The sequence below is a fragment of the Callospermophilus lateralis genome, chromosome 16 (genome assembly GCF_048772815.1).
Source record: "Callospermophilus lateralis isolate mCalLat2 chromosome 16, mCalLat2.hap1, whole genome shotgun sequence".
Classification (NCBI taxonomy): Eukaryota; Metazoa; Chordata; class Mammalia; order Rodentia; family Sciuridae; genus Callospermophilus; species Callospermophilus lateralis.
In genome coordinates, this window is record NC_135320.1 from 43,894,671 (window position 1) to 44,183,028 (window position 288,358).

The following is a 288,358-nucleotide window of genomic DNA, read 5'->3' on the forward strand; positions in this document are numbered from 1 at the left end:
CCAAAGATTTTAGTTCAGGATAATGACATGATCAGATTTAAGATACATCTTTGATCTACACTCTTTGACATTACTATGGCTTACAGTAAAATCTAGTCAGGAAGGACCTTGTACATGTATTATTTTCCCACCTAGGTCAGTTATTTCCATAATTTCCCTTGACCCAGCAAGACCACACAATCACTTCCTTTTCAAAAAGTTAGTCCCTTCCCCTAGGACTCTAGTTAGCTTTGAAGACCCTGGACTCTTCCTAGCATTTGCCACGCTAAACTGTGTGACAACCGTTCCCTCCAGTGGACAAATGCTTGCAGTAACCAAAACGGATCCCACTAACTGCTCATTGCAGAGTGAACAACGCACAGCAAGACGTGCACAAAAGTTCAGTGAATCAACGGGAGGTGCAACGGCGGTTAAGAGAACAATTTATACGAATGTATGGCTATGGAAAGTTATGTAAAGCCAAATGCTGCGAAACCATCTTCTGAAGGCAGTAGGTTATAGCGAGAAAAAAAAAAAAATCGCAGAGAAACAAACAGGATGCGCCACATATTCCCAAGTTCAACATTCCCTGGGGAGAAAAAGAAAAAGCTTTGCTCTACGGCAAGCCCCAGACGGCGCCACAGATGCCGTAAAAGGAAGCGAAACACTGCGTGGAAACCCAGCCTCCAGCTTTGCGGCACGGTCGGGGCGGGAAAGTGCCAGCGTCGGTTGGAGGGAGGGTCTTCGCCCCGCCCCCCACACCCGGGCTGTACCACCGCGCTCCGAGGAGGCGTGTTCCAGGATCTCGGACCCAGTGCTGGCCGCCAGTTAAGTCCCCGCTTCCTGTCGCCGGTACCATGGAGGCGGCGGTAGAGGCAGAAGTAGAAAATGAGGACGGCGACAGCAGCTGCGGGGATGTGTGCTTCATGGACAAAGGCCTGCAGAGGTAAAGGGCGTTCGGCAACCGGGAGCGGCCCGCGCACCCCCAGGGCTGCGACCGTGGGTGGTGTGTGGCTTGGCGGGACCCCCGCCCCCTGGCTTGCGGCCGCTCTTCTCTGTGAAAATGCTCCGTGAACGGGCGGGAGTGTGAGTCCTGCGTGCCTCGGCCCTGGGCAGTTCTCATGGCTCTGCCCGGCCTTGAACCTGCCCCATCACCTGCTCCACCAGCCTTCAACCACTTTTCCTTCTGCTGCTCCTCTTTCTTTAAGGGTTATTGCTTTGCTGCCCTTTAAACATCGGTCTTCTCCTGTCCTCTTGATTCTCTTCTGTTACCCTGAAAAACAGTGACAGCATAGCATCCCCGGCAACCGTGTAACACGCGTTCTCTGGTCCTTACTGGTTGTGCCTCACTTATCTTTACCACCATTCTCATTTCTTCTGTACAAAGCACTACAACACATTTATTCATATACTTTTCGAAAGTACTGAACATATCTTATTGAGTTTCCCTTTTCTATCTCATGCTACCCAAAGTTGTACACGGCTTTTAAGTCTCTTGATTCTGCATTACTTATTGGCCCCTGCCTACCTATTCTTTCCTTTTTTGGGGGGTAAGGGGTGGTACTGGAGATTGAACTCAGGGACACTCAACCACTGAGCCACATCCTCAATCCTATTTTTGTATTTTATTTAAAGACATGGTCTCACTGAGTTGCTTAGTGCCTAGGTTTAGCTGAGGCTGGCTTTGAACTCTCCATCCTTCTGTCTCAGCCTCCTGAGCCACTGGGATTACTGGCATGCGCCACCATGCCTGACCCTGCCTACCTTTTCAGTCTCCAGTTTCTGAAGTTACTTTCTAGCCTCACTGAGCTACTAGCAATTCTTTTGTAGGTGTCTCAGCCTTTGCACATGATATACCTTTGTGGAGTGCCCTGCTCTCTGCCAGTCTTGTTACTGATAATTATGCATCTTGTTGTCAATCCTGATCTAAAATTTACCAGATTACCTGGGAAGATGTTTTTCAAAGGAATGTGTACATTTTTTATTTAATAACAGCTGCTATTTCCTGAATGTCTTTCATGTATTGGGGTTATGCACATTATCACTAATCTTCACAGCAGCTTGCAAGTTAATTTTTCTTATACCAGACTTCATGCAGCTGGTGAGTAATTAAATTCGAAATTCAAACTCATTTGTTTCACTCTCTGCTTTTTCAACTCTCCCACATTGTATGCACAGTATTGATTTCCAGAAAGTGTAGTGCATTAGACAATAAAGGATTATATTTTGGAGAATGTGTTAATAGCACAAGATCTGGCACTAAGAATGTCAAGAGCTTTGTAATGTTTTGAACAACCAATAAAAAATAAAAATAAAAAAAAAGAAGTTATGTAATTGGCAAGTGCTTCAAACGGCTTTAGAAATTGCTATTTTGAGATTTGCAAATGCTTCCTTGCTGCCATTTAGGTTTCTACAAGTTTATGGTAGTTGCCACAGCTACTACTGATGCCTGTGAAGTTACTGACTCTACATCCGGCTTCTCTAAACTGTGCACTGTAGTTTGTATGCCTTGAACTATTATAAGAGACGTTCCAGTTACAAATAGTAATTGAAGGAGTCATGAGATGAGTTCTCTTTAGGGGACATACCTTCCAACTTGAAATAGAGGACAGGGATGGAAGAAATACCAATAGTTAGTGATTTCTTTGGTATCATTTATATTCTGGATTAAATAACCATTGTACACAGTGAAGAAAGTAAGATTATAAACTTCTTTTGTGAGATTAGATTTGTATCTGGGCTCTGTTACCATAACTGCAGGAATGTGAGCAAGTTATTTAATTTTTTAAAATTTTAGTATTCTTATGATAACATACTGTGTATAGTTGTCAGAATTAAATGATATAAAGAATCTGAGGCTTAAAAAGTTTCCATTTGTTCAGGTCACACAGCAAGGTAATGTGCAAATTAGGATTCAAGAGCCTTTGCAATTATTGACTATTCAGTATTCCTTTGCTATCTGCCACAGACTTTGCACATAAAAGCTAGAAATGCCCAGCATCACTCAACCTCCTTGAATAGCTTCATATTTGTATAAATGGTCTGAAATATTGGTTTGTGTTGTAAGAAGCACTGTGTTTTATGATTACACATTTCATGGCACAAATGGAAAGGGCATCATTCTGGAATGAACAGAGCACATAGTTATTTATGTGCTATTTGGTTAGTTTTAATTATTTGGTCTTGCTTATAAAATACATTTTTACTTTTTTATAATATATATTTTCTTTTGTAGCATATCAGAGTTATCTTTAGATTCAACCCTTCATACCATCAATCTTCATTGCAATAACATCTCCAAGATCAAAGCCATTGATCATATTTGGAATTTACGACATTTAGATCTGTCATCTAATCAAATAAGTCAAATTGAAGGGCTAAACACACTGACAAAACTATGCACTTTGAATTTGTCCTGCAATTTGCTCACAAGAATAGAAGGTTTGTAAGTGATTTTCATGTAATATTTAACATGAAGAAGGTGATTTGTCTATTTTTCCCCAAATAGAGTGGAATAGATAGTACCATAAACTTTTGAAAACTGACCCTAAAACTCATCATACAAAAGTTTTCTTATAGAAAAGTTTGTTTTTTAAAACTAAATATTTTCATAAAATTTATTTCATTGTTACATCAGATTTGCTTCAGTACAGTTTAATAGTACTGTAATGCTATACTTCTAATTTTTTAAATCCTGCAAAAGCTTTATTTTATTTTGTTCTGCTTTATTTTATTTTTAGGACTTGAAGCACTAATTAATCTGACTAAACTGAATTTGTCTTATAACCACATAAATGATCTTAGTGGTAAGTAGATATGTATGTATTTTTGATGATGCTGTGTTTGCAATGTGTGAAGAGTTAGCTCATCATGTTGGAAAACTCCAAGTTGAATCCAGATTTTGATTGTAGAGCTCATCTAGAGAGTATCTTAAGTTTTAATTCTTTTTTTGTTACTGCCAAAACCACAGCTAAATAAAAAATAGATACAAAGACTGGAATGATTTGGTTGCAGGGGGAATAGAAGCTCCTTTAGAGGAATGATGTTTTGTTTTTTGAACCAGGGATTAAACCCAGGGGCACTTTACCTTACCACTGAGCCTTATCTGCAGTCTTTCTGGGGAGTTTGAGGGGGAAGGCGCCTCGCTAAGTTGCTGAGGCTTTCTTTGAACTTGTAGTCCTCCTGCCTCTGCCTCCCAAACCACTAGGATTATGGGCGTGCACCACCATGCCCAGCTAGGAATGATGTTTTAATGTTAGGTAATTAAACATACTGTTATATAGAAAGGAATAGTTCCAACAAAACTTTCTATAGTGATGAAAATATTCTAAATCTGTGCTGTCTGATATTTAGCATCCTTGATGATTAAGGAAATGACAATTAAAACGTGACTGTTGAGCCCTTGAACTGTGAATTTGCAACTTAGGGACTGAAATTGTAATTTTATTTAATTTTTATATAAGTATAAAAAGCTATCTGTAACTAGGCATGGTGGAGTACCCTCTAATCCCAGGAATTTGGGCGTTTGAAGCAAGTTTGAGACCAGCTTAGGCAACTTAATGAAACCCTATCTCAAAATAAAAAATAGAAAGGGCTGGCAATGTTACTTAGTGGTAAAGCATCCCTGGGTTCAATCCTCAGTACCAAAAGAAAAAGCCACATGTAACTAGTGGCTAACACTATAGCAGATATGAACAATGTAGATATGCAGCATTCCAAAGACTATTATTTTTTCTCTTTGTGCTTAGATAATCTAAGAAGATATAAAAGTTGTTGCCTACTTTTTAAATGATTAAAGCCATAACTAATCGAACAAAGTTTCAAGAGTATTATTAGAATTATCTCTTAGAACTAATAAGATTTTACTAATCATCTTCATAACTTTGTCAGTATTTGAAACAGTATTATTCATTTGTTAACTTATTTTTCTTCCCCACTAATAAGACATTACCTTATGCCTGGTGCCTAGTATACAAATATAAAAAACCAAGTTAGTGCCCTTAGGCTCAGGTAGCAATTGCAGTTTATTTGAAATCTTTTTTTCACTGAATACATGAAAGTTTTAGAATTTAGAGTTTAAATCTAACTCTGTTGCTGCTGTGTGATATTTTACTTTTTGGACACTGTTTCCTTACCTGACAAATGATTTTCAGGTAAGAGTTTTCATTCATTCACTAGGAAGATATTTGTTGCAAATTGCTTTATCAAGTACTGTCCTATAGTTATTAAAAAAACAACAACAACAGTAAACAGATAAGGTCTTTGCTGTAACAGGTCTTACATTATATTGGGAAGAAACACATAAAGTTGTATCAAGTCCTTCCTCCCGTAAGTAAGCAAAAGATTTAAACAGACACCTTACCAAGATGATGCACAATGGGCAAATAAGCACGTGGGAAAAAAAGATGTTTAGCATCCTTGGTGATTAAGGAAATGACAATTAAAGTATAGTGAGATACCACTTCACATCTAGTATGGCTAAAATTTTAAAAAATTAAAGCATTGATGAGATTGTAGAGCAACTAAAACTTGCCTATATTGCTAGTACAATTTAAAAAGTATAACCACTTTGGGAAAGAATTTAACAGTTTATTATAATGGTAAATGTATTTGTAATTATTCAGTTCTCTTCCTCAGCATTTAACCCAGGGAAATTAAGATGTATTCACACAAAGACCCATATGTGAATGTTTATATGAACATTTTATATGCTTGTGTATTTATGACTGTTCTTAATCTTGAAAACTTGGAATTGACCTGTATATCCAACTGGTATTATAGTCTATATCTTACATGTCCCCCAAAGACCATGTGCTCAAACTTTGGCTGCCAGTCTGTGGCACTACTGGGAGTCAGTAGAATCTTTTGGAAATAGGGCCTACTTGGAGAAAGTTAGGTCATTGGAGGCATTCCCTTGAAGGGGAGATTGGGACCTTCACTCCTCTCTCTCTCTTTGCTTCTTAGCTGCCATGAGAAGAGCAGATTCCTACCATAACATATTGTGCTACCAAAGGCCCAAAGCAGTATGGCCAAGCAGCTATGGTGTGAAACCATGAGCCAAAATCAATCTTTCCTCATTATAGATTATCTCAGGTATTTTGTCACAGCAACAGAAAGCTAATGGTAAACAAATTTTGAAACATCTGTGTAATGGAATACTACTTGGAACTAAAAAGGAATAAACAATAATACGTGCAACATCACATATAAATCTAAAAGGAATTATGCTAAGTAACAGAAGCCAATCATAAAAGGCTGTATCAAATGATTCCCTTCATGTGGCATTCCGATAAAGGCAAAGCTGTAGAGGCTTTTAAAAATCAGATTTTTGGTTGCCAGGGTCTGGAAATGGGGAGAGAAGATTGATTACATAGGAACAGAAGAGAACCTTTCAAAGTGATAGAAACTTTCTATGTTGTGATTATAGTGGTAGTAGTAAAACAGTGTATGTCTGCTAAAACACACCAAATTGTATACCTAAAGGGGGCAAGTTTTAGGAACTTAATATCAGACAGAGTTGAGGATTATGAAGAAAATAAAGGGAGCAATCCTGGATGTTCTTATAGATCGTTCTTAGAATGCTAAAGTTTTATATGTTGAAAAACACTTCAATAAATAACTTACATAGCATACAAAGACACTAAAGCAAGATCAAGCTTGCCATATAAGAAAGAAAGCTAATGAGGGGTTTAATGTGCTAAGAAAAGGGATAGGAAAGTAGGCAGAGGCCAGGTCAGTACAGTTTAAAAGCAGGCTGAGAAATTTACATTTTGTTTTAGGCACAATAAGAGTTGTTAGAGATTACATAGGGAATGACATGATTTATGTTTTTAAAAGATCACTGCTGAGTGGAAAGTACATCTTTAGGTAGATAGAAAGTAAATAAAGGAAAGCCGAATCAAAGATAAAGTCTCTGGATTAACGGATATGAATGGTGGTACTATTTGTTGACATAAGAAAAATTAGAAGAGGATTACATTTTCGAGATAAGTAATGAGAACACTGATCCTGTCTTATTAAACTCGAGAACACTGTTGAACATATGTATGTGTGTGCATGTAATACACATTTTAAGAATGGGGTGGGATTGGGGGTCATGGTTGGAGTTGTGGATTTGGCGGTTAGAAGCACTATTAGCCATGAAACTAGAAGATTCCAAAAAGTGTGTAGTTAGAGAAGAGGAGTAGCTCCTGGTGCACTCTACTATTAAATCTAAGAGGATCATCAAGTTAAAACAAAAGTAGCATCAAACAAGAACCTAAAAATGTGATGATAATTAAGGAGAAATGCTAAGGACTGTGAGTTACAGGAAAATCAGATCTTACAGAGATGGTCAAAGCCTTCTGAGAATGATGAGTAGAAGTTAGCCAAAGGACAATGAGGAGAAAAGGGTATCCAGTCAGGTTGAAGAAACAGAAGAAAAGGGTGAATAAAGTTGAAATGTGGAGAGGGCTAAAATAAATGAAGTTGTAAAATTGCTCCTGTTGAGGAGCAATGTGTGCACCTCAGGACAATTTTCTAGGAAACGAATCTGGGTCATTTATCCACTAGTCTCTTTGATAGAGGTAAGCCCCTAGAAGTGTTAACTCCCTCACACTTCCAGGCTTTACCTTTGCTGAACAAGCTCCTTCCCTTTTGAGGTAGGAAAAGAGGGCAAATGCAAGTGCTTATAAGGGCACACTGACAGTATACACTTACTTGTCCATCTTAGCTACAGCTGAAGTCCAGGGTGGTCAAGGTAACAATAGTATCTGCTACAAAGTATTCCAAGAAATATTATCAGGGAGCTAAAATGAATGTTATTTGTATTTTATACTGAAACCAAGAAAAAGAAAGTGTAGTGCAGTGTTACGTCTGGTAATCAAAAATGGTACCTTGGGAAATTCCAAAGCCATTGTTTTGTGCTTATTTTCATTAAATGCATATAATGACCTAGGGAGTTTTTTTTTTTTTTTTCCATTAATACCCCAGTACCCAGAAACCCCAGGGGCTAAGGCCTCAGTGAGTTTCTAAACTTGTGTTTCTTCAAAACAGCAATTGAATTTTCCTGTTTATTATAGATGTATCTGTTCACATCAACATCTTATCAGTGCTACTCCTTTGCCTCAAAAGCATTTTTTTCTTATTGCAGGGTTGACGCTTCTTCATGGACTAAAGTATAAGCTTAGATATATTGATCTTCATAGTAACTGTATAGATAGTATCCATCACTTACTTCAATGTATGGTAGGATTGCACTTCTTGACAAATCTTACTTTAGAGAAGGATGGAGAGGGGAATCCTGTCTGTCGTGTACCAGGTATGAACAATTAATTTAATACTTTTTTAATAGTTAATAATCAAAGTTTCTTCATTTCCAGAATTTGGTGTTTGTGAACTTTTTGTTTTAGTTTTAATCTTTGTAATGTTATATATTTGGGAATTATATAATTACAAATAATTACAAATAGTTTATTAAGACAGATTGCTGTTAGAAGAAGATGGGATGAACCAATCAATAGTTATTTTATTTAGACAGTTTTATATTTGATAAGTGAATGCCTTAAAATTATATTTTATCACTATGGTATATCCTAATACTATGTAGCCATTTAGGAAGGGAAAAAAAGGAACTTAGAATCTCTGTACTGGTAGTCAGTTATCACCACGATATATTGAGAAAGAAAAACAAGTTGCAAAGTATTGTATGTAATATATACAACAGAATATCTAGAAAAATACACCAAAAAAAATAATATTGGACAACTCCAAGAAAAGGAACTAAGTAGCTAGAGAGTTCAGGAAATATTGAAAAAACTTTACTATGTACCTTTGAATTATGTATCCTGGATTTATAACATTTTAATAAGTGAATGATTATTTTTTTTTAAAACACCTTAAACTTATTACATTAAACAGTGTTGCAGAAATGCCATTTGATCTAATTCGGAATCAGTCAAATTGGCAAAGATAAGAGAAACCAAACTGCCAGTTCTAACTTCAGTTATCTCATGTTACTTAACCAAACAAGAAAGTGGATAGAATTTTGAATGTACCTTCTGAAACTCTGCTTGGGTGTAAGTTGGCTATAAATGCTCCATTCTGTCATTCATATGCTACTATGGGAAAGTTTTTTGTAACAAGATAGCCTGTTCTGATTATTTTATTTTATTGAAAAACATTTTTTTTATTATTTTTTAAAGATCATGTAATATTATAAAGTCTGCTTTAAAACCAGGACAGATTTGAGAGTTTTCTTAGGGGAAAAACTTATTTCTAAAACTTTGTATTTTTTTTTTCCTCTTTTAACCCTAACGTCAAAAAATTGTTTTTTTAACAGTCATGTCTCAAGAACTTTGAGTTCCTACTTTGAATCTTTATTTCTTTGGGAATTTATCCAAATAATTCATTGGTCTTTCTGACAAATACTTGGTTGTAAAATTATAGGAGCAAAATTGAAGTGCTCCTATTAAGCTAAACAAGAAATTAATGTTAATCTGTTAGTTTCTTATTTTTTAAGGGAAATAAATAAATATATTATTCATGGATACTTGATAAATCACATTTTAATATTAATTATGTGTAATTTAAAAAACAAAAGGGACATGTTTCACTAATGCTTGAAGCTTCACTGGGGAAATTCTGGTGCTTTGATCATCATCCACATCATCCTTAAAACATGTTTATGTTACTTAGATTTATGCTAGTTCTATTAAAAATACAAAAGACTTGTTTAGTTTTCTTCCCAGGATAAATTCCTGCTGTTTTCATACATTCATAGCTTTAAAGTAATTTGAAGTGGTGATGATTATAAGTTCCTTACCTTTATTGGGAAAATTATTCAAGAGGAGTGAAAGGAGCATTTTGTTTCTTTTGTATTTAATGATTGCATGCTAGAAATGTTGAATACATAGCATTGATGACAAGTTTATTTGTTGTTCCTTGGACTAATTTTATCATTCAGGTGATAGATGTAGTAATTTATTTTATAAAATATTAGCCCTTTTTAATGTTTAAATTTTCACTTTGAATGATTTATTTCAAAGGGTACAGAGCAGTTATTCTCCAAACTTTACCACAGCTTAGAATTCTAGACTGCAAGAACATATTTGGTGAACCAGTAAATATGGCAGAAGTAAATTCATCACGCCTACAGTGCTTAGAAGGTCTTTTGGATAACTTAGTTTCTTCTGAGTCTCCCCCAAATATAAGTGAAGATGAGGTATAGTATTTTTCCCCCCTAATATAAAAAATACCTTTAAACTTTACTAAATGAATGAAAATTTAAAAGGATTTTTGTTTGTCCCTGTGTCATAGATCCTTGATAATATGCCAGTGGTATCATCGCCCATCACAGAGTTAACTCCCTTGGAGCAGTTTGCAGATACACCAGCAGATACACATGTTTTGACATCGTTTTTATCTGTGTGTCCATCTTCTGAGCCAGAGAAAATTAATCATGAAAAGGAATTTCAGAATGAGAGGAAACTCCAGAAATTAGATGATCAACTTTTACATCTTCTTGATGATGTAACTATTTTTCCTATTTTTGGAAAGCCCAATATGGGAATATGGAAGAGAAAAATAGTTAAGAAAATGAAAAAAATATATATATAAGCTGACCAACCAGAAACAATCTGTATGAAATGTATCAATATGGGGCTGGGGTTGTGGCTCAGTGGTGGCGTGCTTGCCTAGTATGCATGGGGCACTGGGTTCGATTCTCAGCACCACATACAAGTTAATTAAAAAATAAGGAAATAAAGGTTCATCAACAACTAAAAAGTATTTTTTTAAAAAGATGTATCAATATGTGTATTTTTGTTTTCTGGTATGGAAATAGGATTCTGTATAGCAATAGTGTAGAAAATATAAGCATGCATTTTCCTTATTGCCATTCTTCACATCTTCATTACATAATTCCTTTGTCTTGTTCTTCAGTGCTTCACCTTATTTCTGTCCCTTCATTTTTTGTTTCAACCTTAGGTAAGCTGAAAACTCTGAACTCAGTGTTCATTAACACAAAGGACACTTCTGGTCCCATACATCTCTTCAGCTCTTATTGGCCAAAGCCATTTCTAGAATTTACTGCTTAATATAAAATTAATTTACATAGTTCTGCTTCATTTCAGTTTCCAGCAGACCATCACCTAATTAATTTCTACTTTCCTGGGCTGATAATCATTTTTTAACCCTTGCTACTGATTCTCTGGTTGGTAAAACTTTGTGAACTATATTCATGAATTAGGGGCTAGGGTTTGTAGCTCAGTAGTAGAGCGCTTGCCTAAATGCTTGAATTACAGTTCATAGAATTTACTTCTATTGTATCTCCAGCCCTTGCTGCGGCATTCTTGCACTGATCAACAGTGATTCCCCACTCTCCCACCCCTGGGAACTGTACCACCTGAATGAAACAGATTATTACTTTGCTTGCCTGCCATCTGGGTATAGGATATAAAAAGAGTGGTATAAGCTAGAAAGATTATTAAACGCTAAACATTTGTAAGTAAATTTTTTTTTGTTTCTTAAATGTTAATTACTGAGCTACATCCCAATCCCTTTTTTATTTTGAGATAGGGTCTTACAAAATTCCCAAACTTTCAATACTTCTGCCTGGGGTTATAGCTGTGAACCACCCTGCCCAGCTTAAGTATTTGCATTTGATGTAAAATACAGGTGTATTCCTGAATTGGCAAAATATATATATATATATATACTTTTACCCAAACTTTTTGAAGATGAACATTACCATCGTGCTAGAATGTTCCTCCTGTTTCTTTCTATAAGCAGTCCTTCCCTGCTTCTTCAGAGGAAATCATTTTTCCGATTTTTTCCTATCATAGATTATTTAATATTTCTTCTAGAATCTAATAAAAATGGGATGATATAGTATGTACTTTTCATGTAAGGCAACATAGCCTTTTGAAGTTATTCCATGTTTTGTATAGCAATAGTATTTTTGTGTGATATTCCATTTTATGACTATGGTTTACATCTTTATAGTACTGGTTTATTTCTAAGCAGTATATGTGTATCTATGTAGTATATCTGAAACTGAAACTTTTTCCAAAATTGAAAATTTTATGTTACTCCCATCAACAGTATGTGACTGACTTCCAGTTTTTCTGCATCTTTACCAATGTTTGGTGTTAGCATTGATTTTATTTTAGCCATCCTACTGGGTATATTCCTGGCATTCATTTTTATTTTAATTTACATTTCATTAATGATTAATGATGAACACTTCTTATATGTGTTTATTGTGATCATGTGCTTATGTATTTTCTTTTGTGAGGTATCTTCAAAATTTTTGTTCATGTTTTTATTGGGTTATTTATGTATTACCATGTTGTGGGAATTCATTATTTTTCCTGGATAACAGTATTTTGTCAAGTGTATCTTCGGTGAACATTTTTTTTCCCCAGTCTGTGCTTTACATATTAATTTTCTTAATGGCCTTTTGATAAGCAACAGTTTTCGTTTTGATAATCTGATCTCATGTTATGGTTATTGTTTTTTTTGTGATTTCAAAATTTTTTATGTATCCCTAAGTAACAAACATATTCTTCTGTGTTATTCTCTAAAAGTTTTATGGTTTTACCTTTGGTGGTTAGGTCTATATATATGGTAGGGGTTGAAGTTCACTCTTTTCCCTATGAATATTCAGTGATGCCAGCACCATTTGTTAAAAAGGCTTTGCATTGGATGAGTTTGATTTCTTTGTTTTTGTTTTCTATTCATATTTCCTGAAAGTTTTTATTGTTATTTGCAGAAGATTTAACCTGGTAGAAGCTTATCTGTACTAGAAGCTGAATTCCCTGTCATTAATTTTCAGGATATCTAGTTTATTAGAAAGATAATAGAAATCTTATAGAAAGCCTTAATACTTAGCAAAATTTTAAATTTTTATACTGAATTGAACTTTTAGTATACTTTTTTTTTTCCTTTTCTTTCTAGGCTTCTAGTACCTTAATAGATAATGTTCCTGAAAAAGACCTGAGACCAAAAAGAGACACGGATGTAACTTCTGAAAGTGATTATGGAAACAGAAAAGAATGCAACAGAAAAATTCCTCGAAGATCAAAAATCCCGTATTATGCCAGAAGTATTCAAACTATTAAGCATCACAATAGAAACAACATTTTTGTAAGGTACTTATTTATTTTTAGAATTTCAAGTAAGGCACCTAAAAGTTAACATGGCTGTCTCCTTCCTTAAAACTACCTTATGCTGATAATTATTTATTATGTTTAACATCAAAGGTTTAACTTTTCAGTCCTATGCGCTCTGACTAGGTCAGTACAGTCACCTCTCTCTCATTCTGCAGGTTCTTTATCCATGGATTCAGCCAACATTAATCAAAAATATTTTCTAAAAAAAGTTAATATTGTTAATGGCATGTATTATTAGTAATACTACAGCAGTTATTCTATATAACATTAATAGACTGTTTTTTCTTGTTATTATTCCCTAAACAAATTATTACACAGCACTTACATATATTAAGTATTTTATGTAATCTGTTATCACACCATTCCGTGTAAGGGCCTTGAGCATCTGTAGGTTTTGGTATTTGAGGAGGGTCCTGAAGCAAATTGCCTGTAGAAACCAATGAACAACTGTATATTTATGTAAAGGATTGCTTTCTCTGTCAATGCCAAAGTTAAGAAATCAACATATAAAACCAAAATTCTACTGCATTCATTTGTAGTAGGAAATAAAACCAATAAAACTTGAGTTGTAGATGACTAGCCTTTTCTGTCTCTATAAGCAAGTCTAGATGGGAAGTCAAGTCCTAAATAGATGGTAACTACTGAGTTGAGGATGAAAGGTAAATATGATGGTTATGTTGAATGCCATTAGGATCAGGGAATCTGATGTTTGTACTTTCACAATTGGAATCACCATGAGTGATTTCTGAACAGAAATGCCTACTCTGGCATAGGTAAAATCAACTTTTTACCTCTTTAATTCTCCTTTATAAAAAATGAATTTTTTGTTTTAATTCTTTCATAGCTGTCCAGTTAACTATATGTGTTTCCATGTATGCTCAGTCACTTAGTTCACTTATAATCAGAATGGACATACCCTGCAATTTCTTCAATCTCTTGCTAATGGTGTAATCTGTTTGCTCTGCTTTGTTACATGTCCACTTTAGACTTTCAATTTTCAAAAGATAATTTTATCTGTCATTTTTCCAGTTCTTGGGTGTTACCTTAGTCCTAAGTACTAATAATACTTTTTAAAATTCTTCTGATGTATTCAAGAATTTTACCTATCCTGAATGTGTTGAACACTGAACTGCCTTTCTTATTATACTGAGGCTTTCAATCAACAAAGCACACTCATAAAATTTAGGAAGTAGTGTAAGTGACTATTATTTAATATCCTTTTATAAAAACTGTTTGCATATGTGACTAAAAATGTTAATATTAGAGAATATTATAAACAGTATACTTTTCTTGGTATTATTTCCTGCATTTTATTTTTTACAGTTGTAATCGTAAAATAAAACAACCTTACTTTAAAGATTTATACGTAAGATCATCTTTAGCGAACTGTAATTTTTTACAAGAATTAGAAGAACAGAAGAATGAAATCATTAAAGTAGAAAATAGCATCGTAGAAGACAACACGTACCGGGTACGATTTAGGAGTTAAGAAAAAATGAAAGCAAATGCTTTACCACTGAGCCACAACCCCAGTCCCCAGAAATTACACATTTATTTAAGTCAGATTTAAGTGAAATCATTTGTTATATACTTATAGACGTAGAAACCATTCTAAATTTTCCAATTCTTATTTCTTAAAGTAGTGGTTCTTAGCTTTTTTAAATGTCAGACCCTTTAAATAAAGAAATCTGTAGCTCTTCTAAAAAAAACGACTTTTACACCCAAAATGTTATTATATGATTTCCAGGTTTTCATGAACTAACCTGAAACCCAATTTTGTGCACAGATTAAGGGGTTTCAAAAATTTTCAAAAGTATTCAATGTTTGCTTGAACAGTACTCTTGTTGAGAATTTTTAGCACATGTTGATTTGTTACTTTATATTTTTCATTAACTTGCCAGTATTGTACTTGTTGAAGTACTGGTTGTTCTTTTGGTTGTACGTAGTACTGTTTTTCCATGATATATTTACCTTCATACTTTTTATGCTACTGCTTTTCTCTCCTAATTCTCAACACTGGAAACTTTAATACTGAGGAAAAAATATAATTATGTTATGACAATAATAATAGCGGCTACAATTTATTTTTTGAATGATATTATGTGCCAAACACAGTTCTGCACTGTTTGGTATGCTTTACTTCTATTAATTTGTTTAATAGCCCTTCAAAGTGAAGTAAAATGAAAAATTGAGATGGTAAGAAGTTAGGTTACATTTCTAAGTTCTCCTAATGTGGTTGTTCCTTTTAGTCCCTTGTTGAACAGCTAGACCAAGAGAGAGAGATGAGATGGAAAGCTGAACAAGCTGAAAAGAAGCTTATGGAGTATATTGATGAACTGCATAAACAAGCTAGTGAAAAGAAAGATGTTCATAGCCTGGCTCTACTTACCACTGACAGGTAAGGCCAAATATAAAAAACCTAAAGGATACCTTGTAGCATAAAGAATATTAAACTTGGAGCTGGAATACCTAAATTTAAGTTAACTACAATATGATTAAAAACAAATGTTTTTTTTAAACAAGGTATCTAGTTTTCTTTTGATTAGAAGATTTAATGCTTTGTTAACTTGTTATATAGTTTAGGAATTCCAGGTACATTTATTTGAGCCCTTAAACTGGCTGGGAAGTGTCAGATATATGTGTAGATATGTATTATAAGTAAACAACAAGAGACTAGAGCAGGAATTGGCAAAATTTTTCTGTAAAAATCCCAGATTGTGTAAAGACAGGGTCTACGAATTTTTATCTGTTTCCTCGGTACTCTTTGAAATATTGTTACATGTTTGTCTTCTACAGTTGGCCTTGGTACCTGATAGCCCAAGTTTTTTTATTCCGTTTTTATTTTTTCTACTCCTTCCTTCTAGCTCCCATTTTATCTTATGATGCATTTTTTATCTTATGATTGCATTTAATACAAGTCAGTCTTATTCCATGCAATCTATGAAAATACCAGTTTTCTAAATACAGTTTTTCCCTGGTTTTCTGTAATTATTTCTAAAGTTATACCTTTCTTCAAATAGTTATAAAATACTTCTACAGACTTCCTGTTGATTTTTATGTCTTCTTACCCTTAAAGGAATGCTAGTTTTCTAGACTCGGTTATGCCACAAATTGGGTTTAGAAGTTGCTCTTGGTTGCATTTCCTTACTGTAAAGTATAAGCTCTCATTTGAATAATAAGTTGATGTACACAACTCCAAGCCCAATTTCCAGTTTCTGTTAAATATGTAACTGTTAAAGTTTTATGATACTATGTGGTAATTTCTACCCTCCTGCCCACTTCTGTGTTGTGTAAGAAAAATTATAAAACCTGACATGTACATTATGAGAAACTCTATAATTAAGCAAGCTGTGATACATTGTGCTATTACTAGTCCTTCCACCTCCCCACCACTACTACTCTTTTTTTTTTTTTTAACTACATTAGAAAAACAGCACTCTTGCTTGAAGTAGGTATATGAATAACCAACATTATCAGCAACAACTTTATTAGAGACTCTGTAACTGAGTCATGGACATGACAGTGGAAAAGAGGATTCATCTTTCTTCAAAATGAAGCAAAGCTTGTTCTAGGAGAAGTTTTTATTTCAGTTTAATTCTTTTTGGCTTATAATTGAAATTCATTACAGATTTTGATAATAGGCTATCTTTGCTTTTAGCTATATATGAAGGAATTTCTATTTCATTTCATATTGTGGGTATTACTTAGTGGAATATTAGAGGAAGTTGGGTTGAGGCTTCTTACCAGATTGCATTTAATTTGGAAGGATTTGGGTATATTTCATCTTTATTCTTACATAACCTGTCGATTTTGACCATTATTCCCATATTATATGTTCATTATTCTTGAAAAATCAATTTTTTTCTGATTCCAATTTTATCTAAACTCATGTTTGTTTGTCTGTCTGTCCTTTTGAAGTTAGATCCCTGACCAATCTTGATATTCCCATATATGCTTTGTTAGAGATTCTGTATCCCTAGGACCTAATACAGGGTCTGGCATCTAAGTGCAATACTATGGAGTATTTGTTATCTTAAAAAATGAATCTTGTTGGGTATAGTGGTAGCTTGCCCTGTAATCCCAGCTGCTCAAGAGGCTTAGGCAGAAGGATTCCAAGTTCCAGGCCAGCCACAGCAACTTAGCAAGACTATCTGAATAATAATAATAATAATAATAATAATAATGATAATAAAGTTTTAAAGGCTGGAGATGTAGCTCACTTGTAGAACACCCCTAGGTTCAGTCCCTAGCACCACCAAAAAAGAAAGAGAGAGAGAGGAAGAGAGAGAGAATCTTATCTAGTAGGATATTTTTATTGTTCCGATCTCCTTGGTGAACAAATTTGCTTATCTAAATGCCTTCTAAAATTGCCTTGCCTGTATTTCTTAAGATTAGCCTATCCTCAGACAGACTCATCCTGCTTCCTTAGTTTGTATTCTTAGCCCTAATAAATGGTTTTCCATCCGTATCTGGACAGCCACCAAAAGTAGAAATCTAGGAATAATTGTTTTATTTCCTTTCTCTTTCTCATATCCCACATCTAGTTGGTGTTGATATGTTCTTCATTTCTTAAAACATACTGAACTTTCTCCTCTATATCCTAAAACTGTTGCCTTAATTTATGTTTTATCTCTCACTTAGATAATTGCTTCAGATCTCCTTGTCTATAGCTTCTGTGGCCCCATCCTGTAGTCCACAGAATAATAAATTTTGGCATTCTCTCATATAACATCAAACTGGAGTTGAGAGAGTAAACAAGGAAGACCAATTTGGAGACTACTCTACTCTTTTGAAATAAAAGAAGAGAGATAAGAACAAAATTGGAGAAATGACTCTAGTAAAGAAATTGATGGATATATTTCTTTAAATACAGCCTAGAAACACAATAGATAGTGGGGTAGCAGCCTAGCTCGGTAATTTCATGAAGCTGTCTTTTCCAAATATTAGACTTTTATTCCATCATGAAATATCTTCCCATAGAATGTGGATAAGGGTTGAGGCGAGGGTAAGTATCTGGCCCAGGCTGGTTAACCATAATATGGCCCATGGCCACAGTGATATTCCTGGGTGCACGTATGAACTACATTGAACTAATCAGAATCTTCCCTGTGACTCTTTGGAGTTGAGCTAGAAGAAGATAATCTTTCCATTTGGTTCTCAGATATATTGGAATGGGAGCCCAGGAATGTTTGTAGTACTTCCCTCCATACCCCCTTCCCGCTTCCCCCAAACATAAAGACACCTAACAGTTGGAACAACTGAAGACAGCCTCTAGGAAATCACATATAAAGAGTTCCAATGGAATTCATGTTCTTGGTTTCAGTGGTCCCTCAGAATAGTTCTGTGCTACTCTTTCTCTAAGTTTAGCTATGTGGGTCAATAAATTCTTCCATTTTATTTTACTAGTTAGGAGTTCTTAACTATAACCAATGGGTTCTAACTGATACAAAGAAAGGATCAATATGTGGTATCTGGGGAGGATACAGAAAAGTCAAAGTTAATTTTCAGGTAGCTGTTCATTTATCACTTGATGCCACACAGCTTTATAAATATATCTTTTTTTTTTTTTTCTGTGAGATACTGAGTTCCTTTGAAGGCACAGACTATATAACTCTTCTTGCATGCTTTTTTAAAAGTCCACAGCTAGCCTGAATGCATGAAACACATTAGGTATTCAGTAAAGTTTTGCTGTGTAGTAGAAAAGTTTATTTAAGATAAAGTTTCACTAATTTATATAGAGCATTTTCTCTTTGGGCACAGTATTAGTGTTAGGGATAGGGGAAAGACATATACTGTATTTCAGCCATTTTTTTTTTAAACTGTAATTACATTTCGAAACATACTTCAAGTCTTTCTACTGTAGTCTTTAATATTGACTACAGTTTTCCTCATTTTCTATGTATAATGTAATTAACTGCTGCTCATAATTTCTGCTTAGGCTAAAGGATATTATTTTTAGAGAGAGAAATGCCAAAGCACAACTCGAAATTATGGTTCACAAACTTCAAAATGAAATTAAAAAACTAACTATTGAATTAATAAAAACAAGAGATCAGCAGGAGGATCACATTAGACACTTAAGAACCCTGGAAAAAGCATTAGAAAAAATGGAGAGACAAAAAGGGCAGCAGCAGGCGGCACAGGTATTTCTCTTTTTTAATGTATCAGTGATGTGGATCAATTCATAACTTCTAATCTATAATAAATTATACTATATGGTAAACCTAAAAGATATTAGGTAGTTTGCCAAAAAAAATGAATTATCAATTTAAATATAGTAGTCATATAGACTTTTGAATTATGTCTAATTAAGGCTAACTTACTTATACAAAGCAATTACAAGAAGAGGAAATACTGCAGGTAATTAATTAGGCTTGTATTTTGAAGAACTAATATTTAAAAGTTGGGGGGTGGGGGACTTGAAGGAATTTCATTTTCATGGTTTCTGAAAAAAAATTCCATCAAAATTTGTGATGCAAATAAGCTGTAGTTAATGCCAATATATTTGATGATTGTAAGAATATACTTTGTGTGACTTGTTAATTAATAAACTTTGAAAATAAACTTAGTCACTAGGCCTAATCATTTAAAAGGCACTTTTCTTATGGGAATTGGCATTAAAATAGAAGCATGGGAGATTGTTACCTAGGTACTGTAATTGTGTGCACTTTTCTCAGATAAGGCTTCTCCAAGAGGTGGAAATCAAGGCTGCAGCTGCTGATAGAGAAATAAACTTACTTCGAACTTCCCTTCATCAAGAAAAGGAACAAGTCCAACAACTTCATGAACTTCTGGCATTGAAAGAACAAGAACACAGGTAAATGAAAAATGTATCAGAAAAATATTGACACTTAAAAATAAAAAAAGAGGGCTGGGGATGTGGCTCAAGTGGTAGCGTGCTCGCCTGGCATGCGTGCGGCCCGGATTTGATTCTTAGCACCACGTACAAACAAAGATATTGTGTCCGCCGATAACTAAAAAATAAATATTAAAAAATTCTCTCTCTCTCTCTCTCTCTCTCTCTCTCTCTCCCCCCCCTCTCACTCTCTCTTTAAAAAAAAATTAAAATAAATAAAAAAAGAAAGCTACCCCCACACCCCCTGCCACCCTCCGTATTTAGAGGCAGTGATAGATCATTGGTTAATCTGGCAATATCAGCTCATGGAAAATACCATGTTTATGTATCCATTAAAATCAGTCCTCTAGAAAGACACCAGGTTCTCTAGTATAAATAAGTTTATATCAAGACTACATAGACAAAAACTCAAGCATACATAGATGAGTTTTGTTACCCTCTGTAAAACTGTGTATATCTGGCAATGTATGGTAATATATCATTTACTAGACTTTTTGGGATCTGGCCTGATGGCCACAGAGGTGGCATTCTCTGTACTTAAAGTTATGTTATGAGTAATATGTATGGGTATAAATATGGTGTATACACACACACACACACACACACACACACACACACATATACTATATCCCATATTGGTAAGATGCTTGCAATTCAGACCAGCCCTTGCCATCAAAAGTATTGGCACACATCTATGTTTTGGAATCCAAGAAAGAAAAAAGTGCAGGAGTATGAAACAAATATTTAAATAGAAGTTAAAAGATAAGGAATGTCACTTAAATGGATATGTAAATTAAATGAGATAATTGAGAATATATTTTCAAATGCATAACAACTACATACTATTAAAGAAAAACAACACAATGGATCATTTTATAGATAAGGAAGTTGTAGACTGGTGAAGGATGCATATTTTCCCCTAATTAATTTGATTCTATTTTTAATCTTAGAATACCATATTATATCATATCCATCTATTTGACTGTCTCCTGGCCACTCAATTTTTACTTCTGTATTCAATGTCTGCACATCTCATTGTCTAGCCATCTTTTCCTTTATTCTACCTATCATTACTTTCACAGTAGTGCAATTTTATAGAGGCAGTAATTTTTATATAGGCTCTTCCTAGAGGAAGCCTAGCTTTGAAATCATGATGATTCTAGAGATGGACATATCCAATAGGCACAGAAAGATGCCCAATAAGAAGTATTTACTGGCTTATCCTACCCATAGCATAAAGAACAACTTATGGAAGTATAATGAAGAGTAATTAATTTGGAGGAAAAGTGAGCTGATAATTAATATGAAATGTGATCACTTTTAAAGCACATTTCATATAATGTTAATTTAAAGGAAGTCAGTTATTAAAGTAATCCAATTCTATGTTTCAGTTCTTATATTCACTTTTTTATTATTTCTAAAATTTTTAATTCCAAAATATGCCAAAATTAAAATTTGTTATATTTACATATTTTTTGTCTTTGTCATTTACTGGTCTCTAAAATATTATGTGCAGATTTTATAATTTTTCCTGAAAAATTTCTTTGCATAAATCACATGATTTTCAGTGCCTTTGCCTAATAAAAATAATGAGCAAAGGTAAAATGCAAATGACAGGATCTTATGCAACAGTGAATCATTCATATGCCTAATTCCCTTGACTTAAACCTGCTGCTGCCACAGAAGCAAGTATCTGTGTTCTGACAGATTGTTTTAGAGCCCATTGTCTCTTTCAGTTTTTGTGGACTTCTTTTACCCCACTCCTCTTTCCACTCCCTCATTTATGATAAAATCATAGTGCTTGGAAGTGCTATTTCTTTTTAAGCATTATCTTTTTTTATTTTATTTTATTTTATTTATTTGTTTTAATTAGTTACACATGACAATACAATGATCTTGACATATCATACATTTGAATCAGATGGGGTATAATTTCTCATTTTTCTGAGTGTACAGGTTGCAGAATCAGACTTAAAACACAAAGAAATATGCATTTATAAAATTAAAAATGTAAGTGCTATATTATATAGGATGAGTGTTCTTAATGCAAAATTCTAAAATCCAAAAGGGATTTAGATCATTTTGGATTTCATATTTTTAGATTAGGAATTCTAAACTAGTAAAGTCTGAAAATACTCCAAATTGTGAAATATTTTGGTACCAGCATGCCCAATAAAGGATACTTTGTGCATCCTTCAGAAAATGTTTATACATCTTTAAATATCCATAGCAATCCAGTCTTTGATGCCTTATTGCAGTATCTACCCAGAAGAGATAACAAGGTGAATTAATTCATTTTGATATATTTTCTAGTCAGTCCTAAATGCATTCAGAGAAAAAAATAATAATAATTTATGGGTAAAATAGTTACCTAGCTGTATGAACAAATGAGCTACACACATTTGCCAACATTTTTTTTTTTAATATTATAAGGTACAATGGGGGCCTACTCATCCAACGTATTCTGACAATTTTTTACTGAAGATGGTCTGACCCTAAGGCAATAAAAAATAAGCCCAAGTAACTGATACTTTTATTTTCATTCAAAAATTGTAACATTCCCATGTAATTATTTATGTATATATATATATAAGCAAATATGTATACACACTTAGATGTATATATGTGTATGCAAAGGCATGCGTATATAAATGTTATATACATACACATATATTATCCATATATTGTATACACGCAAAATAAATATGAAAATAAAGTCTTCAAATTTGTAATTACTACATCTATTCACTATAAGAGAAATAGCAATTAGCCTCTCAGGAGCATAATACTGCTGTACTCCATCCCCATCTTTCCATGTCTCTTTGCCCCCACTGCTGCCTCCCTGCCCCCACATGTTCTTTGCCATCGGCCACCGTCTCCTCTCCAACCTCCATGGGCTGCAGCCCAGCTGCCCTGCCTGGCCAGCCTCCCTGGCCCCCACTCTGCAGCTCTGAGTTGTCCTCGCTCCCGCCCCCTCTATCCAGTCCTCTGATCTGCTGTAGACTGAGGTTGGGTGCCCAGCTCAGGCCCTGGAGGCTGAAAACAGGCAGCAGCCCCTCAGCCCAGGCAGAGGAGCCCCCATCCCAGGGCATAGGGGTGGGCCGCCTTCCCAGGTGTGTGCCTCCATGCAAGGTTGGGACTGAGAGTCAACACCCTCCACCCCGTCCCCGGCGCCCCATGTCTCCCCACCAAAAAAAAAAAAAAAAAAAATCCTCTAGCAAGAATTGGTAGCTAAAATACAAATTGGTGATTTTACAGTCTGCATTTGAGGAAAGGCTTTGTAACAGTAAAGCTTGTTTTATATTTCTCCAAACTAAACAAAAGTTCACATATATAAAGAAAGCCATTTAATTGACTTCCATGTAACTTCTTGTTAAATTAATCAGTATTTATTTCTCTGACACAAGGGTCTGTGAACTTTTTCTGTGAAGGGCCTCATAGAAAATAATTCAATGTATGTATGCCTCTAATCCCAGCAGCTAGGGAGGCTGAGTCAGTAGGACTATAAGTTCAAAGCCAGCCTCAGCAACATACCAAGGCCTTGACTCAAAAACAAAATAAGTAAAAAGGGTTGGGGATGTGGCTCAGTTGTTAAATGTCCCTTGGTTCAATCCCTGGTACCAAAAAAAGGAGGAAATAATTCAGACTTTAGTGGCTCCCCACAAGTCCCTGTTGGGTGCCAATTGTCATGTTCCTCTTGACTAAAACACTCAGGGTCACTCCAGGGGAACTGGGCTGCATGAAATAACCACACAGAAACAAATACCTTTTCTTTGGGTCCTGAGATGGCTCCTTAGACCTTAGGTGTTCATGGAAAGAGAGAGAGTGAGCGAGCACATGATGAACCCTTTTATTGAGGGGAAGCCATTCAGCCGAGGCAAAGGATCAGGTTTCAGGGGGTTGAGTTTAGCTTCATGATGTCTGCTGTCAGCCGGTTGACTGACATCTAGGAAGGCCACACCCAAAGGCAGAGCAAGAGAAAGGGACACACAAATGGAGTTGCCATGGGGCATTCTATCCCAACAGGGCAAAGGGGTAGTATTACAAAGGAATAGGTGAGTATAGTTAAACTCCATGGGTGACACGCCTACATCTGAAGACATACCCTCACACTTTCTAGGCCTAGGCAATGTCCAGGTCACTACAAGATGTAGTGACTGGTCAAAGCCTCTCCGCTCTAGGATGGAAGGCGAGAATCATTCAGAGTGGCTCCCCACAGACTTTGCCTCACATTCTTGACTTTGTCTTTTTTGCATAATAGCCATTGACAATAATAAAACAAATGAATGTAGCTGTAGTCTAATAAGAGTTTATTTACAAAGAAAGGGGCAGCAGACCAGATTTGGTCCATGGGATGTAGCTTCCCAATCCTTGCTATATAGAACACATAATAATTTGAACATTTCCCTCTAGTCCTTACTTGAGTGTCCTACCGGTTGAATTTTGTCATTCCAAAACCTATTTGTTGGTGGTGGGTTTTTTGGGGGGGTCAGGGGGCACGGTTCTAATTAGTTATACATGACAGTAGGATGCATTTTGACACCTCATAAATAAATGGAGTATAACCTCTCATTCTGGTTGTATATGCTTTAGATTTATACCGGTTGTGTAACCATATGCACATAGGGTAATAACGTCTGGTTCATTCCACTATCCTTCCCATTCCCTTCACTCCCCTCTAATCCAGAGTACCTCTATTCTTCCTTACCTCTCCCCACTTATTGTGAATTAGCATCCGCATATCAGAGAAAACATTTGGCTTTTGGTTCTTTGGGATTAGCTTATTTCACTTAGCATGATATTCTCCAGTTCCATCCATTTACTGGCAAATGCCATAATTTCATTCTTCTTTAAGGCTGAGTAATATTCCCTTGTACATATATACCACAATTTCTTTATCCATTCATCTGTTGAAGGGCACCTAAGTTGGTTCCATAGTTTAGCTATTGTGAGTTGAGTTGCTATAAACATACTACTGCATTATAGTAGTATGCTGTTTTTAAGTCCTTTTGGGTATAAACTGAGGAGTGGGACAGGTGGGTCAAATAGTGGTTTTATTCCAAGTTTTCTGAGGAATCTCCATACTACTTTCCGTAATGGTTGCATCAATTTGCAGTCCCACCAGCAATGTATGATGTACCTTTTCCCCCACAACCTCACCAACATTTATTATTACTTGTATTCTTGATAATTACCTTTCTGACTAGAGTGAGATGAAATCTTAGAGTAGTTTTGATTTGCATTTATTTGTTGATCAATTATATTTCTTCTGTGAAGTGACTGTTCAGATCCTTAGCCCAGTTATTTGTTTTTTTGAGTTCTTTATGTATCCTGAAGATTAATGCTCTATTTGAGGCGCATATGGTAAAGATTTTCTCCCATTCTATAGACTCTCTCATCTTTCTTTTGCTGTGAAGAATCTTTTTAGTTTGATTCCATCCCATTTGTCGATTTATTTGAATGGAATCAAATCAAGAACCTGTTTTACTTTTGTACTTATAAATTTTTAATGCTTTAAGTAAACTTTGATACTCTAGGGAAAATTGTCATCATGAGTATGGGAGAGACAGTTAAAAAAAATGGGGGAGACTTATCACAAAAAGCTAGAATTCTTTAGTTTTCTTTACAGATGTTTTTAAATTTTCCATTCTTGTCTTTAAAAGCCAAAATTGAAAACAGTGGATTTTGTGTTAAGGTTTGATTTATGTAGAAAATAGTTGAGAATTCTACAGAATGAACTTATATTTTAAAATATAGTGCTAGAGCCAGGCACAGTGGTGCATGCCTGTAGTCTCAGCACTTGGGACGATCACTTGAGCCCAAGAATTCAAGACCAGCCTGTGCAATATAATGAGACCCTTGCTTACCCTGCACAGTGTGCATACAGGTAATCCCAGCAGCTCGGGAGGCTGAGACAGGAGGACCACAAGTTCAAAGCCAGCCTAAGCAACTTAGCAAGGCCCTAACCAGCTCAATGAGACCTGTCTCTAAATAAAATACAAAATAGGGCTGGGGTTGTGGCTCAGTGGCCAAGTTCCCTTGCATTCAATACCCAGTACCAAAAAATAATAACCCAAATCAAAAGATTTGTAAATATTTTGAAACTTCTAACTGACATTTTATTTTAATCTAGTACAAATCAAACTGCATTTAAAATCCAAATGCCGAATTTTCTCTCTGGTATGTGGATGCTAACCCAAAAAAGAGTAGGGTCGGGAAGGGAAAAATAGAAATCCATTGGATTAGATGGAGGGAAGGGAGTGGGGAGGGGAATATGGAAGGAAAGAATTAATCGGACATAACTTTCCTAGCCTTGTATTTGAGTAGACAACCAGGGTAACTCCACATCATGTACAACCACAAGAATAGGATCCTAAATAGTATAAATTATACTCTGTGTATGTGTGATTTGCCAAAATACATTTTACTGTCATATATAACTGAAAATAACAAGTTAAAAAAGGAAAAACCAAAGTAGAAGATACAGTACGGATGCGAATACACCTAAAGAATTTCAGAAGCCATAGAATGAAGGAACTATTTCAGTGAAGTTAAGATTTGACATACTCGGGTTGGGGTTGTAGCTAAGTGGTAGAGAGCTTGCCTTGCATGCATGAGGCACTGAGTTCGATCCTCAGCACCGCATAAAAATAAATAAATAAAGATATTGTGTCCATCTACAACTAAAAAATATTTTAAAAAAGATATGACATACTCCTGTTATCCCCTTCACTGAATAGACTTATAAGCTTTATGTATTTTTTCTGTACCTGCCTGTACCCAATTTCTGTTTTTGAAAGTGAGGATCTGATCTTAACATTATATAATATAGAACATTAAGATCTATTTAAGGACCTTTACAATATTTCTTTTTAAGGGAACATCATCCCTTGATTTGTATTTGTTTTTCATTCCAGGAAAGAACTTGAAACAAGGGAGTTTTTCAGTGATGCTGAGTTCCAGGATGCCTTAGCTAAAGAAATAGCCAAAGAAGAGAGAAAACATGAACAAGAAATTAAAGAATACCATGATAAAGTTGGTATATTAAACCAGCAATATTTGGATTTAGAAAATGAATTCCGTATTGCTTTAACTGTTGAAGCCAGAAGATTTAAAGAGGTAACAATTGGTATCTAGCTCTTTATTGAAAAAACAATCAATAAAATATTGTTTGATAAGAAGACTACATTTTAGAATCCTGGCTCTATGTGCATGCTGGCTTTAGGCTCTTAAATAAATTACATAAATTCTTAGAACCTTCTCACATAAATAAATAATAGCTAGACTTAATGAGATTAGAAAAACTTATTAAGATAATAAATAGTGAAGTAAAGATAGCAGGGGATTGGGAATAGGAATGGGAAAATCTGAATTTTCCTCTACCACTGTAGAGCAGGGGTTGACAAAACTAAAGCCCCCGGGCAGAATATGGCCCACTGCCTCTTTTTTTTTTTCTTCTTCTTAATAAAGTTTTATTGGAAAGGAGCCATGCTCATTTGGTTTAATATTATCTGTGGCCACTATCTGGCCCTTTACAGAAAAATTTGGCAACCCCTGCTATAGAGGAACAATCTCATTCCTAAGGTAATCCCACCAATTATATGCTAAATCCTATTTCCTCTTGCCTGCTGAAGAGTATGGCTTCAGCAAATCTTCCTTCTCTCTCACACACACACACACATCAGCAGTTTTTCCTTCTCTGTTAGACTATTCCCTTCAGCACATACACATTCTATGATTTTTCTTAAAGAAAACTCTCTTGATCCCGTTTGGCTACCACTGTGTTTCTGTACTTAGATTTATAACAGAACTTCTTAAATATATGTTTTTGCTCACGCTGATTTTTCTGCTTCTCTCCCTTCTCACCTACTTTTGTAAGGGTTTTAGACCTACTGCTGTACTGGCATTGCTGTAGTCAAAGCCATTAGCAATATCCACACTGAAATTCATCTATTTAGTCCTCATTTGATTTGACCTAAGAGCAATATTGGCAGAGTTGATTTCTCCTCCCTTCTCCAGATTCTTTCTTCATTTGGTTACCAGCACACCACATCTCTTGGGTTTCTTGGCTTTCTGTTATTTCTCCTCTTTTCAATCTCTTTTGTTAATTTATCTATTGTTTCCAAAATTTCATTAGAAATGCCCAAGTTTCAATCCTTAGCCCTGCTTTTCTAGACACACTCAGACTCTTGGTAAACTCCTCCAGCATCATTTCTTGTATCTCCAAACTAGATCTTTGGCCTGCATTTCAAACTCATAGGTGTAACCACCTATTTAAAATCTCTACTGACTTTTTCTCAAACCTTCTTCAACACTTGTTCTATTTTAATAACATCTCCATCCTTCTAGGGGCTTAGGTCAGAAATTAGATCATCATTGATTGACTCCTCTTTGACACTCCATATCCCATCACCACTAAGAAATTCTGTCACCATTATGTTGAAAAGAAAAGACATATAGTCTTTTCTTACCACCTGTTAATGCCAACCTAGTGTGAGTCACATATCTTTCACCTGTATCATTTTAAAGGCTTTTTAATTGATCTTTCTGCTTCTATCCGTATCCCTACTTTCTGTTTACGCTGATCACAGCAGCTGCAATGTTCTATTAAAATATAAGTTAGATCATGATTCCTCTTCTCAAAGACCTCTATTGTACCTCCAGTTCATTCAGAGTAGTTCATACTTCTTTATAATTTAACTCTTTGATTTCATATCCTACCATCTTTCCCTTCATCCATGCCACTCCAGTGACATCAGCCTTCATGCTGTTCCTCCAGCATTGCAGGCACATTCCTGCCTAGAACACCTTCTACACATATTTGCATAGTTCTCTTGTTTACCTCCTTCCAAGTCATTGATCAGTATTACCTTCTCAATGATTATGCCATTTAAAATTGAACATGCCTCTCCAACATTTCACATCCCTTTAGCTTTCACCCAAGCACATATCATTGAACAAGCTTATTATTATACTGTTAGTCCCTACCCACTAGAATGTAACCTTTACAGAGGCAGGGATGTTAGTCCATTGTATTCATTGATATGTTCCAGTGCCTAGAACAATGACTGGCACACAACAGGCTGTAAATAGTCCTCAAATTAATGAATTCTGGTTGTAGATCCACTAATTCCTTGGGTCTTAGTTTTATCATGTGGCAATTAGCAAATTATCTTTGAATTTTATTCTTTTTCTAAAACTCCGATTCTAAAAATGAAACATGGAAGCTGTTTACAGAAGCAAATATTTTTTAATTATTTGGAGAACTGCCATTTATATAAAATGCAATTTTGAAATATAGGTTAAAGATGGTTTTGAAAATGTTGCAACTGAGTTAGCCAAGAGCAAACATGCTCTTATTTGGGCTCAACGGAAAGAAAATGAGTCTTCCTCTTTAATTAAAGATCTGACCTGTATGGTGAAGGAACAAAAAACAAAACTCGCAGAAGTTTCCAAATTAAAACAGGAAACAGCAGCAAATTTACAGGTAAGACTTCATAACATTATACTTCCCTTCAATTTTTTTTTATATCATTTTTTTCAACCCTGTCATGATTTTAGAAAGTGCACAGAATGAACCTTTCTTTTTTTTTTTTTTTTTTTGGCACTAGGTATCCTTAACCACTAAGCCCACATCCCTTGCCTTTATATTTTTTATTTTGAGACCAGGTCTTGCTGAGTTGCTGAGGCTGACTTTGAACTTGCAATCCTCCTTTCTTAGCCTTCCAAATCACTGGGATTTTAGGCATGCGCCATTGCACCTAGCCTTAAAATGAACTTTTAAATGATAGCAATTATATATTGTGATGTGTATGAAAAAAAGTATGACTAAGGAGATTAGACTTATGATTTCATATACTGTATTGCTTAGCTTAAAATATATATGTAAAATAAGTGAATTAATTTTCAGAAACATGCTTAATGGGTCCTCATTTGTACAGGTGATACAACAAAAATTAGAATGGTAATGTTCAAATAGTTGAAGTTTGGGAGACACCACTTGCATTTCTGATACTAATATGGTAATGGTAGTGATGGTGGTACTTTTTAGATATACTTAACCATAACTGTTCCAAGATAACTCAGTTTGGGGGAAATAACTTTTAGAATATTGATTAAAATGCATCATAAGAAATTTTGAATATTACAAGTATAGTTTCTCCATAATTTTAGAATTAAGTTCAGAGTGTTAAAGAAGCAGTCTCTTAAAGTTTGACTTTTTATTTCATGGTTGATATTTATCTTTAGCTAATAAAACAAACTTCTTATATATAATTTGGCAACATTTGGTTGTATTTGCTTAAATAATGTTTTTACTCTTTGTAAAATGCAAAAAAAAAAAATAAGCACTTAAAATAATCACTTTTTTTTTAATTTGGGGGTACACAGAATCAAATCAACACTCTTGAAATTTTGATTGAAGATGACAAGCAGAAGAGTATTCAAATAGAACTTCTCAAGCACGAAAAAGTCCAGCTTATATCTGAGCTAGCAGCCAAGGAATCACTTATTTATGGTTTAAGGACAGAAAGAAAAGTATGGGGACATGAGCTGGCACAACAGGGTAAAATTCTCAAATTTTCAGAGGGAAAATAGTCAATATCTGGGTATTAGAGAGAAAAGGCTGTAACGACCTTGAGATACCAGGCAAAAGGGTGGCATTTTATCGTGAACATATAATGTTTTTATGCTTGTGTACATTTTGTAATTTTTAAATCAGAATAAAATATCTGTCCTGAAGTATTTATCATTTATCATGGTGAAAACTTCAAAATGCTTTTAGCTCTGATATTTTTTATTATTTTCTTCCAATATGATTTGGTCATTTTTCTGAACCATGTGTGCTTTTAAAAATAATTACTGTAGGCTGGGGTTGTGGCTCAGAGGTAGAGCGCTTGTCTAGCATGTGTGGGCCCTGGGTTCAATCCTCAGCACCACAAAAAAATAAAATAAAGGTGTTGTGTCCACCACAACTAAAAAATATAAATAAATATTATAAAATAATTTAAAAATTACTTATATGATGATTTTAAATTATTTGTATAGTATGCAATTTTTTTATTCAGATGTTTGTAACAATCATACTATTGGCATGCGGAAATATAAAATAGTGTATGATAGAAGACCACTTTAGGTTTAGGTAAATCCTCAATCTCATTCCTTTTCCTGTTACTATAAGACAAGAGATAACATGCTGTTTTATGGTATTTATAGATACCTTTAAAATTATGAACAGTTAGATATTGGTCTTAAGAGAGCCATTGGCCATTTATCTACTCCCTTTAGGAATTTTTAGTATTACTAGGCTTGTTTGAATGCAAGGACATGAATGAAGTAGTACACATCTCAGTTAACTTGTCCTCAATTTTATTCATGATTTTAGGTTTATAAATAGCATAAGTGTTTAGAAGGCTTTTTGTTCACTTCCCTTTTCCCCTTCATGTTATATTATTGTATGCTTTGTGTTTTTGTTTAATTTTTCTTTTTATTTACTATATATTCTACACTGTTAAGTAAGATTTTCATAAAATAAAAAGCTTCCAAGGCATGTTACCATTTCTAACTGATGATGTTTGTTTTTAAGGATCCACTCTAGCCCAGAATCGTGGAAAATTAGAGGCTCAAATTGAAAGTTTAACTAGAGAGAATGAATCTCTAAGAAAGGGAAATGAAAGGGATATTGATGCATTAAGAATAAAGTGCAAAATCATCGAAGACCAAACTGAAACCATTACAAAATTAAAAGATGTAAGTTTGACATTTTAGTTTTGAAAAACAGCAAATGGTGGGTTTGAAAATCTGTGGATCATAGCATCCATCCACAAAATAATTTGTCTCAATGATTCCCAACTGTTGTAGAATATAAAACAAATGTCATGTATTTCCTTTATAATATTTGCCCCTTTGTTCTTAAAAGTGCTACCTGATGTTTGTTAACTTGAATTTTAAAGAAAATTCTGTATGGCCTTTAAAGAAACTGGAAATAGTGTTGTAAAATGTTAGGAGTCATAAAAAAATTAGCATGTTTAAAATAGCCTTTTAAATGATAATATAAGCCATATCTTATCAGAATATGAAACATTGAATTGAAGATTGGTAAAATGAAGTACAAATTTTTTTTTTCTTAAAGAGTGTACAAGAAAAAGATGAGCAAATCAGAGCATTAAAAGAAAAAATCACAGAAGTAGAAAAATCTGCTCAAGAACAACTTGATGAAAAATGTGCACAGCTGGATAGTATAATTGAGAAATTGGAAAGACACAATGAAAGAAAGGAAAAACTAAAACAACAGTTGAAAACAAAGGAATTAGAACTTGAAGAAATTAGAAAAGCTTACAGGTATGATACAGTGTTTCTCACAGAAAAAAAAAGTGGCTTCATAATTTCATATACCTAACTTACTTTTTAATTTACTTCTCATATTAGTTCACTTAATCAGAAATGGCATGATAAAGGAGAACTTTTATGTCACCTTGAAACGCAAGTAAAAGAAGCAAAAGTAAAATTTGAAAACAAGGAAAAGAAACTTAAAGCTGAAAGAGACAAAAGTATTGAACTACAAAAGTAAGCATTAAGTCCTACAGGATGTGGGGTCTCTTTAAGCATAAATACTGAATTGAGATGGATAAAATGTGTACGACTCAAAGAGGAAATAAAATTTTACCTTGTATATAAATGGAGTTCTAAAATTTGTAAACTTGAAATTTCTTTAAACAATGTTATTATATAGTTTAATGATCAGTTCTTGTATCAAAATATAAAGTGGTATCAATAACACAGCATATGGAAACCCCTCTCCCCCCAAAAAAAACACTTGTATACACACCCTCCACATACACACATATATACATAGGGTTTTTCTCACTTTTTTTAAGAGATGCAATGAAAAAGCTTCATTGTCTGGATGATGCCTTTAAGAAACAAGTCGATGCAATTGTTGAAGCTCATCAAGCTGAAATAATACAGCTGGAAACTGAAAAGCAGAAATGTATTGATTCTGCAAATTTAAAGGTACTGTAAGTAAAATTCACTATGATAATCAGTATTAAATAGTTATCGCTAAATAAATTAGATCTTTGGAAATTACAAAGGGAAAAGGCAGCATGATTTTATGAACTAATAGATAGGGTGTTACCAAAAACTGTCATGATGCCAGGTTTGGTAATACTTTGATTAGTTGTGGGACATAATTCTAATGAAATCAAAATTATAACTTTTTTAAAAAATTTATATATATGGTTTCAGTTGTTGATGGACCTTTATTTTATTTATTTATATGCAGTGTTGAGAATCGAACCTAGTGTCTCATACATGCTAGGCAAATGCTTTATCACTGAGCTATAGCCCCAGCCTCCAAATGATCCCTGGATGAAAATTTTCATCTCTCTAACCAATCAATTCCTTTGTCTATACTAGGTGAGGAGAGAACTTTGGAAAAAATTCTCAAAAAGTACTTTATTCATTATAGTTCAAAACTTATCAGCCTTATCATCTTGAAGGTTGATAAAAGAATAAGTTTCAGGTGATGCTAAATCAAAAGCAAACATTAGAAGCACCTTTGAAGGTTTTAATACTACTCATTCATGAGCCTTCCCTCGAGATTTTTATACCTTGACTGGAGGCTCAGGTATTTTTAAAATCCCACAGCTGATTCTGGTATGACCCCTGTGCAAGATCCAATAGAGTCAACTTTGAATCTCCATTTGTCCTTAATTTTGAGTGGTAATAAGAAACTAAATTGTTTGGATGGCTCACACCTGCTGAGGCAGGAGAATCACAAGTTCAAGGCTAGCTTCAACTTGTTGAGGCCCTAAGTGACTTAGTGAGACCCTGTCTCTAAATAAAATTTTAAAAGGACTGGGGATGTGGCTTAGTGGTTAAGTGCCCCTGAGTTCAATCCTCAAAACAAAACAAAGAAAGAAACTAAGGTGTCCAAGACTAGAAATTTAAAAATGAGCAACTGGAAAAGAAGTAACAGAAGGCAAAGTAATGCTCTATCTAGGATATAATTTAAAGTTGTGGCTTCAAGCGAAATAACCTCAGAACTCCATGCAAACAGAGATCTTTGGAAGTAATCTCAATGAATAAAAATAACTACAAAATTCAGTTATTTCAAATCCACAGATATTTCAAGTCTTTTATTTAACATCTACCAAGTATTAAGCTAGAGTATGTCGGGTAATTCTGAATAAAATATATAAGAATAGGACCTTAACTTAAAGGAAAATACTGAGTTCAGTGTTGGACCTTCAGCCAGTAAGGTCAGTAGCATTAAAGGAAGGAATTCATTTAAAAAAAGGAGTTGGAGAAACAGAACCACAGCTTAAATGTAATAATCAGGTATGGGGCCGGCGGCGGGGAGGGGGGTGGGGGGGGGCAGGCAGGTAGTATTCAGAATCATATAGAGCTGACAGTTAAAAACCATGGAAAAGAGATTAGGAAATGTATATTGGGGTTAGGAAAAATAGAAAAGGATGGTCATATTGGTGTATCAAGAATGTTATAGAAAAATGTTTCAAGCAGAAGTTAACAGTGTCAGATACAGAGGACCTAGGGAAATGTAAGTTAGGAATAAATTATAAAATGATCTTTTAAAAATGATATTATGGAACCATCAATAGCACTTTCAGAAATGCAGTAGGGACTACATTAAAAAGGTTTCTTTGGGGAGGAAGGTTATTTCAAGGTTTTGAAAACTTTGAAGGTTTTGAAGATCTATGAGGAAATGTTTTTTAAGTTGAACATAAGACTGAACGTATATAGGCCACACATGATAGTAGAAGGAATAAGTCAGAAAACTCTGCCCCCACTGTGATACATAGAGACTGTACAACCTTAAAGAAATTCTCTATGCTCCAAAATAGAGTTTAAATATATTACCATGTCTTTTCCACAAGGACTTTATGAGAACTAAATCAATATATATGAAAGTACTTTTTATACTATACAAACATTGTATTTTCCCTAATAACATTTAAATAAGTTATATTTTACTAATCTTATTACATGAGTCACAAATTACAAAATACATAACAATAAGTTGTTGACTTTTTTCTTTCAGAATGCATTTAACGTACGTTTTCTTTAGGAAATTTAAAAAAGTAAAGTTTACATGTTGATTTAGGTGCATCAAGTTGAAGAAGAAATGCGTGAACTTCTGGAAGAAACATGCAAGAACAAAAAAGCAATGGAAGAAAAAATTAAACAACTTGCTTGTGCTCTAAATGAAATTCAACAAGACATGTGATGGTTCTGAGAACGAATTTAATTGAAATGGACCGGTAGACCTATTGTAAAAATGATTAAATATTGTAACAGTAGTAACTGCTATGACTTTGAAATGTCTCTTTCTACACATTTCATTTTGAATATATTTTAAAAAGACTTTTGATTAAATATTAATTGTATATGTAGGTTTTTATAATAAATTGTTCATAATTATGTGTATTAGAAAACCTATTATGATAACTAGACTTACAACACTTTGTTATTTCTGTGCTATACATTGTTTGGTAATTACATGTTTGCCTACAGATTTGTAAATGAAGATTAGTATTTTGACTATATGAGGGAAAATATTTTAATCATTGTTGTTAACATTCTGTGTTAATGAAGAATTAATTATATTTATTGGTTATCCTTTAGTTGATGTAGCTCCATTCTTTTAAAATGTAGCCAAGAAATATTTGAAATCTGTATGATAAAAGATGTGGCATTCTTAAAACATATGTAGCCATCTCCACATCACACCTACTACCACTATTTATAATGCATATGACTTTTCATTAAAGATTGCATTTAAGGTTTTATTAATATTGTCTGTTCCAGAAGAAGAGCACTACTGTTCCATGCTCATTCTCCATTTTAGTCACTGTATATGAAGAGAGTTTTGATTTTGCAACTGGAAACACTCAGATCATTAATTGTTATTTTATTCTTGTCACCTCTTAATGCTGTGTATGCAGAATGAACTCCTGAGTGCTATGCCCTTATATTTCTGAAGGGAAACAAACTATAATGCCACATTTTTAAAACTAATATGAATAGTAAACTAAGTTTGAAAAAATAAATGAAATAGAAAAAAATCAAATGCTTCTTAAGGAGACAGTCCCATTTCATTATAGGTAAGCTTTATACTAAAATCTGAAACAACAGAAGACAGACCAGTACAAATAAGGAGAGTCTAAGACAGGAGATTAAAAAAAAAAAAAAACTGTTGGGAAAATCTTGAAAAGAGCAAACTGATTCATCTGAAAGAGGATCAACAGTAACAGCTGACATCAAAAATAATGCAGGCTAGAAGGCAGTGAATCATGTATTTGATGTGGTGGAAGAAAAGGAACTATCAACCAAAACTTCAAAATAAATGCCAAATGAAAACATGCCTAGATTCTAATTAACACCTAGAAAATAACATTGCTAGCCAACTTGCTTTAAGAGAACTGCTAAAGAAAACCCAAAAGCCTGAAAGGAAGTTATATAAGACAATAACAAATCCACTGAAAGAATTGAGGATTATAAAAATAAATAATTTTTATATAAAAGACTAATTAGATGACATGTAAAGTGGTTTGTAACAAAATAGCTTAAATTTGGGGTAAGGAAATTAAAAATTATATAGTTATTGTATTTTTTCAGATTATATGAGTATTATGCTAAAGATGACTTGTAATGCATATTGTAATTATTTGGGTAGTGGCTGAGGAAGCCACAAAAATACAGTTAAAAAATCACATCCCCTTCTAGAATGTGAACACAAGAAGCTTTGCAGACCTGCTTCCCAGCAAAACAGCCATATCTACAGAAAAATAAAACAACCACTTAAAATAGTCCTAATGGCATACAACAAAACAAAAATTTAAATCATTACAAACAAGGCCTAAAATTCAAGAAATTTAAAATATACAGAATAGTCAAAATAACCTTTAAAGAAGAAGAAAGTTGGAGCACTCACTCTTCCTGATTTTAAAACAACTGGAAAACTAATAAACCAGATGTTGCTGATCTAGGGATAGACATGTAGATGAATGGAATAGAATTGAAAGATCAGAGATAATCCCTCACATTTATGATTAATTGAATTTTGACAATGGTAACAAAATTTAATAGTGGCTAACATAAATGCCACTGAGAATATCAGATATTTCACATACAAAAGAATGAATTGAAACCTTACCTTATAACATACAAATATCACCTCACAATGGACCAAAGACCAAAATATGAGGTAAAACTCTTAGAAGAAAACAGGTGTAAATATTGTGACTGTATTAAGCAATTATTTCCTAGTTTTTTTACAACAAAAGCCCAAACAACCAAAGAAAAACATGTATGAATTTCATGAAAATTAAAGACTTGTGCTTCTAAAAATACTATCTACAAGCAAAAAAAAAAAAAATAACCTACAGGGTATTAAATTGTGAATCGTGTTTGATAAGGTACCTATCTCTAGAACTTTTAAAGAACTCTTATTGAAGAGTAAAGGTTAAACAGCCCCATTAAATCAATCAAAGTTTCTTACAGAATTTGAAAAAAAAAAAAATCTGAAACTTAACAGAATCTCAAGGGATCCCAAATAGCAAAAGCAATCTTGGAAAAAAAAATAATAAGCTACAGTAATCATAAGAGTGGTACCAACATAAAGACAGAAAATAGACCACTGACAAGGAATAAAAGCCAAAAATAAAGATATATGTGGCCAAATGATTTTCAGCAAGTGTACCAAAACCATTCAGTGAGAAAGATCTTTTCAACAAATAGTATGGAGAAAACTAAAAAGCCACATACAATAGAATGAAGTCATATCTTTATGCTATATTCAAAAATAAAGGGGATCAAAGACCCAAATGTAAGAGATAAAATTATGAAACTCTTAGAAGAAAACATCAGAGAAAAACTTTGTGACATAGAATATAGCAATGGTTTCTTGAATATGAAAAACGTAAGTAGCAAAAGATAAAATAGACAAATTGGATTTCATTAAAATTGGGGAAAGTTTTTGAAAATCATCTGATATGTTAATATTCAGAATGGACAAAGAACTAAAATTAGGGCTGGGGTTGTGGCTCAGTGGTAGAGTGCTCACCTAGCATGCATGAGGCACTGAGTTCGATCCATAGCATCACATAAATATAAAATAAAGATACTGTGTTAACCTAAAACTAAGAAATATTTTAAAAAAGAACTAAAAATAAAACAATGAAGCAAATAGCCCAATTAAAAAATGAGCAAAGAACTTGAATAGACATTCTCCCAAAGAAGGTAGCAAATGTCCAACATGAAAAAAATGTTCGATATCATTAATCATTAAGGAAATGAAATGAAGTCACAATAAGAAGCACCTCAGACCCATGAGAGAACGAGAGGATGGGGAGGAAAGAAGTGTTTACAAGGAAGGGAAAATTGGAACCCTTATGCACTGTTGCTAAGAACGTAGAGTGGTACAGCAAGTACAGCAGTTCCTCAGAAAATTTAAAATAGGTTTACTGTATGATCCAATAATTCCAATTCTGAGTTTATATCCAACCGAACTGAAAGCAGGGTCTCAAACATACTTACATGGATGTTAACTATAGCATTATTCATGATAACTGAAGGGTGAAAGTGACCCAAATGTCCATTGATAGATGAATAGAAACAAAATATGATGTGTATATGTACAATGGAATATTCATCAGCCTTAAAAAAAAGAAGGGAATTCTCACATTCTACATCATGGATAAATGCTGTGTGAAATAAGCCAGGTACAAAATGATTACACTTATATGGGGTACTTAAAAGATATATTTGTAGAGACAGAAAGTAAGCTGGGTGTGGTGGCACTAAGCAACTCAGTGAGACCCTGTCTCTAAATAAAAATACAAAATAGGGCTGGGGATATGGCTCAGGGGCTGAGTGCCCCTGAATTCAATCCCCAGTAATCCCCCCCCAAAAAAAAGAGATAGTAAATTTTATGTATATTGTACCACAATTTAAAATAAAAAATTTGAAAAATATTTAAAACTCCAACACAACAACAGAAAAACTGAGCAAAGGAGTCTGAACAGACATCCAGATAATGAAATACAAATGGCCAATAAGCATGTGAAAGGTTGCTCAACATTAATTATTAAAGAAAAGCAAATCAAAAATCACAAGATAACACTTCTCATAAATTAGGATGGCTATAATTTAAAGATGGGCAATAAGTGTTGGTAAGGATGTGAAGCAATGTGAACCCTCACACACTGCTGGCAGGAATGTAAAATGATATAAAAACTTTAGAGAACCATCTGGCAGCCCTTCAGATAGCTAAACAGGGTTTTCATATGACCAATAATTCCATTCCTAAGTATATACCTAAGAGAAATGAGATTTGGGGTTTTGTTATTGCAGTATAATCTAGCCCACATAATTCTATATTGACATGTCATTTTTGGTACTATTCCAAATCACAAATAACTAAAATATTGCTGTATCTTCTTCAGGTTAAGAAAGTGTGTTTATCAACTTGGCCATGCCAAGTTGACATTATGTGTGTTCTTCCTGTCCTTTTTCTCCTCTGGTATTCAAGTCTATGTGACACATGAATTTTAATGACAGCTGACAATGAGTTTAATTTTTAGCTGAACCTAATACTCCAATTTTTAAAAATCTTAACCCATTTATTCATGATATTAGCCATCACCCATAATTATATAAGAAGCTGTGATTTCTTGTGGCCACTTTCAGTGGTATTCTCTATTGTTGTTTATTCACCCTATTGGAGGAAATAAGTATTTCCTTATTTCATGTGGATATGTACAAATAAGGGTACAAGTTAGCTGTTCTGTGGAAATTGTGCAGTCAATACCAGAAAGACCCCTTCATAAGTCAGGTTTTCTTTCTGATGGTGAACTCAGAATATAGTTGACCCCACTTTGTTTCCTTCCTTCCTTTCTTCCTTCCTTCCTCCCTCCCTCCCTCCCTCCCTCTCTCCTTCCTTCCCTCCCTGTCTCTCTCTTTTTTTGGTAGTGCTGGGGATTGAACCTAGGATCCTTGTGCATGCTAGGCAAGTATACCAACTGAGCTATACCCCTGAGCACCCCAAATTTATTAATGCAGGTGATACAGTATAAAGTGTTGACTGAAGTAGCAAATACTCCATGAAGCTTATTTAATCATTATTAATAATTAAATGGTAATAATTATCTAAACTTGAATGTATGATTTCTACTTGGTGACAGTCGTGACTTCTTTGAAAAGGAGGTACAGAAACCCCTCAATTCATAATAGGCAATTCAGGTCATTTTGTGTGATAGAAAAATTGACATTATATTGACCCATTCTGTGTGTGTTGGGAGATAGATTTGCCTAGAAATTGTTCAAGATACCAGGGATTTTACAACTCATTTGGCTTCCTGGATCATAGGGTCTCTGAAGAAGGGGTTGCTTACCCAGAAATATATCCTTGAATCCAAAACCTTGATTTAAACTTTCCTCAATTCAAACTCACTATAATGACTTCCAGATTATATACTATATTGTGTAGTTAGGTTCTAATGCATGTATCCTTGGGCCAACTTATATACTAGTGTACATCCAACTCATCAAATTTCTAAAGCCAAGGTATGCCCTTTCTGAGATTGCTGAGCTGCTTCAGGGTTAGGATGTTAAATATGGAGATTCTACTTTAATATTCTAGAGAGTAATTTAAAAAGATATTCTACCTGCTCTCATCCATTGGAATCCAAATATGCTCATTCACATGCCAGATGCTGAGGTTTTTTGTTTGTTTGTTTGTTTGTTTGTTTTTAAGGATAACAATTTATCCCCTCTTTTTTTTTTTTTTGATACAGGTATTAGGAAACATATAAAACATTCTCACTGATGGAAAGAATTGTTGAATCCGGCAGATGGGCACCCACCCACAAAGCAAAACAAATACATATGTCCTGGAACACAGGCCTGAATCAAGTAAAACCTCCCTGATCTTACCCCAGGGCCTGAAGAGATGATGAGAATTCTTCCTCTAGTGGGCACCTTTTATTTGGTTTATATGCACAGTGAGAATGAATTATAAGTGCATCCATCTGTGGAGTCTTATTCAAGACTTACCAAATCAAAACACTCTTTTCCCACCCACAGCAATTTACTGCATCAGTTTCCCTCCAATAAGGGGCTGCTCTGCAATTTTCTACCATGACTCTTACCAGGTTTGGGAAGGGCTAAACTTAGAAGTAAAGTTGTTACATTTGTAGTTAGACTGAGTTTTTTTTCTTATCTTCCTTCAAGAACTGTACAAACTATAGTCTGCTCATGTACACATCCATCTAAGCAAGCATGTGAGTTATAAATGAAGTTGGATGTTTTCTTCCATTTTATCAAACTCTTCGAATAAGTATGCTTTCATTTAAACCTAAAGAAATGGTTCCTTCTACAACCATGAAAATTTGTGGCCTAGGTTCAGTAACAAAAAAGTCTCTGAAATCTTTCTAGGATTTTAATTGTAGCCTGGCAGTATTGGCTATAGTAGATAATTTCTTTCAACACACTTCATGGTTCTATGATCCTTCCTGTCCCCCTTCCTCTCATAGTTCCACTTGAACTCTTACAACTGCCATTGCTTTCAGTGGGTTATCTTATTTTTGTTAGACAGTTCTTTGTTTTTATCTACTACTACTGTATTTATTGGTAATGCACCTCTCTTATTTTAAATTCTGTTCGCTTGAGACATCTTATTGAGATTAGGGTATGGTGGAAGATCTTGAGGATCTGCCTTTATCACTTCTTTCCATTGGTTTTAAACCTTTGGTGGTGGGAGGGAGCTTCTTGATTGGCAGATTTAACTATCTTCCTTTCCTTTTCTTTGCTCCCTCCCTCCTTTTTCCCTCCCTCCCTCCTTCCTTCCTTCCTTCCATAAAGAGGACTTGGTTTGTACTTTAAAATCAACAAAAACCTTCCCTAACTGTGCTGGCATGCCTCACCTATTATTTTGTGAACATTATTGAACCTAAGAAATCTGTGGCTGATCTTTTAAGGATATAATCCACATAAAGATTCTGAATTTCCAGAGCCAAACCTTTGTGGTGAACACTTGTCTAAAGTCTATAATAATAAAATTGTTTTCTTTTTGTCAGCTAAAGGTCAATAACTGTTTGCCAAAACAACTAATTATGATGCTGAACAAAAATCTTTATGCATCATTCGTTCTTTCACAATTTTTGCCATAATTGCATACAACACAGACTATTGGCTTCTTATAAGTTTTCCTAAAATTGACTTACTTTTAAAAATTAAATAACTTAGCTACAACTTAAACATAGATGGTCACTATTTAATCTTCTAGTTATGTGTAATTTTTCTAATCCATGTTAATTATACAAGTATTAAAACAAAAGTTTTACACTCAGCTCAAATTGTTCTGTATAACATTAGCAGTAAATATACCATAGATTAGAGAAGACAGATAAATTATTGAGTGTTTTACTCACTGAGGAAAGATTCCAAAGGTGAAAGGTGGTATTTCTGTTCTTTTGTTAAAAAAAAAAAAAAAAAAGTTTTACATGGCAGTTTTCCTCCAGTAATTCTAAAAACATGTTATTTGGTAATGGACATACCTAATGTGGCTCAGTGGAAACACATCCATCAATTAATTTGAACTTTTGCTAAGAAATTATCTAATATTTTTATAAATAGACTATATATATCATTATATAAATATACTTTATAAATAAAAGTTTGTTAAAGTAGAGCAAGATCAATTGGTACTTTTGTGTTTAATTCTCAGATGCTTCTTAGTATACCTTGAGAGTTTTATTATCCATTGTAGGGATGTAGGCTTCCTGCATAAAGAACGGAATGGTATGGATACCGTATAGTAGTAACAAATTATCTTTGACTACAAAGCTTTTGACTTAGAACCACCAAAGAGAGTTGACGTAGAGTCTTAGGTGCATCTGAAGTACATATAAGTTTGTGTTCCTAACTGGGGAATGCATAGTAAACAGGAGGTCTTTATGTGGTAGCTCATTATCTGGACAAGCATTCATCTTATGATTTGATGGTGTAGTGATAACTTTTATCTACTAAAATCTCGAAAGAAATGGTAGTATCAAAGGTGTTTATAGTGGGAGAGTTGCCTGGCAACTTGGTTTTCCAAGAAGGTCTTAATGATATGCAGCTTTGGTAAATCTTTGACCATAATTTGCCTTTCTATTTTATCTTCAAGAGTAGACAGACAGAAGGTTGTTGGAGCATAAATAAACTTTCCAGTGTATCCTAGTTGAATTATATTTTTTTTGTTACAACAAACTTGGATTTATTATTTCCATATTGAAATTTCTGTGGTTTCTACACTTAAAGTTCGGAACCCACATTCCAGATCACAAGCATTAACCTAATGAAGGTGAGAATTAAAATTCTCATAACCTTCTCCAGAACTTTAGAAAAAATGTGTTCCTTTAAATATCATATCATTTTGATATATGTGCTTTTTTGTAAGTTGCTTTGACAAGGCAATAGGAAGAGTCAAAATCAGTAAATATGACTTAAAATCTCTGATGTGTGCAAATGGTATTTTTATGTATGTTTGAATAAGCTGGTTCTCCTGTTTATAGTTACAGGATACCAACCTCTGAAGACAAGGTCTTTAAATCATGTAGCATATTGCTGTACAATGCATGTAGTGAATGAACAAAAATAATGCTATTTATCATAAGAGAATTCATAATCATCTTGAAACATATCCCTTTAATTTTTTTTAAACCCAGACAGTGTAAAAGACAAATGTTGGTGTGTTAGAAGGTTTTGAAAGGAAAAACACAAAGTCAAATTTTATTTTAGAACAGATTACAGCCATGGGATAGTAGGCTGATGTAAGTAGTCTTTTGATGGAGGTTTGTTTAGTTCATTGGAGATCTGAGTTGGAAGTTCCAACTGAGCACAACCATTAAATAGGCTAACACATTTAAAAATCAGTCTGCCAATATCCACAAATAAATAGTGTGATTGACTTTTCTTATGTATGGACAACTATGACAAAACCATACATATTTTTAAATTGATCCTGGAAAATGATCCAACAAACTACCTAGTCTAATAAATCATTTTGTTGATTTTAAAATACATAAGTCTCCTATACCTCACCCACATCCTGAACTAGCTAAGGAGTTACACTAGTATAAAAATAATGAACATTTAATCAGAAATATATAAACAATATTATTATAGATCATAGTGTCTGCCCTACTAATCTAGTGAATTAAATCTGAATTTAATAAAGAATTATTGTCATGCATTTATTAACCCATAGGCCAATGGCATATATTTAGTTCAACTGGACTACTATAGTATAAAAATATATGACCTACAGCTTGCTGTTAAAACATGAAGAATTCTTCTGCCATTGTCAGAAATGACACAAATAACTGATAAACTTTTGAGAATTAGAGTCAAAAGGATAAAGAAATCAGAGTCAGATTAATATATTACAAAAGTGTCCAACAGCATTTTCTTAAAGGTTATTACTATTCTGATTTTTAAAAATTATATTAAATAATTTTATTAACAGAAATTTCAAAAAGATCCAGCAATATTTAAAAAGCTTCTGCATTATCAGTCTCTATCTTCAGCAGTTTTAGGAAGCAGATGTTTTTGATGATGCTACAAAGTGCTTCCCAAAGAATGACTATATACTGTGGATAAACTGAAAGTATGAAAAATGCAGATTCCCACATCATATTCTCATATCAAATGCTAATTTAATCTCTATGGTTTGTGTTTAAGAATATGCATTTGTAGGTCAGGGTTGTGGCTCAGTGTAGAGTAATTGCCTATCATGTGTGAGGCACTGGGTTCGATTCTCAGCACTGCATTTAAGTAAATAAAATAAAGGTCTACTGACAAATGAAAAATATTAAAAAATAAAAAAGAATCTGCATTTGTAACAAACATTGAAATGAGTTTTTTCCCTAAAGTTTGGGAACCACTGGTGTGATTTTTTTTAGCAACTCCGACAGACAAGATTTTGAAGGCTAACTGAAATGGCTACCAATTTATGAAAACTTTCTATTTGAACCTTGGATAATTTAAACAAATGAAAAATTATGAAAAACACAAATAACAATGCAAACTTTCAAGTGACCTATCAGCATCATTAATAGTATGATAGATGCTTTGTAGAAAATCTTATGAAATTACATGAAAATATATTTTCAAAATTATGAAGATCGTTATTTTAAACTAATAGTACATGTTATGGTCTAAATCAAGCTTCCCCAAAATTCATATGTTGAAACTTTTTTGGTGGGGCAGGGGGGTGGGGTGTACCAGGGTTTGAACCCAGGGGTTCTCAACCACTGAGCCACATCCCTAGCCCTAGTTGGTATTTTATTTAGAGACAAGGTCTCACTGAGTTGCTTTAGTGCCCCACTGTTGCTGAGGCTGGCTTTGAACTCGCAATACTCCTGCCTCAGCCTGTGTTGAAACTTTTAACATGCTCAATGGGATGCTTTTTGGAGATGGGGCCTTTGGGAGGAATTAGAGTCAGATGAAGTCAGAAGATGGTCCCCTCAGAATGGAATTAGTTCCCATATAAGAAGAGAAATTTGAAAGGGGCTTCTCTCCCAGTTACATGAAGACACAGTGCAAAAAACTACCATCTGCAAACTAGGATCACATGAGGGTTCCCTGATCTTGGACTTGCAGCCTCCAGAATTGTGAGAAAATAAAATTCTGTTATTTAAGCCACCTCAGTTTATGGTACTTAGTTATGGCAGCCTGAGTTCACTGAGACACTGCACAAATTGTTTTTAAAATAACAATTTTTATCAATTCTAGACCTTGCAAATAAAGCAGACTGTTCCCTCTTTAAATTAATTAAAATTTTCTTAAGAAGCACTGTTGGTTAACAACAACAACAAAAAAAACTAATTGACAAAAATTGTTGATGATTTAGGCAAATGTTAAATCACAAAGTACAACTATTCTCAGATAAGGTATTCAAAAGTGACTATATCAACTAATTTTTTCACATTTCATTTCAGATCATTAATCCCAAATTTTGTTTATATAGTGTACCTTGATTGAAATAATGGCTGCCTGATCACTTAATTTCTGTGCCTTGTGCATGGGAAACATAACATTTTTGCTAAAAAATGGTGTGTCCAGCTTTGCCAGTTAGTGGTGGTGTTAGTTTCCCCTTTCATTTCAGCGATTCTTTTTTTTTCCAATTTTTTTTAAAAAAATTAAACAAAATCTTTCTTTCATGAAACTTCCTTCATTAATTTCTGACATGTAGAGTTTTTGTTCAGCTAATATTTGTTGAGTGTAAGCTATACAAAGTGTTCTGACAAAACCCATTTAAAATTTTCTCCTTATTCTCAAGTCTTTGTAAATAAAATGAGTGGGGGGCGCCTTTCCTTTACTCAATCTGTGGGATCTCATGTATCATCAATAATAGGATATCAGTGAAGCACAAGAACAGCATATTTCAAATTTCAAATAATACATCCAGGACCTAATAGCAAGAACTGGGGCAATTCACAGTCTTTCCCTCTACATGTCAGTTACTCCATCTGTGAAGTAAAGGTTTTAGAAAAGTTTGCGAATGAGGATAAAACCAATCCTAAAACTCCAAGATTCCATTTTCCCCATATCATAATCTAAAAAGATGAGCTGTGGAATAAAAGCTTGCACTTGATTCAAGGTCACCGAAATGTTCGCAGATAATGCTAAAATTCGAAAAGAGCAAGGACAGCCAAACCCTTCCAAGGACAGAAAGCGACCAACCGCTAATCTCGCGCAGTTTTACAAACTGAAAAGCCGACCAACTTCTCAGCTCAGAAATTTTGGCCGCTAGACATACTCTGCCAAGAAAGAAGTTTTTCTTCTCTCCTTCCTTTCCCCCCTTCTTTCTCCCCGTGTAGTTACGTGAGATCACTATTCCTCTGAACTGCTCTCGAACCGCAAGGCGGCGAGTGTGAAATACCACTGGCCGTCGCCCCCCTTCCTCCCGGGGCGCTCCTCCCTCCTACAGAAAAATGCGTTTCCAGGCAACGGCGGGCCGCGGCGTCACTTCCTGCCATTTAAACTCCGGTCCCCACCCCCTCGCAGCCCCTTCTTGTTTCCACTCCCCCTCCCCTCGGTCGTGGGCTGCTTTCACGCGTCCCCAGGCTCGGGAGGGGGCGGAGCGGCCGAGCGGCCCCGAGTCCGGTGGACGCCGCGCACCTGTTGTTTGCAGGAGCCCGCGACCCTCCGGGCGGCTCTCTGCGGGCGGGGGAGCGGCGCCGCAGAGCCCACCCGGCAGGTGGCCGCGGGCAGGGCGCGGAGCGCGGTGCGCGCGGGCCCGACCACCCCGGCGCCGGGACGCGATGGCGGCTGCCGAGCCCGCGAGCTCGGGCCAGCAGACGCCGCAGAGCCAGGGCCAGAGCCAGAGCCAGGGCCAGCGTCCTCAGCCTCAGCCTCCCCAGGGGCAGCCTCCGCAGCCGCCGCCGCAGCTCGGGAGCGTGGGGGGCGGCAGCAGCAGGCATGAGAAAAGCCTGGGGCTGCTCACCACCAAGTTCGTGTCGCTGCTGCAGGAGGCCAAGGACGGCGTCCTGGATCTCAAAGCGGTAAGCTCGGGAGGCGGGGATGGGGGCGGACTTCGGAGTTCATGGCCTGGGGAGAAGCCCAGCCCCTCGCGCGTGGATCGGGCGGCGTTTGTGTGAACGCGCTCCGCGGTTAGTGGGCGCCCGGAAAGTGGGAGCCTGTGGCCTGCGCTGGGGCCCTGGATGCCGGGGATGGGGGAGGGATGAGGGACCGGGATGGCCCGGACCCGCTGCGTAACCAAAAGAGTCCGGCGCCGCGCGGCGCTTTCGACAAAGAGCCCGGGACCTCGAGCGCGCCCGCGTGGCTAGTCTCTGGCGCCGGGACCCGAGGGCGGCCAAGTGTCTGAACTGCTCCGCGTCCACCTGTGGCAGAGGCTTACGGGGAACCCGGGTGCTTTGCCGGGAGTTACCGAGCTTGATTTGCTGTGGGGAACCGCTGGTTTTAATAGGGGATTCCGATTGGGACCTTCTTCTCGTTGTTCAAGAATATGTTGTGCCACTTCTTCTGCATGAAAAAATAAAAGTGAATTTCTTTCCACACCCTTCCCCATTAACATCATAAAAGTAACATTTTTTTAAAAAAACCTCTTCGTGGTATACTTCTTTTCATCATTCTAACGGTTAGGAAGGGATATTTGACTTGTGACTTGATTTGGAGATTTCTAGAAGTAAGATTTGCCATTACAAGGAAAGGGGATGTTTTATAACTTTCACTCAAAAGAGGTGGGAGTGCCTCGTAAACTTTCTCCTGTTTTACGAGAACGTGTGTTTCGCTCTTTGCTGCTGTTCACATTTTTCAAAGAACATTTCTTCAAAAACTGTTCGGTCATACAGAGTGATTTAACCGTTCCAGGCAGGCTTCGAAAGGATTCCACACGGCCCAGGGAAAGGAGATTTGGATGATTTGAATTAAAATTCAGCCAGCGCACCACGTTTAAGAAGCGAAGTTTTTAAAACCGACAAAAAATGCTAACGAGTCAGTAATCACTGCAGATTCCTTCTTTTGACTCCCTACATCTGATCTCACTAGGAGGATTGTTCCCAGCATCCAGGAAAGTGCTCAGACCACCCACCTGGCTTGACCTACCCTGCCATCTTCCAGTTAGCCTGAAGCAACGGAAATAGCATCTAAGCTGGAGGTCCTCCAGTACTCCCTGGATGTTGGGACCAAAGACCTGTGAGGAGGTCCACTCCCTGTCTTCTGCTAGGGGCCCTCCTACAGGGTAGGCCAGAAGGGAGGCATGACTTTGAATATCCTCTCCTTTTTTTGGCTACCCTAGGTGTTCATTAAGTTACTATTGAGTTAAATTGCCTGAATTATTCTACTTTATGCAAATGAAGCACATAGAACATATTTTGCATTTCCTAAAGTAGTTTCTGCTGTCTTTTATAAAATGTTATTCCTGAAATTTTTTCCCACCTTGAGAAATTTCCTGTACTTTTTTTATCCCCTCCCCACCCTCTTTCCTCCTTACTTAAAAGTGCCTTATGGTATCTATAATATTTGAATTGTGCTGAATTAAAATGGGTTCATTTAAATAATTCCACAGAAAATCACGAGCTTATAAGAGAAAACCAGGGATGTTACAAAACAAATTGCAAACTGCTGTTCAAAATTTTAGAAATTCAACTGTAGACTGTGACTTTTGTATAAGAAATCAGGAAAGTTTGGGGTTTTCCAGATAAAGCAACTCTGAGGGCTAAGCTTCTCCATCAACTTGCCTCACATTTAAAAAAAAAAAAAATTGTAGTTTTAGAGGGACTCATGCCTTTATTTTGTTTGTTTATTTTTATGTGGTGCTGAGGATCAAACCCAATGCCTCACACACATGAGGTAAGTGCTCTACCACTGAGCTACAGCCCCAGCCCTGGCCTCACATTTTGATGGAACTTTGCCCTTGTTTGACTGAGTTTTTTGGCTTCCTCCTGTTTCATCTGTGGCCATATAATTTCTCCACACAAGTCATAGAGGTAGTACATAGGAAAAAGAGTGTGATATTTCAACATTATTTCATTTCTGCAGTGGTACTATGTCTTATTATATTAATGGCTTTATATTTATAGAAAATATTTTGAACATCATTCTTGATATATATTACATATAGAAATATATACATTTTATTTACACATTTTCAATGTAAAAATTACTTTGAAGTCTTTCCAGTGATATTTTTTATTGTGTACCATAGTAAATGATCATAAAGACTTTAAAATATATATATATTTAGTTATAGGTGGACACAATATCTTTATTTTTTTAAATGTGGGACTGAGGATCGAACCCAGTGCCTCACACATACTAGGCAAGCGCTCTACCTCTGAACCACAACCCCAGCCCATAATAAAGACATTTTTGATAATAACATGGTTGAAGATGGACCAACATAGACAATTATAAAATTTCCTCTAATTTGAAATTATAAAGACAGATTTTTTTCTTACATTCTGTTTGGGGAGTGAGTATATATGTTAACATAAGCTATTGATTTTATTATTATTACTACTACTATTTTATTATTATTATTTTGTTACTGGACAGGGTTTTGTCCATGCTAGGCAAGCTCTCTGTCCTTGGGCTACATCTCCAGGCCCCCTCTCCACCATTTTTAAGAGTGGGGAGACACAGTCCTGCTAAATTGCTTAGTCTGACTTAAACTTGGGATCCTACTACCTTAATCTCTCTGGTAGGTGGGATTACAGGCATGCACCCCTGCACCGGGTGCTATTGATATTTTTAAGTTGTACAAATTTTTAAAATTATGTTAATCTTACCATAAATATTCACATATCCTAAGCTGGGTGCAGTGGCTCATACCTGTAATCCCAGTGGCTTGGGAGGCTGAGGCAGAAGGATCACAAGTTCAAGGCCATCCTTAGCAAAAGCAAGGCACTTAGCAACTCAGTGAGACCTGTCTGGAAATAAAATACAAAATAGGTCTGAGAATGTGGCTTAGTGGCCAAGTGGCCTTGAGTTCAGTCCCCAGTACTCCAAAGGAAAAAAAAAATCCACATATCTTGGATATTCATAAAATACTCAAGACCACATAGATGCTGTTTTTCTTTTTCTGGCTTATGTGGTACTAAAGAATAAGAACATAATGCTGTATCTTATGTTTCTTTTTTAACAACAACCAGTTGAGGACATAGCCTACTTAGCAAAGCAAATCAATTCTAATAAAGCTATTCTGGCATAATTTAACAATTAGGAGAGAATAGAAATATATTGGAAGCAATTTGAGAAAATTGTATTCATCATCTGCCCACCTGCTTTTCATAATTAGTCTCTCATTTACAATAATGGAGGTGGGGTAATTATTAATTCATTCCAGTCAGATGAGAAGTTATATGATGTTGGCTATATGGTTTGCAGCTTATGTTGTTGCAGTTATTAAAAGCATACTGTGTGCTGGACATTTTACATAAACTTACATTTACATATACTTACATGTATAATTTTGGGGGGGGGGTAAACAGAAATTGAACTCGGGGGGGGCCCTCAACCACTGAGCCACATCTCCAGACCTATTTTGTATTTTATTTTTTAGAGACAGGGTCTCACTGAGTTGCTTAGCGCCTCGCCATTGCTGAGACTGGCATTGATCCTTCTGCCTCAGCCAGCTTCCATATATAATTTTATCCTCTTAATAACTGTGGAACTGTAGTTCTAATATTTCCACTTTTTAGCTGATAAAACAGGTTGAGTAGGCTGAGATAGGTTAAGTAACTTGCCCACTGTCATAAAGTAGAAAGTGAGAGCTAATATTTGAAGTTAGACCATTTGTTATTATTCTCTGTTTTATAGTACATTTCAGTAGTCCTAAAAAACAAATTTAGGTTTTCATGTGTGTAAGGGTATGGGATCTGTCTTATAAATAAAAATGCATGATTCTTTTTACTTCTCTTGTAGAGGAGAGGGAGATAACTTGAGTTCCTGCATTGAAAATGATGGTTTGAGCTGGGAATGTAGCTCAGTGTTAGAGCACTTGCCAAGTATGTATGCCCATACCACTAAAAAAAAAAGAAAAAGAAAGAAAAGAAAATGAGGTTGTGGATGGCAAATTCCCTGTTGTTTCACAAAATTAGGATTCTGTTTTTCACAGCTAAGAACTTGAAGATCTGTTAAGCTAATTATGACTTAGTATTGACGTGCTATTTTGAAATTTTTAAAAATTCCTTTTAAATATAATTTATAACTGGGTTTCTATGTTTCCTTTTTTTGTATAGTCTTCAACTTTTTAATAAAAATATGATCTAGATTGCTTATCTTATTGTGATTGCCTAAGTAACAAATTGCCTGAATGATACCTGAGTTAATGTGATAAAGTATTTATGGTGTTTCTTATCTCACATGTTCCTGAGTTATACCCATTTATGATAACTTGAGTAACACACACCCTATAAGGAACAAAAAACTTATCCTAAGGCCTTAGTTTAAAACTCTAAGCAAAGATTTTCAGTAAGTGTTCACCCATGCTGCAGGAGGTAAACAGCCAGAACTTCAGTGCTGTGCCGCAGTCTGGCTGGGCACAAATCACGAGCCACTCACAGCTTATAGATTCAAACAGCAATTCTTTATTCCCAATCTCACACCGGCCTTCTACAAACACGTTCTGGGGAAATCCACGTTCTCTGCCCAAATCCACACCTCATGGGCTTCTGTCTCCCAAATATACTGTCCCTAAGAACTCAAGAGGAACTCGGGCAGCAGGATACGCCCTATTCCCCGGCAGGAATAATCTTCCTAAACCGGCAACGCCCTAAACTCCATCGCCCTGGTCCTTGAGCAAGGTCACCTTACATGCAATGTCGCTGCAAAATGTCCTATTTCCACGAGCCCTTCCACTAAAGAAACATGGGGGTACGCTGGCAAGGAAATTGTCATACCTACTTGGCTGATGGCTCCCAGCATCTCCCCCCTTCTGATTAATTAAACAACAAGTAATGTGGCTTAAGCACCGTGCCTGGTAGGTTGTCCAATTCAACATATGGTTCTTACCCGTCATCGGAAAACTGACTTTTAGGCGTCAGCCTCCTGTCTTAGGTTGATACCACTGCAACTGGATCATACCCGTCACTGACTACCGGTCCAGCATACAGCCATACTTTGTGGATAGGTCTATGCACCAGTGGGGGGGGTGAGGTTCTTTGCCTCACCTCTGTTGGCCCCCAAATTTGGCCTTGGTGCCAGTAGGGGAGTGAGGTTAATGTGGCTTAAGGACCATGCCTGGTAGGTTGTCCAATTCAACATATGGTTCTTACCCATCATTGGAAAACTGACCTTTAGGCGTCAGCCTCCTGACTTAGGTTGATACCACTGCAATTGGATCATACCCGTCACTGACTACCGGCAGTGTCGCTGCAAAATGTCCTATTTCCACGAGTCCTTCCACTAAAGAAACATGGGGGTATGCTGGCAAGGAAATTGTCATACCTACTTGGCTGATGGCTCCCAGCACTGCTGAAAAATTTTCAGGACAATTCCACTCCTGGGTATATACCAAAAGAATCAGAAGCAGGGTCTTCAGCATGTATTTGTATACCCATATTTATAATAATTTCATAATAGCCAAAAGGTGGGGACAACACAGGTCTCCATCAGTGGATAAGTGGATAAACAAAATGGTTCACTATATACAATGGGAGATGATTCAGCTTTAGAAAGAAGAAAATCATAACATATGCAACCAATATACATGAACCTTGAGGAATTACGGTAAGTGAAATAGCCAATCACAAAGAGACAAATACTGGTTGATTCTGCTTATATGAAGAACCTATTCATAGAAACAGAAAGTTGAAGAGTGGTTGCTAATGGCCAGGGAAAGAAGAGAATAGAAGTTGTTTAAGGGGTATTAGGCAGAAGTGTGTGCTTCCAGAATTCATGTTTGAAATCCTCTCAGTTCCTCAAAAATACATCTATATTTTGAGATAGGATCTTAAGAAGATGAATAAGTTAAATGAAGCCATTAGGATGGGCCCTAATCAAATCTGATTGGTGTCCTTATGAGAAGGGGAAAAATTGGACATACTGGAAGATACCAGGAATGTTTCCACACAATGTGAAGGTGACTATCTATAAGCCAAAGAAAGAGTTTCAGAAGAAAACAAAGTGGTCAACATTTTGATCTTGGACAGAGTTTGGCAGAATGAAGTGTTCTGGAGACTGGTTGTACAACAATGTGAGTGTACTTAATGCTACTCATCTCTTACACTTTAAGTGAGCAAGATAATAAATTTTATGTTATGTGTATTTTACCACAATTAAATACACATAATATTTATTTATATATATATATATATATATATATATATATATATATATATAAAAGAAACAACAATGAAATACCATTATATACCTATTAGAATGAAAAAATCTAAAACACTGAGAACACCACATGCTGACAAGGAACTCTTATTCACTGCTGATGGGAATATACCAAAGGTGATGTCCCAATATAGTTTGGTTTGGTTTCTCCCCTCTCCCTCCCCCCTCCCTCCTCCCTCCTCCCTCACCCCCCCTCCTCCTTTTTTTGGTGGTGTTGGGATTGAAATCAAGGAGGGCCTCACACATGATAGGCAAGTGTTCTACATTTGGAGCCCCTTCTTTTTATTTTGAAAGAGGGTCTTGCTAAGTTGCCCAAGCTGGCCTTGAATTTGAGATCCTCTTATGTCAGCCTCCTGAGAAGATGAGATTACAAGTGTGTGCCACCATACCCAGCAAAAATTAGTAGTCTTTTAAAAAACTAACATACTTTAACTATATGATCCAGTAATTGTGCTCTTTGTATTTACCCAAAGGAGTTGGAAAGTTCATGGAAAGCTGCTCATGATATTTATAGCAGCTTTATTCATAATGGCTAAAATGTGGAAGCAACCAAAATGTTTTTCAGTAGGTGCATGGATAAACTGTGATGTATCTAGACAATTAAATGTTCAGTGCTGAAAAGTACATGAGCTATCAAGTTATGAAAAGATATAGAAGAAACATAAATGCATATTACTAAGTGAAAGCATTTGGTCCAGAAAGGCTACAAACTGTGTGATCCAGCTATGGAACATTCTATAAAAGGCAAAACTGTAGAGACAGTAAATCATTAGTGATTGCCAATGGTTAGAGGGGAGGGTAGATGAATAGAGTGAGAACAATATTTTTAGGGCAGTGAAACTATTTTGTATGAAAGTATAATGGCAAGTGGATGTCCTTATACATTTGTCAAAACCCACAGAATGTACAATATCCATGGACTCTGGGTGATGGTGATGGGTCAGTATAGGTTTATCAATTTTGACAAATGTCCCACTCAACTTTACTGTGAATCTAAAATTGCTTTAAAATGTAAAGTGTAGGGGCCGGGGTTGTGGCCTAGCGGTAGAGTGCTCGCCTAGCACATGTGAAGCACTGGGTTCAATCCTCAGCACCACATAAAAATAAAGGTATTATGTCCAACTATAACTAAAAAATATTAAATGTATTAAAATACATAAAGCTGATGATCTGGGTACATCTATTCCAGGGTCTAATTATTAGACAGCTATTAAATACAAGATAGTTGGCTCAATAGAAAAAAAGTTCTCAGAAAACTAAAGCTCTGCAAGATTAACAAAAATGACTACTCATACCCAATGCTAAGTAACTGGTACCGTGCCAAGTACTTTCTTCCTGTGAGTTTATTTACTCCCAGAGGTAAAACTGAAGGATACCTCCATTGTGCTGATTAGGAAACTGGGGATAAAAGAGGTAGTGATTAACTTGATGTCCATAGTAAATGAAACTGAGCAGCACTATAATCTGATGTCAGAATTGATGTCCTGAACCACCATGCTAAGCAAACAGTCTATCTAGTACAAAGTTTTAGACTGATTAAAAAAAAAAAAGCTTTATTAGAGAGGGGCAGAGCAATCTCATTTTTCCAGTTCTCTACAAGATAAATTGACTGCTTACAACACTGGTTTTGAGATTTTTGGTTTTGATGTTACTACTTCCCATCAGTGAACAAAGCCTTGAAATTTGAATAGAGGTACCTATCAATGGACTTACACATATATTTGTCTGGGTATCTATGTTCTATTTTGCCATTTCTTTGATATGATAAGTTGTTTAAAATATTTTTTAATTTTTGTATCATTTTTTTAGATCTTGCCAGTGAAGACTGACTTTTCCCAATTAGCCCATGAGTCTGTTTATATTTTAATGTGCTTATGAACAGGAGATCTTTTTTTATGATTTTTCTTTCTATACTTAAAATACAGTTTTACTTAAGTAACACAAAATATTAGAAAAGTGGTAAAAAGTTAATAAATTCTTGAATAAAAATGACCTAGGATGCCACTACCCAGAGAACCATGTTCAACTATTTTTAGTATTTCTTCAATTTCTTATACCTTTTTATAATGGAGATCAGCTTTATCTTGCCAAATTATAAACATAATTTTAATACCTTTACAATTCAAGCTGTCTTGTTATTTAGAATTAACCATTAATTATATTAATTATAGAATTGATTCTAGGTATGTATGTAAATTGTTGCTAGGTGTTTTTTTTTCCCCTCCTTAATCCAGTGTGATAATTTGGATCTTAAATGTCCCTCAAAGGCCAGTGCCTTAGTTTTCAACTTGGCACTAGTGGAGGTGGAGGTGGAGGAAACTTTAATAGGTACATCTTCCTAGTGGGACATCTTCCATATGTTGAAGGCAAGTCCTTGAAGGGGATATTGGGACCCTTGCTCCTTGCTGTCTCCTCCTCCTCATTCTCCTGTTCTTTCTGCTTCTCTTTGCCCCATCTTCCTTCCTCTCCTCCTTCCTTTCTGTTTTGTTCCACCACACAGTGCCACCTTGATGTTCTGTCTCAACACAGGCCCAAAAGTGATAGGGCCAGCCAGTCAAGGATTGAAACTTCCCAAACTATGAACCAAAGTAAATCATTTCTCTTTATAAGTTGATTTATCTGAGTTATTTGTTGTAATGATGGAAAGTGAATCAGCATATTCAACAGATGTGAGTTAACTTATATGTGCCCCAGTTCAATTCAATTTCCCCAGTTGGAAATTCAGAGTTGCACACTTTTAAAAACTCTGAAAGGCGGACTTTGGAAGCACTTCTCTGAGCAAAGAAGTTTGATGATGCAAGGGCCCTAGAAGGCTTCTGGGAGCAGCTGGAGGCTCACCTGAGAACAAAGAGACTCAAAAAATCGGATGACATTGACATACATAAAACTCAAAAACTGAGATCAAGTTAGAATAATATCCAAATGCCTTCAGAGCCCTCCCTTTTGTGGCCCTTCCTCTCGTACCTCTTCTAGATCATCCTACTCTTCTAGGCCTCTCTTTTAAGCACCCTCCCCTACCTTCTCCTTCACCTTAGGGCTACAGCATAAGCTCTTCTGCTTGGAAAGGCATTTCTACTCACACACAAATAACTGGCCACTTTAAACCCTCTGGGTGAATTTAAATGTTACTTCTTGGATGCTTTGGTAGGTGAAATAATGGCTCTTCAAGGACCTCCATGTTCTAATTCCGAGGACATGTGATTATGTCCAGTTACATGGCATATGGAAGTTATGGTTAAAGTTGCTAACCAGCTGACTTTAAGATGGTTACATTTTCTTGGGTTATTCAGTGGGGCTTATGTAATCATGGGAGTTCTTAAAAGTGGAAAAGGAAAGAAGAATCAGAGCCAGTGAGTTGAAGAGGGACTCAATCTGACCACTGTTGGAGGAAAGGGGCCACAGCAAAGGAATGTGGCATGTCTGAAACTGGGAAACAGAGATAACTTCCTTCCTAGCACATCTAGAGGGGAACTGCACCTCACCAGTACATTGATTGCAACTCAGTGAGGATCATTTCAATCTTCTGATCTATAAAACTCTAAGATGATAAATTTGTGTTGTTTTAAGGCATTAAAATTTGTGGTAATTTGTGACAGTAGCAATAGAAAATGAATACAGGTACAATTTCTGATTCTTGCCTTGTGCTAAAGTAGGTTCCCATTTATTCTCTTTCTCAGCAGACTATTATTTTCCCTACTATCCCTTATCACAAAATTTATTTATTTATTTATTTATTTGCTTGCTTGCTTGTGTTTCCTTCTAGATCAAGTGCTCTGTGAGAACAGGAACTGTGTCTTGTGTGTTACTATTGCTGACTCAGCTAGTCTATTGTGAGCTTTCAACAAATAGTTGAGGGAACATATCTTAGTATGTTTTATGTTCCTATAACAAAAGTTTGAGACTAGGTTCTTTATGAAGCAAAGAGGCTTATTTGGTTCATGATTCTGGGGAGCTAAAAGGCCTGAACAGTGTGGTGCTGGTGTCCTGAAGGTTGCTCCACATGACAGGGAAGTGTAAATGGAAATGGCTGCATGCAGAAGAGGCTAAGTATATGGAATGGCCTCACTTTATAACTGTGTTCCATGAGAGTAGTACCCCTGTGGCCTAATTATCCTCCTACTTGGTTCCACCTCCCAACACTGACACATTAGGGACCAAGCTTCCAGCACTCCAGCCTTTGGGGAACATACTCAAACCACATCTAAACCATAACAGAATGGATTGCTGTTAACAGAATGAATTGAGTGATGTGAAAGGGCATTCTCGGTCAGCAAGGCAGTAGATCTCAGAGGCCAGAGAAAGAAGTGGGCACATTTGAGATGTAAATCAGATGATAGTTGGATGAATATTCTATTGCAGGCAAGGTTATAAACCTGAACTAGGGCAGAGGCAGTGGAAATAAGAAGCAGAGAGATTTCATTGATTTTTTTTTTTTTTTTTTTTTTTTTTTTTTTTTACCCTACAGCAGTGCAGAACTTGGCTGCTAAGTCTGTAAAATAGGAAAAATCATAGATGACTGCTCCATCCCTGGCTTGGTCAACCATGTGAATGGCAGTGGTTTTTCATATACAAGTTATGAAAAAGGAAAGATGGAAGAGGAAAAAGAAATTCAATTTTGGACATGTGTGAGATGCCAGTGGGATAGCCTAGAAATGTCTGGCATCTTGTAGGAATTATGGACTTAAAATTCATGATGAAGATGAGGGCCACCTACTTGATTTGGATATGGTTGTTTATGAGGTTTATTGTGAAGCAGATAACTTCTAGTGTAAAGAAGAAGAGAACTCTGGGAAACAGGAGCTGAGAGCAGAGGAAAGGAGAATAAAACAGAAGAGAAAAACCCCAAGGGTCAAGTGACACCAAGACCAGGAAACCGTGCATTTTAGGAAGGAGGGAATATTTAAGCAGTCAAGTGCTGCAGGGGATACAACAGAACTTTGTAGTGTGTTGAGTTTAAAGTAATATTCCATAAAACATTTTCTGTAAACATTTGAGATTATTTCACTTCTGATAATCTATACTAAAGAATTACTGGATCAGAGGCTAATAAACATTTTAAGACCGTTGATGTTCATTGTTGTATAACAAAAATATTTATTAGTTGATACTCCAGGCTCAGCATATGATCATGTGCAGCCATCTCAGTCCATAAGTTTCATGGCATAGGAATTAAGAGCATGTACTCTGACTTCATGTCCTGATCTTTCCATGGTCAGTGCCCTTGCGCACTGGTTTCTCATTTGCAAAAATGGGGGCAGTATTAATAGGTACCTCATAGTTATTATTGTAGAAGTTGCTAAAATGCATTTTTACTCTAAGACACTTAAGTAGTGCCTGGCACCTGGTAAATACTATATTAAAGTGTTTGTTAAGATTAATGGTACATAGATCAAATCAATATTGGGTTTCCTGATTTTTCATATTTTCAGATTTTTAAGTGTGATACATAATACCAAGTTTTTTTTAGTCAACTTATTGAGGTATGCTGCCATGTAGGGTTCAGTGAGTTTGGACAAATGCTTACCTATATAAGCCCTACCACAGACAGGTGTGGCACATGTCCATCCTGTTGCCTCTCCCTGGTCAATTTCCACCCTCATCCTTAGCCCCAGGCAATCATGCTTTCTTTCTCATGAAATGGATTGCTCTTTTTCTAGAGTGTCATGTCAGTGGAATCATGCTTAGCATCTTTTGAATTTCATCTGTGTTAACTGTGTCTGCCAGCAGTTCCTTTCTACCCCAAATGGCATTTTGTTTTAAGAAAGTACTGCACTTTTCCTGTGCAATGGATATGTACCTGCTATCTCTGATTCTTGGTTGTTGTGAATACTGCTCTGAATATTCACTTAAGAGTCTGTGTAGACTTATTTTCACTGTTTTAATTTGCATTCCCTTGATTCCTATTCTTTTATTAACTCATTAAAAGTTTGAAAACCTTTTGAAGAATACTAATAATTTCTTCTTTTTTCATGAATTCTATCTTTACGTATTTTAATTCATGGTCTTTACATTTTCTTCTGTAATATATTTTAATTGTTGAGGCAGCCAAATCTCTTTCTTTTCCCTTTTATTTCTTCTATGCATTTGATATACACTTCCCAAGGAAGGAGATTTAAAAAAAAAAATTAAAATAAAATAAAGGGATTCTGTAGATGGACAGAATCCCTTTATTTTATTTGTTTATTTTTATGTGGTGCTGAGGATCGAACCCAGTGCCTCATCTCATGCTAGGGAAGCACTCTGCCACTGAGGTACAGCCCCAGCCTAGGAAGGAGATTTTTGACAGTACATTTGCTTGACAGTGAGTGAGTGTGTGTGTTTGTGTGTGCTGGGGGCTGTATTCAAAATAGGCTGTTGTTGCCTATGCAGGAAACTACAATGAAAGTTGGGTTTAATTTGAGTCAGTTCACATTCACTGTGATTCCTTTGATATTTTTAGATTATTTAAATGCCACATCTAACTAGTATATTCTTGAATTTGACACATCCTAAAACCATGTTTATTCTTTAGATAATAAGATTTTGCCAATAGCTGAGTTGTCTGATTAGCTGAAGTTTTATCTCTGTTAACATTTCTCATTAAAAAACATTCAGTTATTCCTATTTGAAAATTTCCCAACGTGAATTACATACGTGTCTTTGTATTCATAAACTAAGAATACTGTACACAATTTTTGATAGATTTTCATGATGAATATTGTTTTTTGAATTCTTTGTGAATGTTAACGTGAACATTTTTAAAAATATGTTAGGCCACTGTCATGTCCAGTAGCCTCAACTTTGTATGCTTTTTGAATTTTTCTCTTGAACCTTGATTGCTGCCAAGGTGCCTCCTTAGTGTCATGGTGGTACTTCCTCCTGTGAATGTTGCCACAATGGTTAAGAATGATATAAAAGTTATAAATAGGTTCCAAAAGGGTGAACTCTGAGTAGAAAATTACACAATTTTTATCTATTTTTGCTTTTCAGGAGTTTTTTGTTTTTTGTTTTTCAATGTCTTTGTGCTTGACTGCGATCTGAATTTGTTAAAGTTAGTGGGATAGATTTACCCAGATAGATTTATCTTTCACACAACAGTATTTTCTCATTCTTTACTTGAGAAATTGGATGAAAATAGTGATGATAACATAAATGTAAGGCTTCCTCTGTGCCAAGCATTTTTTCTAAGTATTTCAAATATTATACTCATTTAATCCTCACAGCAACAACAGTATCTTTACTCTTTAGAGATGAAGAAATTGAGGCACTGAGAGGCATGCCCAAGGTCATGCAGGCTTGACTCAGAGCCTCTCTCTGCATGACCTTTTATGCTATACTGCTGACCAGTGGGAGGATAGCAGATACACATGTAATCTTGTCTGTTTTTAGAAAGTTAACACTTAAGGGAAGAGAATTTTCAAAGTATGCAATGGAGGATGTAGATAGTCTCTAGACTTTGTAATTTATAGATTTTAAGGTTCAGCATGATTTTCCTAGTTAAACAAACACTAGCACTCTTTGGTGACTTGAGTAAGACAGTAAAAATAAAGATAAACTTTTAAAAGTTTATGCAGTGTTTATTAGAAATGAAACAAATTTAAAGCTATGTATTTCAAAAATAGTACAGTAGCAATTTGTGGTAGCAAAACCACTGAAAGGTGTTCTTTAGAAGAGATTCCTTTGGGGTGGGGCATTGATAAGGAATTGAAAAACTTATTATGTACTTAGTGCTGCTTCTGGAGGGAGCCTTTGTGTCCTTACAGTTATTCATTCTTTGGTATTTAATTTCCTTGTTGATTTAATGGCCCTACAGACCCATTGCAAACACAGTGGCCTCCTCCAGGAACTCTTTCCTTTTTGCCCTCACCCTAAGAATTTACTTTTTAATCCACTTTTTAAAATACTTTCTACTTCATACAACTTTTTCATTGTCTTAATCTTATTCTGTAAAATGTAGGCTACAGTCTCAAATATGTATGCACTTTTTTTTCTTACTATTATTTATTTTTGAATAAATAAATAAGTGGCAATTAAGATCTTTTTGCTTTTTCAGACCATTTTATACACTCTGTGTATGAAACCTTCTGTAGACCAGACCTGCTTAACTTGTATATTCGATGCCGTTGTACAACTTGGAAACCTTTGGATGTTTACCAGACTTGGTTAAAGTATTTTAAAATTATATCAACACATTTGAAAATGTTTAGCCACAAATTTGTTTTGTGAATATATGATTACTAACAAACTCAACTCTAATTATTCAAAGCCTACTGATTTTCCTATTTAATGAGTAAAACACCTACTTGATAAAGCTGTTGTAAGGATTAAGGTAGATAAAATCTGTGTAAAATCCTGTTACATAGTTATCCTGTTACTGGATTAAAAATGATTCTTGTGGCTCAGTGGCAGAGTGCTTGCCTTGCACATGTTCTTCCTGGTGGATTGAAATCAGATGTTCTACACAGTATCTTTAATAGCATTTAAAATTAGGTGATAATTAGTTCAAATCTTACCTTGGACTAGATCAACCTAAGATACCTTATGGCACAATTGAAAGGAAGTCTGTTCGGTGCATTCTATGCCTCACTTAGGGTCCTTATGCCTTACTTTTAGGTAGAATAGATTGATTTTATACACTATTGCTCTTATACATTTTTGATTATTCATTCTTTTCCTTCTCATTATAATATTGATTTCTGGAGCACAATATCAAGTGTGCATATATTGACTGTTGTATGCCCTAGAAGGGAAACTACCTGCTTTGCAGATGGAGGACCTGAAGGATGGGGTGTTTTCTACAGTTATTATTCTCATGTTAGCTTTTTTTTTTTTTTTTTTTAATATTTAGGTGTAGTTGGACACAATACCTTTATTTTATTTATTTTTATGTAGCGCTGAGGATTGAACCCAAAGCCTCGCATGTGCTAGGCGAGAACTCTACTGCTGAGCTACAACCCCAGCCCCTCATGTTAGCTTTTTTAAAGGCAACTTTATGCTCCATGAGAAGAACATTCCTGAGCAAGTGAGTTGCAACTGATCCTAACTCAAAGTTACCAGATAGTCCACTCCTTGTCCACTTTGCAGTGGGCCTTGTTGGACCTATTTTTTCAAGTGGCAGGTTGTATCATGATTCTCCAAGCTGTTTTTAGCACTTCTGTACAGTTGTAGCTGTCCTAGTTTATTTGGTTTGCCCATCTCTTAAGAGCATCACAGGCTTCAATTTTGTTTTGCCTGTGGATATTGCTTTGTTAACCACTGGTGAGACATCATATTTTTAGGATAGGATTTCATTTTTGGAGGAATGATCTATTTCTTTAGAGGATTATTTTGTTTACTTTTCCTGCAAACTGAGTTGGTATGATATAATCAGATGCTTCCTTTATGACTGTATCAGTCAAATCTTATTGCAGTAAATGTAACCTTTTGAAATGGAGTTTAATGAGTTTAAGAACATGGGCACATGTTCTCCAGTTCAGTAGCAGGCATAGGATAAGGATAGTGGCTCACTTTGGTCTCTGCCCACCCCTTGTCTATGCTCAGGGAGTTCTCCTGGGCCAGAGAGAAATGCATAGTGATGTTGGTGAGTCTCACTGCTAAATCATGAGCACCAACTTCCCAAGGGCCAGTAGTGCTGTGCCATATTCCTTCTATACTGTCTGCTGTCCTGCTTTCTTAGAGAAGGGTTTCACTTTCCTTTCTTGTGAGCCATAATAGTCCTATCTCCTCTTGCCCCTGAAGCTGAAAAGTAAAGAAAAGCAACCAGAAGGAAATATCTATGCAGCAGACATTGTGCAAGCTTATCCAGTTTGATTCCCTCAACCCCTCTATATATTATTGTCCTGTTTTCCAAATAAAGAGAGATAAGGCTCAGTGAGCTAAGGAGATCAGCTGAAGATTGGAAGTAGCAGTGCTGGAACTAGATCTTGGTGGGTACAACTCCAGAACATAATATTTTTTTTCTTTTTCATTTTTTGGTACTGGGGATTGACTCCAGGGGTGCTTAGTCACTGAGCCCATATTCCCAGCCCTGTATTTATTTTTTATTTTGTGACAAGCTCTTGCTAAGTTGCTTAGGGTTGCTTAGGGCCTCACTAATTGCTGAAACTGGCTTTGAACTTGTGATTCCTCCTGCCTCAGTCTCCTGAGTCCCTGGAATTACAGGAGTGCATCACTATGCCCAGCTTCAGAACCTTTCTGAAAAATAAAATGACTGCTGAAAGAAAAACTTCCTGGAGGTCCTCTTGAGAGGTATGGTTATGTGTCAGTCATCCAGATATTTAAATAGAAAAGTATTTAAGAAATACTGGTTAGTTTAGAAAGCAAGGGTTAAATATTGTGACTATTAAGAAGTAATAAATATAAATATACTTTTTAACAATTTTGAGCTGCAAGTTCATTCTGATGGCACCCTGCCTGATGACTTGGGGTCTGGTTCAAACTTGCTCTAACAGCACACCAGGTGAGCTTTTGCTATGGTAGTGAACACTTTGGTATGTGAATGAGTACACAGACACCCAGAACACAGCCCTGGCTAGGAGTGTTCTGGGTCACTTCTCGAGTGTGCCTTCTCAGAGGAGAGAGAGAGAGGTGAATTCTCAACTTCAGCTTGTTTTGAGGGGGTTCCCTGCAATTGAACCCAGGAGTGCTTAGCCAACTGAGCCACATTCTCAGCCTGTTTTATTTTTTGAGGGAGGGTCTTGCTAAGTTGCTCAGGACGTCACTGAGTTGCTGAGGCTGGCTTTGAAAATGGGACCCTCCTGCCTCAGCCTTCCGAGTTGCTGTAATACAGGTGTGTGCCATTGCACACAGCTTGACTTCAGATTTTATGGTTAACTTTGCAGTAGACCGCTGCTCTTCAGGAAAACAGTCTGAAACTCAAGAAACAGAACATACATTCTTTGAAGATAAATAAATCAGGAAGGGAATTGCTAAGTACAGCAAAGAAGATACCAGTGAGACTATATCTAGTTCTAGTCCTGCTCTTGGTTCTCTGGTTCTTAAGAAGAGACAGTGCCAAGTCAGAGTTGTGGATTCCAAAGAGCCTCAATTCCTAGTTCTTCCTTCTCTCCCATATCCTACCTACTCTCCTGGTCCACTGATAGAGGATCTGATCCCTTTCTTGAAGGACTGAATGGGTGGGTGGTAGGTAAGTGGATTTAGAGTGCCTCCACTTTACTAAAGACTCTAAATGCCTGTGAGGAGAGGAGTAGCCATCAGTGGCACTGTCCATGCAAGGCAGGTCTGGATTCACACTGTGCTCTGCTGGGTTTTTGTAGGAGCTGCAGAACCAAGAAAGTAATAATGCCCTGGGAGAGCTGGTAACCAATTATGTGCAGTTAAATCCTGTTCATTAATTTAGATACCGTTCTGGAAATTGTTAGTAGGGACATTAATAAACCTTTACATTATTGTCTTGAATCTTTTAAAAATATTTATTTTTTAGTTGTAGATGGACATGATACTTTTATTAGGTGCCGAGGATCAAACCAAGTTCCTCATGTGCTGTAGGCGAGCACTCTACCACTGAGCCACAACCCCAGCCCCTATTGTCAAAATCTTAACATGTGGCTGTACTTTCAAAATAGGCTGTTTTCTAACAAACTTTGAAAACGAGATGTAGGGAAACTTTTGGGGGTGGGGGGATTGAACCCAGGACCTTGTGCATGCAGAGGCAAGCACTCTACCAACTGAGCTATATCCCCAGCCCCTAACCTCTTTTTTGAAGTTCTCTTTGTTCTACTGGGAAATAAATGTCAGAAATGTGAGTGTGAAACTAATTAGAAGAACTATACATTATTCTTGAATTCATTCATAATATGGTAGCATGTAATATTTTTGTTGATCTCATGTAATGTGAATAAAACCACCAAGCTTTTGTGCAATAGTTGTTAGTGCCACACTGTGCAATAATTTTTGATTTCTTATAGATTTTATGCTTTCGGTTGATGGCATGATTCATTTCTGTGTTTTCATTCTGAGTTTTAAAAATGCAGACAGTTATCAAGAAATTCTGTGTCTTAATTAAGAATTTTCCCTCAAGTGACTTAATTACCAAAAAAGATATTGTAGAGATTCAATTTTTCGAGTAATATTTGTTTTTAGATGAGAAGAAGTAGAACAGGAACAGAGAAGTAGAATAGGAAGTGACAGCATAGACAGTTAGCTCTTGCTCAGATTAGTCCATAAGGAGACATGAAAGTATTCTCATTGTGTTTTTTTTATTTTTATAGGCTTTATGGCATGACCTTATCATTACCTTTTTCCCCCCCTATCCAACATCTTCTAGCTCTTAAGTAGAAAAAGTTTTTGTGGTATTGTTAATATTCAGGAGACGCTTTGAACATATCCAGCTATTGTACCCAAGCACCTGACTGGGTCATATTTGGGATTGTACTCTCATGCTGTAAACCTAATAATCGACCTATTTTGGCTTTAAAATATGATGTCCTTTATTTCATTGTTCTATTTGTTTGCTTGTTTTTTCCAAACAGGCTGCAGATACTTTAGCTGTGAGGCAAAAAAGAAGAATTTATGATATCACCAATGTCTTAGAAGGAATTGATCTGATTGAAAAAAAGTCAAAAAATAGTATCCAATGGAAGTAAGTAATAAACCAGCACCCTATTCTAAAAACCTTTATTTTGCTCTGTAAAATTTGATCTTTCTGACATTTCTTCCTCCAAATACTCTTTATTTCAACTTTCTGGTCACACCAGGCCTCTCATCTTTTCTCCTGGACACTCCTGTGGCCTCTATGTATGTCTCTACTGTTAGAATATTCCTTTCCTCTCTTTGTTACTTAATTTATACCCAAAGGTCAAATCTTATCTTCTCCCTCAAGCTGCTTATTCATTTGGCACACATTGCATACTTCTTTGTATTCTTAATCCCCCTGATTACAGCCCAGATCTGTACCCAATGAAGAGAAACTCTTTGAAAACAGGAACTACATCTTACACATGAGAATATGTCTTCTAGGTGTTGGGATTCTGGCTCAGGGGTAGAGAGCTTGTCTAGCATGTGTGAGGCACTGGATTTGATTCTCAGCACCACATATAAATAAATAAAGGTCTCTCAACAATTGAAAAAAAATTTTTTAAAAGAATGTCTTCTAAATAATAATTAAGATTCATGATGTTATTAACTGTTGCATGGTTGTAGTTTATGACAAATACATTTTGTTCTTCAGAGTGCCCTCTTTGACCTTAGGGTTTTGTTGTATTAGCCAAAATTCCACCAAAATACCAAAAGGTTGTAATTTGTTTTACCAACATCATGAGATTGCTAGGTGTGACCATTTAGCTTTAACATCTATTTGGTATCTCAGTCACTAGACTGATGTTCCAGAAGATGTCAAATATTCTACAGAATATTGAGAATTTTTGTAATTTGGTGATTCTTGTCAGTCAATTTTTCAAGAAAGTAGGTTCGGAGCTATTGTGTTGACGTTTTGTAAAGAATTTAATGCTTGATTTTCAGACGAGTGTTAAACATTTTCATTTTGAATAAATTAATCAATAAACCTAGTTTTATTATTACAAAATTTAAGTATGTTAACCTAGGACTGACTTGGGAATATTAATTCTCTATGTTTTCAAGAGGTGTAGGTGCTGGCTGCAATACTAAAGAAGTTATAGACAGATTAAGATTTCTTAAAGCTGAGATTGAAGATTTAGAACTAAAGGAAAGAGAACTTGATCAGCAGAAGTTGTGGCTACAACAAAGCATCAAAAATGTGATGGACGACTCCATTAATAATAGATATCCTTTCAAATAAGTCATACATACAGCTGTAGAATATGTATGTATATAATACAGTGTTCTAATCTGAAGGTCGGTTATTTTATTCTGGTGTTTTAGACTTTTGTAAATGAATACAACATTCTGTAATATCCTTCTAATAATTTATAAATATTAGCTTTTTAATTTACATAGTATATTAACATTATTCCTGTGTTGCATTGAAGGGAAAAATTTAATCTATTTTCAATTCACCTATTGATAGGTTGCACTGTATTTGCCAGAGTGTGCTTAGGATGGGGGGAAGTGTCTGTGAATAGTGCTAAGTGCATACATATTTTTAAATAATTATGTTCAATATCCTGAAGTGGTCAAAATTCAGCAACTCTCAAAAGTTTTGAAAAATTAATTTTGATTTGAAGATGAGATATATGGGTCCACAATTGATTCATGGTGCTTTCTGCCTGATAGTTTGTCAAAGATACTTTATACTGGAGGACAGGTATCTTTTTGTAACCATATTGTGTTTGGAGAAAAATGTGATGTACTCTTTGTTATTTCCTTTCTATGGATCAGAACTCCTAAGTGTGTGAGAACATTGGGGGTTTTAGCTATGTCCTATAGAGCCCCCAGGATTCAAAAACCATTGAAGTAGGTGATCTTTGACTTTGGTTCCCTGTTTTACAGTCTTATAACTCTGGCCATCCACGATTTTCCAAACCATGACTGTGTCTTAAATGTATGTATGTATGATTTTTTTGTGTAGTATGATATTTGATATCTTATAAAAATCTTTCAGGCTGGGGAGAAGCTGCCTCTCTAGGGGCTCCAATTCTTAGAAAGAATGACTCAGTCAGGAGCAGGCATTTTGATACACAGACTAACCAGTCCTGAGCTCTACTCCTTTGTCTGACCCATAGTCTCAAGGAGGCAACATTCTGCTTTCATTCTTCCAGGGCTGGAAAACAAAGGTAGCATAGAGCCTGCCAAAATTTTTCAAACTGCGACTCCTGAAATTTTCATTCTTCTTGCCCTGCTGTCCTTGTGGAAACCCTAACAAAGGTTCTAACCTGATGCTTTCTCTTCCTCCCCTATTCTCTGCCTCCTGACTACCTTAACATCTTCCCAACATGGCCTACATGCCTTCTGTCTTTTGGACCTGGGAGTATAATAAATTTGTTTTCTCGAGCTTCTCCCTGTCTATACTTGATTGGGAAAGGAGCATGAAACAGTGGCCCAAGAAAAGTCTTGATGTGGAAGCTTGTATGGTTGCTCTCCACTCCTGTCCTTTTCCCATCCATTGCTTTCCTGCCTCCTGCCCCAGGCCCCTGGTGTGGACACTGTTTTCCATCTCTATCCCAAGAACCCTCAGATGTCCCGGAAATCATAATGGAGGCTTCTCAAAGCAAAGGAAAAGAACTCCTCTTGTGGACCATATGCTTTTCCAGACTCCCATTCCTTATTATCTGACCATGTATGGCAGCCCCTTTATACATTTGGTGATTGAATTCTTTTGATCTTCAGATTTATTACTTTAATTTATTGTGTGGACCTTGATATAAATTGCTGTTCCTTAACTCTTACGACAGTACATTTTCCTATGTGACTCATGAAGACATCTGTAATTGCTTTAATGGTAAGTAATTACTTTTCCCTATATTCTTCCTCTGTTGATCGTAGAACAGTTCAGAGTTTCTCATGCACTCAGCCTTAGTCATCAGTTTCAGGAGTAATTTGTAGATATTTTTTTCTTATTCTATAGTGTTGTGTGTTGATAGGCTGCTTTTGTTTCCGTTTTCATGGAAATAACTGCTTTTCACAGCTTTCAATTCATTGGCTTCATTGTTAGGCATAAACCCAAGTGCAGGAGGGGAAGAGGGCCAGAGGGTGGAGAGGAACCTAAATCAAAGCAGGATTGAACAGTAATTCCAAAGTCAGTGACCAAAACTTGAACAAGAACACAGTTCTTTTCAGCACTGTATGAAACTGTACATAGCAGATGAGCTGGTCACAAATGGAACCCAAAGAAAGCATGTGGAAAGAATTAGATGAATCTTTTTTTATAACCTGGAAAATTCTTCCTATTCCCATTCCATCCTCTGCCCCCATGTTTACCGCTTGAAATGATAATATCATGTTTTAATAACTAAAATGAGGTAGGGACTTGTATTCCCAAAACATAAGTAAAATTAAATCTGCATACATATTGATATTTAATTCTGTATCCATGTTTATTAAAAGTACAGCCATATGTATTATATACACTTACATACAAACACAAATGGCAAGTTTCCTTATCAAGCAGAATCTGACCCTCCATAATGACTGTGTTGGAAATATGTGTGGGTTTATTGTTCTGTTTTGTCAGAATAGTTCTTACACATTTTCCAAGAAAGTTTGGAGAATTTTTTGTTAATCTTCAGTTCCACAGAAATCAGTCTGTAAAATTTGGCTTCAAAAATAAATTAAGGCCAACATTTTACTGTCTTACCTAATCTCTAATTTTTCAGCTATTTAAATAGTTTAAATATATCAAGTAAACAGTATTATTTATTTGAGGCCAAAAGATTTGAAGAATCAGACTTTATATTGAGTTGAATTTGTTCAAAGTAATAGAACACAATTTTCTCTCCTATGACCCATGAATACATGTATTACTTCATTTAATACTCAAAATAAACCTATGCAATAAGTTATATGTCCCCTATTTTATAGGATCCAAGGTTATCTAGCCTGGGATTTAAACCCAAACTTCTTAATCCTGAGCCTCCGTTCTGGCCTATATAGTCTTTTTTTTTTCTTTTTCTTTCTTTTCTCCCAGTCCAAATATCTGTAGTGGTTTTTCCTCTTTCTCCTTCTTCTTTATTTTCTTTCTTTCTTTTTTTTTGGAGAAATTTGCTAGCAAATTATGACATTTATATGGAAATACAAAGCACTTAGAATAACCAACATAAGTGAAAAAAGAATAGAACTGAAGGACTCATTACCTGATTTAAAAATTGAAGACAAGTGTGTTTTGGCATAAAAATGGACACATAGGAAAAAAATGGCACAGAATTCAGAATTTCAAAAACGACCCACACATACATGAATTGATTTTGAGCAAAGTAATCCAATGAGTAAAGGACAGTCTTTCCAACAAATAGTGCTGAAATAATTGGACTTCATATTAAACAACAAAACCAGAATTCTTTGACACTTGTCCTTCACCAAATAGAAAAATGAATTAAAGTGATCAAATAAATAATACAGATAAAATAAATGGATTTATGAATAGTAAAATACAGCATCCAGAAGATAAAAATCTTAACAGCTCAAAGTCTGGCCCTTATATCCTGATCAACATTAATTTCTAATTTTTTTCTTTTTTGACCAGGTGATACACTTTTGGCCATTCAAGCACCTTCTGGTACACAGCTGGAGGTACCTATTCCAGAAATGGTAAGTAGTATAGCTTTTAAGTAAATGGGAAAAATGGATCTCTTATCTCAAGAGAAATACATTCTCTTGAGCTGAACACGAGCTAATAGTTAACGTTTGAGTTACTGTATTCAAGTTTTATATTTGAAAATATTGATATCTGAATTTGGATGTTGTCAGTGGTAGAATTATAGAAGTAACTGAATAAACCATTCAATGTTGATTACAAGTTTAAAAAAATGTTTGACTTTGATTTAGAGGTCATCAAGGAATGAGTAATGATTGTATTTAGGCATTTATGTTACAGCACTTTATAGTTTCAGGATATAAATTACTTTTGAAATGGAGGGATTTTATATTTATATCTCTGTAGAAAAAGTCATTGACTTTGTTCATGGCGAGTAACTCCAGGGGATGGAACTGCTTGAGGGACTGCTAAGCATGGACAGATAGGATTACACACAGTGAAAAGTGTATGGATGTCAGAATTCTATAGCTGAGAGTTTCTGATGATCAGTATTAGAAAAAAGCTTACTTTTTAGTGGCCAGTTGTTTAGAGCCATCAATATCCCATTCTACTCGTCTTTACATTTCAGCTTTATGAGTTTATGTTGTTGTATAATTTCAATTAGTACTTAATGCCTTTGCCTAATTTTTAATGTTTCAGGATAGCTAAAATATTAATATTTATTACTTTGTTTACACCCAATAATTTTAAAGGGTCAGAATGGACAAAAGAAATACCAGATCAATTTAAAGAGTCATTCAGGACCTATCCACGTGCTGCTTATAAATAAAGAGTCCGGTTCATCTAAGCCTGTGGTTTTTCCTGTTCCCCCACCTGATGACCTCACACAGCCTTCCTCTCAGTCCTCAACTCCAGTGACTCCACAAAAACCAAACATAGCAGCTCAGAACCTGCCTGAGCAACTTGTCTCTGAAAGAAGCCAGAATCTTCAGCAGATACCAGCTACAGAAATATCTTCAGGTGGGTTCAGGGGAAAGTAGAGGGGAAAATATGATTATTATGTAAGTTGGAGAACTTTTCTGGATTTATTATTTGTGATATTATTCTTGTCATCTAATATGGGAGGCAAAAGCATGAGCTTAATTTAATCAACATGTATTAATTTAGTATCTCTTATGTGCTTATGAGAAAGTTTAAAACACTCTTTAATTATATTGCTAAAGATTTGTTTTATATATGCGTGTACATATATATCAATATATACACAATTCAGAAATATCTAATAAGATATAATGTGTTTATGATTGTGTAAAGAACTGTTGATACTTAGCATGATATTTATGGCCATCAGAGTTTGCTGTTTCCTTTAGAATTCCATTTTTAGGACTAATAAAGTCAAATTCGTTCCTTTTAAGTTTACTTGGTAAGGTCATTATCTCAGTAAGTATAGTATAAATTATTAAAAATGTGCTTTAACTACTTGAGAAAAATTGAGAACATAGTGACCTCGTATTTCTCCATGTTCTCTGTTGTACTTTCTATTTAGGGAAGCTTAGTTTTAGAGTTGATAAATGGTGTCAACACCAATTACATAGGAACTCTTCTTTCCTATGTAATACCTTTCTAAATTGTTTCAACTATGATATATAACTAAAACACTAAACATTGGGTATCAGGAGATAAGAGTAATAATTCTTAAATTTATTTTAAAAAAAAAATGCCTTGGTGTTTTCCTTTGGTTCCAGGGCTGGGTCTATAACAACTTCTTACTGATTCCAAATAAAGGGAGTGTGATATGGAGTCGCAATGATTTTTTTTAATGAATGAATTAGTTGTGCTACTATAGCTGTCATGTTAGAAACTACTATACATAACGCAAATTGTTGTTTACCTATGGGATGTCTTGTTGCTGCTACTATGGGATTCAGAATAGTTAAAAAAGTGAAGTTGAGAAGACGTAACTAGACATGGGATTACTTTTTTGTTCTTGTTGCCCATATTCTCTCCTTCCTTCCTCTGTATTTCTGAACCAGAAATAAAAGAAATGCACAATTGAAGGTGTAGTCCTTAGAAGTTTTTAGCCTAATTAGCATGAATTAAGCAGGCAATCTTTATATGCCTTAGGCATAATTATATGCACCAAATTGTATGTACCAATTTAACGTTTCCAGAGTATAATTTTTTTTTTTAATTTTTTTTTTAGTATTTGGTTCCTATATATGCACTTACATTTGGAAATAGTGAGGAAAATAATTTTGGGACAGATTAAAGAAAGCCTTGAACATCAGAGTAATGAGTTAAGACTTTAGCCAATGAACTAGTTAAGATCTGTAACAAAGGAAAATGGTACAATTAGAGCTACCCAGTGGTGAGCACAGGAGTAATGAACTAAGAAGATGCTTTGAGGAAGCAGAAGAGACAAGAGGCTCTGGAGATTGAAAATTATTTGTGATTATGCAACTGTGCTGGAACAGTAAGGTCAAAATAATGTGATGCTACTGGGATTGGAGAGAGAAATCATGAACAGATTTTGAGAAATACAATTTAGGCAAAATACTTAACATTTCATGTGTGAGATCTGTACATAAAATGAATAGGAATAATGGAAAGTGATGTTGAAGTTTTAAGGTTGTGTGTGTCTGAGAATTATAACACCAGACTTTATAAAACTGAGTTTATTTTGGAAGACTAATTAGTCTTTTGGTCCGCATCTTGAGTTTGTAAGTTTAAAAGTAATGCCAGGCACAAAGTAGGTATTCATGAAAATGATCTTTTCACAAAATTCTAGTGAATTTTCTTTGTCAGTGAATCTGGTATTGTGACTGTGTGTTTAAATATAATAGCCTTTTTCTAAAGTTCATAAACAGACATAATAAAATTTGTCACATTTATTTTTCCAGCAGGATCTCTCAGTGGAGATATCATTGATGAGTTAATGTCTTCTGATGGTAAGCAGTTTAAAATTATACTACTTTATTTAATCAATAATACTTTCCTACTATTTTTAACTGCCATGTGATTTAAGAGAAATGAAGAACCTTTATTTTCTAATTGCTTTCCTATGATGCATGAAGATTCTCCCTTAATAAAGTACTTTATAGTAAATCAGAGCTATTATTCAGAATTTATTTCTCTTTGCTTGCATCTCAAGGGGAAGGAGTCCATAAAGGGAGATTTACTACTTTTACTAAATAAACTCCTAACTAGCACTTTGTACCCCTGAAGAATCTGGCCCAAGAAGAGTAAAATAGTATGTTGAAATCAATAAGTAAACCCACACCATTATCAAGCCACCAATATGAATCACCAAACTATTACTAATATTAGCCATCGCATTACCTAATATTAAATAATTCTTAAATCAATTAACTAAAATATACTAATTAATAATTTCTCTCTGGGCTTCCACTTTTCTATTTAGTTCTTGGATTCAGAGTCCTGGTTCCTAACAAAGTTAGCAGAGACCTAGGAAGTGGTTGCAGTTAAGTTAGCAAGTGGTACAGTAATGACTTAAGAGATTTATTAAACATTTAGAGAACATCAGCAAATTTTAAATGTAGTGCATACATCAGCAATATACTTCACAGAATTTTTAGATTATGTGTTTAAGTGATAAGTTCAACCAATAAAAATTTTAACCTTATTTAACCAAATTGCCTTTACGTGAGAATCTTTCAAAGTTTATGTTAAAATTGGTCATTATTTTATACGTAATTTTTTAAAAATCATGTGTAACCTAGGAGATCATTTGAATTGATATATTTGATACTGTTTTACGTTACACATCATTTTGCATCCTTAACATTGAATCCATTCTTGTTTGCAGTGTTTCCTCTCTTACGGCTTTCTCCTACACCGGCAGATGACTACAACTTTAATTTAGATGATAATGAAGGAGTTTGTGATCTGTTTGACGTCCAGATACTAAATTATTAGATTCTATGGAAACTCGGGACTGTTATCTACCTCTAACTGTGTAACATTTTAGACTTCTTAATAACCTAAGTATTTAAAATAATGAATGTAACACCTTTTAGTTCACTGATTCTGAAGTGTTCTTCTCTAATACTTTCTTTTTTACTTCACAAAACTTCAACCATAAAAACAAAGGGCTCTGATGCGATAGGGGAAAAATTATTTGATATCTACCAGCCTCCCCTACAAACAAGTAGTTATATTTTTGGATTTTAGTTTTCCTTCAATTGTGAATCCTTCTGTTTTCTCCTCTTATGAGAGGAAGATAAAAATAGATTTCAGCACATCAAAACAAAAAATGTTGGCCAAGGGCTAATCACTGTTTGTCTAGTATTTTTACTGCCATGAAACGATTTCTGAATATCCTTCAATCCAGATATTCACTGCCACTTATAAAATGAAGGATGTAAATGAGGATATGTAATGTTTCAGTGAACAGATTTTGTGAAGTGCCTTCTGTTTTAGCACTTTAAGTTTATCACATTTTGTTGACTTCTGACATTCCACTTTCCTAGAGTATAGGAAAGATCTGTTTATGTAGTTTGTTTTTAAAATGTGCCAATGCCTGTACATTAACAAGATTTTTAAAAATAAAGTTGTATAAAACATTTAATTTATTGGTCTTTTGAAGGGGAATTTGATACATCACCATTACAACTGAGCCATTAATCTTGTAGCTTCATCAACATTAACTGGTTCATTTTCATGATGCTGAGGACTCTGAAGGGAGAAAAGTATCATATACTTAAAAATTTAGATAACAACAAAAATAATTTGTGTATAATCTATTATCCAGTTTAATTCTCTCTCTCTCCTTTTTTTTTAAACTGAGGACTAAACTACACTGTGCCACTAAATAAACTACATCCCCAATCACTTATTTTTTTGAAATAGGGTCTTGCTAAATTTCCAAGGCTGGCTTTGAACTTGTGATCCTCATGCCTCAGCCTCCCAAGTAGCTGGGATTACAAGTGCGCACCATTATGCCCATCCATTTTAATTTCTTTTAGTCCATACCTTTTGGAAGTAGAACGATAAATTCATATATTCAGTCTAAATGTTTCAGAGTCCAAATATGAATGCATATGCCATACATACTATAAAGCCAAATATACTATAAATCCAACTACTAAAAATTTCATTCAATTTATAGGCTTTGAAAATGGGAAGTTTTAATTTTTAATGATTTCTACTTGCCAGTTCTTTCTGGAGAGGTTCCAGAGAAAGGCCTCTTGAGAAGTGTGCAAGTTCCTTCTGTATGTTCACAAAAGCTTTATTCACTCGGTTAACTTTTTCATTATTCACAATGTTTATCTATTAAAAAAGAAAAAAGGGAGTAATTCACAATCTCATAATAATTAGATAAAATGTATTCATCTTTACTCTTGTTAAACCTAAAATGTGTTACTGACGCTACCAAATTGTAGGACAAATTCACACTAAATTTGTTATAGTCTTACCTGGAAATTTTAGCTAAGAGGTTTTGGATTTTTAAAAATGATGGATATGTCTCATTATCTAGACTTCATTGGCATAAGCAGGCCACAATATGTGACCAGTCTTTCGAGGCTGACATGCTATCATTCTTCATCTATAAAACAAATCTGATTTAAATGCTTTTAGTCCCCTTTTTTCAGTAGACTCTGAATCCTTGACCACCTTATCTTAATGGAAGCCCCCAGAAGCCCTCTACTTCCAAAGAGGTGGGGGTAGTGTTCTGACATTCAGTGATACTATCAAAACAATTTCCATAAAACCTTCAGCTCCTTTGCACCATAAGCATGAGAACATTCTGGTACCCCATACTCATTGCTGTCATCTACCAACACCACAATTATTGATCCTTCATGAAATATTTCAAACCTTGGCTCACTTACCCCTCTCATGCCTAGTGACATCAAAAATCTAATCATATGGCCTCTGAATTTCTCACCTCCAGGGACCTTTTCCACTATTTACCTCAGCTGTCTACTCTTATGATACATCTTCTGCAACTTCTTCCCCACCTTATAGCTCATTTAGTTTATTAACAATTCTTAAACCTCATGGAAACCTTTTCCCAACAATTTTATGATTTTTCATCTCTTCCTATCCTAGTTTTCCTCTCAGCCAGCACAGATTTCATGACCATCATCTTATCACTTAACTTCTTTACACTCTTAACTTCCCCTCTCATCTTTCCCTTGATCAAACTTGCTTGGCAACCTGGTTAAGCCCAGAACAGAAGCTGGAAAAAAGTCACAACCAACTGACTGACTTTACTTTAAATTCATCACCACAAACTTCAGTTTACCACTCATATATAATGTCTGGCAATCTTACAACCTTCCCTAGCAAAGCCTATTTGTCTTGGCTTCATTGTCAACTATGAAGATGATCTGATGTAAAACTCAACTTCAAACTCATGGTATCACTCGGATTTATTTCCTTTACAGCATTTACAAAGCCAAACTGCTGGATTAAAAGCTTAACTCGGCTTATGAGTTAAAAGAAAATATCTCTTTTCTATGACTACTGTGAAAGTCACTGACTCCTGGATAACTGGCTCTACCTACTATTTGAATTTGAAAACATTTTCTTAAAAGAAGTTAAAGATATCTACTTGAAGAAATTACTCAAATATTTTAAAATATAAAGAAGGTAAAGAAACTCCTTTTCAAATGTTGCACTTCAAGAAACAAAATAATTTATCTTCATTTGAGTCCCAAGATAAAATTCCTGAGGAGAAAAATAAACCGGCTGACATTCCATATGTGAGCTCTATTAGTAGGTTCTTGAATAGAGGGTTCAGAAATAAGAACTGTTTTCCATATAGTAGTTTTTCTAATAAAGTTACAAACTATTATATTATGCTTCACACTTTCACTTAAAATGCCTTTTTACATTTGAATTTGAGAAAGGAAAACATTTTTCTAAAAGAACTTCTGATTTCAATAGAATTCAGCTGTTCAGGAGCTTTACCACTGTGGTTTCCTTGCAAACAATAAAGTCAGAGTACATAACAAATACTCACCTTCTTAAGATTAGTAGTAACTGGTTTTGCTTTGCTTTTAGCCTTAAAGTTTTTTTGGCTGGCTATGTGAAATACATTCCGGGACTTCTGCCCTCTTAATTTGTTCTTGCCCATCTTCTAGGAAGAAAGAAAAGGAGTTCAATTAAGCTGCCTACCGTTATGAACTAAGTTCATTTAAATCTTAGAATTCTTTATCTTATTCCTGATTATTTAAAAAATTACTTATATACTAAACAATTTTTTATATATTAAACAACTTTCCCTCTGACTAGATTTTTTTGCTCTATTGAGTACAGCATATTTACCAGTCCTTTAATATATCCCCAGTATCTGACCATAGGAGGTACTCAATATATGGTAGTTGAATTCATACTATCAATATGACCTTTTCTCTTCAGCATCTGACAATGTTAACCATTATCAACTACCCCTCTGCTTGTGGACATACTAACATTACTATTTTGGTTCCTATCATACTGCTTTGTATCCTTGGTTTCTTTCTCCTTTTTATTCTCATTCTCTCCTGATCATCGCATCAAAATTAAGTTCTTGCCCTAAAAACTTACTGTCTTTGCTCTGAAGCTAGTCCCACTTAGCCTTGAACTTTAGAAACAGCTCTCAGATCTGATTTAATAATGCACGTGAGGAACATTTTTTAAAATAATGGTTAATACTGAGCTTTTGGTATATGTGCAAGCACTATGTTAACATTTTATGTGCTATAACTCATTGACTCCTCACAACAACTCTTTGTGAGAAGTACTGTTATCCCCATTTCACAGATAAAAAACTGATGGAAAGAGAAGTAGAAAGAAGTGCCCCAAAATTACACTGTTAGTGCCAGGGGATACCAGAAGTTAAAGCCAGAATAGATCAGTGCAAATGTTGGGTGATATTGCTTTTCAGATATAAATAAAAAAATCAGTTCAAAAACATGGTGTAATATTGCCTACAGCCGCAGTTGCTAGAATCATTTTTTTAGACCATAGATTGGCAAACTGTGCCTATGGACTAAATAAGACCAAGCACTTATCTTTGAAAGTATTTATTTAAACAAAACTTCATCCATTCATGGTGTGCTGTCTATAGTTGCTTTCCCATTACAACTAGATTCAGGGCCTTGCCTGTAATCCCAGCGACTCCAGAGGTTGAGGCAGATTTGGAAATTTAAGGCCCACGTTGGCAAGTTCAAGGCCAGCCTCAACCACTTGGTCTCAAAATAAATGACATATGGATATACGTAAGTCAGCGGTAAAACCTCTTGAGTTCAAACCCTCATACCATAAAACAAACCAACATAAAATTATATATTCTTGTCGGGGAACCCTCCTAATTTTAAGAAAAATCCTCTAGCCAGGCGTGGTGGCGCACATCTGTGATCCCAGCGACGCCGGAGGCTGAAGCAAGGGGATCGCAGGTTCGAGATCGGCGTCAGCAATTTAGCGAGACCCAGTCTCAAAATTTTAAAAAAAGGGTATGACTCAGTGGGGAAGGGTCCCTGGGTTCAATTCCCAGTATATAAAAAAAGAAAGAAAATTCTCTGACAACCACATGGAAATCGAGATCGTAACAGACAGTGCTACACTGGGAACTTGCTAAGGGGTGGCACCAGGATTTCGGGCCGGGGTTTGTAGGCCTGCTATCCACTAGGGCTGCCAGAGGTAGAGCACAATGAAACAGAGCCCTCCGGGCCACAGCGGCACGATGCCGGCTCAGGCCTCCCTCAAACCCAGCGAATTCAAAACCAGCCAGTCAAAAAAATTCCATTTACCTCTCACCAGATCTTCGATACCAACGTGCAGCTGCTCAAGCTCCAGGTGACGCCATCTGCAGGCACAAGGTTCAGGAAGTTCCGGTGGGAGGATCCACGCAAAGTTCCTCTCAACAAGTCGTAGCTCCGCCCACCAAGCTAAGCCCCGCCCAGGAGACGGAGTCAACCACCCTGCGGGGTTGGCACTCAGAGAAGTCCCGCCCACAGGGCGAGATCCCGTCCAACCTTAGCCTTCACACAAGAGGCCCCGCCCACTTAGCGTAGTTCCCGCCCACAGCCTTGCAGAGCGAAGCCCCGCCCTTCGAACGCGTGTTTCACCTACAGGGTGGAGTCCTACCCTTCTCAGCAGGTCGGTATACAGAGCGATGCCCCGCCCACCAACAGGAGTCCCGCCCATGGAGCTGATGAAGCCCCGCCCGCCAAGATTAATTCTACACCTACGAGCAGGTTCCCACCCATCTGGCGTAATCCCGCCCGCAAGGCAAACAGTGTTCTACCGAGCCAGCTGTCGCTAGCCGCGTAAAGCCCCGCCCACAGGGCAAAGTTCCACCCACCGAAGGAAGTCCCGCCTCAATTGAGTCCCTTGTCTTTCTCGACATGGGTGTCTGAGCAGTCTGAGCGATCTTGGGGCTTGGGAGGTACGGCTAAGACTGGTGAACTTTCTGGGGTAGGTTCGTGCACGGAAACTTGTCTGAAGTGTGTTTGAGTCATCTGAGCGGTGAAGACCTCTTACAAGTAATCTAGCCTCAGCCGCTGCTCCTGGTTAGCTCTGCCCGGGCCCCCAGGAGGAGGCGCTGCGGTCCTCGGTCGCATCCCTGACTTGGCTCACAGTGGAAAGAATCTTCTTGAGTCTGGGAAAGGTCTAAAGCTATCACCTCTTAGGGGAACATTTGTAATGAGCAAAAGTTAAAATGCTTTTCTTAGTGTAACTTCCTTTCTTCAAAAAGAAAATTTCTGACTGCGCATCAGAGATACAAGGAGCCAGTCACAACATAGAATATAAAAACAAGTACTAGGTAACAGAAAAATAGAAGAAACCATTTTTGCTTGTGGATTGTTTGTGTCTGTGGTTCCCATATAGAAACATTCTGAGTTGAAGTTTTTGGAAAATTGACTCAATTCTTACAAGAGGAAATCCCTATTAAAGCTAACAGTTTTCACATGTTTCTATACTTTTTATGTCATAGGAAAAGCCAGATTTTGGAAAAATGTTGGAGTACTGACACACACACACACACACACACACACACACACACACATATATGCTGTTTTGTAACTTACAGCCTACATGCTGCTTTAAATAAGAGATAATACCACCCCTCTTTTTGCAAGTGAGAGTACGACTAAGGTTAAGAGTTTAATCCTTTTGATGGCAGTCTCACAACTTCTAATTGATAAAGCCAGACTAGTGTCCACCTGGGAAGGCACTTACTCAAGTTCTTTTTCTGCCCTATCAACTATTTACCTTAGAAAAATAAGTCACTTTTTAATAAAACCTTTTATTATGTTTATGCCCATCACAAAAATTAAGGAATGTTAAGCATAATTACCTATCAGTGTATGTGTATTCGTATTTTGTGTTCCTTCTAAAGACCACCTTCTAAAAATACCTTAAAGTGATGGTATAAGATGCCTAAAATGTGTGGAAGCAAAACCAAAATAAGGGGCTGTGGTTGTGGCTCAGTGGTAGAGCGCTCGCCTAGCATGTGCAAGGCCCTGAGTTCAATCCTCACCACCACATTAAAATAAAGGTATTGTGTCCAACTACAACTAAAAAAAATAATAAATTAAAAAAAAGAAATCCTGTTTAAAAAAAATTAAAACCAAAGCTACAGAAAACCATTAGATTATTTTACAAGAGCAGAGTTATTGACACATACTGAAGGAAATAAGACAGGCATAACTATAGTTTCTTCAATGTGAAGTTATTGATATATATGCAGAAAACAAAGAGACTTAAAGGAATGACATTAAAGTGTTTAAACTTGTAGGCTCTACTTTTTTTTTTTTTTTAACCTTTGTCTTATTTATTTATTTACTTACTTATAGTGCTGAGGATTGAACCCAGGGCCTCATGCTTGTTATGCAAGTGCTTTTACCACTGAGCCAAAACCCCAGCCCAGGGTCTAACTTTTATATTGAAATGGTGATATGAAAATACACAGATCAAGGAAATAACTTGATTATACAGACAAGAGTAGAGGCATTATATAAAGTGAGGAGGCATGGGTTTCTGTTTCACCTTTTCCACCAACCAAGAGTGTAAACTTGGAAAAGTTATTTCATTTATCCATGCCTCCTTTTTTCATATATAGATGGCCACTAAACCCAATTAAAAGAACATTTATCATCTGCTCAGCATCTCCTTCTGGGTACCTCTCTTCTTCCATCAAGTCCTGGTTGGGCTAACAGTTCATGGTCCTCCTAAGCGTTTTCAAAATAGAGCTAATTCAGCAAAAGTTGGAAGAAAAATCCTTCCCTCTATTTCTCAGTTACCTGAGCTAAAACAATGTTGTTTTTTTGGGGGGGTGGGGTGGGGTGGGGGGGTCATTAAATTGCCTTTGAATTTTAAAAAATTCTTATACCTTAAAGAATCTTGATTCTATTCTGTCTACTTACTTCATAGGATTATTGTCCAGTTAATGAAATGCAAAACAAGATAGCATAAGATATTACTAAGACAAAAAAAGGAGTATATTAACTCTCTAAAGCCATATTTTCCTACAAACCAGATGAACATATATTAAGAAAAATATTGCTCAAAGTTTTTAAAAAAAGTTTTAAAAAATTCATGCTAAGACCATATTTCCAGTTTTTCTAACAATCTTAAAGATAAGTAAAATCATAAATGGAAAAAAAAAAAAACCTTTCCAAAATCTTGGTTTTCCTGCTGAGATTCATATGCTAGCTCCTAAAAGAATTGCCCCAGGAAGCAGTTTAAATGAGTAAACAAAGGTAATTAGGGAGAAGAAAATTAGAGTACACGTAAATAATTACAAACTGCTATAACAAAACTCAAAGCCCTTGACCTAAATAAAGCCAGTTTTGTACAAATGATACTGCAGAACAGTTTCATCTATTTAATCTATTCTGCCCACTATTCAGTTTCTTTCAATCAAAACAGTTTGAAGACCTAGGCTCTGTGGTCTCTTAAAGGAAGCACATGGCACATTTCTTTCTTTTTTTAAAGAGAGCACAATCACTTGGATTGAGTGTACAACAAAATGATGATTTTGACAGAAAGTGGTAAGGACTATGATAAATGAACAAAAAATATGCTACTTATGGAAGAAAATAATTCTGAACTCTAGAAACATCCATGTAAAAGTTCTCATCTGATTGTCTTCCAGTAGAAAATGGCCAACTATAACCCAAAGGCCAGATCTGTACTGCTTATTTTTATACAACCCACAAGCTAAGAATGATTTTTACATGTTTTTAAATATGTAAAAATTTTTTAGTTGTATACAGACATAGTATCTTTATTTTTATTTATTTATTTTTATATGGTGCTGAGGATAGAACCCAGGGCCTCATGCATGCAAGACAAGCTCTCTACCACTAAGCTACAACCCCAGACCATGATTTTACATTTTTAAATACAGAAAATTCAAAATAAAAATACTTTCTATTATACTTACAAGCTTTCTATTATATTCTTTGTGTATGTGTGAGGGGGCGGTGGTTACTGAGGATTGATCCCAAAGCCTCATGCATGCTAGGCAAGTGCTAGACCACTGAGCTACATTCACAGTCCAACATTTTTATTTCAGTGTCCATAAATAAGGTTTCATTGGCACATAGCCACATTCATTGTTTATGTACTGTCTGTGCCTCCTTCTTGCTATAGTAGAGGTGAATCACATAGTCTGCAAAGGCTAAGATATTTACTACCTACCCTTACCAACTATAATTTTTTAAAATATTTTTTAGTTGTAGTTGAACACAATACCTTTATTTTATTTATTTATTTTTATGTGGTGCTGAGGATCGAACCCAGGACCTCACATGTGCGAGATAAGTGCTCTACTACTGAGCCACAATCCCAGCCCTATAAAATGTTTTAAAACTATCGGCCTGCATAATAGAAGATGAACAACATGGTGAAGTATTAGTTTTATAAGTATGATTTTTATACTCAAAGGTATGGAAAACTTAAAAGAATGAAAGGCATTTTTCTGTCCAGTATTCCAAGAAGGCAGATCAATCTTTATATCAGCAATTTGGGTTCCTTTGCCTATAATGGTTCTCAATGATTTTCATGCTTCAGGGCGGAAAGTGGAAGATCTCAGATGCGTAGAAAACATTCTTACCTGAATTCTTCTTAAGAAGTGGAAAAGGGAAAAATGACTTAAAACTGAGGGAGAAGATGAGGCTTCCCAGAAACTGAGGAAATGGTTGGGAGAGAATGTGGTTCAGAGATTTCTGTGATTGACCCTTATGTCTCTATGGAATGTACCACCATGGCCTTGGGAGCACCAAGAAGCATCACAAAGGGATCAAGGATTATGTCTTCAAATGAATCTGGACATTGGCTGAGTTAATTGCTATGATGTCAAATTATACTTTTTATATTTCCCTCATCCTTCTACAATCATCAGTTGACACTCCATTACCAAAAAAAAAAAAATGTTTTCTTCTCTACTTATTTATTTATATTACTATGGGCTCATCAGTTGCTAGCTTATTATCATAATTCATTTTGATGGTCCCATTTATCATATTCAGCCAGTGAATGCTCCTTTAAGCACCACCTGTCTGCATAGTTTTGATCTATTCCCACCACTCTTTGCTTCCTCATTTGTTCGAATGACCAAAAAAAGAAAGGAGGAGAAGGAGAAGAAGCATTCCAGGTTCATCTAGGACCTATGCTTACTGGAATTAGTTCTTTCTCTTAGAATTAGTTATTCCTCCATGGAAAAAGAAGAAATAGAAGAAGGAGAAGCAGAAAAAGAAGAAGAAGAAGCATCCTAGGCTCATCTTGGACCTATGCTTACTGGAATGAGTTCTGTCCTCTAGAATCAGTTATTTCTCCATGGAGCTCTGTTTTCTTTTATTGAAAAATTATATGAAGAAATCATAATCAGAGTATTGATGCTTCCATATCTTTGCAGTGGGCAGAGATGGGTAACCTATTCATGTTTGTATGTACTGTTTGTCTATCTGCCTGTGTATAAATATTCACATATCTCACCAACTGTATTTATTCTATATGTACAAATCATGAGTTCATGCTAAAACCCCCAATTCAAATTAAATACCATAGGGTTTATTTTAGTTTTCTGTCATTCTTACCTATTTTTAATTTCCTTTTCCACTGGTGGGAAACCAGACTCCTATTGGTCTAATATATTCATTTGGATTATCTTCCTTAACTGTTGCCATCTACTCACCCTGGCCCTGTCCTATGCAGGTGCCCATCAACCATATGGGCTGCTGCTATCTTTCCTCCCCCTTCTAAGATCTAGTGATTTTTCTTAGACTGAATTAGGAAGAAAATAAGGAAGGATGGGGAGGAAGGTAAGAAGACAAGACGCCTGCAGAGTTTCAGATTTTATTCTGCAGAGTAGAAGGACTTCTCCCTACCACACCCTAATAACACATGTGTACATGCACATGCGCACGCACCCACACACACACATACACATGCACAAGATGATTTATTGTAGGGAATGATTCTAGTGTCAGCACAAAAGTAGCTTTGAGGATGGAGGGGTTGCAAACAAGATGACAGGTTCAGGAAACAAATGATGAGGCCTAATGATGGGATGCACACCCCTTGGATGACCTTGCACTTACTTTGACTCCTCTGACTGTATGAAGAACAGTCCATAAAAATTAAATGTGTAGTTTCTTTGTGCCCCCCCCCCAAAAAAACATAATAAAGCTACACTCCCTTGAAATCTGCATTTCTAGCCAGGAATGATGCCACACCCTTATAATTCCGGTCACTTGGGAGGCTGAAACTGAAGGATCACATGTTTGAGGCCAGCCTCAGCAACTCAATGAGGCCCTGTCTCAAAATAAAAATTAAAAAAGGGCTGGGAATGTAGCTCTGTGGCAAAGTGCCCTTGGATTCAATCCCCACTACCAAAAACAAACAAAAATCTTAATTTTTAAATTTTTTGTGAGAAGCCAATTAGATCATAAAATTTTTCATTATTGCTTGTGGAAATAGTCTTTTTTAATTATAAACTATGAATGAATATTTCTGACCTAGTCTATATAAAAAATAGAGCATAGAAAATTCATTCTTCTACCTTTATATCTAGAACAAATTCCTGGAATATGTGGAGGTTAAGAGCCAGCTAATGGAAAAAAAAAAAAAAAAGGTTAACTCTTTGTAGTGAAGGAAAAGTAACTCCCTTGATTGATTGATATGAAACCATGGGAGGTAGGCCACAGGCTTTTGCTTTTTGATGTGTATTTCTATAAGCTTTAGATGATGTTGCATATTTATCTTTCATGTCTTCTTCAGGACCCAGGTCCATTATTCAATCACACTTGGATTCCCATCCAGGATTATATATTTCTATCACTTAGGAGATATGTCATAAGCATTTGCTGAATGGAATAAAATTTCTGAATTATAAAAAGCAAGCAAGGATTAAAACCAATACACTTACAAATATTTTAAAGCATGATTATCATTAGCATGACTAAGACATACCTAGAAGAAGACCCTTATCTTTTTTTTTTTAATTAATTTTTATTGTAGGTTGTTCAAAACATTACATAGTTCTTGATATATCATATTTCACACTTTGATTCAAGTGGGATATGAGCTCCCATTTTTACCCCATATACAGATTGCAGAATCACATCAACCCTTATCTTCCTGTAGCACTGCTCCCTGGAAATATAGGTGCTCCACAATGTGTTTTTAATTCAATTAAGCAAATTTTCAGAGTAATCCAGATAAATGCCTAGTTATCTAGAACCCCTACTAATTACAGTCACAAGAAAGGGTTTTCATATGAAACACTTGAAGGTTAAGAATGGTCAAATACAAATCACAAAGGCAATGAAAATTTCCAAGGGGTACACGAAGGCCTTTCACATATTTTATGATATTTGGTTAAAATGCAAGTAATGGTTAAAAATGATAGGAATTGTGAAATACAAGCAGATGCATGTTTCAAATGGAAAACTGCCTAAGGCAAAGAAGGCAGTGTGCTATTAAATTATAAGTGTCAACAATGATAAAAGCAAAAACAAAAAATTAGGGGCTGGAGTTATGGCTCAGCGGTAGAGCGCTCACCTCGCATGTGTGCAAGGCCCTGAGTTTGATCCTCAGCACCACATAAAAATAAATAATAAATAAAATAAAGTTATATATATATATATATATATATATATATATATATATATATATATATATAGTGGTATTTATACTATCAAAAAAAAAAACACCCTAAAAATGCAAGAGAAAGAGATGCAGAATGTAGCACTTTTTTAATTATCAAGTTTAGTAGATTATGTAAATTCCCAAGCTATCTAAAACTGAATAATGGTTTTGTTTTTCATTGGAAATTATGTTCAGAGTCTACACAGACATTTTGAATCCAGGGGTACTTAACCACTTAGCTACATCCCTAGCTTTTTTTATTTTTTATTTTGAGACAAGGTCTTGCTAAGTTGCTGACTCTGGCTTTGAACCTGTGATCCTCTTGCCTCAGCGAAATTGTTTGAGCCTACTCCTGTTCTATAGCAAACCCATTATACTGAGGCCATACTTTGAATAACATGGGTATCTACACTATGATAAATACAACAAAAAATTTTGCAGACAATGAGATACTTTACAAACATTTGGCTCCTTAAAACCTTTTACTTTTCATTTTGAATTAGAAAAATGATGAAGCATCACAGTGGACATTTGGAAAATTCAGAAAAGTATAAAGAAGAAGAAGATGAAGAACCAGCAACCATTGCATTCTGATTAGCCCTCATCTTCTTTCTCTGACTTGAATTATTGTAATGGCGTCCTAATTGTTTCCCTAGTTGTTTCTTAATCTCAGCCTAGCAGCCAGAAGGATCAGTGCTAAAATGTTGATTAGATTGTGAAACTCCTCATTTCCAAATCCCCCAAAGTTCTTTCATCACTCAGAACAGAAGCAAGTATGAATAATGGCTTGTGAAGTTCCATTTGACTCCCTTTGACCCCTGCTGCTTCCTTATCACTCATTTATCACACCAGGTGTGCCCTTGCTATTGGACCGTTTTTTCGTGGAGCACCCATATTCTCCCTAAATAGGAGCAAGGCTAACTCCCCACCTCTTTCAGGTATTCTCTCAATCGTTATCATTCCAGGGAGAACTTCCCTAATGACCTCTAAAATTGTAGTCCTCTAAGATCCCTACCTCCTTCTCTGCTGTCCCATTATCACTATATAACATGTAATTAATTTCTATCTGTCTCCTTCTGCTAGAATGTAAACTCCATAAAGACAGGTCTTTTGTCTGGTTTTGTTTGCTGCTGTTGTTAGTTTTCTAATGCTTCATAACAAATCATATCCAAATCAAGTGGCTCAGAACAGCGATCATTTACTGTCATGTTTTCAGTGGGTCTGGAGTTTGGAAGGGGTTAGGCTGGGTGGTTTGGGCTCACAGTCTCTTATAAGGTTTCAGTAATATGTAGTCTGGACTACAGTCAGCTAAAGGCCTGATTGGGGCTGCTTCCCAAGCAGCCACTCACATGGCTGTAACCTGGTGCTGGGCTATAACCACGATGCCTCAAGTCCTTCCTAAATGGACCTTTCCACAGAGCTGCTATAGTATCCTCAGGACACAGCAGCTGTTTTCCCTCATATTGAGTGTTTCAAGGGAGTATGGGAGAAGTCAGTGGTTTTTATGACTGAGTTTTGGAAGTCAAATGCCATCACTTCCGTTGTATTTTATTAATCACACATGCCAGTTCTGATTCAGCGAGGAAGGAGACTATACAAAGAGCTGAATACCAGGAGGGGAGAATTACTAAGGACTGCCTGGGAGGCTGACTAGTGCATCTCTATGCCCCCTGTGCCTAAAACAGTGCCTGGAACACAACAGGAGTCCAAGAAATACTTCTAGGCAAATAAATAAGTTCCCCTACTCAGTAGGTTTTGATATAATCCCCATTTCAGACATTTTAAGAGCAGCTGTGTGTAATTAGTTCATGTAGAACAGTGCTGCCCAGTAGCCAGTAGGCTCATGGACTAGTCTGAATTCAGATATGTTGTTGGGTTAAAATACACACCAGATTTGAAACACTTTGTAGGAGAAAAACAATGTAAAAGATATGATTGTATCACTAAGTTCCAGTCAGAAAATAGAAATCATACATTATTTGGAACAGGGAAGGTTTACTGTGAAGAATTATTAACTCTAACAAGGAACACTCTAAGACGGTCTGAGAACTCTGAAGAATTCCCTGAGCCTAAGGGAGTTTCTAATGACCAACTCCTTTGGGAGTCGCGCCTCTCCAAAACTGAGATTCAAATGGGAATTATAGATTCCTCCAGTTTTCTCTAACTTATTAAATGGCACCACAATCCACACAGTTGTACAAGTCAAAACTGGAGAAGGCATGGTTGCAACTCAATATGGGGCAGAGAAGTTTGCTGGGTTGTGTAGGTTAGAGCTGGCCCACAATTGGCAGACAAGCAGGCAATACCACTACAGGGCATTTGCACTGGTATTATAGACAGGTGAGCTAAGGCTGGTGTGCAGGCATTCACATGTGCCAAAGGACTCAAAAATTTGGGAACTGACTCACTGGCTGTGCACAGCTTAGAGTGCACATGGTCCAAGTCAGAAGAACCCCTTTGGAGTTCAGGCTGGTGGGCAGCCATGTTGAGGGAGTTGGGGCATTTGCTTGCCCAGAGGGTGGCATGGGGACCTGGACTGAGTTGCTTCAGGATGGGCATTGAGATGATCACTAGGCTGGGGTCAGGGCCTGGTGAACAAAGGCACACTCTGGTTGTACAGATAGATGCCCTAGATGTCTTCATCTGGATGGGTCAGGTAACAGCTCAGCAGCACCAAGAAGAAAACAAAAACACAGAACTCTGTAAACAAAAAGAGATGTTCCTTTCTCCTGCAATGTTCTCCTACCAGAGGGCTTGCTGCAAAGAAGAGGGTTTTTAGGTTTCATGATCACAGAACTGGTAATGCCTGGTGAATTTAGATCTGAGAGGTAATAAATTGATAACTGATGCAATTAATGTTTTAAAATATTGATTCATATTGAATAGATAATATTTTGGATATATAGGATTAAATAAAATATATCACTAAAACTAATTTCACTTTTATTTTTATTTTTCAGAATTAACTAATGAAAAGTTTGAATTTATATATGCTGCTTACAGTCATAATTTAACTCACATTGTTTCTCTTGAATTGTGCTAGAACAGATATCTAAGTTAGATAGCTCATGTGCACAGAAATTGATGGAAGTACCTAGGAAGAGAGTGTAGAGAGAGGAGGGCTCTTAGTAAAAAGTCCCCAACCCCCTACATTTAAAGGTTGGCATGGTGAATAATTTATCAATATGGGCTATGAGATGCTCAGTTATGAGGGTCAGATAATTGGAGATGTAGCTCATTGGTAGAGCACTTGCCTTGCATGCTTGAGGTCCTGGGTTTCATTCCCAGCACCACACACATACAGATGTTGGATCAGATATTACTCTGGAGTGCTAATGTTAATATTTTTGGGGAAGAGACTAATATTGCATACAGCAGAAAGATTAAAGCAGATAACTTTGCCTAGTGGGATGGGCTTTATCCAATCAGTTGAAGGCCTGAATATAGTAAAAACACCGACCTTTTAAAGAAGAGAAAATTTATAAAACCACAATGCAGTTAAGTTGGGACTTTGGTATTTTCCTACCCTGGGACTCAAACTGAAATATTAGTTCTTTCTGAGTTTTGAGCCTTCTGACTTTTGGAATGAAAATATCTTCCATCAACTTTCTCGGGGTCCAAGCCCCCAGCTTGCCTCCATAATGAGATGAGCTGATTACTTATAATATCTATCTATCTATCTATCTATCTATCTATCTATCTATCTATCATCTTCTATTTCTCTGCAGAACTCTAATTAATAAGATTGTACAATAGCACTTGGAAGGAATGAATCTGAGGAGTGTTATGGTGGTGAGGGGGAGCAAATGGGAGATGTATGACTGTTCAGGGACTGATTTTCTCATTAAATAAAAAAATATTAAAACATGAAAGTATGCGGATGGTAGTGATGAAGAACAGGGGGTGCAGTTAGCAGTGTAGGCTATGAAAGATATAATGGAATGTTTGGTGGGAGAGGGAAGTCTTGATAGGTTTTAGGGCCAGAGCAGCAAGACTTCCATGGTGGAAAGGTAGGATGCAGATGGGGAATTTCTTAGAGTAACAGCAAATCTCACCTTCCTCAAGGTGAGACGGGGATAAAGGCACTTGTCTTGATAGAACAGTCTGTCCTTTCTTACAGGACAGAAAGGAGTGGATTAACCTTGTACCAGCCAATAACGGAATACCTGGAGCACCCATAATTTCTTTCTTGTCATTATAATTTCAAGAGTCGGCAGCTATAGAGTGACACTGACTTATTCAATCTAAGTCAAAAGGGACTATTAACTAAATTTTTTAACAGTTGAATTGTTCTGGACTGGATTATTTGAACTTTTCTACACTGATCTGATACTTATATATATAAGTTCATTTCCTTTTACAGTAACCTTAGCTTTATTTTTTTCTCACTGATACTTTACTTACTTCTGTAACACGATTACCAAATAGAATGTGAATATGTTTCTAGTAGGAAATTGTGAAGATTAAACTAAAGAACAAAAAATGTAGAAAGTAGGTTTTAGCAATGTGTTTTTGTGCCAATATAGGAGAAAAGAGAGTTTGGCTCTAGCTTCTGAAAGCTATAATCTGAGAAGAGACTTGAGAGTGATTCATTGAAGTTACCCTTTCAATTTTGGCCTAAGAATCCTCATCTTGGCATGAAATCTAGGTCACTTGGGCAAGTCCTTTAAATTTTTTTTTTTGGACTCAATTCATCCTTGGGAGATTGCATTATTCAACCCAAACCTTAGGATAACTTTAGGAATGGAAAATTAAAGAAATTGAAACCCCATATAATATCAATGCTGTATAATCAACACTCCCCACAAGACAACAAATGATAAAACATATCTGTGGTTTATAAACCCCAGCTGCACAAATCATAAAACTTGATGAGGGAAAACACAGGGCACAAATTGTTGGAAAACACCTTGGACTTGGAACTGTGCAGATTGGAGCTATGTCCCTGACAGTATGCTTGCTTCTCTAGGTAGCTGGACAATTTCGCTCAACTCACCTCCCCATTTGGTAAAAATCAGAAGGTAAGAGATAATTAGCTTCACATTTGGAGTTTATAAATAGAATACCTGAAAAAATATGCATCTCAAAGAAATGCTATTACATACCCTAAGAAAACAATATTAACTCATACTTTGATATTCTTAATATACAATTAAATTAAGTACTTTTATGGCTAGGTTTGACATTTACAAATGCTGCTCATTATGATACACAGTATCTGATTAATTAAAGTGGAGAGCCCATTAAAGCATGTTATGCTGCACCAGAAGCTTAACCTGGATCTAACCAGTGTTACAGAGCACAGATACTGAGGCAGAATGCAGGTCCCCCTTCAAACCCCGATTCTTACAATCATGCCAGAAAGATTTCAGGATTTCAGACCATGTCTTTCCTGCCCTCCCCTTCATGGGAGGTCCAGGGAAGCTTCCAGATAGTAGCCAGGTCCACCTCTGAAAATATATATATATATATATTTGTTGTTGTTGTTGTTGTTGTTGTTGTTTGGTATGAGGGATTGAAGCAGCCAGGGGCACTTAACCCCTGAACCCTATCCCCAGTCCATTTTTACATTTTTATTTAAACACAGGTTCTCAGTAAGTTGCTTAGGGCCTTGCTAAATTGCTGAGGCTGGTTTTGAACTCATAATCCTCTTGCTTCAGCCTCCCAAGTGGCTGGGATTACAGATGTGTGCCACTGCACCCAGACACCCACCTCTTGACTTTTTTTTTTTTAAACATTTTTAGTTGTCAATAGACCTTTATTTTTATTTATTTATTTATATGCGGTGCTGAGAATCAAACCCAGTGCCTCACACATGCTAGGCAAGCACTGTACCACTGAGCCACAACCCCAGCCCGCCCACATCTTGGCTTTTGACTGGCAGCAAGATGACATCAGATCTTCTAGTCCCTACTGCCATTGACAATCCTGGGTCACTTTGGCCCATGCTCACGGGTTCTAATTGGAACTTGTTATTACAGATTTTATGGTTAGGGGGAATCATCCTTCTCTTCCTGAGTTCTGGGATCTGGTCTGTGTAAAGCTTACAGAAGTTCATACCTTGTGTTCTTTTTGTCAGCATTGGGGCCTGCATTTTACCTGCCACAACAGGTTGTTTGCTGAGGGATGTAACGTATTCTGTCAACTTAAGTCAGACAGGGCTGCAGATAAATTGCTTTTTAAAACAGAAAGTATGTGGGGGTTGGCACAGTGGGCCCAGTTCATAGAATTATCCCCTTAACCACATGTTCCCACTTCTCTGTTTTCTATCATTGGTACAAAGTAAAGGGGAGACAATCACTTTATCACTTTATCATCAGTCAGGATCCCTGAGTTCCCTAATCACAGTAATTCTTCCTTCACTTGTTTACACCTAATGGTGTAAACACCTAATGGTTGTAAAGGCTGAGACAGGGGCTCTTTGTTAAGGAGAAGGGGCACAAATGGTTATGAAGGGTTATTTAGTGAGTTCACAGGTTCATTGATCAGAGGAGAGAAAAGCGTGATGTCTTCCCAAACTTTTGTTTTAAACAAAATTTAAACATAGAAAAACTGTAAGAATAATATTTAAACCTACTAAATATCTTTACTAGATTCACCAGTTATTGACTAAGATAAGTGAAAGTTACTTTCCCAAATCTAGACACATAGCTTCAGCATCTCTTAAAGCATTTCATCTACCATTATCACACCTAAGAGAACTCACATCAATTAATCATAATTATATTATGCTGTCTTGTTTACATTTCTCCAACTGATTCAGAACATCTATTACAACTTTCTTTATAACCTAAGATCCCATTGGAGTTCATTCTAGACAGTGTGAATATTCTATTAATAAATAACCTTTTGCCCAGAAGTTTTAGTACCCGTTACTGATCTTTGCTTGAACCAAATATTATACTGATCTTGCAGAAATTCTTATTTTAAAGTTTTATCATTTTATCTGTATTTGATAGATGATATAAAGCATATCTCAGCTGGGCACAGTGGCACAGGCCTGTAATCCTAGCAGTTTGAGAGGCGGGGAGGCAGGAGATTATGAGTTCAAAGCCAGTCTTAGCAAAAGTGAGGCATGCTAAGCAATTCAGTGAGATCCTGTCTGTAAACAAAAATACAAAGTAGGGCTGGGGTTGTGGCTCATTAGCCAAGTGCCCCTGAGTTCAATCCCTGATACCCCATCCAAAAAAAAAAAAAAAAAAAGAGTATCTTTGATGTCTCCTTCTTTCTTTCCCTTACTTTCTCTCTCTCTGTATCTCACATTCTAGCTCTTGCTATGAACATTATGTGGACTCCTGGATATTTGGAGGGGGATTGTAAACTATTACTATCATTTTTTTTTCTTTTTCATGGTCCCATTATCCCAAATTTGGCAGTGGGAGCTCCTTCAAGGTAGCTCATTAATGTACATGTGTATGCATGTATCATACAACCTAAATTAGTTTTTGAGAAATTTCTAGTTCTCTGGCATATACAGTATGTCCTGGGCTCATCTTAATCTTTCCCTGCCCTAGAACTGAAACCAATCACTTCTCCCAGGAGCTCTGGTTCCTTCTAATGGGAAATGGTGTTTAGAAACAAAAATCTCAGTGTTATATGTCTAACAGCAAGGGGTAGATCCAGATTTATGGTGGCTGAAGCAAATACAGTTTTGGGATTTTTAAAAAAGAAGAATACAAAATTACAAATCTAAAATTGGGTAGACAGCCTTAGAAGAGGATTCCAAGTAAGGACCTGTAATTTATATTTTATGAGCTTCCTTACTATTTGGGTGTTATTGCTTTTAGTATCTTTCAGTGAGGAGTATTCAAATCCAACATCATGATGTTCTTTTTTTAGCTTCTGCTGATTTATTTTAAATAAATCAGGATGAAAATCATGTTTCTGAAGACCTTCAATATATTTGTTGATTTATTCTTTCTTACAATAGAGACAAAAATGGCTTCAGAATCACAACACCAATATTCTTACCAAAACCAAGCCTATTAGTAAAGTTCAAGATTTTGTTGCAATTTTTCCTAATACATTGCCTATTCTATTTAGGATATGCAGCCAGAGTACTACATCCAAGTGTACCTAATTATTTTTCTGTATGGTCATGGTATCAACCAATATATAATTAACTTCATTTGTTTCTATTTGAAACTGAGAGGTTTTGCTCTTTAAAAAAATTTTTTTTAGTTGTCAATGGACCTATATTTTATTTATTTATATGTGGTGCTGAGAATTGGTCTCAGTGCCTTACACATGCTAGGCAAGTGTTCTACCACTGAGCTATAACCCCAACCCTTTTATCCCTAATCTTTCCATCCCCTAACCACCATCCTCTATAAAAAAATCATTTTTTATAATTTGTGGTTTATCGCCTGGAAATATTTTTTTTTGTCAAAAGTTGCAACTATTTAACTATTGTTTCTCTTTTTTCTTTAAACAAATATAGTAGATTGCACTCTTGAATCTTTTTTCTTCTACCTACTACATGCCAGGAGTCACGCCATATCTACTCATGGAGATCCTCATTCTTTTTATAGCTGGAGAATAATCCTACCCTGTAGATGCTCTACAGAATATCTAACCAGTTTCCTACAAGTATAATTTGATTGTTTCCATTATTTAAGTTGCTGTTTTGGAAAAGTGAATAGACTGTACTGTTAATTCAAACCTGAGTGAATTATGTGTCCAGACAATAAAACTAACAATTTGGGAAGCATTTGAAGTTCACCAGTCAGAACATCTAAAATTTTGGTTCATTCATTCATTTATTCAACCATAATTGGATATCAGGATCTGATATTAGAACATTATTCACCTTGATGAGATAAATCATCTGAGTTACTGAAATGGATTTACTAGCCTTCTTTAAAAAATATTTTTAGTTGTAGATGAACACAATATCTTTATTTTATTTATTTACTTTTTTTGTGTGGTGTTGAGATTCAAACCCATTGCCTCACATATGCTAGACAAGTGCTCTACCACTGAGCTACAACCCTAGCCTTTACTAGGCTTCTTATAGAGATTTGATTGGTTTATAAAATATGAAGCAGTTGACCTGAGAGTTGGACACTGGAAGTAAGTGGTTAATGGAATCTTGGGTTCTTATTACCTCTTTCACTGCATACATACCATGCATAGATGTGGCTCCACTACTTGAAATCTATATCCATAGGTTTGATGCAAAATTAGAGCACTTACTTAGCCAAGTAAGCAAGGCTTAAATTTTCAAGACAATATTCTTAAATACATATAAGATGTACACAAATATAAAATAAATACACACATAAGAAACACACATAACACAATGCATGTATCTATATATCTATATCTATCTATCTATCTATCTATGCATGCCAACCATCCATAACTATGGGTTCTACATCTATGGAGTCAACCAACCTTGAATCAAAAATATTAGGAAAAAAATTGCATCTGTACTGAACATGTCCAGACTTTCCCCCATCATTATTTCCTAAACAATATAATATAAAAGCTATTTACAAAGCATTTACATTGCATTAGATATTGTAAGTAATCTTGAAGTGATTTAAAGTATATAGGAGGAAAAGCCAGGCATGGTGGTGCACACCTATAATCCCAGGGACTCTGGAGGCTGAGGTAGGAGGATTACAGCCTGTGCAACTCAGTGGAGACCTTGTCTCAAAAAAAAAGACCTGGGATGTAGTTCTGTGGTAAAGCTCCTTTGGGTTCAATCCTCGGTACCCACTCCCCTCAAAAAAGTGTATAGAAGGATACCCATAGGTTGTATTTAACTTCTTTGCAGTTTGAGCACCCTCACATTTTGGGGTCAGAAGAGGGTCCTGAATCAATTCCTACAGATATTGAGGGATATCTGTATATATTATTCTGGGATGAAAGTAAATATAAATCAGAATCATTCTTAAAAGTTTGGCTTCTACTACATTCATGGCATAAATGAATCCAACTGTACCAGATAATATGTCAAAAAAATCGAGAGCCTTCCCCTGGTTTTAAAAGAAGGTTAAAGTTTATTGTTCTTATGTTGTATTAAAATGTTTTTCTTTTATTGCAGTCTAGCCTTACTTAATACTATGCAAACAGAGGCTTCAGTAAGGGATATTTAAAACAGGTCTAAAGAGGGATAGTTTAAGTGGATTTTAATTTAGTGGTGCCTAAACAATGCAGCCATTAGCAGGAGATTGGATTCCTACTCCATGTAGAAGCTGTATGGATAGCAAGAGGAAAAAAATTAAAGAAAAGTAAATAAATAAAATAAAGAGGTGATACTTAAAACAGTCACCTTTTTTTTTTTTTTTTTTTAATAGAAGGCTTGTACCCATTAAGAAATTCTTCACATTAGCTGTCCACAGATAACACTGCACAGTTCAACTGAAAATTTCAGATTGACCTCAATTCAACTTCAGTCAAATAAAACAGTAATTACAATCCTGGCAAGTCACACAGTTGACCACTATATTTTGCCGGGAGCCAACTCAAAACACCCACCACATCCACAGCTAGTTCTGCCTTCTGTCTAGGGCAGCAGGCCTGCCAGGCATCCAGAGAAAGATAGGCGGAAACCTCCCTTCTTGTGGCCTAGGAAGGAGAGTAGAATTCAGGGAGTTAAGTGTCAACAAGCGGTTTCCTCCTACAATCACAGGCCTGTAGGGTGCAGGAGTAAGCCCTAGGCATGGGGATGGAGCCAGCTCAGACTGGGGCAGGGGTCTCCATTCCTCTTCCTGAGGGAGCTCCTGCCCCTATTAGCCAGGTGAACCAGGATGGGTCACTTAGCATTTTTAAGTCTCATTTACCCTCATTGTTATCCTTTCTCCTAATTAGGGGCGTGTATACTATCTTCTCAAGGGAATGTTGAAAAGGATCTCAATGAAAAAAAATTGTGGTTAAGACCCTGCCCTGTGGTAATCCCTTAATAAATAGTAGTAGCTATTGAAGCCAGATTTACAGATAGGTAGTTAGTGTAGTTAGGTAAACCGGGTCTAATATTGAGTAAGATAAATAAAATGGAGGCATTGTGGAGAATGGAGTCCAGGAAAGCAGAGCAGCACTTGGGGAAATTGAAATGTTAATGTCCCCAAGGCTGGGAACTGAGCCCATCCTAAGGAAAAGTTAATGAAGCAGCTCCCAGCAAACAGGGAGGTGCTAATCAAAAGCCGCCCCAGGCCCTTCCTGCCCACATTACTCCTCCAGCCCACCTACCTCCCACCTTTTGGGCCTTTCCACCCGCATTCTATCACTGCAAGATAAAGGGAAACAAAAGACATGAGTGTGGGAAAGCTGAAAGAAGACCTTAGCTATAAAAGAGAGAATACCTCCCCCTTTCACGGATTCAGCCTTTTGGGTCCCCTTCTTCCTCCGGGGAGAAGTCTTTTCTGCTCTCCTTTAATAAAGCTTCCACTTTCCACTCTAAACTTGCCTGGGTGCTTCTCTGGTGTTGCATTGGGGAAGCATTGGGGAAGCAAGGATTCGTCATGGGTAATCAGCAGTAACACTATTTTAAAGCGGTGGTTATTGCCATAGTTCTTGTGTGCGTATTTGGAATCACCACCACCTTTGGGACCACCAATCTGTTCACATTTCCACCAGGACGTCCACCTCCCAGCCGGGTACATGCAGGCTGGGTCATTCATTTCCAGTATAGCCTCTAGGCAACTTTCCACTGGGTGACTTCCCAGAAAGCAGGAAATCCCCTCTGGAAACGCGTGTTGTGTGTGTGGGTGGCGGGTACTTCTCTTTCTCCATGCCTTACCCAGTTTCTCAATCCTGAGCCCAAAGTAAGAGCAGCAAGGACTGTGCCCCAGGATGCAGCCAAGCTGCGCCAACTCCCCATCACGCTCCTGCGCTGGGCGCCTTCCTGCTTGCGCCACCGCCCCCTGGAGGACAAAATCGAAGCGCCCGACCCTGGGGTTCGAGGGTTCCAACTGCTGAGCTCTGCGCCCGCGGTCCCGCCCTCGGCTGGGTCCCGCCCGCGTCCGCGCCCGCGCCGGCAAGCAACCCTCCCTGCTCTCGCTGCCCAGCCACATCTCCACAGCCTGCCACCCTGAGGGACCATGTCGAGGCTCAGCTGGGGATACGGCGAACACAACGGTGAGTGCTTTTCTCTGATGGGAGGGGGCTCTGCGCGGGGCACCACCGAGGGGCCGGCGGATGCCCCCGCGCTGATCTCACACTTGCAAGAAACTTTTAGGTTCCTCTTTAAACTGAGCGGCGCTCCCTGGAGCCCAAAGCAGGAAGCGGAGGGCAGATTTCGTCCCGTGTAGACGGGAAAGCGTCTTTGGCGGGTGTTGGTAGTGGGGAGTGTTGGGGAGTCCAACACTGGGGACTTTGTCAGGAGTCCCCAGATCCCAACCCTTCATATATATATTCATTGCCTCGATATATATATATATATTCATTGATTTGAAAAGCCGAGAACTTCCCTAGTAATAACCACTTATCAATTAAGGCTTGGAGATTAGAAGTCAGAGTGAAATGAGGACAAGTTCGCTTTCGGTCTTTAAGCTGTTCACTTAGTAGAAACAAATCATGGAAAATCTTTGAAAAGCTCCTTAAGAAATTTTAATAACTTGCATGTTGACACTGAAGATAAAGTTGACTTCTTGGCTGTTACTATAAAATATTGCCACAGCAATTTTCAGTTGGTTGACTGCTACTTTTGGATTCTGTAATGAGGCTTCAAATTCTTTCTGGGAAATGAAGTTATACTTCGAGCTCTTCTCCATTCTTTCTGCCTCTCCTTCCACACTCATCCTAGCAGAGACTGAGGATTATCATTATAATACAAGTGATAAAATTTATTAATTTATAAGAGCGATAATGATAATTAATGGTGCTGGTGCGTGCGGTACTCGCAATTGAACCCAGGGGCGCCCTCTACCATTGAGCTTCATCCTCAGCCCTTTTTACTTGAGACCTGGCCTCTTCTATTGCCCAGGCTGGCCTTGAACCTGTCATCCTCCTTCTGCCTCAACCTCCCAAGTAGCTGGCGTTACCGGCATGGTCCATTGGTCTGGCCACTTTTCTTCTTACATATCCTAAATTATCAGAAGGCAAAAATTTTTCTTGTTTGTATGTTAAACTGAACTGATTGTTTCAAGCAATGATTTTTCCAAGTAACTGCAAAAATGACATCAAGAAAACCTTACAATAGATGAGTGTCAAAATGAGGGCTATGAATAATAAAACTTTGATTAACATGCACATTATTGAACAGTACTGAAGAATAACTTTTCTAGAAAGTTTTCTTTCACAAAGAAACAGACAAGTTTCATTTCAAACCATAGCTTGAGGTTATGAATATTGAAATATGAGCCTCAAAATGGAAGCAGATATAGAATTTTAATAATGAAAGATAAAATTTAGGCAGATTTCTTTTCGACTGAGGCCATAATTATAATCTTACATCTTGCTAATTTCTAATTTATGTTTTGAAAAAACAAACCTCACAAAACAAATTTCTTTTCATCTGTCTGCTTGAATCATTGTTATCATTGCTTAATAGTAAGTGGCAAAAGTGCCCACACTGTGATTTGGAAAAAGGGTATTTCAATGGATGGGTATTGATTATACTTTAAGATTAGAAAATTTTGTCTCTAATGAAGCTCATTTTCAGAAATTTAGAAAATTCATCTCAGTGAAGGCATTAACATGAAATGACTTTGTATTTTAGCTAGGATTTTTTTGGCCATTCCTGTCTTTTAGGTGCAGTGGTTTTCTGAGAACCACACCCTTAAGTAGATTAATTTGGCCGAATACCTCATACCTCAGGACATGTTTTGAATCCTGACTAGGCAAATTGTGTTGCCTTTTTTTTTTTTTTGTTAAGACATTGGCAAAACCAGTGATTTGAGGAGACTTAAGGAAACTTAAACTGGGAATAGCAGATTTGATAAGATGAGACATTAGGAGTCTTAAGTCAGGGAAATGAACCAACAATAATAGTTAATAGATCATGCTGGATATGGTGCCTAATCACTAAGTCACATCCTCAGCACTTTTTTTTTTAAATATTTTTTTTTAGTTGCAGATGGACACAATATATTTATTTATTTATTTATTTATTTATTTATATTTATGTGGTGCTGAGGATGCCTCATATGTGCAAGGCAGGTACTCTGCCACTGAGCCACAACCCCAGCCCTCCTCAGCACTTTTTATTTTTTATTTTGAGTCAGGGTCTTGCTAAGTTGCTTAGGGCATCGCTAAGGTGCTGAGGCTGGCCTCAAACTTGTGATTCTCCTGCCTCAGCCTCCTGAGCGGCTGGGATTACAGGCACGCTCCACCGTGCCCAGCGAAAATTGGATATTTGACACCATAGTTTTATTTTATTTTGGTTTGACTCTTCTAAAAATTGCTTTAGTTATAAAGGATTAGAAATAGGAGAGGAAAGGAATTGAGAGAGAAGCTCCTTGCTGATTGTAAAAAGAGTCAACAGCATGTTGTGACACTTGCATTGCATGTTTGCGATCTGATTCTCGTTGGGTTAACTCAACCTTACTGGTAGTGATAATAGAAAGCTCTGTCTGCATTAAAAAAGAGAATGATATTGTGTACAGAAAGAGTACTCAGAAAAGTAAATAGAAGTGTTTAATAAATAAGGAAATAGATGCCTTTTCTGTAATATTATCTAAGGACTCTCAAATGCTCAAGTTGCTTTGAAGTCCCAAGTGTCAGGCAGCTCTTCAGTGTTTAGTTATGTTTAGGTATGTATTTATGCTATGACATTTTTGTACCTGAAGTATATGTGAAAGAAATAATATATGCTTTCTCCTTCGCAATAATAAAAAGTAAAAAGCAGCATTAGTTTTACTGATTCAAACTGTTGATGATTATGATATATTGCGTTCCTTTAAATCTCACTCTTAAGTTTTATCATTTAAAGATAATTTTTGTAACGAATATCTAATAACTGTCATGCTATTTTGTTTCAATCAGTACTTGATTTCTAGAGAAAAAGTGGTTAGCAAAGTAGGGAAAAGCTTAGTCAGTAGCCCTATGCCCTATTTACCTGGTGAGTAAATTGCATTCATAGTAGAGGAGAAAATAAGAGTCTGTGACCTGTACAGTGACTCACATCTGTAGAATGACTTAGAGCTTATGTGAGCTGCAACTTGGATGTTGATTTTGTGGGTCAGAACTTGATTGGAATCTCCCAGAGAAATGAAGAGGATAGATAAGGGAACAGCTGGTTTATCAACTTACTTCAATGTACCTATGAATATTTGATTTGTAAACTTGATGCAATTTTGACTTTTTGAATAGAGGATCAGGATGACAGTTGTCCCTTGTGTTGGAATTAAAATGTAGCATTGGCAAAGAAACTTCTGAGGGACCTTCTGAAGTGTGAAAAAGAGAAATAAACTGTGACCTGACTCTATTGCAGATAACCAACAATACTGTATTTCCTGACATGGGTACAGCCATTTTATTGGGATTATTGTATATGAAAGATTATGTATGTTCTTAGTCTGCTTGTTGCATATTACAGCTAGTTGAGCTGAGACCTGGATGATACTAAAATATACCAGCAAGTGGTAGAAAAAAGAAGAAAATGAAGAAAATTCTTGAGGATGACACCCTTTCCTTTTTTTCTTAGATTTCTCAGCAACTTTGATTCCTTCCACTCTGTAAACTTGTTGACCTCTGGAGCAACCAGAGCACATTCTTGAATCTAAGACTGAATCTCTTTGTTTTCAGTGGTGAATTGTACTGTTGTTTTTAGTTTGATTTATGAGTACCTTTGGAAAGTACTTTAAAAAAATTTACATGTTCTTTTATGTACAAAGGGTAATTGATTCTGGAAAGAACTTTAGGTAAACCAGGTGTTTTCCAAACCCATTAAAAATAATCTTGTTTTAAAAATTAGATGCTAAATTCCTGAGAATGAGGATATTATTAATTGTTCAATCTCAGACATATTGCATTGCACTTAACAAATGTTTATTGAATGAAAGAACTTAACTTAGTCCTTTTCTTTGGGATTTTTATATTTAAGGTCCTATTCACTGGAATGAATTTTTCCCCATTGCTGATGGTGATCAGCAATCTCCAATTGAGATTAAAACCAAAGAAGTAAAATATGACTCTTCACTCCGACCTCTTAGTATCAAGTATGATCCCAGCTCAGCTAAAATCATCAGTAATAGTGGCCACTCCTTCAGCGTTGACTTTGATGACACAGAAGACAAATCAGGTTGGCTTTTTTTCTTTTTCTATTTGGTGGGAAACGAGGGATTTGAACAATTGGACTTTACTTTCTTCTCTTTCAAATTTTATTTATGTTAGACCTGGAATTTGCCAGATCGAAGCATATTTTGTGTCTTCATGTGAATTGAGATGTCCTGTTATGTATATGGACCTTATGATAATGTTACTTTAAAATGACATAAAGAGTGTTCAGAAAAAATTATGGTGAATGTAATTTTAAGTTGACTGTATCTTATTATGACTTCATTTAGCATTTATCACTATGAAAATATAGAAGTTTAATAGCATTTCATAATAATTTTCTTTTCTTTCTTTTTTTTTGCGGGGGGGGGGGGCTACTGGGGATTGAACACAGGGACACTCAACCATTGAGCCGCACCCCCAGCCCTATTTTGTATTTTATTTAGAGACAGGGTCTTGCTATGTTGCTTAGCACCTCACTGTTGTTGCTGAGGCTGACTTTGATTCGCAATCTTCCTGTCTCAGTCTCCTGAGCCACTGGCATTATAGGTGTGAGCCATTGGCATTACAGGTGTGAGCCACTGCACCCGTCTCATAAATAATTTTTAATTTGTTTTAATAGAATAAACATTTCTAAAGTATCATAATTTCTCATTAAAATTATAAAAGTAATCTATACTCGTAGTAAACAAATGATAATAGAAATAACACAGAATTTTATGATAAAAACTGTCTGCATTTAACCACTACTGATTCTTCTGTATTTTTTTAACTATTTAGCTGTGCATATAGATGTGCATATTCATTACCTTTTCTTTTTAACAATAAACTTGGACTATTGTTTTATTGCTTGGAACATGTTTCCCTATTTGAAAAAAAAGGTATGGGCATCTTTCCAAATCATTCACATATATATGATATGAATAAATGAATATGGTACCAGGGATTGAACCCAGGGGTGCTTAACCACTGAGCCACATCACCAACCCTTTTATATTTTATTTAGAGATAGGGTCTCGCTGATTTGCTTAGGTCCTTGCTAAGTTTCTGAGGCTGGCTTTGAACTCGAGACTCTCCTGCCTCAGCCTCCTGAGCTGCTGGGATTATAAGCATGTGCCACTGTGCCCAGCTTCCAAATCTAAATATATTTTTAGATCCAAAGAAATCATCAATGAATTGAACCAGCTGTTCTTGTATCATAATTGATACACCATTTTCCTACCAATGAACATAGAATAGGAAAGAAAAATACAAGTTTAATGTTTTAAAAAAAGGAGGCTGGGGTTGTGCCTTAGTAATAGAGCTCTCACTTAGCACGTGAGAGGTCCTGAGTTCGATCCTCAACATCACATAAAAATAAATAAATAAAATAAAGGTATTGTGTCCAACTACAACTAAAAATAAATATTTAAAAAAAGATAAAAAAGAAAGGAATATTTGCTGGGTATGGTGGTGCATGCCTGAAATCCCATAAACTCAGAAGGCTGAGGCAGGAGGATCACAAGTTCGAGGCCAGCCTCAGCAACATAGTGAGGTCCTAAAAAACTTAGTGAAAACTTGTCTCAAAATAAAAAATAAAAAGTTCTGGGGATGTGGCTCAATGGTAAAGCACCTCTGGGTTCAATCCCCATCATTCATTCATAAATAAATATTAAAAAAGGAATATATGAAACATCTATTCTTACTAGTATTTTGCTAGGACTTGGAATAAAAGTCTTGTTTGATTCATACAGGGGATAGCATCTTTCATAATGTGAATAAATAGTGGACCCATCAAATAGAACTTTAGTCATTTGTTAATTTATTGACTAAATGAAGAGGAAAAGAATATTACTCTGAATTCTACTAGTCAACAAACTAGTCATGAAGTCTTCCCCATAGTCCTTGGAGCGCTTGCTTGGCTGGGCAGATGCACACTCATGGTTAACCTACAGGCAACTACCCTTTGAAATTTTAATAGATCTTTAAAAGGAGGACAGGTGGATTTGAAATTCTTTAGGGAGAATTCCTACTGGAAATAGTAGTCTGATGAGGAAATGATAATCTCATGAGGAAAGACAGGACTGTTCTTGTTCCAGCTACTGGTCTTTCTGGACTCAGCATCTCATCTCTTTGGGAATCTTACCTGACTGGCCCTGTCACCTCTGCTAGGGTTCCCATGGCATCCTGGGCTGTCCCAGTCACAGAATTTTCCACACCATGTCATAAATGCCAGGTTGGTGTCTGTCTTTTCCCTGAGCCAAAGACTCCTCATGGGTAGTAGCCATGAATGGATTGTTTATGACATTTAGCTCTGGTGTTTTAATTTCTGTAGACCCCTTATATGAGTGTATCATCTGGAATAGTTTTTTTTTTTTTTTTTTTTTTTTTTACAAAATTTTAAATGAAAGAGTAAATGAACTGCACATGCCATTTGGAGAAATGATATTTATAAGCATAAAATAGAAACAAGAATATTCACTTGCTTATCTAGGCTGGAAAATAGGATGAATAATTTGACACTTGGAAACATGAGCTCATTCTCATTAAAAGAACTTTTTTTGCCATTATTAATTTTGTACCATAATTTATCTGTTTTGTTATAGACCATCTCAAAGTTGGTGTTAAATGATATTTATATTTGATATTTCCACTCTCTTTTTCCTGCCCTGCATTTCTTTGGAAGACCTCTGCTCCAAGAGACTGGTCTTCTCCACCATTAGGCATTTGCTAATCACAATTCCAGGTTGGACATTTTATTTGAAACACTAAATGGGAAGTTTAAATATGTAGTGTGTAAGGCAATCTTTGTTGTTTAATTGGGCAGAGCTGTGTTAATCTGATTTTAAACCCTGGACTCAGAGCAGGCTTTCCCCAGATCAGCCATTATTCTTGGATGTCTCCCGACCAGTGTGTGTTTTTTGTATCGCTTTCTTTCTTCAGAGCCAGCTTGCTTGCATCTTATCCCAAAGTCAATTCCACATTGATTATTCAAACCCTCTAATCTGCCTTTTATCTATGAAGGAATGACTTTTTCATTCATCTCAGGTTTTATTATGCAACAACAAGGAGAAAAAGAACAATAAAGCTGTTGATTTCTTTTCCTTTGGAATGTCATTTCGTCCTCAATGGATGCAGACTATGGTGTCACTCAGGGAAACAAGCTTTGACTTTGACTTTGCAAATCATGTTGAAACTGCTTAAAGACAAATCGAATATTTTATTCATTTATTTATCTACTCTTCATTGTGCCTCTCCTCTGTAATAGTTACTATGCCAGGTGATAGGCACAGCAGGGACCCAGACAGTGCCCTCCTGAACACTGCCCAGTGGGAGAAGAAGCAGTAAAATTATTCTGTTTTTAAAAGAGTAATAGGGAAGTGATCCCAGAGTCTGATCTCTCTCTCTTTCTCTTTTTTATATCTTTCAGAGTGTTTTAAAAATAGCCATTTTTATGTATTGTAAAAAACCTGGATCCAAATACTTCTTATGTAAGGTGGATCATTCTTAACAAATTTTGAGAATATACATATATATATATATATATATATATATATATATATATATACATGCCCTCAAATGCCATATATACATATGTATGTATATATGGGTGTGTGTGTGTGTGTGTGTGTGTGTGTGTATAGCATCTCGGAAGAGGAGGGTAATTTAAATCAAACCGTTGTTAAGTTTGTACCTCACCATCTAACACTTAATTTTGTTGGATGTTGATGGAAGTTTAGAGTTTAGTGATGCTGTGGTATATTCCGCATCTAGAGCTTCCTTTCTTCTCAGTATGAAAGGCAGTGATAAGTGCCTTGATTCAGTTCTTTATTTTTGTGGCAACATTAGAGGAAGCCCATTACTATTTCCAGTTTTTAGATGTGGAAGCTGAAGCTTGGAAGTTAGAGTTTGTCCAAGATCACACAGTGATAGGGAGTGTGGGCCCTCATCTTCTACTTGCAGACACCTGTGTCCTAGCCATACAACTGCCCTGCTTTACCAAGCTCCAACTAGACCTTTCTGCGTGTCTCGTCCTTATTCAAAGAGGCTGGGTTACCTTTCCTTAAGCAGAGTGATATTTTGTCTTTCAGAATTTTGAATCTTTTTACTTTCTAACCAATCTGTCTGTTGTGATTTCCCCGGATGTTCCGAAACGATCTCCACTGTGTTCTGACTCCTCATAAACCTAAAATTGTATTCCTGTCAGTAAATCTAATGACACATTTGTAAAAATATTCCTTAGATGATTTGAACATGTTGAGTAATTCAGGGAGATGGGGGGCATGTCAGTATGCATAAAATCGTTTCCTTGCTAACCACTTGAAATGTGTTGGTTTTTAGTCCTGCGTGGGGGTCCTCTCACGGGAAGCTACAGGTTGCGACAGTTCCACCTTCACTGGGGGTCTGCTGATGATCATGGCTCTGAGCACATGGTGGATGGGGTGAAGTATGCTGCAGAGGTAAGCCATTGGACACATCTGGGTCATTCAGGGTTTTTCTAAGTGATGAGATTTAAGGGTCATGAGGGCCAGTTCTTTGACTTCACGTAGATCCTGAGCCAATTAGGTATCTCAGTGTCTGAAACGATTTGTTCACTCATTAGGAGAGTTTATTGACATGAGAGCTTCCAATGTGGCCTGTCTGACCCTTAAACTAACCATGAGAGTTTAAAGTTATATACTTCCATTTTAGAAATGAATGAACTGGAGACTTGTAAACATTGAGTGGGTTTAAACCCAGGCCTGTCTGATAACAAATTAAAATCTATTTTTTCTCTTGCATCTTCTGAAAGGTCAATGAGAAGGGAGAAAAAGAAACATTTGTGTTAGGTCCAACTGTGTACATATTTGATCCAGGGACAAATATACGTGACTACCCAAAGCCCCTATTAATCAGGTTAATAAATGACAGAGTTTCACTTTGGAAAAAAATCATAAAGACATAAACTTTCCTAAACTCTACGTCACCTCCACATTTATAGATGTAAAATGGAATCTGTTAATTATTCAGGTTGGTAAAGCATAACACCAAAATAAAGAATTCATTACTGTGATTCTTTTTCACTGAAACATTACTTCTGTTTTGTTATATTAGTAGTCATTAATGATATGTCACTTTTTCTAATCCTCTGGCTAAAGGACAAAGCACAATATGCCTCAAGTTTTAATATGATTAAATGTTGCTAATACTAACTTTCCCATGAGATGAAGTGAATTACTGCATGACTCAACCAAAACCATTCAACTGAAACTAATTTGGTTTTTGCGTCTTCTAGGCAGGGTTACCAGATGAATACAAATTTTCTTCATTTTCTCATGGTTTCTGAACTACAGAGTTTAGATGCCCCTGTATAGCCCTGCTGTATGGAAAAATCCAGCAAACTGAACTTCTTTCCAGTTTTATTTTTCTATTAACACGTACAGCTGCGCTTGGAGGCTATCATCCAAAATGTCTGTTTCGCCAACTAAATCACTTTTGTCTGGGGTGAAGTGCCTTAGGGTATGGGACTTGCTCTGGCTACAGATGTGTGTGCAGAGTATTTTATGATGGTGAACAGAAGACGATGAGAAGGTAGAAAGGATGACTCCTGCATCTGTGGTGTCTCCATTTATATCATTTACTGAAGAGTTTTCATTCTGAAGTTTTGTGTTCTAAATTTAATGGTTGTTCTAAATCTTAAAATCTCTGTGGAGATGAAGAGGTGGCTGCTTTGGATCACTGGTCTCTTAACTTTCCTAGCAACTCAGGAAGATCGGTCACCTTTATGGTTATATCTTGTACTTTCACAAACTTCCATGTGGATTCTCAGAGAGATTTACTGCCACTTGGCAAGTCGTTATCTGAAAAGGGCTTCCTGACCTGAAATTGGTCACATGCTCAGAGTCCTCGCCTATAGATCAGGGGCCATCTTTATAGATAAAACTTTGACTGGAATTTCATGCTGTTCTTTAATCCATACTTAAGGCTGCTTCCTACTTCACAGGTTCATATATTCAGTCCTTCATTCACTACGTAAGAATTCATCGAGAGCCAGCCATATCCTCTTGCACAGTTTATTTGTGCTTGTCTGAGGGGAGGGCTTGCAAGAGGAAGGGGTGCCACCAGTTCATTACCATGCAGCCTAACCCAGACTGTGGGTCAGAGAACCCTTCCCTGTGGAAGAGGCCTTTAACCCTGAAACCTGCAGCATGTGAAGGAGTGAACCAGGCAAAGGGAGAGACCGCAGTGGTCCTCAAGGGAATCATGTGTGAGAACCAGAGGTGGGAAGAGCTTCACACTTTTGAAAACCAGAATGGCCTGTGTGGTCAGAGCTTGGAGAATGAAGGGGAGAGATGTCAGAAGCATAACTGGAGAGGCTGGGAAGGGCCTGAGCTTACTGAGTCCTGGTGAGGATTATGAACTTTATTCTAGGTGCATCAGGAAGCCTCTGGATGGCTTTGAATTGGGATGTGATCGTCTTTGCATTTCAGAAATGTCATTTAAAGCGACGGTGGTCTCTTGGGTTGAACAGGAGTGGCTAAAGGAAGCCCTGAGGAGGCTTTTGGGAAGTTTCAGGTAGCAGATGATAGTGTAGGTGGAGAGCTGCCTAGCTGGAACAGCAACTCTAGTGGGATTTGTTGATTTGATTGGGTTTCTGGGTGAGCAAGAGGAAGAGTCCGTGTTTTCATTTGAGGTAAGAATTTGCTGAGAGAAAGAAGTTTGGGTAAGACCTCAGGCTTGGTGGATGGCAGAAGTAGGCAATAAACAAGCTAACAAATATGAAAAAAAAAAAAACAAAACTGATAGGTGGTAAATTCTTTGCCAGTGTTATCTGGTAGAGTAACTGAAGGGTTAGGAAAGGCCTCTTTGAGGTGACACGTGAATCAGGACTGAGTGACAAGAAAATCATGGGAAAATCTGGAGAGAGGAAATGAGAACAGCAGTACAAGGGGTCTAAGGCAGGAACGATGTTGGCATGTTGAAGAAGAGAAAGACACTGGCCTATAGGATTGGAATTAGATGAAGGTATGGGCTGTGTACCAGAGACACAGGCACAGGCCATGTTCATCTGTTGGTGTTGAGCATGGTGAGCAGTGTGGAGTTTACCCTTAATGTAGCGGGAGGAAGACAGTGGAAGGTTTTGAGTGGGGGAGTGGCATGTTCTGCTATTTATTTATTTCAGTACCATGGAAAGAACCTAGAAGGCTTTATCACAAGGCTCCATCCCCAACCCTTTTTATTTCTTGAGCCAGTCTCTCTAAATTGCTGGGCTGACCTCGAACTTGTGATCCTCCTATCTTAGTCTCCCGTGTCGTTGGGATTACAGGTGTGAACACCACACCTAACTTTGCTTCATATTTATAATATGTAACTGCCATGTGGTGGAGAGGTTGTTGTGGGCAAGTGTTGGAGCATGGAGACAAATTAGAAGATTATGGACATAGTTCAAGTGAGCGGTGATGATACTTTGGGCTGTGGGGTGGTGGAGATGCATACAACTGAGAGATCCATGAAATGTGGGTGGTAAAGTCAATGGGACTTGCCTAGGAAAAGGAAGGACACAGAGGTGTCTAGAAATATTCTAAGATTTTGACTTGAGTAACCTGGAGGATGGTTGTGCCATTCACTGTGATAGGCGAGTCCAGTGGGAGCAGTTTCCATAGAGGGATGACCTTTCAATTTTGCACATGTTAAGTTTCAGGTGCCTGTTAGGTATTCTAGGCTCATGTTCATGTTGTCCATGGATACAAACCTGGAGTTTGACGAAGAGGTCAGTGCTGGAGATGGTGGCATTTGGTATTTAGGTTTAAAAGAATTCCTTTGTGTTTTAGAAATGATTCTAAGGTATTAATTGTCTTTTGTTCCCCCCTAGCACTTTTTACTTAATTTCATGACTATCATTAGTTATCCCTGGGGGTGCACCCTGGAAGGGGATATCGGGACCCCCACCTCTTTCTCTTTTTTGCTTCCTGGTGATGAGGTGAGCAGTTTTGCTCTGACATGTGCTCCCGCCATGGCGCGCTGCCTCACTGCAGACCCAAAAGCAAGGGATCAACACATTAGGGACTGGAACCTCCAAAACTGTGAGCTAAAATAAATCTTTTCTCATTATCAGTTGATTATCTCAGGTCAGACAGAAAACTGACTAACAAAATAATATATAATAAGCATAATATATATGTTGTTAAAAGTAAAACAATGATTTCTACATTCCTGGCAGATTTTTGGAATCATATTTGGCAGGATATTTTACATATCTCTAATAGGCAGTTCTAAAATACTGAAGTTGGATCATATTGTCCTTTAGAAATTATTTTTCAGTGGGGAAGAATCTTATTCCCATTGTTGCAGTGGCTACCACGCCTTCTTATTATTTAGCTCAAATCCCTGCTGCTGTTATTGTTAGTCAGGAATTGTGAGTTTGCTATTTGATTGCTTGAGGGTTTGTTCAAATAAAAATGTTGATACAAGTGACGTCAGTTTCTCTTTGAAGGTATTGCTGCCAGTTAAGCAAGTGTGTGGGTGAGAGGAGGACTTGTTTTATTTATTTTAAAAAATATTTTCTTGCACTAGTTGCCCACCTTTTTACATATAGTTGTTATTACTTAGTTAGCAGAAGGATGACTACCTACAGGACATAATATATCTCAATTTTCTTCTATTCAGATGTAGTTGTGGCCCTTGGGTGTCATTTCCTACTAAGTGAGCAGATGTATTGGCATGGAGCCATTTTAAACAACTCCAGCATCCTTATCAGCCCCTCCCGGAGAGTGGAATGTCTTTCTCTCATATGAGCCACGTGGATCTTGTTTCCCTCCTCCAGTTGTTTCAAGTTTCTGTCCTCCCCCAACTTTCTCAGAGAAACTTGGAACATACCACCACAGGCGTCCACCTTTATATTTTCCAAATAGAAATTCCACAATTGTATCTGATCATGTGTGGATGGTGAACTCTTTTATGATTTTATAGCTGACTAGTTATGATAATTCTTATCTAATCCTGCAACCCCTTCATATTAGTTGTCTGTAAGATCTAGAGGTATAATTGAAGGAAGGGATAAAAATATGCATTGGAACATATTAAGATTTCGATCTAACACCAGCTGAAAGGGTGTTTTGGGCATGAAGGTTTGCATAAGCATTTCTTTCCTGATGTGCCAAAGGATTCACCTGGAGTTCTTATCTAGAGGCGGTCCTTCATATCAGGTCCTTGGACAGCAAGGCTTGGCCTTCACCATTTATGACCATTGTTAAATCTTTTGGGTGTGTCACATTGCCCTTTGGTTTCTCTCATAGTTTGCCTCTCTCTCAACCGGGACTGATGACTCTTCCAAAATTGGTTTTCTACTTTATTGTTATTCTGGAGTGTCTCCCACTTGCTTGTGTATTTGGGGTAATTCCTGGCTTCCTTGGTAGAACATTTAGGTCTCCTTTGGGTTTTGCATAAGTTCACTTCCATGAACTCCTCTTCCTGCTCTTCTTTCAGGTCCCTTGAACTCCTCTTCCCCTTCCTCCCACCATCCAGTAACACCAGCTGCCTTTCGTTTTCATCCTCAAACACTGGTTCCTAGACCCAAAGCTTCTTTTTCATCATTAAAACTTGCTCTCATTAAAGGATCTGAACATATTTATATAAAGTAATAAATGCATAAAATAGGCAAGTGAGGAAATGAATATGTCAATTAGTTTGATTTAGTTATTCCATATTGTATACCTTCATTGAAACATAACATCATTTACTGTGTATGTATGTAATTATCGTTTGTCCATTAAAAATAATCTAATAATAAAAATGAGTAAATTCTTCTTACAATAGTTTCTCATAAGGACAAAGCTATCAAAAATGTAAAGTTACAGTAATAAAGATCTGACTGGTAATTTTCAAGAGCAACTGCATTGTCCTTGGTAACAGGAATGTCCCTGAAAACCTGCTGTGTAGGAAGTTGACTTCTCCACCCAGCCACGGAGTCCAGGTTTCCTTAATTGTCGGAAGCCATTCTCACACGTGACTGGGTGACTCCCGGTTAGGGTCTGAGGCGACTCCCGGTTAGGGTCTGAGGCGTTCTGGCTGTGTCGGAGCTTTCCCGGCCCTCTCCTGTTGAGAGAACCTGTCCGTGTGGGGGTGTAACTGACCACTGACCCCGGAGGCCCAATCACTGACCCTGACCTTGGAGTGCGGCTCCCCCTTCAACCTTCATTGGATGGAATTATCCCCTGAATTTCTTGCTCCCCAATAAAAGGCTACTTCCTGGCGTGCTGGCTCTCTCTCTCTCCTGCTAGCCCTGAGTAATCCTTGCTGCCCTGCCGGGCGGTTAGAGGAGGGAACCAGAGAGGGGAGCCGTCTCGGACCTGGTCATAGAAAAAGGTAACTGAGTCTGTGTGTTTATTTCAATCTCGCTAGCTAACTTTTATGCCAAGAACCTCATTAATGAAACCATTGCGCTGGCCGCATGGTAGACTTAATGGACCCTGTTGTCAGCTGGGATCTGATCTAAGGCAGCTTCATTGCAATCCCATCAGTGGAAGACACAGAGATGCCTCAAGTTACTAGGGGCACTGGTTGGAATTTGCTAGAGCTAGAGAGATCGGACAGGGCATTGCAAATAGTAACTACACTGTAAATAGCTACTCAGGAGGCTGAGACAAGATGGTCACAAGTTTGGGCAACTTAGTGGGACCCTGTCTCTAGATAAAAAGGGATGGGGATGTAGCTCAGTGGTACAGCACTTGCCTAGTAGGTGTGGGACCCTGGGTTCAATCCCTAGTATTAGAAAACAAAAACAGTATACTACAAACTAGTTAAATGATCATATCCTTCATTGCTGTCCTTGAGTTTTTGAATAAGTCAAAAGGAGGATTGTGTCCAAGTTTTTTGTGAAGGATATATTGTATTTATGAGTGTACAGTACCAGAACATGTGTATCAATGTTTATTTGCATTTACATTTTTCAGGATGTTTAAAAAAACATTTGACCTGTGTTGTATCTCTCCCTTTCAGCTCCATGTTGTCCACTGGAATTCAGACAAATACCCAAGCTTTGTTGAGGCAGCTCATGAGCCAGATGGACTAGCTGTCCTGGGAGTATTTTTACAGGTGAGAATCCACTGATTTCATTTTTAAAAATAAGCTATGTTGGATAAAGAGCTTTAGTCATGGAGTATATTCAGCTGTTTTTTCATAGTAGACCTGTTCTAGGTTTAGTATTTTCCTTTGGAAGTGAATGCTAAGAAATTAAACATTAATGTAGGAGCATCGTCTTGTGATTCTTCTGATTGTCCATTTATAATTTTCATGTGAGTAGCAACAGCAGTATTAAGAAGAAGAAGAATAGCAGCAGAAATAACAACTGAGACCCTTTAAAGAAGACCTTTGTTCTAGGATCTTCCTGATTCCTGATTTCAGTATTTAGAGATATAGGACAGAAAAAAAGTTCAAGCCTATAATTTTTGAAGCACTTTTTTTGACACAATGACATGTTGTCTTCAGCCAACTGAACAACTTTTAAAGATGTTTTGTTGTATTTCCCTTTGTCTAACCTTCCCATAGGGACAGGTGATCACTGTTATCCTCAAACCTGGGGTGGTGTGGGCCCCTCAACTCCACTGCTACCACTGTCTTGTAGATTGAGCGGTTTTGCCACATTCTCTGAGTGATGTTGTAACACATGAAACTGGGATTGGGGGCTGGACATGAGGCAGAGGTGGGAAGTGCCACGGATAGTGGTAGGTTCTTCTTTTTGGCCACCAAGAATGAGTAGTGGCAATAGGATCCAGGTGGGGGAAAAGAACGTAGTTTAATCCTGAAGGGTTTAAAACCTTTGGGTAGAGTCAGAACACCCATAATAATGAAAATATTTGTATTTATGTATTTATGATGCCTTTGCTTCTGAGGACCTCAAGTCATTTTTAGGACCTTGATTTGGGACCTCAAGTCCTTTTTAGGCTAGATGTGAGAGATGTTTTTTGTCTAATACTTTGATACCATAGTCAGTTTGGATTGAAGTTCTGAATATCACATCTGGATTAATAGTGCAGGTGTTTTAAGAGTTTTTCCTAAGCACAGTTTCTCTTAAGTTAATCTATGTGAACATTCATTAGGGGAAGTGGGGGGAGAGGAGTGTTGCTACCAGTTTTGAAACCAAAGTGAAAGTTCAGTATAGGAACCCTGTAATATAATGTTATCATTCAGATTCTTCTGGCATGATAAGGCTATCAGAAGAGAACTTTTATTCTAGAACAATCACTGTATCTTCTGTGCTGGTGTAGATTTTCAGAAATTAATTTAAAAACAGTTGATTGAAATGGAGAGATCAGACTTTATTTGCTACTGTAACCATTTCTTTCAAAATTCGAATTTTTAGATTGGTGAACACAATTCCCAGCTGCAAAAGATTACTGACATTTTGGATTCCATTAAAGAAAAGGTGAAACGAATTACTCGGTAGTTATGACTGACGTCTTTCTCCTTCTGTCTTTAATTCTCTTATCTTTCTTCAAAGACTTAAACTTTGGACAGAGTATATGCTGCCTGTTTTGAAGCAAGTTTGCAACATTCTTAAGTAAGCAAGCAGAAGTAACTTAGTATCACTTATCTCTTGAAAATAACCAAGGGTCTTACATTATCTAAGATAATCACTAATAAATCTTTTTATACAAATTTACTTTCTGGTATTATAGTTTTACAAAATACGTCTTGATTTGTGAAATATTTTAAAGACCACTTATATAAAAACAAATCTTGTGCTTCTGAAATAAATCTATATGATGTGTTATTTAAGATGAAGTATTTTTTTTTAAGATACTAAAGGTAGATTCTGAATAACTCCATAGTATTTCATTGGATGTGTGTGTGTGTGTGTGTGTGTGTGTGTGTGTGTATGTGTAAAGCTCTTCCATGGTAATTTGTGGGAATTCTCTGTTTGTCCAGGGCAAACAAATTCGATTCACAAATTTTGACCCATTATCTCTGCTTCCACCCTCCTGGGACTACTGGACATATCCTGGTTCTCTGACTGTTCCACCTCTTCTTGAGAGTGTCACATGGATTGTTTTAAAACAACCCATAAATATCAGCTCTCAACAGGTATGTAGCTTCTCTCAGGTTGATGTTGATTCACTCAGGAAATTTGACCACTGAGCCACATCTTCAGTATTTTATTTAGAGACAGGATTTCACTGAGTTGCTTAGTGCCTTGATTTTGCTGAGGCTGGCTTTGAATTTGAGATCCTCCTGCCTCAGTCTCCTGAGCAGCTGGGATTACAGGCGTGCACCACTGTGCCTGGCTTGTGACCCTTTCTTATTTGATTTTCTATGATTTGATGATCTCTTTCCAATCTCTTAGAAATGTAAGGCGCATAAAGAAGCCCATAAGAGTGAAGCATTGTTTCGAATGCTAGCTTTGCTTTTGTTTGCTTTGAGACATGAATAGACTGGGATACAAACAGGAAAATCAGGAGAGAGGCCACATAGAAGGCGACATTCTCATTTCTGATCTCAGTCCTTACACTGCTTCTTCCACAGATTTCAGAGTAAACACTGAGAAGTGGCATCATATGCTTAGAAATGTGTGCCTGCTAAGTTTAAGAAGTGGTCTTATGGTACACTTGAGAATTCAAGAGGGACAGCTATAGCTCATACTACTTATGGTACTTACCCAGCAAGTGTGAGGCCCTGGGTTCAATCCTCAGAACTAGAAAAAAAAAAAAAAAAAAAGAAGAAAAAGTTGGTTTTGATTTTTGTTAACAAAACTTTGGTAGGCCTGCCTGAGGGGCTTCTAAGCATTTGCTTAGAAACTGTGGGTCAGCCACCTATGACCTTCCTGTGAAGACATTTACTCATTTTTCTTTAATTAATTAGTTATTTGCAATGCTGGGGATCAAACCCAGGACCTTGGGCATGCTAGGTAAGCACTTGACTGCTGAGTTATGGCTCCATCCCTTCATCTTTCTGTTAAATGCTTACTGGGCACCCACATAAGGCCAAGCATTCTTCCAGACTCTGGATGTCATTAGTGCCCAGAAACCACTTAAACTTTAACAGTGTGACTGACGTGTATTCTGGGATGTGGTCTCTTTAGTGGATTTTTTTATTATGTTGTCCTTTTTGAATTAGGTTCTGCAGTATCTTAGTAGGAATATCATTTATTTTATTTTTGCAGCTAATTAAATATTTTTTCCTGTTCCCAACTTGCTCTCCTACCTAGCTGTTTATTCCAACAGCCACCCCCATCAGACTAGGACTGGTTCACCTTCACCAGGTTCTTTTTAGGCAACATTTCCCCTTGGGAACACATCTAACTTCCTGTTGGGTATTCTACCTCATTGACCTAATCTTTAGGATTACAGACAAATAATACCTTTGTGTATACATATTAAAACATTTTATAGCAGTCTGGATAGAATCCAGACCTTGACTGATATGAAAATTCCTGTGAAATTTTTTCTCATTGTATCATGAGAAAAATGACCTGCTGCTGATTTAGTGTCCTCATTAAAGGGGTTTATTTCTTTCCCTTGACATGCTAAACTGCTTACTTTCACATTCCTTTATTAAATTTAAACAATTTAATAATAAGAGTTAATTATAACATCAAGTTATCGAAAACAAAGTAGCTCATATTTTGCTTTATATTTCAAGGCTGTCTCTATTTCTTAAAAACACTTGGAAAATACTTTTTTTTGTTTCTTTTATTTTTTCAACACACTAGTGATTTCGAAGAGAATATATCATAATATATAATTCCTTAGAAAGAATAAAGTTAAACTTAGTAAAAACAACTCCGGCAAGTTTAGAAATTATAACTACATGGCTATGGATTCATGACTGTCTCATTTGAGGCTTATTGAATTAAGATTATTGATGTGGTTTTTATGCAAGAGAGTATATTAAAAATAGCTTCATTTTAGAGCTCTAGTGTAATGGGTAGTACACTTTGAAAAATTAACTTATATTGACTATAGCAGGAGCACTTTCATGAGTTTTGATTTTTAACCAGAATGAGAAATTGCTTGGCTATAATTCCAGTTATTATATTGATAATATTATGATGGTTTTAAGAGCTAAAGAATGAAGCTAAAGATATTTAAAACATCCAATCCAGTTCTAAATACGAGAAAAAGCATTAAACAAAGCTCAACCGAGGAAAATTCTATAAATATTTAATTAGGACTCTTCAAGGTCATCAAAAGCAAGATAAGTCTGAGAAACTCACAATCAAGGGATGCCTACAGAGAGGGGGTGACTGAATGTAATGTTTCCTACATAAGATTCTGAAACAGAAAGGCATTAGATCAAAACAAAGAACACCTGAGTAAGGGAAGGCCGTTAGATAACATATATTTAATATTGCTCATTAATTATGGAGAAAGTACCACACTAATATAAAATGTAAATAATAGGGGAAATTCAGTGTGAGGTACATCGGAAATATTAGTAATAGCTTGCAGTAATTTTTATAAATGTAAGATTGTCCTGAAACAGTTTATTTTAAAAATGGAAAACATGCAGTTTGGTAAAATTATTTAGTTTTTTTTTAGCTCTTTTATATAAATTAAGTTGAAAAATCTTATATCACTGCGTTATCAATTTCCAAAAGATAATTTTTAATCTCAATTTTTGCAGCTTTTTCTTTTTAAAGTCACTGGGAAATATTGCCTTTATTCATCTTCCAATTCTGTCATGCAATGTCACTAACTGTGAAGAATAAATCCTCTTAAGTTGATACCAGATTTTTTTTTTCTAGGATTTTCTAATGCTATTTCTTAGCAAGTCACTGTTTGACCTAAAGGGAAAATAAGATATTTTTTTTCTTTTTCTTGATTCCAATCCATTTTTCTTCCTCAGAGTCACCCAGTGAGCACTGAACTCTTGATTTAACTGCCATGCCAGTGGGCATATATACTGTTTTCTAATACTTTTAATAACAGATATGTCATTTTCTTTGGAAGGCTGACTTTTCTTGCCAAATCTCTTTGAGTTCACCTAAATCATCTGAATTGATATACTCAGCTGCTCAAATTCAGTGTGCAGAATACTCCTTTAAAAAATCCTTTTTAAAATTATGACATTATCTGTACATTAAGGAACTCACAAATTTTTTAAGTGTGTGGTTGCTGATTTTGGTGATCGTATGCAACCATGCAACAACTACCATGATCAAGAGAGAATAGCTGTCTTGCTTTCATAGCCCCAAGCAACCACTGGCATGCTATCACTAGAATTTTGCATTTTCTAGAATTTTGTTTAAATGAATCATATAGTAAATAGATTTTTGTGTTTGATTTCTTTTACTTAGCATAATATTTAAGTTTCACCCATTTCTTTTATTTATTTATTTATTTGGTACTAGGGATCAAACTCAGGAGCACTTGACAACTGAGATACATCCCCAGCCCTATTTTGTATTTTATTTAGAGACAGAATCTAAAAAACAGTGAGTTGCTTAGCACCTTGATTTTTGCTGAGGCTGGCTTTGAACTTATGATCCTCCTGCCTCAGCCTCCTAAGCAGCTGGGATTATAGGCATGTACCACTGTGTCCAGCCATTTCTTTTATTTTTATTGCCTATTTATATTCCATGGTATGGTTATACCACATTAAAAAATCTATTCAGTAATTGAGATGTTTAAGTTGTTTCTAGTTTATGGCAATTATGTGAGTAATATTTTGATATTAAGAGCAATTCACATACACACTTGTATGGACACTTTTTCTATGGCTTGGGTCAGTACCTAGGACTGGAGTCATTAGGTCATGCATGTTTGATTGTACTGCCATCTTGCTTCCTAAGTGGTGTGCCACCTTGCATTCCCATCAGCAATTTACAAGATTTCTAGTTGCTCCATATCTCTGTTAGCTTTTGGTATTGTCAGTTTTTCTAAATGAGCTATTCTAGAGGGTATATGTGACCATAAATGTCTAGTGATTTTTTCATGACCATGCATGTGTTTTCTTTTGTGAAATATTAGTTCAGATTCTTTGCATATTTTTAAATTGGGTTGTTCATCTTCTCACTATAGAGTTGTAAAAGTTTTTTAAAATATAGTTTAGATTAAAAATTCTTTCTCAAATGCATGTTTTTAACTGGTGCATTATAATGATACATAATAGTGGGATTCATTATGCTGTGTTTATACACACACATAATGTGATCAATTTTATTCCCCAGTACCTTCCTTTTCCTCCCCTCTTCTCTGTACCTGATCCACTTGCTCTACTCCACTGACATCTCTTGTATTATTATTATTTCATTTAGTTCATTATAATTATATATATGCAGGATTCTCTGTGGTATATTCATACTTAAATACATGTTTTTCTAAGTTTTCTCCCAATGTTTGGCTGCCTGCCTTTTGTTTCTGTTAATAATGTATTTTGAAGAGCAAAAGTTCTTAATCTTGATTATGTATATTTTATCAATTTATCCTTTGAAATTTGCACTTTTTTTTTTTTTTTTTTTTTACTATTTAAGAATCTTTATTTAACAATAAGCTACAGTTTTTTTTCTACTACTTTAAGTAGTAGTTTTAGCTCTTACATTTTCCTTTGATTCCCCCGCCCTTTTTGGTTGTTTTTGAGTTCATTTTTGTGTATGATATCCCCATTTGTTCTTTCTTTCTGATACTCTAATTACACAAATATTAGACCTTTTAATATCATCTAGCAGGTTCCTGAGACATTGTTTTTCAAAAAAAATTCTAAAAATCTCTGCTTTTCATCATAAATATTTTCTATTGATGTATATTCAAGTTCATTTGCTTTTTATTTCTCTGTCATGTCAATTTGGCTGTTAAGTCCCTCCAGCTGTTATCTTTTAATTCTAAAAGTTCTATTTGGTCAGGCATGACGGCATGTGCCTGTAGTCTTGGCACCTGGGAGACTCAGTGGGAGGATCAGTGGAGCCCACGAGCTCGATACTAGGCAACATAGTAAGACTATCTTAAAAATAAAATAAATTTCTACTTGGTTCTCTTTTATTGTTTTTATTTCTTTACTAAGACTTCTTATTACCCTGCTGAGATTTCTCATGAATTAAAAAGATGCTTTAACTTGATCTAACCCTCAGGTACTTATAATAGACACTTTAAAATCCTTACGAATTCCAACATTGGTTAATCTTGGGTTGGATTTTGTTGATTTTTATTTCATTGAGATTTTTTTCCATCTTCTTAATTCTTCATATGCTGAGTAATTTTTTATGTATTCTAGATGATATGAACATTAAATTGTAAAGGTTCTGGATTCGGTTATTTTTCTCTGATAAGAATTACTTCTTTTGTTTCAGCAGACAGTTTTGTTGGCTGAACTAGAAGTACAGATTTTTTTCTTGCATTGTAGCTCTGGTCTCAGTTCAGCTGGTCTGCTTGGAATCTGTTCAGTGTATGCATGTTTCCTGGATCAGTCAGATATGTGGGTAGAGAGTTCAAGGATCCTCTCTCTGGATCTCTCCTTGCAAGAGAGGTATTCCCCACTGTGGCTGTGTACACGTGGCAGACTGCACTCAGCTCCAGGCTAAAAGCTGGAGAGACCAGAATTTACCTGCAGAGCTCTCCTCTTCCACCTTCAAGCCACTCAAATCCCTGTTCACTGTGCAGTACCTGCAGTTAATGCTTTTTGCATTATGTCTTAGTTTATAATTGTTTTCTATTAGGGATACTGTGTGCAAGATCTCAGTCTGAATAGCTAGAAGCAAAACCCAAATGTGCTTTTTAAATAGTAAAATTTGTGTTTTACAACTAATGATAATCAATGATCTAGGAATATTTTCCTTTACTTCTGCATTGCTATACTACATGGAAGATGAGAAAATAATCCAGTCACTTTGACATTAATTTTGAGCTCATGTATAAAACAGTATAACATCAGCTTGAAATTAAAGTTCAAAATTGTGGAGGACTGTATAAGTGAATGGCAAAATTGTTCACTAGTTGCCTGATCTTTGCAAGGAATGATACAAGAGATAAAAAGATGTATAAAAAGTGGCCCTTGCCCTAGGGAATTTGAAATTCAATAGAGGGCATAATATAGATACACAAAAACCATAACACAGTGGGCTATGCTTGGTGCCATAAGACCAACACAAAAATTAATGGAAGTTTAGAAGATTAGAGACTATTTTCCAGTGGAGAAATCAGGAAAGATTTTATGGAAAAGTGATATTGAGATGGTTAAAAGATTAAAAGGTGAGAACTGGTTGCAGGTAATCAAGGAAAGGAGGGAATTTCAAGAAGGAAATAAAAAATAAGGTCAAGAAGGGGAAGAGCAGAAAATATGTTGGCAGTTTTGTACCTGCGATGCTCAAAGTTTAGTGTATCCAAGATCCACTTAGGGCAGCTTAGCAAAATGTGGAACTTGGGCCTTATTAGAAATTCTAATTTGGAGGTCGGGGTTAAGATACAGGAATCTGAATTCTTAGTAATCACCCCCAAGTCTGTTCATTCAGATGTCTGGGATCATCCTTCACAAACTGGCTTAGAATGGTATCTGCATGTGAAAGTGCCAGGTAGATCTAGAAAAATTGATTGAAAGTGGGTGGTCCAGGGCTGGGGATGTGGCTCAAGCCATAGCGCTCACCTGGCATGCCGCCTGCGGCCCAGGTTCAATCCTCAGCACCACATACAAAGAAAGATGTTGTGCCCGCCGAAAACTAAAAAAAAAATAAATATTAAAAAATTATCTCTCTCTCACTCTCTCTATCCCACTCTCTATTAAAAAAAAAAAAAAAGAAAGTGAGTGGTCCAAGACTCAGAAACCATGCTGATAGCACCTATTAAAATGCTAGAAATGTCATATACTTGAGGGATGTATTTTGATATGTTTATACTGAAATGATGTGATGTTTGGAGTTTACTTCAAAGGAGTCCAGTTTGGGCAGGGTAGGGTATGGAGAGAGAATGGGTGGGAACATGGATGGAAAAATTGGGTGTGTGTTGATAGTTGAAGCTGGGTGATAGATTTTTGGCAGTTTATTTGCTATTTTTTTCTGCCTTTGTATATGCTTGTTTCCACAATACAGAGTAAATAAGAAGATATTAGGGGGAAATGGGAAAAATAGTTAAAAATGAAATATACTTCTATGGTCATTTCATAGCTTATTTGCCAGACGATTTATTGTAATGCTCTCAAGCTCCTAATCTACTATTAAACAGGATAATAGTAGATTATTGATAGGGTTGTTTTGGAGATTTTATGAGTTTAATGTGATGCAAAGCTGTGCCCAGATCACCATGTTCCATAGGAGAGCTTATTCTCATTGTTACTCCACTTTGGCAGGCAACAGTGTTTTGTTACGCGTGGCTGAGCATGCATGTAAAATAGAATTATTTACAGAGCCTTTGAAAAAGAGTATTTCATCTTACTGGGATTGCTACATAAGAAAACTGGAATTTTAGTTTTAGAGCCAAGTAAACCAACAAAACAGGTTACACCTACCTCAGCCTCAAGGCGGAATGAGTGACACTCCTTGCCAGGAACATGTAGATGCTGAGTCAGCTTTAGTGACAGAAGAGCAGGTTTTCTGCCTGAATGAGCCTGTGGCTACCTGAGAGGATGAGACTGGTAAAGGGCAGCCAGGGGAAGACACAGGACCCAAAAGAAGCAAAATGTGAGCAGGGGTTGGCAGGTACAGGTCCTATCCGGCTGATCAAGTGATTGGGAGAGTCCTACAAGGAAGAGATTTGATAAGACCTCAGGACAGGTTTGGGGACTTCTGCCAAAGTGAGCAGGTTGGAAAGATCTAGAGTAAGATTCAGTTCTGAACTAACGAGGCTAAAGTGGTGCAGAGGTAGGGAGCCAGAGGAGTTGAATGGCCTGTGTGTTTAAATAGAGCCAAGGTATTCTGAGGGATCAGTGGTATCACCTGGGAGGCAGATTGTGCTGTGTGAAGCCCCTCCACCAGCACCCTGAGGTGCGACTCTGCATGTTTCCACAGCCACCTGGAATGAGCCCTCTACATGGACCTGATTCTCATGATCTGCAGAAAGCTGGGTGTCTTCCCAGGAATGAGATCTCATTGGCCTCTGCTACTTGACCTCGCCAGACATTCTCTTAAGTTCCATCTAGTTTTAGCTGTAATGATCTGGTCTAATGAAATTATGAGTAATAGTAAGCTGTAGTTATGCGTTTCATCCTTCCCATATCTGGGTTCTTTAAGACAGAGAATAATATCATTTGTGAAAATCCAGAGTTGTTTGCATACGATGGATGATCCTGTGCTCCATAGAGCGTGGTTATAAACTATTACTGTTTATTTCGAAGAGCCTTTTCCTTCTGCCTCCCATCATGTGGATACTGGATGTGAAATATTTTAGGCCTCAGGTAAATGAAGATGATGGAAACCCAATTGATGTGTCTTAGTCCAAATTTTCTTGATTCTGAGATTAGATATCTAAAGAAGTTTAGAGAATGGAGACTCTCATTCCTAGTAGTTTACTAAGTCATCCTCATCAAAACTGTTTTAGTCAGCTTTTTTGCTCTTGTGACCAAAAGACCTAACAGGAACAATTTTAGAGGAGAAAAAGTTTATTTGGGGGCTCACGGTTTCAGAGGTCTCAGTCCATAGATAGCAGGCCTCATTCCTTGAGGTTCATGGTGAGGCAGAACATCACCATGTGGTGGAGGAAAGCAACTCAAGACATGATGATCAGGAAGCAGAGAGAGAGAACTCTCTTCACCACAACAAAATATATACCCCAAAGGCACACCCTCAATGACCCACTCCTCCAGCCACACCCCTACTTGCCTACAGTTACCACTCAGTTAATCCTGATCAGGGGATTAATTCACTGATTAGGTTAAGGCGCTCTGACCCGATTAGTTCCCCTCTAAACCTTCTTACATTGTCTCAATCATGAGTTTTGAGGGACACCTCAAATCTAAGCCATAACAAAAACATAACAACACCAACAATAACAGAACAAATACCAAAAACTTGTGTTTGGCAGTATAATTTTGATGAACATTTTTGAGAAGCTAGAATTATTCAAGTAATTTATCCAATCTTTATTTTACTACTGTAGGCCTGGGTTAAATTTAAAAACAAAAAAAAACCAAACAAAAACAAAAAAAAAAACTTTTTTTTTTTTTTTTTTTTTTTTTTAGTTGTAGACAGACACAACACCTTTATTTTATTTATTTATTTTTATGTGGTGCTGACACTCAAATCCAGTGCCTCACATGTTCTAGGCAAATGCTCCACCACTGAGCTACAGCCCCCGCCCCAAATTTGAATAAATAATATTAAACCACCAAAAAATTGTTAGAATTCTACAAAACATACTTACTACAGAGCAACAAACTTATAATAGTACTTTGCAGTGGTTACAAATAGTCATGTAAGTTTATTGATTTGCAAAAATGCCTAGGGTATATATTAAATGGAAAAATAAGGTTTCATAATGACATTATAATTGAGCCTATTTTGAAATAAAGTGTGTGTGTGTGTGTGTGTGTGTGTGTGTGTGTAGGAAAAATACTCTAATTTCTAGATGCATATTCTTTAAACCACGTTTTAAATGACATTTCCTCTTATTACTTTGATCGTTTTTTAAAAAATATTTTTTAGTTGTAGATGGACACAATGCCTTTATTTATTTACCTTTATGTGGTGCTGAGGATTGAACCCAGCGCCTCACACATGCTAGGTGAGTACTCTACCATTAGCCACAATCCCAGCCCTATTACTTTTATCTTGAAATAAAGAATTTATTTATTATTAATTTCAGAACACAGGTTTTTGCCGTGAAGGAATTTGATGGAAACATTCTTTATAACATTTATGTCACAACTTGGCAAATTCTCATTGTAATATTTTTGGCTCCTGGTAGAGGAAAGGTTATGTTCTTGAGTTGGCTATACATTTTTTTGGCATTGGTGTGACTTTCCATGCTGAAATTAATGCTTATCTTTTCTTCAACAGTTGGCTAAATTCCGCAGCCTCCTGTGTACAGCAGAGGGTGAAGCAGCGGCATTTTTGTTGAGTAATCACCGTCCACCCCAACCTCTGAAGGGCCGCAAAGTGAGAGCCTCTTTTTGTTAGCAGTGGTCTCCAGTGGACATCCCCAAACGTGACTGCAGAGAGACAGCAAACAAAACAAAACACAAAAATCCCCACTAACACTTCTTTCTAGAATTTTAATCTGCGAGTACCATTTTATGATCAGTGTTAACACCATGAGGAAAGCCAGCTCTCTTTAGTTAAACCGACTTAGCTCATCTGCTCCGGATTTGCATGCAGGGATCAAGCAATAAACTTGGTCTGATGTTGTTAAAACCCCTGAAGTACAAAACAAAAACATGGCTGGCCTCACAAACGTCAGAATGTACTGAAGATCCTACCTTGCCAGAGACTGAGTCACTTCAGCATGTCTCTCTGTGAAGTTTAATGACAAACTTCAATCACTTCCAGAATGTTAGGATTGTGATGTCTTTTTCTAAACAAGTGATTCTTAATGTTTTGATAGTGTGTTTATCAAAAGTCGGTATTTCCTTTTAAAGTGAATATTTGTTATGGTTGTGTTGCTGATTCTAGTGTGATACTTTTAAATAAAGTGCAAGATATGAGAGATCTGGGGGTGGGATATAGCTACTTAATTTGTCTACTTTTGTACTCAGTGTCTACTTCTCAGAGCAAAAATAACTGTATGATTTTGGGGAGGGATTCCGTAGGATATAAAATAGCTATTTACACTTTAATCAATTATGCATATATCATCACTTGATAATGTTAATAATGAATCAGCTAAAATTGACAAGATGAAGTGTCTGCCAGTTTCTGGCCTTACCGTGGTTTGAAATGAACAGATTACACAATAGCAGTACAGGCAGAGCTGCTCACGAGCATAATGAACAGGTTACCTGCTTTGCCCTGTTTTGATGATAGAGCAGGGACCAGTCCTTTGTGGGTCATTTTTTAGTGTCAATTAGTGAAAAAATTACTTGCATCTCATATAAATACCCCATTGTTCCATAAAATCTTCAGCCCATTTTCATGGCAAAACCCATTTCCCCGTTTATACACACCCCTTAGCCTATTAAGTAATTTTGTAAGATGGAACTTGATGTTAATTTTTACCTCCTATTTCTTATTTATTTTGGTTGCTTTTGATGGGGAGAATGAGGGCAGAGTTCCTTTTGCCCTTTCTGTTATGGAGTGACACCAAGCATTAACTTAATAGCCACATTTAAGACTTGAACAGTAGTTCAAGTAGTTATCTTGTGAGAGAAGTTTACCTGGATGTCTTTGACTTGATGATTTGTTTTGGGACTCTCGCTTTCTGTGAATGTGGATTTTATTAATTCAAATTATTGTTATATTCTCCTTAATAGAACAAATGGGTATCAGTAAATTGTGTTCCAGTGTTGTCTCCTGGTGCACAAGATGAGCTCCTGAAGATTAAGGCTGGTATCTTGGTTGCCGTTTCTTTCACTGTCTCTAGCTTGAGGCTTTGTGAATTGATATGCAGTAAATATTTAATGAATGAATGTTTAAAATTTTTTTTTACTATCTTCATGATTATCTCTCTACTTGAGATCAAATGCACTATAAACTAATCTAACAAGTAAAACATGTTTAATATCTTTAAAATGGTTTCTGAAAGGAATGATTTATTAAACCTGATTTGTATTACCAGAAGTTCTAATGGTTTTAAAAGTACCAGTGTTGGATGGGAAGGCATTTCTTTAGTTTGGAGAGACATGTTGTGAAGCATCCTAGTGAGGGAAAGGAGCTTGTTTTCTTAGAGAATGTAAGTTGCTGTATCCAGATGGTGTTTAGGATGGGGATTGTGATTACTGTGTGTGAGAGTTACCACTTTGTAATTTACCACTTTGTAATTTTCTGCTGCAGAATTACATCAGTTCTATGCCACAGGTTGCCGCTTAGTAGGCTAAAAAAGTCCGCACCGTACTGATCTCCTTGAAGGTTTTCTGCTTATTTATGTATCTCTTAGGGACAAAAGGTTTAAGTGTATTTTAAAATTACTATTTTATTTCCTTTACAAAAGTTAGAGTTTTAAATGTTAGTATAGATATCTGATGTTTGTTAAGCATTTTGTGTTATAATTTAAATTGGATTTAACTGCAATAAAGAAAATGAAAAAAACTTTCAACTGTATGAGGGCTATATATATATATATGCATAGAATCAAATTACATAGAATCAAATACATAGAATCAAATTATAGTTTTGCCTAGAAACATTGCAAACACAGTGCCAAAAAAACATTTCCCCCCTCAAATGTTTAAATGTAAGTTGTGTCCTGATTTCTCACCATCTTGTGCGCTGTAGTGTGTATTCACTTTCTTTGAGCTGGAACAAAGACACGGTCCTACATATCTTCAATAAAGCTAAAATAGACATGAGATTCATGCTCTGATCTTTATTATTTTCTTCTTCCTACTGATTATGGCTTTAATTTGTTCTTGTTTTTCTAAGACCTTTAGATGCATCACTGGGTTATTTTTTGAGATCTCTGTTATTTTAATGTATGTGCCCATTGCACATTGTTCCATTATTGCCCACCCAATCTACTAGAGAATGATCTGTTCATTAGTTGTTGTGTTTCTTTCAGTCAGGAGCTGTTCTGCAGTCTTGGTTTTCTTGATCTTGACAGTTTTGAAGATTATGGGCCAACTGTTTTATAGAATTTCCTTTAATTTGGGTTTCCTAGTATTTTCTTAGATTAGATTCAGCCTGTGTATTGTGGGCAAGAATATCAAAAGAGGTGCTGTATTCCCATTGCATTCTGTCAGGTAGTCAATTTTGATTTGTCCTATTATAGAGTACATTCACTTTTGTCACTTGGCTATGACTCTGTCTGCTAGTCTTCTTCATTTTGGAGTGATTATCCTTAGTAGTTAACAAATATTTGTGTCTAGGAGGGATTTTTTCAATACTGTATATATCCAGTTCCTCATTTAACCTCCTATGCATTCATTTATTTCCATCATGGACTTAAAGATACCTATTTTATTACTACCATTATTGTTATATATTCTTCCTTCCTTCCTTCCTTCTTTTCGATGCCACCACCTGGAGCATCTTCAAGCTGACTTCTCTGGCCATCTGAGTCTCTATTTTGTTACTTTCTGACAGTTATATGATGCTCCTGGCTCATCTTATACTTTTCCTTCTCAGGCTTTAGAATCAGTAATTTTTCAAGGAGATCTGGCTTCTTTTAGTAGAAAATAGTATTGGAAAAACCATGATCTGCTCAGTAGGTGAGCTCAATGATATTGAAGTGTTGCTACTTCAAGACCCTCTCAGGGGACAGATGTCAAGAATGAGTGCATATCTACACACACACACACACACACACACACACACACACACACCTCTGTGTACTTATAAATGTCTATATGTTTTAAAAACTGATTTCATACTTGTATTTACAATTTCAATCCAACTCTTTAGGATTCATTCTATAGTTGTAATTCTTTTTTCTAGCAGTGAAAATCCAGACTTTTGTTGTTCTTAACATACTTATTTGGCCCATTCTTCTGTGTGTTGCCAATATTCCACCACCACCTCTGGTCTCTCACCCCAACCATCCTCAGAACCTCCCTTCTCCCTCTGATGTCCCCTGCTGGGCTGCCTTGTCCCCGGATATTGCACAATGTTCACTTGCTTGACTCCACCTAATGGTTGATGGACCAAGTTATTTAGGAACAGAAGGGAAGGGAAAATAAAGGATACCTTTAAAATAAAGGTATAAACTCAATGTTGGTGAACAGGAATACTCTTTTCCTTTTGCTTTGGCAGTGCTGGAGATTAAACCCAGAGCCTTGTGTTTGCTGAGCTACATCCTTACTCTTCTTTGAGTTGAATTGACTGGACATTTCTCCAGTGTGGCTGAAAACCCACCTTTGCCTTCCTGGAGAGGAATTACACCAGCCAGGAACCCCCACCCTCACCCCAGCCCCCTCGTGGACTGAGAGAAGTCTTCCTGCTGGAAGATTCTCAGCATTTCCTTGCTCCTCTACACCCATCAGAGTAAATCACTTGGTGAAAGGAAGTGGGTCCATTGAACTTCCCATTTCCAATGAGTTTGTTTTCAGTACAAGGTCCTCTGGGTGCAAAGGGAGGACAGGTTAGCTTAGCTGGGCTCAAGGTTACCTTAGCTGTGCTTATGGGTGAGAGCTGTAGAAACCCTTGTGTGGGTTTGTGTCTCAATGAGATCAGATGGACCATAACTTGGTCCTAAGTTCCTTACGGAAGGCATAACTTAGAAAAACGTGTCAAACAAAAGGTTGCTGTTTTAACAAGGACTTCTGGAAATAGGCATCCATGGTCGGGCTGGTACTGGGAGGAGCTGGAGGTATAGGGAGCCTCTCTGAGGGTCCCAGACACAAACATATAATTAAATGCACATTGTCATTTAAAAATGTATGTGGCACTATCAGGTTCCTACAGAAAAACGAAAACTACTCAGTTTTTCAAAGAAAGTGTGTAAATGCTTAAAATTCATTGCAGAAGTGATGGAGGATGCTGAGAAAAACAGAGGACAGGGAGACAATCAAGTTTAGGAAAACCTTCCTCCTTTCTTAGAGGAGGGCAGGGTTCCTAGAGCCTAGGAACCAGGGCCACACAGTTGAAGCAGAAAGGAAAGGGCCTGGTTAGCAGGATCTTGTTATTTTTTGGAAAGACCAGCTACTACCCGAGACCTGACTGAGACAGAGAGACAGGGAGGAATACTTTAGGTTCTCTGTCCATTTCTCCTCCAAACTCCCACTGGTGATACCCAGTGTTGGAGCCTAGCCAGAAGCCAGACCACGTGGAGACACATGAGGTCATCCTCTTTGCTATACAGAAAAAAAGTCAGTGGACAAGCACAGTAGTGGATATGAGGGCAAATGGAGTTAGGACCTGGAAAGGCACTGGCTGGAACCTCCATTAGGGAGGGCAGGTGAATGGATATGAGGCTAGACCAGAAGTTTCCAGAGATGGAAGGCCATTGCTAAACTTCTCTTCCACTCAGGGAATTTAATTTGACCCTCATTTATTGAACATCTTATGTGCTAAGTATAGATGTATAAAGGTTAAGAAGTGATTTGTGCTGGGCACGGTGTTGCATGCCTGTAATGCCAGCGGCTAGGGAGGCTGAGATAGGAGGACTGCAAGTTCAAAGCCAACCTCAGCAATGGTGAGACACGAAGCAACTCAGTGAGACCGTGTCTATAATTAAATACAAAATAGGGCTGGGATGGGGCTCAGTGGTAAAGTGCCCCTGAGTTCAATCCCCGGTACCTACCCCTAAAAAAAAAAAAAAAAAAAAAAAAAAAAAAAAGATAAAAGAGGAAGTGATTTTGCTGTTAGACAGCTCAGCAGATCTTCCAAGGCAACTATAAATACAAATTTCATGAATACAATATATTAAATATATTAATTTGAGGTATCTATAGTGTATCATGAGAACATTAATTCTATCTTTTTTTTTTTTAACTTTGGTACCAAGGTTTGAACTCAGGGGCACACAAACACAGAGCCACATCCTCAGCCCTATTTTGTATTTTATTTAGAGACAAGGTCTCCCTGAGTTGCTTAGCACTTTGCTTTTGCTAAGGCTGGCTTTGAACCTGCGATCCTCCTGCCTCAGCTTCCCGGGCCGCTGGGATTACAGGTGTGTGACACCGAGCCTGGCTTGAGAACATTAATTCTAGATGAATTAATTCTGGAGAAATTGACATCAAGGTTTTCAAATGTTATATATTTGGAATTTGAGTTCTTTTGTTCTCCATGTGGTTTTGTACCTGGGTAGGGAACTATATCATTAAGGATGCTTTTGTTTGAAAATGATAGAAACTCCATTTTAAAATAACTAAGGAAAATAATGGGGTTTTCTTGTTTCACAGAATTGAAAAAAAAAAAAAATCACAGGTAAAGCCAGATTTCATTATGGTAAAATTGACTTTCATTGTGATAAAGCCAGGAGCTTAGATCAGGTCTCAGTCCTCTTATGTCTTGGCTGCTTCCACTTCTGTGGGCTTCATTAGCCAGTCAGACTTTCCTTTTATGTTTTCAGGATGAGCCTTTGCACCTCTGCACCTATGCCACCTCTGTAAGCTACACCTGTGCTGCCAGCCGAGCTTCTGTGTCCAAAGATCTCAATACAAGAACGACCTGAATTCTCATTTGTCTAGTCTGAGTCACTTGCCCTTCCTTAACCAAGCCATCATGGCCAGAAGGAGAACACTGGCTCAGGAGAGCAGGTGAAGTCAACCCCTTTCAAAACTGACTGGACTAAGGCCAGAGGAGGGGTGGCTATAGTGAAGTAACTCCGTGGAATGAAGCTGCTTGATGACACAATTCAGTTGTTGTTCCACGTGGGGCTCAGGTGCAGACACTGAATTCCCATGCTTGTGGTGACCTCTCTCAAGTTCCGAGGAGTAAGCAATGTCTCCTTTCGATCTCATCCTTATCTTTCTTAGCTGTCATCGAACTTGTCCAGCAACCAGGATGGATAGAGCATGCCTTCCCTTCATAGCATCTGGTTCTTACAGGCAACTCAAGAAGAACTTGTTGAAAGCATAATGGATGAGAACATGGATGGCTAAGGGCTCTGATTACATGTCAAGTTGGCACAGCTTGCAGTCCATTCTTCCTCAATGAAATAGCAAGTGCCCATAGATCATTCACCAACTCAAGCAATTTGTTCCCTAAAGAAATGCTAGTCTCCTTATGTCAGAGAAAACATTTGGCATTTGTTTTTTGGGGATTGGCTATATATATATATATATATATATATATATATATATATATATATATATAAAATAAGAATTGTAATGCATTCTGCTGTCATGTATTTAAAAAATAAAATCAATTAAAAAAAAAAAAGAAATGCTAGTCTAACAATTTTGGAATTGTTCCAAGATAAATGGGAGTGGAATTTTGTAGATTTGTACTGTGACAGAATGAATACACCCTCTTGTCAGGATGGTCTCCAAACAAATGTCACCTTTCTTTGTTTTGGCCAAGGTCCAACAGTCTCTCCTCTGAGGGAAACCTTTTCTACTGCCATCACCTGGACAACCAGGAAATTTCCTTAGCCTGTGCCCTGGAGTGACTGATCTCTGAGTGTCCAGCTGACCCCTGGGAGATCCCAGAGACACTTGCAGGTGGTTGGTGAAGTTGGTACTACTTCCTAATAGTACCAAGATGTTATTTGCCTTTTTACTGGTTTTCTATTTGTACTTCTGCTATAAAAGTGATGATAGTTTAAACGACTCTTTCTTTGTAGGCTGTGGCAGTAAATGACAGTACCTGTCATTATTTTTGTCACCACCGAGTGATCACAATTTTGACATGCCAGAGTCTCTTAAGAATGTCCGTGTTCTGAAGTAAAAATTATTAATTTTATTAAATCTCAACCACTGAGTATACATTCTTTAATGTTTGGTGTAACAAAATGGGACACCTCTGTGAAGAACATCCAAACTGAGTGGCCAACCGAATGCACCACTATTTTCACGGAGCACCATTTCTGACAGAATAGCCAACAAACAATGGAGAATTAGATGTGGGTAACTGGGAAATGTTTTCTTGAATATGAACAGAGTGAGAATTTTAATTCAAGAAAAGCAACTGAAAGTATTTGTTAGTAGTGATGGGATTAGAACAACTTTCAAGAGAAAATGATGATTTGGGAAAATGGGGGTGTCTACCTCCATAAGCTTGCCAGCTTCTTAGTGCTTAAATACATTTCTGAAGAGGCCCGAGATAATTTTAACAAGTCTGATTCTTTCTGATATTTTATAATGAATTGTGTCTATGTTTTGAAGATATGGATACATCAGAGAAACAATATTTTCTACATGACAAGTGCATCGTGTTACCTATTCATGCACAGATCAAATATCTGTTCCAAATTCACAATAGACTAATATATTTTGGTAAAACAAAGCATGAAAATTTTATTCATGCAGTTAATTGAGACTAACTTTTAGGAAACTGCCACTTGTCAAATTTTGAAAAAGTACTAAAAAAGTACTAAAAGTACTGAAAAAGTACTAAGAGAACATCCACAATTATCTACAAAATTGCTCCATTTTCTAGCTACATATCTGTGTGAGGCTGGGTTTCTTTCAAATGGTTCAAACAAACAGCCTATCACAACAGACTGAATGGAGAAGGAGCTATTAAGAATCAACTGTGTTTTATTTAGCCGGACATTAGGGGATTTACAAAAATATTTAAATATCACTTTTTTATTGTTTTTAGAAATATTGTTATTGTCACAAAATCTGTTGCTTATTGTTATGTAAATTACTTATTTTATACATCTATGATCTTTGAGTTAACAAACACATTGATACTTTTGTTTTAATTCTAGTACTATAAAATATCAATAGATAAACCCTCATAAACAAAAATTCCTTGGGATCATTAGTAAATTTTAAGACTGTAAAGGGTCCCCAGACAAAAAGGATCAAGAACCATCTCATGAACCATGCCAAAATTCAATGTTCCACCCCTGTTCTTCTCAGATTTCCACTCCTCTGAAAGTTGTGCTCGGTTCTAGTGAACAGCCTGGCTTATGCTGTAATAAAATCACCCAACATACGTAGATACTGCCTCAGCCACCTTGTATGCACTTAGTCTCACCCTATTGGATGTAGAATTCATCACTCCATTCAGGTACTTCAGGTTCCCTCTTTCCTTGTGGCCCTCTCTCACTTTTTCTGCTCTCTCTACTTTGTCATTTAATTCCCAGTATCAAGGCCAAGGCCAAACAATATGCATCACTTCCTATTTATGTGCTGGAAGGGACAATGCAGTTTCCTCTATGTCTGGGTTAATTACTTGAATTCAAATCCAAACCACTCATCATATTATCATTTGGAGTCCTGGCCTAGCGGTTCCTTGGGCTCTGTCATGAGAAATTCCCTCTCTACATTTGTTCCTAATAAGTTTCCACCCCTACTGCTCTAAGCATTGTATTTTTTCAATACTTCTCCTAGGAATAGAAATTGTTCTCTATATCTCCCAGCATTATCCTCAAAGTATAGACATTTTTTTTTTTGCAAGAGGACTAAAATACTTAGTTTGATAGCTAATATTTTCTTAACCTTTGGTCATATTTGGATAAACTCTATGTATGTGGTTTTATCTTTATTCTGTCACAAATCAATCTTTTCTCTAATTGGCACACTGACCTTCAGACACGTTAACACATTCACTCAATTAAGGTTCAAATCTGAAGTCCTCTCTGTCCCTTAAATCGAGTTCTCCTATTTTTGCTCTAATCTGATATATATATATATATATATATATATATATATATATATATATATATATAGAGAGAGAGAGAGAGAGAGAGAGAGAGAGAGAGAGAGAGAGATTTCACCACACCTAACTCTTTGAGCTACTTAGTGAAAATGTAGAGTTTAAAACTCATTTTTCTTATTTTTAAGTTTTTGGTGCAAAATCTCAGTATGATCCTGCAAGCACTAAAAAATATTGTTTCAATCTACCAATTGCAAGTATAAAGAAAACAGAGTGTTATGATTCAGGAAATGAGTTAATGCAGGCAAAAGGCCTCATTATAACCTGCTTCATCATTTCATCCTCTTTGATTTTCCTGGGGATGTTTTTTTTCTAGGGAAACAGCTCCTGATTGATACAGGTCAGTGCTGTCTTTTCTCAGTCACCTGGAAGACAGATGAAAGACACTGGACGTGAAAAACGGGAGTCAGACTAATCACATTCTGAGCCCAAGTAGAGATTTTATAGGTATGAAGACTTTGGAAACAATTTTCAGGGTTGTTATGTAATCAAAATCTTTGGGATCCACGAAACTCCTGCAGCTCTAGTCCCAAGGGGTCTACCAATTATCACACACCAAACAGTGTTCCTTTCTCTTGGCATGGGGACCTGCTGGGTAGGGTTTCTTCATCTGTCACTCAGACATCCTGGAATCCAGCGGTGAAACAATTCCTACCCACCTCCTGCCAATCCATTTGCTCCTTTATTTGCTGTGCTGTAGATATACTTCCTATGTTTGTCCTTTGGAAATCAGAATCCGAACAAACACAAGCTTCAAGTGCTCCTTCCCCAAACAATGAAAGGTTCTGTTGTGCTTCGCAGCCACCCAGAAGCACGCTTTTAGCTGAGTTTGCTCACTCATCACAAGAGCTTGAAATTGGAGCTCAGTTATTCTTTTACTTCTCCAACCACATTAAGGAACAGAGGAAGCAGAAAGCTCTACTTGTTTTCCTTGTTATGAGGATACCTTCATTCCTATTCAAACAAAAACTTCTTGTTGTATATAATTCAAGTGTATCCTTGTTAAAAATTTGTGGGATTAAAGTGCTAGGAGGATACATCCCTTTTTAATCTTTTTAAAAATAAAGATCTCAAAGGTATCTGTTTCAATATACTAATATTGAATACACTAATGTTCAAAATAGATCAATTCTTGAATTAGTCCCTACAGCTAATTAATGTTTGTTGTACATGTGCCAGTTTCTCATGAAGTCTTTCAAATAACTTGGTAAAACTTTACAACATCCTCTTATTCTGTAATATTTTCATTCAGGTGAGTTTTCATTTGAAATATCCTGAAGCTAAGTCATCAATTAAAACCCCAAATTGTCTACACTGCTCATTCCTTGCTCTTCTCTATTTGCCTTTAGTGCTTGTTGCAGAATCAGAGATCTAGCAGATGTTTAATCATGAATTTAATTATTTACTAGACACAGGTGTATATGTGTGCTTCTATCCCTTTGCTTGTCTTCTGACACTAATTTCCTGGTTTCCTCCCTCTCTACCTATTTCTTTCCAGTCTGTTCTTATCTCTCTTCTTCACTCATTCCCTAGGTGATTTTTTCCTAATCCTATGACTTTAAATAACATTTAAACACATGCCTAATACCCAAATTTATATCTCCATCCCCAACTCTTTCTCTGAGCTCAGAAGTCATACATTCACCTGCCTATAAGACAGCTCCGGGGATGTCAGATAACATGTCCAAACAGATTTCTCAGTTCTACTTCTCATCCCCTTGTTCCTTCCTGCAAATGGTCCCTCTCCCAGGATGCTCCATCTCAGTAGAGGTTAGCATCAGCTGCTCAAAACACACGTCCATCTCTTCTTTCTTTCTCTCACACCCAAACTGAAGCAAGCTCTGTGATTGTTACTCTTAAGATATTATCTCTCCACTGGTCTCCTTGCTCCATTCTTGCTGTACAGTCAGTCTTCTCCAGATGGCAGCCAAGGTGATTCTTACAAAGTAGGTCAGAGCCCATCATTTCATTGAGCTCCCCACACCAATGACTTCCTGTCACTTGGTATAAAATCTGAAATCCTTAGGTTTATATATGGAGTTCTACATGATTTTTGCACCAGCTGTTCCTGCCTCTCTTACTGACTCAGTGAGTTTTTGTGCTAGCAAAACAATCAGATAAGGGCACATTGGCACAGAAACAGGGCTCTTCTTTCCTGTGCTGAAGCACAAGGGAGGCAGCACCAGGGGGACAGAAATCCCAGGCTGACTCCAAGGTGCACAGTGTTTATGGTACCTGTCAGGTAGACAGGGACCCAGCATCTTGAAGTCATTACATGGAGAGGTGGAGTTTTAGTCACGCCTAAACTCTTTTGCATCATGCCTCTTCTTGTGAGTTGCATGTCCATTATTATCCTAGGTCTCCGCCTCGGGATGTGATTGTTACCATGCTAGTAGAGCAAAGGTCACTAATTATAGGGTACTTCAGTGACACATGTGCTTGCCCCTTACCACCTGGAATTTGCCCCTTATCATCTAGGAAAGTTCTCAGGTGGGTTTTGGAGCACAGCAGATCACAACTCTGCCTCTGTGGTTCGATTTTGATGATCTTGTTTTTCTTGGCTTTTTGTTACTCTGCTGACCACATAGTCCTTGGAAATCTGAGTTGACTTCCCTACCTCCTATTCCAGGTATCTTATCTTAGTTCCACACCCTTGAAGACTGATTCAAATTTACAATTTTTTTTTTTTTTAGTTATAGATAGACAAAATATCTTTGTTTTGTTTATTTATTTTTATCTGGTGCTGAGGATTGAACACAGGTCCTCACATGTTGGAGACAAGTGCTCTGCTACTGAACTCCAATCCCAGCCCCATGGTTCACTTTTTAACTCTCGATTTTCTGGGGTGTAGGTTGACCTGTAAACTTGAGCGCTGGCTTGGCTATCTCATCCCCGTTCTCTCCATCACTGACACACTTCTTGTTATTCCTTGAATAGGCCTTTTCAAGCCTGTGCATCTGATATTCTCTGCTTGGAATGATCGTCCCTGGATATTCACAAGGATAGCTTTTCATTCACTCAAATGTCACACTCTTAAAGTGGCTTTCCTGACTCTGCTCTCTGAAGTAATGGCCCTGCCTCTGTTACTTTCTTTATCTTGCTTTATAATTTCTTATGGCCTTCACATAGCATAATTAACACAGCATAATATTATTTATTTTTAAGTGCCTTCTGTATCTTTCATTTAACTTCCTTAGTGACAAGAATTTTATTTTGTTAACCTGTTCTTAGTATCTGGACAGTGCTTAGCACATGGTAGATTTCAACAAATACTTAATAAATGACTTTTTCAGGCTCAGGTTTATAATATAATCTTGAATTTTCTGGACTAGTGTTGTACTTCTGTAGAAGACTAGGTAAAGAACTAAAATTATATATCAACTATGATATTAAATTGAATGCACAGCATTCATTAGAAACTCTTAAAGATATTGCAATTTTTAAGGTGTTAGCAATACACACATGTAAAACTATTTTTATACAGTACTGCAGTACTTTGAAATGTTGGATAAATTTTCTTGCAATGTTTAAAAGTATCAATATTACTCATGTGAAGACCCTTACTCACAATATAGTGGATGCCATACATGTTTCCTAACATTCAGGTCACTTCACTCTAGTTACGGGATCTTCCAGAATAACGCTGTTAAGGTGAGAGACACTGTTAGAGGAATGGAATACAGGAGATGATGGGGAGAATTATGAGAAAGATGATATTGCAGTAAATATAGACTTTTTGGTAAATGAAATGAGCATTTTACCAGAAATTAAAGAAACTTTAAAAGGAAAAAATTATGTAAACGCAAATTTCTTAAATAGGAAAAAGGGAGAGTGAATGAGGTGAGTTATTCCTCACATTAACCACCAGGTGATGCTGTTGGATCACAAAAACTGCCCAAAGTTAGAGGCACAGATCCGCCAAGGGGAAAATGGAAACCATTGCCATCACTTAACTCCCATCTGTGCAGTATTTCAGCCCCTTCCAAAGGATTCCTCTCCTCATTATTTCTAAATGTTCCCAGAGGGTCTCTCATTTGTGCTCACGAGTTACTCACTCTTGGTTTCTCTTAATTTCTTCTCTTCTCTCTCCTTCCCTCCTTCTTCCATCCCCAGGTGCATCTCCTGGCCACAGTTCCCTCTGAGAGCAGCCGTGCCACCTGCTCTGGGTACCTCTTACTCCTCTGGGTACCGTACTGATTCCAGTGGGCCCTGCTTCTGCCACTGCCAGGAAAGAGGAGGCTGAGGAAGTATTCACTAACAGTAAACATGTGAGATGCTCAGCCCTCTGCATCTACTTTTGCTAAGTATAGATAAGGAGAAATGGCCTCAGGTGGAAGCAAGTTTAGACTTAAATTTCTAGGTCAATGTTAGGTCACCTGTACTTCTAAAAAGGTATAACTCTTTTGTAAGTTTTATACAAATGGGAGAGTCTCTTCTGTGAATACTGGATTAGATTAGGGGTCTTCAAGCAGTCTTAATCTGTCGTTGAATTACAAAGACCCTTATATTTGAGGTTTTCTTATTAATAGCTTATTTTGCTGTGTTACTTACCACCTGTTGAGCTCTTTGGCATGCCTCGTTCTTGTTGAGATTCATGGTGAGAAGTCCAGCTAATGTTCTTTCTTTGATTCTTATTCAGCTCCCACTTTTAGGCTGGGTCAAGATCACATCCCTGTTGTCAGGTTCAGAAATTTTATTATAAGCAGTCTATCTGCCCTCTCATCATCCTGCCAAGGTGCCCCATTCAACTATGAATCCATGCACACGATTCCACAACCCAAAGGCTATTTCTAGAACGACAGAAAGTAGAACACATTGTTCATAAAACATTATGGGGACATGATAAGAATTTTCTAGCCTCGGTGTTCGAGGGAATTCAGATTACTGTTTTTTCAATAAGAAAAGTTTTGAGAGGACTTTGTGGGGGGCGGGTTGGGCCTTTACTTACCCCAAACTGAATCACCTCAGGACAAATAGAAACACTTTCACCAGCGTATTTTAAAATTTGAGGTTAAGGGCAGTGGTCTGGAAAGAAGCACTGATTTGTTTAGAAGGTCCGAAGGAGGAGTGCAATTACTTATGAGTATTGTCAAGTTTGTCTATTCATTTTTTTCTATTAGAGCTCTATAGTTATACATAGTAGTGGGGTTCATCCTAGCAAACTTACACATGAATAGAATTCAATTTCAGTTCATGATCCTCCCTTTCCTCTTTCTTTTCACCCTCATCCTCCCTCCCCTCTCCCATTCTCCTTCCTCTACCAGACTTCCTTTCACCTGCCTATTTATATTTGATTGGTTCTTTCTACCTCTGCATAAAGGTGAAATTCTCTGCGGCATATTTACACATTCATGTAACATGATTTTTTAAGAATTCATTCTGCATTTTGGCAAGCTTCTTAACATTTCCAGGCTTCAGTTTTCTAATTCATAAAAGGAGAATAATAATGGTGCCAATAGAAGAAATTTGTTGTGCATCTTACATAAGGTAAGGCACTTAAAGGAATTATCACAGTGCCTGGCATACTTAACAAATATTAGTTATTATGTTCAAATGTGTACAGTCTACTCACAGGAAAGTTTAAGAATAGTCTAGTAGTTCAAGATGTTTCTGTAGGTGCAGCAACACTAGATGTCACTGCTGACATTGAGTATTTTTCAAACAGAGGTTAAGCAAGATCTTTCTTGGGTAGACAGAAGATGTTAACATTGCCTCTAGCACTATAAACCATCTCAGAGAGGGCAGCTTGACAATTCTGCTTAACATGCCCTTCAGGCCTAAATCAACCCTCAGGAATGGGCAGGAGATGGTTCTTTTAAGAACATAAGTCTCAAAGCATTTCTTTTAAATCCCATATGAGATGAAAAAGTGGACCTTAGAAAAATTTTTTATCAAAATAGTTAGACATCAATTAATCAATTAAGCCAGTATGTGTTGCTGATTTAACTGATGGATAAAAAAAATATCAATAGATATTGATAATGTACTGAAGAAACCTAAATAAGGAAATCAATCTCAGAAGTTAGAGTAACAAAGGAGGAGACAGGAAGAGGATGTCAGCAAGCAGATGAGTAACAGATGGAGCAGGGACAGTGAGAGACAGAACACCCCACTGACCCTGTGTTTATAGGACAGAGGCATGACACCACAGAAATATGAATTTTTATCTTTATGTTAAGTTTCAAGTCAATTTTCTTGCATTTAGAAGCCTTATTTTAAATGCTTTTTAAATGTTTCCAGAACATCAGATTAAATGAAAATACAGAGCTCAAAGTAAAATCCCCATGTTTGGTGGATGTGCAAGAAGAATAGGGCTTCAAGTTGCTGCTCTGATTTTTTTTTCAAGGGGATAAGAGGTAGGAGAAGGGAAATACCCCCTTTATCAAGTATTAAAAGGGGGAGACAGCAGGAGTTAGAGCATGCCTATTGCTGTTTTCTGTGACTACCCCCTGCTATGGGTCTTAGCTCAGGAGCAGCCCTCTTCATTGGTGACCCTGGCACTGAGCAGGGTGGGTAGGCATTATCTGTGCGGAGGAAAATCAGCAAGGAGACAGGCAGCTGGCTATAGCTAGTTATTTTCTCTTTTGCTTCCACATTTTACCTCAAAATTTCTACCACTGAGTATAATGGAAATGATCATATTACCAACGGCAGCTAGAATCTGTTGAGGTGTTGTTCTAAGCCCTGCAAGTGAGTCAGCTCATCTGAGACTCACAATTACCCCATGGCCATGATTCTCCTCATCTTACAGAGGACAGTGCCCAGGAGGGCCAGGTTAGCTGCCTAAAGCATTAGGGCTAGTCAGTGGGTTTGATAAAACACAGTTCCACTAAGTAGTTTCAGTTTCTAAAATGGCATAAACTAAGGTAAGACAATTTTGTTCACCTATTGATCATCTTTCTCATCATCTTAATTGTGCATATTTTATACAGTTGTACATAGAGATAATATACTTGTGCTGCAATCATCTCATTGAATACCACATTACAGATTTTGTCTTATAAACATTTTATGTGGTTATACACTTATTTTTAGCTACCAAGGAAATGATGTCAGGTTTCATAGTACCCTGAGAAGTCCTCAGACATGTTACAGGGCCACCCTTTTGGAGATGAGTCAGGAGAAGAAACAGGTTTCACTCCCCCTTCCCTCCATACTTTCTTTATGTGCAATAGTTTTTCTTTAAAAATTAAATATTTTATATCACTTTATGTGTTTAGTGTATGCACAGTGTTTCACTGAAGAGAGTCAAAACAAAGTTTAAGTATCACCAATTATAATTCTTTTATTCTTGACTATTTGGGTTAGTTCCATTTTTTTATTACTATAATCAGTATTGCTATAAGCAGCTTCCTATATGTATCCTTTGTTTTTCCACTTTCAATTGTTTTTTACTTCAAATTCCTGAGGGTTGATTTAGGCCTGAAGGGCATGTTATGCAGAATCGTCAAGTTGCCCTCTCTGAGATGGTTTACAGTGCTAGAGGCAATGTTAACATCTTCTGTCTACCCACAGGGGGACAGTGAGGGCTACAACAATGCCAAAAAAAAAAAAAAAAAAAAAAGAATGCAAAATATAGCAACATAAATTAGTGTCTTTGGGTCACCCTAATTTAAAAGGGAGGTTGTACACTGTGCTTCAAGCTGGAGGTTAACTGACAGATCCCAGGGATAGCCTAGAGCTTCAGTTCACTGAAGTGCTTATAATAGGTGGCTGGGGAGTTAGTTAGAAAGAAGGTTAACTCTGAATGGGAATCTACTGACATGGAAGAGCTTCAGGGGCCAATAACAGAGGGCATTTAGGGACATTGAAGGTCACAGATCCTGAGCCTCCTAGAATCTTGGGCCATGTTTGGGGAACTACATTCTGAGATCTAGATTTCCCAGAGGATATTTGATCATGAAATTGAAATAGAACAGAACTTATTTGGTGCTGCTTATTCACAGGCTCTATTGGGACATGTTAATGTATTTAACACCTGCAGACAACAATTTTAATATCACACATCATCACTAAGAAAAAAGAAAAAAATGTTTATGTTTTCACCTCCATACAAATAACTATTCTTACCATTTTGCTCTTTAGACATTTTTAGAAAATGAAACTTGAATGTATCTCGTTCTTATAAAGTTTGGATAATGGGTTTTTTACTTCTTATAAATTGAGTGATGCAAAGAGAAGTTGAGGGAACCACATAATCTGGGTATAATTCTGGTGCTTATCAATCCAAGATTTGAATAATTTACAAAGAATTCTGTAATCTGAAGATTAAAGTCTGCTTTGTGTCTAAAAGCATGAAATTATTTCTCTCTAGTCAAAGGCATATACCCACCACTGGCCTTTCCATTTGAAGTTCAGCAGAGAGGACAAGGAGCTATGGTCGCATTTCCTCATCTCCAGGTGACATCACCCAGGGGGCGGAGTGCAGCAAATGGTTGAGGAATGTCACTCCTTGCCCCGAAGGTGCTAATCTCTCTTCTCATGAAGCAGAGACATTCAGTCTATGGTGTCACATAGATGCCAACCTTAAGGCTAGAGCAAACAAGGACAGATTAAATATGTGTTCAAAGAGACGCTGGATTTAAGTGCCAAGAGTCATGAGTTTGCCTTTTGCCAGGACATAGGCTTAAGTTTGGGTCTGTATGGGATGCAGTAGGGAATAAGACGTACCCCACTCATAACCCATGAATGAACCTGGAAATCGTGTATGCAACAATCGTTTCTGTTTTTTGGAAGCAGAAATTCTTTATCATCACCACTGCTCCAGGCTCACATCACCTCCATCTTTCTTGCCTTCACTCAGAACCCCCTTACTGCATAGTAGCTGGTGGTGTCTATTCTTGGCCACATGCCTTTCTTGAATGTTACCCTGCTACAGGACAGAATCCAGACACCTTACTCCTGCACTCAGGAGCTCACATCGCTGGCTCCAACCCCTCTCTGGCCTCATTTCCTGCCACTCCCTGGCCAGCCCCCCTGGGCGGGGCCTTTGCAGTCAACCTTGTTATTCTCTAAGCAAGGCCTGCCCTTTTTTTAAACCTCTGTTCTACCTTCCATTTTTTTCCCCCTCTGTTTTGAAATGCCCTTTCTCTATTTCTTTGTTTTTTTAAGGACCAGCAGATGTAGCCTCTTCTCTGAATTCTTTTTTGAACATTTCTCCCTACTGGACTGAATGAAGGGCTTCTTGAACTCCGCTCTGATGTGTTTTGTTGATGGTGCTGCCTACAATTCTTCTACGTCTCCCATTCCTGGCTGACTGTGGGTTTTGGAGGGCAGGGGTATGTCTATTTCATGTTTGCAGCCCCAGAACTAGCACAGTATCAGGCACTCAGTAGATGCTTGTTTAGTATTTTTTGAGTGATTTTGTTAATGTACTAAAAGTAGAATCACTGGTCAGTTACTTATTTATTCAACCAATTCTTATTTGTCTCTGCTATACACCAGGCACTGTGATAGGCACTGGCATTAAAGATGAAAAAGACATTCTTCCTGACCTGAAGGGGCTCACAATTTTGGGAGAGAGATTGACACACAGTTTGAATTACATTCATGTATTTATTTTGTAAAATAAATAAAATATTTTTAAATTTTACTGTTTTTTGCCAGGTGCAGTGGTGACACCTGTAATCCCAGTGGCTACAGAGGCTGAGGCAGTTGGATCATGAGTTCAAAGCCAGCCTCAGCAAAAGTGACACACTTAGCAACTCAGTGAGACTGGGTGTCTAAATCAAATACAAAATAGGGCTGGGGATGTGGCTCAGTGGTCAAGTGTCCCTGAGTTCAATCCCCAGTATCCCTCTGAAAAAAATATTTGACTGTTTTTCCCCTCTGCATGAAATTAGAGTGAATAGTGGTATTTTAAGACCACAAGTGGTAAAAAATACATAAAGTAGATCTAATTTCTTTTCTATAGTATTCAGAAAAGATATGTTGAAGGATAAATTCCTTTTCCCCTCTATCAACAAAGGCACAAATCCCACTTGTTTCTGCTGGGTGTGCTGGGGATGTAGACTCTTCTTTTCCTACCCCAGGCAGCCTCCCCCACAGTGGATGGCCCTGCAACAGGAAAGCAGAGGTAGGAGAGGGATTCACAGGCAGAGGATCTGCTGTCTGCACTGCCAGAGCCCTGCTGAGCTTCGCTCCTGTTCCAGGAATCCATTGCACTTGTGGCAAGCTCCATCCACAAACATCCTTGGCCTTCTTCTGGTGAAGGGAGGAGATAGAGCAGAGATAACAGGAGAAGCAGAGGGGGTCCTTTGATTTCAGCATCTCCCCATCTCCTGGGCTTGGAAAGTGTTTGCTAGAACTTTCCTTTAGTTTGTCCTAGCGATACAAGAAGTCCCAGTTATTAATGAACCATGACATATAAAGAGACAGCCTGAGATAGTCAACTGGCATTTTGTAAAGGTCAGAGGTTACCATTAAAATGTCTTGTGCAGAGACTTCATTCTTCAACAATCATTCCTCTGTTACACAGGGAGGAAAAATCCAGAAGCCTAGGATCCTAAGGCTAGAAGAGACATCAAGAGATCAGGTAACACTGGGGACTGAATTAGAGCAAATGGTATTCTGTGCTTTTATAATTGTGTCAAAGTGAATCCTAATTTGATGTACGACTAAGAAGAACCAATAAAAATAATTAAATCTAAAAGGAAAATCAAGTAGTTCAATCCTTCCTTCCAAGTAGGAGGTTGTTCAATGAGAAAAGGAAAAAAAAAAAAATAGAAGAAACCAAATAAACTGGACCTGATTCTGGAAGCCAAGTATTTTTCCAGTGACTAGCATCAGTTAAAACCTGTGTTTCATATGAGCTGATAATCTAAGATGTAACCTGTAAAATATTTTAGAACTTTCCTACACGTATTATTATTACTATTTTGCTCGTGTCTTGAGAGTGAGCACGTTAAAGATTATGAAAGGTAATACAGTATTGGATGTGTCAATCATGAGATGCCCTGCAAGGTGGGTGGTCTTGAAAATACCATAGAAACAAACATCAGTCCTTCCAAAGGAGAAGGTGTGCTGTTGTTTCCTTTGTGACATGGAAGCAAGTCACAAAGGAGCCAGTATTGGCTCCAGTTGTGGAAATGCAGAATTACCAGTTATATGATGTACAGGAGAATCCGAGGAGTGTTATGAAGAACGTTAGCATGAGCTAAAGACTTAAGCAACAGTATTTCTCAAATATCAGTCCTTTTATGGTATTCGTTTTAACTATTTTAATGTATCAGCTTTCTTTCTTTTGCTCTTATCTTTTCAAAAGTTAAATGCAATGTCTAAAAAAAAATTAGATGCCTTTTGTTACCATTTTCCAGAGAAGTCTAATAAACAAATTAAAATGCAGTCTGCTAATCAAAGATGGAGAGGCTATAAAATTTATAGAAAAGACAAGTTTTGGATTTGGTAATTAAAGACTATGTATTATTCTAAGGGTTATACTGACCAGGTATTATGTTTAAGATTGGAGAGCTTTTGAAATGGAATATAGTAAGAAGACCTCAAGAAATATGTTCAGTTGAGAATGAGTATTGCATAGAGGTAAATAACCTCATTTTTATGAAAGATCATTAAAAGGTCTGCTGAAGTTGTGGTGGGAGGAATAATGACCCTGAAACATGCCTACATCTTAATCCCCAGAATCTCTGAACACATTTCCTAATGTGGCAATGGGGTCTTCACAGATAGGAATAAAGGTACAGACTAGATTATCTCAGATTATTCGGGTGGATTCACCTGGACAAATCTTTCAAAGCAGAGAATCTTTTCTGGCTGTGGAAAGAGAAAGGGAAGTGTTGACAGAGCCAGGTTAGAGAGACGCTACATTGTGCACCTTGAAGATGGAAGAGGTGGGTCATGAGCCAGGGAATGTGGGCTGCCTGTAGCAGCCAGGAAAGCCGGAGAAACAGATGCAATCCTAGAGCCACCAAAAAAAGAACTAACCCTGCTGATGATTGATTTTAGCACAGTGAGAGCCTTTTTGGACTTCTGACCTAGGGAACCATAAGATAATAAATTTATGTTGTGTTAAGGCACTGGGTTTGTTGTAAGTTGTTATGGAAGCAATAGAAAATTTGTACTGGAATTCATTGTGCAAATAATTATAAGTCCCTGACAAGAAGATTTGATCTGATTTATGGGACCAGGGTGCAATGAAATACTTGTGGTCCTTTGTGGGAGGTGTCTATTGACAGGCAGTTCCCACTCAGTCGAATGGCATAGTTAGAAGGAATTAACCTCTGGTAACTTCTGATCTACCTTTTGACTCTATGAACTTGTCTGTTTTAGATATTTCATTTAAGTAGATATGTTTTAGTCAGCTTTTTCACCGCTGTGATTAAAGGACCCAATCATAACAACTATAGAGGAAGAAAGTTTATTTGAGGGCTCACGGATCCAGAGGTTTTAGTCCATAGAAGGCTGGCTCCATTCCTCAGGGCTCGAGGTGAGGCTGAACATCATGGTGGGAGACTGTGGCAGAGGGAAGCAGCTCACACGATGATCAGGAAGCAGAGAGAGGTCTCCACTTGCCAGATGCAAATATGTACCCCAAATTCATGCCTCAATTTCCACCCCTTCCAGCCACACCCTACTATTTCAATTACCACTCATTTAATCCTTATTAGGGATTAATTCATTGATTGGATTAAGACTCTTAAAACCCAATCACTTCTCTGAACCTTCTTGCAGTGTCTCAAACGTGAGCTTTTGGGAGACAACTCACATCCAAATCATAACAGTAGAGTCAAATAATATACATACAAATGGATTACTTATTTGAAATAATGTTTCCAAGTTTCAGCTGTGTTGTAGCATGTATCAGAATTTCACTCCTGCTTTTGGAATAAGGAGAAAAGAAAATCTTCAGGAAATCTCAAAAAGATCATGCAAAACCTCATGGAGGGAGCTGATTCTCTCTTCACGTTTCTAGTTGCTGAGAACTAGCATTACCGATATTTCATTTGATTGACACAATAATCCTGATTAACATGTCTCCCATTTTGCATAAGAAAAACTGCAGGTAAGAAGAGAAAATACAGGTAAGATATTAAATGACCCATCCAGTAAGGGAGGAAGGAAGGACTCGAAGGCCACCTTAATATCATCCAGCATGTTCAGAACAGGTGTTTGTACTACAAGCCTGAGTCAGTGCTTTTCCTGTTTTTATTGGACTATCTTTAGATATTGATCATAATATTTCCTCCCAAAAGTGTTTTTTTATTATCAATGGAGTAAAAATTAATATATATGTTCTATTCTCCAAATTCTATGTGAACATTTCAGAAAAAGAGGAACAGAACCAGGATTATCTTGCCCTCCTATGAGCTGATTTTGGGTTAGTTCCTGTGCCAGTGTTTTCAGAGGAGAAGCACAAACTCAGATGAAAACCATTGCATTAGCTACCGTCTCATTCACGTAACACGAGCAAGCCCAGCTGCCCGTGGAGGTGAGCAGGTCTGTGAATAAATACAGTACCTTGCAGGGAAGGCACTTGTCTCTACTATCAGCTGAGACAGGAGGATCGCAAGTTCAAAGCCAGCCTCAGCAAAATCCAGGTGCTAAGTAATTCAGCGAGGCCCTGTCTCTAGATAAAATACAAAATAAGGGCTGAGGATGTGGCTCAGTGGCTGAGTGTCCCTGAGTTCAATCCCTGGTAATCCCCAAAATTAACCTGTAATGTAATAAAAACTAAAAGTAAGAAAAAGGAAAATAAGCCATGGAAATAGAATTCTAAATGAATTAAATAATTTTTTTCAAATTTGCTTGTATGTTCTTTGTAATCATAGTGATTTGGATACAGAGAGGAAGAATTTTTGTAAATGAGCTTCTTTAAGAAAACAGCTTTACTAAGAAACAGTACTTCACATAACATACAATTCACCCATTCAAAGTATATAATTCAGTTTCTTTGGTACATCACAGTGTTGATTTTTAAAAATTGTGAAAATATATATAATATATGTGTATAAAAATGAACTTAATCATCTTAACCACTTTTAAGTGTACAATTTAGTGACATCAATGATATTCACAGTGTTGAGCAAACCACCACCACCACCCATTTCCAAAACCTTTTCATCATTCAAAACAGAAACTGTGTAGCCATTAAGCAATAATTGTTTATTCTTTTCCCTCAGCTCCTGGTAACCTCTGATCTACTTTCTGTCTTGATGAATTTATCTGTTTTAGAGGTTTCATGTAAGTGGACTCATAGAATAGTTGTTCTTTTGTGTTTGACTTGTTTATTTGGCATGATGTTTTCAAGGTTCATCCATGTTGTAGCATGTATCAGAACTCTATTGATTTTTATGGCTGAGTAATATTCCACTGCATGCATGTATGTATGTATGTGCATATGTGCGTGTGTGTATATATATATACACACACACACATATATATATGCATATATATGTAGATATATGAGATATATAACATGATATATATATACACGGGATATATATATGCATATACATATAACATGAGATATATATATATATATTTATCCCTTTATATGTTGGTGAACACTTAGGTTGTTTCTGCTTTTTGGCTATTACGAATAATGTTGCTTTCAATTCTTTGGGTATATATCTGAGGGGGAATTTGCTAAGCTGTGTGGTTGTTCTATGTTTAGCTTTTTGACCGGTCGCCACTAGCAATGTATGAGGGCTCTGATTTCTCCACATCCTTGCCAACACCATCTTAGTAAGTGCTGATGCCTATTGGTTCATCACTTGGGTTTCATGTAAGTGAACTTTTAAAGTTATAGCAGTTGTTGAAAGTTTTAACTACAGCAAGTGGAAACCATCTACATCATCTTTCTATAATGCTAAAGTTGGATCCCTTCTCTCCTCCAATTTCTCTGTTTTATGCATATTAAACCACTTTTAGGTGTTTACTATGACTCTCCAAGTTACCCCCAGATCACTAGTGCTCTAGCTCTTGTCCTTTCCTAGAAAGAGCCAGAGCATCAAGAAGGAGGCTAAAGAACAGGAAGGAAACAGGAGGAGGGAAAGTAGATAGGGATTTTGTGCAATAGGGAAATGTACATGCATATAAAAGAGGACAAGCAATGAGTGTACATAGGGAGTTATATGGCTTATACAGGGGTACAAAGTTTATGTAGGGTAAAGAAAACATGGGCGTATGCAGGGAAAGGTGGTGGAAGGAACGACAGGAGCAAAGCAGAGTCACTGAAAGTGAGCCACAACCAGAGGGCCATGGTTCAAAGTCATCATATCTATGGCTTGTGGCTTCATTGTCGAAAGCCAGAGGATGGATCTGGACACCATAAGTTAGGGGAGGAAGAACATGCTCCATCTTTATTCCTAAGGGTTGGGACTTGGCTCCTGAAATCCCGCTCACAGATGGGAAACCCACTTCCCCGCATGGTCTACTGCTACAGAGGACCAGATATAGTACATAGTACATTGACCCAGAGGGTATGCTAGTCTGTGAAATTTTGGAGAATTAGTTTCTCAGAAAAGAATTGAAAAGAAAAAAAAAACCTACTTTTTTTCCCCTAAGGAGATGTTCTTTATTGAAATATTAGATCCCATACATGATTGATTGTCCCTGACCAACAATGAATGTAATCATGGAAGATCCTGCCTCACTATCCCTAGGTTTTATTTTCAAAGGAAGTAAAAAAGTTATACACCAAAATCTTGAAAATATGCCTATTTTCCACCTTTTTTTGGTAATTTATATCAAGGAAACAAAGTCAAGCCAGTGTCCAAAATCTTTGCATCTTGTATAAGATGATCACTACAAAGTTGCTTGTTAAAAAGAAAATAACTTTCAGTGCAGATGTATAAAAGTAAGGGATTTATTAAAATAAATTGTGGCTCATCCATTTACTAGAATACTATTTGCCATTAAAAATTAACCTGCAATGCTAGGCACAGTCGCACACAAATGTAATCCCAGTGGCTCGGGAAGCTGAGACAGGAGGATCTCGAGTTCAAAGCCAGCCTCAGCAAAATCCAGGTGCTAAGCAATTCAGCGAGGCTCTGTCTCTAGATAAAATACAAAATAAGGGCTGAGGATGTGGCTCAGTGGCTGAGTGCCCCTGAGTTCAATCCCTGGTACCCCCCAAAATTAACCTGTAATGTATTAATTGATATGAAGAAATAATCATAAATTCTTGTCAAATTAAACAAGCAAATTACAAAAGAACAAGGTATGCATTGTAATATCTATCCTACATTTTTAATCTGTCTGTATCATATATCTCTAACTTTAGCTTCCTCTATCTTTATGTATGTACCTATATCTTTAAATTTTTCTATCTCTATTTATGCATACATATATATGTGGAAGATTGCATATCAGAATCTAAATAGTGGTTTGGGTAGTAGGAAATGGGTGATGTTTTTTGCTATTAATACATTTAAATTTTTTTAATAACATTGTATATTTTAACTGACACATAAAATTGTACCTATTTATGGAGTGTGATGTTTTGATGCGTGTCTAGTAGAATTTGGGTGACTTTTATTCATCCTTTAAATTATTTGTATTTTATAATGTCATCCACTGAACCTGTATTACAAGCCCACATGCTCTATGCACACATCCTGAAAAATACTATATGCTGGCAACTTCACAATTTTGAAGGGGGCAACTTCTCTTGCATGTTTGCAGTATCAGACCTTCCTTTCTTACATCCACAGAAGAATCTGAGACATTCTGGGTCTTTTTAAAGGAATGTATCCTAAATTCTTCCTAAAGAAGACCAGTACTATACAATTCTACGAGTCAGCAAATGGCTGGTGGGGAGATCAGAAGTGAAGATGGTTCAGCAATGACAAGGCTTACCGGTTTGGTCACAGAAAAAGTGTTGCCAGGTCCACTGTCGGGATGTCTTTTGTGTTCTGCATCTTTTTTTTAGCCCGGGGATTATCAGGCAATGTTGCCGTGCCAGAGCATTCAACGTGGTATGCCCACCCAAATTCAGAGGTCAGTGTGCTGACTATCAGCTTTAAAAAAAAAAACTTTGTTAGAGCAGAATTTAGCTCTTGCCAAGAGAATCTGTTTTTATGGACGACTTTACTCATTCAGAGAGTAAGCAGATAATGCTATGGTGACCTGAACACTCTACAAAAGCATTTGCCTGGAGTTCATTTCTGCAAGCTGTAATCTTTCAGTTGCTTTGTTGATAAAACATCCAGACTATCTTTCTGCATGGACACGTCACATGTTTGGCTCTAGTGGTCTTTAGGTGTCACGTGGCTCCCAGGACCCGCAGATCTAATATCATTATGCTATCAACAATGAACAGTGCTGTGGTTTGAGATCAATATTTCTAAGTCAACTTCTACATTCATTTTTAAAGACAAATAAAACATTAATACTGCATTTTCAAAATGTTATGCCACAAAGTGACATACAGATATATTCAGTTAGTTTTTGAAATTTCTTCTGGGTTGAGCAGGTGTTCTGTCTCTAAGCCTCTTTTTCCAGAGGCTTCCACTAATAAGGTCCTGAAGGGAATTAGAGCAGACCTAAAAACAACAGATTTCAGAGAGAAAAAGATATCTAAAAATTGAAACCATGCATATGCAAGCAATGCATTCTTTACTCAGTTGGGTTAAGCGTGGGCGAAAAAATAATACTTCACCCCAGTAAATTGAAAAATGATCCACACACTTCTTTCAGGCAGAGTGATGGGGGAATGCTTAATGAGATTTTTTTATTTATTCATTGATTTTTATGGTGTTGGGAATAGAATCCAAGGCCTTGCACATGCTTAGGCAAGTGTTCTACCTGCAGCCCCAATGAGGTCTTTTAAATGGGTAAAGTTTTCTACATTCTAGTTCTCATTTAAATCTGAAACAACTTACTCTTTTTAAAATATCTCCTCTAAAGGACAATATTTTTACTCAATAGTTTCAACAAACATTGAATGTGGATTCTGTATCTGGTTCTTTTATACTTGACACCTCAGATTATTCTTTTAAAAAGACATTGTTGTCTCGAAATAGTCTAAAAAAAATGATCATCAGTTTACATGCAGGAAAATGAGGTTCAGTGGGCTGCCCTCATCATGGGGCGCACTGGTTTCCCACCCTTTCATCTTTCCCAACTGTAAACTAATCTTTGCTTTTCTGATCATTTTACTTTAGTTGGATTTGTTCCATACATGAAGTTTAGGAAATGCAAGATTTTGAAAGCTAAAAAAACCCCAGTGCCTTGTTTATATAAGCCTTGCTGCTCTTGTATAATTCTGGCAGAATTTTTTTTTTCTGTGTGTTTCTACTTGGCTTTTTTTCCTCCCCCAAGAACAACAACATGGTGCTCAGAACCAAAACAAAGCAAGCTAACATTAATGATAAATGAATGATCTGCATGAATGAGCAAATACTTATTGAGGACCTTCTGCAGGTAAAGCAGTTGCACTATGATAACAAAATGGCAAATGAGGTCCCTGGCTTCATGGGAATCCCAGACATCACGGTGATGGGAAGCTGGGTACTAATGTGAACATCCACTGCATTCTCCTCTTCCTGTAGTAGCTCTCCTTAAAATTTAGTTTTTACTGGTGCCTCTGAAGTGCAGGATCTATACTTATGTGCAGCAAATACATTCTTAAAGGATATATAGTGACTACCTAGAGAGTATAAAATGTGTGCAGAGAATACAAAGGTAACAACTCAATGTAGGAAAAAGTTATTAACATTTTAGGAATTGTGATCCTGTGGTCTTTTTTATTTATTTTCAGTTCCAGCAGCCTACCATAATTTTCCTAAAATCATTATATGGATTTAGTACTGATCTAGGACATCATCATCTTGACTAGATCTACTTATAGGTTCTGTTCTTACCTCACCAGGTAAGTGACTACTTCTTTTATGTATCGATTCCTCCACTGAAATTTGCTTTATTTCTTATTGTTCTTTCCTGACGTAGTTCAGCCTGCCTGGATAAACAGAGAACTATGCAACAATCCAAGGTTTATAAACTTAAGTCCCTCTCATTTCTAGCAATGTTAGCAGGCACATTTTATGAAACTTATCAAATTTAATTTCCTATTATAAAATCCTTGAGGGTAGAGAACATCACATGAGAAGTTTACAAACTTGATAACATAAAAGCACAGTGGCAACACCTTCAACGTCTGCAAAGTCAGTGATCCACCTATGGTGGTAGAATAGAAGTTCGGGGAAGGAAAAGGCATCAATGTCACTGGCTTTGCTCTAAAAATGACCCAAGAGAAGTAATTTGATTTAATTTTTTTTCATCAGGAAGATATCCATAATTCTCATGTACTTTTTGTATCATAGAACATATATAATAGTGCTTATAAAATGCTTTAATATCCAAGGTCATCTAGGAGCATGTCATATTTCTAAGGGCTAATGACTATGCATTCATGCTCACTGCTCCTATTCACATTAAGCAATAAAATATATTACTTTGTTTGACATACTGCTTACTAAACTTACTGCATTAAGCCTCAGGATACTTTTTCTCTTGAAAAATTTTAGAATACTATAACAATTTAAGAAAAATTAAATAAAACATAGCATTAAGAAACTGGACAGTATTTTCATAATTTCTCTCTCTCTCTCTCTCTCTCTCTCTATATATATATATATATATATATATATATATATATATATATATATATATATATGTGATTTTTTGGTTTTTGTTTTTGAAAGCAAAGTCTTTTAGTAGTTAAGCCAGATTTAGCCCCAGTTTTATGTCCTTAGAGTTCTCCGAGCCTCAATTTTTCCATCTGGAAAATAAAGATAATAATTGTACACCATTCATAGAACTGCTGTGATGAGGAAATAAGATATGGTATCTAGTAAAACCTAAGCAAACATGGCCTGATTTCATTTAGGTATTTATTTAGCAAATATTTACCATTTAAGGTGAAGCCACATTTCTAACTCTTGGTAAATACTAATTCATTTATTCTTTTACTTAATAATACTTTGATCCTAACAATCTTGTGGGGTAGATGATGTTATTATTCTTTTTTCATAGATGTGGAAACCCAGGGGGCCGAGAGGCTAAGGTTAAGGTAAGTATTCCAGATTAAGAGACACAATCAGAGCCAAGAATGTAAAATGGACAATTAGACTTCAGAATTCATACTCTTCAGCAACGCTGCTCTCTTGTAGATACATATTGTATATACATATTACTTCAGCTAATTTATTGAACTCCTACCATATGTTAGGAAATGTCTTAGGTATTCCAGTTACAAAGATGAAGTCTCTGCTCTTGAGAAGAGAGAGTGGTTTAGTGGTGAAGAGAGATTAGTGAACAAATAAGTATGATGTAATGTACATCTACAGAAGATGAGAACAGTGGCCTATGGATGCAGAGTAGGGAGAAAGCTGAGGGTAGGCCTCTGTACATGTAAGGGGCTGCGGAAGAGGTGCAAATGTAAGCCACATTCCATCTCACCAGATATTTACACATCATTTATCAAGTTCCATAAAGCTATTTTTGTAATGACAAAATTGACAGCATATGTAAAGTCATGAATTTGACATTATTAACTGGCACAATATCAAAAAAGACTGATTTTGAATATTAGTGGGCATGTTTGTGCATTCTTCTGAAGGAATGTCAATATTTGGTTGAGCAGTAAATTAAACATATTTCATAAAATAAAGTTAATTTATTCCACATATATATTTTTATGGCCTTAGTTTTAACAAAATCACTAATTACAATTTTATAAGCAAGATTTTCATGTAATCTGTAAACTACTAACAATAATGGTCTGAATGTCTAAAAATCTACCTGTGTTCAGAGCATTTAAAATTTGAACACATTTTTATCAAGTTATATGTTGAACACAAGTACAGAATTTTAAAACTTAAATTATTTTAAAAATTTATTTTTTATATAAAACAGTATACTAAAAATAACATATGAAGTATAAAATAAGCCAGGCACAGTGGCACACGCCTATAATTCCAGCAGCTAGGAAAGTTGAGACAGGAGGATTGCAAGTTCAAAGCCAGCTTCAGCAAGGTGCTAAGCAACTCAGTGAGACCCTGTCTCTAAATAAAATACAAAATAGGGCTGGGGATGTGGCTCAGTTGTGGATTAACCTTGAGTTCAATCCCTGGTACTGAAAATAAAATAAAATAAAATAAAATAAAAATAAAATAAAATAAAACTGAAAACTTAAAAAAAGTTAAAACTGAAATTTCTAATTCAATTTTTTTTGAAAATGTAACTGAATCACATTAAACATTTTTTAAAAAACAAAACAATACATAATTCTAGCAATTAAAGGCCATCTAGCTGCTAAATGCATTGACAAGTCACCCATATTACCTTTAGATTAATTTACATACAAATTTCAGAGTAATGTGAATTTTTAAAAATTGCCAAATGATTCTCAGGTCCATGCATAGCTGCTGTAAATACTCACTGATTCATGGGTAGCTATGGAACCATAAATTTGAGCATAGAGGCAAATAAGAAAGTGCATACTTGGCTCTCTATATACTGGGAATAGCAGTTTGTTTTGCAAGAATCCATTTGCAAATTTCAGGTGGCATGAGTGCTATCTGTGAGTTTTCTCTTGTTTAAGCATAATTACTGCATAAGTCCTCCATAGACTCTGCAGCCACATAGATCTACAGTATCCACAGCTATATAACCCATAATGCTTTGCTCCATTCAGACATAGTTGGCTTTAATTTCAAGAAGAGAGCTAGAGATATGGAGAGGTAGTTTTTTTTTTTTTGGTGGGGGATCTGTGTTACTCAATATTTTTCACTGTGATCAAATATAACCACCCAAAACAACTTAGAAGAATAAAAGTGTATTTGAGGCTTGCAGGTTCAGAGGTCTCAGTGCATAGATGTTCGACTCCATTTTTCTGGGTCCTGGAGCTGAGGCAGATATCATAAGGGGAGGTACTGTAGAGGGAAGCTGCCCTCTTCATGGCAGGGTCAGGAAGCAGAGGGTGAGGGACACAGAAAAGATGTACCCTTCCCGGGCACATCCCCTGCAACCCACCTCCTATGGCTACACCCCACCGACCTGTAATTACCACCCAGTCAGTCCATTCAAGCTAGGATGGATTGATGAGGTTACAGCTCTCAAAACCCAATAATTTACCTCTGAATATTCCTGCATTAACTCAGGAGATTTGGGGAGACCACTCGTATTCAAACCATAGCAAACCTGAATCATGTTAGTCATGACAGCAGATGTTTAGGTTCTCTGTACAAGTTCAAAAACTGGATCTTGACAGAGGCATCCTCATGTTCCTCAATACATTTATTTTTGTTTATGATATAGGAGCCAGACCAAAGAACAATGTCTAGCCCAGGGATCCCCCTCTCTTAGATCTAAGGGTTTATGTTAACTACTACCTGAGACAAATGACTTTTGCAGATGAGGCAGACATTTGCTTGAATCTGGAAGGAGAACAACATGAGGCATTTTCTGAGAGTGTGCAAAGGCACTGAGGTATATAACAGTGCAGTTTGTTCAGAGAACCACACAGGGAACACAGTCTGTATGACTGGAGCAGGAGTTGCCTGAGAGAAGTGGTGGAAAGCTGAGCTGGAGAGTTAGGTTGGGACATATCCACAGAGATCTTAAGAGCCAAATTTAAAGAATTTGAGGTTTATTCTAATGCAGGAGGAAATAACAAGCTTTTTAAAAAATCATAGATGGTATTTGATTAAATTGAATTTTGGATGTAGAATGTTGGTTAGGAGAAGGACAATAATAAAGACAGATTCATGTGGGTGGTAATTATACCAGAGAGAAGCAATAATATCTTTAACAAGGATGTGGCAGTGGATGTGGAAATGATGACAGAAGTTGAGTAGATGTGGGATAAGGTGAGGGACTGGATGGACAGGTGGGCGTGGCACTTTATAGTTGTTTAAAAAAGTATCTGTTCAAGTGAAATGTACTTCTTTTTCCAGTGCCTCCAGCATTTTAACTGCACTATCATGTGCCTTTGTTCAGTTGAATTATTTTGGATATATTTTTTCAATACTTTGAATTGCAAAGCAGGTACATTCTTACTAAGGAAAGATTGATTCTAAGGAGAGCCTGTACCAAGAAATTCTCCGTGAAGCTGGCCTAATATTGTTACATAATTGTCTTCATTTCCACTTGGAGCAAGCATGCTTCTTGGCTCCTATATCCTTGGGTTCAATTTCATCTCTTTGGTCCAAGTTCATTCCTTAGGTCCATCAGATCATAGATAACTGGGTTGTAATGTGCACAAATTTTGTGTGCATGTTACACTGCCCTTCAGTTACCTTTGGTGAGATTCTTTGTCTACTTTGCCCAGTGGGAAAATTTGAATCCTTTTTGAATTTTCTAAATAAACTGTAACTGTATAAAATGTTCCCTTTGTTCTTCAAAGTGCTGAATCATTTATATCTAAATCAAGTTTAACCTGAAACAACTTCTGTGTTGTTTTGCTCGATTTGACTTCATGTAACCTTTCACAACTGATTTGGAGCAGATTTATAACAAATGTAGCTTGAACTTGACTTGGAAATTTGGCAGTCACAGGTGATGGGGATTATGTTGCTTTTGTGTCTCTCTTTAAAAGCCCTTCTTATTTATGCTTATTATGTTTGTCTTCTCACCATAACTGGGCAACCGAACTGCTTGATGCAAATTCAGTTCTGTTGGTCTCTAAAATGTATGCTGACCTTGAAGTGAGAGATATGAGAAGACCCACCTTAGCAACTAGTGACTCTGTACCTAGTCAGCCTGTGTGCTCTAATTCCTATATCTGTCCAGATTCTGTGTCCCGGCATAGATAACCCGAGTTCTCCAAGATATGAACAATAATGTACTTTTATCTTTTTATCCCCCACCTCTCCCCACCACGCTCCTGGGAATGAACCGAGTGCCTCACATATGCTAGGCAAAGTGCTCTAGCACCGAGCTATATCCCAACCTCTTGATTTTATTTTGAGATAAAATCTTGCTAACTTGCCCAGACTGATCTTAAACTTGCAGTCTCCCTACCTCAGTGTCCAGATTAGCTGGGATTAGAGGTGTGTATTACTGCACCTGACTCACCCATTTTTTAGTCCAGGAAGTGAATCCTGGTTCTTCTTCTTTTTTTTTTTATTGATTTTATTTTTTAAACACATGACAGCAGAATACATCACAATTCTTATTACACATATAGAACAATTTTTCATACTTCTGTTTGTATATAAAGTATGTTCCCACAAATTCATGTCTTCATACATGTACTTTGGATAATGATTTCTATCACATTCCACCATCCTTGCTAACCCCCTTTCCCCTCCCTTTCCCTCCCACCCCTCTTCCCTATCTAGAATTCATCTATTCCTCCCATGCTCCCCCTCCCTACCCCACTATGAGTCAGCCTCCTTATATCAGAGAAAATATTCAGCATTTGTTTTTGGGGGATTGGCTAACTTCACTTAGCATTATCTTCTTCAACGCCATCCATTTACCTGCAAATGCCATGATTTTATTCTCTTTTATTGATGAGTAAAATTCCATTGTGTATATATGCCACTTTTTAAATCCATTCATCCACTGAAGGGCATCTTGGTTGGCTCCACAGTTTAGCTATTGTGGATTGTGCTGCTATAAACATTGATGTGGCTCTGTCCCTGTAGTATGCTGTTTTTAAGTACTTTGGGTATAGTCCTAGGAGAGGGATAGCTGGGTCAAATGGTTGTTCCATTCCCAGTTTTCCAAGGAATCTCCATACTGCTTTCCATATTGGCTGCACCAATTTGCAGTCCCACCAGAAATGTATGAGTGTGCCTTTTCCCCCACATCCTAAGATTTATTTCTGTTTGTCTTCATAATAGCTGCCATTCTGACTGGAGTGAGATGGTATCTTAGAGTAGTTTTGATTTACATTTCTCTAATTGCTAGAGATGATGAGCATTTTTTCATATATTTGTTGATTGAATTCTGGTTCTTCTACCCGAGTCTTGAGATGAGGACTCTTGATTGTGTATCAGCACTTGGGGTGATACAGCTGGTCCTGGATGTCCTCAGGACATACCATTGTCTTGTGCTTGCTTTCTAAGTATTGGCTTACTATGTTCTTTGTCTGCTGCGTCACCTTTTATATATTTTATTTTATGTGCTAAGAAGATCTTTCTTCCATTTACTGAATTAGATGTATTCCCTAGCATATTCTCCATTACAGGAGAAAAGACTGACAATAGACTCCAAACTCTCTCATTGTGTTTGAGGAGCACTTACTTGTTGAGCACTTTGATTGTGTAGTGAAAGGCAAATTTGTAGCACATATCCTGGTAGAAACCTTGATTGATAAATAGCATCAGGGAGTTAAGTCATTTTTTCTCTGCCTTCCCAGCATTTTGCTGTATGTTTATTACAGCAAGTATTTCATTCTAATTTGACTTATAGTTATTTACATTAATATCTTCCCCAATGGAATTATAACCTCCTTTATAACAGTCTATTCTTATTCATCTCTTCATCCTCAGTAGCATAAACATAATACTTTTTTCAAATGGTAAATACACAGTAAATAATTAAAAGAAATAAAATAAAATTAGAGTTTGTAAGATTGATCTTAATAGGATCAGTGTTTTATTCATATTTTCTATATACTAGTATAATGCTTTCCACATAGTAAAATACTAAATGTTTGAATGATAAAGAATAGAATTAGAATAGCACATTAGTAATACATTTTATATATTTTATTTTATGTGCTAAGTTAATTAAATACATTTAGTGTTTGATTTTTTTCCCCTGCACATAAATGTTCCATTGCATTAGTTGTTAATGTTTAGTTTTTCATACCCAACATTCTTATTCTTTCATAGTGAGAATACACTGAGTCAAATCAAACACTTGGAGTTCCTCCTATAGGCTCTAACTTGGAGTAACTTGGGAGATAAAAGTATGAGTGATAAAATGAATCATTGCTTTCCTGATATTTTTCTCACCTGTTCTTGTTGCGTTCTGTGAAGAATCTAAAAGGAGATAAGTCACGTGCAAGGGAATTAGGAAGAAGACAAAAGGAAGAGCTTGGGAGAGATGCATGTGATGTGGGATGGGAGCTTGATGCGAGGGAAGACTTGCATCCAGCTGTGGGGACCTAGGGGTTGTTCTAGAGGGGAGACATTTGAAATCGACACAGAAGTATGGCTGGGATTTTAATAGAGAAGGGAAGAGCCTGAGCAGTGGCAGGGAAGCAAGGTGTATCTAGAGAATGTCAAAAGTGTCAACCATGCAGAGGCAAAGTGCACAAACAGCAACCAAGGGTGAGGGGAGCCCTCCAGGTAAAAGTAGATGGGACGTAGTATGAAGTTGTTATGGTTTAGATGTGGTGTCCCCCAAAAGCTCATGTGTGAGAATGCAAGAAGGTCTGGAGGAGAAAGGATTGGGTTATAACTTTAATCAAATCAGTGAATTGATTCCTGGTGGGATTAATTGCATGGTAACTGGAGGCAGGTGGGGTGTGGCTGGAGGAAGTGGCTCATTGGGGGTATGGCAATGGGGCATATATTTTATATCTGAAGAGTGAAGTCTCTCTCTCTCTGTTTCTTGATCATCATGTGATCTGCTTCCCTCTGCCACAGTCTTCCACCATGATGTTCAGCCCCAAGGAACTTGAGCCCCAAGGAATGGAGTCTGCTGTCTATGGATTGAGACCTCTAGAAACTGTGAACAACTAAATAGTCTTTTCCTTCTCCACAATTGTTCTGGTTGGGTCTTTTTAGTCACAACAGCAAAAGGGATGATTAAGACAGAAATTTAGCAAGTTTGGACATAACTTTAGAAGATAATGGGAGCCTGAAACACCCCTGCTCCCACACATACACATCTATTGACTCCCACCCATGGCAGGTCATCATAATCTTTTGGGATTCTATGAGAAAGATCCTGAATCACCCTACATCCATTAAATAAGACTACCAGGGACACTTGAAAAGTATACTCATGAAAAAATAAATAAATAAAAATAAAAAACTTCAAGTGATTTTTATTTTCCAGTTTTGGGAGTCACTTGTGGATCATAGATTACTGACCAGGAAATGCTATTTATCCATCAAAAAAAATCTATTGAGCCCTTCTGACATATCGGATATCATATGAATTACTGAAAATACAGAGAGGAAGCCAACAGACACTGTTTCTGTTTTCATATGGTTAGCAGTCTGGCAGGCCTAATCAACACTAAATGGGTAATTATATGAATTTTATAACTGTCCTAGGTACCATTGAGAAAAAGCGTGGGGTTCTGTGAGAAAGTGTAACAGGGGCTGAAAAGTCTGATTAGGGGAGACCACTGGGAGGAGGTCAAGTTTGAGCCAAGACCTGAGGGCTCAGGTAGGAGAAGAAGTTTTGAAAGCCACTGTAAGTAATTCAGGGTACAATGGTGGAAATCTGAAATAGAGGCTGAAGTGAAGAAGAACACGGACCTGCTTCTGCTTGCTTGGCATGGTCAAATCAAGGGGAAAATACTACTTAAAACAGAAGAATGGTGAGCTCTCCTCTTGGTAGGACTGGGTTCACCAGGTTTTTAATGAAAACTGATGCACTGTCAAAACACGTAAGGCTTGGCTGGAGGCTGGAATGGAATCCTTATTAATCTGTCATTTAGTGCAACAGAAAACCATGTTCCTGCTAGGACATTTAAAGTCTCCAGAACAATCTTATACATTACTCATGTACAAAGTACAAAAAAAAAAAATCACTGTTTTCCAATTTTAGGAGAAAAAAAATGCCTGTGAGATGTTTGGGTTCTAAAATCTCTCTCTAGGTAGAATTTTTGTTAGCCTTTATTGAGTTTGAGCTACCTATGGAAGCAAGAAATTTTAACAGGGACTTTAATTCCTTTTTATTTACTTGTTATTTAAACTGCATGACTCTCTGTACTCATTTCTATGGAACTAATAATTTCTTCTATTTAATTTGTATTTACATTAAAAATCTAACTATTTAATCTGTATTTAGATTACAAGCTTAGATTTCTCTTTGTGTTAGTTTTCTGACTCAGTTTTCTGGTTTATACAGAGACTTATATTCCTGGACAGGGCTTAATGATTTGCTTTGGTATTTACAGCATAAAAATAATTTCTGATTTGCTGTTCAATTCGTATGGAGGGTAGAAGGCTGTTTGATAACCAACTGATGTATTAGGTTCTACCATTACAAATTTAGGGCAAATTCAGGTTACAGAATTAGAGTTATCTTTCTCAAATGAAGCCAGTTCTAAACTTCACTTAGATTCACATGACTTTACTCCTAGACTAAAAACTTCTCTTTTCTGTTTTCCTCTTTAAGGAAGTTGTAACCCATTTTGGAATCTCTATTTGGCTCACCATGATACCATGAGTCACATCTGCTCCTAGAGGCTCTTGGAAGCCAGCAAATTTTATGGCATCCCAACTGAGTGCTTAGTCACACTGATGGGATAAGGGCTGGACCCCATTCAAGTCAGCTGGGGTCTTTTTCCTAGGAATCTCGAATGGACTAGAAAAACATTTATTTTTTCATGTGATAGATATCTTCAGTTCTGTCAAAGGAAAATGTAAGAAGTGGCTTGTTACATAGGAAGTTTAATTGGAGAGCACTTTGCTCTTGATAGAAAAGGAGGAGCAGCACAGTGATAAGGGAAAGGTTGTGCTTGAAAAGTTAAATCAAGAGACTCCTTTCAAGTTCAGTGTGGTATCAGCTGGTTAAGGTCAGGCTGTGCTGGCTTCCACCCAGCTAAGCAGTCCCTGAGCTACCTGTAGCCCTCCCACCTTGTGGACTCTGTACATCAGGGGTGGTGAAAAACAACTTAGGGAGGACGTCCAGACTTGTGTTTTGAATAGCTTGAGATGTTCTTATGATATACATACATAAGTAGAGATATCAGATAGGCATTGAATGTGGGCCTTTGAGACTATTTTGAATGAAAATATAAATTTGGACTTAACTTCATTAGGGCAAATCTAAAATTCGACCACTTAACTTTCCTTTCCTACATTGAGCCTCTAGTTTTTATTATGTGATTTTTTATAATAAGATTTCTTCTGGAACAAACTTTTGCATTGCTAGTGCAATACTGCAGCAGTTTACCAAATGTACCAATTTATCTTCTTCATGGAAATGTATGACAGTTCTTATTTCTGTGCATCATTAACACTATTATTCTAAAAATCTTTGCTAATTTTATACATAAAGAATAATGGAACAATCTGTACTTCTGTGATTGTTAATATTCAGGTATTTATTGGTCATTTGTATTTCTTCTTTACCAAATTGCCTCTTCTTGGGATTTTCTCTTAGGAATTCAATTTTTAAGTTAATTACTTGTGAAAGTTTTTTTTTTTTTTTCACATAGCAAGACCATTGTTCCTATAGATGCCATTTATGTTAAGACATTTTTTTCCCAGCTATCATTTTACTTTTAATTAAAATTTTTTTATTGTTGTTGCTTTAAACTGATATTTAAAATTTTTGTAGTTTAACCAATCATCCTATTATTTTCCTTTAGGATTTTAAAATAAAGTTATACACCAAATATTATTTTAATATTTACTTGTTTTCTAGTATATTAATGATTTCTTTGAAACATTCAGTGCAACTCAGATTTACTTTCATAGATAGATGAGACCAAATTCTATTCATTTTTTCCAAGTAGCTAAACATCATTCTAGCACAATATGGTTCTGTTATGCATGTTTGTTCTTGCTAGCAATTTAGGTCACTTACTTACATAGAGAAAATAACATACCTAAATAGTTTAACATGAATCTGCCTCTAAAGGGATTAAAATATTTAGTGATGATTTGGAAAAGGTGTACTCTCTGGTCTTTGAGAGTAAAAATAAAGCCACTTAACTTTATTCTTCCTTGACTGTTTAACTGCTATTTCTACCTTCTCTTAATAGGAGATCAGCCTTCCAGAGGCCATAGTGAGAAACCACTGGTCAATGTCCTATAGTCTCAGCTTTCCAACATCTCTAACTTAACCCTTTCCCTTCCTGTTCCCTCTGTTGGTACAAGATGAGACCAAGCTGAGACCAAGCACATATCTTTAAGACTCTAAGTTGCTTCTTATGAATTACTCCTCTGTGGGAAGCAAAATTTGGAAACAAGAACAGTAGGTTCATTTCTCATTTCTTTGGAACATATTCTATTTCTATTAAAATATTTTTTATTTTATGCATTTTTTTCTTTACAGTGTCCCTATAAATCTAGAACAAAAAATCATTAATCTTCTTGTAATGGGCTAAATATTTATAGTTCTATTTTATTAAAGTAGCATAGCCCAGAAGTAAATGTAATTATTTATTCATTATATCTATGACTACCTCTCTTTGTATAGCTAGCAATTGAAAAATAGCAAAATCTGATTAGCAATAAGGGAATCCTGTACAGTGTTTTACAGAGAACACTGGGCAAATAAGCATTTGTAGTTCATAGATACCAAGAAGATAATGTTTATAAAATAATATTTTCTTTTCCTTTCATAGTCTTGGATTCAGAGAACGTTGATGGCTTTCAAAGTGATTATTGTCCATTACAAATCTGATGATATCCATTGTCCATTACAAATCTGATGAGTGTTTTCTGTTCCATCCTTTTCACTTTTTTTCCCTTTGTAACCCTTTGTTAATTTACCCACCAATTAACAATTCACTGAAATGTGGATTCTCTCTCTCTCTCTCTCTCTTTTGTCATTTTACATCTTTTCTACAATGGGAGTTTATCAACTCAAAGTATTTGAAAAGAGAAAAAAAACAACAAAAAGATAATTCACTAACTGTTCCAGAATATATTATCATTCTATCTCTAGGCACTTGCTGTAAAGAATGAGCAGAAAAAGCAAAATTTCATGTTACATTAGGAAGCAAGATCAAGAGAGACTTGGAGCTCTTTATGGTCTATTTTTTTTTTAATAGTTTAGAGCAAGGGTCTTGTGCTGAGGTCCAGAAGTGACTTTGTGATGTGGAAGGAAGGAAAAGCATGGGTTTCTAAGTGTTTTAAAACCCACTGTAAAATTTGGCTACATCTGATTATTTTTTGGAGCGGGGAGGAGTTTTGTAGCTTTGATCATGTATTCACAGGCATCTGTGACCACAAAATAGTGAAGAACCACTAATAGAGAGTAACTAGAGTTATAATAAATAGACATATGTTCTTTTGAGTCCTGTAAGGAAATTAAATTTAAACAAGATATTTCTTTTCCTTGTTTTTCTTTGGCTTAATCCCCGTTTTGATGAATTTAATATCATTAGAGGATTTTTTTTTCTGAAACCTAACAGAAATTAACAACTTAGAAAATATTTTGAGCTCCCTGGACTCATGAATCAGCTGAAGGGTGCTAGAAGTATTCAGTACAATCTTTCAGAAAAGGAGGGGACAAGGCAGCAATCAGCAAAGTAGAGAAGTACTTTTCTTTCTCTGAGCCTGTGCCCTGCCTCACCAGCTGCTGTTGTCATTCTGGAGGCTGAGAAGCCCAACAGATTTAGCATAAAGAAGGTTAACTGCCAAGCATCATGGAAAAAACAGAATCCTTGCAGGATGTTCAAATCCCCTACCTAAGTCGGCAAGAGGAGGGCATACAGTAGGAGCATGAGCCAACAAAAAATACGAGCTGAATTCCCAGAAGGTCCAATGCCTAGTGCACACTTCATCTCTCAACACCTGTTTTTATGAACACTTCAGAGAGAAATGTGGAAAGCACCCATAATGCACCCTGCAAATTCTGCCACAACCATGACATTCTGGCAGAAGCAGAAAGGGGAAAAGAACTCCCCAGTGGGCATTCAGCTGAGGGGTTAAGTTTGATGATCACTGTATATCTCCTGTCACCTGTTTACCCATTCTATTATAGGACTCATGGACTTATACATAAATCTTGGAATCCATTTTTAACCTTCTTAAAAAATACATGGGTCATCAGGTCAAGTATATTTCAGCTCTTTCCTGTGAAATTTATTTCTAAATTGTTTACTTTCTTTCCATAAATGTTTTCAAATATTGTAAGTCCTGAACATCAGTTGTAGATGTATTTCTCAAATTTATATCCCTCTTTCTTTGACTCTCATGATGACTTTTGGGAACTTTCAGATTAAAATCCAATCAATATCTCAATATCTCAAATCAATATCACTAAGAGATCATAGGACAGGTAACTATTTTAAGCTTTCTCAAAATTTAGCAAATGCAGAGTGGTTTATACAGATTATCTTTGCAAAGAAAAGTATTTTGTATTTAGAGAAGCTTGTGGGAGAAGAGGTAATGTATTACTTGGGTCCATATTTTAATAAAGAGGATTAATGTAAATTCTGGATTTCAATTAAAATATGTCACAAGAAGTCTGTTAGAATGATTATTAGGTACTAAACAAACACAGCCTCCATGGGGGAAGACCAAGATCCTCAGAGCAAACAAGAATCTGCTGCTTCTGTCTAACTTTGATTCTAGTTATTTAGGGGTTTTGACAGATCCTGTGATATTAGACAAAACAAAAAAATTGGGATTGGCTTTGTTCCCTAATATGATTTTTTTTTTCCAGATGAAAGAACTAAAGTAAACCACAAAGCTAAATAGTGGGCAAAGGATTTGTAAAATTCTAAATTTAGGTATAGTTATGGAAAAAGTTGACTTCAGGTTAATTGCACAAAAGATTGAATAATGTTTCTCTATGATTCTACACCCACATGACTCCTTCAGAATTTTTCTCCTCCTCCTCCTCCTCTTCCTCCTCCTCTTCCTCCTCCTCCTCCTCCTTATTCTTTTTTTTTTTTTTTTTTTTGTGGTACTGACATGCTAGACATAGACTCACTAAAGTTGCCTGGGCTGGCCTTAAACTTTGATCCTCTTTCCTCAGGTTCCTGAGTTACTGGGACTACAGGCAAGCACCACTTCACCAGGCTCCTTCAGTGTTTTTATAAACAATTCACTTGTGTCTTTTTTTCTCATTTTAAAGTACAGATTCTGCCTGCAAATCGACTAGTTATAATTATGGCAAAAAAAAAAAACAAAAAAAAAAACAAAAAACAAAAGCCAAACACACTGATCTTTCTATTATAGGGAGAAAATGTGGAAGTAGTCTCTAGAAGCATTATCTTGGTATATAAAAGATATCATTATTATCACAGGGGGAAAGATGGTAGCAATATTGGACCAGCATAGTAATATTACATGCATGTCATCTTTTGTTCTGTATTTGCCTTTGAGAGTAAGCAAATGAATTTCTCACTATCTCACCTCAAGCTTCTTAGGTTATTACATTGGAGGCAAAATACTTTTGCATATAAGACATTTAAGATTTTTTAAATGTAAATGGAGAACAAAGTTAATGGTTTTTATAGAATGTATAATAGACAAGAAGGAAGAGATCAAACTATTTTATTGTTTTAGCTAAAATGAAAAAAAGTTAGAGAAAGATACAAATCACTAAATTGCAATTGTAAAATAATTCCACAAAGTAAAGTTGAATTGAAGCATAAATTTCTGCATACAGATTACATATTTGCAGGCTTACAGATTTTTATCTGAGGCTTTAGGACCTAAAATTAATGTTGTTTTAGTTCTACAGATTAAATGTTGCAGGCATGCTATCTTGTTAATATTGAAATAAACTTGTTTCCTAAAAATCATTATTTTACTGGATTATGTCAGCTGCAGGACGTTCTCTTGAGAGAGGATAACCTCCTTCTTAAGCCAATCAGAACGAAGCTTTCACAATCCTGCCCTTCAGAGGCTGCGGTGGACGGTTGTTGTGCTGTATAGGGACAGGGTTTTCTCCTTCAGCATTTGAAAGAAGACTGCGGAACTGTGCCAGCTGGAAGGATGAAATATAAAAGAATCAAAAGCAAGTAAGTCACACAAATCACTTTCCTTCCAGTATAATGAACACTCTGTAATTTAGAAAACTGAATTGAGGACTGCAGTATTTTCACCATTGGGAATCGAGGAAGACCAAGATCCTTTATGGTCCTTTAGGTATTTTGCTTAAATTATCAATGATTGGGTTACAGAACACCAACTTTCTCACTTGTCAACTGGGGTATTTTGGGCAAGTGACATATACTTGGTGCCTCACTTTTAATATAAGTACCTACTTCATTGGGTTGCTGTAAAGATTAAATGGGCCCATACATGGATAATACCTAAATGTGCTCAATACTAGAGTACCTACTATGTGCTTGATAAATGTCAGAGAGCAATAGATACGAAGCTTGTCCTGCATGTGTATTATGAGAATTGTCTGACAAAACACATGCAAGACACCTAATAAAAATATTGTTCAATCAGTGATGATTCTTATCATCATTGTAAAAAATAATTAAAGAAACATTTTCAATATTTAAAAACTTGAGAGTAGTGGGAGTTCTGAATTCCACGTTTTCTATTTTATGCACAAAGTAAAAACAGTATAATAAACATGCTTTTTTTGGATAATTCAGAAGAGCTATGCCAGAAATGAATCTTTTTCAGTTGGAAAAGAAAATAAACTCCTCAGAAACCTGATTGAAATTATAATAGCTCCAGCTGGCACTGTCAATTGAAGAGATAGTTCTGCTTTGCACTCCCCATTCCCACTCATTCACTAGGATACGCTACCTGTTCTGGGCTGATGCTGATGGTCTCTCTACAGATGAGCCAGATTACACTCTCATGGAGAGGAGGATGAGTCAGAGAGCCAGCATAGGTCCAGTAATCCAAGGAGGAGGGAAGGAGAGTGGAGGGGTCAAAATTTGTAAATGGGGCTCGTTTGCCCTGGGAAAAAAAGGAAAAATTTGTATCATTATTTCGTGATATAAAATAGTTATATCAATGTTACACATATGTACTATTTACCTTGTTATATATTATCTAGAGATTTTAACTAAGAGTTGAATTGACTTTCTATATTTTATTTCCTGGCTGGTATGTTTGTGGATATACAAACTAAAAACAATGGAAAAGGCAGAAGATGAACTATATAGATGTTTTAACTAAGAATTTTTTATCTTCATTTGGTTGAAGATAAACAAAAGTTTAAAAAAATTTTACAATCTATGGTCATCAAAAAATATTTAATTTCCAATATAAAGCATTTCTGTGTCTCTAGAAATGATGCTAGATTTTGTTCCAGAGACAGAGATATTTATTGACATGCAAATTGGTAATATATTAGTCTTCTCCCAGTTTCTTTTTGATTGGTTTTTATTTGTATGTGAAATGAACTGATATTTATATACTAACCTTTTATGTATAGGCATTTTTGCCAGACTTTTATATCTGTTCTGTTTTTTTAGCTGATTCTTTTGAATTTTCAGGGTAAATGTCAATTATTATATCATTTGTCCATAATAATAATTTTATCTTTGCTTTCCCAATATTCATCCCAATATTTGCCCTTATTTCTTTACTATTATATTGATTCAGACTTTTAATTATGATGTTTAATTGTGATGGTCACAGTTGGCACCCTGTGACCATCACAATTAAACATCATAATTAAAATTAAATCTTTCTTCATTGAAGTAGAAATGCTTCGATTGTTTTAAAATTAAGTTTGATGCTTGATTCTAGTTTCTAGGTAATAATCCTTTTTAAAGTTTTTATTAGTACATCATAATTATATATAATAGTGAACAATATTCTTCATCAAATTCTAAAAGTTTTCATTTATTTTGTTTTGTCCTCAAGAATGGGTATGGAGCTGGGTATGGTGGCAAATGCCTGTAATTCCAGCGGCTTGGGAGGCTGAGGCAGGAGGATCATGAGTTCAAAGTCAGCCTCAGCAATTTAGTGAGGCCCTAAGCAACTTGGCAAAATCCTGCCTCTAAAATATATATATATATATAAAATTACTGGGGATGTGGCTCAGTGGTTGAGTGCCCCTGGGTTCAATCCCTGGTACTAAAAAAAAAAAAAAAAATTCAATACCCATTTTTTTCTTCTTCTTTTTTTAATCTAATGCTTTTCAAGCATGTAACAAGTTGGTGATAAATTTCCATCTTTAATTTGTTTATATAATGAATTATATTTAGAGATTTTCTAATATTAATCACATTTTTAGGATAAACTCTACTAGTTCAGAGACATTACTCTCTTGATACAATGTTGAAGTTGATTTGCTATAACTAATTTTAAGATTTCTTTTACCTGTATTCCTAAGAAAGATTAGCGTACAGTTTTCTTTTTGCATTATTCTTATCTGGTTTTGGTATTAAGTGTAATTAAATTGATGGGGCGTATTTTGTCTGTTTCCTCACCTAGGCAACTGATACACAATTGTTTCTTAAAGGCTGAGGAATATTTTTTTCCCTAAAATGATCTAGGCTCAAGAGTTTTCTTTTAATGAATATTTTTTGACAACCTTTTTGATTTATTTTTAGGCTTTTGGTCTACGTAGGTTTTCTAGCACCCTTTGAGTTAGTTCTCTTCATTTTTTCACAGATCATCCATTTTATATGAATTTTCAAATTTACTGGCATGATGTCATAATTTTTTTCTTTTATATCTTCAGTTATATCCTCTTTTTAAATTTCTAATAATATTTTATAATGTGCCAATTTTACACTACCAAATTTGCCAAAATATACTATTTTTTGTTGGTTATTCTAAAGAATCAACTTTTCCTTTATTGATGAAAATTTATTTTCTACTTAGTCATCATTTTTCTTTATTATTTTATTATTTTGAACTTTGATATTTATTCATTATGCTCTTATATTTTCTTTTCATATTTTAAAATATATCTTGGGTATTTTTAAATATTCTTTTTTTCTCTTTATAATATACTTATTTAGCTTTAATCTTTTTTGGAATTAGCACAAAACATACTTATAATATATAAAAATATCATAGTTCTCCAAGAAATCTCTGACTCCGTGGTTTGTTTGCTGTTAAAGTGGGAAAGCTAAGGATGGATATTTCAAAAAATCCATTTTTTTTTTAAAGTTTAGTTGGGAATCATGATTATCAAACATTGCCCATTAATGGTATCTCAAAAGTATACTCTTCTTGTCTAAGTTTTTGTACTTCTGAAAAAATATAGATATGTTTCATGAAGTAGAAAAACATTTACATTTCATTTGGGTTTAGTTTTTCAAGCAAATTTGGTTGACTCAGTAACCTGCTTTTCCATAGGCTTCATCCTGCTAAGACAATAATATGAAAATGAAACAAAACAAATCCTTGCACTGGGGTTTTTCTTAGACACAGACAATTTGTAAGTAGGACTTTGATTTTCAAATTAGCTTTTACACCAGTCTTCCTACTCCCACTTCAATAAGCAATTAAATGATTTTTTTACTTCCCTGGATTCTTGTTCTCAGAATTTAACTTAGTTTATTTACCTTGGTTTTAACTGCATTTAGAGCCTCAAGTATTTTCTGGAGCTTTGGGTTGGCCTGACCAACCTGGAGATTAAAAAAAAAAAAGTGATAAAGATTATAATCATGAGAATATTGTTGAGCTAAATCAATCCTTCTCCTCTCCCTCCCTCCCTTCCTCCCTTCTTTCCTTCCTTTCTTTATTTAATGTACTACAGTAAATGAAGAGAGGTATGATACTTTTCTCTCTGCTCCAGGGGAAGAAATTTTGTTAGTGTTTGTCTTTGTAGGCCCTTGTACTCTAGAGATCATTCATCAGGTATACTGGCAGATAATGTAGCAAACAGATCTTGTTTTAAATTATGAGCAAGATAATCAAAGCTATACAAGACAAAGTGGATATTTAGCAAAACTGTGATACAAAAAACAAATTTTTATTTTTGTCCTGTTCTATTAGTTATGATTGGCATGTCTTTGGCATACTCTGAGTGCTCAATCAAGGTTAACTTGAATTATATATTTAATTTCAAAATTATAAAACTTTCCAGAATAGAGGATTTGAGCAACATTTACTACTTTAATAATCAATTGAACTTTCTAGGGAAAATTCTCTTAATATTTCCTTCCTGATGAGATAGTAAATAAATAAATCCCTGTCTATGAGGTAGGAAGTTTAGAGAACAGGGAATTTGGTATAAGGAGCCTGCTTATCTGTAGTTATAAGTAGAATAGAAATGTTCTAAAAAGAAAAACTCAAGTATCTTTTGCCTTCTGTCATCCTGTTCTGAAGTCTGATTGGTAAGAAATAGCATAAGCAGAGAAGGGTGACTACCTGTAACTCACCTTCATCAGAATACCAATAATGGCCAAACCATCAGGCTTGGAGATTGCTTCTGCAATGCTAGGATACTTTGCAGAATTCCAGTGAACAATGTGACACTAAAAACAACAATGTGGTTAGTTATTTATACAAAGGTAAAAGCAAAAAGTAAGTTGCAAGTCAACTTGACCATATATGATAATGTGTTTATACAGACAAAATGCATGGGAACTTTTATCCAGTGGGTAGGAAGGTCTACATTCCACTCTTAGGAAGAGTGTACTGATGACAACTCCTAAAACCAATAAGTAAGATTTATTTTCCTACAATATCATCAACTATTCAGTGTTAGTCCTTTAACAAAAAATCTCTCTCTGGCATGAAAAGATCAGGAAATCTGACTGACTAGCTCTAGGACAAAAACTGAAGTAATTTCCCTTCATATGAGGTAATTTGGGGTAACTTTGTAAGAAGGGCTGCCTGACTTACCTGGGAGCCATGGCCAATGACAGAATCTCTTGGGCACATCAGAATTCTTGATTCCTCCTTTCCAAACCTGCCTTATTTTCCCCTCGTAGGAAAAGGTAATACTACCCATCTAATTAATCAAAAAGTACCACAGTTATCATCAACTTCTTATTTTCTACATTCATATCTCACAGAGGGTATCTCTTCACTTGATCATAACTTTGAGTCTTTGCATTGGATGTTGATTTTCTCTGGGGTTTCCTGCCTTATGGTCTTTGTATAGCAGACATTTGTCTTGAGTTAAGGCTGAATTCAAATACTACTCCTCAGGGAATCCTTTTTTGATTATCCAATATAAAATGACCATAAATCATTTCTCGAAATACTGCTTATCTAATCTCTCTTTTTCCTTTGCTTCCTTCCTTTTAACATTTTTCTTTATCAAAATGAAAGCTCTGATAGCAAGCATTTGCTGAAAATAATATTTTGTGTATGGGCAAGTGTGCTCGCTTGTTCTCTCTCTCTCTCTCTCTTGTGTGTGTTGTGTGTGTGTGTGTGTGTAATCTTTAAAAATTTATTTATTTATTTATTTTTGGTACTAGGGATTGAACCCTGGGGAATTCTTATCACTGAGCTACATACCCAGTCCATTTTATCATTTTATTTTTTACTTTGAGACAGGGTCTCACTAAGTTACTTAGGACCTTTCTAAGTTGCTGAGACTGGCCTTGAACTTTCGATCTTCCTGCCTCAGCCTCCATAGTCACTGGGATTGCAGGCCTGTGCTACCATGTCCAGATCAATAACAATTTGTTAAAGAAAAAAGAATAATTAGGACAATATATCAAAAGAGGTCACGTCCCAGTCATGCTTGAAGTGTCATCTTATTACTTATTAGAGTTTTCTCTGATGCTGCCAGTCTAGATTCTATCTCTACCCTTGATTATTCTTACATCTATATCTCCAGAGTGCTTTCTGAAAATTCACACTGGCATTTACTACTACGTTTGTTTAATCATAATCACGTATGTATATCTGTCTTGGTTGAGGAGTACTTGCTTGTGTCTTATCTGCAAAAATGTAACACTGCTGAGTACTTCCAGTGTGAAAGGAGCTGGCCTAAGTGTGCCTTATATGGGTTTACTCATTTCTTTCTCTTCAACAATTGTTTCAGGAACATACTAATATATTATCTTCGCTCTCTAGATAAGAAGATTGGGACACACAGCAATTTCTCCCAAAGATGTACCACCAGTGAGTGGCAGAACTTTGACTTGAACTCTGGAAATCAGCTGAGGAGCTTGCATTCTTCACCCCAAGGCTGTGCCACCTCTTAACCTGTGATAGGTACCCACTTAGGTTTATTGAATGACTCGTTGAACTTTGTGACTAACTGTCTCTCATCATTAGCCTTGATTTTATTTACTTTTCTCCATTTAGATGAGAGAATCACTGATTTAGATTTCTTGAATACTACCAAGGATTCTTCCAAAAGCAATACTAATTTAGATTCCTAGTTCATTTGATTTTAATCTACCTTTAATTTTATGGGTGAGAAATGGCAGATGAACATTTAATAGATTTATGCCGCATCAAAAGGTATCATCCAAACATTAAAATAAAACACAAAGCAAGTTATATTTGTGTACAGTCCCCAAATCCTCTTTCATAATAAAAGATGCATTTATTCTCCACCCTCGCTATCTCTTTTGTGAAAATTTGTCCTGCATAATCACTTTCACTGGTCCATGAGATACAAGTATGATGCAATTAATTATTAAAGTATTTTTTGTAAGAGAATAAGAACACAATGGAATAAAAATCAGAAGACATTATAATTATCCACCAATAGGGGCCAATTAAATAAATTCTGATGTACTTATGGAATTGAAATAATACACAGATGTTAAATGAGGTGTTAATAAACCTTTTGATTTGGAAAAATAATCATGATAATCTGCAAAGTGGGAAAAACACCAAGTTTCAAAAGTATATGTATTATAAAACTTATTTAATATGAAGTTAACCTGTATATATGGACATATATGTATTACATATTTGCACATAACCTCCCTTTGAATCTTCCAGACCCTGGGTTGAATCTAATGCACATGTGCATATTTTTTCTGTAGATACACAGATAATAATGTCTTGAAATGATCACAGCCTCCCATATGAGGGCAGTTCAGGAAATGGTAGTCATTGGGTAGAGGCTGCTGCAGCTAGAACCTCACTAGGTGTGTGCTCCTCCCTGTGACCATTGCTGGGATTGAACTTGACCTCCTTGTAGAGACTTATTACTGAAGTGTTTCTGCCTGGCCACACCCAAAGGACAGGTGTGTCCAAACTTGAAGTCTAAGTACAAAGAGAATAGTGATGTTCCCACTTAGGGTTAGAATTTCAAAGGAAGCTGGGCCATCAGTGTTACGTTAGATCATGCTATTTTAGGCATTTTCAGAAGAGGTAAATTCTGGGCTCAGAGTGGTGCTCCAAGTTCAGCTCTCCCTTTTCATGTGAAAAATGTCCCTCAGTTGCCAAACATAGTGCATCTGTTTGATTTTAATGGAGACTGGGAGTTCCTCACGGAGACCAGAATGCTCACTCCTTTGAAATCATTATGATGGTGACTTATGTAGGAGCGGAGCTACTTTGGGGAGTACTTGCAGTGTAAGCATCTCTTACTGAATTACATTACCTCTCCAGCATATTTGACTCCATCCACTGTGTGCTCAGAACCATGCTCATTGGTACTGCCCCAGTGAAAATGGAACTGATTGAGTCTATAGCTTTCAGAGAGAGGACCACCTTTCAGCACTGGAAGAAAAGGGAACTACTGTTAGTTGGATGATCATAAATGCCAGCTTAGCTTTGCACTTTTTAATATACCAACACAAATTTTTCTTTAGTAAAATGAAAGCAAACACCACTGTCAAAGTTTTCATCTTGATTTCTAATCCCTTCATCTAGGACAATGGCATGTATATGTATGGTGTATCTCTGAGTGTGGCTTGATAAGACAGAGCTCATGAGCTATAGACAATTCCCAGCACATGAGCACAATTTTATCTATTTATACTTCCAAGAAAGTATACTGTGACATGAATGGATTGTATGATTAAGGGCTTTTCTTGAATCTCTAATTTGCAAGTTTATTCATTCCTTCTTTCAACAAAGATGGCATGCATTGAAGGCTAGAGCAGTTTATTTTGAGTATCAAATTGCTTATCACATACTTTGTATTTAATCATGACACAACCATGCTAGCTCTATTGAGAATCCCTGGCCAGGGACCAAAAGAAAGCACCTATGAGGCAAGGTTACTTGAAAAACTTTTATATTGAATGGCCTGTCATTTTGGAGAGTCTTTACAATCATAAGTACTTAAGCACACATGATACCAGACCTAATCTAATATTAATAAAAGACATAGCACCCAATGTACCTTAGGATTGGAACCTCATAGGGAAGTGCTAAAACAAATTTAGCTTTATCATCAGTATAACTATCTTTAGGAATTGTTACAACTTATTCAACAAACATTTATGAAAAGCTGTCTATGTAGCAGGCAATATGACAGATTTCAGGGTAGGAGGATAACTCAGTTGTTTCCCATCTCTTTTCCCTACTGTGTTCACCCTCATCTCAATTAGAATATGTTTGTCTTTTTAGTTTTATATTCAAATTATTTGTTCATTAGACTTTTGGGGAAAAAGTAGTTTATACTGAGAGAATGAAGTGAGCCTAAAGATCCTGGGATGGCCAGAAGCGATAGGATGGTGTCATTGAGGAGAACAACTGCTGGGTGTGGTGGTGCATGCTTGTAATCCCAGTAGCTCAGGAGTCTGAGCCTGGAGGATTTCAAGTTCAAAGCCAGCCTCAGCAAAGGCAAGAAGCTAAATAATTCAGTGAGACCCTGTCTCTAAATAATAACACAAAATATGGCTGGAGATGTGGCTCAGTGGTTGAGTACCCCTGAGTTCAATCCCTGGTACCCCCCACCAAAATATCTTTACCACTTGGCCATTTTCTAGAAATCCAAAATGCCTCACCAGATAAAGGCAATGTTACACATTTGCACAAAATACTTGGGATGGCAGTTTGTGTTTCTTAGCACTTTTGTTTCAATTTCCCCAATAGATTCTAAGGAAAAAATAACAGAATAATTTTAGGGCTCACCTGATTGGTTATCATTGTCATCAAAAGTCACATGGAAGGAGTGTCCCACATTGATAATTTCCTTGGCAGTTGCTGGATTGTAGGAGACACTGATGGGTTTCAGAGAGGTGTCACGTTTGGTTTCACTGGTCTTTATGTCAATAGGAGACTGGTTATTTCCATTGGCAATGGGATACAGCTTGCTCCATTGCTCAGGACCTACCAGGATGAATATATGTATACAATTAACACTTTACCGAATGCTTGATTCTAAGTTTGAGGACTCTACCTGTTTGCTTATTATAGTTTATTCAGCTGTCTTAAATGACATTCTGTTAATTGGAAATTCTGTCTTTGGCAGTGTCCCTTTTCTAAATTATACTGTAAAAGTTTGTCAGCATCAGTGATATAGGCTTATAAACCTAGTCTATAAGATTAGACTATAAATATCTTACTATAAGCAATAGAGTGCAACAAGCATATATCAAATACCTTTTATAGATAGAGGTGCTCTAAAGAACAGCTAAAAGTATTTGCAAAGATATTGTAATTATTCGAAACAGTCAACTCAAACGATTGAGTTGTATATTATTTTAAAAACTTCATACCTCATCTATTAGAAAAAGGAATAAGCTCTTATTTTGATTCACAGGAAAAGAAGTACTCTTACCATTTTTGGCATCGTATCCCCAGTCTAAACTTGCCATGGTCTTCTAGTTTTCTTTCTCTGAAAACAAAAATAATACCTTGAATAACCAACTGCAACAGTGCAACTTTCACATGGGGTTTTTATAGAAACTTCTCTGCCCTTATGAGGCCACTATTTCATCATCTCTCTTGCTTATCAGGAGGTATATAAAAAAAGGTGTTGTAACAAAAATGTCTACAAGGGTTAGCTCAGCTCTAATTATTTTATTTTACTATGAAAGATATCAAAATTATAGATTTTATTATACCAAGTCCTCTTTCTCTTAGGCTATTCAAAAATACTGTCAAATGCAATTCTTTGTATTTTCCAAATTAAAAATATTTCATATACTTAAGTTTTCCAATTCCACCCTTGCCATACTAGATACTATAATCTAATAAGAAGATTAATTTGCATGTTTACAGGAAGAACTGAGCTAGTATCATGAAATTAATTTAGAATTAGATAATGAAATTACTATTTGTAATATATATTATTCATAAAGCCCTTCATTCTGGAGCACTATTGGAATTCATAAATGGAGATTTATTAATACCAAAGTTAAATATTACATATATTTATTTTACATAAAATAAGTCTACTAGGATAAAAGCCTTTTTATTTGTAGTTCCATACAAATTTATACTTCATTTCAAGCTATTTTATTTTACTAACACACTCCATAGAGTAAGAATTACCATTTTGTAGTAGAGAGATGTTCAGAACTTCACTTCAGCTAGCAAGAAGTCAAGACTTCTGCCTCTAGTTAAATTGCTTCCCTCACTATATCTCTGCCAAATGCCACGCTGGTGAGTTATGAGGTGGATGAGCCCCTAATTCTCCTTCTTTGCCCACAATTCTCTTAAGATCAACTGGTAACTCACATCTATTGAGGAATGAGAAGGTCCACAGGACTTTTCAGGGAGGCAAAGATAATGGATTAGGATGTGTTGGTCTCTGGCTAGGTCCTTGTTTTCAAGGTCCAACATGTGCTCACTGGGGATACAACCAGAAAAATAAGCTTCCAAAATAACGAGAGTTACACTTCATTTCACAAGCTGGAATTGCCTAAGCTGCTTGCAACCCCTGAAGGAAGAGGGGGTCAGGAGCCATTTTTGGCAAGACTGACTAGTTTGCTCCTCTGTCCTGTTGGTAGAACACTGCCTTGTGTGAAGAATGGACAATGGCTCAGGAATGACTACCGAGTGGGAAGAGGCTAAGCTTCCTTTCTATGGCATTAATAGGCATAAGGGGACATGGCTTAAAAGGGACCTTCTAAAAATTTTAAATTTTAATTTACTATTAAAAACTGGATATTGCTATATTTATTCTGATTATAGATGTTTTTATTGGGTACAACGTGGTGTTTTGAAGCACACATACATGTGGAATGGTTAAATTTAGCTAATTAACAATTGCATTGTCTCACATAGCTATATTTGTGGTGGTAGCATTTAACATCCACTCTGCATTTTTTAGTAATACAGTAAATTGTCGTTAACCATAGCCACCTCACTGTACAAATAGATGTCTTGAAATTATTCTTCCTATCTAACTGAAATTATGTGTCCTTTGGCCAACCTCTTTAAAGTATAAAATTGAATGATTATATTAATCAACATATTTGGAAAAAGACAACCCCCACGTCATTACATGATTACAATATGATTCATCACATGAACGCCTTAACATTCATTTAAAGTTTTAGGTACAAAATTACTTAACTATTATGACCCTTTATTTTATTATATTCTCAGGGTGTGTTTGAGTACTCCCACAAGCATAAAATTAAATAGAGGATGTAAAATTTAATGAGCACCTATAGTTTAATCCCTAACATCCTCCAATTTACCTTGATCCCTCTTTTTTTGCTCAGAGTCTTTTCCTCTCCCAACTTAATATCTACACTAAGTTCAAGATGTTTGATTTTGCATTCATTTCAATTTCATCCATAAACTTCTTCCAGTATGCTTTTCCAGGGTTATAATCTTTGAACTGATATATCAAGAACGTGTTCAATCTACATAGCCTCTGGTCTTCTAAACTGCATATTTCCTAAGGTGATCAAATCCAAAAACATATATGGGAGAAGGTTTTTTGTTTTTATGGATAGACTATGATGAATAAATCCATATGCAATTAAAACTTAATCAAGAGCAACAAGGCTGTTTAATATCTATAACTTCTCTAAAATGATACCTCTATGATGGTAGGACCTTGTCTATTTTTTCACCACTATATGCTCTTTATCTATAATCTGGCTGGAAAATAGTGGTGCTCAATAAATGTGGAGAGGAGAGTTATATATAATTTTTAACTTCAACTATTTTATTTTTATGAAGACTGGAAGGACAGAATGCTCCTCAGGGACTAAGCCTACCCAACGCATTGATCTAAACTCAGCAGTGTGTGGCACACTGATGTGTGAGCATGTGAGTGAGCTTTGCTAGAAGTAAACTCATGATCATATTTGGACTAAGGAGAAAGAAAGTTTCCCCTCACTGTTCTATTAATGGGAGAAATGAGGTGACCAACTGTGTCTGTCAGTCATTGCTGGGAGAGTGACAACCTTGGTCCTTGTAAGTGTCAAATTTTTTAACACTTTATAAATGTCAAACTTTAACTCTTCAAATATGGTTTGAATTTTTGACATATACATTTTAAAAGTTCATAATTCTTAAGGATTTTATTACCATGATTGAAGGAAATTTCCAACCTTATATTTCTTGTCTGAGAATATTTTATTTTTGAAAACAATTTTCAAATCTGTTGATGAATATTTTTTATTAACAACTAAGTCAACTCTGCTAGATAACCACTTTAATCCATAGCATAGACATAGACATATTCATAGTGTCTTAAATATTCATGCTTCTGAAAACTTTGAATTTTAAATTGTCTAATTCACTGACAAGCTTATTGAAATTACTGGTTGGAAAGATACACTGAGAATATGGGTTTGTCAATTTTTAAGATAATAGTTAGGAATTTCTTCTACTGCATGAGTGGCTAATGTGGATGGGCACATTAACCATACCATCCTCATATTTATCTTTAAAACTGAGAAATATCACTTTTATCTTGTGTTTATAATTAGTTGGGGAGTTAGTATACCCTCCTATAACAATAACAACATTAAGTAGCATTTTTCATTTAAAAAGAAAACAATATAAATGCACAATGCTCTGTAAACCATAAAACACTGCACAAATTTAAGTGGTCAAGTTAGCCTCAAAAACAAAGTTGATTTTAATTCTCAGGAAAATAGATGATTATATAAAAACAAAACAGTGCAAGGGATTGAATGTGGTCTGAAATTCAAACAATTGGATAACAGATATTTGTTTGTGGCATATTAAACTAAACTCTGTGTGTTTAGAAAAATTCTTAAGTGTAAATTTTAAAGGAGGTCAAGTTCAGTCCTGTCAATAATTTTTGTCCTAACTTCTTTCGTGAACCTTTTTTGGGTGTCTATCTAAAATTATATTAACAAATGTTCCAACTCACCTAATAACTTCATTAGCTCCTAAACCTTTTTATCAAAGACTAGATTTCTAAAATACATTCACAATTAAATAGGTCCTTTCTCAATCTAGTGTTTCTTAATGTATAGTTTGCAGATCACCTGCCTCAGATTCACCTGAAGGTGATACTAAAATTTATGTGTGTGTATCTAATTCAATTTCTTACTTTGGTGAAATGACCTTAGCCAATTTGGGTGGTTAACAAATATCAATCTCTTTTTTGTAAGTATTGATAGCCTTATTATAGACACCTTGGGGAATATTTGACTCTACCCCCCAAAATCTATTACTGAGAGATATATATTTAAATGAGGGCAAGTATCTGGTCAAATTCCTCAGCTGGACAGTGTTATTAGCAAACAGGCACATAACTTATCTGAGGTTGCAGGATACCTGCAAGTGACACTAGCCACTTGGACCCCTTGCAACACTGAGGAAAGGGACCTCTCTGCATGTGAGGCCTGAGATCTGTGTTTTTTTAAACAGGCATTTCCCTGGTGATATTTGAAAAACACATTTGGGCACTTCTACTACCCCTTTTCAAAGATTCTAAATGACAGCTGCTGGACATGCTTTGTCCTTTAGGAAACAGTCAATTAGTATTCATTTCAGCAGCCACTTTACAAAATACTCATTCTTGTATTAAATTAGTCTCTTTTCTCATCAGATTTCTTATGTTTATAATGCATTTAGTAATATCCAGAGAAGAAATGATTTTTTTCATTCATTTTTGCCATACCCTTTCAACTATCCAGTCAGTATGTTAAATATGGGCCAGGAGCTTGATCCGCAGTAGTGTCTGTATCAAAAGCTCAGGTCAGATCCATTATTAAGTAGAGGCAATGCTTTTTGGCAGTGGAAATATCCATTTTTTGCATGCAGGAGGTTGTGATTTTAATTTGTTCTTATCTGATACTTCTAGTAGATTTTTTAAAAATAAAAAAGGAGGCAAGTGTGCTATTTGAACTAGTAGTTTGCAGAATGACACCTTATCCAAGGGCAGAGAGAGAAGTATATTATGGAGCTTCTCTTCACTGATCTTAAAATAGTGAACAAAAATACATAATGGACTGAGGTGACATTTACAGTGTTCCTTCAGTCCCAGACTTCTTTTGCTTCACAGCTATTACATTAATATAGAATTCTTTATCTGTCTAGTGCAATTTCTTTCAGCAGTGCTATTTCTTTTGTGTGTCTGTGTGAACTTGGGTTAATAACTCACCTTGAAGTTTTTTTAAAATGAGTATTAGAGATACAGGTAAGCCGCAGATACACTGTAAGAGACTTTATTTTTCCTGGGTGTACTTATCATACAGAAAGCTGTGTGGGCTACGCTTGAGTAGGATGGGGGAGTTAACTGCAGCCAGAGCCAGGAGGACCCAGGGCTCTTTCAGAGCTTCCAAAACTTCAACTGATGGATGAAGCCTATTAGCTAATCAACCCTGAAGCCACAGGGCATAATCCTCCTTAGGGATTTTTCTGAGAAATAGCTAAGGGGTAAACAGAATGATTATAGCTGCTTTTCAAGAAAGAAGTACTTTCTTTTAGAAGAGTCCCATAGAATGGGGCTTTATCCAACTATAGTTTTAACTCACATGATCCTATTTATTAACTTTTAAGAAACCCGAGAGTTGGTTAATATAAATGTCAGTTTTTCTATTTCAAAATGAAAAAAAAATTGAATTTCACAGATGAGGAAGCTAAGCCATTTGTCAAAAGTCAGATACAAGCATTAGAATTAGAAGGATAAATCTTCAAACCCTGTCAAGAATTCTTCCCACTATGTCAAATTATTGACAAAATCAAACTAACAATAGCTTTTTTTCTTCCATCACTTTTTGCTTTATTATCATAAAGAGTTCATTCATAGGAGAAGCTATCACTTCAAAGAAGTCATTATAGTTTCCCTAAAATAGGTCCAGTACGTCCATGTAGACAGGGCTTGTTCTATCTGTGGGAGGTGGTGGTGGGATATGGACCATCCTCTCTCCCAACTGAATGCATGCTGTGGACTCTCCCATTTCCAGAGCAACCCTGCCCCAATCACGGTGCTCTCTCATGTATTCCCACTGGGCTACTTCAGTGCCTATCCTTCCTTTTTGTTTTGGAGAAACCAAGCTACCAAGGTTTATACTTCTTTATCCCAGTGTAGCTGGGGAAGGCATATTTCTACATTTCCACAAAACCTTCATTTTTTTTTTTTTCTAGTCCTGGGGTAAAGGATCAGAGCACAAAACAGAAAAGAATAGTTCCTCCTTCCTTCTACTTGTCAGATAGAAAGCAAGCAAGCAAGCAAGAAAACAAACAAAAACTAGTAAATTTGTGTTCCCTAAAACAAGATTTTAGAAAAGATCCCTGTCCTTTTAGCTAAAGGCAAACTAGCAAGATTTAAATGAAATTCCTTTTTTTTAAAGTCTCTCTCAATATTTTATTTTATTTTTTATTTTTTGATTCCTTTTTGGTCCTGACTCCCTTCTGCAAAGGATTACTTGGGAAATTAATTGTTATGGTTTAAATAAAGGTGTCCTCTGAAAGCTCTTGTGTTAATGCAGGATTATTCAGAGGTGAAATGATTAGATTATGGGACTTATAACAATCAGTTCAGCCCAGTTTGAATAGATTGACTGGGTGGTTATCGTAGGCAGGTAGGGTGTGCCTGAGGAGGTGGGTCACTGTGGGTATGCCCTGAAAGGGTTCTCCCCTGTGGCCCCGTCCCTCTCTCTGCTTCCTGGCTGCCATGAATGGAGCAACTCCTTCACCACACTCTTTCGCCATGATGTTCTGCCTCACCTTGGCCCACCATGGACTGAACCTCTAATATTGTGAGCTAAAATAAATTTTCCCTCCTCTAAGTTCTTCTTGTCAGGTATCATGGGCACAGAAATGAAAGTATGGCTAACATCTTAGTTTAGCTGATAGAGGCCAGAATTTCCTCTGTTTTTCTTTCTGATTTTTTTTTCTCAAATTGTTCTAGACCAAAGAGAGTTACCTGAATATATAAAAAATATAAGCTGATCTCTAAGATAGATTTAGCTATAAGTAGATGATGGGTTTTAAGGACTTTTAAAGATCTCTGGTTATTATAGTATGACTCTTCCTTAGCAACAATTCCCATAGAAAGAGGGCATAGGATTTTGTCGTCTGGTTTCTTAGAGCTCCTTTCGTTTCTGGAATCAGAAAATTTTGGAAAAGCTGCTTAGGCAGCAGTTCTCAACTGGGATTTAAAGGCCTTACGTTTCAAAACTCCAGGGTTATAAGTGAAAAGGTGTTAAATGAAAGGATTCTTTTTGTATCCCCTCACACTGAGTTTATCTGGCATTGTGGTGGAGTCCCTCAATAGGCAATACTTGGAAACTGCAGTGATAGACCTAATTCCTTTAAGAGCGTCCTGGACTCTGCCTTCACTAGTTGGTAAGCTTCCATATAACCTTTGTGCAACTGCCTGAGGATTACAAAATGAGGGAATGACATGTTGGCAAGTGTCATAGTTTTCCATCATCACCCAGGAGGCAGCCGGAACCAGTCTGGTGAGAAAGAACTCCAGGAAAAACACCTCCCAGGTTCATGTCAATAACACGTTTAAAATGGAGACCCACAAGGTCCAAGGGAGTCCTAAGGATCTTAATAGTTAAGAACCATACTCTGGTTAGAATGAAGTCATGAGTGTAGACTTCTTAGAACAAATAAAGCTGGTTTTCTGCAGTGATCTGATCTGGGGAAGATGAATTCCTGGCAATGTTCTCAGTGCCTCCTGCTGGTAATTCCTAGGGGCACTGGCTAGCCAGGGTTCACATTTGCTGTTCTTATACTGTGGTCTTTTGCTGCTCCTGTGGAAAGCTCTGGGCATTCTCGTAAATTTCCCTGCAGATCTGGACAGAGTTTTACTGTGCGGTTGCTTGCAGCTGCCCCAGCTGTTGCTACTCTTTTCTATCATATTTTATTTTTGTGTTTTAAGACTGTTTTTCCATTCCTCCTCCCACTTCTGATTACTGGCGAACATGATATTATTTATAAGGGCCACTGGCTTCTTCCAAGGGATCCTTGACTATTTATATAAAGCCATGTCTGGATAGGGGACTGACGGTGCCATTTCATTTGCTTAATAATTTTTAAAAGAATCATTTTCACTTTAAAATCAGAGGCACTCCATGAAGCTTTGCTTAAAGCTTCCAGTCTCTAAAATGTGTTGGAGTAGTAGTAAGGGAGCAAGGAATCATCTTTTGGCAGCTGCTAGATATAATGAAATTTGAAGAAAAGAAAGATAGGGTGTCTTTTATTAGATCAAATATTGACAGCAATGTTCTGACATGATGGACATGCCTTCTGTATGAGACGAGTATGACATCCACTCAGAAAACAGCCCAGTGGGGAGAGAAATGCCAACCATAATAGATGTGACCTTTCAGTGCTTTGGCCATTGGCATTGCCCAGGGGTAATCCTAGATCACCCATTTTTCCATTTGGATGTAGCTAAGACTGACAGGGCAGGTGTTCTGCCTAAGGCAACTGATTTATGATCAGTTTTCAGTCTCCTTCCTATTGCCTCTTCCAAAGCAAGCTCGACAATCCAGTTCTTTTCACTCCCTCTGCAGAGAACCCAGAGGCAAGGACCAGATGTATTTGTTATTAATTATAAGGCTGCTTGCTGTCGAACCAACATAAAGATCAATAATAAATTGTTGTACCTTAGAGATATTTGACGTTGCTATTAAATTCAGTAGGATTAAAATGTAGCTACTGATAGAGGACTTGAACCAAGTGTCTAGATGAAGCTAAATCGAGCACAACTTAATCCCTTCATCATAATACGAACAAGCAACAAAACAAATGGTACCATAGCAGTTGGGCTTTGCCTCAGGCACCATAACTCTGGTTGCTGAAATAAGCTCTAGATTGATTTTTGCAACATAGTTACTCATGCAGTGTCACTGATGTCACCAGCCCGTCTCCTTAAACATCAGGGTTGCATCCAAACCAGTCAACCCATTTCTAAGGGATGGATGGAGAGCTTGGAACTCAAAGACCCATGACTTCAAAGAGAATAAGATTTGGGATAGAGGTCACTGAAAGTGGCAGGGGAGAGAACCACATTTGGCTCTAATCCATGTTACAAGTGGCACTTGCAGAATCCTGCCCCTTCTTTTTATATGTCCTCAGGAGGGAAAGAGCTTAAAACCAGTGCTGGGGACATAAATTCTAATTACATCTTGGAATAGACATGTGAACCTGTCTTTTCTGGTAGCTGAATTTAGTTTAGTTTGAATATCAGACCTACACTTTTATGCCTGGTTTCTGCTCTGTCATTTGTTATAGGGAACAACTCAGCTTTCTGGATGGGCTCTAGTCCTCCAATCTGGACTCTGACTTTGGTTGGCCTATGTCACAGCCACTGACTGCTGCCTGTCTCAGGACTCATGCTTCCTCTGCCTGCCAGTTCAGCCTGGCTTCTAGTCTAGGACCCTCTTATCCTCTGCTGTTCAAAGACCATTAGTTGAATTCAGGCTCAGATAACAGTTTGGAGCATTGGCTGAGTTTAGGTCTGGAGAATACTGTCTAAGGATCCAAGCCTTAGGGAAAGAGTACATTCTAGCTTGAGCCAGGTACAAAAGGCATTGTGTGCATGCCAGTGGTGGAAAATGTGAGGAAAAACATCTGGCCTAAATGGGAGAAGAAGAATATGGGCCATTAATTGTGTGTCACACTAAAACTACCATAAAGCAATGTACTTCCAGCTCAACTGACTTGGACAGCATTTGCATCTTGAGTTTCTGATACATTGTAAAAAAAATCACCCATAGATGTTTTAATGTATAACTTCAATTCTTTTTAATAGGCACTGTGTTCCTGTGGTTCTAAGTTCAAGGTGCAAAAGGGTTTAGAATACCCTTTCCTCTTATTGAAAGTTTGAGAACTGCCCATAGAACAGAGGAAAGGGAATTGGAGGAGGAAAGCGGGAGGGAAAGGTAAGATACTAGGGAATGAAAGTGATCAAGATATATTGTTATATCCAGTTGCATGTACATGCAACTGGATATAACAGTATAACTCAGGCTCAATATACCTCAGCTCAATATACCTCAGGCTCAGGAGGCTGAGGCAGGAGGATTGCAAGTTCAAAGTCAGGCTCAGCAACTTATTGAGGCCCTCCGCAACTTAGCAAGACCCTGCCTGAAAATAAAAAATAAAAAGGACTGGAGATGTGGCTCATTGGTTAAGCACTACTGGGTTAAATCCCAAAATAAATAAATAAATACATTAATTAATTTAAAGTTAATTTAAAATATCAGTGTTTCTTAAGATGCTTTCCCCCATTTCATTTCATTTGAAAATTAAATATCTCTCTACAAGAATAATAATTCAAAAGTTCCATTGGAATTAAGTGTGGTTAGTAGCCAAAAATCAAGAAACAAAATTGCTTTAAAGAAAAGAAAGGAAATAAGGCACATAAAAATCTGCCAAAGTCCTCTGTGTGTTAGAGGAAAGTAAAATACAATTCTTCAACTCTTAAAAAGCTTGGTGAACTAAAAAGCCATTCACAAATATAACTTATTACAAATTCCTAGGTGCTTATCTGAAACCCTGGGGACACACATTTCAGAATTCAGAATTTTTCAGATTTTATGAAAATAATACAATGCAAAGTCTAAACTACGTCAGTAATTTCCTTCATAAGGCCTGAGGGAGCATATTATTATTTCTGTAGTAAAATATGTGAGTATTTATACTAAGTAGAATAAAAAGTAGATTCATGTCAGCTTAAAGGAAGGTTTTGCCCACAGATGACTTCAAGTTAAGCCACGTCAGGTTTTTGTTCAAGTTAAGCCACGTTAGGTTTTTGCAGGAAAACTTTTGGTTTTTAGATATTGGGATTTCAGGACTGGAGATAAGAAATTGTGAATTTGCATTTTCAGCCCCTGTGCTGAGCAGGTCAACACAAAGGCAATGTGGGTTGCAGGAAGACCATCTGGACACAGGGGATCTGAACACGTGATCTCCATTTACTCCTCAAATATATTGTGGAAATTATTCGATTCTATAAGCCTCCATGTTTTCCTCTGAACACTGAGGGAAAGACTCCTACTTTGGAGGATACAATGGTCAGCTGCTATTATTGTCCATGAGAGGTGGTTTCTAATGAAACAGAATACAAGCTCTATTTTTTATTGTTTCAAATTTAAAGGAAGCAGGAGAAAAGTTTAGGGATTTAGTATAAAAATCCCAACAAACTTCTTACAGAAAAAAAGGATGAAACCCCCAAAGCTTTCTCTCTGGCACTTAATTTTATTAAAACCTATTGGGCTTGGCAGGGCAGCACAGACTGAAGCTCAGAGTCAGGGAAGTTCCAAATAGCCCCTCAAGTGAATCTCCCAAAAGTGTACCAAGAAACTGCATAGTGGGTTGATCCCAACCTTAACCTGGGGAGAGAAATCCAGATCCAGGTGGCCTGGCTGTCTCTACCCTACTCATCATCTTGTAGTTCTATTTTTAGCCTGTGAGAGTGACTGTGAATTTATTTATTTCTTCATGTAACAATTCTTTTTGAATGTTGACGAAGCAAAGTTATATGAAAATATTCAAGAAATACATAGACATGACCCTATGTTCATGGGTATTATAGTTTATTGTGGACTCACAATGAACAAGAAAATAACAGTAGCCGCCTACAAGTTCTGGCACATTCTCTAAAGGAGTTAACTGGGTGGGTGGTGGTAAGGCCCCCCCCCCCCAACCTGGCAGTTACATTGTAACTATGGGGCAAGATCCATGACTGTAGAGGCCAGAACTGTTTCTCCTGTCTATAACACTCCACCTCTGTAGAGCCACTGGTCTGGCTCTCCTCTTTACTCAGGTTCAGACATAGCACCACCTCTCAAAACAGCTTCCTGACCTCAGTTAACGTCTCCATTTTTGCAAGTTACTCTCTACCTGTTACCCCAGTTTATTTCTTCAGAGCTTTTTAAAATCATTTAAGATCATCTTGTTTATTTTTTCACTTGTTTATTATGTGCTTTCCTCCTCTAGGAAGAAAGATTCATGAGAGTCATGAACATTTTATCCAGTATCTGTGATTACCTAAGCATTGGTTAAATGAATAAAGGGAAGAGACTTTGCAAAGGCCCTTAGGTAGGCAAGAGCTTGGAGCCTTAAATAGAATTAGGTGTTTCCGTCTTCCCACTGAATCTGGGCCCTCTGCCATTCACACCCTTACCTTGTTCTCCCCTATGTTTGGTCACGTGACTTTTTAAAAATAGTTTAAGCTGCTGAATTTTTAAGGGGTTTGTTGCATGTGAAGGAACTGAAACAGAGCTAAGGCACTGTAGAGAGGTGGGCTATGTCCCCTCTTCATGAAAAGGTGCTCTGAGACTGTAATGGGTAACTAACCCAGGCCTGGATACAAAATAAACTAAGGACACTGTGAAAATTAGTGCCTGGGAAAGGGAGAGTTCCCCTTCCCTCCCCTCCCCTTTCCAGACAGCTGATTTTCAAGGAAACTAATTAGCAACATGCACTCTTACATTTTGGATACAAAGGACTTTCCTTAGGATCTAAAAATTTCCTTTGAAGGAAATGCCCCTTTGAAGGCTGGGGCCCAAGACTAGAGATTTACCTTGTAAGAGGATCAGTCTCCTCTATTGCACTCAGCTTTTGTAAACACACTTCCTGCTTGGAAACACACAGAATCATATATCGTTTTTTGAAACCTTGTGTACAGCCATGTATCATTTTAGATTAGAAAATTTATGACACTAGGTAGTCTATAAATGTTGGAAAAAAATGGTTAAGGGGCTCTCAGAATCTGCAGTGCTGATCTCCTCTGGGCCCGCCAGTGTAAAATAAAGTTTGGTTTCTCCCACTCTTCAAGTGCCCTTTGCTGCTGCTTGCCTGATTTTCCCAATAAGATGAGCTTAGGGAAGTGGATAGGAGCACCTGACATGTGTACAGTTATTTTATAGTAAACCCAATGGTAAATTATCAACAAATTTAAAGGGGCAAGATCCATGACTGAAGAGGCCGGTGAGGAGGCTTTTCCAATTATCTATTGCTGCTTTGACTAACGGTGGAAGAGACCCTATGCCAGTTTCCAGGTGCATCAGGGACATCGGAGAAACTAGTTTCCTTTTCTTGGAACACTCTCTTGGAGGCCTGTGCCTTCATTCAGAAAGGTGGTTATTATACTAAAGAGATCACAGGAGAGGCCTTAAATCAAAGATCACCCCATTCATGAAGAGGGGACATAGCCCACCTCTCTACAGCAAGAGTCCAGCCTGCCATGGAAGGCCTCAGATATCATTTCTTATTCCTCACAATAAAGTGATTAATATCACTCTATGAGAAAAATGAAACCTAGATGGCTTCTAGAGCTTTGTTCAAGCTTTCACAGAGGTGGAGTTGGTAGTTTAACCCAGAGCTTGACTAATTTCAAAAGCCAATGTAAGAGATTGGATGGCTCGGGATTAGCGAAATGTGAGGATCCTGGTGATATGTGAGAAAAAGGAAAAGTTGTGTTAGAATTAGAAAGAAGAGGAAAGGAAGGGCTATTCCAGGAGAGCAACTCTTCATCTTGATTCTCTTTACCCAAACTGTATCCCTCCGAGGAAGTGTGACTTTCAGTGACTACGGCTCCTAAGTCTGATCTCTGAAGAACAATCTCATTTAAGTTTTCCATACTTAGGATTGCTTCAAGTTATGTTAAAACTTGTTTGTAGTAGTTAATAGCAGAAAACTAAAAACAAATTATATGTCAAACAGTAGAAGAGTGAACAAATACATGTGGCAGTGTTATATCATGGAGTAAGAACTATATGCATCAATATAGATAAATCTCAAAAATATAATTAATCAAAAAGCCAAATTGTAGAACAATGAATACAGTATAACACCAATTATATAAAATTTAAAATGTGCATTAAAATTAAGAAATAACTTACGGTTCCATACTATGTAGTGACAACATAAACAGTGTACTTGAAAAAAGTAGCCACCAAATTCAGGTCATCACAATCACCTCTTGGGGGTGAGGGAAGAAAAAGAGAATAGAAGGTGAAGATTATAAACTTCTTCTTCTTCTTCTTCTTCTTCTTCTTCTTCTTCTTCTTCTTCTTCTTCTTCTTCTTCTTCTCCTCCTCCTCCTCCTCCTCCTCCTCCTCCTCCTCCTCCTTCTTCTTCTTCTTCAAAAAATGAAGGAAATTGGACAGGTATAAATGAAAGAAATGGTCTTCGAGATGGATTTGGCGAGATCAACAGTCAAGGTAAAGTTGCTCTGAGGGTCCAGGTAACAAATTGCAACACCTGGGGCACATTCAGCCCATTAGTTCACAAAGTACAATATAGTAGCTTGAGCACAGTGAGGACGGAAAGAAACACAGTGTCACTTGATACCTTGAAGTCCTAGAGAAAGTAACCACAGATTGTACCTTAGTCAGGAAAGCCACATTCCAAGTGCAGTTATCAGCAGCCAAGATGGAGGGAAGGTGCCTTTTAAAAATGGCTTTTGAGGTAATAAAAGCCATAAGAGGAAGGCTGGATGTGCGGACATGAGCAGACTTGTTTCTGAGCACAGGAAATATCCCGGAGGGTGCCAGGAATTGACTGGGTGATGTTCTGACTGGGGTGGGGTGTGAGGAGGATCTGTTCTTGCGAGCCAGATCTATGAATCAGTGACTTCATTTGGTGGATGAGGCCTAGGGGAATTCAAACAACACTTAAAAATAGAAATACCTGAACTAGCTGACATGTAAGTAAAAATAAGGTTCGGTGAAATGCAAATGATGACTTCAGGACCTGTCTTATTTTGATTGGTCAAGAAGATCTGGAAGAAGAAAGATGATGAGCTTAAAACTAAAAGAAAGGCTGACATGAAGATGGAGGGAGGCAGGAGGGGAAGCTGGAGGAAGAGAAGACCAGTTTCACTGAGGGATAGCTTCTGTTCACTTTCATCTCTGCAAGAATCCTGTAGAAGCAGGATGCAATGGGATCTCACATATCATTGACAACTTCGTGGGACAGTGGGGTCACAACAGAGGTTCGTTCCACTAGTGTCTGTGATAGTTGCACATATATTATCACTGATCATTGTCCCCTTTGTATGCCCTAGGACATGCCTCTATTCTAAAAACTGAGCCTGGAGTAAACTCTACTGGATCAAGACCCATGTACTGGTGTTATACATGATATATCAAAGAGGAGACTGAATTCCTTGGAGGAACATGGAGAACAAATGCTGATGCTCCACACAGATTACATTTCCTGGTTGCAGCATTTGGTTAAGAAGAAGAAATTTAAAACGAAATAAGAGATAAAAGATACAGAAAAGAAAACACACACAAAAAAAAACAACAACATTCAAATCCCATTAAATCTTTGCCAGTCAGGTTTTGGAGACTCATTTCACAGTTCTTCTATAATTCTTTCCAGAAAGATAGAAAGCGTGAAAGTTTGTACTCTTTTATCTCCTGCAACTCCACTTGTTTGAAATATTCACTAACTCTTTGTGTCTTAAATAAACCAAATCAGATTTTATTTATAAGATGAAATACCAATTTTCCCTAAAAATACGCATATATAAACACCAAATACACTACTGACCTTTTCTTGTCAATCTATAAAGTAATTGAAATTATTCTGGACACTCAGCATGAAAACTTTTTTAAAAATTAGAATAAAATCAGAAGTATATTCAAAATGTAATATATAATTCTTGTCTTCTATCTCTCACAAATTTTTCTCCCTGTAAACTCTCTGTAAATGGCACTAGCATCTTCCTTGATGCTTTCTTGATGAAGAAATCTAGGAGTTTTCTTTGAATATTTCCTTTTCCCAAACGTACAGATCAGGTCTCTGGCAATTTTAAGTCTTTTCCTCCTAAATGTAGTTTAAATCCATCTGCTTTCTCATCATCTTCTACCATCACCATTTTCCTTTTGTAGAACCATCAAACCTTGGCAAGCTGGCACTTGGGAGAATTAATTCATGGTTGGTGATGGTCAGTGGCCATCTTTCCTTCAGAGAGGTCAGTAGCCACTGACCATCACCAACCAATGAGTTCACACTCAAAGGCCATGAGATACTCAAGAAGACAGTCATTGTATATGTCAAAAATATTTAAAAGGAGAATAAAGCAGAAAGTGTCAAAGAGAGAACATACACAGAATACTTGGTGCAGTGTCTGGAGCGCAGTGGGTGCTCACTGTATGGAATCTCTATTTAGATCCCGCTCTGTCCTTTCGGCTCTGGATCAGTGCTGTAAGCACCAGTTCTCCAGCTGCTGTTATCCTGAGGACTGTGCTGATTATGCAATTTGTTCTCTCTGAACAGGCATTCCACAGCTTTGTGTTAAGAGTTTATGAAACATCACATGTAGAGGTAATGTAGTAGTTTTCCATTGCTCCTATGATAAATTACCAAAAATTCAGTGGCTTAAAACAATATAAATTTATCCTTTTAACACTTCTGGGGGTCACCAGTCCAAAATGCATCTTAGAGGCTGTATTCAAGGTGTCAGAAGTGTTGTACCCCTTCAGAAAGCTCTGGGGGAGAATCTGTTTCCTTGCCTTTTTCAACTTCTAGAAGCTTCCTATATTCCTTGGCTCATGTTCCCTTCTCCATCTTCAAAGTCATCAACCAAGAATATTCTCTCTGGCTTCTTTTCTGCCTTCCTCTTATAAGAACTCTTATACTTGCATCAAGCCCACTTGAGTGATTTAGAATAAATCTTTCCATTTCAGGATACTTAATTCAACTACATCTGCAAAGTCCCTTTTGATGTGTAAGGTAACATTTTTGCAGATTCTGGGGATTAGGATGTGGATGTCTTTGAAGGCCAGTATTTAGCTTATCATAGGTAGGGAGAAAAGGGCAACTTCTCCAGAATTCATTAAGTAATGGTAGAGATTGGGGTGGGAGTGGATGGGCTATCCAGGAGAAAACAGGCCAACTGAGTGTCAAAAGATGAAATTCTGCACTCAGTGTGATTGCATTGGCATGTTTAGGTGGGAGATACAAGGAAATTAGCTCATACTGAGCTAAAAAAAAAAAAAAAAATGTCCAGGGAGTTTGCCTTATAAAATGTGGGTATAAGGCTGGGGGTATAGCTCATTGAAGAAGCACATGGCCTGAGTTCAATCCCTAGCACTAAATAAATAAATAAATAATAAAATGTGGGTATGAGGGATGGGGCTAACAAGGGCAGATACTGGTAGTTGAAATAATAGGGTGAACTAATAAGTTTCATTACTACTATGAAGATGATCATTCTTTAGATATTTTCCCACTGTTTTTAGTTCATGTTAAGTGACTAATTATTCATCCATTATTCTCTTTTTTTAAGTGGATAATACATCATATATTGCTCTGAGGAAAGCATCATTGCTGATGTCAATAATAAATACTTGTGCAGGAATAATTAAGAAGAACTGAAAACGTTTGGCAAACTGATTATCAATAAAGCCATTTATGTAAACTATTCACCTTTAATTCCCCTGTGGCACAGTAGCATGAAGAGGAGTCAGATCGATTTTGGTGTAAGTTTTATTTTATTAGGGCTCTTAAGCCTACTTAAGTTTGCTTAGCCATTGAGGTTGCTCTTTTGTGGCAAATCCATCCAAAATTTAGGGGAAAAATAAAACATTTTCACTTTCTTTCCCCTTTCCTTTTCTTTCCTTTCCTCCTCTTGCTCTCTTCCCCTCTCCTCCAAGAACTAACATTTCTCTTTTTCTCTTTCTCCTTCTTTCCTTCACCTCCGTTCCTCTCTCCCTCCTTCCCTCCCTTCCTTCCTTTCTTCCCCTCTGTCTCTCTTTCTCTCTCCCTCCCTCTTCTCTTTTGCTTGCAGAAAAGCTCTCTTTCTTTTTTTATTCACATATATTGCACATATTAATTAGGCTCAGTATGATATTTCCATACATACATACATACAGTATTCACTAATCACCCCTCTTCTTCCCCCACAATCTCTGGTAATTACTATTCTGCCTTCAGGTTACCCTTTTTAAAAAAATTTAAAAGAAATATTTTCTTTTCTCAACACTTTTGCTTTAGGTAGCTGCATAGTTTTACCACTAATGACAGAAATTCTAATTTTCTAACATATCATTTAAAAACCAAATTTGGCCTATTGTGGCTTCCAACCCCTGGAGTGCTGTGCTCAGGAGCACAGCACAACAAATACTTCTGTTTGTACAGGTGATGAATGATGTCAACAGGTCCATCTGCTAATCACTTAAAAATGCAAATTTACTTTCAAAGTGTTTCTATGAGAATATTATTTCTTTTTTTCCCAACTCAAAACTTTTTATTATCCTGCTAGGGAGCCCCTTACAAAGGAGCCCATGGAGCAGTGGGGTGAGGTGGCAGCACAGGGCCTTTTCTGACAGCTTTAAGTGGGGAGCTGTAGTCAGGTGGGAGGAAACAGCCCGTGTCCTGCTATCTGACAGCACTGACTTTCGCCCCAAGGGGACAAAGTGTGGGTCTACGTCACCTGGTATACAGAGCCACTCTGCACATGTCAGCTTCACTCACCTTACCAGCCAGGCCCCAAACTGCAGGGGAGATGAACCCAAGTGCTGGGAGGTCCTGGAAAGGAGGAAGAGGAGGCTGCATGGGTTGGAGGGCACCAGCAGATGGGCACAGCATTCCAGTGCAGCTTCTGGCAGATATCTAAAAGAAGGACCTATCCAGCCTTCTGGAACATTCTAGAGGTCAAAGGGGAAGGCTCCAGGGTAGTAGTATACCCTATCCCACCTCAGAACTACTGGGCAGAGGGCAGTTTCCTAATCTACCTCTGGTCAGGGTGTTGCCTTGTCTGGTGGGTCCTTGTCCACAGTGGGCACTGGGCTGTGGCAAAAGGAGCTCTAGAGCAGGCAGGGTCTTCCCAACAGGGGGACAAGAGGGTGCTTCAAGGGCAGGGTCACAAGCCCAGGGAAAGGGGGCAGGGAGCTTCTGAGTAGTCAGTGAGATACAAGCAGAGAGCCCAGCCCTACACTCGAGAATATTATTTCTTAATTACAAACTTGTCTGCTCCTTCTCTCTGAGTAAGGGTCAGCAATGCTAGAGTAACTTGCCCACACTCTGGGCCCTTCTTGCCTCCACAAATGCTGCCTGCGCTGATGGGAACTGTTTTCCTTTTGCCTCCAATACATCTATTAATGGTGCTGCCTTATTGAGGGTCAGAGTGTAGCCATCTCTCAGAGCGATCCCTCCCCTTCTTCAAGTTCCCAGGCAGGAATTCTGCCCGTATGGGTCTACATGTCCTCTGCCATTCCTTCCTTTTTTATTCTCCTTTCTTTACCATTGCCTCTCACCTGCTGACATAAAATCACATCCTAACTGGCAGCACGACCTGAGCCTTTGTTCTTTCAGGTCTACCACAAGTCACACTGTGAAAATCATAGTCCTGAAGCCCAGTTCCAATCAACTCATTCACAGTCCAGGAACTTTCAACAGCTTCCCACAACTTGGCTTAATAAGTAAATCCTAGAAATAGCACACAAGGGCCTCAAGCCCACTTTTCTATATACATTAGAAATTTCCTTTATATTGTTGATTTTTTAATAAAACAGGGCTGTCATGTCCATATTTACACTATACATCTCTCTCCACCTTCAGTATTTGACATCTGTTGCTCTTTCATGTGAAATGCTCGGCTTCCCATTCAGGACACACATGATGATGTGAGATTACACAATGTCTACATAATGAGGTCAAGTGAGGTGGATGATGTAGGCATCATGATGTAAGTTAGGCTAGTATGTTAGGGTTAATTGAACACAAGCACTTCAATACCATGATAGTTGATTTGGTAACTAGAGGGCTAGTAGGTAGTATGGATGGGGAGTATATAGAGTGTGGATACAATGAACAAAGGAATGACTCACATTCCGTGTAGGATGGCATGAGATTTTATCACTACTGAGTATAACTAAGCACTTATAAATGCCTTATTTCTGCAAATTTCCATTTAATATTTTTGGATGGTGGTTGACTGCAGGAAACCGAAACTGAAGAGAGTAAAGCCAGCTGATAAGGGGGACTACAGTATTTCTTTAATGAATCCTTCCATGAGATTCATGAAAGTTGGAAGCATCTCTACATGCCATAGAATTTGTATTGTATCTTCCTTATGACCCTTTTCACATTCAAGTCATGATTATATTTATATATATACTTGTCTCTCCGTCAGATGATAGATGATTAAGTACTTGAAATCAGAGACAGAATCTTATCAATCCTAGGATCTTTCATTTTGCTAAGTATATATTCATAAATATTTGTTAGATGTTGGAATGAATTAACAAATGAATTGATTTTGCTCATTTATTTCCATGGAAGGTTAGTGATAATGAGAACAAACCATTTGATTTCGCTCATGAAAAAGATCCATTTGGAAGTGGAATAATAGAACTTTCTTTTTTTTATATTTATTTTTTAGTTTTTTTTTTAGGTGAACACAATATCTCCATTTTATGTTTATGTGGTGCTGAGAATCGAACCCAGTGCCTCATGCATACTAGGTGGTTGCACTACCACTTGAGCCACATCTCCAGCCCCGAATAATAGAACTTTCAATGAAGCAAAACAGCTCTATGATACACTGAGCTAGACAACAAACAAACAAAAACCAATCTCATCTCTGGAAAACACGCCAGAATCTTAGTACACCATTTTCAGCAAAGAGATACCATCTCTCTACCAAGACTTGGTCTAATCTTAGTACTAGAAAACTGAAACCTCCTAACTAGAGAATAAATGAGTTCAATTTTCATTAGATCATAAACTGTGACAGATCTGAGGGTATCAAATTAGCCCAAGCAGTAGGTCCTTCTTAGTGCCACCTAGAGGTATGTGGAGAGAGAGGTGCTGGGATGGGGGTAGGTGCTCAGCTTCCACTCATGATACTGGCAGCAACAGCTGCCTCATAGCTCTCTCCCTTGGTTCCCAAAAGACTGATGAGAAAAGCTCCAAGAACGGAAAGATCCAAGATGAAATGGGGAGGTGTTTGGTGAGCTGGGGTAGGTCTTAGGAACAGGATTCAAGGTTAGGTCAGAGATGCAGCTGAGCATCTCCTGGGGAATAAACTTCCAGGTGCTACATTTCAGAGCATCATGAAAAAATTACAGGCACATAAATCTGAAAATAGATAGCTTCAGTTCAACCATCATGGATGTTGAAAGGTGAGATTAAATGATTCTGAAACTTTGCCTGGCCTCATGAACCGCTATGACTTAAGAAAGTGAACCCTGCTTGGCTGGACAGAGCTTTCCTAATATTATTATGGTAAAAGGAATTTCTCACATTGCAGGCTGGGGAAGCCAAATACGGTCTTTATGCTGCAGTGTTCTGCACTCATCTGTACATAGGGGCTTTTTCTTTAAAATTAACATTTGGAAGGATTGGAAAATCACTTTATATACTTTGTGTTTTATTCTAGATAAATTTATAAAAGGGTGATCAACTTTTAACATCTTCTCTATAGCCTTTGCTTGTTTATTTTTAAACACGGGGAGAACAACTGTGGCCATATACAAATAAGAAAACACAAGAGATCAGGAAAGATGACAATTTGCCTATCTATGGCCCAATCTCGATGCCAACATCTGACTGGTAAGGTTCAACCAGCAGAACAAGCAAGGCCCAGGAGCCTCCAAAATATAGTCATAAGAACAAACAGGAATAGGTTTCATTGTGTATAGGCTCAGGTAGAATGCAGGGGCTCCCAGCTGGGTGGAGGGTTGCTAATTTTGCCTGAGGTGAGAAACTCAAAACTCTGGTTCCCTGAATTGGTAAAACTAGTTAAACCCAATGTATTCCTAAGATTTTTTAGAGAAAGTGTTCCACTGTCAGTTTCCAATGTGTAGCCTGCTTCGTGCTGGTCAACTCTAACATCCTGTTGAGGAACTGTGACTTTGAGCAGAACTGATATCAATCCCCACAGCTGAGCAGCAGGGAAGCCCACCAAACCCACTCTCATTCAGAACATCAGGAAGTTATCTTTCCCTCTTTGCTTCCAAGGAAGCATTTTGACTCCTCTTGCGAAATCTCCAGTGGTAACCACTGTGTCTGGAAATGCAAGCCAAAACAGTGGGAGACCAAAACTGAAAACATCAATATTATTCCTTGTAGAAATGTAAAGTGTTACAATCATTAGTTCGCAGTTCTCATTTAAATTATAAATAGACATAGATTTAAACACCAAGAATCTCATTTTTAGGAATCTACACTATGAAAATTTAAAAAGAGTAATTGGAAACACACACCACACACACACACACACACACACACACACACACACTCACGCTAACTGAATCAGTGTTTCCAAGAGTAGGCATTTCAAAATAACCTAACAGAGGATGGATGAAATAGATACAAGGCAACTGTGTTTGTGATATTTTAAGTGTTGAAAGCAAAATTCAGAGCAAAAGCATAATACGATCCAATTTTGTTTATAAAGCTTTCTTTTTGCATATACAAGCGTATGCATGCAGTGCATTGACAGTAGAAAGATAATACAATCTGGCAGCATTTGTTGCCTTGAAGGGGAGATGATTGGAAGAGAGGAGTCAGGACAGATTACTAAATTTTACTTGCTTTACATTGGTATTGTTTGATGATTACAATGAGTATATATTATTTCTATAATAGTTATATAAATTTTTTCTCAAAAGCCTCATATTTAAACACTTATATGAGGAGAAAAGCCATTTCTGCAATTTCTACGTGTCTACTGACATGGCATATCAATGGAGCTGGGTGCAACTTTGTAGTATTATTTTATTGCCTTATAAAATTGGAAATCACCTGACCAGATGAGAAGTTATTTTATTTTATGCGACCTCCACGAACATTGTACTCTTATGAAAGAAAAATGTGCTTGTTTGAAAAAAATCAAGGGGAAAATTTCATGACATAACAAAACATTAAAGTGAATAGAAAAATTAAACTTGAGGGATAATTCCCAAAGCATATGAAAATCCTTGCTTCATGTTTTTAAGCTGTGGTTCTCAAACATTAGTGTGCATCAGAATCACCTGGAGAGCTTGTTAAAATAACAGTTTGCCCAACCTCACCTTCAGAATTTCTGGTTCAGTGGGTTTGGGTTAAGAGAGGAGAATTTGCATCATGTTCCCCCGTGATGCTGATACTGATGCTGCTGGTCTGAGAATCACACTTAGAGATGACTGCTTTAAAAACATTATTGTATGTCCTTTGTCAGAAATGGCTGAGATTTCTAGGAGCAGGACCAGTGTCCAGGAAAGATGCAGATAAGTCCTATCTGGGACATGGGGTTGAGAATATGTATTATGGACAGTTTAATAGCTGCCTGCAACACACTACATATGCTGTGCTATCACATTGTATGTTATAAAAAACAAAAGCACTGAACACGTCAAAAGGATATAAGGATGATGGAGAATTATTTATATGCTATTGAATCTCATTTTCTCTTCATTGCTTATAAGAGAATATGAATTGTATAACTTTTCAGTTAGTTACCCATAGTGGAAATAAAACCAGAAAACGTTGAAAGCAAAGAGAAGGCAGAATTTTGTGAATTACATTTAAATAAAATGTTCCTTCTTGCCTTTAGTTGCAGTACATATTGCTTTGAACATGTGGAAATTTAATTTTTCTGAATAAAGAAGTATAGAATGTTTTTGATGATTGTGCCACACATTGCGACTGAAGCAGTTGACATGCACAATATGCTTTTATCAGTTTTTTGATAAATTTTGTCAAGATTGATCCTTCATCCTTCTTAAAACTAAATTTTTTTTGGGGGGGGGAGGGGAGAAAAATATATAAAAAAAAGAAAATTCAGAGATTTGTAAGTTTTTACTGTTAGGGGTGGGGGCAAAGCCCTATCTGTTTAGGTGGTCCAAGAGCTAAGTATTGAAATGAAGAGGTTCCAGACTTTTCATAATCATGTCCCCACAGGTCCTCCCTCCTAAAACCAAATAGGACTCTACTTGGACCAGTAGCCTGCCTCTGGACAGACTTTCTGGAGAAGGATGTTTTGGGTCATGGGTTTCTTCCAGGGAGGCTCAGAAAAAAATCTTCCCTTGCAGTTTGGGTTTGAAGATCATAGATCAGTGGCAGACCAGGACACCTAAGAACATTTCCAAACAATCACCACTTTCTTCTCTCATAATCTTGGGCTCCTTCTGGGCTCTTCCTTTGGGAGTTTCCCCTCATTCCAGTTAAACTATATATCATAATTGCATGGCCACCTCAAATAGTACATTAAAATACCATGTTTACTTTGTGAAAGCTCTTACTTTAGGGAAACCAGAGGTCAGGATTGCAGTCGGTTGATAGATCTGTGAAATGGCTTTGCCCTTCTACCTCTTTGTTCATATCAGATTTCGTCCTGCTTGCTATCCCTTTTTTTTTCCCCCCCAAAGTTCACAATTTCCTAACACTGTTTTTCAGCTAAGCCACTTCGGAGATCACCCTGGATTCCTAGGACATAGTTCTTGAACTTTCCAATCTGACATCTGAATTTGACTAGCCTTGGCTAGTTAACTACCTTGAAAGAAATTTACATCAAATCATTAATGGCAGGAAATGGCTTAATATGTTCCAGTCCCATCCATGTGTTATATGGTGATTTTAAACTCAACAGATCTTAAATAAAGGGATATGTTTCTGACGATTGTATGTTATGGAATGTATAGGCTGGTAAGGGAGAGGTTTTGGCCAGAGCAACTTCCCAGGGTACCTCACATGGTAATCAGTACTCTAGTCAACGGACAGGTCCATGGTTAGTTGGCCCTGTTGCTTTTTACTAGGAAACATAGGGGCAATGTTCTCTTTTCAAAGTGTCCTTGAAATCTCTACCTGAAGGAGAAATGAATGGGCACCTGGCACTGTGATGGGTTGTTGACCCTTGTTACCCATGTTAATTTATTTCTTGTTGGAAGTTATGTTTACTTATGAGTAAGAAACTATTATAGTTCTGGATCCTAATGGAAAGGGAAGGGCAGGATTATAGTTCAACAAACAGTCAAATGCTGAGTGAGGATCCCTGGGTTTGGGCTATACGGGGGTGGGGTAAGGTGCTGGCAGATCACTTCTTTTGTAGCAAGAAATAACAGGGCACCCACCCTTTTGGAATCAGGCTAGGAAATGGAAGGGAGGAGAGTTAGACCAGCCGCTTGCAAAGCTGGACTAGATGGCATGTAGATTTGGCTGAAGTGTTCTAGAGAACTGGCAACACTGTATAATCTGTAATTTATCAACCCATCAGGACTTCTGCTTCTTGTGTTTTGTATGTTTATTTGTATGCGTTCCCCTTTGAAAATCAGCTCAGTAAGCAGAATCAGTGAAGGTTAGTTTTGCTCAGACTTTATTCAAACTTCTGGGGATACAAATGATAATGGCGGTTAGTGGTCATGGGAAAAGTGAAATGAGAGGAAACCAAGCCAAGCCCTTCATACGTGACCTTGCTTTAGCAGATCTGAAAACCTGGACATTCTTAAAGAGCATTTAAAACTTTTTGGCTATGTTCTATTTCCTTTTTCTTTTCTAAGTAAGGGATCTGGAACCCTCATAGTAACCTTGGATGATTTAATTGTAGTCAGCATGTAAAACATCCTAGCTCATTTCTATAAACATGAAAGTCAACAACAATCTTGTCCACCCAGTTTGACTTGCTAATGAAAATAGAGGTGCTTTTAATTTTTACAGAATAAAAAGTAACTTCAACTGTCTTAGTATGACAAGTTCTTCCTTTTATCAACATTTATTTGTTTATTTGGTACTGGAGATTTAACCCAGGGTCCTCGACCACTGAGCTATAGCCCTAGCCTTTTTAAATTTTTATTTTGAGACAGCATCTGGTTATGTTGCACAGGCTGGCCTTGAACTTGAGATGCTCTTGCCTCAACTTTCCAAGCAGCTGGGATTACAGATATGTGCCAACACACAACTGAACAACAATCAAACAAAACCCCAGAAAATAATGTTGGCAATCATGTGGAGAAACTGAAATCTTTGCATATTGCTGGTGGGAATGCAAAATGATGCAGACACTGTGGAAAATGGCATGGCATTCCCTCAAAAAAATTAAACATGCAGTTACCATCTGGTTCAGCATTTCTACTTCTGGGTATAAACCGAAAAGCAGGGACTTCAACAGATATTTACATATTTACTTTCATAGCAGGATTATACACAATAGTCAACAGTGGGAATAAACTGAGTATCTATTGATAAACAAATGAATAAATAAATACATTATTGTGTCTGGTTTAATATTTATTTATTTTTATTAACTTTTCACAGAAGTGATTTTAGCAGTCCTATATTAAGGATGCATAATTTCAAACTTTATTATCAGATCAAGACACAAAAATAGATTAAGTATGATTGACATATATAAATAAAAGCTCTTCTTATGTTTTGATTGATCTTGGAGGTATTAAACTTACGTTCATACTATTCTAGATACTTTTAGGACTTTTATTTTTTAACCAGGTGTCATAATTACTATCATTTTCAAGTGTTGGCATGTAGGCCTACATAGGAATGGGATCTCTGAATATTGTAGGCTTCAATTTTATAAATATATATATTCCTGAGCAGGAAATAGCCCAGATGAGGCAGCATCCTAAATCACATGACATTATTCTTTCTTACCCTTTGGGGCACCAGAATCTCATTGCAGTGGTCTGGTAGGGTCTACTAAATACAAATATTAGTCTAAAGCAATAGCAGAGAGATGCTATGATTCACAATTTTATGAGAAAAATAAAATGCTTTGCTGAGCATGGGCAAAGATACTTTAGGGAATGGGAACAATAAAAATTTTATTATACTGATAAGGACTTAATTGCATTCAGTGAATTATAGAGCACCCAGATTCTCATATTTACTTTAATTTCTCTTCACCTAAGAATATTTAAATTCCTACATTATTTTTTTTAAAAAAATATATTTTAGTTGTAGTTGGACACAATAGCTTTATTTTGTTTATTTCTTTTTATATGGTGCTGAGGATTGAACCCAGCACTATGTGCCAGGCGTGTGCTCTACTGCTAAGCTACAACCCCAGCTCTGAATTTCCACCTTCTTTTGGCTAAAAGAATGTGACCTGCATTCTACAGATTATTTTAAAGCCCATCATCAAACAGTCCTAAAGTACTGACTGTGTGCTGGGTGTGGTGGTACACAACTGTAATTCCAGTGATTCAGGAAGCTGAAGAAGGAGGATTGCAGGTTCGAGACCAGCCTTGATAATTTAGCAAGGCCCTAACTCAAAATAAAGTATATCTAAAAAGTAAAAAAGGGCTGGAAATGTAGCTCAGTTGTAAAGTGCCCTTGGGTTTAATCCCCAGTACTGAAAAACAAACAAAACAACCCCAAAAACTACTGACTGTTGTTGGGCCCTAAGCTGGGTTCTGGGGATAAAAAATAAGTAAGAAGCTCACAATATAGTACACGGGAAAGATGTGTAGCTAGGTAGTGAGGAAGGTATTGCCATTTTCTGAGGGAGGTGCTATGCTGATGATTCCAAATGTATTATTTCACAATCTCTTCAAAACAATCCTAGAGACAAGCTTACTGTTAGCTTTATCTTACAAGTGAGGAAACAAAACCACAGAGAAATGGAGCAAATTGACCACTTTGGTAGAACTGAAGTTCAGATCTAAGTCCAGGTGATACAGAGGTTTTTTGGGGGCCCCCTTAAAAATACACTTCACAACAACTAGATAGCTATTATAAAATAAACAACAACCAAACAAAACCCCTCCTGAAAACAATGCCATCAATAATGTGGAGAAATTGAAATCCTTGCACATTGTAGGCGAGAATGCAAAATGGTACAGACACTGTTGAAAATGATGTGGCATTTCCTCAAAAAATTAAACTTGCAATTGCCATCTGGTCCAGCATTTCTACTTCTGGGTACAAACCCAAAAGAAATGAGAGCAGAGACTTCAACAGATATAGATTATTCATTTTCATAGCAGGATTATGCACAATACCCAAGAGTGGGAACAAACCAAGTCTATTGGCAAATAAATGAATAAACAATACACACACACACACACACACACACACACACACACATACAGGAATATTATTTGGCCTTGGAAAGGAATAATACATGCCACAGCATGGATAAACTATGATGACACTATGCTAAGTGAAATAAGCCAGGTTCTAAAGGACAAAGACTCTAGGATTGCAATTCCATAAGGTACCTAGAATAGTTAGTTACAGAGATAGAGTAGAGCAATGGTTTTCAGGACCTAGGGAAGGGAGAAGTTGTTGTTTAATGGGAACAGACCTCCAGTTTGGGAAGGTGGAAAAGATCTGGACATGAAGAGCTGTGATGATTGCCCAATATTGTGCATATATGTCGTGCCACAAAACTGTAACCTAAAGATGTATAAAATGGTGAATGTAATTTTACAAAAAAAAAGGAAATGCAAAATTAATTATAAAAATTAGTTTCTAAGGCAACTATTTGGAAAAAGAAAAGAAATAAAAAATCTTGACATTACAAATGTTAAACACCAAAGAAGAAACAGAACAAAAAATATAGCACAATATTTTATATTAACTCACAGCCTGACATAATTCTATCATACCTTTTACCTATATTTCAGGGTCATAATCTTTGATTAACTCTTCATATGGCAGACATTTTGTATTATTTTCTATGGAAAGAAGAGGAAGAGACTCCATTCATAATTCTAGAATGGTTGATTAAAATTCATTTTGTATTCGTTATTGATACCAGATACAAAAAACTTCATATGCATTTGAAATATTTCTTCAGGCCTGTGCCTTAGAACACAGGATTGTTTAATTTTTGTTCTATTTCCACTAAGAAATTTTTAAAGTATGATGTGGTTTTCATCATATATCAGAGAGTATCAGATATATTTAGAGGAGAGAACTTTCATCTTGACTAATATCAGATGAAAACCAAATTCTCTGCCTGCAGTTTTACACATTTGGTAGATAAATAATTTACAATATATTAGTACTGTCCGTGTACCTTTCATAATCTGTTTCTTTTCAGTATCCCACAAATGTGTGAATCTAGGAGCTATTAGCACATTTTGATATGGCTTTGAGCCCTGAATATTTTTTTTATTATTCCAGCATGGCTAGCAATAAATTATAAATATGTATACAGAAGTGACTAGGAACCCCGTAAATACCCACTAAAGCCAAACTAAAATTATTCTAAACTCAGTTTCCCTGTCTGGATCTGGAATGCTGGAAGCTTCTCCACCACTTGACACAGGAAGTACACTGACAGGTAGAGAGACTAAAATGATAATGCGTTTGACTGATTTGGGGTAAAATATCTTTTGTAAATTTTATGACAATGTGAACACATTTCTAGGGCCCTTTTAAGATCTTGGAAGTAGACCAAGCAAGTGGACTGACCTGAAGTTTAAACATCGTTGTTTTCACCATAATGCCACCTCAGTGTAATTCTGTTGGACTCCTACATTTTTGCTTTTTGCTGCTGTAGTACTCACCTTCAGATAATTAGAAATAACTGAGGTAAGGGCAATGAGAGAAACCTAACTAGACACTAAGAACACACCAAGAAGGACACAAAAAAGTGCTTGTGCCAGAAAGGCCCCAGAGAGAACCCACCTAGCTCACACTGGTCTGTACTGTATTAGCACAGTCTCATTTCCTGTTTTTTATTACCTCCTTCAGAAAATTCACAGTGCCAGTTCTGTCCTGCTAGCATATTTAATTCCATGTTCTAAAATAAAGTATCCAGTAAATAGCACTAATCATGTAGGGAAAAGTCAATAAAATGGCAATTGGATAATTGACATCAAACCAGATATGAAAATTACAAAAAACGTGAATTTAAATTAATTAAATTTAGCTAAGTGATAAAGAATATTAACATGGAGGAGGATTTTCATAGACAAAATCAGACAAAAAACTTGTTAAAGAGGTAACTTTAAAAATTGGGTAAAGGTTCATATGATATATCAGGTTTCATGAAGAAAATGACCAGCATGCTGAACCGTGGATCAGGTAGATCACCTCAGGTGGATGTAATACCTAACTAGGTCTCTGCTCCTCTCTCAAGTTTTTTAATTGACATTTCAACTTTGGCCTTGATTCTCAATACAGTTACCTCAGCCCAATGAGGTTATAAGTCTCTTCTCTTTATTTGACTAAGTGACTTTGCAATTCTGGGAAAAGAGAAATAACTACAGGGATGTTAAGCTCAATCAAATCTGGAGTGTTAATACATTTATATTAAGTCTAGAAATCCAATTTTATAATCATTGGAATAATCTATGAAGATTGTTTCTTAAGGTACTTGAAACTTGTAATAGAACCTGGCATATTAGAAAATTAGATATATGAACCATATGAAAAATTTTTTGTGAGTCTCTACAGAGTGGTTTTGTTTTAGATGGGGTCTCTCTAAGTTGTCCAGGCTACTTTCAAACTTGTGTGCTCAAGTAGGTCTCCCAGGTGGCTGGGATTATAGGCATATGCCACCATATCCAACTGTCTTCACAGTTTGAATGTTTAAGAGAAAATTATTAGTACACACATTTGTTCTATTCCTTTTTGAGTTTTCCTTAATTATTAGTATTTTCTTCCCATTTAAAAATATTTATAAAAGACTAACATGGCAAGCATTTGAGATGTTCAAGAGATAAGTTTTTAATTAACATAGTTTAAAATATTTAAAGGAACTCATTTAGTTCTATCACTTACATTGCTTAAAGGAATAACCATTGAGTATTAATCAAGGAATAAGTAAATAATAATTTATATTTCTCCACTAAAATTTCAAGATTTTTAAACTTGTTAGACATAAAAGTTTAGCTGGGTATGGTAGTGCACATTTGTAATCCCAGCAACTTGGAATGCTGAGGCAGGAGGATCCCAAGTTTGAGACCAACCTGGGCAACAGCAAGACCCTGTCTCAAAATAACAAATAAAAAGGGCTGTGAATGTAGCTCACTGGTAAAGCACTCTTGGGTTCAATTTCCCATGACCCCCCTGCCACAAGACTTAAAAGCTTAATAAGAAATTGTCTTAAAACTTTTCAGCTTTAATACATTGAGAGTAGTGAGCTCTAGAAGTTCTGTTGGTGGCTAGGCACAACATAAGAATGCTTGGGCAGATGCAAGGCAGAAGAACTCTATTACTTACAGCTCCAAGCAGAGAAGTCTTCTGGGCAGGGCCAGGCGGGAGGTAGTACCTGCAAACAGAGTACCAGCAAGCTAGAGTGGACCAGTCAGGCACAGCTTATGTATGGCAAACAGGGTGGGGTTAGCTAATTCCCCGGGTTCCCCATAATTTTTGTGGGTTCCAGGGAAGAGGCGCTGTCGCCTTGTCTGTTGTCTGGTCCTGTAGTGATTAGGTTAGGTACTTAGAGTAAAATGTCCCTGATAAAGGAAATGGTTGGGGTGTGGACTTAATCAGCTGCTCAAGAAAGGGAACTGGCCAGCCTCTAGCCAGGGTATCCAAACAAGATCAAGAAAACACAATAAATTAAAAAGAGAAAAAATTCACAAATAAAATATATATAATAATTGATTCCTTGACATCAATTTTGAGCTCAATTATTTAAGGTATTTGTGTGACTTAAGTAGTATAAAGGTTTGACCAAAAGATTACAATTTTTCTAAAGGTTGAATTAATGAACATAGAAAACGTTTTTATTATGACAGTAAAAAGAAAAAGACCACATAGAAACATGAGGAGTTCCTGAAGTTTGGTCTGAAGACAGTTCCTTTATTTGTTTAGTGTTTCCAGAATACATTGGTGATGATGGGGACCTCAGTAGCATCTTCTTTGATTTACAGAGTGTGTTGAAGTTGTGAGTTATGTTTTTAATGATGATTTTGTGGTCTAGGCTTTTCATGAGAGTAGCCACTTGATTGGTGGTAGCAGGAAGCATTAATGTTAAACATTACCTTGACTAGATACTATGTAATCAGTGGCAAATTCATTGCCAAAAACTTTTTTTTTTTTTTTTTTTTTTTTGCCAGGGTTCCCTGGCTTTGGCTAAGCAGACTTATTATTTGTTGTACTTTAGAAATATGAGATACTGGAGTTTTGGACATTTGTTGATTAGTATCAATGAGTTTTAGAGCAATGTTCCCTATGTCCATTCTAGCAAGTCCCAAGGTAGTGATAAGCCCTCATAATAGGTATAAACGTGGCATATGTATCATAGGTATGAATGATATTGGGCGGGGGCAGTAGAGAATGATTAGCATTTATTTAAATGGGAAGCCAAGAGAAACCAGAATGTATCTGTGTAGCTTTTGATTTGTGGTTAATAGAAGAACAAAGTAGAGGGGTTATACATCCTTATTTGTTGGGTAACATATAAGCCTGTGGTGTTATCTCTAGGCTGGAAAAATCATACCTTATTTTAGGTAAATGGGAATATTAGAGAATGACACTAGGGGGAGAAAGTGGTTTTTGTTGGACATATGGTAATGGAGTGGCGGTTCATCTGTGATATATACTGAGGAAACAAGCAGTCATTCCACTGGCCATGCAAGGAAAATTTAGAAGAGGAGTCATTTACTGGATATTTTCCATTTCTAGAGAAGATGTGTGGTGTGATATGTGGAAGGATAATAGCAAGTCCAACAGTTACAGATAGTCAATGCCTAATAGGTAAGCTCAGTCAAATGCATATGCATTTTGTATATATGTGTAAATATCCAAGGGCCTAGGGCAATGGGTCTATATTTTTTTATGCCATTCAGTGTTTTAGAGTAGAAGAGCAATAGACACTGTTAGGACAGGAGAGATTGAGGTAAAAGTGGGGGAGCTGAAAATGAAGAAGGGGGAAGGGAAACAATAGAACGACTAAAAGATTTGAGTATCCAGAGGCCAGTGTGATTCTGTTATACTTTGGAGAGCACACAATTTGGAGACTTCAGTAAAACTACCCTCTGGGCAGGAGAGGCGGGTGGCATTAGCAAGAACATGAATCTTAGAAACATTATGGATACACTGGGTTTGGTTCCCAAGGGGCTTAACTTTAATGAGGTTTTGGAGTTGGATTACAATCATAAGGGATAGGACTGAGATGTTTACAGGATTACAGAGTAGGCCTGAGTTTTTGGGCAAAAAACCAAAAAACAAAAACAAACAAGAAAAAAACAAACAAAAAAACAAACAAAAAAACCCCAAACAAACCCATAAAACCAAAACAAAACAAATCTGGGGTCTCCTATGGGGGTGAGACTTTCCAAGTTCTGGTGTAGTTGGCTGAGAGGCAGAAGCAAAATCATTCCTAATGGCAAGGTTTTGAGTTGGGCCAGTGTGGTAGTGGGGTATCCTTTCCACTGGAGCCCACTTAAATTGATGGGGTTATATTTTTGTGGCTCTATGGTGTTATAATGAGGCTGAGCTGTTTGTAGAATTTGAATATATGTTGGGCCCTGGGATGGATGTGCAATCATCTTTTAAGTCAAAGGCTTTGTGGATCCACAGAAAAGATGATATTGGGTATTGCTGTAACTGGATCAATGTTCAATTACAACACACCTGAATCTTGCTGGCACCATTAAAATCTCAATCAAGGGTAGCTGAATCTAAAAGTTGTCAACAGTACAAGGTTTTTCTGGTATGAGTGATGAGAGATGTTCTGCTGTACGTAGATGGTCAATCGTATGGCCCAATTTGCCCTTGGTTAAAGTTTGCCTATTAAAACATCTGTGGTTGAGGTGGGAACTTCAGTGTTAGCCTATAGGAAGCCCCTCCAATTTAACCAATCACTGTGGATCTTTTGTCTGACTTACGAGTTAGTTGGTGATGGGGAAGTTGGTAAGAGTTTTGTGGAGCAGGGTTTGCATTAGCCAAACTCAATGGCATTTAGACCCCAGCATTTGCCATGTCTAGTTGAAACGGGGCTTGTTTAAGCCTTTAGATCACAGGACAATGAAAGTAGCCAGACTAATGATAATAAGATCAACATCCCACACCATGATGTGCAGCTGCATCTGATAGGCTTTTTATTGTTTGGTGTTCGTTTCTTTCCGGCATGAATTATTACTATTGGTTTTGAAGCAAGAACAAAGGTCAGGCAGTTAGTGTAGAAAGAGAAATCCAGCCTGGTCAGGAAGATGGAAGATGAATAGGGCTGGGAAGGTAGAAGCTGGTTCAAAGGGGAATGGAATATTAATGCCTTCAGGACACATCCCCATCACTCACGGCCAAAGTTACCTGCTTCTGGGGGATTGAAATGTAACACCTTCAGGACATTCCCCTTCCCCTAACCATAACCAAAAGGTTACCTGCCTCCAGGGAGACTGTCCCTCCTCGCAAGAAATTATTAATGAGTATTCCCTGGGTGGATCCCCTTGAATTGCCCCTCTCTTCACTGAATGTCCCTAGAGGACAGGAGAAGTAATAAACCTGGAAATGGTAAAAAGGACAAGTGTCACCCCTCTCAGGAACACTCAGCTCTGGTTCCCCTTCTCTGCGGAGAAGTCTGTGTTACTATTCTCTGCTTGCCTAGGCTTTTCCTGGGTGTTCAATCTTCACATCTGAAGAAATGGAATTTGTCGCCACCAGTAACCAGTGTTATCATGGTGGGATGGAGTGCCAGTTCTATCATTACTTTCGAATGTCATTTTCATTTATGAACTGTAGTTATCTCCCATTCTGATAATGTACTCTTTTGTGGAAATAGCCCTGAAGGAATAATTTCTTTGAGGGACTTAGAGGGGGAAATTAGGTTGATCACCCATTTTTTAAGAGCATGAATAGCATGGAAGATTTTTAGGTGGAACTTTAGGTTTGAATAGATCCTATAATGTTGAGCGTAGAGTGACCTATCATGAATGAATCAGCTGCATCACTGAAGAGAGCCTTAGATGTGCTGGCTGTGACATGAACAGAAACATGGGTGACACAGATTTTTAGGCAAGCACTTGCCAACTTTTGCTATGTGGATAGTGCCCATAGTTCTCTACTCTGTACAAGGAAACTGTCCTTTTTCCATTGCCTGAACCAAAAGCAAGAGCTTTAGCTAGTGTTCTGGAATTTAACAGAAGTCACTAGTTGTTGGATTTTAAGTGGTGTGATAACCCAGTCTCTGTTTTGAAGTTGGGACACTGTGGCATCCATGTCTGCCTAGAATAGCCTCTAGTGATTCAGATTTCAGAATTTCTAGTGATATTCAGAGAATATCATCTACATAATGCTGTTAGTGAATAGAAGCCAAATGAATATATTTCCTAGCTCTTGGTGGCAAAGGTTATGGACCATGGCAAAGCTGTTTACCCCAGAGGCAAGCAGGTAAAGGTAGATTTGGTACTTGGAAGATGATAAATGGAGTCTGGGAAGCCCATAATGGGGACAGAATAAAACATACTGATGGGGTCAATTGTAGCAAGATATTTCATGATGGGGGTGTCTTTGTTTTCAGTCACCTCAGTAATATTACATATTTGTCCTTTGATGAGATAAACTTTGGCATGTGGTTACAATAGTCAATAAGGAACCTCCATGTATTTTTATTGACTTAGAGGACAGGCAAACTTGGACAATTAAGGGGAGAATTCTTGGGGCTTATGACCCCCTCTTTTATCTTGTATTACAGGCTGTAACTCTTCTGTTTCTTATTTTAACTGGTATTGTGGGGGTGTCAACTATTTTAACCAGCACAGGCAAATAGGTGGAGTTTAGTCTGGCATAACTCACTAATAATGGCACAGATTTTTATTTATTCTAATTGGTGCATGGCCCTGTGACGACATCCATTAAAATTATGGGAAATTTGAATTTAAGTAATAAGCACGAAAAGTTTTTCTGTGGAATTGTTTCAAATGTGACATCAAATTTAATTAAGTTGTCTAGGCCTTGAGAACAAGTGACCTAAAGTTGAAAGGACATTCCTCATGTTTAGAAGGATTCTCAGGTGGTACTGTTGTTTTTTTTTTTTCAGTTCTTGATTCTAGGAGAACCAGGAATTAATGGGAATTGTGCAGACTCCAAAGGACCACCAAAGTATTGAAGGGGTGATCAGCTCCCAGTAGTGGCACAGATCCAGGGAGCGTGTCAATTCTTAAGATAGGGGTTTGGGTGGTTGACATCAGTGCAAATCAGTAAGGGATTGGACCAGAGCTAAAGAGGCTGAGGTCCCAGGGGGCCCTTGGAATGTGCTTGGGACCACCCTGAGGATGCAGTGCGTTAATGAAAATCAGAATATCTTGCTCTTGTTGGGGTGAGTGCTCCTAAACAGAGTCACTAATTGTACCTAGACATCTTCATGGCTGATAGAAGGCCTCCTGGGAATTTCGAGATGGCAAGGGGTTAGATGGAGGCCATGGAGCATTAAATTTATTGGGAGGGTCTCACTGGGAAGTAGTTATAATAGTTTCTTTTTTATTAGAGGAGCTCTATCACTGAGCCCTATACCCCAACCCTGTTTATTTTTTATTTTGAGATAGGGCCTTGCTAAGTTGCTGAGGCTGGTCTTGAAGTTGTGATCCTCTTGCCTCAGCCTCAAAGTCACTGGTGTGCACCACCATGCCTGGCTATAATAGTGGTTACACAGGCATTTGGATGAACAGTTCCTTCATTATGGGCTGACATCTCTATACTATCTAATCTCCAAATGTATTAGTAGGACTAAGGGAGCAAGGTGGCCTGATAATGAGATAGGAGCACCATGTCAAAAGAATTCTTTTGCTTTAGCATTGGCAGGTGCTACGCCAGTTATAGTAATAGAGTATTCTCCCTTGGAGAGTTCTGCAAAATGATACCCATTGCACCATGCCAATTGTATGCATTGTCCGAGCCTCCTCCAAAGTTTCTCAAGGGGGCTAAATCTTAACAGCTATTCAGCAATAGGAGGTTTGGCCCCTTCCAAGCCAAGAAGCCCAGTGTGTCAAGGGTAGGAAACGCCAGGTGTAAGCTTCATCAGAGAAAGTGGGACCCTCTTCTATGTCTGATTGACTTCTATTTTACTGGTGAGTGACTATTACTCTGTTGTGGCTTCTCATGATCATGGGCAGTTTTAACTTATAAAGTCATGTGCTCTTAACAAATCATGCAATTTTTGATCTATAGACAAATCAGATAATTATCTCATTTTGGCTTTAGTAAACAGTCACTCTGATTCATGGTAAGCAGACAAAGTAATAAGTTGGCCCTTTTAAAATTGTCTTTTTGGGAAAAGTTCTCTTCATATTCTCTGTGTTTTTTCATCTGGTAAAGTATGTCTTTCCAATTTGATTTCTGATGGTTTACCAACCACCTGGAACTTTTGGGTGGTGAGGGAGAAACCCTCTGGAGTTTCCAATGGGACTTTCTTCATAGGAAGCTGTCTCTATTTGGGCCTTCTGCCCAGCTCACCTCTGAGGAGCTGGGATTCACATTTATAGAGAGGTGGCCTTCTTCATCAGAGCTTTGGCCTATTGGTTTGCAGTGGTACTTAATAGGGCTCATGGACTTTGGCAGGCTTTTATATTGTTTGAATAATGGGGCCACTTCAGCTGGTGTTTTAGGAATACAGGGATAAAAATCTTCATTTCCTTGGTACCCTTGAATTAAACATTGGCCACTGTCCTCCCTGGACACAGTCCACAATGCTTTGTGTGCTGGGAAGCATGAAGTTTGTGGCAACCAGAGTGAGAGATACAGCAGTGAAGAAGGCCTCTCCATACCTAAGCAACATTGAGATGAGACCTGGGTGGCGCCATTTCTGTCGGTGAGGGGCCACTCTCTTGCAAAAATGTCCATCTGAAACACATGGACATACCAGAGTTTTGCCCTGAATAATAATAAACACTGACACCACAGCAATCATGGGTCCTGGAATACGTCTCTGCCAAATAGTTTGTGATAACCAGAAGCACAGGATGGACCTGGCTCTGAAAAGTGCAGTTTATGTGGCCTGTCATTCCTATTGTCCTAAGAGGGATCGGGGGTCGCTGGACTATTTCCATCAACTTCACATGTCTTATTTCACAATTTTCTTTCTAAGCCTGATTTATAGTAATTTCAATGACCACATTTTAACTTATTGTTTTCTTATCTTTTTGCTGTACAGGGGATTGAACTCAGGGGAATTCTACAACGGAACCCAGCTTCTTGGAAGAATTTTGCTAACTCTGTTCTGTTCATTTTGTATGTGTCAGTACTCCTGTTCTAGGTTTTTTCTTTTTCTGTAGTGGAGATCAAATCCAGGACCTTATGCCTGCTAGGCAAGCACTCTATCACTGAGCTACATCCTGGCCCTTTAACTTATTCTTTCTTTGCATTAAGTGCATAGATACTTATTGAAAGTATCTAGTTATGAAACAAGTGCTGTTGATGCAAAAAAACTGTCAATTTATTAAAATTAAGTAATTAAAGAATTTTTTTTGGTTATTCATGAACACAATATATTTATTTTGTTTCTTTATTTTTATGTGGTGCTGAGGATCAAACCCAGGTCTCTCACGTGCGAGGCGAATGCTCTACCACTGAGCCACAACCCCAGCCCCTAAAATTAAGTAATTTCTTACTTAATTTTAAAATTAAGTAAGTCCAATCCCTTTTGGTCCAATCCAAAAATCATTTTGAAAAATATGCATAAACAAAAAGATACATATAATCACATTATAATTGGTACTTATACAGGTGCAGGACTTAGGAGATGGATATGGAGATAAAAGATGAATAAACAAAAAATAATCAGCTTGGGAGACTGAGGAAGGGCGATTTTGAGTTCAAAGCCAGCTTCATAAATGGCAAGGTGCTTAAGCAACTCAGTGAGACCCTGTCTCTAAATAAAATACAAAATAGGGCTGGGGATGTGGCTCAGTGGTCAAGTGCCCCTGAGTTCAATCCCTTGTACCAAAAAACCTACAAAAAATATAATAAAGGAAGAAGGCCAGAAAGAGGATTTTTGTGGAAATAGTGGTAGATTTCCCTAGACTGAGAGATGAAATCAGCTTTACCTCCTGCACCTCACAAAAGTACAAAAATAAAGGAACTCACAGTCTGTCAGGCAGATACAGAGGGAGACCTATGATTATATCACCTGATTAACTCAGTGATAAACACAAACATCAACTGCATGGGCGGATTGTCAGACAGGCAGGCTGCAGATGCCTCAGGTAGAAAGCTCTTACCAGGAGAGCATTATCTGGATAGGTACTAGTTAACCAAGCAAATCAGTGAGAGAGAGAGCAAAGGCAATTTCAGAAAATACAGAAGGTATAAGAGCACAGTTGAGAGGAAGAAAATAATTTGGAAAATTACAAGTACAACTTTGAGAGACCAATATTACTGAGGTTTTTAATTCATTCAATTATTTATTAAACATGTCCCAAGTCTCGTACTTACATGTGCAAATTGAAGCTCAGTGGGTTTGCATTTTGCCTGAGATCACAAAAGTAAATGAGCTGAAGCTAGGGTTTAAACCCAGGCTTTCAGATTTCACAAATGCCAAGTTCTTTCCCCTTCTTTTCTCCTTTCACAAATGCTGGGGAAGGAGTTCTTGAATTAGATAGAGAGCTGGACAAGATAACCTCCAGGCTTTGAGATAGGGTTTCATGAATAGCATCACTAAAGTGCTTTGACTTTGCAAATAATGCTTTGATGGCTTCTGACACTCTTGGATGGTTCACCCATGACACCTGTCTGCAGACACTTTAAAGATGGAGCAGTTGTTCTAAAAAGTTTCTGAAATAACTGGGCAGTGACTATCAACTTCAAACACGCACAGGGAATGTTTTAATATCCTGTTCTTATGTAAACGCCAGAACCAGGCTGGTTGAAGGTCACTGGAGAGGACGTGAACTGGGCTGAGAAGGGTTGATCTGGGCAATATTTGAGAGCTGTAGATACCTGCTTTTATTAGGAGTAATGAAGATGTGTTGGCCTAGAAATAAGCCAGATATTCAAAAGAAGAGCCAGGGTCTAAGGCCAAGACACTAGGAGCTATCAATGGGTAAAATTATCATTTTGAATTCAACTGATGTACAAAGTGAAATGTCTTATGCGAGAAATCAGATTATTGATTAACTTATCACCAAGTATATAAAAAAGAGGATTCTGACTTGTTTTAATGATTTTCTTCACATTTTTCTTTAGTCATTTACATGTTGATTTCTTAAAGAGAAAGTATATACCCACTGAAGTCCATCTTTATAACAACTTTTTTACACTTCAGAATACAAATTTGATATGTTCTTAAAAAAGCCTTTCTAAACTTTTTTTTTTTTCTTCCAAGGGTTTATAGGAATAGGGAACAAGTAGATGAAAATTTTAATTCTTAAGTAACTAGAAGGTAATCATGTTACTTTCAGGTTCTTTTCATTTTAATAATTGTCTCTTTAGGGCTATTTCCTCATCCTCTATGCAACTTTTAACGATTGGCCTAAATTTGGTAGAAATAATAGAAGAAAAGACATATAATTGAGCTAACTTGCAAGTCTGTGCTCAGCTTTTACTTTAAAATTGGTTAAAAAAAATGCTTGGGTGGTGACTTGTCCTACATTTTCTGAAATTATAATGTGCATTATTTTGGAAAATATTAACCTCTTCCCTGCGATTTTCCAAGTTAGTCCTGAAATCAGAGTGTCACAAAAGCATCATTCCACCTACTATAAGTAAAAATTTTAAAATGCCTCCAAAAATAAAAATTATTCTCCATAAATCTCAGAGGAAAAGAAGAGGTGAAAGTTGATTGCCCTAAGTCATCTTTGCAAGGGCTGCCAAGTCTGCAAACATACAATCAATCTTTCTCTTGAGTTCAGTGCCATGACTCTGTAGAGTTCATTTGAAGTGCTGATCTGAGATTCTAGCTGACCATTTGGAACTATCACTCAGGATCCAACACTCTGAAGCTGGGTTCTAAAAACCCTTATCGGCAATGTTGATATTTCTCTTCGCAGACCAGTGGCTCCGCTTGAAATTTAAGTCTGGTTTAAGGCTATTTAATACCCAGTATCATATCATCATCACTGGCTTTCTCTGACCACCTTGCCTTTGGGGAAATGTGATCATATTTTTATATAACACTGATTCTGCTTTAGACAAAAGGGACACCAGAGAAAAAAAGATCAGCCTAATCTTTTAGAAGATGATAAATTAAAACAATCTCAGATAAATACTGTAGCCAAAACGGCCCTCTTTTGGTAGTACAATTTTATATTATTAAGTCAATTTACTCCCTCTCATACATTGATGACACATTGACAGTATTAATTATTAGGAGCCCTGCTGTGTGCAGACACAGCATCTGCTAGAATGACAGGTTCCACCATGAACCAGCTGTGGTGGGGGACCATTGACAAAGATCCCAGTGTCTCTCAGATTTAGTTTCCTTGTCTGTAAAACGATAGTTATAAATACCATCAGCCTAGAGTGGTTTCGAGGCTTAAATAAAGTAATATTTTAAAGTACTAACACAGGGCCTAGGAACTAGTAAGTTTTCCATAAACTACAGTTACTATTATATTTTTAAAAACACAATGACTTTGTATGATTGTATGTATAACTTTTGTGCTGAAGTAGTTTTCTACCTAAAATGTTTGTTTAAAAATGGTATTTTCCATGTAATTTTCTATTCTGATTGTATAAATCTTTCACTTTTTACAAATAACAGTTTTCCAAAAATAGTACCAACTTTGAGATCACCATTCATTTAAAGATTAAAGACTTTGTTTATAAACTGAGTGATGCAAAAATAAATATATAAACACACAAACAAATAAATTTAGTGATGCTCCAACAATTCTTTCTTTACCTTCAACAAATATTCTGAAATCAATATATTACTTGTTAAAAGACATCATGTATTTCTAGCTTATTAATGTGTAAGCATTGTAATTTTAATTATAATCATAAAATATGAATGCAGTATTATTTGATATACTGTATGTAATCACGTTAAATTCTTTTTAACCTTTTTCTTTTTGTCTGTTCATATTTTAAAATTGATAAATAATAATGTATATATGGACTACCCTGTAATGTTTATCTGTGTATGCATTGTAGAGTCAAACTATTTAACATTCATATCCTCACTGACTTGTTTTTTGTGGTGAGAAAATTAAAGATTATTCTTTAAGCCCTTTTATTAATGAGTAATATTCCACTGTGTATATACACCACATTTTTTAATCCATTCATTTACTGAAGGGCATCTGGTTTGGTTCCACAGTTTAGCTATTGTGAATTGTGCTGCTATAAACTTGATGTGACTGTGTCCCTGTAGTATGCTGTTTTTATATGTAGACCATCATATAGTATCTGCAAATAGAGGCAGTTTTATTTCTTCCTTTCTAATCTATGTATTTTGTTTCCTTTTCTTGATTACTTCAGAGGAGGTAATCACAGCTAATGAATAAATTAAGAGATCAATTCTATGTCCTTTGCATATGTAGTTTCGAGCCCAATGTTGAGTATATAGTGATCTTCTACATTCAGTAAATTTTTGTGAATAAAAAAAGATTATTCTTTAAGAAATTTTGAAGTACACAATACACTCTTATTAACTGTGATTACCGTTCTGCATACTTGATCACTTAAACTTATTTCTCTATAGTAACTGAAGCTTTGTTCAATAATGTAGCAGAATATAGATTAATAAGTAGCCTTTATATACACAAAAAAGGTCAGCTAAAAGATGCAATGATTCAGAAAAATCCATTTACATAGCAAAAAAGAGAATATACTTAGAAATTAACTTAAGAAATGGGCAATATGAGAAGATACAAAAAAGTACACTTGGACAAATTTGGATGATTTAGTCATAACAGGTTAATTTATAAATCTGACAATCTTAATAAGACAGTAATGTGCATAGGAGAAGAGAAAACAATGAACAAAAATAGCCAGTAGAATCCAGAAAAAGAAAAGCTGTGAAGGGGGATAAAATTTCTTTCCCAGCTATGTTTTACTAAAACATAACTAGTCATCCTCTAAGCTCAACACAATTTGGTACTATCACAGGAATAGACAAACAGCTCAGTGAAAGACAACTTAAAATCCAGAAATAGACTCAATATATAGTATTTCTAAAACTGAAAAATTACTGGAGGAAAGATGGGCTTTTAAATAAATTGCTGGGAATATAAAAGATAATGGAGAAAAGATAGAGTCAGATCAGTATTTCACCCCTTGCACAAGAAAAGATATCAATGGATCAAAATGGACCAAGGATTTAGAAGCGGGTAGGTGGGGAGAGAGAGAGAGAGAGAACTCATATGAGTTAACTAAAGCTGTATGAATTATTTTATAATCCATGTTTAGGAAAAGACTTTCAACTATGATGTGAAATCCATAAACAATAAAAAAATAAAAAATTAGACTACATAAAAATTGTTCTAAAGGTAAAAACCTCAAAAATGTCATTTTTTATTAAAGGTGAATTGGAAGAAATATGGTTTTCAACACGTACATAGCAATTTGGGCAGAAAATTGTGGGACAGATTCTAATTTTACTTTCTGTGCATGAGACCTTTGCAGAACTTTTGTCTTACATTTAGTGCATCTCAGTGTGATTAATGAGACACTTTTTTTTTTTTTTGCAGCCGTTGTATGTCAGTTCATTTTAAAGAATCATATGAATTTTTGTCTACTACTGACCTCTCCTAAAGCCATATGGTAGAAGCCATTGGTATTCCTGTCCAATAGAGAATTGAGAGTATCAGCTCCCTGTATTTTCTTTCTTATCCATTAGTTTTCTTCCCTTTTCTTTCTAAAAAGCCATTATTCCTTTCCTTCTTTGAATATTTTTTCATAGAATCTTTAATAAGAAAAAAGACATGATTAAGCAAAGTAATTAATAAGATGGATATGCATATATTACGTTATGAGATGATATAAGACAATGGTTTCTTCTAGCCCCATAGCACTTTCAGATGTTAAAGAATGAAATATAAACATGGGTTCTTATTACAATGAACATGTGAAATCTCATATAATCCACTGTACTTCATTCTGAATTGAATTTAAATAGTTACATTGTGAATATAACCATCTGTTTATTTGTGGTTCCATATCAATTCCTCAAAGTATGTCAGTGGGAGAATTTCTGAATAATACTCACAAAAATCACAAAATTTGTATTCAAAGACCCGCCAAAACCAATAAACATTTCTTAATTTCTTTAGTTTTTTGTCCTCTTAAGCCTCTCTGTGACTGCCAACTTCCCAGCAAGTCTCTCAAAGGTCAGCAAGCTTAAATAAAGATTCCATAATTGAAAGGGTCTAAGAATGAACTCCTGCTGTATTCTGTTTAGACTTCATAGCTTGGTCTGTGCTTCTCAAGGAAACCAGAAACAAAGATTTTTTTCCCCTCCACTTACTCCAGTGTAGTAAGAAGAGGTTAGTGAATTCATTCTGGCACACTCAGGGTCAAATGGGGATCAGGGACAAGGTTTGGGCCCATATAAATCTTGAGTGAATATCTGTCAGTGAATGCCCTAAAGACCTTTGTCCTCTAGAGTTATCTCCTATGATTTCTTAAAGATTATCAGTTTTCTTAGCCCCCTGGTTTAGGAGAGCCAATGTTCTGAGGTACAAGCTCTGTTCTAAAGTCATTTATAGAGTGTATTCAAATGTACTGGCACAGGGACCAGCTCTGTACTCTAGGAAGTCTCTAGCACTAAGTGTCTTAGAGGTTGGAAAAGTCAGATTTGTAAAGGAGAAAAGGAAACTGCCATCCCCAGAGATGGTGCAGAATCACCCGTTAGTTGCCAAGGTCTGGGTAAGGCATTTAACAATAGCACTGTGAGGGGAAGGAGGGACTGAGAGATCATCTCATTACACCCAAGTGTCCATAAATGGCCAGTCTTTTCTCTACCCTGGGATTAAAGAGGCTCACAGGGTAAAGGAAAAATCACTTCAGATTCTTCTATTATTAGTTGTCAAAGGAGCCATCAGAATAGATGCATTGTATACATATCATAGTCATGCATAATTTATAGCACATAGGTCATTGTGGAAGGAAGTTGTTTCTTCATAGTGACTTAATTTTTCTGAACTTGAGATTTAGATTAATCAACAGAATTTCCTTGTAATTATGTGAACATTTTAACTAGTATGTATACTAGAAGAGATATAAACAAAAATATGATCTGATGAAAATGTTTGTGATCTTACTAAATGTTTTACACTGAAATTACTGGTTACTTTGGCCCTGAAGGATAGTGAGTTTTGACTGCTGGTAGTTCTGATTCGTATAGTATAAGGAACTATCTAGACATTAAAAGTAAATATGAACAATGGCAATGAATTTAAAGTCATTCACTCATTTATTCAACAAATAGTTTTTGGGTTTCTAGAATTCTCCAGTCATTGTGCTAGGTGTCTGACCTCAAGAAGTTTACCACTAGAGGAGAGAACATACTGGATCATGCTACAAGTGTGATAGCATCTGCTGATGTGAAGGCATACCTCTTTGCAGTGGTGATACCCACATTAGTCTAGGAGCAGAAGAAGTAACACCAGAAAGATGAGTAAGTGATCAAATGGAAATAAGGAATCTCATAAGTGGTAAAATACTTCACATAACAGAGAGAATGTTGGGTATACTATATATATATATAATTTTTTTGCTTTCAAATATATATATATATATATATATTCCAAAAGACACTGACACTGGTTGACTTAGCCAAAAAGTGAAGTATTGAAAGGATATTGTGATATTGTGTGGCTCCCCAAATACTAAGAAAAAAAAAAAAAGCTCAGAATAGAAGAGAAACCAGGAGACAGTAGACAGCACCCTATTTGCTTCCACTAGCAGGCCTGCCATGTTCTAGTATGTTCTCTCCTCTAATGGTAAACTTCTTGAGGTCAGCCATCTAGCACAATGACTGGAGAATTCTAGAAACCCAAAACCTATTTGTTGAATAAATGAGTGACTGACTTTAAATTCATTGCCATTGTTCATATTTAGCTTTAATGCCTAGATAGTTCTTTATACTATATGAATCGGAACTACCAGCAGTCACCCCCACTGCGGGTCACTATTACTGCTTTATATGAGGCCACTGCCTCTTGACACTGGGTTCTGCTGCTACTGGAGTCACCGTTGGAATGAATTCTGCACTATCGTTTCCACTTTGCATCACTAGTTCCAGGAATAAAGCCCTGGGAGAGACATTCTTTTGACTGAAAACAGATGCTCCAGCTTCAGGGAGCCCAGAAAGGGATACTATCCCTGCCCCACCACTTGCATCTTATAGGGGAGAAGCAGGACTCCATGTTAGTCCTGGCAATTCCTCAGATAAGAAACTTGACTGAAAGCTAGTTATTAAGCCATTCACCCTGCTCTCTGTTTAGTGATAGTGGCACTAGGACTTTGCAAGCCATTTTTCTTCCATGCCAGTTGGACCTCTTCCAGAGTCTGCTAATAGTGGGCACTAAAAGGAGATAGAAAACTAAAAGGAAGGAATAAGGGCATTGTTCCTTCTCTTTTTCTCCCTACTACTGTGAGAGTCACAGGAACGGTTATTCACCCTGTCAGGGCAGTCAATCCCAGTGTTGAGTTTCTTCCCATATTCCAAGAACAAATTTAGTAACTGCCCACATCCTCTTCCATGAGCTGGGACTTAGCTTAGTGGGGATGCACTTCTGAGCTGCTGATGTACCAGAAGAGCTGAACTTGCTCTTAAGATCTCTGGGTCCAAACTCTATAACTCCAATCTCTTCTGTTTCCCCCAACTACAGGAGTAGGGAGCGGATGCCTTCATAGTAACTAACTCTTGTTTTTCCTCAGTTGTTTTCATTGTATAGATCTCCTGAATCTGTTTAACCAATTCCTTACATTAAATTCTGCTTGTTAATCAAATACTGAAGACTAGAGGTAGAGAAGGGTAGAAGGTTTCGGGATAGAAAGAAATTAACAGGGACTGAAAAGCTTATTGGGGGAGAGGTTCAAGATTAGAAGAGTGGATGGTCATGATCTGCAAGATGCATGTATGGAAATCTCACAGTGAATCATTAATTTGTGCAGTTAATATCCATTAGTAACTATAATAATAAAAAGAAAAGCAACTTCAGGTAAAAATTTTAAAATATATCCTTTCACTTAACCAAGTTGGTATTATTCCTGTTTTTTTTTCTTCATCCTGAATAATATAGCTTTGAAAATCCCAAATGTCCTCTATGACACAGGTGAATAAATTATTTAATATTCTGGAAGCATAAAGTATGCCAGTGAGTCTGATAAGAGGGGAGAACTAGAGAATCAGAGAATGGCCAGATGATGGAGGATTTGTTTGACCTCTAAGCAGATTACACTTTCTTTCACAGGGAGCTGAAAGCTATCAAAGATTTCTGAATAGGGAAGTGGCAATTGGATTTGCTTGTTAGCATAACACTCTGATACATGTTAATTGTTGGCTAAGTTTAGAGAGAACAGTGAAGACTATTGTAATAGTGCTCAAGTTATTGGAACAAAAACATAACTTGTTTAAATTCATTTATCAAGAAAGAGAATATTGGAGAATGAGCACATTAGATGGGTTAAGATGAGGAGATTCAAGTTTGAAATGGTTGTCAGATATCTTGATGGGTGCTTTTGAGAGAGCTAAAGATAAAAATTTGTGAGCCCTTAGTATGCTCATGGGGGTTGATATAATCTGATGAGATGATGGTTGAGATATCTTATTACACATCAATAGGTCTAGGATAATGGTAGCATCGAGTATCAACTATGAGAGCTAGGTCTAGGAGAATAATAAGAAATAGAGGAGTCTGTAACGCAGATACACATGAGCCAGGAAAGCCAGTAAATACAAGTCTGTGGATGGGACCAAAGAGTAGGGATGGGATAGAAACTTGGAAAGAAATCAAAACTGGGCACTGGAAGCAACTGGATAGAGCCAGAGCAAGACTGGAAAGTACTCCCTAGATTATGCAATTAGTGGGTAAGAGCCGAGTTTAGAGAACACAGATTCAGAGAAGTAGAGGTACAAAAGTCAGTGGGCATAAGACTGAAGGGTAAGGACAAAAGCTGAGTTAGCAGGACAGACCCACTGCTTCTTGGAAAGAAGTTACAAAGAGAAGAGAGAGTTAGGTAGGGCAAGGCAGCTAGAGGTCTCTTTATTTTGTTTCCTATTTTTATATGTGAGTGAAGTAAAGATTGTTTATCTGCTGAGAAAGAATAAATGAAAAGGAAATAGTTGAAGAAAAAAAAGGAACACTGTATTAAAATTATGTGGGTAGGTTGAAGTTCAGAACTAAGGTAAATGGGTTATGTTTATAGGCAGAGATTCTCGTGTGTGTGTGTGTGTGTGTGTGTGTGTGTGTGTGTGTGTGGAGAGAGAGAGACAGAGAGAGAGAGAGAGAGAGAGAGAGAGAGAGAGAGGAGATAATGCAAAGAGGCTAGAAATTTTGCAGTTAGGAGATGTCAAGTAATTGAATGGTTCAAGCTTGTAGCCTCTTTTCCTCTAGAATCATAATTCTGGGCAATAGGTGGCTGGTGGCCAATGTATGGAGATTGGAATACTGTTGTGAAGAATAAGAGAAAAAGGTAAGAATGGCAATAGAAGAGGATTGGAGTACAACTGGATTGTTTTATGATTGCCAATTCTATCCTTCAGAGAAAAAAAGTACTAATTAGCAGAAAGTTTTGATATCAACCAATTAGAAGACAGTTCAGCAGTTTCTTACGAAACTCAAAATACTCTTACCATATGATTCAGACAAAACTCCTTGGTATTGACCCAAATGAGTTGAAAACTTATGTGCATGTGTAAATCTGCACATGTGGGTTCTTAACTTTTGCCAAAACTTGGAAACAATTCAGATACCCTTCAGTAAGTGAATGAATAAACAAAGTGGTATGGCCAGACAATGGGATATTGTCTAGACTAAAAATTAATGATTTTTCAGTCATGAAAGACATGAAAGAACCTTAAATGCATATTACTAAGTGAAAGAAACTTATCTAAAAAAAACCCTACATATTGGTAATTCCAACTCTATGACACTCTGGGGAAAAAAAAGGAACAATGAATATGATAAAAAGATCAGTGGTTACCAAGGGTTTGGGAGAGAGAGAGAAGAATAGACAAAGGATTTTTAGGGCAACAAAACTATTCTATGATACTACAATGGTGGATATGCATCACACATTTGTCAAAACTCATAGAATATACAAAACCAAGAGTCAACCTTAATATAAATTGTGGGTAATAGTCAGATATTAATGTAATTCCACTGATTTTTAACAAATATATCAATATAGTCCAGGAGATTGTTCTGTGTGTGTGTATGTGTGTATGTATGCAAGAGATATATGAGAATTCTGTACTTTCTGCTCAGTTTCCCATAAACCCAAAATGGTCCTAGAAAATAAAATCCACTTTAAAGAGCCAAACAATCAGAATTTTAAAATTTTGTTATAGTTACTCTCTTTGAAACAAAAGCTAATGATACTTGGGGCCTCAGAGAATATGTAAATTTCACCCTTTACTATTAGGCCAACACAGTATTCCCATTCAAAGGGGCAAAGTAGCCAATCTCAGGGATGACCCATGGCCTGTGAGAAGGCCTGCTGTGAAAAGTCTGTCAAACGTGAAATGGTGGGGTCAGTTGGTTTACTTCTCTTGGCAACTGATTTAGGAACGTGAAACAAATCAGTACTCTGATACATGAGCAGAAGTTGATTGTCTGAACTTGATTGCCACACTGAGAGGCCACAAGGAGGGTGGGACCAAAGTAGGAAATGTTTAACTAAGGTGTAAACATAGTCCAGGTGAGTTGGAGAACAGAATAAGTAACTGTAGATAGCCCCAAGATGGATGGATGGGAGCTGAGTTAATGGCAGAACACATGGATTCCCCATTGCCGATTGGACAAATCTTATGAGATTTCCCCTTTCCAGTTCCCTTTGTGTCACATGGGTCCTGTGCCTTTGGATTTATTCAAATAAGTGCCTGTCAACCCTGGACTTAGCGTCCTTACAATTGGCCTGCATCACTCAAGCTATCTGGATAAAGTCTTTACAACCTGCTCAACATGGTTGCCATTAAAAAAAAAAAAAAAAAAAAAAAAAAAAAAACAGAACACATTGTAATGTTAAAAAAATTAATCTAAACATTACATTGATATAATGTAATGTTTTGAGCAACTAATAAATTTCTGATGTTTAAAAAAAAGTGCATATCATAACATGCTCTTTGAAACTCTTGTAAAGATGATATGGACAAGAGCAGGGATCCTGGAAGTCAACTCTGAATGTCTCCACCTTCTGCCATTCCTGTTAATTATTTCACATATTAATTGTTTTAAATCCTTTGGTGATGAGACAGAGGTTAATTAAGAAGGAATTAGAAATATATTGTAAAGTTGCTAAGGGACTAATATCTACAAATTCCAAGACTGTTCAAACCTGTGAGCTTATCTTGAGATTTTGTGGTATGCTCACACATTGCTGACAGGCATCTTGAGGTCAATAAAGTCTTTTAATTCTCTATGCCAAATTGATTTTAGCTTCTTGTACCTTATATCAGGACCTATGGGAGGTTATAGGTAAAACAGAGTTATTAAGGAGTATGAAGGAGGAGAGGACAGGAGAGACATGGGGTCTTATAGTCCCAACACATACATCTCTGGGTGCAACGAACAAATATGAAATACCTGCGTGGTGAAATGTACAAATCAAGTTGAAATAAATAAATCAAAAACCTAAAAAAATTAATCTATTTCATGAATTTATTAATTAGTCTCTCCTGGTCAGAAAATTTATTCTTCTAGAGGAAGCATATATAGTAAACAGATGTTTTTGCCAAGATAGAATTGCTTGAATCCTTTTCTGCCTCATTCTTAAATGTACAAATTCCAATAAGAATATATCTTTTAGTTTCTGAATGAAGACTTTGATAAATCAGATCATTTGGGGGTTATTCAACCCACAAATCTTTATGATGATCTTAACCTGTTTCTTCTGTGGAAGGCTTAATTACCACTTCACCTGCCTTTTGTTTCCATAATGTTAGCAGTGCCTAAGACATGATTGAAAATAAACATTGACTTCACTCATATTATGTTATATCCTCATGTCTTTATTTTATGAATTTGAAGATTCATTGATAAAACAAACTCATAGTAAGTTAAAAAATTAATACAGCCATGCAGCAAAGATGTGTGGAGCACCTGGCTTAGTTAGGCCTTGGCTTCTCCAAAATGAACAGTATGTCTCTCCTTTCTAAGATCTTGTAGTCCAGTGGAAGAGATAAAAATGTAAAAAATTCAATATAAAGTGGCGACTGCTAGAATGTATATAGGAGCAACACGGCCAACCTCATGGAGGAGAGAGTGAGTAACTATGAGATAAGAGAGAGGAAGAATCAGGGAGATCTCATTTTACCACACCATTGCTGGGTTTGACAAGGGATTTACAGGTTGCAAGATCATGAAATGTAAGTAGGATTATCTCTTGCAGAAAAAGAGAAGATGAATGTTGGAGAATGTGGTTGACATATTAATGACTATGAACTGAATTGAGACTTGTTCCAAGGAGAGAAAAATAGTACCTTTAAAAGCAATGAAGGAATGGAACAACATTTTGTTCTGAAACTATAAGTAGTTTGGTACGTATATCAGATATATTTTTTGAAATATTTATTTTTTAGGTGTAGATGGACACAACACAATGCCTTTATTTTTTTGTGGTGCTGAGGATTGAACCCGGGTCCTGCTCGTGCTAGGCAAGTGCTCTACCGCTGAGGCACAATTCCAGCCCCTTATCAGATATTTTTTTGCCACAAAAAGCTAGTAACAAACATACCCAAACCAGTGGCTTAACAATAACCATTTATTATTTCTCATGAATCTACGGGTAGGCAGGAGATTTCTACTGGGCTGGCCACACCTGCTGATCTAAGCTGGGTTCACTCATGAATGTGTGACCACCTGGCCTGCAGCTGGGAGCTGGTTGGCCTAACATGGCCTTGGCTGGGATGATTAGTCTCTTCTCTAGGTGAATTCATCCTCCACCAAGCTCGTCTAGTCTTGATTTCATGGCAGAGGCCTGGAAGTTTCTTGGAAATCTTAGAACCTTCTAAGAGAGAGCAAAAGCACATAAATCCTCCTAATAACTAGTCATGGAATCAACCCAAATTACATTCTATTACATTCTATAAGTGAAGCAAGTCATTAGGCCAGTGCAGATTCACACAGCTGGAAAAAAAAATAGCTGCTCCATAATAACATTACAAAGTATGGAGGGATACAGAACTGGGGTCATTTTAGCTATGGAACCATGACTCTATGTAGGAATGGAAGAAGTGATGATGGAAGAGTGGTGAGAGGTGACTTCGGAAGTTATATAGAACCCCCAGTTTTGTAAGTGGAGGTACGAAATGTATCCTGGTAGATAATGAGGGAGTTGGAAGATGGGAGGCAGACAATGATAGGATCAGTTTGTCACTTTAGGAAAATAACTCTGGTGGCAAATAAAGTGGATGGGTTGGAAGGAGCTGAACTTTTCCTTGTAAACAAATATCTGAGATGGAAATCTGCATAGTTACCTATTTATATCCTACCTCACTTCAAAAAAGATATGATGCCATATTTCTTCCATAGCTGGTATCAAAAATATATGTATTTATGCCCTGTCTGCTTTTAAAAAGAATTTGAAGCAGCTCTGTTTGAATTCTGCCCAAAGGCCATCTTGGAAGTGTGTTGTTGTCCAACTTAGCTGAGCTATCCATAAATGAAGCTCCAGAGTTTCTAGCCAAAGAGTATTCCTGGAAGTGAAATAATAGAGGTGAATTTAGCTGTTTAAAAACACATGTAAGCTCTTTATTTAGAACTCTGATTCCATGGTGGCTGAAGAGAAAGAAAGGTATGGCAGGCAGCGAGAGTTCAAAAAGAATATTTACCATTCCAGTCATCTTAGGAAATGCTGCAGTAATTTCTGCTTAGCAGACACAAATATAGCTTGGTAAAACTGGTTGCCTGCCTGTAGAGCAAGGCTGAGATCACCAGAAAGGCCCTGCAGAGACAGCACAAGTAACTGGCAAAGTTAAGGTTGCTTTCCAGCCTCTGGCTAGCATTGGAACAAGCTTGAAAAGGTCTACTCTGCTTTCACTCTTATGAAAGCATATGAAATCAAAATAAATCAGGGGAGGGTCAGGAGAGGGTCAGTGTCCCTCTGTCTGTCCGTCTCTCTCTCTAAGTCAATGTTAGTCCACATAGTAGATTCTATAGTTCAAGATTTGAATTCTGGAGCCTACCATTTTCCTTCATTTTATATACATTTACGGAAGACACATCTAGTAGGTCTGTGCTTAACATTGAAGCAGCAGAGATGAGTAAGACACATCTTTGTTCTTGAGTTGCTTATAAGACACAGAATAAGCAAATAGCTATAGATCTTGTTAAGTGCTAGTATATAATTGTGAACAAAATGCTGTGAATCATTGGGTAATAGCTCAAGTCTTAATTTCTCTCTGTTATCACTCCTATCTCTAAGAGTTCATATTCTTAGGACAAAGAGCAAAACAAAAATAGTGTTCTCACATGTTGCATACTAATACTTCCTAAGGTTCATTTAACCATGGACTTCTATTTCCAGATAATAGGCTATGCTTCTAGCTCATATGAATGTGTAGACATCTTCCATCCAAAATGATCCCAGAGTTTGCAAGACTACAAGGTGTATAGATATCATTTATAAAGGTGATGCTAATAGCAAGTGTAATATAAGCCCTCCTATTGCTGGTGCAACCTCATTATATGCCTCTTTTCCTAGGGTTCTTATTAATACTCCTCTCAAAAGAATTCTGGTTTGAATGATAAATTATATGATCATTGTATTGATACTAATGACAGATCCTCAGTAAAATGTGACCTACAACATGGTTTTTCCAGTTGTGATTCTTTTTTTGTAAGTGCCAAGTTATCCATGCTTTCTTACATAATCTCTGGTCTCCTTTGATCAGGGATGTGAACTTTCATGACAGCTGGCTTGAGTTGAGCATGTTGTTTGAGGTTGTGCAACAGCTTTCCCCAGAGTAGAGCTGACTACTCAGTGTAGAGATCATAACCATGGGGACACATCAGTGCCTGGCTACCAAGAGGCAAGCTGGGTCAAGTAACAGCTTGATAATTGCAATTTTGGCAAAAGGGACGAGAGGCACTCCTTAGAACACTTTGCACTAGAATTATAATTCACATACCAATCTTGAATTTCCACCACCATGTTAATGTCAATACTTGGTATATTTGTCACGCTTTCTAAAATATGTTGACAATATTGTCATTCTTCCTAAAGTTTGCCAAAAATAAAGATTTTAAATATAATTTTATAAGTTAATAGAACAAACATTTTCTGCCTTTGTTGAGTGGGTAGGAAGGGATTTTGGCCCCTGTTCTCTTTTCTTTTCACAAGTCACATATGGATTTTTTCACATAGATCAATATTTTTTAAATTATCCTCAGGTATTTTATAAATTGCATGTGAGTTAACATTCTTTGGTTAGTAAGATTTTTTTTTATTATTTTTATTTTTTTTTATTGTTGGTTGTTCAAAACATTACATAGTTCTTGATATATCATATTTCACACTTTGATTCAAGTGGGTTATGAACTCCCATTTTTACCCCGTATGGTTAGTAAGATTTTATGGTTTAGATTTCTATAAAACCTACTATTTAAAATAGGCTAAGAAAAAAAATTTTAAAAATAAAATAAAATAGGCTAAGTTTTAGTTTTAGCATGACAGGAACTACTAGAAAGAGTCTATAGTCTTTAGAGCAACACAGACCAGGTTTCACTCCCAGCTTTGCCTATCTACAGCTGTGTAACCTGCAGTAATGGACTTACTTTTTAAACATCAGGTGCACCATTGTCAAATGGGAATATGAGAATCTAGCCCTTTGAATTGTTGAGAGGATCATCACAGATAGATCATCATCTATCTTATAAGATGCTTAATGAATGCAGATTTCTTTTCTTTGTGTCCCTCTCCTAACTTTTGGAACTACGTTATAATTGAAGGGATTTTATCTCACTTCCATAAAAATACTTATGATAAAAATTTTGGTACTATTAAATTCTTAGATAATATAAATGTCCTTAGAAGAATGGCACTAGTGGTTCTCAAGGCTTCAGAATTTGAAGACTCTCTTGTTAATTCCAATGAAGGTGTCTTTCTTAAAGAAATTTTTTTAAAATAGCAGTAGGTTGCTCCCTATTTAGAAAGTATTAAATTTAACTTTTGATATTTAAACTAAATATAATTTTTAAAACTAGCTGGCATTAATGTGAAAAAACATGTGCAAACACAGATTACTCTAGCAGCAGTGAATCATGGTCCACATAATAATAATAGAAACTGGCACCTTGTTCTGGAATATATTGCAGCATGCAAGGATGATTTAGAAGGGTGAACTTGGAGAGTAGGTCCAAAAGGGAAAATTCTTTAGAGGACATATAAGATGCTCATAATATAAATCAAATGCTTTTTTGAAGTACCATTTAGAGGAACAAATCTCTCTCCTACTGGGAGAACATATCCTCCACGGTAAGCACATGGAAAGATATTTGATGAGGATTGGAAAAGGAACAAGAATGCATGGAGGTGTTAGAGGTGGAAGAACGGGCTCACAAGAGACAGTGGGATGTCTGACATGAGGCAGAAAAACAGGTGCTGCATGTCAAAGGGAGACTTTGAAGGGGAAACTTATCCTGGTACAATTTGAACACAGGTGCTCTATTGTGAAAATACCTTCTTATTTGTGCAAATGTCACTTTTGCAGGGAAGCAAATGACTACCCATTGTGAAATGGTGCTCTTACATTTCTGTCTTCTTTATCTTCTATTTTTCTCCAAAGAACTTACCACATCAATTTTCATTTGTGCTATCTATCCTCGGTTAAATACAAGTTCTATGAGGGCAGGATGTCTGTCCATGTTTTCATTTGTTAATTTTTTTATCTTTGACAAGTTTCAATGAGAACTTCTTGAATGAATGAGTGGGAGCTCACATGAATCAGCTATTTGGGGATGGAAAAGGTGTTTTTTTTTTCCCCCTCTAGGAAAAAGGGAATAAAACATGTTAATTCTATTAAACCAAATTTATTGAATTATATGCTTGCATGTAAAACATTGGCAGAGTATGAAGTAGATAGAGGTCTCCAAAAACTGAAAAATATCATCCTCCTATATACTAGAAAGAGCCTCCTTACCATGAATAATTTGTTAAGTGGTTTTTGAAATACTTTGTTTCTGTTTATTTTTCTTTCCCAACATGAATATTACTGATATTGGCATATCCATCTCCATTTGATACATATAAGATGGCAATAAACTCTCCCCCAGATATGCAAGGAGCAAAGGACTATGATTTTAATCTTGGAGAGGGAATCCTGGATGAAAGCACAACTACAGAGGACAAGATCAAATGCAGCAGGAGTGAGACATAAACACAAAGAGTCGACCAACCGTACGGTGTATTATGGAAAATGATTCTCATCTGCACCCCCATCTGCTCCCCTCTGCGAAGGAGAGAAGAGTAAAAAGGATCTGGTTATGAATGTAGGAAAGACTTATAAATTTTATTATCTGACAAATATTAAACAAGAAAAGTTCTGTTTAACAAATTGATTCTGGCTAAAGAAAAGCCTAAGGTACTTAACTAAGGATAAAACCAAAAAGCACAAAGATGTAGAAGTAGAAATTACATAGAAATATTTTTAAAACATTTTCTCTGCTTCTTCTTTTATCTTTTTTAGAGATGGGCACAATACCTTTAATTAATCAATTAATTAATTTTATGTGGTGCTGAGGATAGAACCCAGTGTCTCACACATGCTAGGTAAGAACTCTACCACTGAGCTACAACCCCAGCCCATGTAGAAATATTAATATTAAAACTTTGTAAAAACTGCAGAGAACTATAATATCTATTGTGTCTGGCTCTATCATCAAATACATATTTCATTACAATTTTTACTAGCCTAAGTATTTTTGAAAGAATTCTTGGATTAGATATTAAAATTTTAGGGGGATATAAGGAAAACAATCAGCTACTATTGCCTAGCAAGGAAAGTGATCTTTATATTGTAAAGGATAGAGAAAATAAAAGGATTGTAAGAAAACACAATGAACAATTTTATGCCAACAAATTAATAACCTCAATGACATGGACAAATTCCTAGGAGAACATAAACTACCAATACTAACTCAAAAGGAAGGAAAGAATCTGAATAGACCTATGAAGAGTACAAAGATTAAATAGGTAATTGGTAACTTTGTCTACAAGGCAAATCTAGGACGAGATGACTTCACTGGTAAGTTCTGTCAAACATTTAAATAAAAAATAACACCCATCTTCTTCAAACTCTTCCAAAACATTAAAGAGGGAACATTTTCAGATTTATTCTGGGAGGGCAGTAATATCATGACACCAAAATAATAAAAACGTATCACAAGAAACTTGCAGATCAATATCCCTTATAAATATAAATTCAAATCAAAACCACAATGAGATACAACTTCACACCCACTGGGATGGCTATAATAAAAAACAGAAAAAGAAAACTATGCAGCGGTTCTTTGAAAAAATAAGCATAGAATTACCATATGATTCAGTAATTCTAGGTGTTTATCCAAGGGAATTGAAAATAGGGACCCAAGCAGACACTTGTATGCTAATATTAATGAAAACATTATTCACAATAGCACAAAATATAAATGGCCCAAATATCCACAAACTGATGAATGGATGAAATTTTATACTCCATACAATAGAATATTATTCTGCCCCAGGAAGGAATGAAGTCCTTACATATATGAAACATGGAAGAACTTGAGAACACTATGCTAAGTGAAAGAAGCCAGACACAAAAGGTCACACTTCTATAAATTTATTTATATGAAATGTCCAGAATAGGCAAATCAATACACAGCAGACTAATAGTTGCCAGCAGTGGGGATTAAGGAGGAGAAATGGACAATGACTACTTAATGGACATGGAACTTATTTAGGGGATTGTGAGAATTCTCTGGAGTTATTGATGATGGTTCTATATGTTGCGAATATACTAAAAACCACTGGGATGTGCACTTTGAAATGACATAAATGGTGAATTTTAAGTTATGTGAACTTTATCTCAGTAAGAAGAGACCACAGGCATAAAGAGTTCCGCCTAAAAGAGTTAGGGAGACATCACCCAAAAACTTCTCAGTGATACATAAAAGGGAGGTAGAAATCTAATTAAAAGCAGGAATCTAATAAAATTGGTAGAACAGTTTAATACATTGATTAAAGAACTGAACAACTACCACAATATATGTGGTAATTTACCTTCGAAAATATCTGGGGTTTGCTTGTGAATGTGGATGACTGGGCTCCCATCTGACTTACCTGCCTGGCTTCTGCACTCACTAGGATGTGTGCAAAAGGATATGAACAAAGAGAGTTACAGAGAGAGGAAAAATACAAACTCAGCCAAGAGAAAAGGGCTTGGGATAGAAGCTATGTAGACTTGGCCTTCAAAAGTCTTGCTGCTGGAGAGTTTTCATGACATGGTGGCAAGAGGGTGAGCTGCAGTGAGATGGAAACTTGTAATGCTATATGGTTTCTACCCCATCCACATGCTCAGGAGGTGTGTGACTGGATGCAGATGGATTTTTCACATTTGCTTATTTCTAGGAGGATTGCATCCAGATTTCCAAAACTGTGTGAAAGGAGAAGTGATTGAATTTTATTATCCTTTTCATCAATTGTATCTATTTTTATATTACTTTAAAACTCAGTAAGTGGAGGGTCAAATCTAAAATCATATTAATAGGTTTTAAACTTTAACGTTAATATAAACAGCTTATCTTACACTTTGAATTACTATTTACCTACATATTGATTTGATCATCATTCTTGGGTCATTTGGAAAATGATTCACTGAATAATAAGCAAACTGAATGAAATAACATAAAGATTATATGTTGGAACTAAACATGATTTATCGTAGGATGTGCAGTTGTTTCAACATCTGAAAATTAATCAATATATACCACATAAATAGAACAAAAGAAAACGCCACATGACCATTTTAATAGATACAAAAAAGTATTTGATGAAGTCAATCAATCGTCCTCCTCTGATAAAATCATACAGCAAACTAGAGTAGAAACATTCTCCTCCTATTATAGGGTATCTATATAAAGATCTCACAGTTAACATACTTAATGGTAAAGAGCTGGATATTTTTTCCCTCAATATCAGAAACAGGAAAAAAATGTTCATGCTTACTATTTCTTGATCAGACAAGAAAAAAGAAATACGAAGCATCAAAATTGAAGAGAAAAGAGAAAAACTATATATATATATATATATATATATATATATATATATATATATATGACATCATCATATATACAGAAAATTCTAGGGAAGATATAAATAATCATAACAATAAAAATGAAGACTACTAATGCTAATAAACAAGTTTAGCAAGTTTTCAGGATTTAAGATAACTATGACAAATTTAATTAAATTTCTTTTTTCTCTTCTTTTTTTTTGTGGTAGTGGGGATCAAGCCCAGGGGCACTTTATCACTGAGCTACATCCCCAGCCATTTTATTTTTAATTTTTTAGACAGTATCTCTCCAAGTTGCACACTGGCCTTGAACTCACAATCCCTCCTGCCTCAGCCTCCCAAGTAGCTGGGATTATGGGCTGGTTATCCACTGCTCCTGGATAATTAAATTTCTATATACCAAAAGGAATAATCTTAAACAAAATTTAATAATTCTATTTACTAGCATCAAAAAGAATAAAACATTTACAAATGAAATCAACAAAAGGAGTTTAAAACTTACATGTTAAAAACTATAAAACATTGATGAAAGAAATTATTGAAAACCTTAATAAATGGAAAGACATCCATGTTCATGGATTGAAAGACTTAATATTAAGATAACAATACTTCCCAAATTGATCTACATGGTCACCTCTGTTTCTATGAAAGTCTCAGTTGTCTTTTTTTCAGATATCAACAAGCTGATTCTAAAATTCATAAGGAAATGCAAAAAATCCACATAGCCTAAATAATCTTGAAAAAGAAGAGCAAGAATGGAGGACAAACACTTAACTGATTTCAAAACTTAGCACAAAACTGTTGTATTCAAAACAATATGGCACTTGCAGAGGGACACAAATGTAAAGCATTGGATAAGAATTAAGCCCAGCATGGTGGCGCTCACCTGTAATCCCAGCAGCTTGGGAGGCTGAGGCCGACTCAACAATTTATCAAGGTCCTAAGCAACTTGGCAAGACCGTATCTCTAAATAAAATATAAAAAGGGCTGGGGATGTGGTTAAGTGCCCTGGGTTCAATTTCTGGTACCAAAAAAAAAAAAAAGAATTAAAAGCTCAGAAACAAACATTAATTTAAGCTCCATTGATGTAAACAAGGCTTCTAAGAATATTCAATGGGAAAATAGTAGTCCTTTCAACAAATGATTCTGGGACAACTAGATATTCACATGCAAAACTTGAAGTTGGACTATCTCACACAATATATATATGGTGTGAGATAGTCCAACTTCAATATATTCAATAATATATATATATATATATTATTTAGGCTATGTGGATTTTTTGCATTTATATATATATAATATATATATATATTATATATATATTATATATATATATCAAAGACTTAAATTTAAGAGAACAAACTAAAAAACTAAAAATCTCTTAGAAGAAATGTAAACATAAACCTTAGTGTCCTTGTACTAGGCAGTGGTTTCTTAGATATAACACAGAATCACAAGAAACAAGAAACAAATAAGTTAGACTTTATAAACCTTAAAAACTGTTATGTTTCAAAAGACACTATCAAGAAAGTTAAAAGACACCTCACAGAATGAGAGAAAGTTTTCACAAATCATGTATCTGATAAAGGACTAGTATTCAGATTGTAAAAGACCTTTTGCAATCCCTCAATAAAAAGGCTACACAATTGAAAAATGCTGAAATACTTTAAGTAGATATTTTATTAAAGGCATTATACAGATGGTCAATAAGTACATGAAAGATATTCAGTATCATTAGTTATTATGAAAACACACATTAAAATCACAATGAGATACCAATATACTCTTGCTAAAATTGCTATAATCAAAAGGATGAACAATAATATGTATTTACTAGGATATGGAGAAATGTGACTCTTCTTATGCTTCTAGTAAAGACATAAAATGGTGCAGCTGCTTTTGAAAACAATGATTAAACATAGAGTCACCATATGGCCCATCAATTCTACTACCAGGTAGTAGTAAAACATGAAATATGAAAAATATGTACACAGAAAACCTGTATAAAAATATTTATAGCAGCATTATTCATAATAATCCAAATGTGGAAACAACTTAAAAATCAACTGATTAATGGATAAATACAATATGTTATATATCTATGCAATGGAATGTTAGTTGGCCCTAAAATGAATACAGTACTCATGTATGCTAAGACCTCAGGGAACCTTGAAAAGATTATGTTAGGAGAAAGAAAATAGTTACAGAAGACTATCTATTAATAATTCCCTTTACATAAAGTGTCTAGAATAGGCAAATCTGTAGAAATGGGATGTAGATTAATATTAATGGTTCTCTAAGGCTGGGGTAGAGAAATGAAATAGGGAGTGGGGGCTACAGGGTATAGTATTTTTGTTTTGGGATGATGAGAATGTTCTGAAATTAGATTCTGGATTGTTTGCACAATCTGTGAGATATAAAAGTGATTAAATTGTACAGTTTAAAAGGGTAAATTTTATAAGATGTGAGTCATATTCCAATAAAACATGGAGAGAGAGAGAGTGGTGGTTAGGTGCCAGCAATGAATCATCTCAGAATAAATTATACTTTTCTAATACCATTTACTACCATTCTTTTCATAAATGGACCAAACAAATAGACCAGAGAAATGGTAATTTGACCCATTGTTCATTTATTTGGTAATTCATCATCTGCTGAAAATTTAGTAAGAGTGTGCCTGGATTATATTGGCTACTGAAGACAGAGGTTAGTATGACACAGTTCTTCATGGAATTAGCCTATTAAATAAAAACTACTTTGTTGGGCTGGGATTGTGGCTCAGCGGTAGATCGCTTGCCTACTATGGGAGGGACCCAGGTTTGATCCTCAGCACCACATAAAAATAAAGTCATTGTGTTGTGTCCGTCTACACCTAAAAAATAAAAAAATATGTATAAAAAAGAAGTACACATTGTTTAAAAAAACTACTTTGTAAATTAGGAAGGAGAAGCTAACAAAAGTTAAATAACAGCTTGATGTCACACATCTACTAAGTGATAAAGTAAGAATTGAAACCATTGCATGTCGTCTTAGCACCCAAGATGTTTCAGTTGGATGTTTCATCATGGTTCCAACAGTGGCATGCTTCCTATGAATAAGATGTGGGTGACAGTATAATTAGGGGAATTCACAGTATGTTAACTCACAGATTGATCTCCACCTTGAGGACTTCCCCAAAGTTGTCACAGGGTGCTGCTCATGGCAGGATCCCATTTGATAATCTCATACACAACATAAATGAAGACATAGAAGGCACATTTGTTTGCTGACACAAAGCTGGAAGTGATAGTTAATATGCTCAAAGAAGCAAATCAGGACTCGAAAAGATCTCATCAGACAGGAACGATGGGCTGAAAGTAATACAGGATTCAGGGAGCATGGGATTAACAGGAATTCACATGAAAAAGACTTGGCTATTGAAATTGACAGCAAGCTCAATGTGATCCAAAGGTGTGAGTCAAAAAAGCGAAAGCCTTCTTATCCTACATTAAAAGAAATAATGTCCAGGAAAAGGAATGTAACTGTATTTCTGGTCACTACTGTTGTCAAATTCTGTAGTATTTTGTTCACTTTGGGTACCTATTTTTAAGAAGATCAACAAACTATGCAGATGAAAGAGACTAGAAGAGTGACACTCTCGTTGAGCAATGGGCATGATTCACTTGGAATTGGAAGACTTGCATTGTGTAAGGAGAGGAGGGAGAAGAGAGTCCAATGGATGGCTCTACTTTCAAAGATTTAAAGGGAAATCTTAAGACTTAATGTGATTCTATTTACTATGATTTAATGTGATTCTATTTACTCTGACAGAAGTAGAACCCATATGATGGAAGGGGATTTCTACCCTTGACTTATTTTCAAATATATGAAGTTGTGGAGAATGGAATAGTCTACTTTGTAATTTAGTAATCATTTGCTCATGGGAATTATTCAAGATGAATCTGGATGACCAAAATAATTTGATTCTTGGAACTTCATTGAAATTAGTCTCAATGACCTATAAGATCCATTTGAACCCAAAGAGTCAATAATTGTTTATAGTAGTAATCATTGTAATGATATCAAGTAATATTAATTGAGAAAGCTATCATAATATAATGATGACACAGATTATCATAGTGTCATGACATTATTCTATTTAGCCTGACAAGAACTTTATAATAAAGTTTTTATTACTCCCATTTTATAAATGAGGAGACTGAAATCTTAGGCTGATTTTGACAAGAATATATGGCTTATAAGTGCTAGAGCTAGCACTCAAACTAAGGGTGCTCCTAATTCAGGGTTTCTGATACTACTTTTTGTCCCAAATTCTTTTAGTTTCTATGTAATTTAATGAGTTATAGTAGGTGATTGTAGTGAGATTTTTTTTAGCCCAATTTCTATCTGCTTAGAGTGAATAGATATGGGGGACATGTTGTGTTGTTAGACATCTAAATAATTCAAGGTCAACAGGAACTCTTGTCTTTGTGGAGAGTAAATGGCTGCCCAATGGAATTTCAGGACTGACATGTTCACTGTTTAAAAAAGCAAATAGCTTAGCTCATATTTTCATTCTTGGATTATTTTAAATCAGACAGTGCCAGAGTACACAAAAGCAGATAGCTTGGTTTCAGATTTTCATTCCTGAATTGGGATTCAATATGCATACCATGCTCACAGATGCCTACCAAAGAATAGAATGGGTGAGGGGTGGATTTATTCTTGTGTTAGGCAGATGACTTTTCTGCAACATGCGATTTTATTTTCTGATAAAGAGTGAACTAGTGACCAACAGATGCTCTCTGCTAAGTCATTGGAAAATATCTGATACCCTTTAATTTTTAGAATCCACCACAAAGTTTACGTCTTTGAAAAAAGAAATAGCAGTAGTGTTTTGCTTCAATAAGTTCTTGTCTTCTTCCACCTATATTTGTTGTTGCACTATTCACCATTGCTAAAATATTGAATCAACCTAGATGCCCATCAACAGATGAATGAAGAAAATATGGTACACATTCACCATGCAATATTATTCAGCAATAAAAAGAATGATATCTTATCAGTTGCAGCAAAATGAATGTATCTGGAGGATATTACATTAGCCAAAAAAAAGTAGATGCAGAAAGAAAATCCCTTATGTTTTTCTTATAAAATGATTATTTAAAAAAATGTTGTTTGGCAAGCACAGTAGTGATTATTAGAGGCTGGGAGGGACAGAAGAGAGGCAAGATAGTAGGTGGCTGGCTAGCGGGTACCCAACACAGGTATAACTAATGAGTGTTCTATAGCTCAGTGGGGTGACTCACCACCTAATATATATTTTATCAATAACTAGAAGAGAGAAGCTAGAAGGCTATAATCACAAAATAATGATAAGGAGTTGGAAATAATAATTACTCTGATTTGACCAGTGCCTATTATTTGTATGTATTTGAAACATCACACTGTACCCTATAGATATGTCCAATTACTACATGTTAATCAAAAAAATTAAAATGTTAACTATCCCAATTTGATCATTATACACTGCATACACATGGCAAATCATCACATGGCATACCATAAATCTGTACAATTAAAATAATAATTAAAAATAAAACCAATGATTAAAAAAATACAAGTAGGGGAATCTACTTGGATGGATGGTCAGAGAAGACCAGTCTGAGTTGGTTACTTACAAGCTGAAGCCTGAGTGTTGGGGAAAGAACCTACATTTGCAGAGTCTAAGGGAAGATGGCTCTAAATAAGACATTCCAGCCAGCTGGAAGGCCTAGAGGTTGGGGGAGTTTTGTATATGCTAGGCCCACAGGACAGATGGCAAGAGTGCAGATGATGAGGGTTGCTCTTGATTGCTAGCAGTGGAAGTGGAGAGTAGTGCATGATGTGGAGGTGTGTTTTGGAGGGAGTAATCAGAATGTGTGTTATCCTGGTACATCGCGTGTGTGTAGGAATAGTTCTACAAACTTGAGTCTAGTTCCACCTAATCTCAAGAAGTCCTCAGCACATTTCAGTCTTCATCAGTCTTGAACAAAGGTAGCACTCCTTCAGACAATTCACCTTGTGTCAGGAACTCTGCCTTCACCTCTCCCCTTTCTTCTTGCCTGATGCTTTCTTCCAACACTATTTGTGATATACCTCCTTGGTGTCAAGCACTGTGCTAGGTATTGAGCATAAAGTTGTGAAACAAAAGAGTCCTAGTATCATATTTGCAAAGCTTTTGTTTAATTAGGAGCTGACAAATTCAAGACACAATTTTACCTCCTTTATGTTTCTTTTTTATTAGCTAGTAATTACTGAATGCCTCTTAAATGCCAGGCATGTTATATGTATTATTAAATACTAAGCATGTTACATGTATTGTGTTAAATTTTATTTTGTGTAAGCATTATTTCATTTTAACACAGTAATTTAATCATAAATATTATATTTAATGCATTGTTCCATTTTCTGAATCTATACTATTCTAAACTGTTCCTTCTGCTGAACATTTAGACGATTCAGGTGTTTATAAAGGCTCTTGCAAGTTCAGTAAACATATAGACATAGCCTTAGAGTTCAAATGTATCCTGAGAACAAAAGAAACACACACTGCCCTGGATTCAAAAAGCAAATACTGCCTTTGGACTTAAAAGATGGCTCTGACTAATCCATATTTAGGAGATGAATTGCAGTAATATATTTTTTTCTAATTCTTGAATTTATTTTTAATAATTAAAGGATTCTCTTTGTCTTTTAATGTCTCTACTCTTTGACAATCTTGTTGACACATTAAAGTTACACATATTTAAAGTGTAAAACTTGATGTGGAATGATACCCATATTCCAGCCGATTAACATCTGACTTCTACAGAATTATTGCCTTTTGCTATTTGACCAACATCATCCAATTCTCCCATCCTTCAGTCCCTCTCTGCTTCTATTAGTTGGAGTGTTTTAGATTCCACATGTAAGTGAGATCATGCGCTATTTCTGCTTCTGTCTCTTGCTTATTTCTCATGGCATGATGTCCTCCAGCTCTAGCTATGTGGTTACAGATGACAAGATTTCCTTCTTTTTCTAAAGCCCCCTGTGCAAATGCGCATTCTCTTTCTCACCCATCAAAGGATGCTTAGAATATTTCATATTTTGGCTACTGTGAATAATGCTGAAATGAACATAGGAGTGCAGATACCTCTTCATGATCCTGTTTTTAATTCCTTTGGATAGATCCCCAGATATAGCATAATTGGATCAAACGGTGATTCTGTTTTAAATTCTTTAGACATCTTCATACTGTGTTCATAACGGCTGTACTAATTTACATTCCTACCAACATTGTACAAAGGTTCCTCTTCTCCACATCTTTGCCAAGAGTTACTTTTTGTCTTTTTGATAACAACCATCCCAACGGGTGTGAGTTGATATCTCATTGTGGTTTTAATTTGTGTTTCTCTGGTGATCAGAGATGTGGAACATTTTTTCATATATCTTTGAGTTATGTGTATGCCTTCTTTTGAGAAATGTCTGTACACGTTCTTTGTCCTTTTTAAAAGAAAGTTATTTTATTGTTATCAATTAATTTGAGCTCTATATGGATGTTAGTATTAGCCCCTTCAACGAAGTATGATTTGCAACTATTTTCCCTTCATATGTGGATTGTCTTTTCATTCTATTAATTATTTACTTTGCTGTGCAGAAACTTTTTGTTTGATTCAATCTCACTTATTTATTTTTGCTTTTGTTGCCTGTACTTATGGTGTCAGGTCCAGAAAATTACTGCCAAGATCAATGTCGAGAGGTTTTAACATATTTTCTTCTAGCAGTTTTACAGTTTCAATTTTTATGTTTAAATTTTTAATTCATTTTGAGATATTTCTGTGGGTGGCGTGAGATAGGGGTCTAATTTCATGTTTTGCAGTTTCCCCAGCTCTATTTATTGGAGAGACTATCCTTTCCCCATTGTGTGTTTTTAGAATGTTTGTCAAAAATCAGTTGACCAGCTGGGAAGGGGGGGCTCACCTATAATCCCAGCAACTTGGAAGGCCCAGGCAGGAAGATGCCAATTTGGGCAATTTAATAAGACCCTGCCTCAAAATAAAATAAAAAGTTGGGGGTGGAGTAGAGATGTAGCTCAGTGGTCAAGTGTTCCTGGGTCCAATCCCAGTACCAAAAAAAAAAAAAAAAAAAAGAAAAAGAAAAATCAATTGACCATAAATGTGTGGATTTATTTCTGAGTATCCTATTCTGTTTCATCAGTCTGTTTTTATGCTAGTACCATCCTGTTTTGATTCCTGTAGCTTAGTTTTATAAATTGAAAACCAAAAGTATGATACCTCTTGCTTTGTTCTTATTACTCAAGAGTGCCTTGGCTAATTTGAGATATTTCGTAGTTCCATATGAATTTTAGAACTGTTTTCTTCTGTTCTTTTGGAAAATATCATTGGAATTTTGATAGAGATTTCATTGAATCTGTAAATCACTTAAGGTATTATGAATAGTTTGACAATATCAATTTTTCCAATCTGTTAATATAATGTGCCTTTTACTTATTTTGTCATTTTAAGTTTTTCTTCATCAAGGTTTAATACTGTTCAGTGTTTAGATCTTTACCTCCTTAGTTAAGGTAATTTTTATGTATTTTTGTTGATAAAACAAATGAAATTTCTTAATTTTATATTTGCATAGTTAATTGTTGGTAAGTAGAAATCCACTGAATTTTGTATTGAATATTGAATGAATTTTTTTTTCCTGCAACTTTGCTGAATTTTTTAACTAGTTCTAATTTTATTCTTTTTTTGTTGAGGGGTACCAGGTAATAAACTCAGGGCACTCAACCACTGAGCCACCTCCCCAGCCCTATTTTGTATTTTATTTAGAGACAGGGTCTCACTGAGTTGCTTAGTGCCTTGCTTTTGCTGAGGCTGGCTTTGAACCCTAGATTCTCCTGATGCCATGGGGCAGGCTCTAACAGTATTCTTATTGTTGTTGTCATTATAGTTTGAATCTGGAATGTCCCCCAAAGGCTCATGTGTTGAAAGCTTGGTCCCCAGCTGGTGGTACTTTTGAGAGGTGGTGGAAACTCGAGGAGGTAGGGCCTAGTTGGAAGAGGTGGGTCACTGAAGGGTATGTTTTGTCCACAGTCCCTGATTCTCTCTATGCTTCCTGGCCAACACAAAAGTGAGTCACAAGTTACCTTCCTCCAAGTGTTTTCAAAATTCTCCCTTTGTCTTAGATTTTGGAGAATTTAATTATAATGTGTCTCCATGTAGACCTTATTGATTTCTTATTGTTGATTTTTTGGTGTTTGATAATATTACTAAGTCTGGATATCTATTTTTCTTTGCAGATTTCAAGGTTCTAGGTTATTTATTTATTTATTTATACTATTCTTGTTTCCACTTTCTCACTTCCTTTTCCTTGTGGAACTCCTGTAGTGTATATATTAGTTTGTTTGCTTTTGTCCTATAAATCCCATAGACTTTCTTTACTCCTTTTCATTTCTTTCCCCCTCTAATGAAATAAATTTATGTAACTTATCTTCCAGTGCACTGGTTCTTTCTTCTGCTTTATCGGATCTGATGTTGAAGTTCTCCATTGTATTTCATAATTCAGTTATTATTTTCTTCAGAATTTGGTTCTTAATTGTTTTCTTTGTTGAACTTCTCATTTTGTTTGTATATTGTTTTCCTGACATCGTTAAATTATTTATCTTTGTTCTCTTGTAGCTTGCTGAACTTCTATAGTTATTTTGCATTCTTTGGTGCCATTTCTATAATTTAGTGTTTTCTTGATTATTCACAATCCTATGATCTCTTATAGGGACCTGTACTTGTAGGTATTCTGACCATGGAAATGTATGGGGAAGCATTCCCCCAGGTTAGCAAACTCCCAGGGGGTAACTGGCACCCTGTTTTCCACACTTGGAATACTCAGCAGTTTCCCCTTGAAGCTATTAAGATAACTATACAGGTGCACTAACTAGTTTCTATGGTGATGTCCTTAGGGAGAAGGGGCTCTGTGTTTGTATTAACCTGACCTTATCTCAGTTAGCTAGCCCTCAGGGTTAAAGGAATACTAGTTAGCATGACAACGGGAGCTATGTAGCTTTTGAAATAATAAACAAGGCTGCTGGGAGCAGCAGCCACTTGCTTTCTTGCCTCTGCACTGTGTGTGTGTGTGTGTGTGTGTGTGTGTGTGTGTGTGTCTTTCTTTTGTTCCCTTCTCAACAGTTATCTTTACAGGTTTTCTTAATATGTAATTTTGAAAAAACAGTCATCTCTTTCAGACTTTAGAGATTGACTTCCATTAGGAAAGACCTTCACCTGTGGAGGCAGGGCAGAGGACAATTACTAGAGAGGCATGTTGGACCATACTGTGGCACAAGATCATCCTAATATTCCAAGAATGGAGATATGCGTCTAGTCCAGGTTTAGGAGGGCACCACTGTGTTTTATCAACTCGGGCAGCTGGGCTCTGCAACATTGGCAACTATGTGGTCTTTGGCAGCAAGCACTATCCTGCACCAACAACTGGTTGCAAGGGCTGTTGGACTCCCCAGCTCTTATTTCCATGTCCAGTGATGAGGGACCAGAACAGTCTATAGTGACAAGGAGGGATGGCAGTACTAATGCAATGAGCTGTGAGAGTAAGCTGCAGGTGGGTACATGGATGCAGGGGCTAACATGTGTGGTGTGAGATGTGGTGGAGAGGACTAGAGGCCAGTGGTAGGCACTAGGGACAATTGAAAATTTCTAGCAGTAAGAACTGGACCCAGCAGCAGGGCCCTGGGATTGTTGTAGGTGTGTAGTGGTAGTGCTGGATCTCTGGGTTAGGGTACCCATGGAAGTGCTGGCTGGGGTAGTTCCCACAAGGGTTGTGGGTGGGTGGGGGTAGCTCAAGGAGCTAGAATTTGCAAATGCAAAAGGTTTCCTTCACAGGTTCTTGGCAATGAAGTCTTCAGAAGATCCTTGGCAGCTGCAATGTTTGTTGGTTCCCTGGGTTGTGAAAGCTTCTGAGGTCTCCTAAGAGCAGGTCGCTGTAGTCTACAACAAGTACTATGAGGTACGTGGCAGGGAAAGCTGCCAAGAATCCAGGGTGACTGTAATGACTGTTGAGGTCCTCAGCAATGAAGGGTGCTGAAATCTTCTGGAGCTGGGACAACTGGATGGTATTGACAGCACCTGTCTCAGCTATCTTCAGATATCCCAGCTATGTTGGTCTCCCCATTGATCCGTGTAGGGTGAAACCAAAGTAGGTACTTTGGGCAGTTGTCCAAATATCTGGGGAAGTAGATCATTCACACTACTCTCTTTTTCACCGTGAGCAGAACACGTAGACTGGGGAATTCCTAGAGAATGAGATGATGCAGACAAAATGAAATGGTTCTTCATACCCTTTCTGTATGGTTGTTCTTGGGTGTCTTGTTCCATTCTGTTGCTTCAACTTCTTAACTAGATCCCTGAGCTCTCCCAGAGCTCTTTCCCTTCATGGATAATTTTCTATTAATCTTTTGTGGGAAGCATTAAACCTGGAATCTTCTACTCTATCATCTTGCTGATGTCACTCTTCACATGTATTCTCTTAATTAATTCTTACTGTAGACACCTCTCCATTCTAATGAGGAAGCTGAAACTCAGGGAGTTTACTGGTCCTAAGTAAATCAAGTTGGTCTTAATTTCAGATTTCTGTTACTTTGAGCTCCAGGTTTTCTGTTTTGTTTTGTTCTGTTTGGTGTACTAGGGTTTGAACTCAAGGACACTGTACCACTAACCTGCATCCCCAACCTTTTTTTTCTTTCTTTCTTTTTTAAATTTGAGTCAGGATCTTGTTAAATTGCATGGGCTGGCCTTGAACTTGTGATCCTCCTACCTCAGCCTCTCAAGTCACTTATAGGCATGTACTACCATATCTCATTAAGTTCCTTCTCTTGGTTACAATGCTTTACTGACTTTCTAATTGTATTTTTAAACTAACTAACCCAATACATAAATGCAACAACAACAACAACAACAAAATGAACAAATAAAAACTTGTTCTAGCATCGACATGTCTTGCTATAGCTAAACCATGAGTTTTGGTGGGATCTGGAGAACTTTGTATTTCCCTTTAACTGGAAACTCTGGTCTGTACACATTTCAGAAACATTTTAGGAAAGTTATAAATTGGAAACGAGTGAGGGCAGTATTGATGACTTACTAGTTAACCTGAATCTCTGATAATCACTCCCCATCCTAACATGGAGGAAACTGAAGGAGTTTTCTATAGTTTTGTTGCCTTGTTTTAATGCCATCCACATTGGAATGCTGAATTGAGTTTCATATCTATTTTTTTTTCCTCTATGAACAGTCATACACATCTCATCAATGGTACTACTATCTCTATTTAAGATAGGTAGCTTAATTATCTGAAGTAAATGTGTCATAGGAAAGCAGGGAGCTGAAACTCCAAACCTTGGTTCTTGTATTCTGATGAAAGAAAATTTAGAGTCAGACACCAAATATCATGGAAGAGAACTTTATTAGAAAGTGAAAGTGAGGTGAAAATAAAGTAAAAGGAAAGTGAGACTTAAGCCGAGAGCACTCTCAAGGGAGAGAGTGGGCTGTTTCCAAGCAGAGAATGACAAAGGAGACAACGATGTCTCCAAGTTTATTACTGTTTGATGTTTACCAGGATAACTGGGGACCACATTCTGTGCTCTTTACCAATTAGGCGTTCAACTCCTCCTTCACGTGGGGCAGTGGAGTTTTTGACCTTAGTTGTTTGAGGAACTGTCATGGTGGCCATCCTATTTAGTGGGGGCTTCATCTACAAATCAATCCCATGTTAATGTGGGCACTGGGGTCCATTGCTGGTCAGAAGTTACCTCAGTGGGCCTGTGTTCCTAAAGGAATCTTCCTTCCCAGACAATTGGAGACACTGATAGTCATAATTCCTAGCTTTATGTCAACATCAATGGACCCTGTCAAGAGTTAGTCCCATGAATCCTTTCCTCTTGACATATTTCCCAATTAGCTCCTTTTGGGTCTGTTTATTTTCTACAAATAACTACCATCCTTTGCTTTCTCGTCCACTTTGGAAGTAGTTTAAAGAAGGACACTCATGTAATTTAAAGAACACTTGTGACCTTGCCTGCATTTCACTACTTATTGCTAGGTATGACCTACAAATTTTTGCTAAAGCTATAATAATGTGAAATACTCCCTGTATGCTTTCTGCCTTCAGTTCTGCTTCACTTCCCACAGCAGAGTGATCCACAAAAGTGAATCAAATTCTGTTTCTCCTCTGCCTTGTCACAGGTAGAGTGGTGAGCTGAAGCTACAAGCTCTGGTTCTTATGTCACCATGAAAGAAAATTTAATGTCAGACACACAAAGCCAAATAAGAGAATTTTATTATGAGTGAAAATAAGGCTTAAGCACAGAACACTTTGAGGGAGAATGGGTCATCCTCGAGCAGAGAACGACAAAGGAAACAAGAATTTTATTACTATTTGATGTTTTCCAGAAGAACTGGGGCACCTTCTGCAGTCTTCTCCAATCAGGTATTAAACTCTTCCTTCACATCAGGTGGGGGAGTTTTTGACCCCAGTTGATCTTCTCCAGAACTGTCATGGTGACCATCCCATTCAGGGGGGCTTCATCTACAAGTCAATTCTATGTTGAAGCAAGTGCTGTCAGACTTTATTTTAGTGCACTAGTGTCATTCATAAAATTTCCTTTCTTAAATACACTGAGAAACCTATGGCCATATATCCTAACTTTATAATGACCCCAGTTAACCCTGTGGGGACCTAGCCCCATAGATCTTTTCTTCTAGATGTATTTATTAATTGGCTCCCTTTGTTTCCACCTGTTTATTCTCAGGGTTAGTACACCTATTGTTTTTCTACAAGTTACTTGTTTGTTGGTTAAAGGCAATTGAAAGAAAACCTGTGATCTTGCTATAGTATTGGTTAACTTTCCACTGCCTGTCAACAACTACTTCCTAATGTGTACCCTCTAGCTCTCTGTTGCATCAAAGTAAAAGATCAAAGCTTCCCTGTGACCTAGAAAGCTCTGCTTGGCCTGCCCCTTACCATCCTTTCTAATCTTAACGTACTCCACCTGCTTTCTAGATTACTAACCTCCAGCCATAGAGTTCTTGGAGTTCTCTTCTCTAGGAAAGCTCTTCCTTGAATTCTTCAGAAGATTAATATCTTTCCACGTGTTAGGTTTTTATTTAACCTCTCAGGTAGTCCTTCCATAATTGTCATACCTAAGAAGGTTCCCTCTTTTGGGGCCTCACAAGTAGATGATTCCCTATCTCAGATTTTATTCAAGAATGCATCACAGAACACAAGGTTATCTGTCTACTTGCTTGTTGTCAGTATCACCCAACTGGAATGTAAGGTAAATGAAGGAACCCTTCTTATTGCTCCTTGATATATCCCCAGTGCCTAGAACAGAACTTGGTACAGAGAAGGTATGAAATAAATGTGTTGATGCACAAATAAAAGATATTCTTTCAATTAATTTTTTAAGATTGATTTCAAAAACCTACTGGATTTTGCCAAAAATATTATTTCAATTAGAATTGATCAAATATGGTATGTCTGAAGTTCTGATAGGAACTTCAGAAGGAATAGATACATTATAAGAGACCTTTATCGTGGACTGTAGAACAGTGTTGGTTCAGTCATTGAGCAGGATAAATATACTTTGCACTCTAATGATTTGTAAATTATGAGATGGACTGTAGAAACCTCAGGCATTTCTGCTTGCTGGTTGGCAAAGAAAGCATTTGAGAGAGATTGAGAATTTATGCTAAGATTAGTGACACGTCCTTTATCTACATCTGTAGCAAAATCCAAAGGCATGTACTCAAGTCAAAGCACATTAAATGTATTTTGTAAATTTTTATAATGCATTTTTTAATGTCATTAAATGCTTCAGTTTCTGGATTTCTTTTCTCTAACCTTGTGAAAAGATCCTTGTGTAATTCTTTACAGGGCAAGTAGTAATGAATGACTCTTTCTAATTGACCACTGCCAAAGAGAGATCTCTCTTAGTTTCCTTAAATAATGTGACCTGAAAACAATCAACACAGACTTCAGTAACAACGTGACAGCAATGTGAAAGTGTGAGGAAATGGTTATTCCTGCATCAAAACTGATAACATTAAAAAAAAAATTCAGCTTTGGGATCATGCCATTTTTTATTTATACCAAAGGGAAAGTATGTGCAATATCAGACACACCAGGCTGCCATTTATTTCTCTCATCACCCTGTACTAGGCAGGGTTGCTGTTGCAATCCCAGAACTGAACCCTGGTCAACAATGTCCATTTCTCACCCCTTCAATCAAATATCAGTGTGGGAAGTTTGTGACTTAGGCCAAAGATGAAAAGATCTGACCAGCTGTTCCTCTCAGGCTCAGTTCTGATCCCTGTGTGAAAGAAAGAATACCTTAGAAAAGTAATTGTGAGTCCGAATACAATGGTTGCCAAACAAGGAATCCAGCACTGTTTGTTTTGGAAGAGCCCCGTGCCTCCTTCTGGCTGTGAGTGAGGTATTCATGTGGGTGCTTCTACCCAAGGAGGGCGGCAGGTTCATCCATCTCATATAAATGGAAACTTCTCTGTGTGAACCGTTTTGTCTTCTCTACCCGGGAACCTTCAGAAAAGAAGTTTGTTTTTAATGCCAACAATAAATGATCTCAGTGTGTATGAAAATATAACCCCTAAATTTGGTCAGAGCAGCCACTCTTGAGAACTCAAGTGCTGACAGTACAGAGGGATAAACTGTTCTTAGAGTTAATGTCATTAGAACCTGGGAGTTTAGTGAGGGATTAATGGGGACGGCAAAGGGATACCAGGATAGATCTTCAGGCAACAGCAAGACACTCCTGGTCTCTGCCTTCTATATTCCCACTGGGTCCACCGTTTCCCCCCCCACACACACACATTGGTTCTAGTCTGTCTTCATATATCAAGTTCAGATTGAAACTTTATTGGCTCTGAAGTGCAGCTATCTTTCCAATTTTAACCTTTGTATATTTATAGATATTAACTAACAATGATCAGGTGCTCAGATCCGAGTAGATCAGTTCTTCGTTCCCTTGAGGGAGATCTGTTCAAAGAATTGTAGTTCATTTTTACAGGGAACACAAGTCCTTTTGTTCAGTTACATTCATTCCTTTTTCAGTAGGCTAGTCTGAAAAATTAAAGCTATAAAGACTTTGTCTTTTATCAAGTAATATTGTGTTTTAAAGTTACATCTTTGGGATGCTACAAAAGAATTTTTTAATGTGAAATTGAAATTTCTCAAAGTCCTTTAATTTCACTTGATACTCTGAATGTGTGAAGAAGAACACATTTTAATACAGCTAATTCAGATGTGGAACTATAGTTGCAAAAATAACACTATCAGTTATACATTAAATTGGCTACAGGAAATATTTATTCTAGCAAGTAAAAAAAGCACATTTATTTTAGATATCAGTATTTATGTTGACACTTTTGAAAATTTTAGTTTTACAGGATTTCATGTCATTAGACATTTACACTGCATTGAGCTTTCCAAGGTCACAGAATAAAAACATTATATAATTTTGGCTGGGGGAAGATGTTGAATTGGAATTACAAAGAGAATAAAAATTTTGTTAAAAACACTTCTGTGCTGAAACAAGGAAAATGGTTAGGTACTGGAATACATAGTGTAGCTATTCACTCTCAAATTGGAATTGCTTTTTCCTAATTATAGATTCCATATAATTAAGTATGTATTATAATCCCCTTGATGACTTTGTCACTTACCATATTGTATTCCATAATAGCAAGAGTCCTTAACAACTGGTGTGATAAAATTCACTCAGGAACTTCACATTTACTAGAAGTTATTTAAATTCCAAATGCCAAAACATAGGCCAATACATATCTCTAAGATTTTAGTTGGTTGAAACTTATAAAAGTAACTAATATTATGCCACAGTAGTTAAACTTTCAAAAACATTATAAGTTCAGAGGATGAATTAGGCTGAGTAAAACAAAATCACAGAGTCATACCTGAGAAGAAACTACATGTTTTTTTAGAATGACAAGATGTTCCTGCTGATGTGGAAACAAAATCAATTGTGTACAAATACCTTTTTCTAAAGACAATCAATGAAAACTAATCATAACTTAGTCTTAAGGGAATTAAATGGGTATTAGACATGTGAAAACTAATTTCTAGGATTCTTAAAAAGTATTGTGGCATAGTTTAATTGACAGAATTTTTTTTTTTTTTTTTTTTTTGGTGAAGCTGAAGTACTGGCTCAATTTAGGATCAACAGAGGAAATAGAGATACTGAGTAGCATTTTCTATAGAAGGAATTTTTACCCTTAAAATACAGAAAATTGTTCACATTATTATATTACTATTTAAAGCATAGATTATTTGGGCTGGGCATGGTGGCACATACCTGTAATCCTAGCAGCTAGAGAGGTTGAGGCAGGAGGATTGTGAGTTCAAAGCCAGCCACAGCAATTTAGCAAGACCCTAAGCAACTTAGCAAGACCCTGTCTCTAGATAAAATATATAACAAGCTGGGGTTGTGGCTCAGGAGTTAATCCCTGAACCAAAAAAATAAAAATAAAAATAATAGATTATTTAAATTTTATCACTTATTTGGATTAAAGGACTTTGAGGAATTTTGATTTCTCTATGGTACATTATACTAATTGAAAAAAATTAGGGAGTTAATCTTTTTTAAAATTATTTTTTATTCTAATTTGCTACATATGACAGCAGAATACATTACACTTCATGTTATACATAAAGAGCACAATTTTTCGTATCTCTGGTTTTACACAAAGTAGAGTCACACCATTTGAGTCTTCATACGTGTACTTAGGGTAATGATGTCCATCTCATTCCACTGTCTTTCCTACCCACATACCTCTTCCCTTCTCATCCCTCCTCTTTGTCCAATCTAGAGTTAATCTAATCCTCCCATGCTCCTCTACCCAACCCCATTATGAATCAGCATCTTTATATTAGAGGAAACATTTGGTATTTGGTTTTTTGAGATAGGCTAACTTCACCTCGCATTATATTCTCCAACTTCATCAGTTTACCTGAAAATGCCATGGTTTTATTTTCTTTTAATGCTGAATAGTATTCCATTGTATATTTTTTTAGGTATAGATGGACACAACACAATACCTTTATTTTTATGTGGTGCTAAGGATCGAACCTGGGTCCCGCTCACCTACAGGGAGCGCTCTACCGCTGAGCCACAATCCCAGCCCCTATACCACATTTTTTTTTTATCCATTCATCAACTGAGGGGCATCTAGGTTGGTTCCACAGTTTAGCTATTGTGAATTGTGCTCTTATAAAAATTGATGTGGCTGTGTCCCTGTAGTATGCTATTTTTAAATCCTTTGGGTATAGACTGAGAAGTGGGATAGCTGGGTCAAATGGTGGTTCCATTTCCAGTTTTCCAAGGAATCTGCATACTGCTTTTCATATTGGCTGCATCAATTTGCAGTCCCACCAACAATGTATGAGTGTGCCTTTCCCCCCACATCCTCACCAACACTTATTGTTGTTTATAAAAAGAATCCTGTTAATCTTGATTACTTAATTTTGGAAAAATGAAGAAATAATAACATTTTAGGGCTATCAAAAAATCTGATAATCAATGCAGAGATTTTTGTGCCTTGTTACTTGGAGATTTGAGAAAAGGCAATTTCTAATGTCTCTTACTTTCTCTAAGATGCTGCTATGGTTTGGACATGGTTTGCCTCCCAAAGGCTCGTATGCTGAAGCTCAGGTGGTGGTATTGGTAGGTGGTGGAACCTTTAAGAGGTCTGGCCTAATAGTAGGTAATTAGGTCATGGGGCTCCATCCTCATTAATGACTTAATACTATCTCTTGAGATTATAACTTGAGTAGTTCCCTTGAGAATAAATTGTTAAAAGTGAGATAGGCACTTCCCCCAAATCCTTTTTCCACATGTACTGCTCACTACTCTCACACTTTTTTTCCACCATTGGAATGCCATCCTTTGTAAGGCCTTTACCAGAGCCAACCAAATGCTAGCATCAGCTTTTGAACACCAAGAACTCTGAACTAAGCCTCAGGCAATTTTGTTATAGCAACTAAGAATGGACTAAAACAGATGCCATGATTTTAGGCTCACCGGGTTGTATCCTGTACAATGGCACTTACTATTTTAAAAATGATGCTTTACATTTCTTCCTTCATGAAAGCTTCCCAATTCTTAAAAATATTTATTCAATTAAATTCATAAAATGAGACTAGTGATAAGTGCAAAATGTTAGTTTTCAAGTGGTAGCACATAAATTATCTTATTTGGTGCTAAAAATGGAGTGAAGTGTCCAGGGAAGTTATTATTTTGAGAAATCAACTGACCAGCTTAGGGTTACAACTCTTAATGAGGAAAGCCAGAAATAGAATTGAGATTTTTTTTTTCCCCTTAGTTTCTGTAGAATTGAGGATGGTTGGTATATCATTCCCTCCACCCCACAGGAAAGCAAAAATTACTTACATCACAGTGGAAACAGTTCTCTTCCCTCTTTCCCAACAGGAGTCAATGCAAAACTCCACAGTGGCTTGGCCTTGAATCAAAATGGTGGCAGGGAGCAAAAGAAATCATGTTTTTTAGAGAACTGCTTTTAAAGGTGACAGCTTTTCAGTGTGAAAAATTACACAAACACCGTCCAGTGTGTAGACTGTGAAGTTAAGCAGTTTAAATTTATCAGGTACAAATGAAGGGAGGACAATTAAGCTAAAGGGCATTCCCTGTGCAAAGGCAGGGGCTGAGATTATAGAGTGTGTTATGGGAAGACCACAGGATCTGCAGCAACAGCCAAGGATGGACAAGTGTGGGAAGAAAGATTGGGATAGGCTGTCTGAAAACACCTCAATGCCACATAGAAGAGTCTGAATTTTACTTTTAAAAACTTGTTTATCAAACAATATGGCAAAGAAGTTTTAAGCTGCGTAGGATTTACATGATTTTTTTTTTTTAAGTTCTTAACCCAGCGCTATGAGTTTCAGTAAATTTTGTTAGATTAGTGCATTTTGTGCATATGATTTAAAAGGTTTGCTTTGATTCCCACTGTGAGAAGGGCCAATGGGTGATTAGGTCAAGCAGCTCAAAACTGTTGAAGGAAAGAGTGAAGACTGTGAATGTCTATGTTTATTTAATAGAGGCAGAAAGTATCCTTCATCTAAGTGATGTCCACGGGTTAGCACCTATGCTTTGAGACATGCACTGAAGGCACTGTTTATGGCCAACAAGGAACAAGGATTATTAAGGGAAGGTGACAGCCCAGAGAGAAATTAGATGAAATGAACAGGGCCAGAGAAGGGCACTAACTTTGCTGAGTATTAACTACACTGGCCTAAGCTGTGCTAAGTGCCTTATGTATTATCTCATTTAAGCCTCACAAGAACCCTGTAAGACAGACACAACTCCATTTCCCAGATGAGGTTCCTGGGGCAAAAAAAATAAAATAAATAAATAAATAGGCAAAATATCATTGAAATGTTTCTGAAATGTCAAAACAAAACAAAATTCTACTTGTTAATTCTGCAAGCAGATACCATCAAGTTATTACAAACTAGACTTAATCATCCTAATTTGATTCTAAGAAAAGATATCATGAAGTTTAGTGAGTTTTTCTCTGTTTACAATGCTGCTAAGTTTTAAAAGACTTCATATATGGAAGAAAATAGTTCAAATTCATGTACTCTGATGATCAAATCTTCCTGCATAGGCTTAGAAGGACTTCACCTTTGGATTCATGCTTCCACTTTCAAATAAAGTGAGTGATTGTCTCAGGTAGATACATTTCAGTGAGGGATAGGCCACAGTTGGGATAAGACCGCAGGCTGCTCTCCTACAACTTTGCCATGAATAGGAGCCAAAATTTAAGCTCTGACCCAAGTGACCAGCTGTCACTGGTGACAAACAGGAGCTGAGCTTATCCCTTCCTACAAAATACGGTTAGTCAGGGAGGAAGGTCAAAATTATGGTATCTGTGATGGTTAAATAAATTAATTACAAGTTTTTATTTTATTAGCCATTTTTATGTTTCTATTGCAGAACTTAGTCTATGAAAATAAAAAGTCATAAAAATAAATACCCCTATAATATATAAAATATTGAAACCAGTTATGCAATTTACTTCAAATCCTAATTTATGGTTTGATCTCCAGAGGTAAATAAGTCATACATTTCTCACTTTTAAAAAAAAATTTCTGTTGCAATAGAAAAATTTTCAACTTGAAGATTTGAATTTGTTATATTACCTGGTATGTTGGAAAACAAAATACTAAATCATGAATAAATTATATTTAAATATTATTACCCTAGATCTTTTAAATTTATGGTTTTAACAAATAGTCACATTGAAACAGTCATATTCAATCATTCTTTTCCTGCCAGTAACTGTTTAGCCATAATTTCTTTCTTGGTTTCTCTGGTTTCTCTTTCCTTTTCTGTATGTGTGCACTTGTTTTGGGGTAAGAATCCTGTAGTTTGCCCACTATATCAGCTTTCCAATTATGGTCCTGGGAGAACTGCTGTCAATGTGCTAGGAAACAATTTGTAAGCACTGGTAACTCTTTTTTTTTTTTTTTTTTTTTTTTTTTAATCTCAGGGTATATTTAAAAGCTTTCTTTCTTTCTTTTTTTGGGAGGTGGTGGTAGTGGTGTTGGGGATTGAACCCAGGGCCTTATGCATGCAAGGCAAGCACTCCACCAACTGAACTATATCCCCAGCCCTTAACAGCTTTCTTTTTCAAGCAACTCCAGAAATCTCAAAGTCTTGGACACAATTTAGAATTATGTCTTTGCTCTGTTGATAGGGAATTTTGAAATTTACTGACAAATATGCTGGGATAAATCAATTAAGATGCAGATGATAACTTTGTAGATGAGGTTTCTGAAAAAAGATATTTGTAGGTGAATTCTGATAAGGTTTCTAAAAATTTTATTATGATCTAAAATTACTTGATTTGATATAAATTGTCTTAAAATTACAGTTTTTAAAAATTAACTTCTCATAAGAAAGTACAATAAAATCTCAACGACTTTGGAGGCTGAGGCAAGAGGATTGGAAGTTCAAGACCAGCCTCAGCAACTTAGCAAGGCCCTAAGCAACTTCAGGAGATGCTGAATCAAAATATGAAATAAAAAAGGACTAGCTATGTGGTTGAGTAGTGAAGTACACTCATGGGTTCAAGCCATAGTATTAAAAAAAAAAGTACAATAAAATGCCAATCAACATTTTCAAGGCCATATATCTAAAACTATTAAATATTTCATTGTGCAAATTCTACTTAGTGTTTATTTGAAATTCTTTGCCACTGTGCATATTCTTTAACTAATTACAAATAACCTATTTAAAAGAAATTTTTATGCATAAACAGTAATGCATTATTAATTCCTAGATTGCTCTTGGGATAAATGTTTTTAAATATCTTAATTGTATTACTACAATATCAAATAACATGAAATTTAGTTACCAATCTTCTAACCATAAATACCAGGGAAAGAGAGATTGTAACAATTGAACTGATCAGACAAGATTATGGTTTACTCATGCCAATAATTACTGAGTTGATAAAAAATATAAAACACTTCCATTCACCAAAAATATAGCACCACTCTACCATAACAAACTGAAAACCTGGCCCAGGCATCTTAACTCTACACTTTCTGATCCAACAGTGACATATCTGAGCTCAGAATCTAAATGTATTTGTTTTGCTGTGTTTGCTTAGATTTTCCAAAGTGCTTTGGTTCCTGATTGCACACTGCTATTGTGTGGATCAAATAATCCCTGGTCACAAAAATATCCCGGGCAGTGACTCCCCTGGCGTCCAGGTTATGAGTGTGATCACTCATTCCACATGCCTTAGGGATGAGCTATCTTTGCCATGATGAGAGATTTCCTTTTCAAGTTTTGTTATCCCCAATACAAAATACTATCATAAACAAAAAATCAAAGTAATTAATTTAAAAAAACATGTTGCATGTACTGAAATCTTGTTTAAGATAGCATTGACATTTGGCTTATCTTTCCTTGCTGTCTTTTAAAAAATGATTTCTGATTTAGAACAGAAGAAATTTTAAAATATAGTCTTAGAATTGTAAATATCTATTACACTGACTTATTCAATGCAAACCATACCAGGTATTTTAAACTGTACTTTTGCCACGTATAGGCTAGATTTGCCAGTTTTATTCTCCTTCTTGTGGTTCATGATATTATGAAACAACTTAGGAGGGGAAGAAAAAATGTAAAAACATTCTGTAAACCTTTTCTTCTTTTTTTTCCCCAATCTCTCATTATGGCTTGGTGAGTGAAATCACACATTTTAGGTACTGCAACTCCTTTTTTGATAGCGGCCTTCCAATATTTCAGGATATGCGTGGCTTTTCCTGAACTTGGGCAGAGGTACAGCTCACAGAGTAGAGCAACGTCAGTCTCAGTCTCCTGCTCTGCGCGAACCTGGGATCCAGGCATCTCCCAGATTCCCTGCGCTCTCTCAGATTCAGTCCTTGGCGTGCTGCTGACCAAAGCGACCCGCTAGGTTGGGAAATGCCATCTGGTGCGGTTCCAGGGAAAGGACAATCTCTTTAAAGATAACGGGGTTAGAGAGCGTGCTCTCCCGGACTCTTTCTTTCCATCTTTTGCTCCTTAGATTTTTACAAGTTATTTGCAATGGAGTCAAACATGGGTCAGGCAAACAAATGGGTTCTTTCCAGTCACCGTAACCGGATCGCTGCAGCGTAAAAGAACTCGCAGAAGCGTCCAGAGACCGCAGCCACACCGTCAGTCTGTGGCAAAAGCAACTTCTAAATGAGGCAGCACAAGCTGCCGGGATGCAGATTTCAGTTCACGGCTAAGCACAGCGACTGCACTGCATTCTCGGCACCCCTCCGACTCTCCAAAAGCAAGGAAGGAGAGGGGGAGGGAGGACCAGTCGAAAGCCACTCGCATTTCTGCACGTCGGCGCCGCTTGGAAAGCCCTGCAGCTTTAGGACACCCAGAAAGAGAGATGCAAGGGCCGGGAGCCAGGGTTCCTGGGCGAGGGCGGGGAGTGGGGACCTCACCCACCCCGCCCCACTCCACCCCACTGGCCCCCGACAGCTGTGCAACTCTTGTAATTCATTGGCTTCCCCCACCCCGCCTTCCAAATACCACCCCAATCCAGTTTAGCCCCCTGCCCCACCTTCGCTGACCTAATAAGGCCATGCAGTGTGCTGGGGACCTATATAAAAGGCGAGGACTTGCGAGGGCTCTGCACGACGCGCCCGGAGAGAGAAGACAGAATCCATCCAGCTCCCACAAAGACGACCATGGCCAAGGAGTGGGGCTACGCCAGCCACAATGGTGAGTGCCGGCAGCTGCAGCCCCTGGTCCAGGATGCTTACCAGAGTATATCCTGGCATTGCACAGAATGTAGGCGATTCTAGGGAGTGCTCTGGAAAATGCAGGCCTGGAGTGGGGGTAAAAACTAACATTTACTGAGCAATTTTTCAAGTGCCAAATGCTGCTGGTCTTTTTGCCTTTATCTCATTTAGTTCTCCTTTCTATCGACTTGGTGTTTTCCTTGGATGAAACTGATGCTCAGAGTTCTTAACTTGCCTAAATGATGTTGCTTCTGACTGAGAAGTCAGAGCACCCGAGGTGCAGATCTGATTGTCCCTTACTCCCAGACCCAGCACACACATAATCTCTCCCAGGCTAGTGTTGAGATAAGAATTTCTGCTCCACCTACCCCTTCTATCTAACCCGTGGGAAAAGGATACCTTTGTGTTCTGAAAATCACAGCGATGCAAAAACTTTATGTGGTCAATGAATTAAGTCTATTTTAAAAGTAAGCCTTTCAGGCCATCTTCCTGAGACAGCAGCAGGAATACACAGAATTAAATATAGCCTCCAAGTATACTATTAGCAAAACTATGAATAGATCTTAAATACTAAGTCTTATATTGCTCAATTCAAACCCCAGATCTTTTGTAATTATTATCTAGCATATGAGTATTTTGTTGGCTTTAGTCAATTTGAAAGAGGCCTTAGATATTGGGTTGTACCACCAAATAAATAAATCTCAACTCTGTTTCCTAGGTCCTGATCACTGGCACGAACTTTACCCAATTGCCAAGGGTGACAACCAGTCGCCCATTGAGCTGCATACTAAAGATATCAAGCATGACCCTTCTCTGCAGCCTTGGTCAGCATCTTATGATCCTGGCTCTGCCAAAACCATCCTGAACAATGGGAAGACCTGCAGAGTTGTGTTTGATGACACTTATGATAGGTCAAGTAAGTATAGCACTTAGATAGGGGCACATGGATGTTTTCATTGTTTGTTCTGGCAAATGTGAGTTATGACATGGTAACAGAATTAGTAGGAAGAGGGAGCCCTTCATCCCTGAAAATGGAGATGAGGTGACATTCAACTTTGCTTTAGTTGTGAAGAATTACATTTATGCAATGAAGAGGAATGTCTCACCCTCTAATTCTGATACTTTGTTGTTGCAAAATGGCCCCATGCCCAAGCTAAGAGTTGGCAATGCTTTCCTGAAATGGGAGCTTGATAGGACAGCGATGGCAATGAATCCAAGTTAGTATTCCAACTCCGATGGCCAATAGCCGAGGGTTCTTGTGCTTTTTGACCACAGTGCAAGGAGTGCAAGGCTCCCACTCCCCCGTTTGACAGAGATTCCCTTCTACAAAGCAAGAAATACAATAAAGAAACATGAATTTTCTTCCCCTGGTGCCCAGAGGAGGCCAATCCAGGGGAGAGAAGAGGCCTTCATATGGGTCAAAATGATTGGGCTTCAGGGCTTCAGTGGGGGTTCATTTGACTTATCCTTCTAGTGAGTGTATTTTGTAGTATCTGATCTTCTTTTTCTTGAGTATTTGTGTGTGATAAATTATCTTTTCTTTTTTAAAGTTTAACCTACCTTAGTAAACAAATCAATGAAATAAAAGTACAATTAGAAATGCCTTATTTTACCATAAATGAGGTAAGCAACACTTTTTCTTTAATAATTTATGCCTGATGTGTATAACACATTTTCTTATAATCACATTTCTAATAAACTTAAAATTATCCTTATTTATATACATACATGAATGTTCTTAGTGATGTAAAAAAGAAGAGTCAGAATTTCTGCCTACCAGAAGGTTCCAATAAGTAATATAATAGAAGTTTACTTTTTCTTAAACAGTAATTTCATGTTGCTCTCTCTCCTTTCTCACCATTGAAAACAAGATCCATTTTGAAGGAAAAGCAATGAAATTAGACAGTTTTCATTAGGCTGAACCACATGAAAAATGCCATTTTTAAAGCAGTCAATAGTTGAATATTTGCAATTTCATGTAATTTATTTAATAAATTGGACTCATATGTCCAGATAGTAACTATTTCAAGCAATTGGATAGAAAAAATACAATACCTCAAACCATTTTCTTCCTTCATGACCAAGCTCAAACAGGCCTAGCATTATCGTTTTACATCTTTGTCCCACTTAGAGTGGCCAGTCATTTCCTAAATAGCTTCCCTCTGAATTCTATTTTGATAGCTTACGTGGCTAGATCTTGATTTTAATGTTTCTGCATAGTTTCCAATGTCCTCTGGAAGATATTTGAACCTCTAAACTCTTTCCTAAGCTGAATGAATTGAGACATTCATTCAAGAAACCCAAATTATTGCTACCAAGAATTACCAAGTTTAGCAGTCCACAGTAATTGATTTCCTGGGAAATTTATGAATTTTCAATTTCATCTGATTTGAGTAGACAGAGTCTAAATTAGATGTGGGTGAAAGTTCTTGCTTGTATTCCTAAAAAAAAAAAAAAAAATGTAGTCGAAAGCAAGACATGGAGGAGGAATTCATGTACGTGCACTGATCACCATGCAGGCATTGTGATGAACACCATTAAGGTGTTTAATCTCAGTTAATCCTCACAGCAGCTCTGAAAGTGTGGAATTATTATCACCTTCTCAGAGATGCAAAAATGATTCAGAGAAATTTAGCAACTTGTCTGAAGTCACACAGCTCTCATGGGGTAGAACTAGGATTGGAACTTAAGTCTATCAATTGTCAAGTTCTTCCTACACACCACATCACTGACCTGTTCTTTGGGTATACACATTCTTATTGTCCATTTGTTATTTTAATTTTATTTTTCTAAATGTTCAAATCACATTTTAAAAATAATAAAATAAGCAAACTAAACAAGGACAGAAAAGAAAGCACCTTATTTTGATATGTCTCAAGACTTCATTTGGTGAGGAGATTGGTGTGCTTGCGAATGGCTCCATCTGCCCAGTAGACTGACCACCTCTTGCCCATCAAGTCTTGCTGGTACGAGTACCTATGTAAAGTAGGGCTCTCTGCAGGAAATGTGAATTACTGCTGACCTTGCTTATCCAAATCACAGTGCTGAGAGGCGGTCCTCTTCCTGGGCCCTACCGACTTCGCCAGTTTCACCTTCACTGGGGCTCCTCCGATGACCACGGCTCTGAGCACACGGTGGATGGTGTCAAGTATGCAGCAGAGGTAGGAGGAACGGCCAGAATCTACTCTAGGTCTCCCACATTGAAAACTCAAGAGATTAAAAAAGAACAAGTGCAGCAATTAAACAATACCCATTGTTTTTGCTTCAAGCCTGTAGTGAAAAGAGTTGTAGTGTCAGCGTACACTGGAGCTGCCAAACATTCTAGGCTAGACAGTAAAAAGGGGTGTGTGTGGGTTAGTGTTAAGCATGAAGACTTCCAAGGTTCTATTAAGAAATCAGCTGCTTAACATAAAAAAATGCCAGGGTTCTGAATGGAACTAGAACAATAAGGATAGCTAGTATTTATTAAGTATGTACATGATGGACTCATTTAATCCTCTCAGCAGCCCTAGGCAGTAGGTTACAGGTAAAGCAATGGAGGCACAGAAAAGTTACATAACAGGTACATAGTTGATGAGTGCTAGACCTGGTGCTTTTCTTTATGCAGATTGGCTTCAGAGTTCATCATCTTCCCTCGTGTTCTATGCTGTCTCTTATATAAGAATATAATGTTTAAAAATTTGCAGTTAATAATTCTGACTAATGCTCACATTGTAATTTTTAATGAAGGTGTGCATATAAATGTATGCATTATGTAACCCATATATGTGTGTGTGTGTGTGTGTGTGTGTGTGTGTGTGTATATATATATACATATATATATATATAATTTAATATAAGCAAATACTACTCTTTGTCTCAGCCCATTAAAAAAAAATCATGACTTACAGCTCAGATCAAGACATTACACTTCAAAGAGAGTAAGAGAAGCTACCTCTATGATCTCTTTGTAAAGTCAAGCCAGTAAGTAGTGCCCTAAAGATGAGGATCCATTCATTTTTCCCACTTCAGTCTTTCCAAGGGCAACCTCTGGTCAACATAGTGGCTGAGGTAGGAACTGGAGGCATGTGGGAACATTCTCCTAGCTGCCTATCATTAGGCAGCACAATTGTTTTCTAAATTAAACCCTTAGAAACCCAAAGTACTTCATTATGATCAGTCCATTTCTCTGTAGCCAATTTAAGAGCCAGTGCCAAGAGTAATTATTTAGAATGCTTTGCCATTAGACATCTTCTCCAAAAATGGGGAAAGTTTAGGCTATTTTTTACAGATGTGGGAAAGCCCTTGGGTTTGACATTTACCCGTGGGATTATTACTATACTTTTGATCTTTAATAAAATATTTTAACTGCCATAAACTATTATATACACATTTTTTTTTTTTGCCACGCTAAGTAACTCAATATGGAAAACCTGATTAACTTAATGGGTACACATGTTCTAAATTAAGATAAGGTTGCCACTAGGTTCTAGGGCCCTGGCTATAAGGAAGTGGGTAATTTCAAACACATTTTATTTGAACCATTAACAATTTCACTAAAGTATTGCATGCTATTATTTAGAATTTTATCAACTTCTATGAGAATGTGAAGCAACAATCCTTAGAATGCACCTGTTTTTGATTTATTGCAAATGTTTTTTTTTTTTTTACTCGTTTTCTTATTCCAGGGATTTACCTCATAACCTGTATTTTATGGTTTCAGCTTCACTTGGTTCACTGGAATCCAAAGTATAACACTTTTGGAGAAGCTCTGAAGCAGCCTGATGGAATTGCTGTGGTTGGCATTTTTCTGAAGGTAAGGTAAAAATCGACCATATTTTTTAATTTAAAAAATGTAGTCCCTTATCAAGGATGAGGATACTATGATTTCCATTCCTTCCTGATGTCTGAGGGGTATAGTTGTATCTTTTCCTTCCTCCACATACTGATCATTACTCACTCAAGTAATCCAGACATTTTTGCTAAAATAAACTCAGAGTATTTTTTTACTAAAAGTATTTTTTTTCCAAACTCCAATACCTGGTACTTCTAAATTTTCTTAAGATGTTTGTGTGTGGAGTGTTGGGGATAAAAACTCAAGGGACCTTATTATGGTGGTGAGGAGGGTGAGGGTGGCATGTGCTCATTATTCTTTTCACTGTTCTGTTTCAACTGCACTGGAAACCAGAAAAGCCCATGTTGGGAACTTCTGTGATGCCAAGTAGCTGGCTGGACATCCCCTCAGCTTAAGGTGGCCACCACCCACATGATCCCCCGGCTAAGATAGCACATGGAATGTGTGTGTTGTTGAGCCAGCCTTGGTTTAAAGAGGACTTAGTATCATTAACACATGAATTTGGTGGTAACACAATCTAGATTTTAAGCCAGAGGTGAAAATCTGGTGTCTTTCTTTTTGAATGACCTAATTTGCTTTATGTTCTGAATTGACGGGGTCATTTTCAGGGCTGGAACACAACACAATAGGAGCTGAAGTGGGCTTGAGAGGAAAGACAATGAATTTAGTTTCAGATACATAAAGTACACTCTAGCTCTAACTCTATTAAAAAAAAAGAAAAGAAAAGAAAGAAAAGAAAAAGAAAGAAAGAAAGAAAATGGAACAACTTTCCAGAGAAGGTCAAGGGTGTAGAACCAGAGCAACATGTAATTTTGTGGTTTTGTACTTCAGAGGCCTAAAGTCTAAGTTTAGATCAGAAAATGTATCCTCTAAAATCTGGGGGTGGGGGGATAAACTCATGTTTTTGCTTAGTACAAGACATTCTGGCAGAGTTATAAACACTAGTTGCATATGATGGATCAAAATCAGTTTTTAAGACAATCTTAAATTATGGAGAGGGGAAAACATCATGTGGGATTTCATTTTTTTTTCTAGATAGGACGGGAGAAAGGCGAATTCCAGCTTGTACTTGATGCACTGGACAAAGTTAAGACAAAGGTAAGAGAAAATAATTTCCCTCCTAAAGCATAAGGCAGAGTACATCAGTTTTTTCTTTTACACTCTCAAGTGTATTTTTTTCACTTAAAATCAGTTGCTATGTCCAATAGATATGCTCATTTGCATATAAAAATAAATGCCATTATATTTGTATGGTTTATAGTTTTTAGAGCACTTTCACATTTCAAATACATAGTTCAAGGAAGTGGGTGAGAATCAGAGCAATGAAGTGGTCACCTTGCCCTCTCCCTCCCCACCCACATACATGCCCAGGATCTCAGAGATTCTCAGTGTAAGCCATGCTGGTCTTTTAAATCCTGGTGCTGCCCTATATATTTTCAATCCTAACAGTTGACTTATCTAATTAGCAGACACATTTTAGTTGTCTTTGGGACTATTCAAATTTACTGCTATTAACTTTTTAAAAATATATATATTTTTAGTTGTAGATGAACACACAGTATCTTTATTTTTTATAAAGTGCTGGGGATCAAACCCAGTATCTCACACGTGTGAGGCAAGTGCTTTACCACTGAGCTACAGCCCCAGTCCCCACCTGCTATTGTTATACCACTAAAATAAGTAAGTAATCTGAAATATAGCATTCGCTTAAAATGCAAGCCTGTTATCATCCAGAACTAAAACATCAACCTATATGAAATACTTCTGTTATGTTTTATATACAGTATGAGTTTTCCCTCATAAGAAGCGGTAGAATTATAGCTCTGCTAGTGGTTAAAACGTTAAGGAATAAAATATTACAATGATTGTAATACTTTACAATATTACAACTCCCCAAACTTTTGCCCTTTACTTCTGAAAGGCCTGAGCCTTGGTCAAAAGTTCCAATATCTCTGTTGAACTTGAAATCTATTTGCACAAATGCAATGGAGAGACTTTTGGGGTGTGGCCGTGTGTGCGTCAATTCACAGAGCCTGTGCCTTACCTTCTTCCAGGGGAAGGAGGCGCCCTTCACGCACTTTGACCCGTCCTGCCTGTTCCCTGCCTGCCGGGACTACTGGACCTACCATGGCTCCTTCACCACGCCTCCCTGTGAGGAGTGCATCGTGTGGCTGCTCCTGAAGGAGCCTATCACCGTGAGCTCCGACCAGGTAAAAGGCCACCACAGCGCCTCTGAGGCGCCCGCATTTATCACTGGCTGCCAGTAGAAGATGCAGATGCTACATGGAAAAATATGGCTATTGAATGGATACTTAGGAACAGCTCTGCTCCTAGAGATTTCACAGTTTGCCCTGGTTAATTAGAATCAGCTTGGCACAGGAGTACCAAGAGTACCAGAACAGATGCAGATGGTTTAAAAGTAGTTGTGATAGTAAACAATGATTAAGTTCATGCTCTAAAAACACTTAAGGGTTTAGATTAATATAAGTGAGTCTACATTTATTTGAATGTACCCGAAATACTGAGCACAGGTTAGAAAATGGGTTGGCAAATAGAGGCCAGGGAGGGAGAAGGGAATTAAAAAGGATTTAACATTCTTGTGAGGTATATATTATTTCTCCAGTTTTACAGATAAGTATGTTGAGTCTCAGAAAGGTAAAGTAATTTACCCATGAAAACACAGCCATGTGCAGGATCCTAAGCCCAGCTTTGGTCTGTCTGCTTCCAACACTTCTTGGCTTCTCTTCTCAGGCTTCTAGTCTTTCTGTTCATCCAAAGAACAGCTTAGCAACATTTGTTAAGGAGGTTTTCAAGGGGCTGGAGATGTAACTCAGTGGGGAGACTGCTTGTCTGGCATGCATGAGGCCCTGGGTTCAGTCCTTGGTACCTCTCCCCTCCACTTACTCAAGAAAAGCTATTTCAGAGAAAGTAAGTGTTCAGAGACATGGAAAGAAAACATTTAAGCAAGTGAACAACACAGAAAACATGAATGCTCCTACAATAGTTACATCAGTCCACCACTGTCTCCTTTGCCCAATTAACATTAACTTTCATATTTCTGCCAGTGTGGATTCACATACATAAACTGACAATTTTATCAAAAGTTCAGATTGAAAGGTCTTACTCATTGGTATAAATATTTTGAAAAAGGAATAAAATTTTTCCAAGAAGAAAAGCCAAAAACATTTTAATGTGAAAATATAATATTCCTATTTTCTGGTCCTTTAATGAAAAAAAGCTCAAAATTGAAAATGACTCTAATTTCTTTTTGCTCTTTTAAAATAGTTGATTTGGGGGGTGGGGCTGGGGTTATGGCTCAGAGGTAGAGTGCTTGCCTAGCATGCATGAGGCACTGGGTTTGATCCTCAGCACCACATAAAGTAAAATAAAGACATTGTGTCCATGTATAATTAAAAAATAAAATAAAATAAAATAATCCATGTCATGAACTTACATAATGAAGGCCTATTAAGCTTATAATTGTTTGCACCTATGTTAAATTGTCATGCCTTTCTATATAAAATGTGTATTTCATACTGACCTCTTAAATTAAAAGAACTGTTTCAGAATTCAGGAGGAAATGGTTTGACCAAAGGGTGTGGTGATCTTGAATTAATTGGGGGCGGAGGAAAGGCTTTACAAACAAACAAAATTATATTACTCAGGAACTGGTAGCTAAGTAGCTCTGGACTGAGTGCTAGAGATATGATTTAGGGTTTGCTTGTCCTGTTTAGAAAGTCAGTGATTTCTAACTCTATTTTGCCCACTTGGTTCAAATGCCTTGCTAACCATCTGCCCTGCCCCTTGCAGATGGCCAAACTGCGCAGCCTCTTTGCCAGTGCAGAGAACGAGCCCCCGGTGCCCCTTGTGGGGAACTGGCGCCCTCCGCAGCCTATCAAGAACAGGGTGGTGAGAGCCTCCTTCAAGTGAGCTGCTGTGTCTTGCCCTCTTCAGGAAAGGAAACCTGCCATTGGAGAGCTTGGTTCCTTGCCTCCTTCTGGTGCTCCTTACCGCAAGTGTATTTCCTGTCCTCACACCTGAGCAAGGAATGTGACAAATGCAGTCACCAAGAAACCAAAGTCACTTTTGACAAGATCTAATACAAAAGCATGAATTTCACACTTGACCTTTGTTATCATCATCTTTTTTTTTTTCTATCACAGTAGTATTTCTGGTAAGATTTCCAAGAAGAAGAAACAAAAATAGAAGAATAAAGACAGAAAAATGGCGCTCAAGCAGTATTTTTCTGTCATCTTAAATTTCACAGAACCTCAGATTTCCTATTTTTGTATTATGAGTTGTCCATCTTACAGAAGTAATGAGTAATTCTATATGTAGGAAGAGAGGTAGATGAAGATTATCTAACCAACATAAGCCAGAATGTTTGTTACACCAAGAATTGAATTGCTAATGTGTTTTGCCTCTTAAATAACACCAAAGAGAAGACCATCATTTTTTGAATTTTAGCTACTATCTAGATATCTGGTTTTGATAGTCCATTAAAGGAAATCACATTAGGAGTTTTAGAAGTTTTGATGTGGTATCTGAATTTGTGGTATCTGAATTTCTTCTTCATAAATATGGTTTTCTTTATCTGAAGCAGGGCCATTCATTTTTTATTTCGTTACTTTTATCTTTGCATGCCTATTAAAGCAAAAACTTTCTCTAATGTCTAGCATATTTGAGGCTGGAATTAATGATTCCTAGAACACAAAGGAGTAAATGACAGCACTTGAAGCAAAAGCAGTTGTACTGATCACCAAAACCAATAAAGACATGGACACAAAAGTTGGCTGCTGTGTGTTTTAAAGAAAATGCATTATAAGTGGCAAAAATGGAGAATGGCAAACTTTTGTGGGTTTGTTTCTGTAACTGAAGTGTAGCAATAAAGGACTCAAGTTCTGAGTTTGAATGTTACATTCCTTAAGTGGGGACCAAGGCAATTAGTGCCAACAAAAGAAATGTTTGACTATATATCCGGAAAGTGTGAAATAGCTCCCAGAGGCCTCAACATTGATTAAAATTCTGGGTTCCCTGCAATGAATTATACAGGCAGGCAAATAAGTCAGAATGTAGCATTTATGGCATTATTTCATAAAAAAGCTTAGGAATGACATTGGTCTGACACAGCAGAAGTCCAGATATTTAAACCTTTAAACATTTTTTTTTTTTTAAAGAGAGAGAGAGAGAGAATTTTTAATTTTTTTTTTTTTTTTTAATTTTCGGCGAACACAACATCTTTGTTTGTATGTGGTGCTGAGGATCGAACCGAGGCCGCACACATGCCAGGCAAGCACGCTACCGCTTGAGCCACATCCCCAGCCCCTAAACCTTTAAACATTTAATATCTTCAGACACTGTTATGATTTGGATCTGAGGTTTTCCCCTAAGGCTCATGTGTGGAAAGTTTGGTATCCAATGCAACAATGCTCAGAGGTGAACTCTTGGGAAGTGACTAGATAAAGATGGCTTTGACCTCATCAATAAATTAATCCATTGATGGATTCATAATTTAATGGCCTATTGAGAGGTAGTAGAAATGGTAGGAAATGGGCCTGAGTTGAAGGGAGAGTCCTTGGGAACATACCCTTGGGAACTATGTGTTGTCCATGGCCCCTTCCTCTCACGGCTCTCCAAAAACTATCAGGTAAGCAGTTTTTTTTTTCATACCCTTCCACCATGATGTACTGCATCACCTCCACCATGGTGTACTGCTTCACAATAGGCCCAGAAATCATAGAGCCTGCTGGCCATGAACTTAAACCTCTAAAAATGTGAGCCAAAATAAATCTTTTCTCCTTTAAGTTGTTTTTCTCAGGCATTTTGTCACAGAGGCAAAAAACCAACACAGAATAAAATCTATTTTTGTTGTTAGTGACTTTGATCATCTTTTCATTACTTCAGGGTTAATATGTTAACTATTTGAGAAAATGGCAGCTATAAGTTCATTACTCTAAGGAATGAAGACAGTATTGGGTCAGGAGAGTCCTGAGTTGCTGGAAGTCAAGTCATGTGATAGAGTCCTGTGAGGCTACCATTATTTAATAGAGTACCACTTGGGTGAGGTGAAACCAGGTTGGTCAGTATGAAGTGGATGTGTTAATTAAATCCCTTGAAATTAGGAGGCGTGGAGCTTTGATCATTAGTGGTAACACACAAGCTCATTCTCTCAGGGTACTTACTTAGTAATGCCAGGGCACTGTAAAAATGTATTCAGTATTCACTCTATGTGAAGAGAAATGCATAAACTAATACAGCTACAGACAGGTCTTATTCCATATACCAGCTGGACAAGCCTGGAGTTGTTTTGAGGGAAAATGCTGGATCAAAGGAGACAGAACATAATCTCTGTTAGGGCATGGACATGAGTCTGGCACACCAACAGTGACCTTATTGCTCAGTAGTGTGTCTGACACTTAATAAGCATGGAGTAAGTATTTGAATGAATGATGTCATGAATATAGAGGAATCCAGGAAAAGTACTCTTTGAACCACACAGTTCTCTACATGATTAATACTAAGACTGGATTTTGCTTATCTTATATCTTCTTGGAAAATGCTCTGCAGCTTCAGGTGGGAGATTTCCAGTAGAACATATTCTCCCACAATATGAGTGATTGCTAATGACCACAATTATCATCCAACTTAAAACTTCTTCTCAACTTCTTTTTTCCCTCAAAGTGCAGCAACATTATAAACGTCCATTGGAATATTGAACATGTACTTGAGTCTTTATTCCAAGGGGGGTTCATTTTTCCTGATCAGGCACAAACCTCTAAACAATTGTACTTCAGGCATTTACATCTTACAAAGGGGCAGAGCCACGGACTGCTGTGGTGAAAGAGTTTCAGCATCTGCCAACTTTTGTTCCTCAGGTATCATCATCAGATGTTTCTTAAAATTTCATAATAAGGCAGAAACTAATTGGGTTAAGTATTGTGAATGCAGATGATTATACACTTAAAAACCTACAAATAGGAAAGCATCAACATGAATTTATTGAATGTCGGATATTGTTAGGTTTTAAGGTTACAAATAAATTACAATTCCTACCCTTTTAATGTGGAGATAGGATATATTTATGAAAAGGGAAATAATGATTCAGGATATCTGATACAAGCTTTTAAGTGTACAATCAGTGAATATTTACAGTAATGAATTAGAAGTATTCTACCTAGAACATGAAAATCTGAAACTTTTAGTGTCTGGCGGTAACCATTTATATAATAAAACAAATACAATTGAAATGGATCAACAATAATCAAGCTAAGGTACATGTGAAAAATTATGTTGGTTATCCAAATAAGAACTGACACAAATAAAATAGGTCTAGAACAACATATCATTCTCAAAACACATGAAATATCATAGCTGTAGAAAATTAATTGGTTTCTCATTTTTCTTCTAATGCGTTATTTGATAGTAAAGAAGTTACCAGAACATAAGGAAAGTGAATTATTTATCAGAGGAAGAATAAGTGAGAAGAGTTGAGAAAGAAGATTGTTAACTGTTAATGTCAGACTTTTAAAAATGTTAGACTCGATACAAGTCAAATGATTTTTAAAAACTGTTCCTAAGGGGCTGTGGTTGTGGCTCAGTAGCAGAGCGCTTGCCTTGCACATGTGAGGCTCTGGGTTCGATCCTCAGCATCACATAAAAATAAATAAACAAAATAAAGATATTGTGTCCATCTATAACTAAATATATATATGTATATATGTATATATATATATTTAAAAAAAGAAAGAAAGAGAGAGAGAGAGAGAGAGAGAGAGAGAGAGAGAGAGAAAGAAACTGTTCCCAAGGTAGGTAATTCTTAAAATGCAGCTGAGAAGGCATAGGTTATTTTCACTTCAGCCACTAGATGACAGCAAAATGTTTAAAAAATTCATATGGTTCACTAGATGGCAGCAAAATAATTACAAAAATGATTGAAATTCAAAGTCATTGTTTTATTCACATTAATTTCAGAGCAATAAATTTAAAAAATTTAATCAAAACCTATTTCCCTTATTCAAATACTTATTATTAAACATTAATATATATCTACAAAAGAAAAAGTAGTAAATTTCTACAATTTTTTTTTTGTGTGAATCTTAATAGTAAAAAAAATGAGGCCTTAGGGGGAAAAGGGTACTTATTGAACTAAAATTTAAATATATAAGAAACAAATATTTTAAAGTCCTATTCAATATTCAGGACTACTGGGTCAAGCCAAGCAACATTGGCTGGCTATGAGGTCTTGGGCAATTTAATTTATTTGTGTCTCTTCTCATCTGTAAATCAGAATAATAGTATTACCTTCCCAGAAGGTTATATTAAGAACTAAACAAGTTAAAACAAGTAAACTGCTGTGATAGTCATTCTGGCACAACTCTCAATAGGAGTTAAAGCTTTTGTAAATTAATTTTACTTCAACCAAGAAAAATATTACTAGCTTATTCCAATGCCTAAATCATGCTTTTTAAAATTTTTTTTACTTGCAATGTGAATCTACAATTTATTTATTCAGATTATATTAAAAAGAGTTTCTATCATGAACTCACTTCTGCTTGCTATTGGGAGAAAATGATAATGTCAAACACTGACTGCAGCTCATATTCTATGTATGCAGCTGGAAAACTAAGACGTGGCCATGTGGAACCAGCACTTTGCTAGAAGAGGTAATACAGAGGAGGACCAGATGATTTCCCCTGATGAAGCTTCTGTCCCAGGAGCTCTGCACTTTACTTGTGGAAGTGCATAGTTAGTAAAACATCCTGAAGAAAAACCAAAGAGGAGAGCCGGGGGAACCGTGGTGCTCGTTCTGTTCAACATTGGCTCCCAAATGTCAATGAAACACAGTCCCTGGGAGTTCTGCACAAAGTGGAAAATCTGTCTTAATAGTAAATACAGAAACTTTCCTGCCATGAAATTAATTTTGAGCTTGTCTGGGCATGTCATAAAATCAGAATGCTGAATAACATGTACCAGCCACTCCTGGGAGGAGGGTTTATATTTTGGGGGTGATTCAATTGCAAATGAACAAAAGGAGATAAGACAATTAAGGTATAAAATCTATGATCAAGGGGTTGGCTAGAGAGCTAATCAACTGCAGATGTGAAAGTGTTCAGTAGGTGCAGCCACCCGACAACTTGACCAGGTAGATAATCACAGGTAATCAGCAGGAGTAAAAGCGAGTCTAACAGTTCAGTCACAGGGGACCAAGTGCACTGCAGCGGCAGAAAACCCAGTGATTTAAAAGCTAATTTTAGCCAGGTGAGAAATCAACTGTGCAGTAAACAGGGAATCCGATTCTCCCTCGTATTTAAATCATTCCCAGGTAGAAGAATCTGAGGCCTCAGGAAAAATATTTTGGCCATTAAATGTACATTTTTCTCTGTTCCAACTTGTCCCTGAATTTCTATGATATTCATGCAACATGCACTTTGCAAGGTGGATGGTTCCAAACACATTTGTTCAAGGGAAGTCATTCCCTAAAGGGCACCGACTCCCATGAAAGTATGATACAAATGCAAGTGTTTGAAAATATGAGGCTCACATCTGCTCCTCTGTGTGGTGATAAGTTTAAAGCAGGACCTAAAGCCCTATGGCACCTGGATGGATCAAGACCCAAAGAGGGGGGTCTTGGAAGATTCTGCAAGCCAAGTAGGGGAGAAGGAAGAGCAGGGTACAGTGCTGGGCAGAACTGAGAACTGAAAGGCTTATGAGTGAACACATAGGAGCCTGGGTTCTTCTCTGGGTGCTAATCAGGAGTGACAAGAATACTTTAAAATTCTAAATGTAATAAAACTTGAAGTGTGTGGAGAAAGAGGGAAGAGGCTAAGAGAATGAAACTTGCAATTAATGAAATTTGTTTTCCATTCCCATTTCTGCCACTCATCACTTATTGACCACAGAAGATTAATTTTAAAGTCTCAGTTTCTCATTTTTTATGATGAAAACTTAAATAAGATAGACTATGTAAAACAAGATGACAGAAACATTATAAGCCTTTTTAAAAACAAGATTTTTAGAGTTTTACTAGTTTCCATTTGTTTTTATTGAAGGCATGTGAATGGGCCCATGTCCGTGTGTGATGATCAGTGGGGAGTGAGGCTTAATGAAGGCAGGGACTTTAGCTCTCTTGGTACATGACCGAGGCCTTAGGACCCAGCATGGAGTCTGGAGCCTGGTCAGAGTTCAAAGATACTTGTTGAATGGATGGAGGGATAAATGGATGGAAGAATGGATGGATGGTGACATGAGACTCCTAAAATATCAAATGCCAGTCTAGGTCCAAGAGCTTATGGGAGCTAAGTCCTCGTTCTGTTTCTGCAACCCAGGCTTCTCTGTACAGAGAGTATTCATGGACAAAGAGAAGCAGTTTTGCATATACCCAAACTTATTATTGGCATGTTTAAATTTTAAAAACTAACAACACAGAAGAGACATGTTTAAGGAGATATAAAAGGTGATTCTCTACCAGGATATTTATCTCTTTTAGCACTTGTGCTTCTATATGCAAATTGAAGAGGGAGATTAGCAATGAGCCTCTGACACTAGGTCTGATGATACTAATTGGCACGCTTCATCTTGGCACTTGAACTTTCTGTAAGCTGGCCTTCATTTTCTTATTAATGACTTTAGGGGTCTATTATATTCATCTTCTTTTTAATTTTATTTTTTTAGTGCATTGTAGTTGTATATACAACTACATTTTGATATAATCATATGTGTATTTAGCATAGTTCATTTCATTCAGTTTCGTGTGAAGACATTTATAGCAATTTCACATATGTAATAAAGGAATTTCTTCATAATTCAAATGCTTGTTCCATATTAGCAAAGTATAATGCTTTTAAAAACTCAATAAGCATTCCCCAACCAACACATTCTGCTCCACCTCAGCCAAGGAGATGGTAAATTCAGGTCAATTTTCCATTCTCCACAAACAACACAGATATACATGTTCAGGTACTTATAATTACTACCTAGAGCTCACTTTTTAATACAATTGAGAATATTTTGAAAAAACTTCCTCAGATAATGTATTGCCAGAACTCAGAGTCTATTCCCATGTGGGAGAGTAAGGACGGTACCCTGTGGCTCAACTCATAACTTGATTTGTAAATCTCTGGCTCCTATTATAAATATTTTTCATTCAAAGGAGCATTTTAATGACATTTAATCAGAGAAGGTCTAATTTCTTCCTTTTAATTTGTTTTCTCCAACAAAGGGCCTGTTGTCAAGCTTGTGAGGTGTACTAAGTCTCTTGTCCTTAGGAGCTTAATTGATATGAGGCATTGATTAGGCCCCAGGGGGTTGGAGTGTTTCAGAGGAATTAGGAAATAACTGCAAGGCATAAAGAAGAAAGTTTACACGCAGAGGGTAGTGTTTTAGTTGGGCAAATGCATTCAATATTTGATTTGTGGTTTTTTTTTTTTATTTCGGTGTCACTACTCATGTGCTTTGGGCCATTATTAAATAAGATTCAGGTCCCTTGAACACAAGCACAATAATACACACAAGTGACTTCAAAAAAAACCCCCCTCTTTTTGAAAGGATTTCATGCTTTTCAGAAGTGTTTTTGTGTAAAGCATGGAAGAAATAAAAGTAGGTCAAGAAACTACCCAGGTGCATTAAGAAGAAAAAAGTAGAAAGAAAAGGGAGACTCCCAAACATTGCTCAAGAAAAATTTTGTTAACCACAGTTGTGGCTACCAAAGGGAAGGGCTTATCAGGAAGCGGCACTGCACTCAGCACTGGGCATGTTAGGTACAGATATGGCACCACTGGAAAGAAGGCAGAGATAGCAGAACCTAGGGCACACAGAGATAGCAGAACCTGCAAAACACGGCTCCCGTCACCTGGGTCTCCGGGCTGACAATGGACTTCAGGCTGGTTTTGGGTGATGCAGGGGACCTTGGTTATAGTTCTTGAGAAAGTTCCCCCAAAACAGAATCTGAAAAAAAAATTGTATATGCACAGTGTTATATTATTAGAACACATAAACAAAGTAGATATTTTTAGAAGGTGAAAATATTAAACTATAAGTTCTTGCATTTTCTTCCTGCCACCAAGTGAGTGTCTTATCTTGTGGAGATGGCTTGGGTGGGGTCTTCTGCTAAGGAAACCAGGCTGTAAACTGGTCTAATTTGCTGTTTTGGGGTTTCTCACTATGCTGGTCCACTGCTTCCATTCAGTCTCATCAAGACTGGAACCAAATGGGAGTGGAAGAGGACTAATCCATCACAAATCTTAGAAATTCAGGGCAAACAAGACCCTGCTGTGAATTGTGAGAAACACAGCACATAACTTCAACTGTTCTGCTTTGGATTGGATGATTTTGGTTATAACTCTTTCAGCTTAGTTAAAAAAGAAAAAAAGGAAAAAAGAGGGAAAAAAAAAAAACCCCAACAATTATTGCATAGATCAAGAAACATTCATCATGTTATTCCTTCTATCCATTGAAATAGTAAAATAACATTCTTTCCTTTCCTTCATTTAAAAGTGCATTTATGTTCCGGTCATTCTGCTCAGGTGGAAAAGAGAACCGCTAAGAGCAGTACAGAGATAATTACAGGGAATAATTTTAAAAAGTTTGTGTTGAATGGAAAAAACACATGAATGAATTATGAAGCTAAGAAATTTAAGGAAAATGCCAAGAGGGTTCAAAATCAGTAGCAGTTTTCTTAGGCTATGTACTGCTACTTCTCTTTCCCCAAAATGAAATTTTGAGCAGTCCAGAACTTTCAAAGATGTCTTCCTTTCTGCTGTAGAATTAATCTGAATAAGCATAAAATGAGAAAACTACAAAGTTATAAAATACAATCATCTTTGTTTCCTGTAGCCTATCCATATTTGTTACAGGATTATAAAAGCACTGGTTTCTCATTCACATACTCCTTGAAACTGGTGACCCTGGATTCCTTCCCATGAGCAGGAGGAAGAATTTAGCTGTGATGCCTCCAGTTCCTCCTGCACAGAAAATTTTGACTTACTTTTGTTACTAAAAGGAAGTAAGGAATTTCCCATGTGAGGTAGTGATTTATATGTGAAAGAGAAGTTTAATCATGCAGTGAAGCTAACACTGACCTAATCAAGTTATTATGATTATAATGACTTGGGTAGAAAAATCATTGGAAAAGTGTGTTGAAGCAAAGTAAGCAGACAAGAATTCCAAGGTGCAGGGGAAGGATTTTATTTTTTCCTTAACCTATACAATAAACAAAAGGCAAATGGGGGAAATAGTGTGGGCAAAGCACCATCCTAGGGTTCACATGTTGCTGGATATGGAGTTGTTGTCCAGACTTTTGTCAAAAGCATATTTCATAAATATTCTTATGGCAGGGTTTTAAAACCTGTGTATACTAATGCCCCCTCCCCCATGCAAGGGGATACATCCCAAAACACTGAGTGGATATCTGAAACTGCAAATGGTACCAAACTACACACACACACACACACACACACACACACACACACACACACTCCTTTATGCCCTGCAACATTGCTACATAGTATCAGAATTTGTCTATCCTTCCATGTTTTATACTCTGTGCCTCCTTTGTGTCACTACTCCTGTGCTTTGAGCTGTTATTAAGTCAAATAAAGGATGTTCAAACACATGCCACAGCAGTCCTTCTGATACCCAAGATGACCACTAAGTGACTATCAGGCAGGTAGCACATACAGCATGGATATGCTAGAAAAAGGAATACTTCATGTCCTGGGTGGACAACGCCATACATACAGTGTGAGGTTTCATTAGAATGATGCACAACTGGAATCTTATAAATTGTTTATTTCTGGAATTTTCCATTTGATATTTTCAACCTGTGATTGACCACAGGTAACTGAAACCACAGACAATGAAACCACAAATAAGAGGAGACTACTGCACTGTTAACATTCGGGATTGAATAATTCCTTATTATGAATGGGCACTTCTGTGCAGTAGGGTACTCAGCATCATCCTTGGCCTCTACCACTGGATGCCAGTCACTTACCATCCTTTTCCTTAAGCTGTGAAGATCAAGGGTCTCCAGACATAGCCAGCATCCCCTGTAGTTGAAGGTGGCCCTATCAGAAAACTGATACCTAAGGGGGACCAAACTCTAATTATTTCATGGTGCCACATGTGGCAATTGTCCTGAAGCATAAAATATTTAAAATGCATAATTTGTATATTTTAGTGTAATTATCACATTTAATATTTCATTATAGTTCTGTTTGAAAAATGGTAACAGTGTTTGAATCTTAAAAACTAGATTGGATTACTGATAGAAAAGCTAACTATTACTAGGTACCATGAATAAACAAAGACACATATAGAAACAATGTTTCTAAAAGTCTGAAAAGCAGTTTGCTAAGGGAAGTTGAACTCAACTGTTAGATGTAAAGTTGTTGCTATCTCCCGCTACTCCAATGGTTACAGGGTATTTGGAAGGAAACTCTAAAGATGCCTACCATGTTGATATCACTTTCTATTTTACAGAGCAGTGCTTCATACACAATCTTAATACACTGTTATTACAGCATCAGAAGCAGGAGTCTTTCTAAGCTCCTGGAAGGCACTGAGCTGGCTCTAGAGAAGATGGCATGACAGATGCTAAGATCCCCAACAATGGAGTATGGCTGTTTGTTTTTCACACCTGGCTCTATCACTTCCTAGCTAAGTAATTTGGGCTAAGCTAATTTACCTCTATGCCTCAGTGACCCTGGCTGTAAAGTAGGCCAATGGGAAGTACACAGAACTGTGTTGGTGCATAAGTAGATTGCAGTAAGTATTATTTTTATAGTGCAGGAATTCCAAAAATGTTAATTAAATGTGAATTCTTTTTTTTCATCCAAGCTAAAAAAAAAAAAGAAAAAAAAAGAAACAGAAAAGCCAACCTATCATTTTACAATGGGAAGAATTATTATAATGACAATTCATAGCATTTATTCAGCCAAGAAAATGTGTTAAAACTTTATCTGTCATCTTCTAGATATTCATTCTCATCACAATACTCTGGAGCAGGAATTTTCCTCCAATTTACAAATCAAGTTAAGTGAAATTTGAAGACATGGCTTAATTTGCTCAAAGTGAGGTTGCAAGTAAGCGTTGGAGTCAGAGTATGAACTCAGATTTGACATTTTACAAAACTGATTCCCATTTTACAAGTCTATGGCTCTCTACAACGATAATAACCTTAACAGAGTAGCTACAAGATGCCCAGAATCATGCTAATTCACATAAAGTATTAACACTCTCAAAGATTCTGGATATTCTTATTACATTTCACATATGAAAACAGAGGCGTGGGGAGGTTACATAAATCAACCAAGGTTGTGGTAGTAGGTAAGTCCTAGAAACTGATTCTGAACTCACAACCCTGGCTCTTGGCACCTGTGTGATTCTGCTTTCTGGTCTTCTGTAGAAGAATGAGGAGATGCTCAGAGGCCAAGAGAAAAGCCAGAGCCAGGACTGGATGGGTTTGTACATCAGGAGAGTAAGCCTAAATCTTTTTCCAGAGCTAGTTTTTAGATGGGTAAAAGCAAGGAGGTAGGGAACAGCATGAAGGATTCTGGGAAACTCCTCCACCTGTTTCCTCATCTATTAAATAAGAAGTTGGGTCAAATAATCTCTAAACTTCTTTTAATTCTTTTACGTATGGTTTGTATCATTCTCTTCCTTACAGACTCCCAAGTGGCTTCCCTGAACAATTAATACAAAATCCTTACTGGATTCATGGTCTGCAACCCTTGCCTGCTTCTGATTTCACTACTTGTCTTCTCTTCCTCATCCCTAAACAAATGTCATAGGCTGTTCTAGAAACTTCCTTGCTTGAGTCCTCTTTGCTTGCTGTTTTTTCCTGCCTGAAACGTCCTTTCCCAGATCTTTTCTCAGTGGATGCTTCCTTCCACAGGACTTCCATGACCACTGTAACGGAAGTAGCACTTCCTCCCTTGTGATTCTCCAACTCATTCCCATTTTATTTTTTCCACATTCATCATTAATGTTGGAAATTCACTTCATCCCTGTTGTTTGTTTATTCATCGATACCATCCCCATCCATCAGGCTCCCTGGTTGGTGGCTGTAGCCTCTGAGCTGATGCCCATACAACATAGTGTCCAAAAGGATGTGTTAAATGAAAAAAAAAAATAAATCTGTTAAATGAATGGACTCACATTGTACATTAAAAACAAAAAACTAAAACAAAACAAGCACATAATAGGAGCTCAAAAAACATACAACAGCAAAAATGATAACTAACATTTATTAAATTCTAACTATTGGCATGATGCGAAACCCTTCACACAATTATATTATTTAGTCCTCACTACAACTCTCTGAGATAGGTACCATTATTGTCCTATTTTTAAAGGTGTAAAGCTGAGTTGGGAGTGTAGCTCAGAGGTAGAACTGTTGCCTAGCATTAATAAAGTCCTGGGTTCTACACCCAGCAGCACAAAAAATAAAGAAATAAACAAGAATTTTTTTAAAAAAATAGTATGGGAAACTGAATCTTAGTAAGAGCAAAGAATTTTCCCAAAGTCATAGAGCTGAGCTAGTAAATTAACCCAGATTTAAGACTAATTTTATTTTAACACAATGTTATTTTTAACTGACTGGCTTTTGTAAAGTAGAACTGCGGTTTTTTCCATTTGGATTAGCAAATATCATAATTTTAAAGAGCTTTAAGTGAGTAGGTTCTACATGTATCCTGTCCTGGGCCTCAGGCTAGATAAAGGACATTAGGCACCCAGGACAGAGGTAAAATCATGAAACACAGTTCCCACACTCAGAGGCTCAGTGTAATAACACAAAATATTCAAGTGTGATTGAATGGACTGCTATATGGCTCAAACACTCCTCATTCCTCCCACAAAGAAAACTTCAGAGGCTGGAAGCAGACCCCTCTTAAATTGTTCCCTTGAACCTTGCCCAGATGTTTACCTTTGCATTCATTACATCAGGTTCTGTTAAGCACTGTCTAGGAAGAATTGAATAGCTATCACTGAGTGCCATCAGGTGGCAGGTGATTGATTATATTCACTAAATTAGTTCTTGTTTTTCTGGGGAATCTTTTTTTTTTTTTCCCCTTGGGGCATGTTATACATAATAGTGGCATTTGTTATTAGACATTTATACATATGCAAAATAAAACATAATTTGCTCAATTTCATTCCACAGTACCTCTCACTAATTTGATTCTTACAGTAACCCTAGGGTCGTTGTCATTATTCTTAACAAATGGGCAGTCAATAGCTTATTGAGGTGGATGATGAGAATCTAACTAGGCTAGAGGGGTCTCTGAAATGATCTATGGGAATCTCAAGAAGTGAGTGGCTCTTAGCCTTCATATATATATATATATATATATATATATATATATATATATATATGAAACAACTATAACACATCTGGGGTTTTAGTTAAATATTTAATAAATTACATATACCTCACTGTAAAATATGTTAACAATATCTTTACATTTTTGTGGAAAAGCAAATACTTTTCATTTTTATTTTGTATTTTCACCAACATTAATATGTTAACGCTTTTTTATTATAATGGAAACAGACATCAAGTGTTTTTTATATTTTCCCCATATATATCATTTTTCTCCCCCACCCCCTCCCTGGGTAGAGGTAAAAATCTTTCTTCAGATGCTATCAGTTTTTTAAATTTAGAATTATTTTTAAATGAACCAATCCTTCTCTCTAGTAGAAATGCAGTTACCATTTTTTCATTAGGAAAAAAAAAAAAATCAAATAGTGTCTGGCAACCAGTGAATCATGAATGACAGTTGGTTAAGAAGGCGCTTAGTAAAGTTAGGTTGTGACTGATCTACAGGAAGGCACAAAGCCACCTCCGTTATTAAAAAAAAAAAAAAATGATAAGAAAAAAAATGCTGACAATCACTATAATACCAAAAAATGTGAATAAAAAATGTTTGGGTCTCTCTTGAGTACCCAAAAGTGAGCCATCTCCTGCCCAGCAGTGAGCATGTGACACTCTCTGAAACAGCAGCTCTGTGGAGAAGGTCTGTTCCCACGGAGAACTAGCAGAGACCAGGAAACATCCCACAACAATAGTCCTGGCAAACTGCAGTTTGTTGGTGCTTGAAGTTTGAGGGATATTTTATAACCAAAATATGCTCCTCTTCCATCCATGTATTAATAAAGCAGCAATCCAGATTCACAGGAAATGAAGACCAGGATTCCTGCTGCTTTAGTAGCCTGGCTACCTTTACAGAATCTTTAGAGCCCACTTGATATTCATGGGCTTTGTGCTCAACTCCCAGCATTTATCACTGGCATATTCTTAGGAAGAAGTGAAGAGTCTCACAGCAACTAGGAGTCCCTCTCCTTCTGACCTAATAAGTATTTTAAAATTATGCAAGGGAGAAAAAATTATTTCACTGGCTCTCAAGAGAGACTATGCAACTACAGGGGTCAAAATAAAAGTTCTTCTCTGTGAACTATATTTTGTAATGGTCCTAGAAGTCTTAAAAATTCATTGATGCTCTTTAGCCTAAGAACTCCCTGTGACATCAACCAAAAGACCCACTTATGCAGAGGAATACAATTTTATAGTTTTAGGATAGAACAAGGAAATCTACAAGGAATCATTTTTCTTTGTGGGTAGAACTGACTGAAATAAATAATAGATAATGATTTTGTCATCGACACTGTACAAATTTGCAGTCATACTTTATCCATTTATTTTATATAGATTTTTAAATATAAGTAATGTGATATTAAGGCTGACACAATCACAAATAATGACATCCTACTTCAGTTCAATTCTTATACTATGCTCTCAAAGATCACAGAGACCACAGAACAGGCCCCCCAATCCCCCACCCCTCTGTATCTTTGTGGCAAAGTCTTTTGTGGCAAATAGAATTCTTTCTCCATTTAAAACGGCCAGACTTTCCCATTGGGCACACTAATCACAGGGCGTCAGGCCCACAATAGTTTTAGTGTCCAGGAAAATCTGCTTTCTTAAAATCAGTTTTAGGTCAAAGAAACAAGAAAAGAACTACTAATGCAAACTGCCTTACAGCTCACGAAAATCATAATGGTGCCTGTCCTCAAAAATGCCCTTTTTATTAAATTATTCTGAGTGATTTCCTAAGTATGCCAGATACAAATTCCCCAGAAAGTTCCATCTCTCTGAAAGACATTCTTTTACCTGATTTTCCCTTAAAAAAAATGTGGTATTTTGAGGTTTTGGTGATTTTAAATCAATATGTATTTAACCAGGAATTCACCTCCCCCAAAGTTAATTTGTTAAATAAAAGAAGTAGTAAAGTAGAAGAAAATAAGCACTTTAAGTGAGGCCCTGCTGAGCTACATGGAAATGCAATCCCAGGCCTCCTGCGGGCGCGCTGGCAGGAGACCGCGGTTCCCGTCTCGCTTTATCCCACAGCCGTCCAGCAGAGGGCGCTTGGTTCTCAACACCCTGAGCTGTACGTTCCCCTACGCCTCAAGGACCGTATCCCTATTTGCCCCAAGGTCAAAGCTCCTAACCTAGCCAGCCCCAGGCCCGGGAGACCTGAGAATGAACCCTCGGTTTGAAACCCCGCGCGAGTCGGGCCGATGGGGCGGGACCGCAAGTCTCCAACGCCTGGGATACGCTCATAATGGGGACAGAAGATGAAGGGCACCCGGGGCCCGGGTCCCCAGCTGTCAGCGCCTCTGCCAGACTCGGTGCTCCGGAGGGGGATGGGGTGCGCATAGACGATCCGCAGCCCCGGTTGGACGGAGGAACCGGGAGCCGCCGCCACCACCACCGACACCGCGCACCGAGAGCTCGGAGGCTCTCCCGGGAACCCGGGGCCCGGGCCGCTGGCCGAGGGGAGCCGGGCGGTGAGACAGAAGCTCCCCAGCCCGGCCGGACGCCCGCCGCGAGGGCGTTTTCCCCGCCCCCGGCGCCTCGCCAGCCCAGCCCGCCCCGAGCACTGGGAGATCACCTCCGCCCGTCACCTCCTCCCCTGTCGCTCAGGTCCATCCAGGGTCCCCTCCCCCGGGCCGCCCCCGAGCACGAAGTTGGCGGGAGCCTATAAAAGCCGGTGGCAGTGCGACCCGCGGACACGCACCGTGCAGGCGCCCGAACAGCCACCGCTAGACAGGCGCCAACTCCTGCCTTGCCCCGACCGCCGGCGCGACCATGTCCCATCACTGGGGATACGGCAAGCACAACGGTGAGTGCGGGCGACTAGCGGCGCCGGGGCCCGATCCTGGATGCCTGCCCAGGCCCCGCAGCGCCCGCACCTGCTGTTTACCGCGGCCGCGGGGAGCGCGGGAGGCTCCGGAGAGCGGGAGGCTCAGGTGCGCCCCGGGCGCCAGCCTCGCCCGCGGCTCCCCTGCGCCCACGTTGCCCCCATCGCCCCAACTCCTTCGCACTGTCGAGGAATCCCGGCGTCCGCCGGCGGCGCGCAGGGCCCGGGAGAGGCAGGCGAGGCCCCCGTCCGTAGGACCCGAGGACAGTCGTTCCTGGGTCCCGAGCTGGGACCCTTTAGCCTGAACTAGAAGGATGCGGGGAAGGGTAGTAACGGAAAATTTTAGTTGATCACAGAGAAATTAAGCCCCTCTTCCATCCTGTCTGCTTCAGCACCACCTGTGGCTAAGATTCCCCGCACCAACTGTCCCGGGGCATTTTCTGGAGTTTCTTTGAATACATTGTTCTGATTCCCGAGTTTTCCCCTTCATCTCTCGACTTCCAATGCTAAGGGTTCAGTGACCAAGATCCGGGATTTATCATGGCCATAGATCTGGGTTGCCCTAAGCAAGCGGGTGGAAGACAATGATGCGAATGGTGCGTCTTAGGTGAGCGGGGGGCGGGGGCTCCCCTTGTGAGGCTCTTGACTATTAAAGAAGGGGTGCATGAGCAGTGGCTCTGACCTTTCATCCAGTGCGAGGACAAGAGGGAGGAACCAGGCGCTGTGTGGATACTTTGAGTGAACTGGCATATCCCAAATCCCAGCCACAAGCTGATTTCAGTTGCTGAGATGTAAAATGACTATGAAAATCGCTAATATTTATATGATGCTCTTTGCTCTAAAAGATTTATGTGTATTGACTCTAATTCTCACAACATCTATAAGATAAACTTATAATATTATTATCACATTCTGCAAATGAGGAAACTGAGGCATAGATTGTTTTATCAAAGGTTTTTCTAATATTTAGTGGTACCACCAAAATGGGAACTGGACAGATTGATTTTGGAACCCTTGCCTCTTTCTGGGGGGGTCTTTTGGGGTATTCACATGTGTCTTCTCACCTTTCAGGACCTGAACATTGGCATAAGGACTTCCCCATTGCCAAGGGAGAGCGTCAGTCCCCTGTTAACATTGACACCAAAACAGCCAAGCATGACCCTTCCCTGAAACCTCTGTGCCTTTGCTATGAGCAACCGACTTCTCGGAGGATCGTCAACAATGGTCATTCTTTCAACGTGGAGTTTGATGACTCTCAGGACACTGCAGGTTAGTGTTTAAAGTGTGCCCTTTATCTAGTAGCTGTATTCCCACCTTAG

At 37.0% G+C, this 288,358-nt stretch overlaps 7 protein-coding genes across 16 annotated transcripts in view; 5 read left to right on the forward strand and 2 right to left on the reverse strand.

The window, feature by feature from the left end:
• The first annotated feature begins 634 nt into the window (after window positions 1-634).
• Lrrcc1 (leucine rich repeat and coiled-coil centrosomal protein 1) lies at window positions 635-35,966 on the forward strand. 6 transcript variants are annotated; one of them, XM_076836066.1, is made up of 19 exons: window positions 694-925; window positions 3,215-3,420; window positions 3,720-3,785; window positions 8,111-8,278; window positions 10,005-10,180; window positions 10,276-10,488; window positions 12,916-13,109; window positions 14,454-14,601; window positions 15,380-15,528; window positions 19,069-19,273; window positions 19,808-19,947; window positions 26,904-27,105; window positions 29,288-29,473; window positions 30,376-30,550; window positions 31,571-31,734; window positions 32,117-32,325; window positions 32,413-32,550; window positions 32,862-32,997; window positions 35,111-35,966. In XM_076836066.1, exons 1-19 carry the CDS (start codon window positions 837-839, stop codon window positions 35,231-35,233), a joined length of 3,087 nt encoding a protein of 1,028 aa, XP_076692181.1. In that variant the 5' UTR covers window positions 694-836; the 3' UTR covers window positions 35,234-35,966. The 6 variants fall into 6 exon arrangements, with proteins under 6 accessions (XP_076692184.1, XP_076692181.1, XP_076692185.1 ...); XM_076836070.1 differs by having other exon boundaries at window positions 10,040-10,180; XM_076836069.1 differs by lacking the exon at window positions 3,215-3,420 and having other exon boundaries at window positions 635-925.
• Window positions 35,967-47,090: 11,124 nt separating this feature from the next.
• On the forward strand, window positions 47,091-75,538 carry E2f5 (E2F transcription factor 5). Of its 2 annotated transcripts, none has more exons than XM_076836142.1 (8): window positions 47,091-47,555; window positions 66,327-66,436; window positions 67,435-67,596; window positions 69,168-69,211; window positions 70,952-71,016; window positions 71,716-71,983; window positions 73,864-73,911; window positions 74,790-75,538. In XM_076836142.1, exons 1-8 carry the CDS (start codon window positions 47,316-47,318, stop codon window positions 74,897-74,899), a joined length of 1,047 nt encoding a protein of 348 aa, XP_076692257.1. In that variant the 5' UTR covers window positions 47,091-47,315; the 3' UTR covers window positions 74,900-75,538. The 2 variants fall into 2 exon arrangements, with proteins under 2 accessions (XP_076692257.1, XP_076692258.1); XM_076836143.1 differs by having other exon boundaries at window positions 73,867-73,911.
• Window positions 75,530-79,831, reverse strand: Rbis (ribosomal biogenesis factor). 2 transcript variants are annotated; one of them, XM_076836140.1, is made up of 4 exons: window positions 79,723-79,831; window positions 77,952-78,068; window positions 76,136-76,252; window positions 75,530-75,658 (listed from the first exon to the last, which is right to left on the reverse strand). In XM_076836140.1, exons 2-4 carry the CDS (start codon window positions 78,063-78,065, stop codon window positions 75,590-75,592), a joined length of 300 nt encoding a protein of 99 aa, XP_076692255.1. In that variant the 5' UTR covers window positions 78,066-78,068; window positions 79,723-79,831; the 3' UTR covers window positions 75,530-75,589. The 2 variants fall into 2 exon arrangements, with proteins under 2 accessions (XP_076692255.1, XP_076692256.1); XM_076836141.1 differs by having other exon boundaries at window positions 77,952-78,065; window positions 79,723-79,825.
• A 19,280-nt stretch (window positions 79,832-99,111) lies between these two features.
• Window positions 99,112-126,366, forward strand: Ca13 (carbonic anhydrase 13). Its single transcript, XM_076835939.1, has 7 exons — window positions 99,112-99,154; window positions 103,062-103,259; window positions 107,555-107,673; window positions 114,191-114,286; window positions 115,554-115,616; window positions 116,120-116,275; window positions 126,108-126,366. The coding sequence occupies exons 1-7, from the start codon at window positions 99,118-99,120 to the stop codon at window positions 126,225-126,227; spliced, it is 789 nt and encodes a 262-aa protein (XP_076692054.1). The 5' UTR covers window positions 99,112-99,117; the 3' UTR covers window positions 126,228-126,366.
• Window positions 126,367-168,884: 42,518 nt separating this feature from the next.
• Window positions 168,885-192,454, reverse strand: Ca1 (carbonic anhydrase 1). 3 transcript variants are annotated; one of them, XM_076835741.1, is made up of 8 exons: window positions 192,310-192,454; window positions 178,839-178,895; window positions 178,190-178,387; window positions 176,709-176,827; window positions 173,569-173,664; window positions 172,750-172,812; window positions 170,024-170,179; window positions 168,885-169,241 (listed from the first exon to the last, which is right to left on the reverse strand). In XM_076835741.1, the coding sequence occupies exons 2-8, from the start codon at window positions 178,873-178,875 to the stop codon at window positions 169,125-169,127; spliced, it is 786 nt and encodes a 261-aa protein (XP_076691856.1). In that variant the 5' UTR covers window positions 178,876-178,895; window positions 192,310-192,454; the 3' UTR covers window positions 168,885-169,124. The 3 variants fall into 3 exon arrangements, with proteins under 3 accessions (XP_076691856.1, XP_076691854.1, XP_076691855.1); XM_076835739.1 differs by lacking the exon at window positions 192,310-192,454 and adding an exon at window positions 179,741-179,818; XM_076835740.1 differs by lacking the exon at window positions 192,310-192,454 and adding an exon at window positions 179,555-179,670.
• A 69,423-nt stretch (window positions 192,455-261,877) lies between these two features.
• Ca3 (carbonic anhydrase 3) lies at window positions 261,878-271,746 on the forward strand. Its single transcript, XM_076835864.1, has 7 exons — window positions 261,878-261,987; window positions 262,726-262,923; window positions 265,050-265,168; window positions 266,710-266,802; window positions 267,877-267,939; window positions 268,896-269,051; window positions 270,652-271,746. Exons 1-7 carry the CDS (start codon window positions 261,954-261,956, stop codon window positions 270,769-270,771), a joined length of 783 nt encoding a protein of 260 aa, XP_076691979.1. The 5' UTR covers window positions 261,878-261,953; the 3' UTR covers window positions 270,772-271,746.
• Window positions 271,747-286,356: 14,610 nt separating this feature from the next.
• The window catches only part of Ca2 (carbonic anhydrase 2), a 16,899-nt gene continuing 14,897 nt past the window's right edge, over window positions 286,357-288,358 (forward strand). Inside the window, exons 1-2 of the mRNA XM_076835615.1 lie at window positions 286,357-287,021; window positions 288,111-288,308. Of these exons, the coding sequence (XP_076691730.1) occupies window positions 286,988-287,021; window positions 288,111-288,308 (232 nt within the window). The 5' untranslated portion in view covers window positions 286,357-286,987. The remainder of the gene's footprint in view (window positions 287,022-288,110; window positions 288,309-288,358) is intronic.

What these genes read in the sequence shown, in the direction of transcription:
- Lrrcc1 (XM_076836066.1), top strand. Translation starts at nt 837, where the DNA reads ATGGAGGCGGCGGTAGAGGCAGAAGTAGAAAATGAGGACGGCGACAGC. An exon ending in AGAAACAACATTTTTGTAAG is followed by an intron (nt 13,110 to 14,453) that starts GTACTTATTTAT and finishes TATTTTTTACAG; the next exon opens with TTGTAATCGTAAAATAAAAC. An exon ending in GAAATTAGAAAAGCTTACAG is followed by an intron (nt 32,326 to 32,412) that starts GTATGATACAGT and finishes TTCTCATATTAG; the next exon opens with TTCACTTAATCAGAAATGGC.
- E2f5 (XM_076836142.1), top strand. Translation starts at nt 47,316, where the DNA reads ATGGCGGCTGCCGAGCCCGCGAGCTCGGGCCAGCAGACGCCGCAGAGC. An exon ending in CATCTGTAATTGCTTTAATG is followed by an intron (nt 69,212 to 70,951) that starts GTAAGTAATTAC and finishes TTTTTTGACCAG; the next exon opens with GTGATACACTTTTGGCCATT. An exon ending in AGGTACCTATTCCAGAAATG is followed by an intron (nt 71,017 to 71,715) that starts GTAAGTAGTATA and finishes ATAATTTTAAAG; the next exon opens with GGTCAGAATGGACAAAAGAA.
- Rbis (XM_076836140.1), bottom strand. Translation starts at nt 78,065, where the DNA reads ATGGGCAAGAACAAATTAAGAGGGCAGAAGTCCCGGAATGTATTTCAC. An exon ending in TTACTACTAATCTTAAGAAG is followed by an intron (nt 76,253 to 77,951) that starts GTGAGTATTTGT and finishes CTTTTTTAATAG; the next exon opens with ATAAACATTGTGAATAATGA. An exon ending in AACCTCTCCAGAAAGAACTG is followed by an intron (nt 75,659 to 76,135) that starts GCAAGTAGAAAT and finishes TTCTCCCTTCAG; the next exon opens with AGTCCTCAGCATCATGAAAA.
- Ca13 (XM_076835939.1), top strand. Translation starts at nt 99,118, where the DNA reads ATGTCGAGGCTCAGCTGGGGATACGGCGAACACAACG. An exon ending in GGGTGAAGTATGCTGCAGAG is followed by an intron (nt 107,674 to 114,190) that starts GTAAGCCATTGG and finishes TCTCCCTTTCAG; the next exon opens with CTCCATGTTGTCCACTGGAA. An exon ending in TAAATATCAGCTCTCAACAG is followed by an intron (nt 116,276 to 126,107) that starts GTATGTAGCTTC and finishes TTTCTTCAACAG; the next exon opens with TTGGCTAAATTCCGCAGCCT.
- Ca1 (XM_076835741.1), bottom strand. Translation starts at nt 178,875, where the DNA reads ATGGCAAGTTTAGACTGGGGATACGATGCCAAAAATG. An exon ending in TGACAATGATAACCAATCAG is followed by an intron (nt 176,828 to 178,189) that starts GTGAGCCCTAAA and finishes CTTTTCTTCCAG; the next exon opens with TGCTGAAAGGTGGTCCTCTC. An exon ending in TAAATGCAGTTAAAACCAAG is followed by an intron (nt 170,180 to 172,749) that starts GTAAATAAACTA and finishes TTTTTTTCCCAG; the next exon opens with GGCAAACGAGCCCCATTTAC.
- Ca3 (XM_076835864.1), top strand. Translation starts at nt 261,954, where the DNA reads ATGGCCAAGGAGTGGGGCTACGCCAGCCACAATG. An exon ending in GTGTCAAGTATGCAGCAGAG is followed by an intron (nt 265,169 to 266,709) that starts GTAGGAGGAACG and finishes TTATGGTTTCAG; the next exon opens with CTTCACTTGGTTCACTGGAA. An exon ending in TCACCGTGAGCTCCGACCAG is followed by an intron (nt 269,052 to 270,651) that starts GTAAAAGGCCAC and finishes TGCCCCTTGCAG; the next exon opens with ATGGCCAAACTGCGCAGCCT.